This window comes from Odocoileus virginianus, chromosome 22, assembly GCF_023699985.2.
Source record: "Odocoileus virginianus isolate 20LAN1187 ecotype Illinois chromosome 22, Ovbor_1.2, whole genome shotgun sequence".
NCBI classification, from domain to species: domain Eukaryota; kingdom Metazoa; phylum Chordata; class Mammalia; order Artiodactyla; family Cervidae; genus Odocoileus; species Odocoileus virginianus.
Genome location: NC_069695.1, coordinates 20,717,982 through 20,937,894, shown reverse-complemented (window position 1 = coordinate 20,937,894; position 219,913 = coordinate 20,717,982). Strand labels below are relative to the sequence as shown.

General features: G+C 41.4%; 4 protein-coding genes, 1 non-coding gene and 1 pseudogene across 8 annotated transcripts; 2 read left to right on the top strand and 4 right to left on the bottom strand.

Moving 5' to 3' along the window:
- Positions 1-26,826: 26,826 nt before the first annotated feature.
- Positions 26,827-28,122, bottom strand: LOC110147055 (single-stranded DNA-binding protein, mitochondrial pseudogene; annotated as a pseudogene).
- An 11,369-nt stretch (positions 28,123-39,491) lies between these two features.
- MYOM1 (myomesin 1) lies at positions 39,492-157,329 on the bottom strand. 2 transcript variants are annotated; one of them, XM_070452703.1, is made up of 38 exons: positions 157,248-157,329; positions 152,140-152,464; positions 136,607-136,744; positions 133,222-133,453; positions 132,265-132,422; positions 123,408-123,500; positions 120,816-120,904; positions 120,639-120,701; positions 118,568-118,732; positions 116,460-116,621; positions 107,874-108,015; positions 104,687-104,886; positions 102,807-102,863; positions 100,606-100,730; positions 95,914-96,097; positions 95,057-95,231; positions 91,548-91,669; positions 89,953-90,240; positions 87,496-87,692; positions 86,658-86,784; positions 82,857-83,041; positions 79,082-79,196; positions 66,905-67,061; positions 64,646-64,752; positions 64,479-64,523; positions 57,108-57,244; positions 56,480-56,624; positions 55,679-55,738; positions 55,294-55,361; positions 53,589-53,702; positions 52,829-52,916; positions 51,747-51,785; positions 51,348-51,453; positions 46,836-46,999; positions 44,906-44,942; positions 44,653-44,675; positions 43,091-43,146; positions 39,492-40,301 (listed from the first exon to the last, which is right to left on the bottom strand). In XM_070452703.1, the coding sequence occupies exons 2-38, from the start codon at positions 152,436-152,438 to the stop codon at positions 40,008-40,010; spliced, it is 4,956 nt and encodes a 1,651-aa protein (XP_070308804.1). In that variant the 5' UTR covers positions 152,439-152,464; positions 157,248-157,329; the 3' UTR covers positions 39,492-40,007. The 2 variants fall into 2 exon arrangements, with proteins under 2 accessions (XP_070308804.1, XP_020763974.2); XM_020908315.2 differs by lacking the exons at positions 89,953-90,240; positions 157,248-157,329 and adding an exon at positions 156,403-156,713.
- Positions 157,330-168,859: 11,530 nt separating this feature from the next.
- On the bottom strand, positions 168,860-168,966 carry LOC139030479 (U6 spliceosomal RNA). Its single transcript, XR_011482844.1, has one exon. It is a non-coding gene; the product is annotated as a U6 spliceosomal RNA (small nuclear RNA).
- Positions 168,967-169,080: 114 nt separating this feature from the next.
- On the bottom strand, positions 169,081-188,555 carry LOC139030416 (uncharacterized). The gene is made up of 5 exons (XM_070453025.1): positions 188,409-188,555; positions 185,778-186,360; positions 176,876-183,952; positions 174,944-175,016; positions 169,081-174,862 (listed from the first exon to the last, which is right to left on the bottom strand). Exons 1-3 carry the CDS (start codon positions 188,553-188,555, stop codon positions 183,882-183,884), a joined length of 801 nt encoding a protein of 266 aa, XP_070309126.1. The 3' UTR covers positions 169,081-174,862; positions 174,944-175,016; positions 176,876-183,881.
- On the top strand, positions 185,970-198,658 carry MYL12B (myosin light chain 12B). 2 transcript variants are annotated; one of them, XM_020888585.2, is made up of 4 exons: positions 185,970-186,052; positions 191,359-191,557; positions 192,048-192,209; positions 194,895-198,658. In XM_020888585.2, exons 2-4 carry the CDS (start codon positions 191,374-191,376, stop codon positions 195,065-195,067), a joined length of 519 nt encoding a protein of 172 aa, XP_020744244.1. In that variant the 5' UTR covers positions 185,970-186,052; positions 191,359-191,373; the 3' UTR covers positions 195,068-198,658. The 2 variants fall into 2 exon arrangements, with proteins under 2 accessions (XP_020744244.1, XP_020744242.1); XM_020888583.2 differs by lacking the exon at positions 185,970-186,052 and adding an exon at positions 190,496-190,602.
- Positions 198,659-200,491: 1,833 nt separating this feature from the next.
- On the top strand, positions 200,492-217,387 carry LOC139030377 (myosin regulatory light chain 12B). Of its 2 annotated transcripts, XM_070452702.1 has the most exons (5): positions 206,655-206,743; positions 207,423-207,563; positions 210,681-210,876; positions 215,921-216,082; positions 216,960-217,387. In XM_070452702.1, the coding sequence occupies exons 3-5, from the start codon at positions 210,696-210,698 to the stop codon at positions 217,130-217,132; spliced, it is 516 nt and encodes a 171-aa protein (XP_070308803.1). In that variant the 5' UTR covers positions 206,655-206,743; positions 207,423-207,563; positions 210,681-210,695; the 3' UTR covers positions 217,133-217,387. The 2 variants fall into 2 exon arrangements, with proteins under 2 accessions (XP_070308802.1, XP_070308803.1); XM_070452701.1 differs by lacking the exons at positions 206,655-206,743; positions 207,423-207,563 and adding an exon at positions 200,492-200,601.
- The last annotated feature ends 2,526 nt before the right edge of the window (positions 217,388-219,913 follow it).

Below are 219,913 nucleotides of genomic sequence, written 5' to 3'. Positions count from 1 at the left end.
ATAAAAATTTTCAAAGACAAAGGCTGGACTTTTCCTTCTGTATTTCAGAGTATTTTACTCTGCTCTGGAGAAATGAAATTAAATCGAGAAAAATGGTTGGACCCTCACTTTCTATGTTAATAGAATGGGAACAGGAATGCCTTTCTCCTGGGGTTGTCTTGAGAATCACACACCATTACACTTAAAGCAGGCCTTCCTGGTGGCTCAGTAGTAAAGAACCCGCCTGCCAACGCAGGAGAGGCAGCTTTGATTCCCGACTTGGGAAGGTCTCCTGGAGAAGGAAATGGCAACCCACAAAAGTATTTTTTTCCTGGGAAATCCCATGACCTAGAGGTGCCTGGCAGGCTACAGTCCATGAGGTCCCAAAGAGTCAGGACTTGGCAACTGAGCATAGAGGCACATAGTAAAGTGCCTAATTGAGCTTAGTGTGGGGCCTGGAGTATTCTGTTACTTGTTTTCTTTTCTCCCCTGCCCTTGCCCCCTTAGATTTTTCCTGTTTCTTTGAGGCCATTCTCACTGCCTTGGGAAAGAGCTTGGGAAGAAACTTCTGTCAGGCCTCCTTCCTTCCTTTCATCATTCAGGAAGCCCTACACATCCTCCCTCCCTCCAAACTACCTGAAATTGGATCCCTTATCTGAATGACAGGTTCACACCTTTAGCATTTCCTCATTCTCTGATATTTACCTACATTACGCCACTACCTAAGCAAAACAGAGACTCATGAAATATCTGTTGTGTGATATGCCTTCACTTCCTGCCCATGACTTCTCTGGTGGCTCAGCTGGTGAAGAATCTGCCCACAATGCAGGAGATCCGGGTTCAGGAAGATCTCTTGGAGAAGGGAATGGAAACCCACTCCAGTATTCTTGCCTGAAGAATTCCATGGAGCCTAGTGAGCTACAGTCCACGGGATCACAAAGACTCGGACACGATTGAGTTACTAACACTTACTTTCCTGCCCCTAACATCTAAAAAGAGTGCTGGGAGCCTCCATTCCCTCCAGTCCACTGGAATGCAGGAGGCAAGAAGCACTTCCTTCAAGTGTTCTAGCCCCACTCCCTCCCACTCTGTGGGAGGAGCCTCACCCGCCAGGTGTCCCCTGCCCCAACTCTGGACCACCCCTCCGTGTGAGTGGGCTCAGGGAGCTGGAAGCAGTGGGGTGGGGGAAAAGAAGGAGCAGGAGCCGGCTTTATTGCCCCCCAGGCCATCAACTTATCTCCCAGCTTGGCTCCCCAGCCAAGCTGGAAAGAAGAGACTCTGCCTTTTCATCTCTTCACAGCCTTGCTCTCGCTTCTCCTCCACCCAGATGCTACTCATGCCGGAGTTACCAACAAACACTTGGTTGCCAAATTCTGTGCACCCTTTCAGACCCTTCCTCACAGCCTCGAGAGTAAGATACTACTGAGCACGATTTCCTCCTGGAAACTCCCGCATCCTCGCTCTAGCCAGAATCCCGAGGGTCCCATGCCTGTGTTCAGAGGGTTTAGACAGCTCCACCAGCCTGGCCCACCGTGATGTCAAATGCAGTTCCATTGCGTTTGCTTCTTCAAACCTGCTCCTCCTGAATCTCCTATCATGGCTAGATGCACCATTATCCACGCAGTCATCCTTGCCAGAAACCTAGGAGGAGGTCTGTGTCCTTCCTCTCCCCTCCATGTCCACCATGTCTTATCATTTCTACTCTCCAAATCTCTCTGCGGAGTGACTGTGTTGACGGCCTTCAGTCACCTCCCCAGCTACACAACAGGAGGCCTCACCTGCTAGCCATCAGGCCCTCTCCCACAGCATCCCTGAGGATTCCCCTGGGCGACATATTCCAGCTGGTCTCCCTGCCCTCTGTTCTTCAACTTCTAAGTACCCTTCACCCTGAATCACAGATGAGACCCGGGCACCAGTTATTGGCAGTCCACTGCCTAGAGGAAGAAGCCCAGGTTCTCCTGCACAGCATCCAGGGCGCTCTTCTTTCCTGCTCCTTCTAGCTGGTATGCTTTAGCCATCCCTTCTGCAGCACGCTAGCTTTTAAAACATGAACGTTCATTTTTCTCCATGCACTGCCCCCTTTCTCCCCTCTCCCACCATGAGAATGCACCCAGACATGCTGCTGGTCTCAAGGAAGTTCTGGAAAGCAGAAGTTGCCTGCAGACCTTGCCTTCCTGTCCCTGATTTCCACAATCTAAACTCATTGAGGAAGCAATCTAAGTCAGGAGCGAGAGGGCCGGTGAGAAGGGGGTCTTGTTGAGGGATTCTGGAAGAGGGAAAGATGGTCCTTAGGATGAAGATCCAGTCTCCACAGCCCGGAGTTGGAAGGCCGGGGGTCCTATGCCCTTCCTCTGGCAGCTCCCGGGGGAGGGGATTAAGTCACAGAGAAATAATCTTGTTGTTCCCAGTTTATGCATCTCTTCTATGAGAACACAGACTAGTTAGCATTTTCTGAGCCATCACTGCTCAGCTTTCTAGTAATTCTATCTACAAACCTTTGAGGCAGCTGCTATTGTTAATGCCAATTTATTAAAGAAGGAACGGAAGGCAAAGAGAGGCTCGGGTCCCACAGCTAGTAAGCTGAGACCTCGACCTTCATCCCCAGGCCTGCTTAACTCCCCAACCATAGTTTTAATCACCTTCCCACCTTCCCAACTTCTGTCCGATGCCTCTACTGTCCTATCCCAGTGTGCATCCTTTTTCTTGTGTCACTAGTCCACCTTGCACAGATCAAAACTACAGCACTTATTCCACACACAGTAGGTGTTCAACAAATATTTGATGAAAAATAAAAGAGGATTTCCATTTCTAATTATATGCTTGGCTGACTAACTCTTCCACTGAAAACAACAATAACAAAATTACTGGGTAAAATATTAAAAGATATATTCTAGAAGGGATCCAAAAACTGGCAAGAAGTTAAGAAACAGTCCTAGGAGAGAGTATAAAGGCCAGAACTCAGAGAGGTAAGCAGAGGCCAAAAGTCAGCTTTTGCCTGGAAGGTATTTATTTGCTGAATTGAATGAATCTGATATTGGTTTTTGCAGTTTTGGGAGTCTTGGGGGCAGAAGTAAAACCAGAGGGTCTGCTTTAAGTGGAGAATTTAATGGGAGACCTAGTAAAGGTGGGATCCCAAGTGCAAAATCATAGAATAAGGAAAAAAAATAGTTTTGAACCCATCCAGAAACCTCACTAAAATTGGCCATAGATTGAGCCATAAAGTCTCAACAAATCTTGAAAATTTCCTATCGTACAGAGCATATTCTCTGACTACAATGCAATTAAGTCAAGAATCAGTTAAAAAAAAAAAAAACTAGAAAAATTTAAAATCCATTTGATTGGGCCAAAGAACAAATCCATATGAAAATGTAAATGTTTAAATACTGTGTAACAAATATTTGATACTGCATGTGAAAACTTGAGAAAGCTAAACAAGTAGTTAAAGTGAAATTTATAGACCTAAAAGTTTATAGTAGAAAATAGCTTTAAATGTAAAGAGCAAAAAAGTTAGAAAAGGGACACAAAATACAGTTCAATAGAAGAGTAGAAAGGAAGATAAAATAAGAAAATAATAAAGCTGAAAACATACAATAGAAAGGACCAGGTAAGCTAAACACCGGATTTGTGAGAGACTAACACATTTTACGGGCTTCCCCGGTGGCTCAGTGGCAAAGAATCTGACTGCCAAGCAGGTGAAGTGGGTTTGATCCCTGGGTTTTGGAGGAGGAAGTGGCAACCCACTCCAGTATTCTTGCCTGGAGAATTCCATGGACAGAGAAGCCTGGCGGGCTACAGTCTACAGGGTCTCAGAATCAGACACGACTTAGCAACTAAACCAGCACAGAGCACACTTTACAAACCTCTGGTTAAAACCGACTGAGGGGAAAAGACAAGGTGCCAACAATGTGAGGAATAAACTATTTTCCCATATAGTTTATAATCACACATGACACAGAAATTGAGGACAAATTTGTGAACATTTCTATGCCAATTAATTTGAAAACTTAGATGAAGTGGGAAAAATCCAAGAATTATGTTAATAAAACTGAAATGGAAAACCAGAAGGGTCTCATAACCATTCAAGTACTTGAATCTGTTGTTAAGTATTTTCTTCAAAGAAAAACCCAGGCTGAAACAGTTTTACCAGTGACTTCTACTGAACATTCAAGGAATAAATAATTTCAGCCTCTTACAAGCTATTCTAGAGTACGGAAAAAGAGGGATTATTTTTCAAATCATTTTATGAGGCTGGCATAACGTTATACCAAAATCTGATGAAGAGAAACAAAATTTCAGGTCAATCTCATGCATAAATATAGACAGAAGAGTCACAGGCAAAATTTCAGCAATTTGAATCCAGCAAGACAATAATTATAACCAAATCGGTGTACCCAAGAATACAAGGTTAATTTCAAATTAGAATAATCAATTAGTGTCACTTACCACATTAAAACATTAAAGGAGAAAAATCATACAATGATCTCAGTGGATGCAGACAAATTCTTTGATAGAATTTAATATCCAGGACTTCCCTGGCTGTCAGTGGTTAACATACTCCATGCTTCCACTTCAGGGGGCACAGGTTTGATCCCTGGTCAAGGAACTAAGACCCCACATGTCTCTTGGTGTGGCCAAATTAAATACATAAATAAATAAGAAAAGTTGAAAGCTTCAATACCCATTCAGATGAAATTCTTTGAAAACTAGGAATATTTTCCTTGATAAAAGGCATTTACAAAAACCTACAGCAGACATTATAGGTAACTATTCCCTTTAAAATAGGCAACATGATAAGTGTGTTGCCATCTCCAGTTCTATTCAGTATTGTACTTAAGGTCCTAAATAGTGGAGTAGGAAAGAAAAAGAAAATAAATATTAGGTTGGGAAGGAAGAAATCACGACATAATAGTATATATAGAAAATTCAAAAGAATGAGAGTTTGGTGATGCTTCTGAATACAAAAGTCAACATACAAAGACCATTAGCATCTGTATATACAGTCAATAAACAAAAATGAAAATTTTTGAAAGATGTCATACAATGTTTGCTTATTTACCTTAGACTCCTTAAGTTTTCATATTTCTATACTACTAACCATTCTTTATCAAAATCAGCACTAAAGTATAGTCTGTTTCTTCAGGCCTTTAATTCCTTACCAAGGCTCCTGGATCTAGTAAAACTTGTACTAAGTAAATTTGCACGCTTTTCTTCTGTGAGTCTGTCTTTGTCAGTTTAATTTTCAGACCCAGCCAGGAACCCTAGAGGGTCAAGGAGGACATTTCTATTCCCTACAGTATTAATAAATAAGATACTTAGGAATGAATCTAACAAAGTATGTGCAAGACTTCTACAAAGAGAATTACAAAATTTCATTGAAAGGCTATGAAGAAGATATATATTCTTGGAGAGAAAAGACCCAATCTCATAAAAATATTAATTCTTCACAAATTGATCTATAGCTTCAATGCATTTCAGTTTGAAATTACAACAGAAATCTCTTCTTCAAGAGGCCCTTAAAGAACACAGGACTTCCTTGGTGGTCCAGTGGTGAAGAATCTGTCTGCCAATGCAGGGGACATGGGTTTGATCCCTGGTCTGGAAAGATCCCACACGCCATGAGGCAATGAAACCAGTTCACCACAATTACTGAACCTGTGCTCTAGAGCCCAAGATCCCCAGTTACTGAGCCAATGCACCCAAGAGCCCACGCTCTGCAGCAAGAAGCCCCCACAACGAGAAGCTGGTGCATTGCAATTAGAAAAACCTGGGTGCAGCAAGGAAGACCCAGTACAGCCAAAAATAGAGCTCCCACAAATCAATTAAACAGCAGCAGCAACACAGAGGGAGGAATTACCCATCTATATACCAAACCTATACTAATCAGTAAGGGTGGTATAGGTTCAGGGAGAGACAAACAGACCAATCAAACAAAAAGGAGAGCTCAGAAACACCCCCTGGCATACACAAACATGCAGTATATGATAGAGATGGTAGTTCAAATCACTGGGGGAAAGATAAACTTTTCAGTAAATGATGAGGAGGCAGTTGATTATCCATATAAGCAAAAAGTAAATTAGAACCCCACTCTACACCACATCACCGAATCAGCTTTAGCTGGATTAAACACCTATATAAGAAAAGCAAAATTGCATTAACGTCATCCTTTCAAGTATACGCTTTTTCACATTTTACCATTTCTGAAATTGTGGTTTTTCTTACAATCAGTGGCAAATTAGATTCAATGATATATGATATGAAAAATTTATAAGACAATATAGGAGAATATGTTAACAAATTTTGGGTGAGGAAGTATTTCTTAAATAAGAGTTCACGACACGCATAATCAACCAAATATTCAAATCCAAAAGATACAGAGAATTGACATAAATCAATAAGTAAAAATCTAGCAATCAATAGAAAAATAAGCAAAAGAAATGAAGGGGAATTTCACAGAAGAACAAATGTAAATGGTTCATAACCAGGGAAACGTAAATCAAAACTATGAGACAGCACCACACACTCATCAAAGCAGCTAACATTTAGAAAGTTGTTTAATGCCAACTGTTGATGCAGAGTGACCAGCCAGAACTCAGATACTGCAGGTTGGATTCAAATGTATAACAACTTTAGAAAAACAAGGTGATATTACCCAGACAATTGAATGTGCACTTACAAAGGCTCAGTAATTCCAGTGTAGCCCTGTATCCTCGAAAAACCCTTGCACAAGTGGGCTCAAAAACACATTCTGGAATCAACAGCAGCATTGCTCACAACTGCGAACAGGGAGAAACTATTCAAATGTCCACCAGAAGTGGATTGGATTGTTAAATTGTGGTATAATCATACAGTAAAATACTATAGGAGTACAACATGGATGAATCTCAAACATACAATGTTGAGGACCTCCCTGATGGTGCAGTGGTTAAGAACCTGCCTGCCAATGCAGGGGACACGGGTTCGATCCCTGGGCCACAGGAAGATTCTAAGCCTGTGCCCCACAGCTACTGAAGTCTGCATGCCCTAGAGCCAGTGCTCCACAACCAGAGACCACGAGAAGCCCTCACATGGCAACTAGAGAGCAGCCCTCACTTGCTGCAACTAGAGAAATCCCTCTTGCAGCAATGAAGATCCAGTGCAATCAAAGATAAATCAATAATTTTTAAAAGATAGCTCTTAAGGAAAATAAAATGTTGAGCAAAGAAGCAACAAAAGATTAAAGTATGGGGACTTCCCTGGTGGTCTAGCGGCTAGGACCTTGCTTCCAGTGCATGGGGCCCGTCCAATCCCTGGTCAGGGAACTAGATCCCACATGCTGCAACTAAGACCTGTCACAGACAAATAGATAAATAACTTTAAGAGTGATTCTATTTACTCCATTTCATAAACTGGCAACTCTAGATAGTATATTTTTTAAGGAAAAAGTTACAGAGGAAAACAGTGAAGTGAGTAGTAGAAGTATCAGGATAAACTTAACTTTGATAGAAGAGACAGGTGCAGATAGAGAGAGGAATTTGGGTCGGGTGTTGTGCTATTTCCTGGCTTGGGTGGTTGGGTCCTTAGGTGTTTTTATGTATCTTTTTTTCTCAATAAAAAATTTTTAATGAAGGACAAATGAAAATGAATAGACGAATACATCTCTATTTTTTTCAACATTATTATTTGCCTACTAGCTTTGTTAAGTTTACCTTCAGCACTTGTAAGACAATCAGTATGTCTTACCACTTTCCTAAGAAGCTGCAAGGCACAGTTTCTTTTTGACAGCATGTCACAGACTATTTCCCAATAAATCCTTGTAGATGATGAGGAAGAAAAGTTATGTAAATAGGCCAGAAGTGCAAAGGAAGCATGAAAGAAGTTCTAAGAAATCACTCAAATAACCTTAATCTCCAAATCATTCCACTGAGTTTGTTTGCATTCTTTTCGTCAGCAGTTATAGTTCTCAGTCCTGAGAGCAAAGCCATCTAAAGATGGACTTTCATATTTTCACTGGCTATGTGCTGCCAGGGTCATAAAACCAGGGACTTAGGAGCCTGTGTGTCCCAACTGCTGTGAGAGCGGAAATCCCCTTGTGTAAGTGGTCCTGTCTCTGCTTGGATCCATCCAGTGGGGGGCAGGTATCCATGTTGGGGGCACTCAGTCCCCGACTAGGCAGTCAGATCTGTTGTCCTCCTGGGTAGGCAGATCTATCTACGGGAGCCCTTCCTGAGGTCACCCAGTGTCATCTAGGAGAGGGAAGTGTGTTAGTCATCTAGTCATGTCTGACTCTTTGTGGCCCAATGCACTATAACCCTCCAGGCTCGTCCGTCAATGGGATCTCCCAGGCAAGAATACTGGAGTGGGTTGCCATTTCCTTCTCCAGGACTCCCCCAGATCATTCTCTCTTTGGAGTGCCTGCCACCTTCCACAACTGGGCAGTCTAGAGATGTGTCCCGTAGATTCTGTGTGAGAAGGATTTGATTCTCAGCACCTTGAGATTTTTCTGCTTCCTTGTAGAACTAAGCTTTCATCAGCACGCATTTTACATTATAACGGTACTGCAATATTAACAATAACACTATCCAACTGAAAGTCTTAATACTTAAAAAAAGTCTTATCTACTTAAAAAATAATTACAATGTATAGTGGAACTATATGTAACTTTGTTCTGTATTTTCAAGTCTCCTGTAACTGCTATCATACTTTCATAATTTAAAAATGAAAAAAAAAAAGCTGCTATAGACCTAACATTGAAGAAAGAACATGGCAGTGAGCCAGTAAAACTTTATTAACTAAAACAAACAGAAAAAACAGTAACACTAAATTTAGAAGCTGTGGGGTTGGGGAGATTTTAACTCTCTTAGGAAGGACTCTGCCCCAAACCTGCTGGAAAACCACATCAATTCACAGAGACACCTCACAGCAAAGACTCTGGGACCGGTCTGGAAAACTTTCCATCTGTGAACATTAACTTACTTGCATTTCCAGATTGCTTGTTTCAGCAGCTACTGTCTTTTTTTTTCTCTCCCCAGAATAGCCACTAATTTGAATAGAATGTTTGGACAACCTCAAACTGTTCTTAGAAAATATGTTTGCAGAAGATGTCTGCTGTCCTTGAACTTGTCCAAAAGACTTGGGACTCTGTCCTCTGTTCCTCCGCGGTCTGGGGTCTTTGTTCTTCCTGACAACTCCTATTGCATCCACTCCTTACCTTCTTTCTTCCTCCCCATTTTCTCCTTCATGAAAGCTCTTCTAACTACACTAATTTTTTTCTTCATCTTTCCTTCATATTGCTCTAAATGGCTTGCTAACATTAGACAAATGTCTTCCAATGTTAGGAAAATCAGGGGAAGGCATGTAGCTTTGGAGACTGTTTTCTTGTTAGAGCTTGAGTTTTAGCATTCTCACCAGGAGCAGCTTTTATCATTAAGTAATAAACCCCAGAATATATGAAATAAATGCTCAGCACGTTTAGAGTGCTGTGTCCTTGTTAATTAGCTAACCGACACAGCCTTCCCTGCAGTCTGTGAGTTACTAGGTGCCCTCCACAGACTTGTATGAGGACTGAAACTACTTTTGAACTCGGGGATGGCCTGGTTATTGGTGGAGAGGAGAGCAGTGCGTGTCTCCAAGGATACAGAAGGAAAGACAAGGTGCAGGCGGCATGGACTGCAAACTTGCGAATGTTTCATTGTTGGAAGTCTGCTCTTCCCAAATTGCCCTTGACCTCAGTCAACACAGCCCACCAGCCCCACTCCACCCTCCCCTCGTAGACACAACACGCACTGCTGGGACTTTCTGTTTTATCCGGAAGGGAAAAGATAAAGGAAAGGTACGAACAGGGGAGTGGCAAGGAGGAAAATGATAAGAAAGAAACTCAGACCTCTGCACACAATCAGACACTAGTTTAATAATTGCCTGTCCCTAGAACAGAACAGGGCTCCCCTGGTGGCTCAGTGATAAAGAATCTGCCTGCCAATACAGGAGACCTAAGTTTGATCCCTGAGTCAGAAAGATCCCCTGGAGAAGGAAATGCAACTCACTCCAGTATTCTTTCTGGGGAAAGCCCATAGACAGAGGAGCCTGGCAGGCTACAGTCCACGGGGTGGCAAAGAGTTGGACACGACTTGGTGGCTAAACAAGGACAGAAGCAGGAGCACTTTGGGGGTGGGGTGGCCATGGAGAGAATCTTCCCAGAGCTGGATGTCATCACCACCAAAGTAACCACCTTCTAGGTTTCACAGCTGCTCAGACTTTCTGGGATTTTCTTATGATCCTGTGCCAGAAACCACAGCCCTGTGTGTCTACAGTGTGGATACCAGCGCAACCTGGGATGGGACGGGAGGGTGAGGGATGGGATGGGGGGGTGGGGGGTGGGATGGGGGGATGGGATGGGGTGGGGGGGACTTTGAAAGAATCCTGTATGATACTAGAGGAAATTCAAACTGGGAACGTGGAATTTACAATGGAAACCAGACACATAATCTGTCTTCCTGTTCTCAGATTTGAGTCTAAATTTAGATCACATGTGGAAGAGCAGGACCAGGCCTGGAAAGCTTTTCCTGCCAGGCTCACATCCCTTCACCTCTTCTATTTTAGCCTCAGACAGGCAGTTTTGCATTGTTTCGGTTTTGGAGATAGAAGGGCTATGGAAAGCCAGCTTCCTTGGCCTTAGAGAGTTTTATCAACTCAACTCTGAGACGTGCTCCTCGAAACCTCCTATTAATGTTTGCTGAAACGTTTTCCATATCTCTGTTAGATTAGTGAGACCCGAACGATGTTTATTTGGGTGTAACCAACTTGGCTGTTGGGAGCCAACTGTTCCCCAGTGTAATAGTTTCAGTTTAAACTAAAGGAAATCAACCCTGAATATTCATTGTTGCTGAAGCGCCAATCCTTGTGGCCACCTGATGCGAAGAGCCGACTCATTGCAGAAGACCCAGATGCTGGGAAAGATTGAAGGCAGGAGGAGACGGGGGTGACAGAGGATGAGATGGTTGCAGGGTATCACCAACTCAATGGGTATGAGTTTGAGCAAACTCCGTGCAATAGTGAAGGACAGGAAAGCCAGGTGTGCTGTAGTCCATGAGGTTGTAAAGAGTTAGGACGTGGCTGAGCGACTGAACAGCAAGGTTTCAGTAGGTTTCAAGGTTCTAGGCCTTTGAATGCAGGGTGAGTTTTAAGAGAAACCTCAGCAACCTGGAGCGATTCACAGCAGATCTTTGCCTCACCCTCAAGATCTTTCCTCCGCTAGACCAGTGACGACTGAAGGGGTGGTTTTAGGGACACACACCGCTCCCTCTCGTCTCCCCCACTCCCTTCATCCATCGTCTGGTCCATCTGTTAACTAGACCCACCCCCATCCTCCCACTTAACATCCCCCCAACTTTGTTCAAGTTGTTCTGGAATGTTCTCCTGATCCTTCAGTTCTTTCCCTCCAGGTTCTGTGCTACCCAGGAGTCTTCTCTCATCTTATCAGTTGGATATAATTTTCCCTTTCATTTTATTGAGAGACAAAGCAGTGTATTGGTATTTCACATAAGGTCCTGCATTGTGATTATTTGTAAGAAGTCCAGTCTCTCTGGACCGTCTGATAGTTGACTGCCTAACTCATAGCTAGTTTGTTATAATTGCTTCAATAACACCCAACAGTGTGTCTCACTCATTGTAGAAACTTTAACATTTGATGTACAAATGATAAATGTGGCCTCATGTGTGCATGCTCAGTCGTGTCCAGCTCTTTGCGACCCCGTGGACCATAGCCCGCCAGGCTCCCCTGTCCATGGGTTTTTCAGGCAAGAATACTGGAGTGGGTAGCCATTCCCTTCCCCAGGGATCTTCCTGATCCAGGGATTGAACCCTCATCTGCACGGCAAGCAGATTCTTTCCTGCTGAGCCACCAGGGAAGCCTGAATGTGGCCTCGAATAAGAGCAAAGTTGGATCTGTTCAGCGGTGGGTCATGAGATACAACTGATGGCCCAGGGGAGACAGCAAGTGGTTTCCTGGCCCTGTCCCCAGCTAGAACACACAGCTCACCATGCTTGCCTCCACCAATCTCCAACTTTGTTCCTCTCACTGCCAGCCAAGTTCATCTCCTCATCACCGCTGGAAAATGTCAAGCTCATTTCTGGGTCTGAAGCTTTTGACATTCTTCCTACCTGAAATGCCCTGCTTCATTGCTTCTAACTCTGTAAGTCTTGCTCTCCTTCCCAGACTCAGTTTAAAGTCCTCCAACTCCAGCATTGTGCTTTTTCATGAATAAATCCAATCTCTTTCTGGATCATTTTTGAGAGTTGACTGCCTGATCCATGGCTAGCTTGTTGTTACTGCTTCAATAATACCTAACAGTGTGTTTAACTCCTTGTAGAAAGAAGCTTAATATTTGATACACAAAGCTAATGAAGCGTTCCTCCCCCAGCTTAGCCCTTGGTAGTGTAAGCAGATAGGACAAGGGTCCCCAGAGGAAAAGCACCAGATGTACTTTTGACATAAGAAGAACCATTTTAGGCCTAAGCCACTTTGTGGCCATAGTGCTTGCCCTTGAATAGGTCTCAGTAATGATGATCAAGGGAACAAAAAAACAGAGACGTTACAAGGCAAGAGAAGTAACGATTGCAGATAACAAATGGTCAAAAAGACTCAATTCTGTTTCAATGGTAAAGATCTGACAGAAGCACTTTGTGAACAGTTTTGCAGAATTTAGATGCCCTTCAAGGGTTCAAGCCACCAGATCAACTGGAACTCAGAGGATGGTGACATTAACCTTTTATGACCCTTGTGATTTCAATCAACTAAAGCTTGTACTCTGTCAACTTTTGCCCCAAATCCATTATGAATTCTCCTCTGCTCAAGCCCCTTTATGAATATGATATACTCTTAGAACTTCCCCAGTTGTGATGTTTGGGGAGGCACTGCTTTGGTGAGGTCCCTGTGTCCTCCTCACTTGCTGAAAGTAGTAATTCCTTCCTTCTCCCGCTTGTTGGCTCAGTTGTGACTTTTGGCTCAACACCAAGAGGCAAAGCCAGTTTTCCAATAACACTAGCAGCGTGCTCTGAAGGAAGGGCAACCGATGAAAACTCCCCAGCCCTGGATTCTCGTTTCTGCTCAGCTACCAGCTGGGCGATTTGCTTCATCCTTCTTGACCGCTTACTCATCATCTATAAAGTGACTACTCTGATGACGCAGTCTCTGAAGCCCTTTTGGGTCAATACATTGTATGATACTAATCATTCCAGCCTTGAAACTTCTAGCACCTACACTGTTGCTACCATTGAACTGCAGTAACCTGCATTATTAGTTATCTTCTTATATTGATGTCTGGTTCATCCACCTCATCTGCAACTTCTGCAAGAACCAAAAATATGTCCTTTAATTATTTGCAGCCCTGTCACTTGGATAGAAGTTCTGGTAATAAATATTTTTTTGGTAATAATGACAACAACAGATCGTTACTAATGTCTGTACCCTTTTTCCTGATGCTGCCTTGAGGATGCTGCTGTTCTTACAGCTGGAATCCACATTGGGTCACCGTTTACACCAGTAACTAGATTGGGGTCCTTAAGAGCATCATTGGGGCTTCCCAGGTGACTCAGAGGTAAAGAGTCTGTCTGCTAATGCAGGAGCCACAGGTTTGATGCTGGGTCAGGAAGATTCCCCTAGAGGAGGGTATGACAACCCACTCCAGTATTCTTGCCTGGAAAATCCCATGGACAGAAGAGTCTGGAGGGCTACCGTCCATGGGGTCACAAACAACTGGCACAACAGCTCAATGAGCAGCTCTCCTAGCCCTGGACCTTGTACCTTAATACTTCTTGTTCTATGTGAAAAAGGCCCACACCTCTACCTATTTTAGCGTTGTCTTTGAGGTTGTCTATTACTTGCAGCTGATCACATTGCTGATGTAAAAATTCACCGGTTTCTTATTAAGGGTAAATAAGATAATGTAAAGCTCTTAGAATCTTTCTTAGTAAGCCCTCAACAGATGGATGCTATTATTACTATTTTAAAAGTATGCCTCCATTGCGTCCTCCTTTCCCCCAGCCCGCACCCTATGACAGTGGAGGTTCATAATGGAAGAAATAGAGGGGGAGCTAAGATGTCGGAGGAATAGGACGGGTAGACCACTTTCTCCCCCACAAATTCATCGAAAGAACATTTGAACGCTGAGCAAACTCCACAAAACAACTTCTAAATGCTGGCAGAGGACATCAGGCACCCAGAGAGAGAGAGGGAAAATTAACCTGCGAAAAGCCCTAACCTAAGACACTGCCAGCCCGTTCACAGAACATAATAGAAGAAATACATTTTTTAAATTAACCTATGAAGTTTTTTCCTTTCTTTTTTTTTGGCTGTACTGCTCAGCTTGTGGAATCTTAGTTCCCTCACTGAGGGATTGAATCCGCATCCACAGCAGTGAAAGTGCAGAGTTCCAACAACTGAACCGTCAGGGAATTCCCAACCTATGAATTTCTGAATATATACTACACTTTCAGTCTGCTCAGGCTGTCATAACAAACTACCAGAACCTGGGCCACTTATAAACAGAAATTGATTTCTCACGGTTCTGGACGTTCCAGAAGTCCGAGATCAGGATGCTGGCCTCACCATGGACCCTCCGGTGGTTACAGACGCAGACTTCTAGTAGCTTCACCTGATGGAAAGAGCAAACCTAGGTCTCCTTTATAAGAGCGCTGACTCCATTACGAGGGCTCCACCCTCATGACCTAATCACCTCCTAGAGGCCCCACCTCCTACAACCACCGCCTGGGAAGGGAGGGCTTTAAGACATGACTTTTCGGGGAACACAAACATTCAGTCCACACAACTACCTTACTTCAAAGATACCGTCATAAGCGCCTGAACTGAGACAGTGCTCAGTATTCATAATTCAATAAACAAAATTCTAAAAGTTCAATCCATTTTTAGTTCTAGACTAAATTCTATGCTGATAAAATAGGATAGAATACAGGCTTATTGCTCAGATATCAGAAGGATGCTTTGTTTTATAAAAAAGATTCAAGAGAGATTTTAAAAAGAATTAGCTTCACTTAAGAAAAATTCCTTTTGTGTTCAAATTCTCAGGAGCAGGGCAACAATATTACATGAAGTGAAGTATTTCTGTATCTCTCCCACACATGCAGATTTTAATTTGCAAAGTTTGCTAGAGACTTTGATGTCTTCTAGATTTAGTACACTTCTAATTAAATGTTTTCCTGTCTCATTTCATTGGGAAAGGCTATTAAATCACTGGGCAGATCAATAAACAGCAGTGATATTTCTTTTAAACTTAGCATCATAAATCATCTTGACTTTAGAGAGCCACACATGGGGATGGAGGGAATTTGGTCTGTTTGTATTTAGTGGCTATGATTTATTCTTTGCAAAAATCTCAGAGGTTGATGAAAGAGGGAAAGCATAATAAAGCAGAGAAGTGTCTGTCTATGGATGTGTGTGTTCTGATTGTGGTGTTTGTATGCAGATGTGTGTTAAAAGATAAAGTTGAGTACTCAACCTTGGATCACATATTTTAGGAGAGCTGGATTGAAACATTTGGAGAGAACAGAAAGAGTAGTCACTGGAGTCCTGGGAAATTTTAATCCACCTTTCTCAAGGGAATAAGCAATGCATCTACTTAAGAAAAAAAAAGAAGGTTTAATTTATAGAAGCCCCTTCAAGGAGAATAAAGACTATGGAATAATAAAGTAGGAAGTATACAATGTTGTTAAAGCTTTAAATAGTGGTAAGTATTAAAGCAATTTCCAATTAAATAAAAGGGAAGATTGAAAAAGATTTCCTAAATGCTCAGAAACTGAAATTTGGACACATGATAGAAAATTTATTTTACATTCATAATTGTATGAAGAATAAGGTTTGTAATAATCTATAGGGATAGAAATTTCTAAGAGTTCAACTAAACCATTCTAAAAACACTATATGGGATAAATATTCATAAATTAAAGTTTTTTTTTCTTTTTTGGGTTAAAGATATTTTTATCATTTAGTATACAATAGAACTATAATTCTATATAGATATACCCAGTTAATTTTCATGCATTGATTAATCCTTCCATCACTCTGGTTGGACCAGTGGGTAATTTGCATTTCCTATTCACTGATGCAGAAACTAGAAACTAACTGGGCAGGTTGTGTGACTTGCCCAAGGATAGTCGGTTAATCTCAGTGGAGCTAGCTGGAAATGGCATAAGCCCCTGATTCACCGTGCAGCCTTTCAGGGCTGTGAAACTGTTCTTCCTGTTTACGTTTTCAGTTTAACCAACACACATCGTACACCTGGAAAGGTTCTGAACATGGCACAAGGCAGAGAGAAACAGGCACGTCCTTTTTCTGGCTGTCCCCACAAAGAATCAGACATCAAGGTCTCCCCTGAACCTAAGTAAGGGGTTTGTGACAAACACTTATGGAAGAGCCAAAACTCTAAGCAGAACTTATGAAGTGGAGACAAACAGGCTGCTTGTTAAAAATTGCAGTTTATTAGAAGTCAGTGCTAAATATATGATAGTTCTAGCTACTGACTAAGCCAAATAGAGTTTCTTTCTCAACCACATTGTTTAGCATTTCATGTTTCGAATTTGCGCAAGTGACTTGCAAAAGAAATTGTTTTTTAAAAAACACACTCATAAAGAGCATTTGTATATATTAAATCACAGTTTTAATTAAATGATTTCTTCTAAGTATTCAAATGGGCATAACCTCTAATTTCTGTGTCTTCTCTGTGTAAGGCTGTAGTTTATTGGATAATAGATTTAATAATAGTGAATCTTAATAAGTGCTTTATATGTGTATTAACTCCACCCTCACAACAACTCTTAGGGGTAGGCATTATCATTACCTCTGCATTACAGATGAAAAACTGATACTCCAAATATTAAGCAAATGGATTTGGGTCACATACGTAGCAGGTGGAAATTGGCCCCAGGATGGCAGGTTCCCAAGCCTACAATGTCAGCAGCTACAATAGATAAGTCCAATGAGCACAGATAAGAAATGGACCATCATAAGGTCAATATATATTATAGTATCTCAAAAAGTTGTTTTTCCATTACATTGTTTTCTGCCCTGATCCACTAAAATGTTATAAAGCAGAAAACAATGTCAGCTCAGTCATTAGGAATCCAGAATAGAAAACTTTTAATATCTGTGTGAATCATTGTAAATGGAAGAAATCATGAAAAAGGTTCACACATGAGAATCTTTTTAAACCTTCTTAAGGCAAAAGAGTCAATAGAGTGTTAGTCACTCAGTTGTTTTTGACTCTTTGTGACTCCATGGACTGTAGCCCACCAGGCTACTCTGTCCATGGAATTCTCCAGGTAAGAATACTGGAGTGGGTTGCCATTCCCTTCTCTGGGGAATCTTCCTGACTGAGGGATTGAACCTAGATCTCCTGCATTGCAGGCAGATTCTTTACCATTTAAGTCACTAGGGAAGCCCAAAGTGAAAGAGGGGCATTGCTAATGTCTTCCATCTTTCAGCCATAAAGATTATTTTTAATTTTTATTTTATTTTTTAGTCTACATTGTTATGCTCGGGCTTTCTCTCATTGCAGTGATCAGGGGCTCTTCTCTAGTTGCAGTGTGTGGGCTTCTCATTAAAATGGCTTCTTTCATTGCATTGGGCCTCAGTAATTGTGACTAGCTGGCCCAGTTGCACTGTGGCATGTGGAATCTCTCCGAACCAGAGGTGGAACCCATTGACAGGTAGATTCTTAATCACTGGACCACCAGGAAAATCCCCATAATTTTTAACTTCTCAGGAGACAATAGTCTTGTCTGTTTTTTCTTTTTAAGATTTTTTTTTAATGTGGGCCATTTTAAAAGTTTTAATTTAATCTGTTACAGTATTGTTTCTGCTATATTTTATTTTATTTTTTTGGCAGCAAGGCATATGGGGTCTTAGCTCCCTGACCAGGGATCAAACCCATACTCCCTGCATTGGAAGGCAAAGTCTTAACCACTTGACTGCCAGGGAAATCCCAGTCTGTCTGTTTTTAATGTCTCAAAATACTATAAAGAAAGAAACTGGCATCACAAAAATGAAAGAACCCATCAAGTCTGAATTTCAAATAAGACAAATAAGCATAGGGCTTTTCAAAGGTAAACATTAACTAGACTGGGCATCTCCCCATTGTGTTATGTAAATCAGAACAGAGAGTCTGGTCAAGTCCAATTATGCTCATCACACCACAGAGCAACCATTCGGAAGCATTTTGCTTTAGTTCCTTCTTGCTCCTAATTGTGCCTGACATTGTTTGTCCGAGGCTTCCTTCCACGTTGTGTCTGTCTGCACATTTCCATGGCGCTTCCTTTTGTTACCTGTCCTCTCAGATCTCTTTCTCACTCTTCATCTTGTGCCAAGTTTCCCTGCAGACCTTTGCCACTTAGTTCTTGCTTCACTGAATTTCAGTCACTCAGGTTGTGCACTGATTTTGTTTTTGATTTTTCCTGGAGGTTCTAGTCTGAGTCACAGGGAAAGATTTCCTTCTTGACAGCTGGTGAATCGAGATGATCTGAATGTCTGATTATTTGGGTGGGATCCTCACCACCCTTTACCAGCAATCAGCTGGCTCTTCTGGGAAGTGTGGGATTCTGGGAGACCCTGCTCCCCTAAAGCATGTCCCTAGTGGGGACCTCAGATTTAGCACCGGGGCCCTCTGTTAAAAAAAAAAAAAAGTGTGTTTTTCACACACATCAGCAGAAGAATGGATAAAGAAGATGTGCTTCATATATACAATGGAATGTCACTCGGCCATAAAAAGTAATGAAACTATGCCATTTGCAGAGACATGGATGGATTTAGAGACTATCATACAGGATGAAGAGAAAAACAGATATTGCATATCAATGCATATATGTGGAATCTATAAAAGTGGTACAGATGAACCTACTTACAAAGCAGAAATAGAGACCCAGACGTAGAGAACAAACACATGGACACCAAGGGTGGAAAGGAGAAGTGGGATGAATTGGGAGATTGAGACTGACATATTCACACCGCTGTGTATAAAATAAGTAACTAATGAGAACCTAATGTATAGCACAGGGAAGTTTCCTCCATGCTCTGTGGTGACCTAAATGGAAAGGAAATCTTAAAAAGTGGGGATGTATGTATACATATAGCAGATTCACTTTGCTGTTAGCAGAAACTAAAACAACTTCGTAAAACAACTATACTCTAATGAAATTTAATGAAAAAGTTAAGTGTGTTTTTCAAAAGGAATTAGAGTTTTCTACTAGGAGTCCCATTGTTCTGCTTGGAGAACAGGGAGGCAATGGAGTTCAGGACCGGAATGTCCAGACAGGGGCTGGTTCTTGGGATGGGAGGCCTTAAGGGAAAACAAGCCTGCCCAGGGGCCAGGGGCAGGCAGCTGGTGAGGGGGCTGTGCTCGGAATTCACAAGAGCATGGTGTCAAAGAAGAGTAAGGTGATCCTCTTGTTTGATCAACTCATCCTGGCTAAGTGATGAGTGACTTGGTACTAGAAGCTGTTACCATCAGAGAAATGGATCACAAGGTTCTCCCCGACACCTGCCTCCCCATCACAACCCAGGAAAACAGACTAAAACTCCCTTTGCAGAAAGTTTTCTTGTTTCAAGTGAATGGAGAAATATGCGAGGCATCCCATTGCTTTAATTATTCCAATACCCAGAGTGAAAAATATGATCCTATGTATTTATTTGCTCAAAATGTAACTCCAGTTGTCACAACAAATTAAAATGAGGAAGGAAGGGGGACTTACAAGCATACTCTATAGACAGCTGCCATCTGTCTCCACGAAACCACAAAAACCTCCTCAAGAAGCAGACTCGCGCCCTGATACTTATCTTCTGCTTCCTCCCCTCCTACTGACCCTCTGTTCTTTCTGAGGCAAAGCTTCCACTCCATCTCTAGGGATAGTGCTGGAGAAATAGGGCTAGGCTTTCTGGGAAGATTTGGGCAGCTGAGTTTTCCCAAGGGAGCCAAAGAGAGGAAATCCAAGGGGTTCAGGGCAGCTGACATTTCCACCCATCAACCCACTCAAGGATGTTGTTCTCCTAATACTCGAAAGCAAGTCACAGATTCATCTAACAGAGATGGGCCCCTGAACTTTGGAAGACCAGTACCTCTGTGCAGCCAGGGAGAGAAAGAACATGGGCAGGGTGTTGAGAGACCTGGGGTCCCCACTTCCCGGCCATACTTGTCACATGACCTTGAGCGAAGCCCTTCACCTCCCTGTGTCTTAGTTGACTTATCTGTGAAATGGGGATGATAGCCTGACCCTGAACCACCCCATGGACTGACATCACTTCTCCTACACCCTAACTAGGAGGTACTTATAAACATGTTTCATGCAGAAAGAAAATAGTGTCAGTGAAAGGTTTAGGCACTTGGGCAACCTATGTGAGGAAATTTTACAAAAATGGATTCCTGATTCCATATCCCTCAGATAATTTCCATTCTACAGAGAGCAGAGGTCATTCCTGCTTTTATAATATGTTCTTATCTGTCCTTTAGAAAGCTGCTCTTGGGGGAAAACAAGGCAGTAAGTAATGAAGGAACCTGGGAAGGCAAGCCCATCAAGACTTACCTGCTAGCTACCAGTGCTTTCCTGGGCAGTATCTAAATGAACCAACTCATGAAGTCTCCATGCAGGGAGACACTGTGATGCCCTGATCCCCACGTCCCAGGGTCTGAGATGGTGGATCACCTGGTCAGAAAGTGGTGGGTTGAACCCCAACTTCTAGCTTTGAGTGATGCTGCCGCTGCATCTGCTCACCCACCTGCTACCCTACAACAAGAGACAAGAGAGTCACCAGAGGAGCCAGACCTGTGTGCACACACAAAGGACTTATTTTTGTGACACACGGCCTTTTATCAGTCAAACTTTCAGCACCAAAGACCTTCTGATTGTATGTGCTCGTGTGCAAGCTCAGTCACTCAGTTGTGTCCGACTGTTTGTGACCCCACGGACTAGCCCACCAGACTCCTCTGAAATGACATTTCCCAGGCAAGAATACTGGAGTAGGGTTGCCATGCCCTCCTCCAGGGGATCTTCCCGTCCCAGGGATCAAACTTGCATCTCCTGCATTGGCAGGCAGGTTCTTTACCACTGAGCCACCTTCTGAATGCCTGTAGTAAAACTCATCTGAATAGATTCAGTTTCAAGATGTGATGAGGCCCGGCCTACACTGCAGGAGTTAATAAGCTAAGGTGGAACCTGATGTATGAAAACCCCTAGGTCACCTTCTGTTCCAGTCAGGGGTGATGGGTTGGGATTTTCGGTCCAGTCTGATGACTGCCTCTATAAAGTATGTTTTGTGCTGACTTTCCTCTATTGTAACAGCAGGGATTCCTGCTTAGAAAAGGCAGGAAGTTGTGACACTGTTCTTCAGAGATAAAGATTTACTGAGAGGTTTTGAAATATCTATATAATGTAGTAGGGTTTCTGTTCTGGCTTCCCTGGCCTGGCTGGCCCAGGGCTGGTAGCTTCACCCAGACTGTCTCCTGCTCTAAACTACCTCCTGAAAGAAACTCCATTGTGAGAAAGTAGACCACAGAATCCAGAATAATAGATTTAAAAGGTGAAGGGGATTACCCACAGGTCTGGCTTAGTTTCTGCTGGCTAAGATGCGTGAGCCTTGAGGATGGGGACGCCCAGACTTGGTTTAAACAGAGAGAAGTGTTTACTCGAGACCTATCTGAGCAGAGACCAAATCCTGGTGGAAGGCAGCCAAGATCTAGAAAGGCAATCTGAGCATCAGGAAGGGATCCAGAGAGGGCACAGGCTCCATCGCAAGCAGGGAGGGTGGAAATGCCAGGGCGGGCTGAGGTTAGTAACAAGTGATCTTGGTGGGAACGGAGGGGCATGGTGCTTATTTCAAGGCTGGGTGAGGGTGGAAGGGATGGAGGCTAAAGCGGCCGTGCTGAGCTGCTCGGGCCACCCTAAAATGAGCAAGAGGATCCCATGATGTGGCCACAGGAGGGACGGTGTCAGGAAGCAGAGCAGCAATTTCTATATTCAGCAGCCCTCACGTTCCCAATGGATACACAACAACAGCAATGTACCCATTGTGGAGGTTGGTCTGCATTCAGTTTTGTAAACATCCATCAGATGTCTCCTCTGTGCAAGACAGCACTGGGTGCAAAGAGGAGAGCTAACTAATAAATTCACAAAAGGAGAGACAGAAGGGCCGACAACACCGAGGGGGAAATAAACCAAGAGGAAGTCTGTGTAGGAAGTGCTCTCTCTTTTCTGAATCTGTTACTGACTGATAATCATAATAAAGTATCAAGACATGCCTATTGCCTTATACTCCATTCATTCATTATAATGAAATTTATAAAGAAAATTCATTTAGAACTCCTTTGGGCCTGGCGTTGGGAGATGCCATGAGGCAGCAGAGGCAGTTTCTGCCCTCAAGGAACTTGCCAGCCCGCTGGGCTCCACTGTTTTGGTTTTTGGTTTTTTTTTTTGGCTGCCAGGCATATGGGATCTTAGTTCCCGGACCAATTTTAACCACTGGACAGCCAGGGAAGTCCTGGGCCCACAGACTTTGTAGTCAGCTCAGCTCCGATCACACTCCACCCTCGGAGCCCTCAGTTTCCACTCTGGGGTATAAGTGGTTCTTCTACTTCAGCACACCCAAAAATCAAATGCTGTATTTCTTCCCAAAGTCCAGGTCATCTGTCTTGCATGTCTCAGATCAATACCCCACCCTCTTTGCCCATGTCACTCAATTACCCTCCGATTCTCATCTTAGGGAGCGTCCTCACTTCTGGGCCCTCTTCCCCACTCCTTCTCTACTCCTGTGGTTCTGGATCTGAAGGCGCGAGGTGTCAGGGCAAGCACAGTGGCCCAGGAGGCTGGCAGACCTGGCAACAGAGCCCAGATCATCACCCCTAATATAACGTGTGGCACAGTGAGACTTAAAAGATGCTCATTCTCTTCTCTTTACTCGGGCTGTTTTGAAATTCACTTCTACTTACAAACTGTTTTGCTATTTTTTTCTCCTTGCAGTCCATCCCTCATACTAGCACTGATTATCTTCCGAAAACTCTGTTTAATACTGTGTCGTTTTCCTGGGTGAGCGCTTCTGGTTTCCCTATTGCCTGCGTCACGTTCCTATCCAGTGGCACAATGGTCCAGGCCTTCTGTAATTGCACCTGTTTATTTCTGTTAGACTGTGAGTGTCTCAGCAGGACAGTAAACAACCGCAGGACTGAGACGGAACCTTCTATCCAAATTTCTCCGGTGACTGGAACATGGTTAAGTATTATTCCCTGTTATATCTGCTGAATAGCTCACAGTTCACAGATATGCTAAATACATGTTTGGTGTTGAGACTGATAATGAGTGGCTTTAGTTTTGAAATATCAGTACCTTTGGGTACTTTCTTCCTGTGTCAGAATCTGAAAAGAAAAAAACATCTTGCCCTCTGTAACTCCCCCTGCCCAGTGCTGGGCATTGGCAGGTTGGCTGCTCAGGGCCCTTGGCTGAGAGCTGCTCCCTAAACACTTATGGAGAGAGGAGAGGATGAGGTATCCCTGCCTGACTTGGAAAAGATCATCTTTCCCGTAGGGTTTGCATTTTAATAGGAAGTCCCTTGATATTGGAATAAAGGCTCTCTAATTGCATAATTTTAGACAAGGGGATACCTTCTGGGTAAGGTGAGGACAACAAGCCTTTCTTAATTCTGGAATCTCATTCCGTAGATTGTTAACTATTCTGCGAGGCTGGGGGAAAATGGTCTCTGAAATCCTGAATTCAAGCATTCCATTCTCTGAATGAGGTTGTCCTCTGGCCTGTTTACTAAAAATACTTCAATTCCAAATGTTTCTATCACATTGGGACCAGTAGTCCAGTGACCACCATTTTCCAAATGCTCTTCTCATCTTCTTGCCCAGGCTTGGGGTCCGTGGTCCAACTCGAATCACTTCCTGCGGACACCCTCCCCTCCGTCTCCATTCTCTCTCCACTGACTCACTGGGAAAAGCTGCTCCATTATAATGAGGCTTGTGCAACTGAACACTGCGGAAGTTGCACAACTGTGCTGACAAGTGTCTCCTTGAATATGTGACCCACATTTCAAGTGGGCCCTTGACACCTTCTGGAAACCCTAACACGTTTTCGGTTGAGATATTTATATCCTACCGTTTTCTCTCTTCAGTCACAAATCCAATCGTTGGTCTTCCTCCTGCATCTTCACTTTCAACGGATGATTTAGTTTCACAGTTCACAAAGAAGATGGAAACAATTAGATGGAAACTTCCTCAACACTTCACCATTAACTACCTACCTCCGTGCTCAGTTTCTGCCTTCCGTCCTATTAAGGTCTAGGGTTTGGGTCCCTCTCCAAGCAGAGCCCCACCCCCGCCTGTGCAGATGTTATTCTGTCTTATCTACTTGTGGGCTCCAGCCTGCACCATCACTTCCTCCCTCCCTCCTCAACCAGCCTCATCAGCATCTTTCGATTGCTGATCTATCACTCTAGACAACTCACCCTTTAATCCATGTCCCCTGCAGCTACCATCTCATTTGTTCACTCCTCACACAGAACAATTACTTGACATAATTATCAGTACTCCCTGTTTCCACTTTCTCACTTTGTTTCTCTCTCTAATTGACTCCAAGGCTTCTGTTGCTAAAGCTAAGCTCATGGCAACTTTCTGCATATCTGATACAGATGATCACTCTTTCCTTTTGCCTCTCTGAGGCTCCCTGGTCCCGCTCCTACCTCCCAAGTCACTCTTTCCTGGTTACCTTTGCTGGCTCCTCCTCCTCTCCTGGAACTTAAATGTGAGTGTGTACCAGGACTCTCTCTTCCTCTCTTCCTTCTTTGCATAGATGGTTCTCTCTTGGAAGCCCACGGCTGTTGGTAGCACCTATAGTCCAACGACTAAACATATCCTTCCCTCCTATGACCTCTCTCCAGAACCACAGACTTTGCCTGACTTCTTACCTGCAATATCAATCTGTGATTCGGTTGCTAAGTTGTCTCCAACTCTTTGCAACCCCATGGACTGCAGCAGGCCAGGCTTCCCTGACCTTTGCTCTCTCCCGGAGTTTGCTCAAATTCATGAGGGTCTAATAAGTATCTCAAAATTAACATGTCCCCTATGGGATTCTTGGTTTCCCTGTTTTCCCCATTTTTTCCTATTTCAAGAAGTTATACCACCACCCTTCCAGTGCACAGGCAACAGTCTTGACCTTATCCTTGATTTTTCTGTTTCCTTCATTCACATCCATTGTATCAACAAAACTTTGTGCTTGAATTACGTCTCAGATCTGCCTGCCCCTCTCCATCTCTGCTGCTAACTCTAGTCATCAATTCTCTCTTGAGTTGGTGGGAAAACAATTTAACTCCTTTCTCTTCTTTCATTGTTTGTCCTTCCTCAATCCATTTCCCACTAAGCACCCACAGTGATCAATTCTTAAAAAATTTATTAGCTCTGTTTTTGCTTCAAATCTTCCAGTGGGTTCACATTGGGTTTAGAATAAAGCCCAGTCTCCTTATCCCACTCTATACGGCTCCTTGTGATCTGATCCCTGCTTCCCTTGCTGACCTTATACCGCCCTTCTCCTCAATTACTATGTTCTAGGCACACTGACCTACTTCCTGTTATTCACACATGGTAAGTGCCAACCTACCCCAGGGCTTTTGGGCTTGCTGAACTCTGCATGGATCATGTTAACTCAACCGGTTCAAACCCATTATTCATTGTCCTGTTGTATGTCTTCATGGCTCACTATTTTTTTTCTTTTCTTTCTTTCATAATTCTTAACTCTAAAATTTCTAACAAAGTATCTTACTCTTAGTAGATAATCAATAACATTTTTTTGAATAAACAGAAGTGATGCTGCTCAGTGAAACTTGTTCAATGATTGATTCATGCTTTAATTACCTTTGATAAAGACTATGCTTGGGCATCTATCAAAAAACTGATAGGATTAAAATTAAATGTGAATTGAATTGCAAATAATATACTAAAATTAATTCAGAGTCAATCCTTTCAAATGCTATTTTTGAGAGCCTCTGAGACTGTAATAAAATGTTAATAGAACGGTCTTCCTCTCAATCTATCCACCTCCCACTGCTGACAGGTGGAGCTCTGATTCCCCCGCCAAAGCAGGGTCCTCTTTGCCTGCTGGAATGAAAATTTGTGAAGAGCAGACACGAAATGAGGCACAGACTGGCCACTTACCTGTTCTCTCCCCTACTGCAGTTTTCTCAACAGCCTGGGATCATTCATGGATGCAGCCCTAATATTTTGCTTTTGTCTTTGATATTCTGCATTTTATTCTGAGGGTTCTACATGTGGATTTATTTTTTACTTGTGTTGCTCATGATACAGGGACCTTCATTACATATCTTTAGTTATGGAAAATACTTTGATCCTTTTTTTCAACAATGATATTTTCTGTTCTTTTTACTCTCTTGTCTGGAACTCCAGTTTGACTTATTTGGTATTTCTCATTTAAAGTCTCTGGGTCTCTTTAATGATTTTCATGGTTTTCTTTAGTCATGGATATCTCTAGTCTGAATTATGAAGTATTCCTTCCAATCTATTTTCCACTTCATTAATTCTCTTTTTAGGCAACTGATTAAAGGCTTTTTAAAAAAAATTCCAATTAGTAATTATCATATGTATGTGCATCTGTGTTGCTCAATCATGTTCAACTCTTTGAGACCCCATGGACTGTAGCCCACCAGGCTCTTCTGTCCATGGAATTCCTCAGGCAAGAATACTGGAATGGGTTGCTATTCTCTTCTTCAGGGGATCTTCCCGATGCAGGGGTTGAACCCAGGTCTCCCATACTGTGAGCAGATGCTTGACCATCTGAGCCCCTAGAGAATCCCAAATACCATGCACAGGATTTCTTTTTTTTTTTATAATGAAGAGTATTTTAATTCTTGTCCTTAGGAACTATAAACACTAGCATGATTTGGAAATGAGACTGTACCAAACACCGGCCAGAGAAGAATCGTCCAGTCTACGGCTTCTCTTTTATCTGGTCACTCAGAAATATAATATTATCAGCTATAATTGCTGTTGCTTGTCGTCTCACATTATTTTTATCCGTATATTCACCATAGTCTACTTTCCCTTCCACAAAAATTCGAGACCCCTTTTTCACATACTGATACGCGACATCTCTGAGGCCCGGTCGGAACACTGAAATTCTATGCCATGTTGTCTTTTTGACTGACATCACCCATTTGGTAGGTTTCATTTTCCCCTGATCGCCACATCTCATTTGTTGCTAGGGAAAATATTGTGACTGGGTTTTTTCCTTCTACCTGTCTCATGACAGGGTCCTGACCTGCTCGACCAAGCAACTGCACGCGATTCAGAGACCTTTCGAGAACCAAACTGCTAGCTACTTCAGACTCACGTCTTACAAACTGACCAAGCACCTGTACTACAGGTCTTCGAAACATGGCTTCTACTCTCTGTTCTTCCAATCTAATCTTTAGTCTTTTCCGCTGAAATGTCCGAGGGCCCTTGCTCAAAGCGGACGCTCCCAAGCAACAACGTAAAGAGCCTGGGAGGTGCGATGAAAGCAGAGTCCTCCGCGCGAAAAGAGGAGGTCTACAGCCAACAAAGCAACTCCCCCCGGGCCGAGAACAGCCGCACGCACACCTAACGCAAGACTCTGGCCTTCCGCCCTTTCTATGCGTAGCATTTCTATATATCCTTTACCAAATTCATTTGTTCTTTTTTTTCTATCATATCCTGTTCCTGCTTTATAGATTGTATTAATATTTCTTCCTTTACCTCTTTCAGCGTTTCAAACATAATTATTTTAAAGATTCTTTCACAGTTTTCTATTGCCTCTAGTTCTTAGATGTAAATTACCTCTTTTGTGATTCTTCCCTGGGGTCATTTATTTCCTGAGTGGTTTGTAATTTTCACCCATGAGCTCCTCTGTGGTGGATATTGTTTTTGGTTTTTAAAATTATTTACTTATTTGGCTGCGCAGTGTCTTAGCTGCAGCACACAGGGTTTTTGATCTTCGTTCTGGCATTCAGGACATTTTTTAGTTTGTGGTAGGCAGGATCTTTAGCTGTGGCATGCGCAGTCTAGCTTCCTGACCAGGGATCAAGCCCGGTCCCCTGCATTGGGAGTGTGATCTTAGTGACTGGACCACAGAGGAAGTCACGCGGTGGGTATTGTTTCCTACCGGAGCCCACCTTCCTCGGGTTTTGTGGACAAATTACAGAGAGAACAGGTCAGTCTCCTGTGGCTTCTCCAGACTGGTTGCCCAGTTGGAGTGTTCTAGTCTCTGTTTCGCAGTTGGGATGACTAGTTGGCCTTATACAGGGAGTCCTTACAAAGGTTAGTGGCTTCATCTTTTGATATGTGTGAACATCATGTGTTTGATCTATGAACATCTGATGCACAAACATCAAAACCCTGCCTCCCAACTCTGAAAGCGTGTGTCAAGTCCCAGTCCCCCCTTTTCCTTTCAGTTTCACTCCTGCACACTACTCTGGCTTGGAGTTTTCTGTTCATTTCCAGCCCCTAAATTTTTTTTCATTCAACAGATATTTATCAAGTGTGCCAAGCAACCATTCTAAATCCTAGAGAATCAGAAACGAAGAGCATAAAGTCTCTGTCTTCAAGGATTATACATTCCAGAGATTGCTCTGTCTCCTTCCATGCTTTAAATGTACTGAACATATTTCTGTTACATTTTCTTCAGCATTTCTGTGTATCTGGAGTGTGTGTGTCTGGAGGGTGGTCTGTCTGGGGGGTGGTATGAGGGAGGCTGTCTTCCTGCAGCAGGTCAACCTACTGGAATGCCAAGGTACCACCCTCGCCCACCTGTGCCCCAGCATTGTTGAGGGAAAGGCTTCTGGCATACCTTGAAGACAGAGAAAATATCTACATCCACGTTTAACCTGAGAGGTAGCTGAATGTAGTTAACAATTAAAAACACAGATTTTGAAGCCTAAATGCCTACACTCAAACCCAGCTCAATCACTTACTAGTTATGTGGCCTTGGGCAAAAATTCTGGTACTTCAGTTTGCTCATCTGGAGAAGTCCAATAATAGGATTTTCTTTACATGTTTATTGCTGTGGTTCAGTTGCTCAGGTGTGTCCGACTCTTTGTGACCCCATGGACTGCAGCATGCTAGGCTTCCCTGTCCTTCACTTTCTCCCGGAGTTTGCTCACACTCATGTCCATTGAGTTGATGATGCCATCTAACCATGTCATCCTCTGTCCCTCTCTTCTGCCTTCAATCTTTCCCAGCATCAGAGTCTTTTCCAAGGAGTCGGCTCTTCGCATCAGGTGGCCAAATTATTGGAGCTTCAGCTTCACCATCAGTCCTTCCAATGAATATTAGGGTTGCATTCCTTTAGGACTGGCTGATTTGATCTCTTACTGTCCAAGGGACTCTGAAGATCTTCACTGTGGAATGCGGAATCTTAACTTGCAGCATGTGGGTTCTAGTTCCCTGACCAGGGATAAAACTGAGACCTCTTACACTGGGAGTCTTAGCCACTGGACCACCAGGGAAGGCCCCTTCATGTGTCTTTAGATGGTCTTCCCTCTGTACCTGTCTGTGTCCTAGTCTCTTCTTGAAAGAACACCGTTGGATGAAGAATTACCCTAATGACCTCACTTTAACTTAATTGCCTCTTTAAGGGCCCTCTCTCCAAATGCACTTAACATTCTGAGGTCCTGGGGCTTCAGACTTCAACAAATAAATGTTAGGGGATACAAGTTAGCCTGTAAGAAGGGCAGGATGAATTCTGCTGGATACCTTCTTTCTTTGGGATCGTGTATTCCAGCTCACTTCTGTGCAGTCTTTTCTGGGTCTGGAATAACGTCACTGTGCTGAGTGAGTTCTAATCAGCCTCAAAATGGCTCAAACCCACCCACTTATCAAAACTCAGACGAGACGCTTCTACTTCTACAGTCTTTTCTGATTGCTGGCTCTCACCATCTCCCTTATGCTCACCTCACTCTTCAGCAAGCATTGTATCACTCCTGGGAACGTGGATAATACCAGAGGGTAATGTGTGCTTTCCTCATGGACTTGGGGCTTGTATGGTGGCTCTTCACATTCCCAACATCGCATCAGTCAGAAGTGAGCTCCCTGAGGGTGAATCTCCACCTGGTTCAGCTTTGTATCCTCATAGCCATTGCGCAATGAATACTTGTTGAAGGAATAGATGAATAATAACAATAACAGCCAGACTGACTTCTGTTTCACACATGAAGTCAAGTATTGAGAAGTTCTCCCCAAACCTCTAGTCAATAGTCGACTCATCTTAAGACCTTACCTGCCTAGGAGAACTTTCGCCACCTATTCAAGGTGAGCATTTCGAAAGCCTGCATGGAAAAGGCATTAAATTCATGTGTACCTTTGTACAGCCTGAGGGTACCTTTTGTAAGAGAGAAGATCAAGCTGTTGTGATGTGGAATTCTCAAGGGCTCATCAAGTGTCCCACAGCAGAAGTGAATTGGATTTTTTTTTTTTTTTTTTTGGCAGTGACTTGCCTAATTTGCGCATAAAATACTTTAAAGTCCGGAGATGTAAACACTTTCTTTTTTTTTTTCCATTTCATTTTAAAAGGAGTTTCCAGAGTTTAACTTGTGTTTTGAATGATGTCTTTGTAACAAACTTCCTGTGTTGACAAGGAATGCATTGCATTTCCGTAGCTGTGACTGCCATAGAAATGGGGGCAGTTCTAAATGTCTTACTATTTTAAGGTCTTTATGCAATTTTCTGACAGTTCAAGTCTCCTAATTTTTATCCTGGTTATAACTTGATGATGTTTAAGTATAATACAATAAAAATATACAACTCTATCTCTAAATAATATATAATATACAAATAATACAATAATATACCACTATATCACTATAGTATTACTGCTGTAATAAGCATTTCAGGCTTCCCAGGTGGCTCAGTGGTAAAGAATCCACCTGCCAAGGCAGGAGATGCAAGAGACTTGGGTTCGATCCCTGGGTCGGGAAGATTCCCCAGAGAAGGAAATGGCAGTTCACTCCAGTATTCTTGCCTGGGAAATCCTATGGACAGAGGAGCCTGGGGGGCTACAGTCCATGAGATCACAAAGAGTCAGACAATTCTTGTTGAGCAACTCTTGACTGAGCTACTGACCACGCAATAAGCATTTCAAATAATGTGTTCATTTTTTTTTAAAACTTCTCCTAATGTCTTGTTTTATTTTGTTTTAAATTATCTGTCAACAGAGCACTGAACACTTATTTTAGCCTTTTGGTGATAAACTTTTCCCTTTTGGGGGGGTTTGTCTTAGAGTGGCTCTGCCTCTCGGCTCTGCTGGTGATCAGTCGGCTCCCACTTCATAAACGTTGTTCAAATGTCATTGACTCAGAATCTAGCAGAACTGGGGACATCCAAGTGTCTCTATTTTATAAGATAGAGTGACTTTAGCATGAGGCTATCTTAAAGTACAAATAAAAATTTTCTATTACTCAAATTAAGTGGTTTATCATATTTTTACTTACAGCTTTTATCTTTCTTTGGTGCCTCATACTTTAAGGCAATGACGTCCTTTAATACAGCATTAGGAGAGCACAGCAATTTTTGGGGAAATGTTAACAACCATAATGCAGCCTAGATATGAAAAAAAAAGTAATGTTAAAAGCCTGAGGAGATGTAAAATTAAGAAAAAGCCCAGTGAAAAATGTTTACACAAAACAGTCCAATTCTTTATAGATATGAAGCTATGCATAGAAACTAGCAAGAATTCCCTTCCTTCTGCCCTTTCTCCTCTCCCCTCCCTGCCACCCACACACCCACACAGCTCCCATCTCGCTTCAACCTTCATCCACTGAGACGAAAAGAAAACAGTTCTTACTCACCCCTCCACACCCCCATTCCCGCCCCCCCACCCCCATCCCGCCTCCTGGGATGTTCAATTCCATGACTTCCGGGAGTGCCCATGCAGAAGTCAAAGCTGCCTGTGATTTTCCATTTACACTGACATGGATCTGGCAAGAAGGCAGGGGTTTCAGAGTTTGAGAGTCAGCCTGGCCTGTTGGGTAGCAGGACCTGACCCAGACCCCTGCTAAGTCGATACATGTCTGATGAATGAATGAGCAGAAAAGGTGATGTCTTGCATTTTCATTACTATAAGAAGGTAATTGCCTTCTCTTCCAGTTTTGAGACAAAATTTTTTTTTTTAACTCATTTTCATCATTCTTTATCTTTACGCCTGCATGGCTGAAACTTCCTGCTGAGACTGCCCCAGCAATGAGTTGACCTGTCCTTCCTCCGCATAGTTTTCTGATCAATGAAATTTAAAAAAAGTCTTGGCAGTGTGGTTCCTGGTTTAGGGTGTGTGACAAAAGGCATTTTTCATTTGATGTTCCGGGGAATGGAGACTGCACAGGGGCCTATGCTGACAGCAGCCTGAGAGCAGGGTGGGGTCCTGAGGTCTGGCTGCAGCGGGGGATGGAGAGGAGGGGAGGGGAGCTGTTGGTGTACACGCTGCAGCTGGACTGGAGGCCTGCTTGGAGACGCTTCTGTGGGCAGCTCCTGGGCAGTTGGCTTTGGACAACTGAGATCAACCAGGGAGCCATTAGAATAGAATTTACAGCAAATTCTCATTGACTATCAGTTTTCCATAGGGTAAAACCAGGGCTCTGTAACAACCTAGAGGGGTGGGAAGGGGAAGGAGGGAGGCTTAAGAGGGAGTGGACATATGTGTACCTATGGCTGATCCGTGTTGGTGTATGGCAGAAACCAACCCAATATTGTAAAGCAATTATCCTTCCATTAAAGATAAATAAATTGAAGAAGAAGAAAAAAAACATAGAATCTATGTAAGAAAACATGGGGGCAACAAATTAAAAGAAAAAAAAAAAAACACTGGGGTTCTGGCCTGGGACTCCTGGTCTCTGAAAGGAAGCTCTTTCCTCTGACCTGTCCCCGTGACTTGGTCTCAGTGGGGCCACCTCCTCACCCAGCTCAGAACCAGGTCCAGGCAGGCAGGGTAGGTGGCTTCCCTGTGGTATCATGGGCACCAGTGACCCTATTTAAGGCTGAAGTTTTGATCATATAGGTTATGCCCTCTGTTCTTTTTAAAATAGGTTAGGAGAGGGAAGGGGAAACCATGGGAACTTGAGACCAGGGGAGGGGGAAGTTACCTTCATGATTTATTCAAAGCTGGGTGTATTTTGTTGCCAAAGAGGGTTTTGTTTTTTTTTCCCCAAGTTGGTCCGGTGTTACTAAACCTTAAGTGCTCTAGTGAACTGTGGAGGAGAAGCCCAGAACCTCTGTACTGAGGTTGCTTAGCTCTGTAGGATGAAAAGCTTAAACCAAGAGGGCCCACCATACCAAAATGAGCCAGAGAATGAAGGCAGTACAGAGGAACGTGAAGACAAATGATGGAGAGACTTGAGTTCTCATGACAATGTTTGTGTCCTTGGATCCAACCATGCCTGAAGTTAGAATATCCCCTGGACCTTTCAGTTACGTGAACCAATAAACTTCTCTGCTTAAGTTAAAACAAAACCAAAACCAAAGTGTTTTAAAGGCAAGTTGGTTGCGTGTTGCTCTCTGCCTTTCCCAGAATGAAGAAATGGGCCCTTAAATGGGATAGCCGGTGTGTGGACTGTCTCTGGGCACCCCCAGCATGTATGTGATCTTTGTGATGAGTACTGTGTTATTATCCTTACTCGACACTAGACTACAACAAAATATGTAAAGAAATAATGTGAAAAAGTCACTTAAATCTTAATAACTATGAGTTAGGTCATTTTGGAAACTTTCATGTAAGTTTTTTGAGATTTTAATATACATATAAAAAAATTAAAAAAATATACATACAAATCAGTTGATACTTCAGAAGCATATTAAATCACCTAAGACTTTCCTTACATAATTTCATCTCAAAAGCCCTCAGCCAGAAGCCAAAAGGCAAACATTTGAAGACATGATGTAACAGTCATTGTGTATCAAGCATGTAATCTTCCATAAATCTGTGGATTTTATCTAAACGTCTTACAGTAGGTAATAGAGCAGGGCCACAGAGTAAAATATAATAAACAATTTGAGATGGTGCCAGTGGTACTATTAATCCATAAATCTTTTCTTTTCACTCCATAGAAGTAATGAGAACATACAGTTTGAGCTAATAACAACGCAATGTTAATTTGTAACGGAAATGCTACATAGTACCTGGAAGTGTTCCCCTAATGCCAAAACAGTAAAGAAAATTTCTGATTCTATGCTTGAGAGAACTGGAGTTTAATTCTTCTACTGTAAAAGATTTGCTTTCCTAACGTAGATTTATTGATGCACCACAAATATGGGAAAGCTTTTGTTTTTTAACATACAGTACAAGAATTCAGTGTTCCCAGTACTTTAATTCCCACTTTCTCTTCTATGGGTTGTAAGAATTCAACCCAATTGTTTAAACACCATCCTCTATTGTTTTCGGGTCATCCTTCTCATACTACTTCCTCCTCTTGTAGTCAAGTCTTTCTGCAGCTGATATTTTTTAAAAGCAATACTTTCTTACCCCACCTGAGCTTTCAGTAAACTCACAGTTTTGCCATAATGCAACCCCCTTTCTCCCCACCCCCCAAACACATCACTCCTTCCGTCTTTGGGCTATGCCCCTTACCAGGTGCTCAAGGCTGAAGGTAGGAAGGTGTGTCCTCCTGAGCAATTTCACCCACGCTCTGCCCATTTACCTCCAAAAAGTCTTTCTGGGAAGTGTATCCTTGTCGGCCACTGCTCTCACACAGACCCTACAAGAACCTCCTGAGTGGTCCAGCCCTGGGTAGGGTTGGACTTTCTGTGACTAGATGGATGAAGGGATGGCACGTTATCCTGGTGGGCCTGCACCTGTCCACAGGCACAGCCTCTGCTGGGATTGACGCTGAAGCCTGGCAACCCTAGGGATGCCCAGGTCAGCAGGGAGGGAGCACATGTGCTGGGTACCAGGCCAGGTGTGTTAGGAGCAAGAAGAAATTAAAAATGAGGAGAATATACTTCATATTTGCCCACTTCTGCTACCTTTCATTCTTTGTTGTTCTAAATTTCCATCTGATGCCATTTGCCTTCTGACTGAAGAACTTCCTTGAACATTTCTTGTAGTGCAAATCTCCTGCCAGTGGGTATCTCAGCTTTAGTTTCGAGGATAAAGTCTTTATTTTGCCTTAAGTTTTGAATTATATTTTCAGTAGGTAGAGAAGACTAGGTTGAGAGTTTTTGCTTTTCACGTGGCACATTTAAGGTCTTGCTCCACGGTCCTTTGGCTTCTATGGCTTCTCATGAGAAGTCTCGTGTTGTTCTCACTTTTGTTCCTCTTATGTAATTTGTCTTTTTCCCTCTGGCTGCTTGTAAGATTTTTCTCTTTACCAATGTTTTTCAGAAAATTCATTATGATATGCCTTGGTATTCTTCCATGTCTCTATTTGATGTATTCAATCTTTCCTCTAACTTCTTGAAAATACAGTTATAACAGATGTTTTAAGGTCCATGTCTGCTAATTCTATCATCTCTGTCATTTCTGGCTTTGTTTTTATTAATGTACTTTTCCTTTTTTCCCTCGTGTATCATGTTATTAGATTGTAGACATCTGCTAACTTAGATTAATGATCATAAACTATAGCAATGCCATTTCAAGTTACATGCTTATAAGTTACCAACAAGTAACATGGAACAACAGACTGCTTCCAAATAGAGAAAGGAGTAGTCAAGGCTGTATATTGTCACCCTGCTTATTTAACTTATATGCAGAGTACATCATGAGAAACGCTGGGCTGGAGGAAGCACAAGCTGGAATCAAGATTGCTGGGATAAATTATCAATAACCTCAGATATGCAGATGACACCACCCTTATGGCAGAAAGTGAAGAGGAACTAAAAAGCCTTTTTTAAGAAAGGTAAAAGTGAAAGAGGAGAGTGAAAAAGTTGGCTTAAATTCAACATTCAGAAAACTAAGATCATGGCATCCAGTCCCATCACTTCATGGGAAATAGATGGGGAGACAGTGGAAACAGTGTCAGACTTAATTTTGGGGGGCTCCAAAATCACTGCAGATGGTGATTGCAGCCATGAAATTAAAAGACACTTACTCCCTGGAAGGAAATTTATGACCAACCTAGATAGCATATTAAAAAGCAGAGACATTACTTTGCCAACAAAGGTCCATCTAGTCAAGACTATGGTTTTTCCAGTGGTCATGTATGGATGTGAGAGTTGGACTGTGAAGAAAGCTGAGCGCCAAAGAATTGATGCTTTTGAACTGTGGTGTTGGAGAAGACTCTTGAGAGTCTCTTGGACTACAAGGAGATCCAACCAGTCCATCCTAAAGGAGTTCAGTCCTGGGTGTTCATTGGAAGGACTGATGCTGAACCTGAAACTCCAATACTTTGGCCACCTAATGCGAAGAGTTGACTCATTGGAAAAGACCCTGATGCTGGGAGGGATTGGGAGCAAGAGGAGAGGGAATGACAGAAGATGAGATGACTGGATGGCATCACTGACTCGATGGACAGGAGTTTGGGTAGACTCTGGGAGTTGGTGATGGACAGGGAGGGCTGGTCTGCTGTGATTCATGGGGTTACAAAGAGTCAGACATGACTGAGCAACTAAACTGAACATATATACACATAGCTCATCATATTTCAAAAGCTACTTAAACAGCTTTCATTAAAATTATGATTACATTTGCTGTTGGGATTATATTGTGCTTAGAAAGGACTAAAAATTATTCTGAATTTTCATTATCTGATCAAATAGTATTAACTAAATAATGAATTATTCTTGATACTCCCATGATACTTGTGTATAAAGTATTTTCCCAGTTTTACTGAGATATAATGGACATATTAGTTTTAGGTATACAACATGATTTGACATATGTATATATTGTAAAATGATTACCATAATAAGTTCAGTTAACCTCTATCACCTCACACAGTTACAAATTTCTTTTCTTATGATGAAGTCTTTTACCACCTACTCTCTTCGGAACTTGTAAGCAAGCAACATGGTATTAACTACAAGTTTCCCCAGTGGCTGAGTGGTAAAGAAGCACCTGCCTAGCAGGAGATGAGGGTTTGATCCCTGGGTCAGGAAGGAAATGGCAACCCACTCCAGTATTCTTGCCTGGAAAATCCCATGGGCAGAGGAGCCCAGCAGGCCACAGTCCATTGGGTCGCAGAGTTGGACACTGCTTAGTGTCTAAACAACAATTATTAACGACAGTCACCATATTGTACCTTACGTCTCCAGGACTTATGTATCTTTGATGTACTTTCCTCTTGGCTGTTAGTCATATTTTCTTGCTTCTTTGCACACTTGTTCACTTTGATTGGATTCCAGCTGTTACTGTTATAAATCTCACACTGTTGGTAATACATTCAGTTACAGTGTGTTGCACTTTGTCCTGACATACCATTAGGTCACCATAGACATTTGATCCTCTTGAGGCTTACTTTCAAGCTCTGTTAGAGTGGGTCTAGGGCAGCTTTCAGTTTAAAGTTAATTTAGCCCCACTAAGGTGAGAAGGGCTTCTCCGGTGGCACAGCAGTAAAGAATCTACCTGCCAAGGCAGGAGACACAGGTTTAATCCCTGGGTCAGGAAGATCCCCTGGAGGAGGAAATGGCAACCCACTCCAGTATTGTTGTCTGGGAAATCCCATGGATAGAGGAGCCTGGTGGGCTACAGTCTATCGTGTTGCAAACAGTCGGTGACGACTTAAGAGACTGAGCGTGCACACACACACACACACACACACACACAGTAGGGTGAGAAACTTCTGAGGCCTCTATCCAATGCCCCATGTATTATAAAGTCTTTCCCTTCTGGCTGGTGGGAAGGAGAACTTTTCGCAGTCTGCATGGGCTCCCAGGACTGCTGGCCCCCCCACCTCCTGAGCTCTCCCCAGAACCCTCAGAGCAGCTCTCAGTCAGATGCCCATCTGCTGCAGTCCATGCTCCTCTCTGTTAGACTCTTCCTCCAGTGCCCCTTCCCATGAATCCCAGCCACCTTGGCCTCCCTGAACTTCAGTCTCCATCTCCTCAACTCAGCGAGTCTGACGTTCTCTTTGGGTCCCCCTGGCTGGACTGCAGCCTGAACACCATCTGCTCTCCACACAACAAGCTGGAACCCTCACCTGTCTCTCATTACTGTTTTCCTTTCTCTGGGGCATCACACCCCTGCAAGTCTGTTAGCCAACGCCCCAGTTGTTCTGTCCCGCATATATTGTCAGGTTTTCTAGTGGTTTACGGTGGGAGAATGATTTCCATGACAGCAATCCTTTGTGGGCAGACACAGAAGTTCCTTATAGTGTCATTTACATTTGCCTCTCTGGGGCCCAGACATTGGCCATTTTTATGGGAACTCTTGGCTAGGGTTCCTACACCATGTGGTGTTGCTGTAAATCTGGACCCCACGAGCATGCAGGGCTGGCTTCAGGAACCCATTAACTTTGTTTTTCTCCCCAAAACTACTGCCAGGCAGATGGTAAGTTTCAGTAGAGCTTCTTCTCCATGTCAGTTGGTGATATTTTTTACTGTTCCTATTTATTTGTTTTTTTACTATCCCTGTTTTTTTTACCAAACTACCTTTTGTGCATCCCAGAGCTGTGATGAGGTCTTGGTGTCCAACTCCCCACGGCAAACAATCCAAGTTCACGCCTTCTGTTCTGGCGTAGGTGTTAGAACTTCAGTCCGAGGCCCTCGGGGCTACATCCAGGTAAAATTAGAATTTTTGCATTATGAAGTCCGTTCATATTTGATTTTTATGTACTGGTAATGTTTCTGATTCTTTATCTTAGTAACAACTTATCTTATGATTCTAACTAAACTGTTTAATTGATTTTGATTTTCTGTTCAAGTCTTACTAAGTTTATGTACAATTTGAGAACATATGAGAGAAATCAACATTTTCTTATTTATATGCTTAGTTTAATGGGTCATTTAAGTTCTTAGAAAGTTTTTGTTGGTTAAGTCAGACAATAGTGTTACTTAAAATAAAAAGCAAATATATTAATTAGAATCCGGCGGCAACGCAGGAGACACAGGTTCAATCCCTAGGTTGGGAAGATCCCTGGAGGAGGAAATGGCAACACTCTAGTATTTTTTCCTGGGAAATCCCATGAGCAGATGAGCCTGGTGGGCTATGGTCCATGGGCTCACAAAGAGCTGGACATGACTGAGCAACTGAACACACACACAATTTAACAAGTTAAAGGGAACTTATGTTATTAAAACACTCTTAAAATTAATATTTCAGTGGCTAATATTTTAAATTAGAAAAACAAGGTTTTAAAGTCAAACTTCAAGGGTTTAAGGCCTAGATTTTTAAATCTATTACTTCAATATGTTGAATACTAACTTCCTAAGGCTAAACTTTGAATAGTCTCTTCTATGGATACTCTAGATACCAATAGCTCACTGTTTTAGCCAAAGGAATTTAAATCAGAAGACATGTTACAAGAAGCAGCAAGAAAGGTGCAGTGGAGACCACCCAGCTAGGCAGCCAAAATGGTGAAACAAGAGAAGCACTGATGGGGAAGAGAGGGGTGTGAACTGTTTATTAGAACCGAGAGGTTCCAGATCACCAGCCGCCCACAAACGCACACCGCTACCGTCACAACACATGACATGGACTGGCCGGCCTAACAGCTGGTCTCATCTGGACGAGATGCTGACACATCACTGAGAACAGGGAGAGCAGACTGCTCAAAGGCCAGCCAGGTCCACACGGCTCCACAGCACTTCCTCTGACCATCGGGCTACGTCCCTCTGACTTTACTCTGGTCTCTGCCTTAAAACCGTTTCCTAACATTTATGCTACCAATGTTATTTTCTTAATACAATGTGGATAAAGAAAAATGAGTAAAATGTCACTATTTGATGCTTTCTTACATGAACAAAGATTTGACAATCCCCGCCACCATCCCCCAAAGCCAGCACAAAAAGAGAGAATTGGAGGCTTCCTGGTGCTCAGCTCAAACCACCTGCACACACGCGACTCGAGGCAGCTGGGCGTGGCTCTCCCCTCCTCGGCCCCTCGGCCCCCGCGCCCTCTGGTCACTTGGCCTTCCTGTTGCCCTTCTGGGGCTCCTCGGCCACGCTCCTGGCTTCCTCCTCTGGGATGAACACGCTGACAGTGAAGTCGCTGATCTCCGAGCCATACTTGTTCTTCACGACCAGCCCGTACTTGCCCGAGTCGGACGTCCTGACCCCGTTGATGGTGAAGTAGGCCGTCTTGCCAGCCTCGAACTTCAGGTTGCAGTGCTCATCCGAGGCCAGGAACTTCTCGTTCTTCAGCCAGGAGACCTCCGGAGGCGGGTCGCCCCACACAATGCACGTGAGGTTAAGCGCCTGCAAAACAGGTGTTAGGAGAGGGGAGATGTATCAGCTGTAACATCCACCTTGAGGCATCCTTCTGGGGGGTCGGCCTGCCCAGATGGAGGACAAGTCTAAATTTGCCGGGCTGGGCTGTGTGCACCTGTACAAGTTACATTTCAAAATCACACTTGAGGCGGTTTCTCTGGGGCCTTGGTTTTCTGGCTTTGGAAACACTTATGATCAAAGCTCCAAGAAGGCATTTGCTTCCAGTTCCCATAAACACACCGAGGTCTTGTGGTCTAAGGTGGCATTTTGGACCCTGTCTCAGTAGAGACATCTCCTCATTGTCATCATCTCTACCTGCTCGCTTTTGCGTTTCGTTTGTGTCACCGAGCCCCGCAGCAGAAGCCCCACAGCTGCTTCAAAAATGTGACTCATTCTCACGTCCCGTCTTCCTCACTTTCTCTCTCCCCCCACCCACTCAAGCTGCTGCAGTTGCAAAGGTGCGCTGCCAAGATGCATTCCTCTTTCCTAATATTTTATTATATTACCATCTGTGCTGAAAACCTCTTACTGTAAAAGATCAATGTTTAGATCTATCAAATAATAGATTTCCTTTACTGAATTTTCCCCAGTAGTAACATTTGACAAAACTACAGCATAAAAGCACAACCAGGAGACTGATGCTGATATAATAGATTTCCCCTGTTTTCTTGTGCTTTTGTGTCTTTAGATCTATTTGGTTCTATCACTTGTCCACGTTTGTGTATCCACCACATCAGTCAGGATATAGAACATTTCCATTCCCACCATGATCCTTCCTGTGGTCCATTTATAACCACACGCACCTCCCCACTTCCAAGCTGGTTCCTAACTCCTGGCAACCACTAACCTATATCCATTTATCGATTATTATAACTTCCAAAGCATTATATAAATAGCATCATACAGGAGGTAACATTTCCAGAGTACCTTTTCCACTGAGCGTAATTCCTTGCAGATTAATCCAAGTTATTGCAGGTGTTAACAGCTTGTCCCTTTGGCTCAGAAGGGTGCCATGGTGTGCATATACCTGCAAGGGTCACTTGAGCTGTTTCCAGTTTGGGGCTATTATGAATAAAGCTGCTATGAACATTTGTGTGCATGTTTTTATGTGAGCATACGTTTTAATCTCTCTAAGATAAATATCCAGGAGTACAATTGCTGGATGGTATGGTAAATGTATATTTCATTACTTGAAGAGATTGCCAAACTGCTTTCCTGAGTAGCTGTATAATTTTGATCTATATTTCCAACAGCCATGTAGGAGTGATTCAGCCTCTCTGCAGCTTCACCAGCATTTGTTGTTGTCACTTTTATATTTTAGTAATTCTGATAGGTGTGTCATATTTCACTGTGGTTTTAATTTATATTTCCCTGATGACCAAAGATGATGAATTTACTTTACATTTTAAGTTCCAGTCTTTTTTAGAATTTTCCATCCTGAAGGAATTAATTTTTTTAATTAATTTATTATTTTACTGAAGGATAATTGCTTTACAGAATTTTGCTGTTTTCTATCAAACCTCAACATGAATCAGCCATAGGTATATGTAATTTTTAAAATTAATTTATTTTGGCTGCACTGGGTCTTTGCTGCTGAGAGTGGGCTTTCTCTGGTTGCTGCAAGCAGGGGCTACTCTCTACCTGTGGTGCATGGGCTTCTCATTGTTGTGGCTTCTCCTGTGGCAGAGCATGGGCTCTAGAGTGTGCAGGTTTCAGTAGTTGTGGTGCATGGATTTAGCTGCCCTGAAGCATGTCGAGTCTTCCTGGACCAGAGATTGAACCTGTGTCCCCTATAAGGCAGGTGGATTCTTAACCACTGGACCACTAGGGAAGTCCTAAATTCCATTCTTGTATTTTTTTCTTACTGAAGTCCAGAAGTTATAAGAAAAAGAGTAGGGCTCACCATATACATGGAAAAGAATATCCTTCTATCTGGAAGGGCCTTTTATGATCCCTTGTTGCCTCTTCCATAAGCATATCATTTAGAATTGGGTAGATAGCAAGAAATTTCTTTCCATGATTACTTAGCACTTCTTATTGAATTATTCTGCAAACACATTTCAGGAAGAAAAATATGAGTCAAACTATTGCCATTAAGAGAAACTATTGCCATTGGAGAAGGGAACATTGACCCACTCCAGCATTCTCTCCTGGAGAATCCCATGGACAGAGGAGCCTGGCAGGCTACAGTCCATGGGGTTGCAAAGAGTCAGACATAACCGAGTGATTAACACTTCCACTTTTCTCAGGGATGAAGAAAGTAAGTCCAGGTTACACATGACATTCACTGCTCTTCAGAGAGATTATTATGGAGCAAACAAATATCGGTTTAAAACCAAATGGAAATAAATCAGTTTTCCGCTATGATGGATCCTATAGAGATTCACGGAGCAGTACATTTCCCTTCAAAGATGAGGAATCCCATAGGTCACCCATTTTCCACTAGCATTAGAGGTCGCTTCTTTCGTCAATTATGTTTGTCGTATAGTTATGATTGAACATTTCGCTTCTCCTGATTTTAAAGAGACCTCACTTCTGGAAAGAGACTAAGAGGTCTACACATGCCCACATTAAACAAATGTACATCCTGATGCTTGGCCTACGAAACATCTTCCGATGAGTGGAAAACTGACTACACTTTGAACCTTGTATGTGACTATACTAAAGTCAGGCATGAGCAGCCATGGCATATGAGGAAGATGGTGGGAACCAAGTGTGGGGCACTGGAACCCCCTTCCAGTGTGGAAGAAGTGGGGACAGGAGTGCTCCAAACTTACCTTGCCCTCTTGGATGGTGACCACATCGGGGAGGCCACCCACCACCCGGGCGCGATCTGTAAGCACAGGCATTTCTGGTTAATCACTGAAACCACAAGCAGCAGCCATCACATGCACACACAGAACCACCCAGCAGAACTCATCGTCCTATTTAGTTTCTCTGTCCTTATAGTCATTGTATACCTGCTTTCACTATGCAAAATAAGAAAAGGATCCTGCAATTTCTGAACATTCATCTCCCTCACACACAGGTGCCTCTATCTGGACCTGAGATCACGTCATGATCCGCTCTGTGAGCCTGGTGACTGTTCTCAGCCTGGCCCTCTTGCAGCTCAGCGAGCTTGGCCAGAGGAGGCAGGGCAGAGCATGGCCTCTTCCATGGGCTCCCCTCTGACTCAAAAAGGCTGCATAAGTGGAGGCTGTGTGCCGGGAGATCTAGAGGCTGGAGAAGACATGGGCTTTCCTTGGGGCCTTCCCTACAGAGCATCCCCTTCTCGTTTCCGGGGAGTTCTTCAGATGTTCTGCAGGGCCCCTTTCTATGACTGAGGGGGTAGGAGGGGTGCTGAAATCCAGGGCTGACATCCCCACCCTCACCCCAAGCTTTGTGCTACAGGTGTGACAGCCTTGGTCCCAGGGAAGGACGCCTTTCTGTCATTCATTCAGCACTAGTGCAGTGGCACCACCCTCTCCTTTTCAGTCTGCTTTAGTGAATGAGTGACTCCACATCCTTATTTCTATTATATATTCCATTCTCCACTAAGTCAGGCTAAAGCTTTGAATGAGTGTTGACTGCCTTCTGCTGCTGACTTTGCACTTAATACCACCTGTGGGCCTGACCCACTGCCTGGCCCCTGTGCCTCTTACTGGATAGTGCTAGGTGAGTCATGTCACACGTGGACCTCAGTCTCCTCATTGGGGGTGGGGGGCTTGCATTAAACCTGTGGATATGAAGCTTGTCTACTCTGCTGCCTGGTGTCCACGGGATTCATCCTGACTTCACTGAAGATAGCTTGGCCCTCACCTATGTTATCAGGTCCACGTGGAAGATTTTGTTTGAATTAAGTGTTCTGTGCAATCATTTAAGAACAGGAATCTAGACAGGCTTTCAGGTCTCTTCCAGCTCTAAGATACTGTGGTCCAGAGACCTCAGGAAGGAGCTCATGGAGCAGAGGGAGGGTCAGGCTTCTCGTCCACAGCAGAGTTCAAGAGAGGTGAGAGACGGAAGCGATGACCAACCTGTGGTGTGATTTGCAGCCCAGAGATTTTTCATGTTGAGGCTGGGAGCCATCCTTACAGGAGATTTTTATAATAGATTTTTTCAGGTTTAGGCTGGGAGCCATTCTTACAGTATAACCTGAGACCTTTTCCAGACTGTCTTACTCAAGAGACTAAAGGACAACACAGGCAGAACACCTAAGGTTTTAAATATATACAGAGAAATGAAAAAAAAGGAAAAAGAAAAAAAAAAATGCTTTCACTCTCCTCCATCTGCAGTAATAATAGAAAAATAAAAGTTGTATTTTGAAGCCACACTAGGAATAAACTCGAAGGGGTTTACTTACTCTTCTCGGCGATGGCAGCTTGTCTGTGGTTGAGAGAAACGAACAAACATGCAAACAAAGAAGGGTTTTGTTTTAGTGTTACTGCCAAGTAGCCAACCCCGGTTGCATTTCTGTTTCTGCTGCTCAGCAAAGTGGCAGGAAGCGCTGCTCCGCCTGCATTTGCCCCAGTACAGGACCCTCTGCCCAGCTGATGCAGACAGGGAGGAGCGCAAGGATGCCCATGGGGGCATCGCTGGGAAAGGGGGGGACTTACTTCAATCTCTGGAATTCCGCAAAGGCCTCATCGTACGCTTGAAGAGAAAAAAGGAGAAGTTAGAATTTTCTCACCCAGAACTGGCCACACACAGGGGCCTATGAGAGCTTACAACATGAGCACAGTGTAATCAGTCCAGACCTGACGTGGTGGGCTTTGAAGGAGGCTGCACCCGAGCAGTCCCTATGACTCAAAGGCTTAACAAGAGAAGCAAATACTTTCTAGACAGAAAGCATGAAATAGTGGATTTTAGAAGATTTCAATTCAGTGAGAAGACTTCAACCCTCCGAACAGAAAAGCAAAGATCCGCTCAGCCAAAGACGGAATGGGATGAACCTCTGCTCGATGTTGTGTGGCAGCCTGGCTGGGTGGGAGGGGGCTTGGGGGGGAATGGATACATGCATCTGTATGCCTGAGTCCCTTCGCTCTCACCTGAAACTATCACAACATTGTTCATTGATCGGCTCTGTGCTAGTCACTCAGTTGTGTCCAGCTCCTTGTGACCCGTGGACTATAGCCCACCAGCCTCCTCTGTTCACGGAATTCTCCAGGCAGGAATACTGGAGTGGGTTGCCATTCCCTTCTCCTAGGGATCTTCCTGACCCAGGGATTGAAGCTGGGTCTCCGGCATTGCAGGCAAATTCTTTACCATCTGAGCCACCAGGGAAAGCCCCCAATACAAAATTAAAAGTTCCTTTTTTTTTTTCTTAAAGATGGAATGGGAAGAAAGATCTGTTTCAAATATGGATTGGTTTTCCGTTAAAAATCCTGAGCAACAGAAAAGCTTTCCTCTCATTAAATTATTCTGCACGTCACAGACAGTTAAACACCCTGTTCTGTGGTCCAGCCCATCCGTTTGCGGTAAATCACAGCGTGTGCCAGTGCTAGCCTGAAGCACTCTTTCTATGCTATGCAGGAGACGAAATAAAAGACACAGAGACAAAGAAATGAGAGTTCTAAAATAATTTTTTTTCTGAGCCTACAGAGTAAGGCACTTTGAAGATGTCAGGTGAAAATATAGCTTCATTTTTTAATCTCTCTCACCTGGTCTTTAAGCTCCCCTATGGTCTGGGAATCGTAACATTTTACGTCTAGAAAATGTGTACGTAAAACCGGTCTGCCCCCTTTTATAGATGGGAAAAATCAGCACAAAGCCAGGCTTACAGGCTCTGGAGGTGGACAGCTGGGCTAAACAGGTTACTTAGGGCTGCTCTTCTTGTTCACATCACACCAGAAGAAGACAGCAAGGCTGAGCTAGTGTGTTTCCTGCAGGGGATCATTCTGGTCAAACAACCTAAGGCCTCTTGTTTGAGGGGGATTTGAGAGTTGGGTAGTTAAACGAGCTTCAGTGGGCAGAGAATAAAAGCAAATTTAAATAAGTTTTGAGTGGGATGAACTGCGAGAGTAGCATTGACATACATATACTACCTAGTGTAAAATAGCTAGTGGGAACCTGCTATAAAGTACAGGGAGCCTCCAACCTTTTTTAAAAAGCCCACATCTTCCACAGCTGATGCTTTTGAATTGTGATGCTGGAGAAGACTCTTGAGAGACACTTGGACAGCAAGGAGATCAAACCAGTCAATCTTAAAGGAAAGCAACCCTGAATATTCACTGGAAGTACTGACGCTGAAGCTGAAGCTCCAATGCTTTGGCTACTTGATGCAAAGAGCTGACTCATTGGAAAAGACGCTGATGCTGGGAAAGATTGAGGGCAGTAGGAGGAGGAGAAGACAGAGAATGACATGATTGGATGGCATCACCGACTCAATGGACATGAGTTTGAGCAGACTCTGGGAGGTGGTGAAGGACAGGGAAGCCAGGCAGACTGCAGTCCATGGGGTTGCAAAGAGTTGGACATGACTTAGCAACTGAACAACAGCAACGGCAATCTCCACTGTGGGTTCTAACCTGCAGAGCATCCATTTACCTTGTCCAGAAAGGTCCACCATCTTCTGGTGTCCGGTTTTACCATCAAAGAGCTCCATCACGTACTTGCCCTTGTCGTTGGGGGTGGGCTCGTTGATTTGCAGCCAAATCTGTTCCCCGGTGACCCCACTCTTAACTCTGTCTGAGTACTTAATAGGAGTACCACTGTTTTGATCAAAAGAAAACCTTGTTATTGGTGACTTTCATCCAGAGCTTACCTTTACTTTGTCTTGTATTGAAGGTCTTATCATCAAGTTTTACAGGCTTTCAAAATAACATAAGATCCTCACATGCTCTTCTGCTTCAGAGAAATTATGGGCCCTGAATCACAGAACAAGGTTTCCAAGGCCTGGGGTGGTGGGGGTCTGGCCATCTGCACATTGACCTCCCAGTAGTGGTCTGGGACTCAGATTGCAGCACCAGTACTTCTCAGGGGTATTAATTATCTTTGTTTCTGCTTGGGTTTATTTGTAGGACTAAGGGACTCTTTAAACAGAAAAGACCAAACTCCACATATTATTACTACACGTCTCACGCAGATGGTCTATGGCTATAAATGGGGTTTTTACAGACTAGTTAAAAACAGATCTAAGGAGGTTCATCTGTGGCTGATATCTATTGACACACGTGGTTACAAAGCTATTTAAGACAAATGTAAATATGTGCTCAGTAGTCAGGCCAAGAATAAATGAGAAGCAGAGTTGCTGTCAAAATGAATGAGGCACCTACTCTGACCCTGGATGTGTGTCTCCCCCTATTCTGTAGCTGGTCATATGCAGACAGACCCGCACATCATCTTCTTTACAAGACAATAAAAGCAAATAGAGCCCTCGGATCTGACAGTCTAGAAACCCTATTGTTAAAGATGAAATAAGAGAAGAAAGGCGAAAGCAGTGTACTCTCAGGGGCCTCCCTGGTGCCTCAGACGGTAAAGAATAGCCTGCAATGCAAGAGATCCAGGTTCAATCCCTGAGTCAGGAAGATCCCCTGGGGAAGGGAGTGGCAGCCCATTCCAGTATTCTTGCCTACAGAATTCCATGGACAGAGGAGCCTGATGGGCTACAGTCCTTGGAATTGTAGAGTCGGACACAACTGAGCAATTAACACACACACACAATGTACTCTCAGTGATGTTAAACTCTATGAAAAGTTCATAAACATGTGAGGAAATAGAAAAAAATAAGTAGTAGCCGTAGATCTTCCTGACCCAGGGATCGAACCTGGATCTCCCTCCTGCATTGCAGGCAGATTCTTTACATCTGAGCCACAGGGGAAGACCAAGGAAAAATAAGGTAGTATACAAAACTACTTTTTACAGCAACAGTTATGCATGGAGAAAAGACTGGAAGTTTCCTCAAAATGTACATACTGTGGCTAGGAAAACCATGGGTGGTATCATTTTATAAACTCTTTCTAATTTTAGTATGATAGTAAATATATTTTCTAAAACAAACATATATTATGTTTGGGGTTGTAATAAATAAAATGAACTTTAAAAAATAAAAAACCAAAAATCTCCACCAGAAATTTCAGATTTCAAATAAATATTCATCATTTTTCTTATATATCACATTCTTTAAAAGACATTAAAATTAAAATGCCATAAAACATAGGGTAAAGGAACCCATCTGTACCCATAGACTTTAGCCTGAGCAATATATATGTATATGTCCTAGAGAGTTAGAAAGGCAGACAGTTCTCTGCTTTGCTGTGGTAAGTCTTGAGTTCTTTAATCTCTGGCTAACATGCATAATGGGCTTCCCCAAGGCACAATAATAAAGAATCCGCCTGTCAATGCAGGAGATGCAAGAGATATGGGCTTGATCCCTGGGTCTGTAAGATCCCCTGGAGAACAGAATGGCAACTGGCTCCAGTATTCTTGCCTGGAAAGTTCCATGGACAGAGGAACCTGGTGGAATACAGTCCACAGGATCGCATAATAGTACCTTACATTTGTAAAGCACGTCCCGGTTTTCAAAGTGTGATTAATTCTCTTATTGCGTCCATCAGTGTTGTGAGTTAGAACAGACATTACTGCTCCTATTTTATAGGAGGGAAACCTGAGTTTCAGAAAACTAGATGACTTGCCTAAGATCCAAGGGAAGAGAAGAGCAAAGTCAAGATCCAAACCCATTTTAAGGTTTTTTTGCATCACACTGCATGCTTACATAAACACAGGGAGAACAATCAGTCCTTGGTTCCTGAACCTTTTACAGTCACATGTCTGTGTGCACACAAAACACTCATGTAGCTGACATACCAAACAATGGATGAAGCTTATGCCTTACTAGTCTGACAGTAGTTTCCCTTAAAACCCCATGTTCTAATTTTGGGGAACATGTAATTCTATTAGAGATGATGTAAAGCCTTTTGATTGATGATTCAATTAATCTATCTTCTCTTATTCTTCAGACGAATATATTAGAATGCCCTAGGTGTCACAGAGGAATTTCCTAGAATTTGATCTATTTTACCTTATAATCACTTTCCTAAAATGTATTCTGTAAGAAATAGAACAAAGGAATGAAACTCCAGGCATTCAAAGTGGAATTTCACTTGTTTTCATTTTTTAAAAAGAATTCAGGAAATCAATAGTAATAACAGTAAACCTAACAAAATGCTGTTCTACGTAACAGTGAAGTCATGTTCAAGAAAACATAAATGAATGCTTCATGGGACCCGGTTCTGGTGAAATGTTCCATCTAAACCTTTAATGAAACTTGAATCCAGAGTAGTGCCGTGATGGAGGAGCTCTGGGGCCAGTCTCCCTGGGTTCAGCCCTTCACCTATCACAGAGTTGATGACCTCAGGCCAGTCACTTCCCAGAACCTAAGCTTCCTAGTCACTAAAGTGAGAAGTACCCATCTCACAGAGTTTGAATATTAAATGATTTCGTACCTCTAAAGGACTTGGAGCAGTGCCCAGCATACTATAAATGTCCACTGAGAAATGGACTATTCTTGCCAAATTAGTAAACAAGGAAGTCACGCCATGAGTGATCACAACCCTTCAAATATGAATTTCTGAGCCAGGAGGGCACCCAGGAAGGAGAACAATAACTGGGATCAATACCATGAGGCTGCAACCACTCCCTACAGGTAAGCACTGAGGGACTCAGGATGTGAAAAATGCAAGATACTGCCCCCAGATAGCTGAGATACATATGAAAGGAATGATTTCAGTGAGCCCAGACTCTTGCATCTTCCCATATTGAGAAAAGCGCTAAATTCCTTAACTTGAGATATCTGGTTTTCTTAAATTTACAAAAACACTTTTGATGTTCAGACTACTTTCCCTTTGTTGCAGACATCTATGAACCTGACTCCTCCCCTCGCCTCTTCAGAACAGTTCTCTCAGGGCTACTTGAGAAGCTGCCTCCCGGGCTTAAGTCCTAAAAATCTGCACCAAAGAAAATATAACTCTCAACTTGTAGGTTGTGACTATTTTTTAAGTCAACGTCACTGAAGGGAAGATATAAGTAAACACTGTTGTTTTACTCCTCCCAGGGACCCACAGTGACCTTCCGCTAGGTGGGGCGCACAAGGTCTTTGGGAATGAGTGTCCACTGCACCCCAAGAGTGGATGAAGGTGGGTGTGCCTCACTGGTTTCTGTGGCAGCCTGCTGGCCTCTCTCAGCTCAGGAAATTTCAGTGAAGTGCAGAGTGGTGTAATGGTGTAAATGGGAGGCCTGGTTTAACTAAGAAACCTACTTCAGGCTTTGGAATCCCCAAGGAGAACTTGAATGAAATCCCTCCAAATTGTACAAAGGAAGCCTGGGATTAGAATGGATCTTCAGGCTCAATCTAGTTCAAATACACATTCCCAAAGTCATCGTGAGATCTCCAAAGCCTTCTGAGGAAACACGATAATGCCCCACTATGCCAACTGCTACAATGACAATGATGATAAAATTGGGCACCGCTTTGGATCAGGCTTCTGGGGTCAATGAGCTTTAAGTCACGCAACAGGAAGTTTGGTGCAGGCTGCTGCAGTTTTGTCCAGAGCACAGCATGGGTTAGGTGTGTTTGGAAAGACCAGATAAGAATCTGGCAAAGCGTGATTGTGTGGAGGTGAAGGTAATGTTATAGAGGCGTATACAAATTGTGATTTGAGAAGGGGGTGACAGAGGATGAGATGGTTGGATGGCATCACCGACTCAATTACCTGCCTGAGTTTGAACAAACTCTGGGAGATAGTGGAAGACAGAGGAACCTGGCGTGCTGCACTCCACGGGGTTGCAAAGAGTCAGACACAACTGAGCGACTGAACAACAACAGGTCATGGAGACAGATTTCCAAGCCATGACTGGCCTCACCACATCCATGCTAAGGGACGATGCTAACCTCACACTGAAGGGATGGCCTGGATGTTTCTGTCCTACACTTCTCAACATCAGACCTGAGAAGTAAGAAGACTCCTTACCTGAGTGCAACAGAGGGCTGTTGTTTTCCCTAGTCCTTCCTCCAAGTGGAGTAAGGACTTCCACACAGCACTTGGGTTTTTATTCACTTACTTGTGGGACCAGTTAACTTTCAGATCATCCACGTAGTAAGTAACAAAAGAGTATATCCGGATGCCCTCAGCTGTGCTCTGGATCTTCAGATCTGTCGCAGACAAAGCTGCAAGAAGAAAACACGTATTTCACACACCTGTAAGCCCATTCCAGGCTTCCCAGGTGGCTTAGTGGTAAAGAATTCTCCTGCCAATACAGGAGACACAGGTTCGATCCCTGGGTCAGGGAGATCCCCTGGAGAAGGAAATGGCAACCCACTCCAGTATTCTTGCCTGGAGAAGTCCATGGACGGAGGAGCCTGAGGTGCTACAGTCCATGGGGTCACAAAGAATCAGACACAACTGAACAAAACCAAGCCCACCCCAGAGAATAAGGAAGTATTGCCTTGTGAGAACTTACCTATTGTTTTACATACTTCAGTCATTAGTTCTTTAAAGGCTGTGGAAAGAGATTCATAAAGTTTTAGCATAAAAATGCTCAATGTCAAGTTCAATCTCACACAATTAGTCACATACACTTTCAAAAGCATCCTGTCACAAGATGGACTTATTGACCAATTGGTAATACATGCTCTTTGGTCAAAGAACTCAATTGTTATCAAGTTTTAAAAGATCTCTGCTCCGATTTTGATGTTTTTATTCCCTCAAATTCTTTGTAAACTGTCACCATGTTTACATTCTAGAGAAAGAGCCACAGTGAGATTTCCAGGAATGTTTTTTGCCTTAGAATTCCCTTCTCCCTAAGTACCAGGAAGGCTTCGTTTACATTAGAGGAAGTTTTCTTATCTGTGGCATCTACTCACGGTGAATTAACCATCTAAATTCCCTGATATTTCTCAGACTAATTAATGCTTATTGCCAATAAACAAAAAGCACATTTAGTCCTGCCTCCACCAAGAGTAGGAAGGTAAAATTGAAGTCAGACTTCTGCTGTTCGTCAGCAATGTTGTTAAAGATCTTGCTCGGGAACAAAATTGGAAATGTGGGCATCCCATGTAGGTTTTCTTTATCATGATATAATTGTCATTAGAGGTCTTGGGAAAATGGAAATTGTTTTCTTGCTCTGCTACTAACTGAGAGGCTTTGCGTTTATATGTATAACCTTTCTTGCCACCTTTTAAATAGTGGACTATTTTGAGACACGCTATTCATGGTAGTATTTGATCCTGGAACATTCTTCATAGATTTGAAACAAAAATGATGAAATATTTGAAACAGACATATTTGAAACAGATATTGAAAACAGACCTCTGGTGGATTGTTGACTATACATTCTCTGAGGATCAAAACTACATTTCTGACTTTCAAGGAAGACTAAAAGTGAAGTTTTTGTTTTTTAATAAAATTTGCTCTGTTGTAATGGCAATAAAAACAAAACCTATGGACAAAAGATGAGCATGGCTTGAATCACCCAGTTCAGTCTCACTTAGAATTCTGGTCATTTGTGTATGGAACACACAGAATGGACCCCGGTGGACTGACCTTCATCCAGAAGCTTCAATCTGCTCTTATCTTTTCCTCTGTCATCTTTCAGGACAACTTCATAAATCCCAGCATCTTTCTTGGAAAACTAAGGGAAGAAGAGATACACCACACTGCAGCTTATTGTAGCCTCAGGATATGGCATTTGCATTTTTCAGGACCCATGATTTATAGAACTGCCATCGAAACACATTGAACAAGCATCCAGCCGTGTGAGCAATGACCAGTTTGCAGAGGGACTATCCATCAAAACCGGGCTAGCCAGCAGCCCGGAGTTTTCACCCTCTAAGGTGACAATTGACTTGAGGCTTAAAGTCCTCGTCCTTTGCTCTGCCTTCATTTTAAAAACTAATGAGCACATGTATTTGAAAGGTAGCTTCTTTTAGACACAAAGTAGATAAAAATCTGTACTGAAATAAATACTATGTCTGATTGTCTCTCTATCTTTAGGGAACCAGTTGAGGCTGAAGAGCAAACAAAGAACAGACCACTTAACTGCCCTGTCACTCACCCATCTATGAGAAAAACTAGCTCAGAGAGGCAAGAGTTGCGGCGTCCTGCCAACACTGTTTGGATGTCTGACAAACCCTCACTTATCACAAAGTGAGAGGAACTTTGTGTCTTTACCGCTTACTTTTTGGGTGACGTCAGGGTAAGGATCCAGGCCGGGGGCAAAGGAACACATAATCTAGCCTCTGTATTTTGGAAGAACGTGGGGTACAGAAGTAATATGCTGCATTTTATATTTATAGTCACCTACCTCTGTTATAAGGAGGGTACATATGCCGTCCTTAAAGTCATGCTTTTCATCCACTGAAATCTCCCTGTCATCTTTGTACCATATAATACTAGTCTCTTTCTTAATATTCGCCACCTAGGAGAAAAATAGTAGTTATGCTTCTCAAGATAAAGGAATGCTATTCTTATGAAAGTAAATAATTCTTAATGTAGCATTGGATATAAGAAAAAGTAGAAATTTCAAGAGAAATCAACTGATGAGAGTTGTTTTAACTGTCAGAGTTTAGAATAAAATGGATACAAAAGAATAAACCTAAATCAATAGTATCTTTATTTCCAGCAGGAAAAAAAAATAGACTTTAAAATCATCTCATGGACAAGAAAGCATAGAAACATACAAACTAACATACAGACTTAAGTAAAATATAAAAATTTGAAATCCAAAGGAAGACAAATCCCATTAGATTAAAATAATAGTCTGTGTCACAAAAACAAATGACTTTATCAAAGTATCAGAATGTGGAAGCCCCAATCTATAGCTAACTACTTTTGTAAGATAAATGAACCTTTGCAAATAAATGCGAAGGGGAAATATGGTTAGGAAATCTTTTAAATTAGATATTTTCCAATTTTACTGAGATATAATTCATATAATATGGAATACGTCTAGTGTATACAACATAATGATTTGATAGATGTATTTTTGCAAAATGATTACTGCAGTAAGTTTAGTTAGCATCCATCAAGTATGGCTTAATAAATTAGTCACTTAGCAATTTTTAGGAAATTCATTTAAATCCTTTATCCATACATCATTTCACAAATTTCAGATGGGCTAAACGACTTCATCTGCTTAAAGGGATCTTAAGCTTTATCTATAATGTTAGAACCTTTTATGACGGAGAGTAGATTCATGTATATCTTGTATAATTAAGATTGTATGGGAAAAAAAAGATTGTATGAAAAGGTAAAGACCTCATACAAATCAAGAAAACAATTTCAGGGACTTTCCTGGTGGTCCAATGATTAAGAACCTGTGTTCCAATACAGGGGATGCAGGTTTGATCCCTGGTTCGGGAACGTGCTGCAAAGTGTGGGGCAGCAGGTGTTGGGGGAGGGTTAGTGAGGGATGAGCAGGCAGTGCACAAGGCTTTTTGGGGGCAGTGAAAATACTCCGTATGATACACTAATGATGGATACAGGTTTTTATACATTTGTGCACACTCACAGAGTGAACCAGAGTGTAAACTATGGACTTTGGGTGATGATGTGTCCATGTGGGTCCATCAGTTGTAACACTTGTACCATTTTGGTGAGCATGTTGATAATGAAGAAGGCTATGCACATACAGGGACAGGGGTAAGTGGGAAATCTGTATACCTTTCCCCTCAATTGTGCCCTGAACCTAAAACTGCTTTTTTTCTTTAAAAAAAAAGTCTTAATAAAAAAAAGTCTTTTTATTAACTAGGGCATGTGTGATGAATTAAAACAATCATCTTGACTTTCCATATTTTTATATTATTTTATTTTAAATATTTCTTACCAACCAACGATTACAGTAACATTCAACAGTAAGGGCATGTCACTTATCATTTTGGTGCAAATGATAAGAGATAAGATGAGATAAGAATGGAGGAGATAAGAAATTGATTTTCCTTTTCTTCTCACATTCTATTTTATCTTTATTTTCTTTGTACCAAATTATTAAAAATTTATCTACTTCTTACCTTGCATTTTAATAGTACATTACATTCACCAGTCACTTCCCAGCTCAAATACTCAGCGAAATGTGGACCTATAAAATTTTAATGACATCAGTAAGCAGCAGTTAATCATGAATGCAAAAATCCAAACTCATTCTTAAATTCTAAGTTGATTTATGTTTAAAGTGAAATTTTTGAAATTAAAAATTTAGTTTTAAAATATTTTAAAATGTGTAATAAAATGTGTAAATTTTAATCATTTGTAATGATAAATATTTTCAATTATTTTTATTTATCAGGGCATTATTAACAAAGCAATAATATTCATTTTAGTTTGTTATGGAAATAACCTTAGAATATTTTGTTCAAGAAATTGAAGCTTTTCTCTTTATTCACTGCCTACTTTTACCTTGTTTCCTGATCCATTCTTGACGCTGGAATTCAGCTTCTTTCTGGAGCTTTTTATAAACTGAAAATCGAAAAACAAATATGAAATAGAGTTGGGCAGTATAAATGTACATGCCAGTCACTGTGCTAAGTTATTTACTTTCATTATTATAACACTCACATCAGCCCACCCTATTTGTTTTCATTATTCATAGATGAAGAAAAAGGCTTAGGAAGGCTAAGAAACTTGTTCAAGGTCATGAAGTCAGGAAACAGTGAAATAGCTTTGTCTATTGCAAATGTAGAGACCTGGCCAGCGTTTCCATTGCTTTATTAAATACTACATTTTAAATCTTGGTGATTTCCACACTGGCTAATAAGAGCTGCCATACAACCGAGTTGTAATGGATGATTAACTGATTTGACATGCTCTGCTCATGCATATTTTTCTTCTTCATTTAAGTAATTAAAAGCAGGTACACATTACAAGAGAGTTTCATAGTTTCTGAGACATAATGCAGTCTGGGTTGTATTGTAGTACCCTTCACTGGAGAATTTTAGCAATAACTACTTGCTTATATATGAGATAATTTAAGTGCAGTCTTGCCTGTGGGCCAGTGATAACTTTGGTGTCCTTTTAAATGAACTTTCTTCTAGGAAATAAAGTACTATGGGAAGTATTAGCTGTAAATTGCACTTCGAACACTGGAATCCAATCAAGAAATAATTCCTGCTTCTCCCGCATGACTACTTTCCTGTGGTGGGGTATTTACATTGAAGGAAGTAGCAAAGGTTCTCAGATAATATTTCATAGAACTCTCACCATCTCCAATGAGAACAAGGGTAGAATGGCCAGTTGCTCTTCCATCTTGAACCTGGAAGGTGTATGTGCCTTCATCCTCATCCTGTAGTTTTTCCATAAACATTTCAATTATACCAGTGTTTCGGTCAATATGCATCTTATATTTCTTCAGTGTGAAAAGGAAAAGAGGGGAAATATGTGAGATGGGATGATAATAAGCCATGTAAAATAAACACTCAAACTCCAAATTATCATAATCTAATAAAATTCCTTGTTAACACTTTTTTAATGAGCAAAGTTTCAAAAAAACTGTATCCAGAAAAATAAAAATATGTGGAATCGGTGACCTTGACCAGAATTGATTATTAAAAGTCTGACATTTACTTTTTTAAATACTAAAGTTTCATTACCCCAAATCACAAAATGTTATCAAAAAGTTGTTTTTAGATTCCCATTTTACTTGGGTAAGTAATATGATATAATCAATCTATATTTCCTTTCACATTTCCCACTTGTGAAATGATTTAAACCCCCCACCCCACGTTCAGTGGTTTTTATTACAACTTATCTGCATTCTAATAGGGCTTTCCCAGCCCTATTAGACATCTTATAACAATATGTTTAAAAATCTAAAAAGTATAAAACCCACCGGCCCTTCAAAAATCTCCTTGTCATTAAATATGTAGTTGACTTTGGCATTGGCAGACAGCTTTTCAGCCTGCATCCAGAACCGGACCTGGCCTTTCTCCAAAATTTCCACTGCCAATTCTGATTTAACTGGGACCGCTGTGAAAAATAAAATAAGAGTAGTAATTATATTGATGACCAATTATATTGTATAGATTTTTTCAACAAGTGGAAAACAATAGAAGTAGTGGCATACCACCTTGTTCTTGTGAAGCGGAGGTAGTGAGAGCACTGTAGGAAAACTTGCTATGAAGGGACAGTAGAACTGGGTTCTCATCCTGACTATCATAGATGTTGTAACTAAAAATGAGGGAGATGACCTTACCTCCCAGGGTCATTCAGCTAACCTTTGTGAATTTCTACGGTTAGCTTTCATTACAATTCAGTTCAATTCAGTTCAGTTGCTCAGTCGGGTCCAACTCTTTGCAACCCCATGGACTGCAGCACACCAGGCCTCCCTGTCCATCACCAACTCCCAGAGTTTACTCAAACTCTTGTCTATTGAGTCGGTGATGCCATCCAACCATCTCATCCTCTGTTGTCCCCTTCTCCTCCTGCCTTCAATCTTTCTCAGAATCAGGGTCTTTTCCAATGAGTCAATTCTTCACATGAGGTGGCCAAAGTATTGAAGTTTCAGCTTCAGCATCAGTCCTTCCAATGAACATTCAGGACTGATTTCCTTTAGGATTGAGTGGTTTGATCCCCTTGCTGTCCAAGGGACTCTCAAGAGTCTTCTCCAACACCACAGTTCAAAGGCATCAATTCTTTGGCACTCAGCTTTCTTTATAGTCCAACTCACACATCCATACATGACTACTGGTAAAACCATAGCTTTGACTAGACAGATCTTTGTTGGCAAAGTAATATCTCTGCTTTTTAATATGCTTTCTAGGTTGGCCATAACTTTTCTTTCAAGGAGCAACTGTCTTTTAATTTCATGGCTGTAGTCACCATCTGCAGTGATTTTGGAGACCCAGAAAAAAAAGTCTGTCACTCTTTCCACTGTTTCCCCATCTATTTGCCATGAAGTGATGGGACCAGATGCCATGATCTTAGTTTTCTGAATGTTGAGTTTTAAGCCAATTTTTTCATTCTCCTCTTTCACTTTCATCAAGAGGCTCTTTAGTTCTTCTTTGATTTCTGCCATAAGGGTGGTGTCATCTGCATATCTGAGGTTATTGATATTTCTCCCACAATCTTGATTCCAGCTTGTGCTTCATCCAGCCCAGCGTTTCTCATGATATCCTCTGCATATAAGTTAAATAAGCAGGATGATCATATACAGCCTTGACGTACTCCTTTCCTGATTTGGAACCATTCTGTTGTTCCATGTCCAGTTCTAATTGTTGCTTCCTGACCTGCATACAGATTTCTCAAGAGGCAGGTCAGGTGGTCTGGTATTCCCATCTCTTTCAGAATTTTCCCTAGTTTGTTGTGATTCTCACAGTCAAAGGCTTTGGCATAGTCAATAAAGCAGAAATAGATATTTTTCTGGAACTCTCTTGCTTTTTCGATGATCCAACGGATGTTGGCAATTTGATCTCTGGTTCCTCTGCCTTTTCTAAATCCAGCTTGAACATCTAGAAGTTCACAGTTCATGTATTGCTGAAGCCTGGCTTGGAGAATTTTAAGCATTACTTTACTAGTGTGTGAAATGAATGCAATTGTGTGGTAGTTTGAGCATTCTTTGGCATTGCCTTTCTTTGGGATTGGAATGAAAACTGAACTCTTCCAGTCCTGTGGCCACTGCTGAGTTTTCCAAATGTGCTGACATATTGAGTGCAGTACTTTCACAGCATCATCTTTTAGGAAATAGCTCAACTGGAATTCCATCACCTCCACTAATAGTGATGCTTCCTAAGACCCACTTGACTTTGCATTCCAGGATGTCTGGCTTTAGGTGAATGATCATACCATTGTGATTATCTGGTATGGTGAGGATTATTTAGGGATAATAACAGTGTGATGAAGAGTCCAGAGCTGTTCCCTGTAGGGCAAGATCAGCTGCTAATGAATTGTGATGGGAGATAGTTCATTTCCCATCTCTGGGCCTCACCTGACTCCTCTGTAAATGGATGGAATTGAACCAAATGTCCTCATTGGCCAAGATATTTTCCTGCTACAACATGCAATGATTTAATTACAGTTTATAATTATAATTATATATACTTTCCTCAAAATATTTGGAAAAGAGTTAAATTTTATTTTTTCAACAAAGTAACTCAATTTGGAGGTTCTTTAAGCTGTTTGAGAAATGAATCTTAAGAATTTATTTTGCTGCATATGTAAGATGAACTAGCTTATCATTTAAAGTCTATCCATCCCAGTGGTATACCAGTTCATTTAAGTTCTTAGATTAAGCAAAATTTTTCAGATGCAAATAAGCAAGTCACGATCAAGAAGCTATATTAAAATACAGTATACTTTACTTCACATAGAAAGTAAGGAACTATAAAATAGTTTATTTCACATAGAAAGTAAAGAACTATAAAATATTTCTGATTTACACCTGTATATCTTAAGCCATTTGAACATGACTGAAATTTTTAAAAAGTTGGCTGACATCTCCCAAAATCAGCTTCTGAATTTCCTGTAACTTGAAAATGTTCTCTACAAAGACTTCTCCAGCCAAAAGATCTACATCAGAGGTGATTCCTGGACATGCTTTGTGGAAAAGGATGGTTGTTTCTCAAAGTTTTGTAGTCCTTCACTTTTATTAGGGAAAACCATCCTTTGCTTTCTCTCAACTATTCTTAAACATATCTCAAAATTTAAAGATACATTTAAAATCTTAAACGTATCTTAAAACTTCAGCATATGCTACATTTTAAATTATAACTAATTATAAGTTTGGTATAAACTTGTACCAGATGTACATTAATATTTCTTTATATTTATAGCAAAAGTATCCTTTTCTTTTTCTATTTTATGTTTTAGTTGATTAACAATGCTGTGATAATTTCAGGTGTATGGTAAAGTGATTCAGTTATACATATATATGAATCTATTCTTTTTCAAATACTTTTCTCATTTAGGTTGCTACATAACATTGAGAAGAGTTCCCTGTGCTATACAGCAGGACCTGTTGGTTATTCATTTTAAATATAGCAGTGTGTAAACATCAATCCCAAGTTAACTATCCCTCCACCCTTTCCCCCAACCATGTTTGTTCTCTAAGTCTGTGAGTCTGTTTCTATTTTGTAAACAGGCTTATTTCATCATTTCTCTAAAACTACCCTTTTTAAGTTTCAAGGATGCCTTTCCTTTGCACTATTCCATATTCATGTGAACATCAGTTATAGAGTCATTCTGTGCAGAGCTGAAAGGAGGCTCAGACATCATCTACTGTGGGTTTCCCCTGTGGCCAGAGATGGGCTCTGATGTCACACCTCGATTGAGCACAGTCACCTGCTCCTGAAACCCTGTGGTCTTCACTTGCTGACATGGATATTACCTGCCTCAGAGGTCACCAAGAGTGACTATGGTACCAGAATGCAGTGAGCCACTGTAAATAACCACTGGTGCTCAAGAAAGGCGACTTCTCTTTATTCCCTGATTTTACTGATGACAAAACCCAGGAAATGGCAGAGCTGAAATCAGGGTCATTCCCTCTACTTAGTGATCTCTCGGTCCCGGCCATCCACTCTGAAGAACACTGGTGGTTTTCCAGTAAGAACAGATCAAGAACAGACCCCAGGGTGGTGAGAGCAGGGGCTAAGCCTTCTCCCTACAGGATGCTCCTGCTTGCTACAAGTAAGTCTCGAGGGGAGTAGAGAGGAGAGTTTCTTCCAGAGAAGTGTGATCTCATTCCAGGGAATCTCATACACAGGTGATGCAGTTATGAAGAAGCCCAGTGCGTAGGGGTCGCTGGCAGGGACACACTCTCCCGGAAGCCTCCAGAGCCCTTAATGCTCACTGCCCTGAGTAATACGGACATCATCTGGGGAGCACAGGCTGCCAAGGTTCACCAGGCAGGTGCACACACAGAAACAGTCCGTGTCCTGGTTAGTGTCAGACCACCCAGGTTTCTTCACCCCGGGTACCTGCTGTGTCCTTTTGGTCTAGTTACTTAACCTCTCTGAGCCTCACTTTCTTCATCTCTAAAATTAGATCACCACAGTACTTACTGACCCTTTTAAGGTCACTGGGGAGTTTAAATAACACATTCCATTTACGCACCCTATAAACAGCATATAATAGGTACTCTATAAGGGTGGCTATTTATATTTTGGTGACTCTTCCTCCAGTTGTTTAAACAATACCCTATAACCACCAATTATAAAATATATTTTCACCTAAGAGGACATACCAAATAGATATAATTTGTGTATATGTGTTTGTGCATATCTACACCCAAGGAGTATATGTATAAATGTGCATATACAAGCGGGACAATAACCAGTGCCTACAAATAAAAAATATATTATGTGGAATGTTTTTGTTTTTTTACATGAAAGTGGATTTATTTAGAAAGACACACATTCCACAGATAGAATGCAGTTCATCTCAAAAGGCAAGAGGCCTGCAGGACATTGCAGATACTGAAATATATCTTCCCTCCCCCACATACCATGAATATATATATGTGTATAGTTTTGATATATATATATATATATATATATATATATACATACAGAGATACATATTCAATAAACTGGGTTTCTACACTGCAATTTAGTATCACAACTGGCAAGACAGGCTAGGTTGTTCTCTATTTTTAGCTTTATATATATATTTTTTTCCTTCTGCTCAGCCCTAAATTTCCTTAGGCTCTTTTCTCTGGCAGTTAATGTGCTCCAGCAAAATATCTGTTATTTGTAGGCTTAAAGCTTATGTTTAGTGGTTTTCAAAATATTTTTGAAAACAGCTTAAAATAGGAGAATTTACTGTGCCCTGGAATAAAGGAACACCACACTCTTTATTACACTCTGTAAGGAATGAGACCATTTAAGACCTTACAGAATCTCAAGAAGATTACTTAATTATGCATCAACATATACTAGAAGTGCCTATAAATTGAGAAATTGGATAAGCTGCTTTGACCCTGTCATCAGATCTCTGAAGACATTCACGTAGTGACCTGCCTGATCCAACAGCAATGAAAGGAACTGAAGCTATGATATTTAAACGCCGTTTCAAGGGGCTCACAGAAGCTCCCTCTGGTTGGGAGAGTTATGCTTTCATATCAGAGTTTTTAATGCATCCTTGAGTTTTCTCTGAGCTGACCCAAAACACCACACTTGATCTCTAATAGAAGGGTCCCTGAGTTTGCTGTTCCCCTCTCTCCTACAGCCAGCAACCAGTGTTGACATTCATGCAGAATAAAATATCTCAGCATAAATGACAGGGACAGCAGGCAGTTACTACCTGCAAGGCCATATGATCACTGGACTGTGGGGAGTCTGGGCACCTCCAGTTCTATGGTAACACCCTAACTTCTCTCCTCTCCATCCTTTAAGCTAAATGTAAACATCGTTAGGAGCAGCTGTTGCCTAGACACTTGGTCAATGTTTACTGTCTGACTAACTAGATTAGTGGGTGCTGCTCTTTCTGTTCTGCATGATAGACAGTGGGAGCGTTCACAGGCTCCGGCTGTGCTGGGCACCGTGACGCTGTCTCTTCCATTCCCCCGCATCACAGCGCAGGGAACAGAAAGGGAGGACATCTGTATGGTCGGCAGACAACCCTTCTGCAAGTGGGTTTGTCTAGATCACTGCTCTTTTTCAATAAGTATTTATATTTTCCCTGCAGAGTTCAAGGATCGATGGCCTGTTGACTGGCTCTCACAGCGCCTCTATACGATGGGGGCTGTTGATTATAACAGCCATTCCTGGAAAAGAAACTAAGACCTTGGGGGAGTGGGGTGAGTTGTTCAGGTTCACAGAGCACAGAACAAAGAGAGCCCAGGCCAACCTCTGCTCTTACAATTTAAAAAGAAATAGCTTTTAAGACACTATTCACGGGATTACTTTTCCAGTTTCATGGTGAATAAGCTTACAGAAGAGAAGTGGCCCTCCCCTGGAATTCAGAAAGCCTGCATCCAGCACCCACACCCCACAGGCGTCCCACTGCGCTCTGCTGAATAAAGCTGGTTTTGCGAACGTTCCAGCTGAGGCCAGTAGTCAGCAGCACCCAGCCGCACCACGAAGCACGACATGGACTCTTTTGGAATGTGAAGAGGTCAGGCAACTGGTTTTAGAGCTTTGTGTTTTAATCACAGCTCTGCTGAGAGTCTCAGGAAAGCTGGAGGCCCTCTCCCTAGAAATATGCATAAATACAACAAAGTTTTGCCTACAGTTTGGGGTCAGGGTATGGTTTCCTGGGTTCCTGAAACTCTTGTATTAGTGAAGAAGTTATATCTTAGGGATTAAGGATGGAAAACAAAATTTCTGAATTAAAAGAACGAGTGATGCTATCACTCTGTTTTTTCAGAGTGTAACTTTTCGGATGCTTCACTACTTTGGCCAGTGGATACCAATGTTAACAGACCCAATCAGGTCAGTGGAACTTTCCAAGTATCGTTTCAGACTTCTTTCTCTTCTCTTAGGTGTCAACTGTGGAAATTAATCTTTTATGTAGAGGGTGCTTCATTGAAGGGTTTGATGATAGTTCAGAGAGATTCTTACTCTGATCAAGGCATCTTTACCTTATTTTCCAGGAATTTAAAGTGTAAGGTACTGTCTTTGTTGTTGTTGTTTAGTCGCTAAGTCATGTCCGACTCTCTTGCAACACCATGGACTATAGCCCACCAGGCTCCTCTGTCCAAAGGATTTCCCAGGCAAGAATACTGGAGGGGGTTGCTATTTCCTTCTCCCGGGGATCTTTGCAACCCAGGGATCATACCTAGGTCTCCTGCATTGGCAGGCGGGTTCTTTATTACTGAGCCAGCAGGGACACCCCATAGGGTACTGTCTTCAGATTGTCTTTATTTAGAGGTATGGTCCTTCTATTAAAAGCTAACATTAAATTGCTTAGAAAGAGCTGTTTGCCTAAAAGATATACAAATTACTGTGTCTAGAAGATATATATATATGTGTGTGTATACATATATAATATTCCAAAATATGTAGCAAAAGATGAAGAATGTAACTACTCAGCTGTTACACCTACGTAACCTGACGGTGCTCTATGTAGCAGAGCATGGGATGTCTCCTGTCACTGTTCTTTGTATTTCTGGAGAACAAAGGGAAAACTAAAAGCAGCCCCTTTGGAAAGCACATCTGCAGCTACCAATGTATGTTCCATTATACGTTCTCAAGAGCGTCCTCTCTTGATCCTGTCAGAATTGTCTAGTGCCATGGCTGAACTCTGTGAGTGTATTGCGGACACTTACTTGGGAACTTGTGTTCTTGGCTGAGAGCAAGCAAACGTTTCAATTCTGTAGGGAGAAAATGAGAACAATTACAGCTTGAACTGCTAAAACAGAAGTCACTTAATCCTGGAGAACCAGTGAGAAGTCAAAGCAGGAGTCAACCCATGGATGAACTGATTTTGACCTACCTTCCTCATCTATCAAGTAGCTCGATGCTATTCCATCAGTGTCTGTGACATCGCAGGAGTAAATGCCCAAGTCTTCCGTCCCGAGGTCTTTGAAGGTCATTTTCGTCCTTCAGAACAGAATGTTTTATAAGAAGTGAGGTTGTGTAGGGCCTGGGGGCTGTGCCCTGTCTCCAGCCATCTACACATGTTGCTCCCATCACATGGAGCATGTGTTCCATCTGCCTTGCTGACCTAACACTCACCCACTCTTGCTGCTTCTGGGAAGGCTTTCCTTACCTCCTCCCATGGGGTGATGGTGATGGGATGAGGAGATGGTACCGATCTCCCATCCCCAAGCTACAATGCATATCAATGCATATCCCAAGTAAAGAGATTTTCAGCTGGTCAACCCTCACTGGGAAGCCTGAAAATCCTTTTCTTCACAGGGCAGAACCACCCAATGCCCCTGTTATGTCACTCCTTGCACTTCCCATTTTGGAGGTTATTACATGACATCGGTATTGCCTACTTCATTGACTACATGCCTCCACTTTGTGTCTTTAGGGACGAGATCTGTTTTGTTCACTGTTGTGACTTCCAGCATCCATACCTTATCTGGCACATACTATGTGCTTAATAAATACTTGTGGAATGAATGTATGGGTCAATGGTCTAGTTCACTTTGTTTTCTAACTTTTGTGAGTCACATAGCTAATCAGTGTCTAAGGTCATCCAAACATTTATATATTTGTCAAGTTAGTCAAGGAAGAAATAGTTACAGTTTGATTGTCTTTCCTTTGACCAAAATTATGTTTTACTTCAAGGATCTTACAGCACAGTGACAGCAGAATGTCTTTTAATTATATAGAGTATTTCCTTGCTGTTCTCTCCAACAAAATTACTACTTCTTCCTTTTAGTTTGGGATATATTGGATTTTTTTGTAATAGAAATAATACTTAGAAATATTGTGCTTTACCAAATGTAATCTAATCTGGTTGGCACTATAAAGATACAAAGCTTGATAAGTAAGATGAAATTTAAAAACTCAGAATCTTGAGGTTGAAGGAAGTAGCATATCATAAAATTAATCCCCTTCACTGTCTTCTGTTTTACAGAGAAGGAAACTGGAGGTCCATGAAATTAAAACCTGCCCCAGGTCACAAGCGGCTCCTGGTAAAGCTGTGACTTGAGATCACCTCTCCCATGCTTCTCTCTCCTATAGAGTTTGTTCCAGAGAAGTACTGTGTCTCTCACAAGTGGTGGTGAAAAACCAGAACAGATTATACCTAATCCATTTAATTTACCAGAACTTGAATCAGCAAGTTCTTCCTTACCCATCTCCCCATAAGGATCCTCACCATTACTTTAAGATTTCAAAATCTCATAGAATAATGAGAATCATCTTTCAAGTTCACTTTAATGTCAATCAAAGCTTTTCTTGCACCATAAATGATGCCAACTAAAACTTGTTGCTTGCCATCTGCCTCTACAAGGATGAAGCCACTGGCCACTGCAGTTGCTGACCTTCAACACACCCCAAAAGGAGTTCAGGGCAGAGATCAAGAATGAGGCACTCTGTGCTCTGGGAAAAACTGGCAGAATAGGACTTCAGATAGTAGGGTGTTTTTCAGAAGATTCTCTGAGCTCAACCTCTTACCAAGTGAAAGAAAGGATTGAGATGGTTTTATGGCATCACTGACTCTATGAACACCAGTTTGGGCAAACTCTGAGAGATACTGGATAACAGACATCCTGGTGTGCTGCAGTTCGTGGTGTCGCAAAGAGTCAGACATGACTTAGTGACTGAACAACAATTTCTTGCACCTTCTCATATCTAGAGAAGCACTAAAGTCATTAACATCTGCTGCTCATGACTAGCAGCAAGCTTCTGCCAAAACATGTGTTTGACTTCTCACTTCCCCCTTCACCAAAATCACACCTATTCTGACCTCTCCACCTACTTTGTTGGAGCAGTTACTCGGAGCTATCTGAAAGGCTGTCCTGTGGGCTATAGTCCTCATTTTTGCCCTAAATAAAATGTCTTCTCACCTTTTTTTCAGTCAACAATAAGATAACATATGAGAAAGCATTTTCAGTGGAATAATGTGAAAAGACTTTATAAGGATTGTTATTTTTTAAGGTTTATACTGGTTATCACTTTTTACACTACCAGATAAAAATATGTGTGACTTCATTCTCTTAATTGAAATGGAAAACAGCTTGCTTCACGCTCCTTTCATGAAAAGGAAACCCATAGTTACGATTGAGACGGTACATACTTGTTGCCTTTGCTTTCAACCTCTAATCTCGGAGAGTCCTCCGTGGGCACATAATCTTTGGACCAGGTGAACTCAGAACTTGGAGCCATCTGATCACATTCAAAGTTCAAGGAAATGATTCCATTGTCATCCACACTTACAACAACTTCTTTGGTTCCTAGAAGATGAAAAACAAGGTGCTGATATTTCCTGGTAGAAGTTAATCAAATAAGAATTCCTCACCTTGAGATCCTCTACTTTAGCCTTAAAGCAGGGCCTTGAGTCTGTGCAAGTGAAAAGTCCCAACTGGTCACTGTGACTGACAATCCTGCTACAATTCAATTTTGTGTTGCAACACAGAATTAAATCAATGTACCATGTTTCTTAGGTGGTGTTAACACTATGGACAGTACTGTTTGGTCAGAGCTGAACAAAAACTGGTTGATATGACCAGTGAAACAGTTAGGGGAGTGTGTTGACCATAATAAGAGGGGCAAGGCAGCCCTGGGAAATGCCTAATGCATGACTTTTGCTTCAATAATACCCATATCTAACTAATCATCAAGAAAGGATAGATAAGAGATAAAGAAACCAAAGGGAAACTGAAGGGGAAAAGGTAGAAATAAGGAGAATTGCCTATATTCACATGTTGAAAGTTTGTAAGTCATTTAAGAATGAAAAAAAAAAATCCATGAAAACAAGTTCTGCTGATTAGATAACCATAAATTAATCTAAAGATGCTATTCTAGGTTAGAACAATAGATACCTAGAAATGATTGTTATTGAACAATATAGAAATTTAAATGGAAATGACTTTCAAGAAATTCAGATGTTTCAAGACTAGTTTTTGGATTTTAAAATAAAACAAGTTAATATTTTGAGTTCTTTTATTTCTGAGGGTTATAATAAATTACATCTGCATGCAATATGGCAATTCCGGGACTTCTTGGGTGGTCCAGTGGTTTTAAGAATCCACCTTCCAATGTGGGGGATAGAGGTTCGACACCCGGTCAAAGAACTAAGATACCACAAGTTGTGAGGCAACTAAGCCTGTGTACCACAACTAGAGAAAGCCTGAGCACACCAAAAAAAAGAGTCTCTGGGCAACAACGAAGGCCCAGTGCGGCCAATATGTATATGTATATGTGTAGCGATTCAAAGAGCTTGTATAACATGTAAAACTTTCATATCTATGCCTAACTCCAATTTGAAAGATAAAATGCTCTTCCTAAATTGCCACTCATTCTACTACCAGTCTAAACTTGGTTTGTTTCCATACATTAAGAAAAATATTTTATATTTAATATCAGAAAGGTACAGCTTTAATTTTTGAAAAGCACAAAAAAAGACTTCCAATAAATACTTTCCAAATGATGAAAAGTTTTCTCTTCTCTATTGCATTGTTCAGTAAAACTTGTCAGGAGAAAAACAATTCCAAAACCCCTTCCACATTAAGGGCAAAACCAGTGCCCAAAGAGTGACTGGTGACATGAAGGTGTTGGTTCCTAAGCCTGGCAGTTAATTTAAATTGTGTCCATATTGATAGCAGTGTGTGCTTCAATTACAAGCCTCCAAAAAGTGACTTAAAACATGGAAAGTTTATGGAGAAGGAAATGGCAACCCACTCCAGTATTCTTGCCTGGAAAAGTCCATGGACAGAGGAGCCTGGCAGGCTGCAGTCCATGGGGTTACATGACTGAGCATGTGTGCACGAGGGTGGAGGGAGATGGGTTGGTAGCAATAAACTGGTAGAACTAAAAAAAAAAAAAAACCATGGAAAGTTTAGAGATGACTAATTCTAGGAGATTTTTAAAAATTACTTTTTAAAAAACCAAGGGTTATTTTCACATTTAGCTACATAGATAAACAGAAATAAGGATCAGTTAAAGATGTGATTGCTCCTTAAGTGAAATGTCCCACATATATTAATTTTAAGGACTGTGTCTACTCCATTGGAAGTCGCAGACCATGTTTTATTTCTATTCCTGGTAACACAGGACCAATTCTTACAATTCATTGTTGCATAACAAGTAATGAAAAAGTGCTCTTATCAAAACTTAAGAAAGGACTAACACCTAAGAGTTCTGAGGTTTAAATAATATAGTACACAGTTAGCATGACTGAATCACAGAGAATGTAAATGGAAAATTTTCTGAATATCTGTATTGTTTTAAAGAGAAAAGGAGACGTAACAGAGGCTGATTGGACCTTTCTTGTGATTTACATGATATCTATTTTGGAGACATGACAGATTATTCATATTAATCATTCATTGTTTTACTTGTAATCTCTTTTAAAAGGAAGTGAATCATCCATATACCTGCTGTGTATTATGTTGGAGATATGACTTAAGTTTACAGCAGAAAAAAGATATTGCTTAGGTTAAGAATCTTGATTTTTTATTAAAGAGAAAGATGTGACTTTTCGGCAAAGCAGTCATAAAACAGAAGGAATATGAACAATATAATTAGTTTGACTTTCCCCTCAAGTCCATGGATAACCTTTGCACTATAACTCTTGACTCAATCCAGAATTTTACCCAGGACTAAGAAGTAATGCAGACAAGCTTCTCAGAGCCAGTGCTACTGTGACAAAGTCCATGCACTGGCTTTCCTGGATACTCGCTGGAGAATTCCACAGACCATCACTTGGAACCTGTACTTCGCTTGAGATGATTCTAAGCCTAGCTGGTTGGTTTCTCTCAATAGATTAAATCCAAATAAGAGAAGGAAGTAAAAAACTACCATCAGCAGGAAAACAACAGCAGGAGAGGAAGCAGAAAACTAAAAAGCTGGCACAAAGACATCACTTAGTAGAAGGACAAACAGCTCCTCACCCTGTAAGACATACCTGTATTGTAACACTGGGCAATAAATAAGGTTGATCCTTGTGGCTCCAAGTTACACAGAAAAAGGTAAATAAGTATATTGTATCCAAGAAGTATATGAAACGTATGTATTGAAATGTGTCATCTACTTTATGAGAATTTTAAACTAAGAGTCTTAATACAAAATTTTACATAGTTGATGGTCTAGCAATAAATTCTTAGGTAAATGAAACAACTGGCTATTTAAAACAATACTTTTTTCAAAAAAATAATTAAAAATAAAACAATACTTTTTTCAGATTTCTGAATGGCCAGATTTGGTCCCAAATCCATGCAACGTGAAGAATAGAAAAACTCTCTTAGTTGCTATCTTAATTACCTCAGTTATTGAGTATAGAGATGTCTCATTGAACTATTCTTGAAAATTAATTTTTGTAAAGTACTTGGACATCTTTTGTGACAATATGAGATAAAACAAAGATGTTATTTTTTAAGTCCCAAGCAGTATGTGTGTTTCCACTTACGAGTTTTATATCATTATGTTGTAGTTGGGTTTTAATGAGAGAAATTTAGTAATTTATGCTTTTAGAAAACAATGTGGTTTTTTTTCAAGTCTTAGACCAAAATTTATGATTTGAAATTAAGTAATTGCCTGGAGGTGCAAAGTAAAAAGTAGGGATTAGATGTAATGTTGATGAGTATCTAAGAGAGTTTTGCTCATTTGTGAAGCTTTTCTTGATTAATTGTATCAAACCAGGACATGGTAGGGACTTCCTAGTTGTCCAGTAGATAAGAATCTGCCTTGCAATGCAGGGAATGAGGGTTTGATCTCTGCTCGGGGAACTAAGATCATTAGGTGCAGGGCAACTAAGTCTGTGTACTGCAACTACTGAGTCTGAATACCACAACTAGAGGATCTGCACCACAGCAAAGATCTCCTGAGCCACAGCTAAGACTCGACATGGCCAAAAAACCAGGACATGGCAGACAGTATCTGTAGGGGGTAAAAGAGAGGCATGAACATTTCCTCACTTTATGTTCACATAACTATGGCTATAATGGGGGCTATTGGTTGATTTATTAAAATAAAGGGGGGAAAAAAATCTCTTCCATACTTCTCTTTTAAAAATCAAACGCTCATTAAGATGAGTGGTTAATTTTCACATTTCAAAAAGTTGAGCAGGGTTAAATGCTACAAGGGCAGGGGTTTTGTCTTCCATATTTCCTGTACATCTTTACATGTGCCAGGGGCTGGACTCTTAAGGGATTTAAAAGAGAAATGTCAGTTTAGAATTGCAGTGTTTATTTTATTGGAACTAGTCTTAGTAAAGCTTAAGCATAACACCAATATTTTGATAAACAGACAAGATGAAATAAAAATGAAATAAATAAAATAATAAAAATTAAATAAAAACACCAACAAAGAAAATATTCTAGTCATAGTGGTTTTCTTACTTATGCTTAGAATTCAAAGCTTGATCTCCTCCCTGACAAAGAATGATGCTGTCAACTGGCTGAAAGTATTGTTCTGAATGCGATCAAAATTTTGAAAAGTCAGATTAACTGAAAATAATCCAAGTACTAGTTATCTAGGCATATTTCTTTGCCCCACAACAATTCTCAATAGAAAATGTTTAACTGAAATAACTTACAAAGAAAGAACACAGTTTCAACAGTATCACTGTGTAAATATAAAACAACTTTATCTTAAAATGATTAAAGCAACAAATTATAGCTCTTTCCCTATTTGTCACATGAATTACAATGCTAATGCTCTCATACTGTTTCAATATAGCTTTTCAAATTCAAAGGCTTCTTTTACTGTTCAGCTTTAATTAATTTGTTAACATAGTTCTTTGAATAAAAGTGTTTTTAAATACTAACTTAGTAGACCAAGTGTTTTACAATAATACCTATAATGGAAAATGAAAGTGAAGTTGGCATTTGGAAAAAAAATGTCCTCTTCCTGCATTCTGGGTTTAAAAAAAGAGAAAAATAAAAGGATTTTGGAAAAGAAAGAAATTACTTGTGACAACAAAGAATAAAGGTGAAGAGTTTAAAACAAAAAGACATCCCTTGGAAAATTTAAAAGAAGACAAAACAAAAATGAGCTCAGAGTTTCTTGTATCTGAACAGGCAAGACATATCAGATTGTAGATTTTCTTTGTGTGGTAAAGAAACTAATCTGGAAAGACCATTTTTTCCAACACATTAAAATCTTTGAGGAATTGACAGTGAAAGTGAAGTGACTCAGTCATGTCCAACTCTTTGCGACCCCATGGACTGTAGCCTACCAGGCTCTGCCGTCCATGGGATTTTCCAGGCAAGAGTACTGGAGTGGGTTGTCATTTCCTTCTCCAGAGGATCTTCCTGACCCAGGGATCAAATCCAGGTATCCCAAATTAACAGCAGCTTTCTTTAAATGTAGGGATCCTGGATACATCCTGGACAAAAAATTCTAATGAGATTTTACAAAAGATACATGATATTGAAATGGATGATTCTTTCTACAAATACTCTAGGAAAACCAAGAGCAGTGTAATGACAGTGTTTCTGAGTGTTTCCCAGATGGTCCACAACTACACCTAAGGAGGTGAATCTGGCTCAGTGTTGGAATGAAGGAGATTCAGGTACAACATCCTCAAATTTTCTTTTTTGAATGTCCCACAGCCTGAGTTTTTGCAAGCCCTGAGCTGCTGTCAATCCATGGTTGAACTCATACATGACTGAAGGGCCACATTCACTAAAGTTGACTAAAACATGATCAAAATGGTCCTGATATTTAACGGGCAGGCAGCAAGTTAGATGTTCTGCTGTCAAAGTAAAGGAATTTCTATGGATATTCTCATCTGAATGAAAGGCCATCTCACTTGCCCACAGAGCTGAGCCAGAAAGCTGGACCAGAATTTGTCAGAACTTAGATTTTTCTCAAAAACAACCTTCAAATCTACTAAAGAACATGAAGAATTCAGTTAAGACCAGAGAAGATTTGGCTTTAGAAAATGAAAGAGACAATTCTGGTCTGAAAAGGATTTAAGAACAGTTGTCTCTAGTCAGCTGCCCCAACCCTAAACACATTCTTAACATGGACACAAGCGGATACTGGATTGCATGGGATGGCATTTTATTTTTTGGCTGCACCTTGCCATATGCAGAACTTCCCTGATCAGGGATCAAGCCCTAGCTCCATGCAGTAGATGTGCAGATTCTTAACCACGGGACCAGAGAAGTCACTGGAGTGGCATTTTAATGGTTGCTCCAGGCTTGCCACTTCCCCAGAAAGTGAACAGGTTAAGGGCGGTCCAGGGCTGAAATGAACTTTTTGGAAATGAACTCCATCCCACTTTTCTCTCCTCTCCAAATAGTAATTAAAAAAAAAAAGATAAAATTTAAAAGTGGGAATTCATCTTCCTGAACATTTCATAATCTTATATGAGAATTTTCTCATGTAATTTAGTCTTTTACATCTGCATTATGGGTCACTTTTATAAGCTTTTATTCTTTGTCCTTCTCCCTTGGTGTGCATGAGTGCGTGTGTGTGTGTGTGTGCCTCTGTGTGTGCATGGGTGGTGTTTAAAAAACTGGAGAGTGGGACAGAACGGAAGCATTAAAAGTGAACAAATTCAATCAGCTGCATGTATTAATAATACTGAGCTCTCCTATGTGAAAGACAGGACCGCTCGATGACCCACCACCTTAGTGCCACATTAGAGCCTCCACTGAGCCTCTCCTAGCTCACTCTTCATAACTGGACATTCATTATGAGAAACTAGGGTTAGGTTTACAAGCTGTGGCTACAAAACAGAGACACGCTCATTTGCCAAAGCATGGTTGCATTTTTTTCATCTATACACCAAGTACTAGGCTCTCGAAATACACAGAGAAAACACAGTTCCTATTTTGAAGGCGCCCACAGCCTAATGCTTATAAGTCTATTTAACTTGTATGCAGAGTACATCATGAGAAACGCTGGGCTGGATGAAGCACAAGCTGGAATCAAGATTGCTGGGAGAAATATCAATCACCTCGGATACACAGATGACACCGCCCTTATGGCAGAAAGCAAAGAAGAACTAAAGAGCCTCTTGATGAAAGTGAAATAGGAGAGGGAAAAAGCTGGCTTAAAACTCAATATTCAAAAAATGAAGATCATGGCATCCAGTCCCATCACTTCATGGCAAATAGATGGGGAAACAATGGAAACAATGACAGACTTTATTTTGGGGGGGCTCCAAAATCACTGCAGATGGGGACTGCAGACATGAAATTAAAAGACACTTGCTCCTTGGAAGAAAGGCTATGACCAACCTAGACAGCATATTAAAAAGCAGGGATAACTGTCGAAGATGTTTTTCTACTCTATTTTTCAGTTTTATTAAAAAAAAAAAGAGAGAGAGAGAACCAAAAAAATAAATAAATAAATAAATAGCAGGGATATTACTTTGCCAACAAAGGTCCATCCAGTCAAAGCTATGGTTTCTCTAGTAGTCATGTATGGATGTGAGAGTTGGACTATAAAGAAAGCTGAGTGCTGAAGAATTGATGCTTTTGAACTGTGGTGTTGGAGAAGACTCTTGAGAGTTCCTTGGACAGCAAGGAGATTCAACCAGTCCATCTTAAGGTAAATTAGTCCTGAATGTTCATTGAAAGGACTGATGCTAATGCTCGAATACTTTGGCCACCTGATGCGAAGAACTGACTCATTGGAAAAGATCCTGATGCTGGGAAAGATTGAGGAGGCAGGAGGAGAAGGGGATGACAAAGGAAGAGATGGTAGGATGGCATCACTGACTCGATGGACATGAGTTTGAGCAAGCTCTGGGAGTTGGTGATGGACAGGGAAGCCTGGCATGCTGCAGTCCATGGGTTCGCAAAGACTGAGTGACAGTCTGGACACGACTGAGTGACTGAACTGAACTGAACAGTCTAATGCACAATTCACAAGCCTGGTTTCATACTTGAATTACCCAAGGAGCTAAACAAGCAAACAAAAACAAGCCTATGCCCAGGCTCAGTCCTGCAGACTCTGATTTAACTGGTCTGGACAATAGTCTAAAATAGAGTCAGTATTTTCAAAAAGTTCCTGACCTGATTCTAATGAAATGTACTGTTAAGGTTGAAAATTACCTTCGTAATGGATAAAAGAGGACAGTGAGCAAATATAAGTGAAGATCTCTAAATTAGCCAGTTGAGCTAATCTTGAATAGTCAGCCTGACTTCCTGCTTTAGAATCTTCAGAACTCCACCTCAAGGCCACTGAGCATCCTCAGCCCTACCAGGTTCTATGAGCAGTCAATTTTCAGAAACTGGGATTGGTCAGTAGGTTGTCAACCCAAACCCTGCTCATTATTCCTTTTGGAGCTCCAGTCTTCTAGCCTGCCTTGCTCCTGGTGAGAAGTCCTGACTTCCAGTAAATCAGTTCCTGCTGGGGACTCTGCCTGTCTCTGGGTTCTCCTGCCTCTCACCTCAGTTCCCCTGCCTGCTGCAAGATTTCTGATAAGAACACAGGCAGCCAGTTCCACCCTCCGGATCACCTGCCACACCTTGGCAGTTCTCTTTCTTGTCTTCCTTCTGATCTAGCTCATCTTGCCTCCACCTGCAGCCCAGATCTGACACAATCCACACAGACACTGTTTGAAAACAGATCAAATATCAAGACTAGTAGTGTGTTGTATGTACCAACAAATCTACTCTAAATATTTTCCAGCTCATTCTTCATACAGGCTTGTTCAGCTACCAGACTTCTTGGGGAAGCACGGCACATTTTTGATCCTTGTTACCAGCATGACCAGACTGTGTTGTAGTGGCTGAGTTACATCTGCTGGCATTTTCGTCAACTTCAAAAGGAGACCAGTGGCCCTACCAACCCCAGTGGATTAGGTTAACTTTTACCTGGAATTCAAATTACACTCGAGGTATCTTGTCAGATGCATTTGAGGTTTGCTGTTACATGATAAGCTTTATTTTCTGTCTGAAATATTAATAATGTGTTCCAAAAAGAGTTGTTTTTCTGAAATAGCAATCCAAGTCTCACATTCCAAACCCTGAAACTGATAACCGATCCTCAACCCCCATCCCGGGACCCAAATATTTTAGCATAAAATAAATACCTGGTTAAAAGTAAAATTTGGCATTTAATAAAGTTAGTAAATGCAGACAACCATAGGCTACATAATAGTTTTTTTTGGTCAATCTTGTGTGTTCCTATTTATTCGGGGTTTTGTTGGAGTATAATTGCTTTACAATGTTATGTTAGTGGGAAGCTACTATATAGCACAGGGAGCTCTCGGTGCTCTGTGATAACCTAAATGGGTGGGATGGGGTGGGATGGGAGGGAGGTCCAAGATCAAGGGGATACATATATATGTATACCTGTAGCTGACTTACTTCTCTGTATAGCAGAAACTAACACATCACTGTAAAGCAATTATACTTTAATAAAAAATGCATTTAAGTTTCTACGGGGATTTATGAAACCTTAGCACCTTGTCTGTAGCCTGTTTAACTATAGGCAATATTTTGTGACCCTCTGTCCAGGCTTCCATCATGCTGTGCTATACACTGATTTTCCCTAGATTGCAAGCTCAGTAGGCAGTGACATCATTTTATTCTACTCACGTGGTGCCCACACAGCACTGGCATGAAGCAGGTGTGCAGGAGGCACATGAATGCGCCTGAACATTCATGCAGGAATGAATGCGCCTGCTGCCTGTGGAACAAGAACCAGTGTCTCCGGGGTTTGGGCTCCTTCATGGCGATGCTTCAGGCTTCCCTGGTGGCTCAGTTGCTAAAGAACCTGCCTGCAACGCAGGAGACCCAGGTTCGATCCCTGGGTTGGGAAGATCCCCTGGAGAAGGAAATGGCAATCCACTCCAGTATTCTTGCTTGGGAAATCCAATGGACAGAGCAGCCTGGTAGGCTACGGTCCATGGGGTTGCAAGAGTCGGACACAACTTAGCAACTAAACCACCACCGTGGCAATGCTTCGGGTCAGCATCTTGACTTGGTATGTCCCAGGAATCTTTCCTAGGTTGGAGCCAGTGGTTCCTGAGCAGGTTAATCTGATGCTGTTTAGTCTGCAGCTGTTGTTTGTAATTATATTCTGGGAATGAAACGGCCACAAATCGACTTTGGGGGCCTTATTCTGCACCAGTGAAACAACACTCTCCCCTAGGACCCCACCAGCAGACCCCTTTTTGAAGGTAAACTTTCCATCATGGTGGCTTTGCTAATGTCCTGCCTGGCCATCTGCCATCCCAAGGGTTATTGATGATAAAACAAGAAATCAATTTAAACTTCTTCAGTCAATTCACTGCTTAACAGGTGCTTTTAACTCATCAATGACTAGATTAAGAGTTTATTTGTATAGTAATCTAAATGTTCTTACATGAGTAGCCTCACAGTTGGGCCCTTTGGCACGTCCACTCAGCACCTTATATTTCTACACAGTTGGTACCTGCAAGGTGTGATTTCTATAGAGATCTGTGTCCTCATGTCTTTGTGTGTTACCTTTTATCTGGCACATGCATACCCAGCATTTTTCTGCTTTCTCATGACATTTTGCAAAGAGCACTTATATGAAGTATGGCACTCTCTCCTGACACACCTACTATACTTTGGTACAAGAAGGTCACTCCTGTCGCACCCAGCTCTAGAGGGTAGTTACAAGAGTAGCTGAAAGTAGTTTGTGAAGTAATAGGTTGAGAGGGGCAGGTACTTTCTCAAAGGGTGCATTTGATATTCTCTTTAAGCATCATGAAGTGAGAGCAGAATTTTCTATATCTACATTCTTTTCTTATCATAAAAACAAATATCACATTATATATCTGCTCTTTATTTCAATCTAGAAATAGGGAAGAGTTGAAGTGAGGGTGCTTGACTAGAATGAATATAAACTTAAAATAGGTGGTTAGTACTTTTTTAATCCTCTCTCATTTCTACTGCTTTCTTTCATGCAACTTTAATGAACTGACATATATAACTTTGAAAAGTGATAGAGACTAAAAGACAAAATAAGTATTATATAATGATCTGGAGCTATTTGCCCAGTGAACACTGTAAACTTTGTTCTCGTAACAAAGGGAAAGACTGTCTTTCCTAGTCCAGTCATGGCATCTGGAAACTGGGCCATGAGGGCTGCCTCAGCTCTATAGATCATTCAGTCAGGACTGCTGTTAGCTTAACCCAGGGGTCAGCAAACTATGACTCGTGGGCTATATCTGGACCATTGCCTCTTTCTGTATGGCCTGAAAGCTAAAAATGGTTTTTACATTTTTAAATAGCTTTTAAAAATCCAAAGAAAATTAATAGTTCAAGATGTGAAAATTAGTTACAATTCAAATTTCATAATGCATATAATTTATCATATTATATAATGCATCTATCATGCACAATAAAGTTTTACTGATACACAGCCACACTCACTCATTTATGTATTGTGTACGGCTACTTTTGTGCCACAGCAGAGTTGAGGATAATGACAGGCACCATATAACCATAGAGTTGAAAATATTTACTATCTGGACCTTCGCAGAGAAAATCTGCTGATTCCTAGTTTAACTTAGTAGCTACAATGATATAAACCCTACTTTTGTTTAAGGATCATGTTTGCTCTCTGAGCTGTTCCAGCTTCTAATGTGGTAGAAAAATATTCTTGTGGGAGTTAATGGCCACTGTATAACAGAAATAATGTCCCAGGAATGTATACTTTAAACAGTTGGTCCAGGAAGCATAATTTGATCAAGAATTTCCATGTTTTTAAGTACAAACCAAAGTAGCCCTAAAAGTGAAGTGAAAGTGTTAGCCGCTCAGTCATGTCCAACTCTTTGCGACCCCATGGACTGTAGCCCGCCAGGGTTCTCTGCCCATGGAATTCTCTAGGCAAGAATACCGGAGCAGGTAAGCCATTCCCTTCTCCAGGGAATCTTCCAGACCCAGGGATCGAACCTGAGTCTCCCACATTGCAACCATTTCAAACCTGGCTCACCCCTGCCCTGAGGTCCTGTGATGGGGTAAATGACTGTCACATCTGACAGTCATACTTAGGCTTCCCTTGTGGCTCAGCTGGTAAAGAATCCGCTGCAATGTGGGAGACCTGGGTTCGATCCCTGGGTTGGGAATACCCCCTGAAGAAGGAAAAGGCTACCTACTCCAGTATTCTGGCATAGAGAATTCCATGAACTGTATAGTCCATGGGGTCGCAGAGTCGGACACGACTGAGTGACTTTCACTTTTCACTGTCATACTTATCAGTCATTTGGATAGTGTACAGTGATGATTTTGAAAATGAGGAAAGACACAGAAGTAAGATTGAATGTTACTTTGGTATCTTACACAGATGAGTAAACTTTAACAAAAAAGTAAAAGCCCACCTGGGCGGGTTTCGGCCACAACAGGCCCAGCAAGCTCAGACGGCTTCCCGACACCCGCCTGGTTTATGGCTCGAACTCGGAACACGTAGCTCTCACCCTCTTTGAGGCCTTGCACCTGGAAGAAGCAGGTATAGAGGTGACGGTTACTCTGTGTCATTTGAACAGAAGTGCTCTTCCCCTGTCGAGGTGATTCAATTATACAGCACAAAATTTGGGTTCTAAACGTCATCCTGTCAGAGACTAAGTGTGCTAAGACTTTCTTCTTTCCCAACCATGTGTAATTAGACATTTCCAAGATCCCTTGAAACTCAGAGATGTTCTCTCTTTTTTAGATAATTTAACAGCCACGAGCATCAGAAATAGGAGATTGATACCCGTATGTTTTATAGGCGTTAACCACCTTATTCTTTGGTCAAATGACAAAGTGCTCACAAGAGCATATGGGCTGCCCTCTTTTCCTGGTCCTTTTGGAATATTCCAGAGTAATTTCAGATAGAAGTTCTGGCAGGAGAGGAGAATTACAAGCATGGATCTTAGATCATGCATCGCTTTCCATTTGTTTAAAAGCATGTTAAAGCATTAGAACAAAAACAAATAGAAACTGTCCTTGTAAATTTAATATAGCTATTTCTCACTAAATAGACAAGCAACTAACATGGCTGCAAATTTCGGTAATTTGTGAATAGTCAAATGTATTCAAATTTCAGGTCCTCACATTGTCATGCATCAAGAAGATGTTTGCTGAGGACCTACATTATAAGTGTACCACTGAGCTAGAGTTACAAGAGCGTGAGGAAAGTAAAAAAGAATATTTATAATATGCCTTTATATGACAGTCCCACTTCATAAATTTTTGTGACTCTCTTTGGGTTCAGCATAGTCTCATAAAGAAAGAAACAGTATAAGTATTATCAACATTCTACAATAATTATCTTTTTTAAAACATTTGACTTTTAAAACCTATATTGTACTTTAAGAAGGAATTTATTATACACAGAGGACACAGTTTTTCCCATAGTCTTGTGATGGAGATTAACATCCAAAATGGGATTTAAATCACACAAAGCTAGAACATATTTACTCAGCCAAGCAAAGTGTTTGTGACCATGGATTTAGATGAGCTATGTATTAAATTGTTGGGTTTTTAATCTAATGATTTAATTGTGCTGTGTTTATGATAACACTATGCTACAGTTATGATAACAGAATGTTACTGTTACGATAGCTTTTACTGGAGCTAATGGATTTTTAAAATGATTTTAATCTGTAAATGAACATGAATTTAGGCACACGCTAAATGCATAGAGTTTGATGTATTTAAAGTCCATGTTTAGAGATAATGTCAGGCAACTGTGGATCTACAAAAAGGAACAGAAACACTTCCTTGTTGTGATAAAAATAGACCAAGTTGCCAGGTGCCTGTCACATCTGCACCTGCCACTCAGGTAATCTGTGACCGTGAGTTAGATTTCTGCAACACAGCACAGGAAGGAGATCCACACATCCCGTGTCCAGTCGCTGGGGTGGCAGGCACACCCCTGTACCCTTCCATGACTGCAGGGCAATGACCACTAGGCTTAAAGCACCGGAGATATGCCACATGTGCACACATCACATCTATTTCCCCTTTCTTAGGTTTGTTTTCCTCCTTAAAATTTCTGGAAGAACTGCATTCCCTTGCATTCTTCATCCTTGTCCCCTACCCCTTCCAATTATTCACTCCCTTCTCACCACACTGTCTCAGCAGATTGTAATTACCAATAAAAAAGGAAGTGTGAGCTCAGCTGGTTAATTTTTTGATGTAAAGCAACACACCTTTAACTCCATCTAGGAACCCCCAGACACTCATGCACACATGAACAGGGGTGCTTCTGGCAGAAAACAGCTAGCCCACTAAGTTCTGTGCAATGGTGCTAAAATCTCCTGTTCCTGGAGTTATTAACATATCTCCTTTCTTCATCTAAACTTGATAAAGTTTTTTAATGTGTACATTTTTTTCTCCATTTCAGTCTTGAAACTTTTCCAGATATGAACCACCTGAAAGAGGGACTCCACATCACCACAGGTAGGGAGATTATGGGAACCTCAACTTTTTTTTCCTTATGTCTTTACTGTTTGAATTTATCATCATTAACATCTATCCACTCTATAACCAGAAAAGTCAATACTCTTTTTTTCACTTTAAAAATTGTGGCCAAATTCTAAGGTCATTTCCTTACAGAGAGTTCATCTTCTGTTTTGGGAGGGGCACTCAACCTCAATCTCCTTCTTCCCCCTAAATTTGCCTTTCTTCTGTTTCTTGTCTTTTTTTTTTTTTTTAATGAGTGACATTAACCATTCTTTGATCTGCTTAAACTCTCTTATTTCTTCCTCCTGTCCATTTTTTTCTAGGCTCCGGGCCCCTTTGGCTCCTGTATGTGGGACTGTTGGGACCCCTGTGCTATGGCTGATGGGGGATCTGGAGGTCACGGGAGCTGTACGCACACACCACCACCATCTAGGATGTGTCCAACCTCTGTTTTACACTGACTTTTGGGTGTGTTTGCATCCAGAGGCCTCCTGGTTCTCTGGACAGATAAACCGCATCCTAGCTCCAGAACTTCCTTGACCTTTTCTCTGCCCCAGGAAATGTGACCTTCCTTATCTCCTCACGGTTTTGTAAGGGGCTGGCGAGTTTACTGCATGTGCTAAGCTGAGTTAATGGCATGTTGGGTGTAACAGTTTAAGAGTCACCTCTCCTGGAGAATATATCTATGTTTTTATGGGGACTAAAAATGTCTTAACCCCCAGGGCACTCTCTGACAGATGGTGTTGCCTCTAGTGGCAGGTTGACAAGAGAAGTCTCTTAAAGTAGGTATACTCTGAGAAACCCCCAAGGCCTTCCCTCTGGGCAAGGGCCTATTCCGCCAGCAGATAAGGCTGCACATTGAATGCCTGGGCAGCACTCTGTCTGACTGTGATCAAACAGTCACACTCCATTCTGAGTAACGGGAATCGGAGTCACACTCCCTACAGTTTCCGAGGCTCTGCTCTGGACTTGGGGTGTCCATATGCCATGACTGACAATAGGGGAAAACATGCTTTTGAAGTTTCCATTTAGTCCTAGTGAGAGGGTCAGTGGCTATAGCAGAACCATCTCTGGTAGATGGGAGTTAGAAACTGGTTTGGTTAGAACACCCTAGAGGAAACTGGAAGGCAGTGACATGGATAAGGGTGAGGTCAAGGTCAAGAGTTGAGTCATTCTTCTGGTCCCTAAGAGCTCACGTGAGCACAGGTGAGAGAGGGCAGGTGAGGTGAGGCCATGCATGACTCAAGGGATCGGAGTTCAAGGCTCACAGGTGTGAACTCTATGCAAATAACACCCTCAAATCAAAAACACCCTCAAAAATATGTCAGGTAGGAATGAGAACGTCAGGATAGTAAGTAATAACATCTTAAGACTGGAAGTAGTGAAGATATGAGGTGGGTAAGTGGAGGTGAAGAGGAAAACAAGAGAGAGGAGAGGTAATTTCTAAAGCCAGGCAAAGAGATTTGGGTCAAATTATAACCAAATTGGTTTAAGCATCAGAAACTTCCCCAAACCCCACCCACCGCCAAATGGAAGCCTACCAGGAGCCCAACACATGACACCAACCAACACTGAGATGCTCTGCTTTATCTCATTGACTTTAAAATTACCCTGTTAGAAGAACCCTTTTTCTTTAAAAAAAAAAAAAAAAGAAGAAGAAAGAGAGAGAGAGGGGGAAACTTTCTCAAACTGTGAGCATCCTCTGACCTTCAGGTATGTGTGTTTCAGAGCCGCCTCATTGAGTCCTCGCCACCGGTCCTCTCTGGCACTGGCCTCCTTTATGTCCACAAAGTAGCCAGTGACTGGAGTCCGTCCTGAGTGGATGGGAGGCTTCCACTGCAGAACCAGGGAGGTTTTCCTGACTTCACTGTACTTGAGACTGTGCGGTGGTCCTGAAGAGCGAAAGACAGAGAGACCCATGTGTAAAAATCATAATGGAGATAAGAAAACTCCATTGTGTGTAAACCTAGAGTCATATTCACAGTCTTAAACTGAAACTTATACTGGTCTTCTTCTCTTGTAAAATCTACTATTCCCATGGAAACAGGCATTTTGTAGTCATTTCATACCAACTATATCAGCCTATTAAGACCCTTTACGGGCAGCAAGTGGTTAAGGCCAGTTCGAGGTGCCCTCCAGCGGCCGGATGAAGCGTTGCCCTCAGGCTGTCCTCAGGCCTGTGTTCCTCACCTTTTACCAGGACAGTTTAATTTGGTTGCAGATTCAGTTTCTGATTATTTTTGGCTGACAATCTGAAAATGTCCCCCAATCTCAATTATGATGAAGCAAACAACTCTATTTGATGGCTTGTGAATACAGAAAAAGAAGTATATGGGACATGCCTCGTGGTCCAGTGGTTAAGAATCAACCTGCTAATGCAGGAGACACAGGTTTGATTCCTGGTCCCGGAAGATCCCACGTGCCTCAGGACAGCTAAGCCTGTGTACCACAACTACTGGGTCTGTGCTCTAAAGCCTGGGAGCCGCAACTGCTGAAGCCTGCATGCCCTAGAGCCTGTACTCCACAAGAGAAGCCACCACAATGAGAAGCCCACACACCACACCTAGAGACAGCCCTTACACACAGCAATGAAGACCCAAAGTGAAAGTGAAGTCGCTCAGTTATGTCCGACTCTTTGCTACCCCATGGACTGTAGCCTACGGGCTCCTCCGTCCATGGGATTTACCAGGCAAGAGTAAAGGAGTGGGTTGTCATTTCCTTCTCCAGAAGATCTTCCCTACCCAGGGATTGAACACGGGTCTCCCGCATTGTAGGCAGATGCTTTACCATCTGAGCCCAACACAGCCAAAAATAATAAATAAATACAGTTTTTTCAAAAAGAAAAACAAATTTATTGCAAAATAGCTCCTCACCGGAAGGATACCCATAAAGCATATATTTCGTATGGGGTAAAAACAAACTACACTTGTGGTTGCAAAGAACTTTCACCAAAACAAATACATTCAATTCCATGGGCCCTGAATCTGTGCTAAACCTTACCAGGCACTTAACACTCTTTTATCTCATCCCTTCCTAAGACAACTAACAGAAAGCTCAGGGAAGCCAAGGAACTTGATCAACCTGTTCTGGAAGGAAACCAAACATTCCCTGTGTGTGTTCTTTGCACTCTTGGGAGACTCCCAGCTACTCAGTGATTACCTGCATGACAATCTTTGCATGACTATCAGCTGCTATGCAGGTGATACAGTTATTTGTTTTCCTTTTTTTTTTTTTAAATAACAAGTGATTTCTAACCAACCAATCCAAATCACCTGAACTGACTCGTGGTGGCCTGAGAGCCAACGACAAGTGCGAACTCCATCGTGTTATGCCTTGGGGTTTTGCTATGGATCGCTCAATGTTGGCTGGGCCCTTGACCTCGGCTTAACAGTCACAATGAGTCATCATCTCCTGATGATGCCTGGTGTGGAAATAGGTTTAAACAATAACACTAGTACCTTACCCTGGCATGGCATGTTCTGTTATGCAGATAGCTTCCATGACCGTTGTCCTCTGTCATCCTCAGGAGCCAGGGAGCCATCCTAACAGTAGCCCAAGCCCTGTTTTCCAGGCGAGGACCACCCCACTGCTGCTTCCTAACCCCCAAGTCTAAGAATGAGCAGACCTAGCTTCCAAACCTAACTGCCACTTAGTGCCTTTGTGACCCCCTGATTATCATTTAACCTGAGTCTGTTTCTTCATCTGTAAAACAAAGGGATGACAAAACGTCCTAAATGCTCTCATCTGTCATCAGGCTTTCCTGATTCATGATTTGCCCAACACTTCTCAGTAAGTCAAGGGTGGATCTGGGAATAGACAGGTCTTGGGGATGGAGAACTGCCCCATTCATTTCTCCTCTGATTTGGGAGCACTCACCCTGCAACTTCTTTTGCTAACTACATCGCTTTCTATCAGATCATTTTCCATAGGCTTGCTCAGAATTTGTTGGTCTCTAGTCACTCACATTTTAATTTTATTCGGGAATTGCAAGAATTTAAAAACAGACCCACTTTTGTGTAGGAGGCAGAAAGAACTTAACAAATAGCACCAGCTTCAAGAAAGTGCTAGGAAAGGCAGTGTGTTTACCCCTTGGATTTACTGAACCTGAGTGAACACTTGAACTTCTCTTGAGTTTCTTTTGTAATCCTTGTACTCACACGCGATCGAGATGTGATGCATATGGATACTGGCTAAGCTAAGGCAAAAATACAGTTCTCCAAGGGTGCTAAGGTCTCACCAGAGGAAGACGGTGGCCCTGGGACCAGACTGGGTCCATTCAGTGTGCCCAGGGTGGCCTGGGGTTCCAATGTGGTAGATGTTGGTGTCACAGCAGGTATTAAACAAGCTGAATATCAAACCCAAGTGGGAGAGCTTAGTCATTCTGTGGCACTAAAGTATTTGGGTCTTTAAAGTTAGTGACATTGGAAGCAGAATAAAACCATCCACCAAATACATTAATGTTGCTAGTCTGACGCTGGGCTTCACTGGTGGCCCAGTCAGTAAAGAATCCGCCTGCAATGCGGGAGATCTGGTTTGGATCCCTGGGCTGGGAAGATTCCCCTGGAGGAAAGCATGGCAACCCACTCCAGTATTCTTGCCTGGAGAACCCCCATGGACAGAGGATCCTGATGGGCTGCAGTCCATGGGGTTGCAAAGAGTCAGGCATGACTAAGAGACTAAGCACAGTCTGACTCTTAATGACTTGGCAAATTAGTTAGTATTCAGTCTTTAGATTTGTTCACTGTTGTAACTGTGTAAGAGTTAAAGGCATAGGTGAATGTTTCTTGCTTCTCCCTATTTTTTTCAGCCAACCACCCTCTATGACAATCTCCGAAGTAGAGTATTTCCAGTTCGGTTCTAGGATCTTTGTTGTGATGCAGAGATGGGGAAAAGTTGACATAGAGAGACAGGGCTGGGGAGGTAAGTAAAAGATTTAAGAGGATCAGGGCAGGACTTAAGTCCTAGGCAGGTACATGGGGTGCCCTGTGTGTATAGTGAAGAGCTGGGATCCAGGGAGGAGGAGACAACAGGAAGGAGGCCATGGAGTGCTGGGTCTGGGGAAGGGGGTCGGGGGAGATTGATAAATGAGAGGCTCCAGAGCATTAAGAGAATGTGCGACAACTCAGGAGTGCAGGAAGACGCTTTAGAGAAATTTAGCTGGGATGTGTGAATTGAATGTCTTTCAATGCTCTTTAAGAAGCACAAGCAAAGATGGGTATTTCTGTTTAATAATCAAGTAGCATTCAACCCAGGTGCTCTGTCCATCTTACTCCATACAGAGGCTGAGCTATGGGGACTCCAGGATTTATCTGGGATATAAGAAATTTATACTCAGTTTTATATTGGTTCCTATTAATAGATTTGTAAAAATATTTTATGTAAACATGAGGGGCTGAGAGAATTTGTCTCCCTTAGAAGCTATGTAGCACTTAAATTTAGTTCCAGGTTGTAGGATCCATTGGAAGAAGCTCTGTGCCTCAGTGCTGAGACACAGTCTCCCCGAGTTACCTGGAACGGCAATGGTCCATTCTTCACACTTGAAGCTGGCGCTTATTGCTGAGGGTGCTCCCAACCCGGCAATGTTCATGGCCGCCACTTGGAACTGATACACCATGTTCTCCTTCAGGTTGCTAATCTGCAACATGGACAGCATCACAGAGTGAAGGTTTCAGGTTTGTTTCAACATTGCATTTATTTAGAGTATGTGTTGGACATACTCTAGGATGATCCCCAGTGAGTCACACCCTTCTTGTAATCTCCTCTTGAATGTAGGTGAAACCTGAGACTTGCTTCTGGGCAACAGAACAGGGCAGAGTATTGGAATAGTGCTGTGATTGTGTTGCATCAAATGGCAAAGGAGGAGATACATTTCATATGTGATTAAGATTACTAATCAGTTGGTTTTGAGTTAATCCAAAGGGAGATAGATTATCCTGACTGTGATACTGCAATTTATAATAAGAAATACATGTTTTGTCTTTTTTCTCCATTCCTGGTACAGAGCCCCTAAAACTCTTGGGATTTCCCAAGTGATGAGAGTGACAAACATCTTTTACTGTGTTAACGAGGTGACTTTCAGAAAGCATCTAAAGATGGGGCCTGACTGCCAGGGCAACTAATCATGTGCTTAGAGGGCGGGAACTTTCAGCCTCATCCCAGACCTCAGGACCTCTGGAGAGGGAAGATGGTCTGGAGATTAAGTTCAGACACCAGTGGCCAATGATTTAATCAATTTAGTCTATGTAGTGAAGCCTCCATAAAACCTGCGTCTCTTGTATGTATCCTGCACTGGCAGTTCTTTACCACTAGTACCACTTGGGAAGCCCACAGAAGGCCACACACTTACCTTATATGCCTCATCACTGACGGCTTTGATGTTGGCTTCTCTCCATCTTCCTGGTACCCCGTCGATTACTTCACGATAGTTCACATAATAGCCCGTAATTTCAGCCCCTCCAGTCTTATCTGGCTGCTTCCATCCAAGAACCATTGAATCACGAAAACTTTCGAGACAGGTGATGTCACAGGGTGGAGATGGTGGTGCTGTTGTAACATGAAGAGCTTGTGAGTGGACAGAACTGCTTCTGTGATTCTACGTCCATCAAACTGTTTCATTGATGCCATGCGGGAGGGCACTAGGTCTTGAGTGTAAAACTAAAAGGTAATACCAGTAAGCAACTTGGTGTCCATTTGATGTTCAAGGAAGAAAACTGACATACAGTAAAAACTGCACCACAGCTATTATTCCAAAGATAAAAAGAGCCTGCCCCTCTTCATTCCCAAGAAGAAAGAAGCTTTGAATATTAACAGCAAAATGTTAGTGTTTCTAACAAAATCCTGAAAAAACTAACAATATTCTGAAGAATGATTCATTCCCCATGTGCAGAAATATTTCCCCAAAATATTTTTGTTTTTTTTTTAAATAATACTTTACATATTTGTATTGCTTAGTTTTCATCTTGCTTTATGTATCTCAACTCCAAATTTTAGGACAGAGGTACATACGATCTCTTCATTCCTAAAACAATAGCATTAAAGTGTAAGATATTTTAGTTTTTTTATGCGGCTTTGTTTTTATTTGCTCCCTGAGAAAAATGGCATACGTATATCAATTTCTGCCTTAATTCACTTATTAAGAATTTCCATATATTTCCAAACAGCTAGCATTTCACCACTCAGATACATACACCCATATGAGACCTTACAACTATATAAGTTCTGTCTATACACAGGAAGAATCACATTCAGGAGCTCAGCTAAATGCAGCATTAATTTTTTTTCTTAAACCAGGAACATTCTTCCATGTGATTCTTCTCTTAGTATAACACCTTTTACTCCATTATTTTAAACTTGATACTGGATTATTATTCATATGGCATGAAATACTACATAGCTGTCACTATGTTTATTAGCGCTTAGTCAGGAAAATATTTGGATACTACTTTAAAAGTTTCCCTTTATTTATGTGGCTTTGCTGATCAAACTTTCTCTCAACTATTGAAAATACTGTTTTTCTGATTAAAAAAAGAGAGGGTGGTTGGTGAAAAGAAATCCACTCAATATGCAGTAACATTAGAAAGAATTTTCTGAATATTTATGTGGGTTACCAGAGATAGGAACCATCTCATTCTTATTCAAAAAGATTCTCAGAACAATAAAGATTAAAAAAAAAAAAACACATTTTTCCTCTCTTCCTCCCATCACCAACCTCCTGCATTCTTTACCTTTAAAAACTCTTTCTCTCTCTCTGTCTCAGAGCAGTGTTGAATATGAATTCTCAAATGAGTTCACCCCATCTCATTTTGAGTTAAAGGGGTAAATAAAGGTGTCAAAAAAGCAGAGGTTACAGAAGTTAGAGGTGAGGTAGGTATAGGGGATGGGTGAGAGGCATCTTACAATTTGTCAGTATGTACTTATTAACTATTTTTTATTCAATAAGAGAAACATTGTCTCCTAGAATATACAAACCACAAGCACCAAATATCCTGATAAAAAGTCTGATTACTTGGGGAGGGAGGTGGGAGGGGTGCTCAGGATGGGGAACACATGTAAGTCCATGGCTGATTCATGTCAATGTATGGCAAAAACCACTACAATATTGTAAAGTAATTAGCCTCCGACTAATAAAAACAAATGAAAAAAAAATCTGATTACTGTAATTAGTCTTTCTATTTTAATTCTGGTTAGATAATTAGCCTTACTGATAAATAGTCTTAGTTCTGGGAATGTGAATAATACATAATTGAATATAGCAATATGTAATTATAACATCATGTTAAACTTTTCATGACAACTCAAAGACATATTGTTACTTATGTTTATTTGGATTAAATGTGAAGGTAATTTGAAAACCTAAGGATAAATAATAGAAGTTAATAACTATGACCCTAATAAAATGTCAGTTCTTTGTGAAATATTTTTCCTATCCATTTACCAAAACGATATTTTGAAGGACCTCTTACAGCTACAATTATCGAATTCTCCCTGCTCTCATCTCTAACTCTCAGCAAAATGAGGCCAAAGGTGTGTCTGTTTGACAAGTTAGAAGGGACTCAATAACCAAATTACTTTAAATATTTCTATTGTCATTAAGCACAATGAATTATGTGTCAAAGCCAAGTTCAGAGAAAACTACTTCTATGACTCATTAAACAAAGGTATTACAAATGGGTAACTGAAAACACATAAAATTAAGAATGAACACTGATGAAAGTGAACACAGATGGAAGAAGGTGATATGGACAATGAGCCGTGAGGACACTGATGTGAACAGATGAGACGCTCTTACTGTTTCAGCGCTCACCTAGGTCCTTCTTCTTTCTCAGAGGCTCAGACTTACTTTTCCCCTCAAGGGCCGCTTTCTTTGATGGCAGGGAAAGCACTTCCTGAACTGTTTCACTTATTTTACTCACTTCTGTTTGGCCCAGGTTGTGAGCGCTACTGGGTAGTGAAGGTTTGTTAAGTTTGCTACCAAGCAAAGCATCTTTCTTAAAGGTTGGCTGGGAGGTGTCATGCATGCCTCCCCTGGAGTCTGTTAGTCCACCAGGTGTCTCATTCATCTCAGGCCACACAGCTGGAGACACTCCGCCCCCTATAATTGCCAGATAACAACAGAAACACTTTGAGCCAGGAGGCAGTACACATCGCTCTTAGAACAAAAGAGAAAAACATTAGCACCTCACACAGAACAAAAACAATCTTGGTTTAACGGAAATCACCTGAATTTGCAAGAAATATGAAAAGCGAACATTTCACATAACTAACACCAAGGAAACATTTCAACTTCTCTATATTTGGGAAAAAGAAGAAATGAGAACAAAAAACCAGAGACAGAACAAGAACCATTTGGATTTGCAGGACCCAAGTAAATATAAGAACAAGCACTTCTCAGACATTTCTTGAGAAATATAAGTTCCATTATTCAACAGAATGGGGGGTGAGGGGAGTGCACAAGAGACAACAAAGATCTTGATTATGTAACAATTAGAGTTATGTACCTTATTGATATAGTAATGGTCTGTATCTCCCAATCTCAAAGAAACATGTTCACTATGTCCTTATAATACGAACATATTATAAGGAATGTTAAAAAGTAATACAGGGGAATTCCCTGGAGATCCAGTGGTTAAGACTGTGCTTCCACTGCAGGGGGCACTGGTTCCAACCCTGGTTGGGGAACTAAGATCCCACATGCCTTGTGACAAAAGAAAAAAGTAATACAAGATGCTAACTGAAGACAATTGGTATTAAACAATCTTTCTCTTTACATATGTGCTACTATATCACAGATTTCATTTTTATTGTTTGAACTACCTGGGTCCCTTCCCCACCTTAAGATTGGGAGGCACATCATTATACATACATATAATTACTTTATTACTGGTTTTATTCTGTTGGTTACTTTGCCAGCAGAGATGAAACATATGATTAAGCAACCACGCATGTCTTGCACGAATTTTAGCAGAGTTTATAGAAGGCAGGTTAATGTGCTGTTACTGAAAACAAGCCAGGCTCTGCTGCAGAGGGAATGGCTTTTAGGTATGAGATGATCTGGTTATGGGTGATACACCACCTCATGGCATTGGATGGCCCTCTATATTCCCAGGATGAGCACCACGTTAAAATGGAGTTTCACACAATGGGAATATCTGAGGAAACTTGGGCTGATGAAGATGGAAAGGCTACAGAAGCACAGAATCTGGATAAGTGATGGAGATCTGTAAAAGAACAGCTGTGGAAGGTTAGAGGTCACCTGGAATCAGAGACAATGACCATCTGAGGATGGGATCGTTGAGCCGTATTAGAAACTTGACATAGTCTCTGGAGAGGATGGTATCTTTCATTGTAACTTAGAAAAATTCATTTCCCCCCATGTAAAGCTGTGCACGAAGAACTTACCAATAGCAGCTTTTACTTCGATTGCTTCTGAATCCTGTGAATATTCACTAAGTCCAGCTGCGTTAACTGCTCTGACCCGGAAAATATAACTCTGACCGGTCTTCAATCCGTGACAAGTAAATCTGAAAGGGAAGAAAATTTTTAAAAAGTTTCCCAGGAGGAAAATTAGGGAAGATGATTGTTATCTTAACAGAATGATCTGGCTTTATGAAAACCATTCTTTTTTTAAAAGGAAGAAAAGGATGTAGAGAGATCCAGATAACATACGTATATTAAACAAGAAGGCATCTCAGGCAATTTCCTAAATTCACTCTGTTAAACAATGAGGAGTCCTGGTTTTCCTCTGAATAAACACCCTACTTTTTTTGAACCTGTGTGTACTTATCAGTAAAATGGAAAAATAATGCCTACATAATAACTCTTGTGTGAAGATTGACCATAAATTATATATAGTACAGGGGGAGGAATAAATTAGGAATTTGGGATTAATAGGCACACTACTATATATAAAATAGATCAATATCGTGGTCCTACTGAATAGTAAAAGTAACTATATTGAATGTCCTGTAATAACCTATAATGGAAAAGAATTTGAAAAGAATATCTATATCTATATATAAACTGAATGACTTTGCTATATACATGAAATATTATAAATCAACTATACTTCAATAAAAAATTAAAAATTAATTTTAAAACGTATAATAGTACCCATTACAGGCCCTGGATATAAGAGGCACTGACTAAATAATAGGTGGTATTAATAACATTATTAATGATTATTTCAGGGTTATATTTATAGCTCTAAAGCATTGGCTGCCTACTCGCTGCCTCCCTGCATGCCATGAAAGGTAAAATTACTTGAAAAATTACACTAGGATCTGAAAATTAGGTGAAAAATTGACTCCAGAATTGTCATGTACATTTTAAGGATTCAGTAATGAGGTGTGAATCCATGGGCAGTTTCACACATAAAACAACCTCACTTTTTTAATAGTTATCAGGGCTATAACAAAACCCTGTTTCATGAATCACAGTAACATTCTAATCCATCCTGAAGGACGGTAAGTAGAAGAAGTTGCGGCCTGCTGGTGACTCTGCCACTCTCAGCAAGTTGAAATATTTAATACAGGCAGCCATAGTGTAAGCCGGCTCAGTTCAGTAGACATTCACTTCAGTGTCGCAGACACCGAGCTTCAGTGTCTGCACTTCAGTGTCGCAGACACCGAGCTTCAGTGTCTGCACTTCAGTGTCGCTGAACAGTCCCTGGAAAATGCAGGAAACTCAGAGTAAACGCGAAGTGCACAAACAGGTTAAATTAATCTCTTGCAAAACATACTGCCTTTTCCCATTAACTGGTTTGTCTTCATTCTCTCATGTTCTGCAAAGGAATGACTCCATCTGTGGGGGTTCTTGGAATAGAAGTGGCCACCCCAGAAGCTGCCTAACAGACCTGCTTGACAATGGGGTGGGGGGATTCTCCCCTGAGATTGATCCTAAAGTAAAGGAGACTCGGAATTTGGGTGTAGGCCAGAATTCGTCATCAGTTTACAAAGCTGGTTGGCAAAATGTTCAAAAGCAAGAATAAAAAAAATAAATAACCTTCCTTACATTAGAACTAGATACAAGATCACTAAGTATTCTGAATGTCTTTATTTTGGTCTGTGTCTATCTCCTCAGCATTGGATTTACCATACTGATGTTCAAAATTCATACAATACCAATACTTTTTTCTCCTCATTTAAAATGCAGGCATAATTTACGACACTGGACAGCTACATGAACAAAAATCAAACTGGACTATTTTCTCACATCATACACAAAAATAATCTCAAAATGGATTAGACTTAAATGCAAGACCTGAAACCATGAAAGTCCTAGAAGAGAGCATAGGCCATATACCTTTTGACCTTGGTCTTACAAAGTTTTTTTGGATCTGTCTCCTCAGGGAAGGAAAGCAAAAGGAAAAGTAAACAAACGGGACTACAGCAAATGAGAAAGTTTTTGCACAGCAAAGGAAACTATCAACAAAACGAAAAGGCGACTTACTGAATGGAAGGAGATATGAGCAAATGACACATCTGATAAGGGGTTAATATCCAAAATATACAAAGAACTCATAAAACTTAATATCAAACCCTCCCCAAACAACCCAATTTAAAAATGGGCAGAGAATCTGAATAGACATTTTCCCAAAGAAGACATACAGATGGTCAATAGGCACATGAAAAGATGCTCAACATCAGTAACCATAAGGGAAATGCAAATCAAAACCAGAATGAGCTATCACCTCACACTTGTCAGGATGAATATTCTCAAAAAGACAAGAAACAAAAAGTCTTGGCAAGGATGTGGAGGAGAAGGAATGCTCATTGTTGGTGGGATGTAAATTGGCATGTGGAAAAGAGTATAGAGGTTCCTCAAAATATTAAAAACAGAACTATCATATAATCTAGCAGTTCCACTTCTGGGTATTTTTCTGAAGAAAACAGAAACACTAATTTGAAAAGATACATGTTGTCCCTATGTTCACTGCAGCATTATTGACAGTAACCAAGATATAAAAGCAACCTAAGTTTCCACTGATAATGAATAGATAAAGAACATGTGGCATACACATACAATGGAATATTACTCAACCATAAAAAGGAATGGAGGCTTGTCATTTACAACACTGATGAACCTAAAGGGTATTAGGCTAAGTGAAATAAGTCAAATAGAGAAAGACAAATACTGTATGACTTCATTTCACTTCTATGTAGAATCTAAAAAACAAAACAAATAAACAAACAGAACAAAACAGAAACAGACTCTTAGATACAGAGAACAAATAGGTGGTTGCCAGAGGCGAATAGGGTTGGAGGTTGATGAAATAGGCGAAGAGGGTTAAGAGGTACAAACTTCCAGTTAAAAAATGAGTCATGGGAATGATATGTATAGCCTAGGGAATATAGTCAATAATACTGTAATAGCTTTGCAATGATGGCAGTGGGTGCTTAGACTTATTGTGGAGATCATTTGGTAATGTATAGAAATACTGAATCACTAAGTTGTGCACCTGGAACTAACATAGTGTTGTAGATTACTTGTACTTGAATTTTAAAAGATAATAAAATAAAACAAAATGTCTGGATAATTTATATTCACTAGGGTCTATTAGATCCTTGGAATCTAGTATCACAGCAGATATTAAAAGTGAACAGAAGGTTTCAAAGGACATACAGTATAAAGTGAAAGAATCAGAAAAGAGCTATGAAATGACCTCTTATCATAGCCACCATTGTGGGTTTCTAAGTGTTCAATGTCACTAAGTAATCCTTTTTTCAAATGTATGGCCATAGACACATTCAATTTTGAATTCATTTGGATACTCAGAGCATAATGTTTTCAATAATCTCCCTGCGTTGGATGTTTGTGCTGCTGTCGGGCCCATGGCTGCATTCCTTCTCTGCAGCCCCTGTGACTCCAGTGTCAGAACCCCAGCCCACCTCCCGACATAGTGCGGTTACCTTGTGCCCTTCACAGGGTTGTTGTTGCAAGGCTCCCACTTGCCAGAGCCAACAATGCTTGACTCTATGTAGTACCCGACCAGCTCTTTAGCATCTTTGGGTTCCTCCCACGTAACAACCACTGATGTGTCTGTGTTTCTGCTTGGGATGATGTTGCTCGGAGGCTTGGGGATGTCTGAGAAAAGAAGAAAATGATGGTCAAGTTCAAGGTGGTTTTAAAACTTCATTCTTATCACACATGCAGAAACATGAACATGCATATATAAATATTATACTAGTAACCACGTCAAACACACAGTTCTTTATATTTGTTAGAGCAGAAAATGTTTTAAATATTCTAGTTTGGGAGCATAGTGAGAAACTAAACATCCATGGACATATCAATCCCCTCCAGGAAAAAAGTACACTAGCAATACTGTTGAAACTCCTGGAGAAAGTACTTTCATAATCATTCATAAAGTTTTTTTTTTGGGGGGGGGAGGGGTGCTTCTCTGGTAGCTCAGGTGGTAAAGAATCTGCCTCAGTGCAGGAGACCTGGGTTCGATCCCTCGGTCAGGAAGATCCCTGGAGAAGAAAATGGCAACCCACTCCAATATTCTTGCCTGGAGAATTCCATGGACAGAGGAGGTCCACGGGGTCACAAAGAGTCGGACATGACTGAGCAACTAATACACACACATGAAGTTCTTTTTAACATATCAGTCAAGCAGTCATCAGTTAAATTTATAATATGAAAAACCCTGTCACCATTTTTACTTTTGAATATATATGTATTTCAGTATGATTCTTGCCTTTAAATTTTCTCTCGAATTGAAGTTAAATAAGTTTACAGCAGCTCAAGCGAACTCTACACTTACCAAGCTTGTCGCCAACCACGGTCACTTCCGTTGCCTCTGACGGCTCACCAACTCCTGCCGAATTCGAACAGCGGACTCGGAAACGGTAGGATTTCCCCTCAGCCAAGTCGAAGAGAGCAAAGCGGGGAGATTTCACAGGGAGCTCTGTGTTCACCCGCTGCCAGTTTTCTGTTCCCGCTTCACACTGCAGCCAGAACAGTGAGATCATTGAAAGCACAGAAAGAATAAACTGAAGAACTCTAAGCCAGGCACCTTGAAGTTCATTTATCTGCCAACAAACTACTACCTGTTATGCAAGTTGGTCTGGAATAGAGATTTGGAGGAAGTGGGGGATGAAACATTTCAAGTCCATAGGATTACCTCAATCAAATACAGCTGTATTGTTGGACAAATATGATGCCTTGATATTTCACTTCCTTTCTTAACTAAATAAGGCCGTTGGTCTACTTACAAAAGTCCTTTATTTAGATGATAGTTTGGAGTCAGATGGGGTGTTCCACTCAGTCAGTGGTAAAGAATCTGCCTGCCAATGCAGTAGATGGGGTTTGATCCCTGGGTTGGGAAGATGCCCTTGAAATAGGAAATGGCAACCCACTCCAGTATTGTTGCTGGAAAATTCCATGGACAGAGGAGCCTGGCGGGCTACAGTCCACAGAGTCGCAAAGAGTCAGACACAATTGAGCACAGCAGGACACACAAATTGTGGTTGGATGCTTTTTTAGGGTATGTAATTAAGTTTAATATGGTATGTTAGATACTTACATTTCCATTATATTGTTATGACCTGAGTTATTTTAATTGTGTGTTACTTAATGACTCATAACAACATGCAGGTCTGTGCTCACATATCACCTTCTTGATCATCACCACCCCATCACTGACCTGCAAAGGTTATTTGCTCCTTCCCCATCTCTCTCTATCCTTTACTTCCTCTGCCTTATTTTTCACTAAGAAACTTATCAACACTTGAAATTATACTATTTATTTGTCGTCTCCATTGTTGGAATGTAAATGCCAACGAAATGAGTTCAGGAAGATATCTTGTTCACTGCTATACCCCAGAGCCTGGAACTATCATCTGGCACATAGTAGATAATCAATGATTTTTTTTTTCTGAATGAATTAATTTTTCTGAAATCTGAATGTATGAAGTTAGTGAAAGATAAAGAAAATTTTTTTTCTTTTTTTGAATGTGGACAAAGCAGAAGTGACTTCGCTACAGAACGTCTGAATGGTTTCAAGAGATTGTTCCAGAAATCTAAACCTATAATAGACTGACCAGCTGTCAAGGATGATAACTTTAGGGGACAATAAGTTTTTTAGTACATCACTCAGCATAACCATCATTTACTTGAAATGAGAGGCAATATGGTATGATGAAAAGGACCCAGAGGCATTGATCCAGGTCCTTGCTTTGGTAACAGTGAGCTATGTGGTACTGGGAAAGTTACATGAGTGTCAATGTCTGTAAAACAGGCAAATTTGATGAGGCGAACATTGACATCCCTTGCAGTGCCTTTTATGATAATGTGTCTGTTGTATGTGGGAGGGCAGAGAGAATAAATTCCCCTTTAAGTCACTCGGCTACCCACTGAGGAATATAATCCTCCCAGACTTATTGTTTAGTTTATTACTTTGATTCATTTTTAGCATATATTATGTGATTATCAAAGTTTGTTTTAAGATTTTTTTTTTTATGTGGACCATTTTTAAAGCCTTTATTGAATTTGTTACAACACTGCTTCTGTTTTATGTTTTGGTTTTCTGGCTGCGAGGCATGTGAGATCTTAGTGCCCCAACCAGGGATCGAACCCATACACCCTACCCTGGGAGGTGAAATCTCAACCACTGGACCACCAGGGAAGTCCCTATTATCCAAGCTTTTGAGAGAAAACTTAGGCGTGGGAAGGTTGAAAAGCAGCAGTGTATAAAAGGTGGATATATGGACCTGAGCCAGACTGCTTAGGTTCAAATTCTAGCTCTGTCTCTTACTAGTTGTGTGATCGGGGTAAATTGTATATCCCACCTAGGCCTGTTTCCTCATCTACAAAGCAGATGTAATAAAAATAAAAGTACTTCCTTCGGCGGGTTCCTGTAAGAATGCAGTGAGTTAACATATGCAGAGCTTAAAACAACGCCTGCATGCGTGTGCTCAGTCGCTCAGTCGTGTCCGCCTCTCTGTGACCCCAGGGACTGTAGCCCACCAGGGCTCCCCTGTCCATGGCATTTCCCAGGCAAGAATACCAGAGTGGGTTGCTATTTCCTCCTCCAGGGGATCTTCCCGACCCAAGGATTGAACCAGTCCCCTGAGTCTCCTGCAGTGGCAGGCATATTCTTTTACCACTGAGTCATTTGAAAAACAGTGCTTGGTCCTTGGTAAATGTCAGTTGTTTTCACTCCTTTGGTAGAAACAGAGCTACCCAGTCATACAATTCTTGTCTCTGACTTGACCAGACTTCTGATGGGGGAAATGAGAGAAAGCACTAAAAACGTAAGACTGAGGAAATAAGTCTGAGGAAAAATTTGGGGGCTGGAAAGAACACAGTAGTATGGAGGGGCTGAGAGCAATGAAACTTGATTTATCTAATCCCCCTCAACATTAACCATTTCAGGGCTCGCAGACATAGCATAACTGCTTGTAAGCCTGTCACCATGACAGGCAAGTTCATGCTTGACGTGCGTGCAAATCTCAGGTAAAAAGTTCCTTGAAGAGGAGCAAGCACGGGGATAACCAGAGAGGCAGCAGTGCTGCAGGCTTGACATCCTGAGGATGGAAACTCGTCATGGGAAGAGAGCATGGAACATTTCTCTTGTGAAAAGTCAACAGGACAGAAGTGATCCATCAGAAATAATCTGAGGACTTCCCTGGTGGTCCTTATTCTTGCCTGAAAAATCCCATGAACAGAGGAGCCCAGTGGGCTACAGTCAAAAGGGTCACAAAGGGTCAGACACAACGGAGAGACTAAGCACGGGTGGTCCGGCAGTTAAAAATCCACCTGCCAATGCAGGAGACACGCGTGGATCACTGGTCCCGGAAGACCCCACATGCCACGCGGCAACTAAGCTGGTGGCCACAACTCCTGAAGCCTGTGTGCCCTGGAGTCCATGCTCCACAACAAGAGAAGCCACTGCAATGAGAAGCCCATACACAACTACAGAGTAGCCCCTGCTCTCTGCAACTAGCAAAAGCCTGGGCCCAGCAAAAAAGACCCAAATAAATAAGTATTTTTTTAAAAAATGAGAATTTGAGACTCGGCTCTGGACCATAGTCCGGCATTCATTTGGATGGTTTTTCTGTAAACGTGCCCCAGGTCTCTGCAGGTGTGCTGCCCCTCTGGCACAGCCTGGACCTTGAATGTTGGCAGGGCCTGTGCAGACCTTTTTATCCATGCTGCACTCATAAATGTCCCTTCTGGCCCACTGGTGGAAGAACACTCAAATTTTTAATCAGATTCATGTATTTAGGTCTGGAGAAGCTACAGACTTTCATGGAGAAATTTGAGTTTATGTGACCAGAGAAGATGCTCAACAGAAGCCAAAGTTGACTCATCTCAGAGAAAGGCCCTAGTAATAGGCTGTTACTGTGTCATTATTATAAGAAAGATGGTAATTACTGCCACAGAGCTTATTCAGAACTATCTTTGTGTGGAGCCTTTCAAAACAATTCACTGGAGGAGTGTGTATTAAATACACCAGAAAGTGAATGTTTATCACTCTTGTCCTCTATTAAAAGAGAGAGAGAAAAAAAAGTTTTTTAATCAAGAATGATACTCAAGTTATATTTCATTTTAGGCTAATGTCTAGAAAATGTAAAAATTGACAAAACATAAAATTTAAGCATTATTTTGGTAAAATCAGACTTTCTTTGAAGATGTCCATATTTGCGAGTTGAAGAAATTACCCACTTATTTTTATTCACCTCTAGGGATAGGAAGGAAGTGAGGCATGCTCCCCAAAGCCATGAGCCAAATGTCCTCATGAATAAAAGTTATTAATAAAGGGAAACCACAGACCCTGTGTTTTTGGCTCCAATATAATTTTCTCAAGAGCTGCTGGTTAGAAATAATTAAAGGGACAGAAAGATAGTTGAATATAGATTTTATGTTGTTACCTAACTTGCAGGTATTTGCCTCTACCTATAGTCTTTTGATGGACTTTCCCGTAGCTCAGTGGTAAAAAGACTCTGCCTGCTAATGCAGCATATGTGAGTTCGATTCCTGGGTCAAGAAGATCCCCTGGAGAAGAAAATGGCAACCCACTCCAATATTTTTGCCTGAGAAATCTCATGGACAGAGGAGTCTGGCAGGCTATATATAATCCATGGGGTCTAAAAGAGTCGGACATGAGTGAGCAACTAAACCACAACAGCAGAGCAAGGGCGATGGAAAAAGCGGTGAGAAAGCCCTGCAACAGTGTTGCAGAGGCTATATACAGTTCCAGGAATGCTTCTCTTCTTAGAGAAGCTAAGAGTTGGGGTCTGTGGACCTCTTAGGAGTCCATGGGTGACCCTCATGGATCCATAAACCCCCTGAACTTTCAGGCAAAATTCTGGGAAACACATTTTTTTGTGGAAACAGGTAACAGTTTATAAGAGTTTTAAAAGTTCAGGACACAACAGAAACTTAATCTTTACTTCTTTAAAGAAATACTGAAGACGTGCCAGAGGTAACGATGCTGCTCCTAGAGTCTCACCTTTTCTACAAAGTACAGGATGCCTTCATGGCCACGCTGGCGGGGGGGCTTCCAGCTCAGCACCACATAGCTCTGCGTGGCCTCAATGACACAGAGGTCAGTGGGGGGCCCGGGAACAACACCCTCTGAAAAACAACAGGGGAGCATGAGGGACACGCACTCAGGAAAACGGAACTGCACTGTAAGACATGCTGCATGTGAAGTAGTGTAATATTACCTGAAAGTAGGGTGTGATCAGATGTGTATTATACTAAAAAATTCCAAGATATTATTAAATCAAAATAAATAATTATAGCTAATAAGATAATATAGATAAAATGAAATAAAAATATTCAAATCCAAAAGAAAAGAGAAAAAGAGGATAAAGGAATGGATAGAAAACAAATAGCAAGATGTTAGATTTAAATCCAATCATCAATAATCACAATGATATGTAAATTGTTCAAATATCCCAATCAAAAGTGAACATTACTAGTTTACATTAAAGAACCAGACCCAATGATATGATGCCTACAAGAAATGTGATTTAAATACAAAGACACAAAGGAAAAGGACAGAAATCATACATCATGCTAACACTAATCAAAAGAAAGCTGGAATGGTCATGTTCATATCAGACAAAGCAGATTTCCAAGCAAAAATGCATTACCATGGATAAAAGGAGTCATTTTCTGATAATAAAGTCATAAGTCAGTGCATAAGAGGATATAATAATAAAACTGTTTATGCACCTAATAGCAGAGTCTCAAAATACATGAAACAAAACCTGATAAAACTATAAGAAGTATATAAATCCATCATTTAGTTGGAAAAGACTCAATAGAAATCACAGCAGATTTTTTTTAATAGAAATTGATAGTCTAATTTTAAATTCTACATGGAAATGCAAAGACTTAGAATAGTCAAAACAACTTTGGGAAAAAAATGATTAGAGGTCTTATACTACCTCTATTTCAAAACTATGAAGCTAAAACAAAAGAAATAAAAACAAGAAGCTTATAAAAGCTATAGTGTTCAAGACAGTGTGGTACTGGTATAAAGAAAATAAAATTAACAGATGAAGATTCAGAAATAGATTCACAAATATGCAATCAGTTGACTTGGACAATAGTGCCAAGGTAATTCAATGAGAAAAGGATAATCTTTTCAACAGATATTGCTGAAATAATTGGATCACCATATGCAAAATAATAATAACTCCTAATCCACACAATATAGAAAAAATTAATTTGAAATGTATCATAAATTAAAATATAATAGCATAAGAGCTGATGCTGTGACATTTCTAGAAAAAAAAGAAAGAATATCTGAGTGAAATTGGATTTGGCAAAGATGTCAAATAGGATGCAAAAATGGCAAATTCACACATGAAGAGATGTTCAACATTACTTGGGAAGTGCAAATTAAGACCACTACGCACCTACTATGAAATACCACTATGGTATAAAACACCACTATACACTGACTAGAATGGTTATAATTAAGAAGACTGACCATACCAAGTATGGGACAGTGAGGAGCAGCTGGAACTCTCAACTACTGCTGATGGGAATGTAAAAGGTGCAATCATTTTGGGAAAGACTTGGCAATTTCTTTAAAAATTAAACAGGCATTTATCAGATGACCTGTGCATTCAGACTCTAGGCATTTATCCAAGAGAAATGAAAGTGTATATCCACAAAAACACTTAACAGAGAGATTCATAGAGGCTTTCAAGTGTGAAGGTACAAATAAATAGGAATGAACTGATACATGTGTCAACATGGATAAATCTCAAAATAATTATGCTGAATGAAGGCAATCAGACAAAAATGAGTAGGATTCCATTTATGGAAAATTGTGAACAACACAAACAACAGTGATAGGAAGCAGATCAGTGAGCCTAGAGATGAGGAAGAGGCATGAGGAGATTTAAGGGGTTGTAGATATGTTCATTATTTTGATTACAGTGGTAGTTTCACAGGAATTAATTTATCACATTGTACATTTTACAGACATGCAGTTTAGTTCATGTCATTATACCTTAATAAATCTTTAAAAAAAAAAGTGATTGTCTAACAATATAAGTTAGCTCATGATCTCCAAATATTTCAGTATGTTCTTTCCAAAACATCTTAAATAATATACACGATACCCTCCACAATAGCTAAACCGCATAGCAGAACATTGGCAATACTATCAGCGGAAAATGTAGCCTTTACCTGTTGGTTCTTCCTCAGTGACAATGATCTGTCCAGTCCAGGGTGCTGAGGGGCGGCCTAACAGAGATAAGTGTAAAATATCAGAAACATTCACAAACACAGTTCAACTGCACTGAGAAACTGATAAACGGTCCAGATTCGTCACAAATGGGTTTGTTACTAGCTTACTTATGTACCTTCCTAATGAGTCTTACCAAGTGTGGGCACAGTATTTGGGGGAAGGGGGCACAGCCCCAGTCATCAAACAACTCACAATCTGCAAAAGCCCAGAACTTGCCAGGACGGAGTCCATGTTTCTGGAACTACTCACACAAGCAAGGGGAACAGCCTGTGTCCAAATACTCTTCAACATGTATCTCCTGAACCACATGGGTTCTCTCACCCTTCTAAAGAGATAGCATATATCTGGGAGAAACCTCTCTAGAATAATGCAAGCCTGGCTGTTTTGTATCTGTCATAATGAAGATGAAAGTGATGGCAGCATTGTTGATCATGCAGTGAAGCTCAACCAAAAGGATATCTTTCCATTACTTTTAAAACTGTTGCTTACAAAGGGAAGCATTTTCAATCCCAAGTAAAGAAAATGAGTGACTCAGGCAGTATAGAGTGACAGAGGAAATTCATTTCTGTGATTGCAGAAAGGCATCAGAGAGAATGGTTCAACTCTTGCTTTAAAAGAGGTACTTTCCACCAGAGTGTGTACAAAAACAGGAAGGTGAAATGCAAGATAACTTATTTTCAATTCTGGCAAATCTTATTTTCATTGAAATTTATAAAGGAGGAGTAAATGAAAATATGAGATGGAATTAAGAAAGATGGAGGGAAGCTGGATGAAAAGTGAAAAGTGAAAAAGCAAGTGAAAAGTGACTGGAGAGCAACTGAGGAGCCTGATCAGAGAAAGTCTCCGGAGAGAAGGTGGCATTATTTTACTAAATTTTTTATGATGGCACTGCATGTACTTAAGGTCAAGAAAAGCTATAAATGTGGTAAATGGCACAGACCAGTAGTCCTCAACTAGGGTGATTTTGTGCCCCCAGGGACATTTGGTAACATCTGAAGATAATTTTGATTGTCACGATGGGGGTGAGGTGGTGAGGGTGCAGATTTTACAGGCATCTAGTGAGTAGAGGCCAACGATGCTGCTAAACATCTCACAATGCACAGAACAGCCCCCACAACAAAGAGCTACCTGGCCTAAAATGTTAGTAGAGCCAAGGTTGAGAAATCTGGCATAGACTGAAGTATGAACATCCAAAAATTCTTCACTGTCATTTTTAGGTCCCTATTGTTAAGGATGCTATATTGGTTCCCATGAAACAAAAGCAGATCATAATTTACATACCACTATTTTAAATTAACATCAAGACTTGGAGGCTAACTATATGAAAAGATTATTTTTGACTGCCTAATATGGAAACTCAAGTACAGATCAGATATAATGTTGTAAATGTGATTTTCCTTTGATATCAAAAGCTCACAGTGTTGAGATATTAATGCTCTAAGGGATAAATTCAAGTTTAAGAAAATTACCTTAAAATTTTAAGAAACTAAACCAGAAAGAAAAGTGTATTTGAAGTGTTCTAATAAAATGAATTAAATGCTCTTCAGGCTTCTGGTTTTCATATTTTCATTTCAAACACAATGCCTGGAACTCAGCTAAATAAGGCAAAGATTCTAAATAAAATAAACCCCTTAGTGAATAGATAAATTAAAAAACAGAAAAAGGTTTTGTTTTTGTTTTCTTCCCCCTAGCATTTTTCTGATCAGTAAAGGATTTCTTATTCTCTTCTCCCTCTGGTGGACAGGGGAAGAATAACCTTGCAATGGGATCTACTGCAATCATTTTTAAAAGGTCATTCTGAAAAATGAGAAACACTTACTCTTCAGTCTAGCTTTCTCAGCTGGATCCAGAGCTGCCACGGGCTCGGAGACTCGAGAGGGCAGGCCTATCCCAACTTTGTTCACAGCTCGAACTCGGAATATGTAAGAACGGCCTTCGATCAACCCAGTGACTGGGAAACGAGCAAATTTCACAGGAATGTCATTGCACTGCGTCCAGGTGTCTGTGCCCACCTCACATCTAAGGGAGAGAGAGAGTGACAGACAGGAATATGAGAGGAAGGATGGCTAAGTGGATGGCTTCAGGGCTGCAAACCCACCCCAGTGCTTCAGGGCTTCTCTCTGTAAAACATCCAGCTGGAGCAGACTGCAGCAGATACATAACTGCAGGCACTCAGCTCCACTCAATTGCAATGGATCTACTCTAACAGTTAGGAAAGAAACCTCAGAGCTTTCCTGAAGACATGTACATCCTTCCACCTCACTAAAAGCAGGCAGCTGAGGGGTCTCCTGTGCTAAGCAGAGGAGCTTTTGGGGGGAAAAAAAGAAGCAGGCAGGTATGCACAGTTTTTACAAAGCAGAAGGGGGAGGACCCCCAAAACATCTTCCCAGATAATGTCTTCAGTTCTACCACTAGTGACTTCTTTCTTTATCGTTCCTAGGCAATTTCTGTTAAAATGGAACTATGGTTGAGAAAGTTAACACCTTACAAGACATCTCGCTGTACTATAGTCTGGAAAGAGCTCACCAGTGGTCACTACACATGGTGTGGGTGGAACAGCGAGATGGGCACTGTATTTTTTTTCTTAGCAGATGAGACTGATGAGATGCAGGGAAATCTTTGGGCCTGGCAAGGGAAGGGTAAGTCCCTGGAACTTCTGATTTCTTATTGGGTGCCTTTACAGCAGCCGATGCCTGGAGAGAGAGGGGTAGAGAGCCGATGCCCAGGAGAAAAAGATGACAGTCCATATCATGCTTTCGGCCTGATCAATAGAGTCTGAGGGACCCCATGTGTGACCTTAGAATGCAGCAGTAAGTAACTCACTATTTTTTATGAGCAGAGCACTGCACTTTGAGCTTTTATCACTTCCCCAACTCGGCTCTCTGTCCAAAGGGTATAATTTCCCAAAGGGTTCTCATGGAGGAGGTGGATGCCAATGGCAGTGCAAAGGCAGTTGGAGTTGGGGGGGTGGTGTTATTTTCACTTCTTTACCATCACTCTTCCATTATTTGAGATAAATGGACATTTTCTTTGATCTTACATGAAATGGTATCAAATAAGGCTTCAGTCTATGCCTTCCACTCCCTCCTCCTGAATTTTCCTTTGTAGGAATTCTGGAGTGGCTGTGAACTGGCCAGGGGAGAGAGCTAGAAGGCTAGGACAAGCAGCAGGCCTCCCCTGCCTCCAGGAATTCTGCCAGGAAACTCCATCTTCCCCTGAGCAGATACTGTCTCGGTGACCAGTGGTCCTGGAACTCGCTTCCAAACTCTCACATGAGCAGAAAGGAAGGTGGGGAGCAGCTGCTCTGGAGATCTCCACAGCAAGAACACAAACTTAGCATTTCGTCACTAGGACACAGCCATGGTTCAGCTACTTGCTTCCTATCTGTAATAACGGCACCTGCCTCTCAAAGAGCGGCTATGGGTTAATGGGACATGCACGTGAAGTGTTTAGAAGAGTGCCATGCACACAGCAAATGCTTAATAAATATTCACTGCATTATGGTTATTTTCATTATGACTAAAGCAAGAAGAAAACAAGATGTACTGATTGTCCCTGGTCTTTCAATGATCAAAGTCTGAAAATTCTTTGTAAATCTACCAAAGACAATAATGCAGAAACTGTAAGGATGAAAAAGAACCTACCTAAAATTTCACAAGTCATCATTACTCAATGATGAAATAATGTGGAAGCATCTAGTATAGGTTAAATAGTGTATAGCTTTTTATAAACATTTCTCTGGTTGGTTCTGAGCCCAGTAGGCATATACTCACTTATTTCTGTAAATATTAAGTTTAATCCAGCTTGGCACAAACCTGTTATAGTGGCACGGATTATCTGTCCCTAGTGGTTTTCACAGTCACTCTTTATTACTCAAAAATGGAAGAGAATTAGAGCAACTATTTGAAAAGAAACTAAATCAGACAATCATGGTTTTAGGTCAATAATCTAAATTTGTTGTCTACATTGGCCAAGCTCACTGGTTAACTCATGTGTGGTGGTTTAGTCGCTAACTCATGTCCAACTCTTTGTGACCCCATGGACTGTAGCCTGCCAGGATCCTCTGTCTATGGGATTCTCCAGGCAAGAATACTAGAGTGGGGTGCCATTTCCTTCTCCAAATTCATGTGTAAGGCCCATTTACTGTAAATACAGAGCCTCTAAATTTTGGAGAATGTAAATAGCAACAATTTGTAGATAAATCATAGTTTAGTACTATTGATATTTATTTCTCTGTCAAGCTTGATTTTTGTGATGTAAATGAAATTTTGTTAGTGTTCCTAGAGTATTATTATTTAATATTCTTAAATTACTGACATATTAGGGACATGGACATTATGCGTGTTGAACACCAGCTATTTCATTTCTGAAGTGGCCTCTATCAAGTGTACAGATTCATAATATTCTTGCCAAATTAGTGACTTGGGCTGGTAGCAGAATTGAAGAATCATCTTGGAAATTGAGGTAAGCAGGTAGTTAAGTATATATTCATACCAATCTGTTTGTAGACAGAGACAGAGAGAAAAAGAGGGAGACGAGACGGTAAAGAAAACACTTCACCAAGAAACGGCGGGAGAGGGTTGTGCAGGTTGTGCGGTGGTAAAGAATCCGCCTGCCATTGCAGGGGACACGGGCTCGATCCCTGATCTGGGAGGGTTCCACACGCTACAGAGCAAATAAGCCCGTGCCCCACAGCTATTAAGCCTGTGCTCTAGAGCCCGGGAACTGGAACCACTGCAGCCTGCATGCCCTAGAGCCTATGCTCCACAAGAGAAGCCACAGCAATGAGGAGCCTACGCACCTCAACTAGAGAGTAGCCCCTGCTTGCCACAACTAGAGAAAAGCCCACAGAGCAATGAAGACCTGGCGCAATCAAAAAATAAATAAATAAAATAAAAACTAAAATCAGCATATAAAAAAAAAAAAGAGCAAAAGAAATGGTGGGAAAAACCAAGCAGGCATCTCTATAGTCAATCACTCTAACTGAAGTCATACTAGGTACTAACTTATCAATAAAATATCCCAGAATCGGACTCCCTCCATCCACAGCCGGCTGCTTCCAGGTGATGATGATGTAATCCTTGTTGGCATCCAAGCACACCACGTCCAGGGGAGAAGCGGGGGCTCCTTCAATCTCTGCATCAGCATCTGGGGGGATACAGAAGGACCCGTGAACCCTCTCAGATCCATTCTGTCAGCCCCCAAAGCCAAGGTCATAGTGCAGACCTTTCTTACCACATCGCTGCAGTCACTACACTGTTGGCCAAGTAGTTTATTATTGTTGTCATTGTTCAGTTGCTAAGTTCTGTCCAAATCTTTTGCGACCCCACACCCCACAGACCACCAGGATTTTCGGTCCATGGGATTCCCCAGGCAAGAATACTGGAGTAGGTTGCCATTTCCTCCTTCCTGACCCAGGGATGGAACCCATGTCTCCTGCTTCGCAGGCAGATTCTCTACTACTGAGCCACCAGGGAACTCCATTCGGCCCCAGTAGAGCAATCATCAATTTTTTAATTTGCTTACCAAAATAACAATGTGTGCTTTTCACCATCAGTGCAAGGAACATTATGTCAGAAAGGGCTCTGAAAAGGACCCATGACCTTGGCCTCATGGCCCTTGCCTGCCCAAAATATTCTAAAAGAAAATAACTATGGAGACATCAGAGACTGCTCTCAAAAAAGTCTAATGTAAATTATGCCAGGATGTCTGTTCTTAAGATAATTATTGTGCAGCGTTACTCAGAAACTATAAATGGCTCCAAGGGGGAGCAAACGGCCCCTTCTGTCACGTTCTGGATCCAGAAGAGAAGAACCAAGATGTTTTGCCCATCCCTATGCTGGGACTACCATTTTGGAAGAGAAACAAAAACATTCATTTTAATTAAATGTTTGTTCCCAAACTGAAGATACTTGCGAAAGGAACTCTGATGCAATACCGACATCTGAGCTTAGTTTATCTGAGTTTAGCAAAAGTCCAGGACTATATAAGAAACAGTTCAGTGACTGCCCATGAAACAGAATCTGCTGACTGTGGGTCCCCTCAGCAGTGTGTGTACAGATAAATTAGTGACTTGGGGGTGTTTTTAGGTGGAAAGGAAGGGGAATGAAAATAACCATTTAATAGCCTTTTAAGTGAGAAGGATTAAGATAAGAGGCAGAATCCCTGGGGGAGGAGATCCACAGTTGGGAATTCCTACTGACATCCGGTCAGCACTTTAATAGCTGGAATTAGTAGGAGAGGAGGCTGAGACTTGCAGGAGCCACTCACCCAGGGAAAGCACTCTTGTTGACCAAATAAGAAACACTTTCTTTTCCAATGAGCTACACTTATGTAACTCTTCTAAGTCACTGAAATATTTGCTAAGAAGGCTGAGATGTTTGTTTGTATGCTTCTGAATGGAATAGGTATGTGTTATCTGTGAAGGGCTCAAATCATTTTGGTTTTGAACAATGTTTCTTGCTTCATGAACTTGTGTGAACTCATGAACCTGCAGGGTAATATGTCCTGTGTAAGTGCTATAGGAGAATCTAACTAAATCATCGTGCCCGAAACACAGTGCAGAATCCCTGCATGCCACACGACGGCAAATGGGCATTTGGGGAGCACAGGGGAGAAATGTCTTTCCTTCCAGGCTTTCAGAGCACTGGATGGAGGGGAGAAGGTCAGCTGATGGTAAAGGTGGAGCTGAGCTGTGTGCATGCTCAGTCACTTAGTCATGTCTGACTCTTTGCGACCTCATGGACTGTATGGAGCCCTCCAGGTTCATGGCATTTTTCAGACAAGAATACTGGAGTGGGTTGTCATATCCTCCTCCAAGGTATCTTCCTGACCCAGGGATTGAAACTGCGTCTCTTGAGTCTCCTGACCTTGGCAGGTGGATTCTTTACCACTAAGCCACCTGGGAAGTCCTGGAGTAGAACTAGCAGGAGGTAGAAATGCTGACCTTAACAGGCCTAAGATTTGCTCAGCTGCAATGAAGGCAGCTGGCAACCTCTAGGCATGCCTTTTTTTTTTTTAAAGCAAAAGGCCCATAGTGTAACAACTGGTAAACTTGGTGCTGATAGGTAAATTCATCGTGTGAAACAGAGCCTGGTAGACAGTAAGCATTTAGGGAGCCATTTCTCAGCATTTCTATAAAATTGCTTGGAATATGCCATTTGTTGTGTGGACTTGAAAATCTTTCAAACATGTATTCTGCATAGCAGCTGCTGGAAGTCAGATCTGAAACTGTGTTATGTAGCTTCACACTTGTGCTCTCGCCTTTGTCAGCTGCTGCAGGGCGCCTGGCCCACGGCACCCATCTGGTCAACGTCAATTCTCTTCTTAGCCTCTGCCCTTCCTTCTCCCAGTGCTCCAAATAGTCAAACTTTTTGTAGCTTTGATTGATTAGACCAAAGATTAGCCTGTTCCTTTTTTATATTTTGATCTCTCACACAGGCTATTTAATAACTTTTTTCAAAATCTAAGTAATTCTGTTGTTTATCTTTATTATAAAAATAGTGCATGCTTATAAAATATATGATAATAAAAATACATGTTAAAATCCCTCTTAATTCCATAACTCAGAGATTACTACTATTAATACATTGGCCTAAACTTTTCTGGATTTTTTTCTATATTTATAAACTCAAAAGTGCTTGTTTTTTATAATCTAAATCAACTATATTTCAATTTTTTTAAGTGATTGTCTTTTAAATAAAAGTGGGATTGGACCATATAGTTTCATGTAAACTGTTTTTTAAAATATATTTTCATATTAATTAGCATAAATATACATCATTAAAGGCTTCCCAGGTGGCACTAGTGGTAAAGAACTCATCTGCCAATGCAGGAGACATAAGAACCATGGGTTCGATCCCTGAGTTGGAAAGATCCCCTGGAGAAGGGTATGGCAACCCACTCCAGTATTCTCTCCTGGAGAATCCCATGAATAAAAGAGCCTAGAGGGCTGCAGTCCATAGGGCTGCAAAGGGTCAGACATGACTGAAGTGACTTAGCACGCACACACACACCATTAGCTTTCATTGTTGTACAGTATTTCCATTGCTTTTGTGGACTATTTATTGTACATTATTTTCAACTCCAATTGGTGGATACCTAGATTCCTTCCAGACTTTCCCCAAACAAACATTCCTTTCTCAGTTTTGTCCACTAAAATTCTTAGAACTAGAATTGTTGAAAGTGCACACTGTTGATATATAGTAACAAAACACCCTGAGAAAAGATGAACCAATTTACACTCACCAACAACATGTAGGAGTGTTCATCCATCCATTCCTTCATCCTAATGGATTCTAAAAACCTTGTAAATCTTTTGAATGTGATAGATCAATTTTATTGCTTTGATTATAGCAAAAACTTTTTCATCCATTTATTTGTCAATTGTAATTCTTTACATTTATATACCATCCTTCATCACTTTATCATCTTTCTCTGCTCCCCCCACCATGTATATGTGGAGGGGTGGGGAGAATATATAAAAGTCTAGAAGAATATGTATTAAAATGATAATTTTGGATATCTCTGGATGGTAGACTTATGATGGCTTTTCTTTTGTCCTTTTTTGCTTATTTACATTATCTATTTTTTCAGAAAGAACATATAGTATCTATGTAATAAAACCCTGGCCAAAAGTGTACATCTCTGGAATGTGTTTCTGCTGACATATGGTGCTTTCTGCACTGATCATTCTGGTTCAGAAGCTATTTCCTAAGCAACAAAATACCAGAGCTCTAAAAAAAAATACATGGAAATGGCTTCATGTAGCTCAAAGTTTAAAAAAAAACAAAAACGTAAAATGTCGCTTAAAATACTCTGGCAGTTTCTCAAAAAATCAAACACAAATTTAACATACGACCCAGCAATTCCAGTGGTAGCTATCTAACCAAGAGAAATGAAAGCCCAGGTCAATGGCTATGAATAGAAATCTTCACAACGGCATTATTCAGAGTAGTCAGAGAGCAGAAACAATCCAATTGTCTATCAGCTGGTGAATAGACACACAAAATGAAGCATGTCTAGTCAGCAATAAAAAGAAGTAAACTGCCATCATAAAGAACCTCAAAACATATGCTCAATGAAAAAAAAGACAAAAGTGAAAGATCACATATTCAGAAATGTTTAGAAAAGAAAGTCTATAGTGACAGGGAGTAGATTAGTGGCTGCTTGGGGGCTAGACTGGGAATGAGAGTGGGGAAGGGACACAAGAAATACCTCTGGTGGGGCGGGGTGTGATGGGAATGTTCTAAAGCTGGATTGTAGATGGGGGGCTGGTGGTGCACAGCTCTATAAATATTCCAAAAAGCACTGTCCACTTAGCATGGTTGACTCTTATGGTGTGTAATTACATCTCAACAAAGATTTTTTTAAATGAATCCAAAATATAGCACTTAAAATACTTACAAGGGAAATGGTCTTCTAAAAGTTGAATTCACAATTTGATTTCTGAGACTTGTCTTTGCAATTTCCTCTTTCCATGAATCTTCTCAATTCTCTCAACATCTGATACATTTTAGAATCTTCCCTTATTTTGTGGAATGAAGACCAGCTTAATGATAAACTTCAATCCTTCCACCTGTCCATGGTTAGTAATGTGAAATTTGGTCTCAACCTGCAAAGGACCATGACCCTGTCATGGCCACTGAGAAATGTTGTTGAGGAGACCCTGGACTGTGTCTGAGCTCCCAGGAAAAGAGCACAGAGGGAATCCTCAAGGCATAACTCAGTGCTTTCTGAGTCACCAGAGAAGACTCTAATTCAGGTAAGACACTTGAGAGCAGAGGCAAAGACTCTGTTTGCTTATTCAGTTCTCATCTGGCCAGGACTATCAAGGTGGTTAAATAAATATACTTGCAGATAACTTCCAATGTGTCCATTTTCACTGCAATTGACCCAGAGGGCTACCCCCTTCTTGCCCTTGCAAGATCTGATTTTTTCCTAAAATGTCCGATTTTCAGTTGGTAGAGATATTCATGTATCTTTATCAGTTGCTGATCTGAGGCAGAATCCAATGATCATTCATTACTGCTCAGTACTGCTGTGGTGTAGACTGCTGACCGTCCCTAGTGTCCAGTCCTCCTGTTGCCTTTTAGTACCGGAACCCTTGAGCTTCCACGGGTAACATGCTGTCCAGCTAGAACTTCATCACCCTAGCTCCCCAACACACATGGAGGTGTGTTCACCAAGAAGAAGTGCTGTGTGCGTCTCTGCATCTCCCCTCCCGCAGGCTGGCCTGGGAGCACAGGGCCAGCCGAGCAGCAACATAGATGGGACCCGGGACTCTGAATGAGTGCTTTGAGCAGGACCATCTGGACCACTCTTCTACACTGATGGACACAGGACAGAAATAAACTTTTTGTTTTTAAGTTCCGTTTCAGCAGCTTAGCCTATTCCCTAGCTAAAATCCTGGGTTAGCCACCAGAAGACCTGCATCTTAGTACCACTTCTGTTTCTAAACAACTGCGAGGTTTCTGCATGCATGCTAAGTTGCTTCAGTCGTGTCTGACTCTTTGCAACCCCATGGACTGTAGCCCACCAGGCTCCTCTGTCCATGGGATTCTCCAGGCAAGAGTACTGGAGTGGGTTGCCATTCCCTTCTTCAGGGGATCTTCCTGACCCAGGGATCGAATCTGCGTCTTTTACTTCGCCTGCATTGGCAGGCAGGTTCTTTACCATTAGTGCCACTTGGGAAGCCCGTGAGCCTTTTGGGAAATCAGTTTACTTTACTGAGCTTTAGTTTCTGCATCTTAAAACTAAGCGGAATCCTAACATTTTGTGAACCTTAGACTCCTTTGGAAACTGGCCACAGGACTGGAAAACGTCATCTCACTCACTAGCAAAGTAATGCTCAAAATTCTCCAAGCCAGTCTTCAACAATACATGAACTGTGAACTTCCAGATGTTCAATCTGGACTTAGAAAAGGCAGAGGAGCCAGAGATCAAATTGCCAGTATCCGCTGGATCATCGAAAAAGCAAGAGAGTTCCACAAAAACATCTATTTCTGCTTTACTGATTATGCCAAAGCCTTTGACTGTGTGGATCACAATAAACTGTGGAAAATTCTGAAAGAGATGGGAATACTGGACCACCTGACCTGCCTCTTGAGAAACCTGTATGCAGGTCAGGAAGCAACAGTTAGAACTGGACATGGAACAACAGACTGGTTCCAAATAGGAAAAGGAGTACGTCAAGGCTGTATATTGTCACCCTGCTTATTTAACTTATATGCAGAGTACATCATGAGAAATGCTGGGCTGGATGAAGCACAAGGTGGAACCAAGATTGCTGGGAGAAATGTCAATAACCTCAGATATGCAGATGACACCACCCTTATGGCAGAAAGTGAAGAAGAACTAAAGAGCCTCTTGATGAAAGTGAAAGAGAAGAGTGTAATAGGTGGCTTAAAGCTCAACATTCAGAAAACAAAGATCATGGCATCCAGTCCCATAACTTCATGGCAAATAGATGGAGAAACAGTGGAAACTGGCAGAATTTATTTTCTTGGGCTCCAAAATCACTGCAGATAGTGACTGCAGCCATGAAATTAAAAGACACTTACTCCTTGGAAGAAAAGTTATGACCAACCTAGACAGCATATTAAAAAGCAGAGACATTACTTTGCCAACAAAGGTCTATCCAGTCAAAGCCATGGTTTTTCTAATAGTCATGTATGGATGTGAGGGTTGGACTATAAAGAAAGCTGAGTGCTGAAGAATTGACGCTTTTGAACTGTGGTGTTGGAGAAGACTCTCGAGAGTCCCTTGGACTGCAAGGAGATCCAACCAGTCCATCCTAAAGGAAATCAGTCCTGAATGTTTATTGGAAGGACTGATGTTGAAGCTGAAACTCTGATACTTTGGCCACCTGATGTGAAGAGCTGACTCACTGGAAAAGACCCTGATGCTGGGAAAAATTGAAGGTGAGAGGAGAAGGGGACGACAGAGAATGAGATGGTTGGATGGCATCACCGACTCAATGGACATGAGTTTGAGTAAACTCCGGGAGTTGGTGATGGATAGGGAGGCCTGGGGTGCTGCAGTCCATGGGGTTGCAAAGAATCAGACATGACTGAGCGACTAAACTGAACTGAGACTCCTTTGGAAAACTGGTAAAGAAAGAATAAAGATCCCTTCCTCAGAATAATGCTTTTAAATGATAAAATTAATACATGAGCTTATCAAAAAAACCAGTTATACTGAAGTACAGTTTTAATCACAGACCCCTCTGGAGTCTGTGGATCCCAGTTAAGGACACCTGGATGGCCTCTAAAGTCCCACCGTGATCAAAATGCCTAGATGTTCATGATTTCATTTAGTGTAAAATGGAATTTATTTTTTATCCATTTAGATAAAAAATTAGCAATTTTGTTGCTACAAATCAATATAAACCATATTGTTTATATATTTATTCTCTGTGAATTGTGATGCTTTCAAAACAAACCTTTCTGGTTGGGGAGAGATCACACATCTTTTGGGGCTAGCCAACTCTAACTTGTCCAGAGCTGACCTCCTTCAACCAGCCATGTACCCCAGGAGGAAATATTCCTCTTACTTAACCATCTCAGCACCAGGCACCAGACAACTAGGCACAACCCCTATAGCTTAGGGGCCACTGAAACTGCTCACACTAGCCGATCCTGAATTGTGTATCCCATCCCGCCTTGCCTTTTCCACAGGAAATCCAGTAAAGACTGTGGTCCGAGCTCTCCCCTCTGACCCTCCTGCCTCCTGACAAAGCAGCGTGGCTGCCTCCCCACGTGGCCTGGTGTGGTTCTCCGGGACCTGTGAGTGTGATATACTCTATTTTCCTGAGCCCCTCCTCTGTCTACTCATGTGACTATCAATCAAGTCACAGAAAAGAACACAGAGCACTTGAGGCCAGGACATGTGCATGGTCTTCAAAGTGCTCTCAGATCTCATGCATCGAGAACATTTCCACTTGTACATACCCTACCCATTCAAGACACCACTGAGAAAAGAAAGACTCCTAAAATCAACAATTATAGCTTATCTTCGAGATTCAGTGGTAGCATCTTGCTTCCTAGTTCATAAAACTACGAGAAGGCCTGGAATGAAATAACAAATTTGCTCTCCAAAACAGATTAAGAGTGAATCCCCATTGCTATTTTATTGTTCCTTCTTTAAACCGAGATGACTCTTCGTTCACACCATTAGGACGCAGCCTCTCAAACCTCTACAGAGGACTGAGCTGGTGGCTCATTGAAGAAGAGGAAAGTACTGACACTAGTGACGGCAGCACAGTCTGGAAACTGGTCACCTTCAGGTTGGTGCTTTTAGGGTTAACCTTTTCACATCCATTCTAATTTTACTAGATGCTAACATCCCTGTGCTACATCATCTGGGAGAATTTTTAAATTTTTTTGGCCATACCATGTGGCTTGCAGGATCATAGCTCTCAGATCAAGGACTGAACCTTGGCACCCCAGCAGTGGAAGCACTGAGTCCTGAACACTGGACCCTGGGAAGTCCCAGGAGGAATTTTCATCGTTACCCAAAATATGTTTGGATAGATTGATACGGACTCAGTGTTTTAAACATTCTCAGATGCTCTGCTTTCTGCCAGGTCTTACCTCGAACAAAGACGTAAGCACTGTACTGTTCATAATAGTCTCCCATTCGAGCACGAACTGTGTAGAGACCTTCGTCTTCCTTGTTGAGATGAGAAAATGTTAGTGTTGCCCGATCTCCACTCCAATGTGTTTGCACCCATTTTGATGGAGAAACAGGTGCCCCTGGGTGGAAAAATATAAACAAATTTGCTGACTTCTTTCTCCATTACTATCTTCTTCCTCCCTCCCCCCAACTCACTCCTCTCTCCATCTCTCTCTCTCTTTATTCCTCTTCTTCTATATTGAAAGCTATCTGACTATTAGAGGAAGTCTGTAAGACTTTGAGTCATTGTGCCATATTTATATGGGTTAAAATGCTAGACCAGAAATGAGGGAACCACAGCCAGATATATCATCTGCAAGGCCCAGTGCAAAATGAAATTGCAAGGCTCCTGGCTCAAAAAGCAGAAGAAAAAAATACAGTTAAGGTACTAAAATATAAAACTTTTTCCTATAAAAATAGTTTATTATTTATAAAACATAATAGGATAATACAAATTGCAAAAAACTAATTATTTTCATGCCATAATTCTTACATGCAAACTATACTTTATTTTGTGATATGTTGATCGATAATAAGAATTTTTTACTTATTTTTTTGCAACCTCAGTTATTAGGCGATCTAATTCATACTTTTACCAACTTAATTTTAAATTAATAAAATTGAAAGTAACATCATTCAGTCTTTGCAAATGCAAAGTCACAAATAAGTTTTGATTCCTTTCATTTTGAGAAAGATCTTTCCACTGATGCAACTATTAATGCTGCTGCTAAGAGTGCTATAGAGTTATAGTATTATACAGTTTTATACTATATATAATTATAAAGTTATGGTTATAAAATTAACAGTAGGTTAATCCTCTGATAAGTTATTTTAAAATATAAATTTTTGTACTCTAGAGCTGACAATTCTTGAGGAACAATTTTTCCTAAAAAGATTTGACTCCTTATACAAATAGTTTCATGTAAATCTAAATTCAATTTTAAATGTATATTTAAATAATTGCATTTTAATGCTTTCTCTTACATGTCCTGTAACTTGTGATCATACAGAAAAAGAAAATGGCTTCATGATTTGTATATAATTTAAATGTCTATTTATACATTTTTCTCACTGTAACTTCGATTATGAGAAAAATTACTCTAAAAATATCTTTCTTGTTAATAACTGCTTCATCCAAAGTTTTGTATGGAAATAGTGCTCATTTTCACTGAATGTGGCAATCTTTAAATTTAATTTTTATTTCCAAGCCCGTGAATATTTGCTTTGCAATGTTGTGGCAGTTTTCATAAACAGAGAGTCCAAACTCAGAAGAATTCTAACTGCCTTATGTGCCTTACTGCAATGTCTATATACATGCTTTTATTTTGTAATGTTTTATAGACAAAGGTGTGATTGTTGGCAGTTCCTGTCACGGTGCTCAGGCCAGGAAGTTCATGTTTGTGCAGGTCTCACAAAGACGGGTCCTGGAGATGGACAGGGGATCTGGGCTCCCACTGGGGGCTCCCAGGCGCATCTGGTGGGGCCTCTCCTCTCCTCCAGGGCCACATCCAGCAGCACTGCTGCCGCCACCACTGCAGCTACTACTGGCTTCACTCCGGACGCAGGTCCTGGTCCTAGTCATCACTTCATGATGGCCCAGCCTGCCCGGTGCCCACACGGACACTGAGGTTTAGGCCAGCTGCATGGTGAGCATGCTGACTACCACCCACAGTGCCTGGGAACCAATAGGACTTCACTGGATTTCACTTTATCTTACCAAATAAAATTAACTTACAAAATGAACATATATCCAACTTACAAAATGAAAATACATTTTTTGTAATCCTTTCCCTGTAGTACACGGTGATAAGAAATTATGTTATAAATATGTTATAAAAGCTCTGCTACTCTAAAATACGTATAAAAACTTTTGTAACACCTGGTAGGTTATGCCCTCTACTATCCAGTTTCTGCCAGTTCTGGTAAACAGAACTGCAATCTATAGACATTCATGCTTTGGGACCAAGTCCGGTCTGCGACCTTCTGCGAATATGAACCTCAGTGAGAATTCATCATCAAGGCTTACCATTTCGGTACCACTGGATCTCTGGCTGGAAATGTTTAATTTCAGGGGTGATAACTACACGGCAGCCCAGACTCATTGTCTCGCCTTCTCTCCCAAAAGACACTTCAAACTTGTCATCAAAGTGGATATCAAACCTAGACGCATAACCGTAAGGGGTCACGGCAACTGGGCACAACAGAAACAAACATCAGTAATTTATTTTTTCTCATCAAAGAGACATAAGCATTTTAATGAGCACAGGCCAAAAGCAATCACAACAAACCTATCAAATGATTTGTAAATCATAGTTTCAAATTTTCCAGCTATTATTGTATCTCAATATAAATGAAATGACAAGAGAAGGACTTGATTTGGGATGTGTTCCTCCTCACTCCCACCCAGCACTCCATCTCATGCATGGGATTGATACCAATGATTGCAACTAGGAATATTAAAATTAGGAGCCATTCCATGAAGTATAGCTGACTTCCCTGGTGGCTGAGATGGTAAAGCGTCTGCTTACAATGTGGGAGACCCAGGTTCAACCCCTGGGTCAGGAAGATCTTCTGGAGAAGGAAATGGCAATCCACTCCAGTACACTTGCCTGGAAAATCCCATGGATGGAGGAGCCTGGTAGGCTACAGTCCATGGGGTTGCAAAGAGTCAGACATGACTGAGCAACTTAACTATATATACCATGAATTATGGAGAGACATCAATCCGATCAGTTAGGTGAAAAACTGACCCATGAGTAAGTATTTCCATAACCATTTTCAAAATGACCACTTATTTTTTAATGTTTGGAAAATAAGAATTTGGGGCTTGACTACCATTTCCAGTCTGAACAGAGTTATCATCTAATTACTGAAGAACCATAAGGGTTTTACTTTTATTGCTTCCCATGAAAAGAAGTTCTGATGCAGATGACATGATCGAAGTTCACAAATTTATAAATTACTATGGATCAGAATACTAATAATTTGTTATTAAACCACACTTAGACCTCATTTTACATTGCATTTTGTAAATCAGTGTATATATTTATTCATTCATCATCAAATACTACTCTGTATCAGGTGCTGGGGGCCAAAGATAAAAAGTCCAGCCTAGCCTTCAAGTGGCTCATGGGTCAGTGGGAGCAAACAGTTAACAATTAGTGTCCAGTGAGTAGATATCCTTACAGAGGTGTCATAGCCTCACCCGGACACATAACCTAAGTAGATGGGGGCTGAGGAAAAGTGGGGGGCCGACAGAGACTTTTTAAGGAGATGATGCTACACTGGATATATAAGGATGAGTAAGACTGCCCTGATACAGTCCAGACTCTATGTATGTGTATGTGTGGTTAAATCACACTGCAGGTTTGTGTAATGATTTTTCTCAGCTTAAGGAAAGGAAGACTTACTATTTTTAGCCCATCACATCCAGGCTTTTATAAAACCAGAATAAAGCAATTATAAGCAGAAGGAGAATACAGTAGCCAAAGAATCCAAAAAAATAAAACTAACTATAGGTAGTCGTACATGTGCTAAATCACTTCAGTCGTGTCCGACTCTTTGCGACCCTGTGGACTATAGCCTGCCAGCCTTCTCTGTCCATGGGATTCTCTGGGCACAAATACTGGAGTGGGTTGCCATACCCTCCTCCAGGGGATCTTCCCCACCCAGGGATTGAACCCACGTCTCTTATGTCTCATGCACTGACAGGCAGGTTCTTTACCACTAGTGCCACTTGGGAAACCCATTACATACATACTAGCACATATTATAATATAGACTGTGCATTTATTTTGGGCTTCCCAGGTGGCGCTAGTGATAAAGAATCCATCTGCCAGTACAGGAGACACAAGAGACATGAGTTCCATCCCCGGGTCGGGAAGATCCCCTGGAGGAAGGCATGGCAACCCACTCCAGTATTCTTGCCCAGAGAATCCCATGGACAGAGGAGCCTGGCAGGCTACAGTCCATAGGGTCACAAAGAGTCGGACAGAACTGAAATGACTTAGTATACCTGCATTTATTTCAGTGTTATGGAATAGCTTATTATACAGTATTGTACAGAGATGACACAGCAAAAATATTTTCAGACTTACAGCTGAGGGGCAAGGTGGAAGCCCCCGAATGGAAGCGAGTGTCATCAAACTCTCCCTTGTATCCTAGAAAAGAAAGCAGCAATTCTTGACAACTGCTTCTTGACCTGTTTATATGTTAACAGTGAGAATAAATTTTTTAAAAGTACACTGTGAATGAAACAAGTCCAGCAAACCTACTCTTTACCACAACCGAAGCATATGCTGAAAGTTCTCCTTTGGCATTCATCGCCGAGGCCCGGTACTGAGCCGTGTCTTCAAAATCACACCTGAAAGAATGGATGGGATGAGTGCCCGGCCCAGTGACACTCCTGGTACAGTTGTCCCTCAGTATCTGCAGGGGACTGGTTCCAGGACCCCCATGGTTAACAAAATCCAAGAAGGCTAAAGTCCCTTAAGTCAGTGGTCCCCAATTTTTTTGGCACCAGGGACCAGTTTCATGGAAGACAATTTTTCCAGGGGTGGGGCACCGGCAGAGGCAGGGGGCTATTGGTTCAGGCAGCAATGGAAGCAATGGGGAGCGGCAAATGAAGCTTAGTTCACTTGTCCACCGCTCACCTCCTGCTGTGCCACCCGGATCCTAACAACCATGGAACAGGACAGGTATTGGTCCTCAGCTGGGGGATTGGGGCCCCTGTTTTAAGTGAAATGGAGTAGTATGCTGAGGCCTCGGTACCCATGGGTTCTGTCTCTACAGATAAGGCAGGGCCGATGTAACTCTTGACTGTTTTGTCAAGGATCTCTTTGCTAACACAACACACAGCACGTCATCAGTTAACACACCACTCTTTGGGACTCTTGACAAAGCTACACTTTCTGATCAAGCTCCCTGTGGGATTTTACATAGGGCAATAGATCTACCTACCAAGAGCTATAGTCCACTGTGACCCTAGCTTGAGTTAATTTAAAATGTCCAAAAATAAAAGTCAACAATGTGTTGAGTATATAGAGCATGAACAGTGTGATGAAAAGTTGGTTTAAAGTTGTATCTGTTAAAAAGACAATTATTAACGTATGATCATGAAAATGTACAGAAAATGTCTGGTCATGTACCTTTGTAGCAGGTAAGACCCGGAGGGGCCTCCCTCAGGATGGGTTTCAGTCTGGCTGTTATAGTGTGACAGAGAGACAAAGAAACAGCCTCCCCTTATAGATGCCCAAACAGATTCAGGTTTGTCTAATGTGTGGTTCTGTGTTTCAGCCTCAAAGTACAAACAAATTCTCTACTCCTCAGTTCTACTAATGTTCAGGCCCACAACACAATACAAGAAGTTCGGAAGTTCCTCTAAGTTATGATGCAGACATAGGGATGTCTTGGGAGACCTGGGTTCGATCCCTGGGTTGGGAAGATCCCCTGGGGAAGGGAACAGCTACCCACTCCAGTGTTCTGGCCTGGAGAGTTCCATGGACAGAGAGGCCTGAAGGGCTATAGTCCATGGGGTCGCAAGGAGTTGACTCAACTGAGCGACTTTCACTTTCACTTTAGAGAGAGAAGGCTCTCATGCAGAGATGAACAGGCTAAGATTTCAAAGCAAGCTGTTTCATCATTGCCAGGGTTCGTGTTCTTCACTGTTCTTTAGTTTCATTGGTGAAATTTTAATTCTTGTTGAGATTTTATAGACATAAATAGAATCCCAGGTGGGTCAATATGGTTGCTTATTTAATTTATAAAGCAACCACACAGCTCCCTGCCAACTTGTTTGAATCACCATCTGACAGAAAGGATGGGTCTTTAGGAAGGGGTCCCTGCTTGGCAGATCATCCCAGGGTCCTAGGGTTCTGCTTGAAGCTGAGTATGACCTGTGTCAACCTCTCTGATCTGAGAAAGCTATATATCCCCTGAGATTAAAATGACTTAAATTCTACTTTGACTTCGCAGCACATCATGGTTTTATTTGAACTGGAAATGCTGGGAGCTTGTGTAACTTCTTCATCCACATTAGTAGGCTTGGATTTCAAAACCATGTTAGGAGACATGATACCCCTTTGAAGACCCAGAATCTTTGATGTGGATTATGATTTAAAATCTTTGCTGTTGATCTGGTTTAAAAAACCTCCCAGTGTCAGGCCCTGCATCCATCTACAGGTTGGCAGAATGGGTACATAGTTTCCACACAGTTACCCGTGAGCTGAAGGAAAAAACAATTTCTCTAGGTCCAGCTTAACTTTCAGTGTCACCCACCTCAAACTTCATTGGCCTATATTGATTAAAGGCAGATGTGTATAATGCTGGTGCATATTTGGGACTCTGAGAAGACTGCTGAATATAAATGCCTATTTTGTAACTTATTTTGCTTGCTAATACCTGAGAAAACCTCCCAAGTACATAAAAGGATTGTTGTTTAGTTGCTCAGTCATGTCTGATTCTTTGCGACCGCAGAGACTGTAGCCTGTCAGGCTCTTCTGTCTATGGGATTTTCTCAGCAAGAATACTGGAGAGGATTGCCATTTCCTCCCAACGTAGGGATCGTACTTGAGTCATCTGCATTGGTAGGCGGATTCTTTAACACTGAGCCCCTGGGAAACCCATACAAAAGGTTAAATAGATACAAATGCATTTTTCCTCATCATCTTTGACTAAATTCAAAAGATCACTTTGGGCAGTAACATGGGCTTGGTAAGAATGTCATGATTATCACTGATAGGCGTGCACCAAGAGAAGCAATACTTGGGACTGTCCCCCATCCTGATACCACCGTGTAGGGAGGAAGAGGGGAGAACCCCCCACCAAGTAATTGTCGGGCAACATACATAGCCCGTGATGTTTCTTACCCGATTATCTCCAGAGTGTGCATTCCATATCGGCTTTCGATGATATACTTTTCAGGATGTGCCTGGACATTTATTGGCACCTGGTTTTTATACCTATGAGACAATGGAAATGAGGTGAAGTAAGTTGAGGTGTAAATAGCTTCATGATTAACACGCACACAATTGTTCTTCTTGAAGAAACATCTGTAGACATAGCACAGAGGTCAGTAGCAATGTCTGCTCAATAAATGCAAATAAAATTCATTACAAGTATCATAAACTTTCTTGATGAATGTGCTTCCCTCCTCTATTGAAAAATTACAACAATATTGTAAAGTAATTAGCCTCCAACTAATAAAAATAAATGAAAAAAAAATTACATTCAAGAAGTTGGCCATTCACAACCATGTGTTTGAATCTTGCATACATAATTTTGAGTGGAAAGAGCCAGATACAAAAGAGTATAATGATTGTTTTTTACGCAAAGTACAAAACAAGAAAAGATCAATTAATGCTGCTAGAAGTCAGGGCAAGGGGCAAGGATGAAGGCAGTCCCTTGGGTGCTGATAATGTTTGGTTTCCTGATTTTGGTGCTTGTTACCTGGGTATAGGTGGTCTACAAAAATTAATCAAAGTTCTACTTTTATATGCCATACCACACTATTTTGTGTACATATTATACCCCAATAGATGATCTTAAAAATGAAAAGAAAGAAGACCATTGTTGACACAACAGAGAGGAAGGCTTTGAGTGGGTTTTTTGTTGGCTGTCTGTGTAGGATGAAAGCAAAACATCTTTCCCACTGACATTCCTGCACGTTATTCAAAACCTTGTCATTGCATTGAAAGCTCATTATATTTGTTTTATTTTGTCATGAGCAAGCATAGCTCTCAGCTTGGAAGAACTTAGAATATCGGTCATGAAAGAAAACTAATGATAAATAGAAGCTGAAAGAGTCCCTTTTTCTGACTGCCGATCCCTGATGAAGCCTCTCAGTCTTGAGAGGCAGGGGCTCCCTGGAGGGGCCCCTCCTGAGACACTGGCCCCTGAGTCTGCACCAAGATTCATCACCACGTCCTCATGTTCTCATGTGTGCTCAGTCGTTCAGTTGTGTCCAGCTCTTTGCAACCCCATTGACTATAGCCAGCCAGGTTCCCCTGTCCATGGGATTCTCCAGGCAAGAATACTGGAGTGGGTTGCCATTTCCTACTCCAGGGGAGCTTCCCCACCCAGGGATCAGACTCACGTTTCCTGCAGCTCCTGCAATGGCAGGAGGGGTCTTTACTATCTGAGCCACCAGGGAAGCCTCATGTCCTCAGTAGCCAGTAGCTATGGTGCTGGACCTAGCTTTTATGCTTAAGCCATTTTCTGCCCAAAAGGGAAGCTAAATTTCATTTGTTTCCTTTTCAGACATTCCACTTCATGTGCATAGTTATCACAAATAATGCGAGTAATCATAATAGAAACAGAGTATTTACTGAGAGTCGGGAAAGGCTCTAAGTACTTTACGTCTAGATTAGTAAATTCAATCCTCACAACAACCACATAAGGTTGCACTACTTTTTAAAGAATATAAATATATTTTCATTTGGCTGTGCTGGCTCTTAGTTGCAGCATACAGTATCTTTAGCTATGGCACATGAGGTCTAGGTCTAGCTCCCCAACCAGGGATTGAACCTGGGCCCCGTGCATTGGGAGCTCAGAGTCCCAGCCATTGGACCACCAGGGAATTCCCAGTGCTACTACTTTTAACATCATTCTCCAGATGAAGAAACCCCGGGCACAGAATGGTTAAGTAGCCTGCCCCAGCTTTAACAGCTAAAACAGCAGAGCTGGGATCTGAACCCAGGCGATCTGGCTCCTGACAACATGGGATGCTTCCATTTTCCAACTGTTCTCTATTTCTTGTTACTGTTTAGTCGCTAAGTCATGTCCAACTTTTTGCCACCACAGGAACTGTAGCCCATCAGGTTCCTCTGTCCGTGGGATTTTCCAGATAAGAATACTGGAGTGTGTTGCCATTAAATTCTCCAGGGGATCGTCCTGACCCAGGGATCAAACTCATGTCTCCTGCTTAGCAGGTGGATTCTTTACCACTGAGCCAACAGGGAAGCCCAATTCTCTATTTAGCTGCATTTTATTTCTTCAGATTTTTGGACATGGTTATAAGCAGATTTGGGAGCAAGGGAAGTTACAGAAAGGGAAAGAGAAAGGAAGTAATCCTCAGCCAGTCCTTTCCTCTCCCCAGCTTGTGTACACACACACATAAACACACATACACACTCACACTCATGCCCTATGTCCCTAAAATGCACCCTTCTCTACACTTTAGAAAATACACCATTCTCCATGTAGCAAAATTCCAACTCATCCTTCAAGGCTCTGATCAAATACCACTTATTCAATAATCTCCTCCCTGAAATTCCACACAACATCATTCCCACCTCTTCGCATCAGTGTTACTTGGTTCAAATGGGAAGGTATAACATTAATCAAATTATGGTTGGGTAAGTGTCACTTCTGCTAAACAGTGAGTGCCTTGAAGATGGGGATTCTGTCAGAGCCGTACTGATTTCTATTCCCACTCTCAAGGAAGCAGCCATCCCAGGAAAATATTAGGCAGTGTTGTATTAAATTGGACTGAACAGAGTCATTGGGTAACATCATAAATTCAATTGTGCTTCTTGAATTTTGGTGAAGGAGCAGAGTTCTGACAAATCCATCTTTCATGATATGGATAATTTAAAATCAGTGCAGATGAAGAAGGTATGCTGAGGCTGTTTGTGTCTTGGTTTCCTTGGATGTGAAATGGGAGGCTGGACTGGCTTAGGAATCGCAGCTGTGTAGCAGGTGTAGGGGCACGGCCTTCCGCCCCACCCTTGGAATCATTCTTAGCTGTTTCTGACAGTCCAGAAACGGCCTCAACAGCTGTCCCCCCACAGGGCTCCAGGCGGACAGGCCTGTTTGATCAGAGATGGGCTGTAAAAAGCAATCTGCTGGCTGCTCTTAATTTGGAACATTCCTAGTTTGGATGAATGACAGGGTCGATCACATTAATCATGAGCATGTTCTCCTGACTGAATCGGTTTCGGTCATTTCACACCTGACTCAGAAGCTTCTTTTTGCTCAGTTTACTTTGTGCTGGGGTATTTTCAGTATTTCTTCCCAACATAAGAAGATATAAAAGACACCAAATGTGTGTGACCAGTGCTACTTAACCAAACAACTGAGTGACGCTTGATTTGGCTTCTGACCAAAAATGATGTTCATGTTTCCATAAAGTTTGAATTAAAATAGCATTTGCAGCTCTTAGGCTTGCTTCACCTTCCTTGTCCTTCGGTCCAGCAGTCCCAACCTTTTCAGCACCTGGGACCAGTTTCATGGAAGGAAATTTTTCCACAGACCAGGGGACGGGGGATGGTTTCAGGATGATTCAAGCACATTACATTTATTGTGCACTTTATTTCTATTATTTTTACATCAGCACCACCTCAGATCGTCAGGCACTAGATCCCAGAGTCTGGGGACCGCTACTCCAGTCCTGTGTGACTTAGTAGCTCAATGCCTTTCCCCCAGTTTTCTAACGTGACCACTTGAAATAGATTTCTCTCTCTCTCTCTCTCTCTCTCTCTCTCACACACACACACACACACACATTTTCTCTCCACTGGGACTCTATATGTCAGTGTAAGAAGCACCTGTTTTAAAGCAGCAGACAAGGATTAAATGAGGAAGCTATTCAAATCTGTTCTCCAAGGAATTCTCCTTGCGAGACACTCGGGTTCAGAACCACTTGTGATTGACTGTCTTCAGTATCAAATCAGAGCAGAAAAGGAGAATTTGAGGCCTGCTCTGTGTACACTTCACAGCTTGTTATTTCTGGAAAGTGAAATTCCAAACTGGCCACTCATCAGCTAATTTTAGAGAGTAATCTACACCCTGGGACTATTTATCAGGTTTCTGAAATTCTTGTGAGTATTTATATGTACACCCTTTTCCTCATCATTTTCATGTAAAGTTGTATGAACGACTAGTTAATGAACTTCTGTTACACATTATTTCTAGACTAATACTCTTCATTTATGTACGTAAAATACACACTTATTTTCCCCAAACAAATGTCTGTCTGGATACTAGGCTGAATTTGATAACAAGGGATTACAGTGAAAGCTCTTTGGCAGTGTAAAGTGTGGTCAAACAAAAGGACTTCACTCTAATTTATCTTTGTCAGCAAATAATGCTGCCAAAATTATCTCTGTCATGTTGAATCCCCTTCCCCCAAAAGTGTGGTTAGAATGCAACACTATTGTTTTGAACAAACAGCCAATACTCACTTTAAAAACCAATTAGCTGAGAGCTAACTCTTCTTTAGCATAGAATTTGGATGTAAATAAGAAAAATCTAAAATAAAATCCCAAATCCTTATACTTCAAAAGTAATTATAAAGAATTTTTAATATTTTAAATGCAGGTTGTTTTCCTACAATAATATGTCAGTAATTGCTAAATTTAAATACACTGTGAATAACTCTAATCTTGTAAAAAATTCAATGCATTAATTCTACCATGGAATTTAAGAATTCTCACAATTTGCAAAAATAAAATAAGACTTTTCCAAATCTCCAGACTCTTCCTAAAATACATTTCTCATACTATCTTATCCCTAGGTTTTGAACTATGATCATGTTCACTGACAAGTTTAAGTGTCTATTTATCTTCACACTATCCCTGAAGTGGCAATGACTTCAGGGATAATGCAAAGAATTTCAAATATGTATTTTAAGTGTCTTGCATGAGGATCTAACCCAGGTGCTAAGTTGCTCCAGTTCGACTCTTTGCAACCCCATGGACTGTAGCCCAGGATCCACATATAAATCTGAAAACAAGGACACTGAGTGTGTGAACACATGAGTTTTACGTGATAATAACAACATATTGTTCCAGGAGTTGGTGTGAGCCTCCCTGCAGATTATATAATCCCAATTTCCACTGACAAAAATCAATATAGACTTTGGGCTCAAAATACAATTAAATCTGGCTCTCTAAAAAAAGAGGGGGTACAACTAATCTAATTCTCTTTCTTTTAAAGAGAACTTTTCTCCCCTATTTCATATAGCTTCTTACAATCTGACCAGGCAATGTGAGCATATGATCCAAGAATCAGAAAATATAGGGATGCCCAGGGAACATTCTCTTTTCTCACACCTATCTGCCTTCTGCCCAGCTCCTCCCCACAGCTAACTGGTCTCCTTAGGTTCTTATATGTCCTTCCAGCTTCTTTATGCAGGCAATAAAGATACAAACATAAACGCTTTTCCTCCCCCCTTTACAACAATATACTGCCTATTAAACAAGTTATTATATAAATATAACCTATTAAATTAAACAACTGGTTTTTCACCACATATATATTTCTCCTTCTCTGTTGGCTAGCCCCCCTCCTGGATGGCCAGCTTCACTCCTGTGTCTTCTGAAACTAACTTTCCTCCTGAACCCGAGGCCCACAGGCTTCCTTCTGCTCTGAAGGTGAACTGGAATAGGGCAGTGCTGCTCAGCATCTCTGCACCTGGCCGTGATGAGTGATGGTGATGAGTGATGGGCCCGCCTGTCAGTAAGCGCTCTCCAGGTACCCTCTAGACTCCATCCAGATTTAGTCAGTATGCCAGGGGCTGGCTGAAGAGCAGCTGCAGCATGCTGATATCGTTTGTTCAACCTCAGGGACTTCCATGGCCTGAGGGTGCCAGTGGAAACCTGGAACTGAATGTTCCTTGGAAAGGAGTCTTAGGGAGTCAGACCCTGTGCACATATGACTTTGAAAGATGTGGCTTAGGACCTAAGTGGAGACAGCACAACTGCCCGCAGCATTGGAAACTTGTTTCTGTACTTGACCTTGTTCTATTCACGAAGGTCATTCTCAATGGTTTTTCTCATCCTTGTACTCAGAGTCAGGCCCAGGAGGCTGCAGCTCGGTACAAAAGAGATATCAAGGCCAGCAAATAAATTACCAACATTTTGGTTCTCGCTTGAGTTGTGGGTTCCCTGCTCGTTGAGGGGGAGGATGCTCACTGAAGATTGTGTAATCTGGACCAGCACCTTGCAAAGTAAATTAGAGCTTCATTGAATGATTATTTTTTAAAAAGCAGCACACCCAGGAAGGTATTAATATATTAATCCCACATGAAATTTACTCCCAGAAGTGGATTTACCTTGAAACTAGTAAAGCTGAAGTTGCAGGGTCTCTCATCATCACAGGTCCCCATAAGGCTCTGTGCTTAATGCATGTGACTAACTTTATAATCTTTTTTTTACAAAGGATGCTCTTCAAATTGTATATCCCTCCTGCCCCACAAAACCTTAATCTGACCTTGGCTATTGCCAGAACCAGTTCTTAGCTAAGAACTAGCTATCTGATAGCTGATTGTCCAAATTTCAGCTTTATCTAGGGGCAAACCTTGCACGCTAAAGGAAGGTAAACTATTTTCTCAGTGGTCCACTGGTTCTTTTGTTTTCATATTTACTTCCCACTTGACTTGCAAGGCAACAGGGCTTTGTGTGAAGTGCTCTGATTCGTCCCTCCTGGAAGAGTTTCTGAACAGAATGGATTTGTGTTCTCCAAGCACCAAAGCAGGCGCAGGAACTAGAGAAGACGTCCCAGTCAACGAATAGCCTTCCAGTCCTTCCTGAGACAAATCTTGTCTCTGTGCCTTTGTTTTTTATTAAAATGAGCCCTGATGCCATAAAATTCACATGTTAAGGAAATAAATATTTCAAAGCTTAAACATGAAAGATTTGAGGGGTCAATCATACTCCCAGTGAGGATAACTAAAAACTGACAGTATTTCTATTTTTAAATTTGACTGGAATTTTCAGAGTTGCCAAGTTTAGTCATCTCATATTTTTTCAGTGGAGTTTATGTCCTTTTGTTTGTTTTTAAATCACTCCTTTTTCAGCCCAAGAACACCATGTGAGGAGTTTAACCTCCAATGGAATTTGAGCTCTGACTTTGTGGAACCTCATGACTCTGGCTTTAGTGACACCATCAGTGGTACATGGCATGTTTGTATTCTAGTTACTGTGTATTTCACAGAATAAGTACATGCTTAAGAAATTAATATTTATCTCCTAGAGATCACTGTGTATTCTTTTGAAAATCATCTTTAACTCTGATGTTTAAAAATCAGGAAAGCAGAGATAGGACACTGTGTAATAAATATATCTACTTAAAGACTCCAATTATTCATTTACCGGTAGTATATTTTAATTCATGAAACATGAGGAATTTTTTACTCATCAAGTAATATTTCTCAGAGCTAAAAATTTGTTATTCTTTATGTATTCTCTTTTTTTTTTTTTTTTTTTGGCACACCACACAACTTCTGGGATCTTAGCTCCTCAACCAGGGATCGAACCCACATTCCCTGTATTGGAAGGCAGAGTCTTAATCACTGGACTGCTGGGGAAGTCCCTCTTTATGAATTTCTACAGGGAAGTTTGAATTTTTTCTGAGGTAGAAAGTAATCAGTTTTTAAGAGGAAATGTCCCTTTTATACGCCAATCTACACAACCCAATAGGCAGAGAAAAAGGCAGGGGGTAAAGATGAATGGATTCCTAGCTTACTATGTTTGTCAGTCGTGTCCAGCTCTTTCTAACCTCATGGACTTAGTCCAGGATACTGGAGTGGGTTGCCATTTCCTTCTCCAAGCGATCTTCCCAACACAGGGATCGAACCCAGGTCTCCCGCATTGCAGGTGGATTCTTTACCAACTGAGCCACCAGGGAAGCCCAGCTTACTATAGTATACTCATACTTCTAAAGCTTGGAAATTGATTTTTTTTTTAACTTCATTTTCATTTAAATATGTTCTCACACTTCTCATCTTTGTTTACTATAAAATATTGTCTTGGTAATACAGAACTGGCTTTGTTTTTCATTCTCTCACTTTCAAACTCAAGAACCCTGGGAAAAGTTTGTAAAAGTTTATGTACAAGAAAAACTGTATGTAAATCCAATTTGATCACAGGCAGGTTGATATTATAGGTGAATTAAAAAAAACCAAAACTCACCACTTGCTCCTTAAGAACAACCTTAGGTAAGGGTTTATCTTGTCAGTCTCCATTATGTAAGCCAGGTGTCCAAACAACATCAGAAATGACAGAAAAGGGAGAAGGAGCTGGTGCCCTGTGGGCAACAGTACCATTCTCTGCAGTGTTTATACTGGGACACAGGGCATTTACCACACTCCCAAGGGTAAGAAAGCAGCATGCAAAATACCCACATTGTAGAATAAGGCAGAAAACACCTTTTAAAACTGGTTTACAATCCTCTTCAGATTCCCACTCTCCATGGCAGACATTCATGCCACATGAGTTCTGATTTTAGGGGTTACCAAGTCACTGACAATTGCAATAGGATATATAATGGACGGGAAGAAGGGGAGCTTCTTCTTTATGGAATGAAAGTTTCTTCAGACCTCATATTAGAAACAGCTCCCCGTCCTTGTTTGGCTTTAGAAACTAGGACCTCAGCTCACATGAAGACTAGAGATGAAGCCCTCTGGGCTTTATTTCTCTAAAAGGTGGCATTGTTTTCATCACAAAATGTTACCAAATAAATATGCTGACTAAATTTTAACACTTTATGTAAGATAAAGACCCATTTGTATAAGAATATTATAAAGTATCATAATAAATTATAATGGATGCAAAATCATTCTTCCTTCCATGCATGTATTCTTTCTTCACTATTTAAAAAAAGTTACTCGAACTTACAGATGCTTTCACTGACTCTTGCATGTTCATAAATCCACATGTGTTCACAGGATTTAAAATTAACTTTGGGTAATCAATTCTATGAGAAGCTTTCAAAAAGGTAGCGTACCATGTGACACGAGGTTCTGGCCAGCCAGCTATAGAGCAGTGTAATTTTACATTTTCTTTCTCCCAAACAGTATGAGAACGAGGTTTAATGACAAATTCAGGAGCATGGAGAAGATTATCTTCATTCAACTTTTTATGAAATGCCTCGGTTTCTTCTAACTGAAAAAAATTATCAAGACATGAAATCAAAGTAACGTGCTACAAAAATGAAATGTAGAAATCAAAATGATCATTTTTTCATTTGGAGTCTTACTCTGGTATTTGGAGCAAACGAATTCCCCTCATCCCTTTAAAAAAATAGACATATCACTTAATTTTTAACATTCTAAGCCTGAGCAACAACATATTGTACTTTCCAAAGGTGGATTTCTTAAGGTTCTCAAGAACTTTAATTTCTGTAGAACCTAAAATTTCACAGAATTTAAAACTATAAAGTCTGTCTTTCTTTGAACTGCACATTTTGATGTCTTTTCCCCTTTTTTCTTAGTTGTTTCTCCACAAGACCACACATTTCTTCATTTGAAACTAATTAGTCTATATTACACACATGCACATGCTGCATGCATTTCTACTTTGTTAAGATGGATTTTTTCGGCAGTAGAGTTGATTTACAATGCTGTATTAGTTGCTGTGCACAGCAAAGTGAATCAGTTATACAGATACATGTAAACACTCTTAGATTCTCTTCCCACGTAGATCATTACAGAGTATTACGTAGGGTTCCCTGTGCTCTAGAGTAGGTCCTTATTAGCTTCTCTGTCCACAGGATTCTCCAGGCAAGAATACTGGAGTGGGTTGCCATGCCCTCCTCCAGGGGATCTTCCCAACCCAGGGATTGAACCCAGGTCTCCTGCATTGCAGGCAGATTCTTTACCATTTGATCCACCAGGGAAACCCATTTTATATGTCGTGGTGGCACTTACACTTTTCCAAGTTACGTTAAATTGTCTTTTCTTACCGTTTTTTTCAGTGACAGATGTTCTGCCTTTTCTCGAATGGCAACTTTCCTTGACTTCTTCTCAAAGGCCTCTTCTTGGTGAAGCGTGGACATGGACTGCTTAGATACTGAGGACTGCTTGCTGGCTGTTATGCCTTCCTCACTAGCAAGGAGATTCCTCTGGGCTATGTAAGCAGCAGCTTCTTTAATTCTTTGCTCTTCCGTATCTGTAATTCCACTGACATGCACTTGGCTAAAATAAAATAACAACAAAATATGGCTATTGTGGATGTTAGTGATAAGATGGCCCAATTTTGCCAAGTTCAAAGCACCAGACCTCAGATGTACACTGTGCCCAAGTAGAACCTGACATACAACACACTGGCCCATAGGAGCTAACTCTTCACACATGGATGTGATCGTCACCTTAACAAATGATAATGACAATAGTAATACCTATTATGGCCAGGGTGCTCTGCCAAGTGCTTTTTGCATAAATTATCTCATTTTCCCCCACAACAACCCTTTGAAGTAAACTGTATCCTTTCTACTTTAGACATATGGTAACAAGGCCCAGAGAAGTAAGCTAACTTGAGCAACATCATTTCTTTGGTTTCCTTAGTGTGTTTAAACACAGTTTAGTCTGTAATAAAATATTAATTTATAACTTCCATCTAGAAAAGACAGCATTGTAAAATGACAGACAGTTGTGTGACTGGGTTTCTGATTTATGACTAATGCGCTTGATCTGGATTCTGTAACTCAGATGATGGAATGCATTGCCCAGAGCTGCTGCACACATAAATAAGCTATAAATGTATGTGTGATCCTTATGCCTAGCGGGTTTCCTTTCCAAAATAATAAAGGTTATGAGGGACTTCCCTGGTGGTACAGTGGATAAGAATCAGCCTGCCAATGCAGGGGACATGGGTTTGACCCCTGGTCTGGGAAGATCCCATATGCCACAGGACACAGGTGTTGGGGATGGGGGGGTGGGTGGCAACTGCAATTAGGAAAACTCACTAATTTAAGTACACTTAAAACATATTTTTGACCCAGAACAGCAGGGCCATTTGCCTTTAAGTAAGTGCATATGTGTATGTCAGTGATAACCCTGCTATAATCTGGGTATAAGAGCAAGAATATGATGCTAACATCAAAAACACACTCCTGAAAGTTTCAAATAAATTTAAAACCTTTCCAATCCTCTGTCTCAATTTAAAACGTGTTGCTGACATAAAGTTAGCTCTACTTAGACTGTGCATGTGTGCTAAGTCGCTTCAGTCGTCTTTGACTCTCTGCGACCCTATGGGCTATAGCCAACCAGGCTCCTCTGTCCAGGCAAGAATATTGGAGTGGGTTGCTGTGCCCTCCTTCAGGGGATCTTCCTAACCAGGGATCAAACCCATGTCTTTTATGTCTCCTGCATTGATAGCTGGGATCTTTACCACTAGGGTCACCTGGGAAGCCCTACCTAGACTGTAAGAAGTGGAATTTTCAAGTGCCGTCCAGAAGAAATCGTATTCTCCAAAAATGTACTATATTTGCATTTGCCAGCCCTAGTGGGACTCTTAGCTCAACCATTACAAGTGTCTTGATTTCCTTGTGCAAAAAATTGACACACCAATACCTCTCCAGGGCTGAATGGAGGACTTAGAAGGATGGTTCATATATAATGCACTTACAGTGATTTCCAGCAAACAACAGGTACTCAACAAATGTTCATTACTTTCCTGTCCTCTTAGATGTTAATACTGTGAACATCATTAAGAAGTGTTATCTTCATAGTAATAGGATATAGGAGATGGCTCCATATAAAAAATGAAGAAAAACTGGAAATAAAACCTAGAATATAAATTTTTTATTAAAAATTTCATTTATCATGGCTTATTCTGTAAATAAATTTTTGAGACTGGTCTGGAGGGGACAAAATGGTTTAGTGGGAAAAGCGCAGGAAGAAGCTGGAGAGAGTGAGAAATTTCATTTTGTGCCCACACAGGTGGAGAGTCGTGCCATATAGGTTAATGCTAAGCTGACATGACTTTTAAATGATTTTTTTTTTAAAGCACAAAATTAAATATTTTTCTCCTCCAACCTAATCATCTCCTGAAAGGAATATGAGTGCTATTAAACCAACTGTGAAGAAGCTGAGTCTAGACAAGCATACTTCACAATATAAGCCTGTTTGTCTGTAAAGTTCAGTTTAAAAAATCAGATATAAAAAATCAAAGATATAAAATAAAAAGCTAAAAATAGAATATTGTTTATCCCTTTCCTAAGTAGGTTTGCAGCAATTATGACATCAGCCTCTGAAGCAATTGGGAAAGGAACCATCAAAAAGCAATGGGAAGAGAAAATGCAGGGAAACAGAAGTAGGTCACCAAAAATCACAGCCAAGTTATTTCCTACTGATTTTCCAGATAGCTTTTGCCCGGAGAGGGCGACCTCGTTTTGAACATCACATTAGCTTTGTGAATAATCTCCATTCAAAGGAAAAAAAACAGGGAAGGCTCAGAAAGTTTCTGTTAAACTTTAATTTGGTGTCTTAGACAAGTCTCCTTTCAAGATTTCTTTGTATATATTATCATTCAAAAATGTTTATATTATAAACAGAAATTTGGCATTACACAGACTTGAGATTTAGTGATTACTTTGTTTGAATTTTATCTCAAAATAAATAGTAATCTATTTTATATTTAACAAATATAAGCCAGGCATTCAAGCTATGGTGCAATGCTTTTAGTTAGTCTACATTTCTAAGGATTTTTTTCTTCCTAATGAATAATAATTAAAACCACACTGGCAACCAATCTACCTAAATATATCATTTGATTTTTTTCTTTTAGTTTACCCAATACTTTATAGTTTTAACCTTTCTTTGTGCCCTAACTATAGCACCTGTATATAGTGTCCAATCACTAGCATCCAATACTTTGCTTCTAGTTTCAACTAGTTACATAATTAGAAATAAGTCTCTAATCAATCTTTGTGGTCATATAGCCATCCTATGTGATGGCAAACATTTTTACAATGATCTCATCTCCCACTGTGTACAGTTCCAAGGTTCCTCAGACCTTTCTCAACCAGTACAAAGTAAATGCTCAATAAATCATAGCTGATATTACTATTACTACCTGAAAACATTTATTCCCCACTTCTTTTTTAAAATAATTAATTAATTCATTAACTTGTCTGCACTGGGTCTTAGTTGCAGTATGCAGGATCCCCGATCTTCACTGTGGCATGCAAACTCGTAGTTGTGGCATGTGAGATTTAGTCCCTTGACCAGGGATCAAACCCCTGCCCTCTGCATTGGGAGTGTGAAGTCTTAATTTTAAATAGTTCCACCAGGGAAGTCCCTCTCCACTTTCTAAAAATCAGATCCAGGGAGAGAATCCATACATACCGTCCTGAGAAAATAGGCACCATGTAGTCACTTGGCAGATTTTCTTTCTCCTCTCCAGAGAGAAGGCTCTTCTTGGCTCTCTTTGTTTGGGGGCTCAACTTGGATGAATAACCTAACATCAGACTGGAATCTGTAAGTCTGACAAAAAAACACACTAATGTTAGTCAATAATTTAAAAAATTTTTTAAAGTTTTAAATTTAGGAGTGTTGCATAGACTCCTAGATGGCTAATGTCATAATTATCTTCTATCTTTAGAACTAAAATAGAGTGAAAATGACCTCACATAATGCAGTCTATCCAGACATAAGAAAAATAGGTCTGTAGTAATTTCATGGCTTTTTCTCATTAAAGTTTCAGGGGGAAGCAGCTGTGCTTTGGTAATATTTCCGAATACCCTTTGCTGTTAAATTTATGTTGGAAATGTAGGCAGCCTACATGAATGGTTTGGATACATTGTGCATGCAAATGCTTTCAGAGGATTGATAAACAAAAATAAAGCAAGTTTTCTGTATGGAGAGCCCAGGCAATTCAGGGCCTTGAGGTTGAACTTGAGGTTTTTGTATAAGGTAGTAGACTCCATTTGAAAGAACACTGAGCTCATTAAACAACAGAATTAATATATTTTAGATGAACACACAGCATCAAGTGACTCGGAAAATTACAGATTTGATAAAGAACCTTTTGATAATGCTGTAGTACACACAAAAATCCACCCATGCATACTGGTGCACGTGTTGCTTGGAGGCAGCTATTGTTCTAATAAAGCAAAAAATGTGTTAGAGTGGAAAACAAGACAGCTGAGATTGCACCTAGAGAAAAGGATTGATGACATTAAAAGTATAATCTTTATATAGTTCTCGGATGAAATGAAATGCATTTTAATTCAAATGCAGAATTCGGCATAAATTTCAGGAGTTCATGAAATCTCTGAAGTCGATCCATGGACTCAGCTTAAAAGTCTCCATTGTAATGATAGAAAGTCACAATAAGAAATCGTACAGAAACTCTGTATGACCCTTGCAATTTTTATATAGACTTGAATTGATTCTGAAACTGAAAATTAATATTAAAAAGATCTCTAGTACATGGAATCTAGAAAGATGGTAGGAATGACCCTATGTGCAGGATAGCAAAGGACACACAGACATAATGGACAGAATTTTGGACAGTGGGGAAAGGAGAAGGTGGGATGATTTGAGAGAATAGCATTGAAATATATTTGCTACTATATGTAAAGTAGATAGCCAGGGGAGTTTGCTGTATGATGCAAGGAACCCAAGGCTAGTGCTCTGTGACAACCTAGAGGGTTGGGGTGGGGAAGGAGGCAGGAGGGAGGTTCAAGAGAGAGGGGATATATACCGATGGCCGACTCATGTTGATGCATGGCAGAAACCATCACAATATTGTAAAGCAATTACCCTCCAATTAAAAATAAAATAAATGTATATTTTTTAAAAGGTCCCTACTGTCAAGAAAATTTGAAAAGAAAATGAAGCATGTGAATGGTGTGGCATGGAAAAACCAAGCTGCCTGGTTAAAACAGAAAAAAACCTTCCAAAGAGTCCAAACCTTGATTGTTTCTCAATCTTTAAAAAACATTACGAAAAGCAGGGATTACTTAGATCAAAAGAAGGCAGTGCATAGACATAGTACTAAATGGATACACAATAATGCAAATAAACTTATCCTCTGCTAAGCAAGCAACACAGAACTCTTGGGCTTCTGGGAAGCCCTGGGAGTACAGTGGTTCTGGGCCTGGGAGTATAGGGTGGGCTACAGACTTTAATTCCTGGAGTGGAGGGATAGCATGGAAATAACAAACCTCTCCCTCCCCCACTAACTGCCCCTCCCCCAGGGTGAATATGTAGCTCTTATTCTATGATCAGCATTAATACTAAAGGTTAGAACCTTGAATTCAAGCTTGTGGATTGGTTACCAGTTGGAAGGCTCAGTGAAATTTGTTCCTAGGTGGCTGTTCCAAGCAACAGCAAAATGATTGCATTCTAAACCCTTAGTGAGTTACAAAGTACAGGCTGTGCTAATACAGGTCTAAGTTTAAAATGGTATTTTCCATCACTCCTTTAATTCCATTACTGTACAAAATGAAATTAATTATGGAGTTTGAGCTTTTTTTCTATTTATAGAACATTTGCATTTTCTAATTTTTCTCATTTCTCTGTTTTTGCTCTTTTTACTATTTATTTTCATTCTACTGTCTACATTCATATCCTCATGAGCATATTTTCAATGTTTGCTTATATTAAAAGGGGACATATATATAACTACAGTTGATTCATGCTGTTTGACAGAAACAACAAAATTCTGTAAATCAATTATCCTTCAATTAAAAAATAAAAGTCATGATTTGTCATTCTTTTTGTTGTATTGTTGTTCCTTTTTTTTCAGTCATTTTTTTCCTTTAAGATAAATCTTTCAACGAAGCATTTGTTGCATACAATATGCCAGAATGTGATTATTCTATTCTCACAGGTAAATCACAGCAGACAATTTTTAATAGTTGAACTTTATAGTAAAGATTTATGGGACTATCATTAGTTTTTATGTCATATTTCATTTGGAACAAAAGACTTCATAAAAGTACTGTGATTTTATATATTACATAGTATTATTTAGAAAATCCAAAGTACTTAGAAGATATCAAACATTTGCTATGCTCTCTAAAGTTTCTTCAAGCTAACAAAAAGAGTGTATTTAGGATTAAAAGTCAAAATACTGTGCTAACAGACTATTTGGAAATGTTAAGTCATTTATCAAAATTAACAAACAAAACTCAATCAGATGAAATTTTAAGAAACTGACTATGCAATAATTGTGTAACTAATTATGTGAAGAAAAGCCATCAATTGTTTCTTTTGTTATGACCCAAGAACATGGAAACCTAACATCTTACTCTATCAAATTTTAAAGTCAAATAATGTTTTTAAAGGAGTTCAATAGAAAATGTAAAATTTAAATTTCTTTTTTAAATTTGAATTTCTTTGAAGTTACATCAAAGAGCTAAATAAAGGCTTGCTAACCTCTTGGGCTTTTAGTTGCATCTAAATTTTGAATATAATTCTGTCTCAAAAGCCAGTTTCTGAGTAGACACTTTTTAAGTTTGATATGTATGGATCAATGTGGTCTTTTAACTATTAAAACTATATTTAATGTTCTTTACGTCTTAAATCTTGATTCTTTCTGAATTTCAAATTACGAAGGCAGTGAAAATAAGCTACTGTGTTTAGTTGCTGAGTCGTGTCTGACTCTGCGAGTCTATGAACTGTAGCCCTCCAGGCACCTCTGTCCACGGGACTTCCCAGGCAAGAATACTGGAGTAGGTTGTCATTTCCGTATGCAGGGGATCTTCATGACCCAGAGATCAAACCCGTGTCTCCTGTATTGGCAGGTGCATTCTCTACCACTGAGCCACCTGGGAAGTCCCTGAAACTAAGGTAAGCTTTGAAACTATAGGTAAGGATTGATTTGTGTGTGCACATGTACCCACGCATCTGTAACTGTGTCTAGGTACATCTACCTGTACTCCACTACTAATTGTGGTATGTCCTCTGTTAATATGCCTAAAGTTAGTAGAATTTAAGGATATGTCACGGTTTGTTTGACATCATCACATCTATGACCAGCAGCACCCCAGAGAAGGGATATAGCCCAGGAGAAAGCTCTCTCTAGAAATGTTCCAGGGACTCAGAAATAAACTTGCACTGATAGTTCAAATACTGAACAACAACATAACCTTCTACTTGTACAACTTCACAATTATTCTCGACAGGAAAAACAAGAACAAAACTACTATAGAATCACTGAACTGGAAGAGATCTCAGGGACCTTTACACCACCCTCCTTGCTTTATAGATGAAGACCTAGAGTGTCTTTGTAACTTGCCCAAGTTTACCTGGCAAGTTGGTAGGTGAACTAGGACCAGCACCCACATAGGTTAGTGCTCTTTCCTCTATACCAGTGGCCTTCAACTTTGTGTCTGAGTCTTCTCGATCCAAACATATTTGATCATGTCACCTATATATGTCTGTCTATTTATAAATTTTATACATATACTGCTGAATAAATATTCTCACTTTGTGAAATTTCAACCAATAAAAAAATGTTCAGGGCCAAATTTAATTTTTTTAACTACAGAAGCGCTAATATATCTTCCTACATTTCCTTGGCTTGCCTTCATGGACTCCCCACTTCGGAAACCACAACAACATGTCACACTGCCCATAATGACTCTGATGTTGATTAACTATTCCTAAATTTATTCACATCTCACAAAAAGTCAAATGCAACTGAGTAAGCACAGCACAGAACATAGAGGTTATGAAATCATCACAGTCCAATTAGAAATAAAGCATTAATAAGCTCATTAAACTTTACATGAAGTCAAAAGCTAGTTCTTCAAAGTCATGTTTATAATCATCACATAATTGTGAAAAATTGTCCTAGTTCCTCAGGATGAGTAACTATGCCTGCTTATATTTAAGTATGGATCTACTTAATGGCTATATTACTTTCTGGAAAAATTATGACAATTTATCAGCATGTTCTAGAAAAAAATGATGGGCTGTAGGCTTTATCTTTTGCTGACACTGCTCCCAAACCCAGCACTACCCACCCACATATGCTCATGATTATATTACATTACTGATTTTCTTCTCTATCTGTCCCACTCCTGTGACTATTCAAGGAGAGGGATGGCCTAAAAGTTACATTTATATCTTCAGCACTGTGTCCAGTGCCTGATAGTGTTCAATAAGGGTTTATTGAATGAGGTGAAATCAAGATTCAACCTCCGGTAACCATACCCTATCTCTGTGATTCTCAACCCTGACTTCACATCAGAATCAGCTGAGGAGCTAGTAAGAAAGACCAATGCAGAGGTCGGACTTCCAGTATGGTGGAGTGAGTAGTTCAGCAGGTCCTCTCTCTAAAAAAACCGTGATAAAACTGGATACAATTGTCAAAACCAACCCATTCAGGCCTCTGAAAATCAAGCACAGGCACACACTACACCGACAGGTGGCTGGCTCTTGATGGAAAGATACTGAGCTTCAAGTCTGAATAGTAGGAGTCTGTGTGACATGCTTACCTAGTTCTTTCCCATCCCCACCCCCAGCTCAATCTATAAAGTACCTCTACTAAGGTGGGAAAAGGTGAGAAATTTTTAATATTCACTGTCAGAGGGGCTGATTTGGAGCAGAGCATGATAAACCTCCACAACCAGCAACACTGTAAGTAACACTAGCCACCTAAGTTGCAAACAAACAAGGGAAGTACAGCTGCTCAGTCAGTCTTCAGATACAGTCATGGCTGGAACAAGCAGCAGATGGGCACATCAGTCAGCGATATAACAGGAAGATTTGAAAAATAAGACCACCAAGGGGGCCTTCATAAGCTCTCTCCATGTGCTTGAATGGAAAAAACTGGAAAGGACTCAGGTCATCCACATATGATTGGCTGACTGTGTGTGAGCCTGTGTGTGCAGAGAAGAGACAAGGGAGTCTAGAGACAAACAAATCCAGGGCATACACATTTCAAACTGACCTGGACTTCAAATATGCTCCCCAACACACACACCCAGACACACAGAGCTATTGCCAGAGGATGGAAGCTTTACTGTCTTGAGATGTTTGAGCACAGACGTCTGACCATTCATTGATTGGTCATTAATCTATGCAAATACCAAGTGATCCCTATGAATTCAGGCTTAAAAATAAGAACAATAATTTTTTAAAACACTAAACAAAGACATCAGCAGTAACAGTGTTAGGTAAACAGAGTCTATAAACGTGTTTAGGCAAGTAATTAAAACACAGCAGCAACACATTTGGGGAAAATTCAGAATCCAGAATTATTACAATATGTTATCTATTATGCCCCATTTTCAACAACAAAAAAATTATGAGACGTGACAAGAAATAGGAAAGTGTGAAGCACGCTAGAAGAAAAAAAGCAGTAAATAAAAATTGTCTCCAAGTGCACCCTGATATTGGATTTAGCAGACAAAGACTTCAAAACAGTAATTAGAAATATATTCAAAATAAAGAAACTATATTCAAAGGCTAATTAAGGAAACCATGTTTAAATAATTAAAAGAAAGTATTATAATAATGACTCAAAAAGAAAGAATGTCAACAAAAAGATAGGAATTGTAAAATAAGGTCAAATGGATATTCTGGAGTTTAAAAGTACAATAACTTAAATGAAAAAGTTATTAAAGGGACCCAAAAGATTTTATATAAAAGAATAAAATAATCAGGTAAGCTGAAGATAGAAACTAATCTAAAAAAACAGAAAAAGGATGAAGAAAAAATATGTTGTCAGACAACATCAAATATACCACTATATGAGTAATGGTAGTATCAGAAAGAGGAGAAAGAGAGAAAGGGCAGGAAAAGATATTTGAAGAAATAATGGCTTAAAATTCCCCAAATTTGTGTAAAAATAGTACTCTGTGAATCCAAGATGCTCAACAAACCCAAGTATGATATTCCCAAAGAGATACACATGTAGACATATCATAGTCAAACTGTTGAAAGCCAAAGCCAGAGAGAAAACTGGAAAGTAGCAAGAGTAAAATGATTCATCACATATAAGGGAACAAGGTATTAATGACTGATTTCACATCAGAAACTATACATCCCAGAAGACATTCCTATGACATATTTAAGTGCTGTGGGGAAAACTAAATCAAGAATTTTATATCCAGCAAAACCACTACTCAAAACTGAAAACAAAGTAAAGACATTGACAAAGATAGAGAATTCATTGCTAGCAGATCTGCCTTACAAGAAATGCTAAAGCAAATCTCTCATATATCATAAGGAAACATGATAAATGCATTTATGCCAAAAAATTAGATGACTTAAATGAAATGGAAAAAATCCCATAAAGATTTAAATGACCAAAACTAACTCAAGAAGAATTAAAAATCATAGCAGCTTAATAACAAATAAGGAAATTGAATTAGTAATTTATCTATGCACAAGGACTTTGCTGCTGGTCCAGGGGTTAAGAATCCTCCTTGCAATGCAGGGGGCCCAGATTCCATCCCTGGTCAGGGAACTAAGATCCCACATGCTGTGGAGCAACTAATCCCACATACTAGAGACCCCATGTGCCACAACTAAGACCCAATGCAGCCAAATAAATATATATATATATATTTTAAATCCATGCACAATGGATAGCCCAGGCCTAAATGGTTTCATTGACAAATTACATGAACTATTTAAGGAAGAAACAAACCAATAATTTCCATGTTTTTTAAAAAACATAAGAGAAGGAAACACTCCCATCTTTTTCTATAAGGCCAGTACTACCTGATATCAAAGCCAAAGACATTATATTTTTTAAAAAACCTACAAACCAATATCCCTCACACACATAGGCACAAAAATCCTTCACAAAATATCAGTAAACTGAATCCAGCAACATATAAAACCAAGCAGAATTTAGCCCAGGGATGCAAGGTTGATTTAATATCTTAAAATCAACTAGTGTAATACACCATATTAATAGAATAAAGAACAAAAACCACATTATCATCTCAATAGGTACAAAAAAATTTTGACAAAATTCAGCTTTCTTGCATGTTAAAAACTCTCAACTAAATAGGAATAGAAGGGAACTTCCTCAATCTGATAAAGGCCATTTATGAAAAATCTATAACTAGTATCATATCTAATAGTAAAAATCTAAATCCTTTCTTTTTAAGATGGGGAACAAGGCTATGATGCTTGCTGTTGCCACTTCTACTCAATATTGTACTGAAGTTTACAGCACAGCGAAGAATAGTCGAGGCAATTAGTTAAACTGAAAAATTGGAAAGCAAGTCTAACTTTAGTTACAGATGATATAATCGTGTATATAGAAAATGCTAAGAAATATACATACACACAAATGCTAATGCTAATAAATGAGTTCAGCAAGGTCACAGGATATAGAATCAAAGCACAAAAATCAATTACACTTCTGTTTATTAGCAGTGAACAATGAAAAAATAAAATTAAGACAACTCCACTCACAATTCTATCAAAAAGAATAAAATATTTAATAGGAACAATTTTAACATAAAAGTACAAGACTTTACACTGCAGATTACAAAACATTATATGATAAGTGAAACAAAAATCTAAATAAATAAATATCCATGTTCATGGATTGAAAGAGTCCACACTGTTAAAATGGCATATTTTCCAAAACTGATTTATGTTTTCAACATAATTTTTATCAAATTACCAGAAGACTTTTCTCTTTGTAGAAACTGACAAGGTGATCTTAAAATTTATATGGGAATATGAAGGAACCACATAGGCAAAAATTTTTTTTTAAAAGAGGAACTCAGTTTGAGAACTTAATCCACCAATTTCAAAACTTTTTATAAAGCAACAATAGTTAGGAAAGTGTGGTACTGGCCTAAGGACAGGCATATGGATCAATGCAACAGAATTGAGAATCTGTAAATAAACCTTTTTATTTACAGTCAATTGATATTTTTCTTTTCAAATCTCTTTTTCTTTTTTTTCAAAGCTCTTTTTCTTTATTATTATTTTAAAACTTTTTATTTTTATTGGGATATAGTCAATTAACAATGTGATAGTTTCAGGTGAACAGTGAGGGGACTCAGCCATACATGGTCAAGTTATTTTTGATAAAGAAGCTAAATGATTTAAGGGGGAAAGGATAGTCTTTTCAACAAATGGTGACAACAGTCTATCTATATATGAAGGGATGAATTTAGAACTTAACATCACATACCAAAAAAAAAAAAATTCAAAATGGATATTTCTAAATGTAAAGCTAAAATTATAAAACTCTTAGAAAAAAAAGAAACTCTATGAAGCTCCGATACTCTGGCTACCTGATGCGAAGAGCTGACTGATTGGAAAAGACCTTGATGCTGGGAAAGATTGAGGGCAGGAGGTGAAAGGGGTGACAGAGGATGAGACGGTTGGATGGCATCATCAACTCAAAGTACATGAGTTTGAGCAAACTCCAGGAGATTGTAAAGGACAGGGAAGCCTGGTGTGCTGTAATCCAGGGGTCATGAAGAGTCAGATATGACTTGGTGACTTAACAACAACAACGATAATGATGTTGAATAAGCCAAATTATGCTTAGACATAACACCAATAGCATGACAAAAAGGAAAAAAATGACAAATCGAACTTCATCAAAATGTAAATGTTCTGGTATCTGAAGGACACCGTTAAAAGAATGAAAAGGCAAGGCACAGAAGTGAGAGGAAGTATTTCCGAACATATATCTAAGAAAGGAATTATATACAAAATATTTAAATAACTCTGACAACTCAATAATAAGCAGAAAAAAAAATCCAATTTAAAAATGGGCAAAAGATTTGAACAAGCATTTCACCAATGAAGTACACAAATGGCTACCAAACACATTAAAAAGATGGTCAACATCATTAGCTATTAAGTAAGTGCAAGCTAGAACCACAGTGAGACTCCACCACATACCTAAAAGACAGGCTGTAAAAAATGATAGAAAATAACTAAGGTGGATAAGCTGGAATCCTTGTACCTTGGTATGGGAATGTAAAATGATATAATTGCTTTGGAAAAGAGTTAAGTTGTTTTTTGTAATGTTAAACATAAACTTACTACACAGACAAGCTGATATTTTAAAAAGTGCAAGAGAAAGTAGATTTCAAACAGAAAGCCTTAACTTTCCATAATAATTTCATTTATTCAACAGAAAACTTATTTTTTATCCTCTGTGTGCACAATTCTATGCTTGATACTGGTGTGGGAGGGGGATATGAAGATTACATATTAAAGACTTGCTTTCTGAGACCTTTACTGTCCAGTAGGGTTGCAAATGCTATCAGCCTGATGCGTTGTATTATGTCAATCAAAGGAGAAAGGATGGAAAGACAGAAGGCAGGCAGGCAGATAAGCAGAAAGAGCAGAGCAAACAAAAGTTGAATTTACAGGCTTGGAGACAATTTCTATCTGCCACTATCAGGGAAGCCTTTGTGGAAGAGCTGGACATTGAAAGATGGGTAGGTCATCCCAGCATGACACAGAGGTGTTTGCAAAAGCTTGAAAACAGAAGCTCCATTTTCAATGCTGACTTATCTATACGTTGCCATTAGACTTTACTGAGTGGCCACAATAGAGCTGAACTCATTTTTATTATTCTACCATTTTTTCCTGTAAAACTGCCTCTCTATATACATTTACAACTTGGCACTGCTGTATATGGGCTTCCCTGGTGGCTCAGACGGTAAAGAACTCACATGCAATGAGGGAGATCTGGGTTAGATCCTTGGGTTGGGAAGATCCCCTGGAGGAGGGCAAGGCAACCCACTCCAGTATTCTTGCCTGGAAAATCCCATGGACAGAGGAGGCTAGTGGATGGGGTCGTAAAGACTTGGACATGACTGAGGGACTGAGCACTGAGCACTTATCAACTATTAGATGGATCCTCATTTGAGGTGCTCCTGCTTTCTCCTGTTTCACCCAGAAAGGCTGGTTTGGAAAAGGTCAAGTCTGCAGCACTGGTTCCCTTGGGCTCTCAGAGCTTGGGGATCTCCGCAGGGAGGCTCCATTACACTCACTGCTTGGCCAGCAGTGAACGGAGCTACCGTTTCACCTCTGGGCACCGGGAGGTGACTGCGTGGCCCTTCCTCCGCCTTTGGCCACTCACTCTATTCCTACTCCTTAAGGGGACATGTCTTCCTTCTCACAGCCTGATTCACCTACCTAAATAAGATTAATGCCATTTTGGGGCGTCTTATATCCTCTAAACTTGCATTTAGCCTGCAAAAGAGACTGATGGATAGTATTCTCAATGTAGAACATAACAAAGGAAGCAGAGAGTTGAAGCCTGTCTTTCTGGGCCTCATTATCTGCGGAAGGAAGGACTTGAATTAGATGAGCTTTTAGTCTCTTCCTTCTTTAGCATTCCACAGTTCTATGGAGCTATGACAAACTGCCAATTGTATGAAAAACTGGTATTACCAGGGGTGCTACTTCTAGTTCTCTCTTCGCAAACAAGCCACAGATTTATGGCAGTGAGTCGAAAATTGATGCACAGTGAATGTTACCCTCTTTGGACTCAGGGTTTGTTTGGGGGATTCAGAACACAGACCAGTTGCCTTTTAAAGAACTAAAACTGACAACAAACTGGCCCATTTCTAGGGGGATAAAATAGTAACTGGCTTTCTGTTGTCCTTGGATTTTCCCCAGACTTTCTCCTACCATATAGGAAGTAATATGGCTCATCATTTTCTTGGTACTTAAGTTCTGGAAGACAAATCCCAGAATGCTACATTTTCTATCCATGAACTATGGTGCCTTTTCCTTATGTATGATAGTTAAATCTTTCTTTAGAGAAGAGGCTATATCTTGATTTAGTTGCTCTTGATTTAGTCCCTCTTGATTAATTCCTCTTGATTTAGTTGCTAAGTTGTATTGGACTCTTTGCGATTCCCCTTAACTGTAGCCTACCAGGTTTCTCTGTTCATGAAATTTCCCAGGCAAGAATACTGAAGTGGGTTACGATTTCCTTCTTCAGGGGAGCTTCCCAACCCAGGGATTGAACTCTGGTCTCCTGCATTCCTGGCAGATTCTTTTCTGCCACCAGGGAAGCACTGTAAGGGGTGGAGTTTAATCTGCTTAGAATCAGACAATCACGTGTCTACCATAACCTCAGAGGGTTGAGAGACCCATCATCCAAGAAATATGCTGTGTTGTCCTCCGGAGGTTATTCATTCCTACTTATCAAGCATAACAAAATAGTTCTTTCTTCTTCCCATATTATTCAATAGAGAGGATTTTGAAAACACTGGTTTCCATATACCACAGTCCCTGTAAACACCTGCCTTATTTCATCCTAATTCCCTGTAATATTGGCCCTAGGAAGGAATCATCAGCTCACACACTGGGCTGTCTGATATTTTTATGTAGATTTTCTAGTGCACTGGTGGTGACCTTTGTTGAGTCACAGAGTTCTCTGACAACATGATGAAAGCTAGGGTCTCTCTCAGCAAAAAAAAAAAAAAAAAAAAAAATCTCATCTTACATATAATTTCAAATCAAACAAAACTCTGTTGAAACCTATTCACAGACAGAGGCTAAGAACCCTTGCATAATGGTTGCAAAGTGGTCATGAGTACCATTTCTCCTTTAATCTCTAATAGTATTTGTGAATTATTAACATAAAACAGTAGTCGTATATCATTTTTGTTTTCCTGAATCACTTTCTTTAATTTAGTTTTTTCCTCACTGTGACTAAGAACAAAGGCATTTAGAATAAGCCTTCCAGAATTTAATTTACAACTCTTGGCTCAGAATGCAGTTGGTAACCGATCTGAGCTAAAACCACAGTGACACTGAACAAGCCATTGTTCTTAAGATTTAACTGAGGTCAGCCAAGCTGTGGGCACATATAAATCTCCATAGTTTCCACTTTACTACCAGGACATCTAACTACAAAGCAGAGGCTAAAAATGGATCAGGCCCAGTGTTCACATACATTCCACAGAGCTGCATTTCCAACTCCACACCAGTTTTAATTAACAACACTCTTCACAACCCCAAGAGAAAGATTTCATTTAGCAGGGAAAAGTTGCTCCATTTTGAAAAATCAAAAATACAACCTGAAAGAATTATAAAGATTTTGAAATGTTCAAAGAATATTATCTGCACCTGTTAGCTCTAGGTCTAAAAAGAGAAAAACTAAAATACCCCCAAGATTAGGTTAGCTTTCTTTTCTTTTACATTGCAATATCCAAAGGAAAAAATATTGGCATCTTCCCTTTCTTCTTTTTAGGTCCACATTTCTACTAAGAAGTGGAGTTGTTCAAACATACTAAGCCATTAATAAATACCTATCTACCTACATAAACACTTAAATAGCAAGAAGGAACAAGATGTGAGGCTGACCATAGAAATAATTACAGTTCTACTTCCTACAGAAAGTTTATTATCTGAGGTTGTTTATAACTAATATGGCTAAGTCTGCCAAAGACAAAATAGAGCAAATGTTTTCTGGATAAAATACAAAGATGCTCAAAGGTTCAATTACTAATGTTTGATATGATTTATCAGACTGCAAATAAATATGAATGGTGTATATATGGTTAAAAGAAGAATTTAGGAATAGAATTTAAGAAAAAAACTCTCTTTAAATAACAAATTCATAAAACTCTATAGACTCTACAGCATTGGGGGAATGAAATAAGTATACATGAGTTAGCTTAAAAATTGTACAGTAATGAAAACACCCATTTTCTACATTTTCTGTAGATTCAGCACAGATGGACTAGGAAAATGGATATTTAAAACATAATCGTCTCTATTACAAGACAGCTGCTTTCCTAAGTGAGATTCTTAAACATATGTAACATTCTTCAGGAGAACATGTGGTACTATCACATAGCACGGTGCCCATTCCTGTTTTGTTTGGAAAGCAGGTCACTTGAAACAAGGGCCAAAAGAAATGAATTCACCTCCTCCCTGACAATATTTCCATATCTGCAGCCAATTCGAGGTCCTTATGAATATCCCATGGCACACATAACCCGTGAAAGTGGGATTGGAAAACGATCCTATTCCATTTTAAGTGGAATTTCAGAATGTTGCCATCATACACTGCAGGTAATTCCAGAGACTTTGGTATTGGATGTGCAGAAGCTCCCAGGAGGTCGGCACCGCACCCCCAAAAGCACAGCTGTTCATCAGGTGCTGTTTAACCCACAGGGATACAGGAGTTTCTGCCTTCAGAACCAGTCCTTACTTCTGTTCATACAAACCACTGTATTACATCCTCAATCACTTTTCTAATTCCTAGAAGTAAACACCTCTCCAAGCTACCCTGACAGATATTTTGTGGACTTAAATTGTATAAGACTTAAAATAATATCTGTTTATAGCAAATAATGCAATATACGCCAGACAGAGGAGATCTGAGGCAGCAGCTGGTAACTGACCACACAGCCCAGGAATTCTTACGTTTGGAAGTTCAACAATTCTTTCTGTGGACTATAGATAGACATTTAATAAAATCACATGAATCTTGCAAGTGTTTTTTAATCCCCACGACACATTTCGCTCGGGATACTGAGAAAATAAAAACTGGCTTGGACTGAGAAAGTACGGATCCAGCCAGCATTCATCAGGCTGGAACAAGACGCAGAGAAGCCAACCTCAGGGTTCATAGGAAACACTTCTCCCAGTGACACTGCTGCAGTAGAGGGCTCTGACAGCCTCTTCTGCGTGACCAAAGACTCGCCGAGCAACTTCCTTCTCCAATATCAAAGATTATAAGCAGGCTTATTGTTTGAAATTTTATTAGGAAGAATGAGATATTGCCTCTTTGTGTGGAGGACCTCAGAAGCAGGTTCAGTTCTCAGCCCATGTGCTGGGCTCCATCTAAGAGATTTCTCGATACAACAGTCCTCATTTATCTCAACTTGACTGTTTCCAAAGCAACAGGACACTGATTCACTTTTTTTTTTTTTTATTCACTTTTTAGACCAGACCTGCATCTAAATCCCACTCTTCCTAGAATCCTGCTGAAACCCTCTTTTTCTTTACTTTTTTTCAACTTTTAAATCTGTTTTGGGGTATAGCCGATTAACACTGTTGTGATAGTTTTGTGTGAACAGCAAAGGGACTCAGCCATACATATACACGTATCCATTCCCCACCTAATCTCCCTCCCACCCAGGCTTCCACATAACATTGAGTAGAGTTCCATGTGCTATATAGCAGGACCTTGTTGGCTATCTGTTTTAATGCTTTAAACATAGCAATGTGTACACGTCCATCCCAAACTCCTTATCCTCCCCTTATCCTTCCCCGTATCCTCCTCTTGGGCAACCATAAGCTTATTCTCGAAGCCTGTGAGTCTGTGAAAGTCTCTCTTTTCCTCTGGTGTGGGGTCTCCCTCATGGCAATGGGTTGATAAATCTAATTCTCTCAGAATATAGGTTTGTTCCTGGTATTGTTAGGCTGACTGAGATAGGGCCATGTTTTTATAAAATGCTCTGGCTAAAGAAAATATTTGCTGCTTGAATAACAGTTTGGAACTTCGATGCCGGCTTTCAGATACAGAAAGAATAGAACACATCTCTGCTGCAGTTTGGGTTCCTGTGGTCTGTAAATTTTAAATCCTATTCTCATCTAAGTTGAAAGTTGTGAGTGTCGGATATGAGATCTCCCAACTCTTCTGCTGCTGAATGTTGAACACAACCTGTGGCAAAACTTCTGTGCTTCTAGCAATATCACAGTTGGCAATTCAACCAAGACACCCCAGGGTGACTGCGAAGCTCTTTGTGAAACTCAAGCAAGCAAGGGAAAGGGGAATCCAAGACATAAGTCCCAGGCCTCCCAAACACATGTTTTGGCCTTGCTCCACACCTGGTTTAAAGGTAGGGCTGCCAGACTCAAGAAGAAAGGAAAAAGTAACCTGGGGCGTAAGGCGGGGGTGGGGCATTCAGAGAGCCGCGGCTTTGCCCAAAGTTTTAAGGCTGCTTGGTACCTACCCGCGGGAGTAGCCATAGTCGTAGGCCGACACCGCCTTGTGACCAGCTGCAGAGGAGAGGGCAAACTCGGAGGCCCGGGAGGCCTGATGCTGGTAGGATGCGGCGGACGCCTGGCTGAAGGCCGCTGACTCCTGGCGGTGGGCAGCGGAGGAGCGGCTGCTGTAGGCGGTGGAGCCGTGGGTGTAGATGGCCGAGCTTTTCTTCTCCTGCTGGTACTGGCTCATGGTGCTGCTGAGGTCCTTGCTGCGGTAGCTGCGGTCATAGTGCTGGTGAAGCTTCTGATAAAACGGCAGAGACATCGTGTGCCCCCAGGGATCCAGGCAAGCTGTGAGAAAGCAACAGGTTTGGGGTGAACTCTTAAGGAACTAACTCTCCAGAACAAGTCATCTAAATCAGTAGGTGAAAATCACTACTCTTTTATTTCTTCCAAAGAGTAAGTGGAAAATGATGTGAAGGTTAGTTTAGCTGTTTACTCAGTTAACTCCCTGCTTCAGAGCCCTAATGTACCCCCTTCTATCATTGTGCTGCCTTCTCCTTCTTTTTAAATACATAGGAGATCTTTACAAACTTTCTCTGCTGTGCTATTTCAGTGGATATATGTAAATGTTCTGTCGTGTCTGACTCTCTGCGACCCCTTGAACTGTAGCCCACCAGGCTCCTCTGTCCATAGGATTTCCCAGGCAAGAATACTGGAGTGAGTTGTCATTTTCTTCTCCAGAGGATCTTCCTGACCCAGGGATCGAACCTGAGTCTCCTGTTTCTTCTGCACTGGCAGGCAGATTCTTTATCACTGTACCATCTGGAAGCCCGCTTTCATAATATATATTTCTAATTTTCTGGCATTTCCTTCTGATGGGGACTTTACCTGAGAGATTGGGTAATAGTGGAGAGCCTGTGTCCAGCCAATGTGGTTTTTTATTCAGCAAATAATTACTGATCACCTACACTGAGCCAAGTACTATTCCAGCCCAGGAGATAGATGAACAAAACAACAAAATTCCTGCTCTGATAACCCTATATAGAACCTTATATTCTGCTGCAAGTGATAGACAAATAGAGAAAATAAAGTGTAGAGTAGATTAGAACCTGCTTAATGCTACAGAGAAAAATAAAACAGGAACATGGAATGGGATACCATTTAAGCAGCATCATCAGGGATAATGGTGATGACTGAGGATGAAGGTAACACCTGAGCATGAGAATACCTGGAATGGGAGAAGCATTCTGAATGGAAGGCGACTGCACAGGCCCAGGGGGTGTGAGCCTGCCTGTTGTGTTGTACTTCAGGACAGGCAAGTAGGCCAGTGAGGCTGCGAGGAGTTAAAGGGTGCAAGGAGAGGTACAGAAGATGATGTCAGGGACGGGGGAGGGAGGAGGGTAGTGTCGGACAGGTAGTGTAAGGACTTATGACTTTTTTTCTGAAAGGAGTAAGGAATCACTGGAAGGTTCTGAGCTGAGAAACACTCTTGCTGAGCCGGAGAATAGATTGTTGAGGGACAAGAGTGAAAGTCAGGAGGCCAATGAGAAGGCTGCCATGGACTGAGTTGTATCTCCCCAAACCCGTATTTGAAGTCCTAACCTCGTGACTGGATTTGGAGATAGGATCTTTACAGAAGAAATGAATTTAAATTGAGGTGATTAGGATAGGTTCTAACCCAATAGGACATGATTGCCATTGCTATAAGAAGAGGAAATCAGGACACAGATATGTACATATGCAGGGGGAAGACACAGGACGGACTATCTACAAACCAGGGAGAGAGGCCTCAGAAAAGACCAACCCAGCTGATTCTTTGATGTCAGATTTCTAACCTCTGGAATTGTGAGAAGATAAGTTTCTGTTGTTTAAACCACCTGGTCTCTGGTGCTTTGTTACGGCAGCCCTAGCAAATTTATATAAAGGTCACTGCGATAGTCCAAGCTAAAGATTATAGTGGTAGCCGTGAAGTGTGAGAAGGGATCCAACTCTGCATGTTTTGTAGGTAGAATCAATAGCATTTGCTGAAAGTTCTGGAATAGGGTATGAAAGAAAGAGAGAGGTGAGTGACAGCTCCAAGGACTTTGCCTGAGTAACTGGAAGAGTAAAGCTGCTATGAACTGAGATGAGCAGGATTGTAAGAAAACAGCAGTTCGGGATGGAAGAAGAGGAACCTGGTTTGAGACATTCTACATTTGAGATACCTGCTAGACACCCAAGTGGAGAGATAAGGTGGGATGTTAGACATGTGACTCAGGAATACAGGGTAAAAGTCCAGGATGGAAACCTACATTTGGGACTCACCAGCAGACAGATGGTATACAATGCCAAAAGAGAAAAAAAGAGAGAATGAAAGTCCTATGCTCATATTGCCATGTAACAAGCCCTCTCAAATCTCACAAATGCTTCAAAAAGTATGGTGTCAAGCCAGAAAAATTCCATTAAGAATATAAAGCCTCCTAGTCTTCCTATATTAAAGAAGCAAGAAAGTCAGTCAGCAGTGTAGCAGTTTGCATTGTGAATTTGAGCTAACAGTTCTTTTGAAAATCAAAGATAGGTTTGCTTAGCATAGAGAGGGGAGACTTCAGATTGCATTATCTTTCTTTAGAAACCTGTCCACTGACAGGAGCCTATCAGTCATACTGATAACCCTGGATGAAGTCATAGTTTTATGAAAGCCACTCCCTTTTATCTTTAATGCTTCTGTGCATATCCTAAACTTTTTACATGTAAAATTAGTTGTAATCAATTTTTCAAATCTTTAAAAAAATTCTAAATGAGGACTGAATCCTTCTAAACTTGCTACATTTTTTTTTTGTCAAGCTTAAAATCTTTTTATTTGAAGTGAAAAGTAGGCATGTATTCCCTAAAGAAGAAAATCCAGCAAACTTCACTCCAGAAATATTTATGTTAAGGCTCATGGAAGATATCAGTCTACATGGCATTTCCCAGGAGGAAAAAAATAGCTACTAGCAAACAACTTTTGCTTCAACCCTTAAATAGACTGCTATCTTCTATTTTAAAATATATGAATAATGATCAGGTATAATGAATAATTATTAGACAAATTTTTATAGGAAAAAGTGTAGACTATATTAATATAGAAGTATATAACATTAGGCATTTATAAAGATATTTGGTAAATTTGTGTAATGATACATAGTATACTGCAACACAGCAAATGTTATTTGAATGATGTCCAAATAAACAATGAATGACCTTCTTGTGTATTATGTTATAAGCTAAATTCAGAACCCAAATAATTTGAAATGCTGCTAATTTTCACAAAATAAAATCTTTAAATGTCATGCCTCAATTCTATTTTCCATTCTCTTTATTTCTATTTTCCCCCCAATATATTTACTTTTAAAAGTACTGAATATTCCAAGCACACAGATGATACATTGCAAGTAAACAGGCTTTGACATTATGTCAGTGGAGCTGGTTGTCACAGCTCTGACCTCTGGAACGAAGGTACAACTACCTTCTCTTCATTAAGTAAGTGAGGATTATCCCCCAACACATGATAGCTAGAGTGCGTTGGGAGGGAAGATGGTTTGGTTGTCTTCCATTCCTTTAAAACCTGTGGGGTTTTTTTTCCCTGAAAATAATTTGGGAATTTAGGAAGAAACAGTTAACTCCGTAGTTGTAATTGTGACACAATACTTTTGGACAGGTGTTAGAAGCTGAAAGCTATAAAAATTCTTCACAGAAAGTGTGAACTTCAGAGTCATGATGCAGGGATCTGCGTTGCCTCTGAAATACTGCTTAGCCATTTCCCAATTAGAAATCCTCCCAGTGCACCCTTACATGTATACACATGGCATTGTCAGGGTAAAAATCACTGAATTAGAAACTTGAGACTTCAGAGTTAACCTACTCCTTTTGATCAAATTTGTAATCAGGCAGTACTGTAGGCTTATGGAGGATGGAAAACATGATTTCCTGTTTCCTCACCCATTCCAGATTTCAACCAAACCACTGAACTGTAACTTGGAAAGAGTACTTGACTCACGCTTACAGTTCTATCTCAGACAGCTACTGTCTTTTTATAGCTCCAGGAACAGTAGCTTAATTTTAAAAGAATCTACTGATCTGAGAGAAGAGCTGTGCCAGCACCCTGCTGCTCACATTCCTTCCCTGGAGCTCCACTTTCCTATTTCTCTGCTATTCTGACATCTCTTGGAGAAAACTGCTGAGCTCAGAAGACAGAAACCACACACACCGCAGCGCTGTTGAGCACGTAAAATATCAAGTGCATTCTTCTGCCTCAGGGTCACACTTACCAGTTTGCAAAGGATTGATGGTGGTGGAAATGTTCCGATGTGACTGTGGGGGCTGGATGAGACAGTGAAAAACCCACGTAGGTCGAATCCAAGAAAAAGTTAAGAGTCAGGGCTAAAAAGACAGGACCCTGGGGGCCAGTTCAAAAATAATGCATGTGGTCAGGCAGTAGAATGTCAGAGCCACACAGCCAGCCTTTTATGGCTAAGAGAGTAGATAAATATAGCAGCAAATGGGGAGTGCAGTCCTGAACGGAAAGGAAGAGGAAGGCCCTGGCAGGTAGCAGCCACAGTAATATAATGATGTTCTTGCTAGTCAGTGGGTCTGGTCTGATTAAGCTGAATGTAGGGCTTTTATTTGGCTGTACGAGCTATTTTCAACATCATTTTACCACACCATATTTAAAAGTGTAATGGAAAGAGTGGTTTGTGTTGAGAGCTAAAAATAGGTGTAGTAATTTGATTCCCAAAATGAACTTCATGGAATTTTAATACCAAGATATGGTTCTGAATGTGCTGTTCATAATCCATGAGCAATACATTTAGGAGACACAATGTGAAAAAAGAACAGGGGGCTGACTAGAGGCAAGCAGGGAAGACATGTGTTACATGTGATGGAAACTCTGCCTTGATGATACCCAGTCACCGTTTCTCTCACTTCAAGAAAATTTACCAAGTAGGTCATATTATAGCTTCAAGTTTGAATCTTTGATTCCCTATTCATTAACTGACCCTTTAAGAAGCAGCATGTTTTATCTCACCTAAAGTCAGAGTATGGTCACTCTATCTAACGAGAGATTCTCTTTCTTTGATTTTAGACCATTTCACAAATTCAGAGGTGATGTTACCTGGTGTCGAGAACCTGCACTTCAGACTCAGACCAGATCTTGGTTCTAGGCCGTCAATGGCACTCAATAGCCATGTAACTTTAAGCAGTTTATTTCTCCTTAAGCTTCATTTTCTTTCTCTATAAAATGGGAATAATAGCATCTAAATTATGGGACTGCTGTGGAGATCAATAATGCAGAGAAAACGCTTAACCTAGTTTTTGTGTCAAATGAAGACTTAGTAAATGTCAACTACTGTTACTGGTAGTAATAATTTGAAAGCTCATTGTTCAGAATATATGTACTGAGCATATATTCTGTGTGATATTACATGTGATTTATGTGATATTACATCAACTTAACACAGCTTGTATCTATCAAAATATTGAACAGACCCACTATTGTAGCCTGCTTTATAATTCCTTTCTTGATGATAACTACAATTAACACTGTTGAGAGCCTATAAGTGCCAGACACTCTGATAGGCACTTTACATACATGATCTCATTTAATTCTCATATTATCCTGGGAGATGGGTACCACATCTTCCATAGCTAAGGAAACTGAGGCTTCGAGAGGTAAAGTCATTTACCAATGAGCACACAGTTAGTAAATGACATAAATGCCCTTCATTAAAAATAAATAAATAAATAAATGTCCTTCATTCAGAGATATTTGGATTCCAAAGGCCATGCACATTTTGTCATGGATTGTCTTAGCCTCTTTCCAACGACATTTTGTCTGTGAGAAACTAGGTATTTTCAAATGGTTTTTCAAGTGCAAAATAGGTCTCCACTCATAACTGAGGGTCAACTTGTGAGCTACCCAATCAATGTATATAAAAGAATATATTTCACTTAGTCCTGATCAAATTCAACCCAGCATTTGTTTAACTAAATACACCTTTAACTATTATGCATAAGAACATTTTTGCTGTCTGGAATCCATAGGAGAATTTTCCAAGCTTTATATTCTCCAAGTATCCATTTGTTCTCTAAACATCCAATACACAATCACACTGATTCTTCCAAGTTTTATCCACCAGCCATTGTAATGGTTCCCAGCAAGTCATTTCTCTAGGGAACATAGTAAGTTTCTTCAAATCTCCTTGAAATAGAAAGAGAAAAAGTAAGCAAAAATAAGAGATAAATATCCATAACACCAGCTAATATTTATTTAATAAGCATTTGCTATATGCCAAGTATTAACTGCTTTATAATATTTCATTTAATCATAACACAAAAACACTTCATGGATTATGATTTAGAGATATTAATATTCTTGAAGTAACACAACTAGAATGTGACAGAAATTCAAACCCAGGTCTGCTCTACATAGAGTCCAGCCTCCTATATATATCATACCATACTGCCTTACAACCATTTAACTCTGTGTGTGTGTGTGTGTGTGTGTGTGTGTGTGTGTGTGTGTAGATACATCTTAGATAGAGTATGCCAATAATGTCCATTAGAAGTAAGAACTTTTACCAAACAGTCTTAGTTATAGTTCCCATATGACACACAACTATTAGGTCAAGATTTGCTGGCTACATATATCAACACATTAAAATATTTACTGAACTTTAATCCCTGTTAAGAAGGCAAAATGACAGAAGTCCACAGACGCTTGTGGAAAAACTAAAGTATCATTTATTCATTGACACTAAGAATCCCAGTGAAAATCAAATAGTCAGTTTTAAACAAATGTACAACAAGATTTGGCAAAAGAAGTATAAGCTAGAGCCAAGCAAGCCTCTGGAGTAGCGGAGTTTCTGCTGCAGCACCATATGGATTCAGCCTTTTCTAACAATACAGTTTGGGTTTCCCTGGTGTCTCAGACAGTAAAGAATCTGCCTGCCATGCAGGAGACCTGGGTTCAATCCCTGGGTTGGGAAGATCCCCTGGAGAAGGGAATGCCAACCTACTCTAGTATTTTTGCCTGGAGAATTCCAGAGGAGGCTGGCAGACTAAACAGTCCTTGGAGTTGCAGAGTCAGACATGACTGAACATGCACGCATGCATATGCATATGCATTGGAAGCATAACAACAGATTTATCCAAAATATAAATATCCAGATAATAAAATACCTACTGTGGTGTACTGCATAATAAAACTAAAGACAAAAAATTAGTGGTGCTTTGACAAATCAATAATTGTGATTTAATCAAATTCCCTTTAAGATGGTAGTGGTGGTTTAGTTGGTAAGTTGTGTCTGACTCTTGTGACCCCATGGCTTGTAGACCACCAGGCTCCTCTGACACAGAACTTTTCCAGGCAAGAATACTGGAGTGGGTTGCCATTTCCTTTTACAGGGGATCTTCCCAACTCAGGGATAGAACCAGAGTCTCCTGCACTGCAGGTGGTATCCTGCATTGCAGGCACACTCTTTACCGACTAAGCCACCAGGGAAGCCCTGTTTCCCTTTTAGGTGAATAGTCAATTAATCTGACTTAATCATGATGCCCTTTCAGATGTGTGAATATTTTGAAAACTTAATGGAATGTTAATCTATTGTTAATTTCAAATTTCCCAGAAAAACATCTAATGCAAAAGACTTTTTTAAGAGTGTATAACTATACAGGCCTGAAAATTTTAAAAATATTTGCTTCCAGAATTACAATTAGTTTTTAAGAAAGCAGTTTTAAAGTAGATACATCCTCTCTTCAAACTAACTGTAAGGGTTGTTTTGTGGTTTAGTCGCTCAGTCGTGTCCAACTCTTTTGCAGCTCTATGGACTGTAGCCCACCAGGCTTCTCTATCTATGGGACTTTCCAGGCAAGAATACTGGAGTGGGTTGCCATTTCCTCCTACAGGGGATCTTCCCAACTCACAGATTAAGCCTACATCTCCTGCACTGGTAGGCAGATTCTTTACCATTGAGCCACCAGGGTATTAATATTTTTATGTGTGAAGCAATGAGTTTAACCAACTGCAGTGTACCCTGAAAGCCAAAATAAATGTACAAATTATATTTAGGCACCTAGAAATTTTGTTTTATAGTAGAAGAGGAAATAGCAGCAAATTATTATTCCATACATGAGGGAATAAGAAAAATATTCTTTAGAAATAATGTAAACCAAAACACAAAAACTAAATTCCAGTTGAAATCAAGAAAGTTTATTTAAGTTGCTGGGGGTCTTAGTTAACAAATAAAACCCACGTATCAATAGAATGGAAAAAGAAAGACCTATATTTATTCAGTTCGATTCATAAAGCATTTATTGAAAACCCAACAATGTATCATGCACTGTGCTATGGTTCAGAGGTGACTAACTCACATTCCCAAAGTAGCCACTGTGTAGTTGGGTAGATAAAGATTACTTACAAATAACTATAGTACCGTGTGATAGATGAAATGATGAACACAGCATATAAGGAAAATGTGAATGGTCGTTATATCTGTACAAAACAAAACCAAAAGAATTCTTCTCCTTTATAAGATAGGAATCCTTTAAAAGGTAGTCCCATGGCTAAGACTCCATGCTGCCAATGCAGGGGGCCCAGGTTTGATCCCTGGTCAGGAAACTATTAGTAGATCCACCGTGCCTCAACTAAAGATACCTCATGCTGCAACTAAAACCTGGCACAGCCAAATAAATAAATATCTTTTAAAAAATAAAAGATAGGAAGTAAAGGAGAAAATCTAACATATCACTCATTGCTCACCTATTATGCAAAGCACATGCTAGGTACAGGGAAGCAAAATGACTGACACGGGCCCTGTGGTCAAGAATTTCTAAATACTAAGCAATTTCTCCAATACAAATGCTTTTAACAGAAGGCAAAGCTTAGATTATTCAGTGAGCTCTTTTAAGCTCTAAACTAATTGTATCCTTCCTCAGAGTTGCCTAATTAAAAATTATATATATATATATATACATGTATTGACATTTGGCATCTAGTCCTTTGTTCACTGAGTGACTTTGAAAAGACATTTCCCCTCTCTGAAGCTCTATTTTCTTGCCTATAAAATAAAGAGTTGAACCAGAATATCTCTAAGGTGTTTTCTAGACCAAACCAGATAAACTCTAAGGTGTTTTCTATCCATCCAAAAGGCAGTTGTTCTTTTTTTTGCCCACTTTGTAAGCTGACTAGTAACATCTTATGTGAAGCAGTTTTGAAGGGAATAAAAATAAACCCTCCTGCCTCCAAGAATTCTGCTTCTACCTGTTCGTTCACGTCTGAAATGGTCTCTCCTGAGAGTGTCATATGAATTTAAATCCAAATTATATTGAAAATGACCCAGAAAGACATTTCAGCACATAATCAGTTAAGTCTGTGTGTGACAGGACAGAGTCTCAGTTTTCTTGTGAATAGAGTGGTGAGAAGAGAGGGGAGAGGAGATGGTTAAAAAGGACTAGAGGAGGGGACTGATGGTTTTTATCAGAAGCTAGATGTCATCTAGTTATGAAATGAGCTCGATCTAAAGTAGATGAACTAGATCTAGATCTAAAATTAGATCTAATTTTGCCTGTATCTGGGCAATAGCCAAATTAAGCCAATGCTGTCAACATGTTATCTCAGGACCCACCGACTGGGAGGGGCCCATGTGAGCTCCCATCCAGGCTAGGGATGGGGAAGAATTGCTGGGCTGACAGCTGATCCTGAACAGGATCAGTCCTGTGATGTGAAGCACTGGCAGAGGGGCTGCTGGGATAAATCCCCACCTCCTGCTCAGACCCCTCTCCACTGTCCTGTCCCCCAGGCTAAACTCCAGGCCACCAGGACGCAAACACATAACTCCACAGTGGTCTCGGTTTTCTGTGGAATGCTGTACTTGTGGCTGTAGAAATGAAATTAATTTTTATTCTTTACCAGTTGCCCTAGTTCCCTTCTCCTTAATTTCCTCCCCCATCACAAGAACCTTCATCTTGCTTATCCAAACCCTCTTCCTCTGTATTTTTTAAATAATTAGTGTCAAGAATTGTGAAGACATACAATAAATATTATTCAGCCTAAAAAGGAATGAGATCCTGATTCAAGCTCACAATATGGAGGAACCTTGAAGACATCATGCTAAGTGAAATAAGTCAGACACTAAAGGACAAATATTGTATGACTCCACTTATATGAGGTTCACTGGGTAGTTAAATAGAGACAGAAAGTAGAATAGTGGTTACCACTGGCTTGGGGGAAGGGGAATGAGGAGTTAATGTTTAATGGGCAGTTTCAATATGGGATGATGAAAAAGTTGTGAAGATGAATGGTGCTGATGGTTGCACAACAATGTAAATGTGCTTAATGTCACCAAACTGCACACTTAAAAATGGTTAAAATGGTAAACTTTATGCTATGTATATTTTCCCATACACACACAAAAACCAGAAAGGTCAGCAATTTTACCCTGCTTATAAGCTAACAAACTAACCTGCTACATTTTCATTGATGCAACAAGACAGGGGGCTCCTGGTCAGAGTTAGAGAACTTTATTAGAATTGATGCTTTTGAACTGTGGTGTTGGAGAAGACTCTCTCTTGAGAGTCTCTTGGACTGCAAGGAGATCCAACCAGTTCATCCTAAAGGAAATCAGTCCTGAATATTCACTGGAAGGACTGATGTTGAAGCTGAAGCTCCAATACTTTGGCCACCTGATGTGACGAACTGACTCATTGAAAAAGACCCTGATGCTGGGAAAGACTGAGGGCAGGAGAAGGGGACGACAAAGGGGGAGATGGTTGGATGGCATCATCGACTCAATGGACATGAGTCTGAGTGAACTCCAGGAGTTGGTGATGGACAGGGAAGCCTGGCGTGCTACAGTCCATGGCGTTGCAAAGAGTTGGACACAACAGAGCGACTGAACTGATTACTCACAGAAATTAAAAGCCAGAGTCAGCACATTCTTTACTGGTTTGACCACCCACCCTGTTCTCACAGGGCAACATGAATCAAGGGCCAGGTAACACCTGCACGCACATTGGGTTGCATCGGGAGAGTGGAACTTTGAGCTTAGGGAACCCAAGTATGTTATAAGCAGTAAGTATGCCTGTTCTTTGCTCCAGAGGCAGACATTTTCTTTACTGTACATGGAGAGGGGCCATGCCTGCCTTTGCCACAGAGGAAGACACTTTCTCCACCTTCAAACATCCCTGAAAAGACAGTTTGGAACCAAGGGAAGCCAGAGGCTTGCTTGCAAAACGTGCTGAAACATGACTGATGCATGAAAATCATCTCCTAGCAATCAACATATGTTATTCTTACCAAAAAAAAGATTTTTTTAAAAGTGAGAAACAGACTAGAGAGCAACAGATATGAATCTCTGGTTTCAACTTATCTTGAATTTCTCTGTAACATTTTTATGGAAGTGTAATTTGCATACCATAAAATTTATTGATTTTAACAGTAAAATTCAATAAGTTTTAGTAAACTTATATAGTTGCACAACCATTACCAAAATTCGGTTTTAAAATACTTCATCAGAAAAGTTCCTTCATGTCAGTTTGCAGTCAGCCTGTGGTCCCTTCCACAACCCAGGTAACCAGTGACCTTTCTGTCCTTACAGTTTAGCCTTTTCCAGAATTTCTTACAAATGGAATTATATAATATGTAGTCTTTTGGGTGGAGAAGGCAATGGCAACCCACTCCAGTACTCTTGCCTGGAAAATCCCATGGGCAGAGGAGCCTGGTGGGCTGCAGTCCATGGGGTCGAGAAGAGGCTGCAGTCCATGGGGTCGTGAAGAGTCGGACACAACTGAGTGACTTCACTTTCACTTTTCACTTTCATGCATTGAAGGAAATGGCACCCACTCCAGTACTCCTGCCTGGAGAATCTTAGGGATGGCGGAGCCTGGTGGGCTGCCGTCTAAGGGGTCGCACAGAGTCGGACTGAAGCGACTTGACAGCAGCAGCAGCAGTAGCAGTCTTTTGGGTCTGTTTTTTTATAAAACTAGCCAGATGTTTTTGAGATTCAGCTATGTTGTGGCATGATTTGGCAGCTTACTATTTTTTATGCTGAGAAGTACTGTGTTAAAAGATACACCACACTGGGCTTCCCTGGTGGTCCAATGGTTAAGAATCCACCTGCCAATGCAGGAGACACATGTTTGATGAGTGGTCTGGGGAGATTCCACATACCATGGAGCAACTAAGCCCATGCACCACAGCCCCTGAGCCTGTGCTCTATAGCCTAAGCCACACTACCAAGCCTGCACGCTGCAACTGAAGCCTGTGCATTCTAGAGCCCGTGCTAAGCAACAAGAGAAACCACCACAGTGAAAGCCTGAGCACCACAACTAAAGAGTAGCCCCTGCTTGCTACTAGAAAAAGCCTGCAACCAGCAAAGATGACCCAGACCACCTGAAAAAAAAATTTTTTTTAATAAAATAAATAAATTTTTTAAAAGATACACCATATTTTGCTTATCTGCTCATTAACAAATCAAATTTGCATTGTGTCCAGTTTGGAGCTAGTATGAATAATGTTATCTTGAATTTTAAAATCTATTTTCCTTATATCAGTTCTGTTCAGTTCAGCCGCTCAGTCGTATCCGACTCTTTGCGACCCCATGAACCGCAGCATGCCAGGCCTCCCTGTCCATCACCAACTCATTTTGGTGATAGATAATAGAGCATCAAAACACTGGCCAAGAAGTATTGTTCTCTAACACTTACTGCTTCTTTGCCAGGTGGTGCTAAAAATTGCTTTTTACGTATTAACTTTTTTCCTGACAACAGTCTACAAGGTAGGTACTATTATTATAATACCTTTTTACTGATAAGGAAAAACTAGGTACAGAGAAGTTCAGTAAGTTCTCTGGGCACACAACTGAAATATGTTAAAGCTAGGGTTCAAATTCAGATAATCCAGATCCAGAGTTCATATGTCAAGCAGCACACAATAGTCTCTTATGATCAAAACAAACCAATTTTGACAAATTCTATAACTTCCTCAAATTTTTAATACACCAGGTACCACTTTTATATTTGAGGCAGGCATATGTCTCCAAGTGTTAACTATGTTCTATGTTTCCTTATTTTCTTTCATACCCTAAGAGACCCCTTGCCTTCCCAAGTCTACACTGAAGCTGAAACAAAGATACAAAAACAAAGCAGTGCTTCAGACTTAGTTTCAAATACAAGCTTACAGAGCTAGCTTTTCCTGTCTTGCTCACTAGGTAAGAATGAACCTAGGAAAAAGAAGAGGGGAAAGACAGGGTAGCCATTAGAACAGGAAAGCAAGGACCAACAGAAGGGATGGGGTGATCCTCAACCTGGAATGAAATGGACCTTTGCTGGAAAGAGCAAGGAAGTGGACATAAAGATGGAATATTTTTCCTTAAAAATGAATTCTTAACTTTGGAGACATTAAGTGAAGGAGTGAGTGAAAGTGAAAGTCGCTCAATCGTGTCTTGACTGTTTGTGACCCCATGGACTATACAGTCCATGAAATTCTCCAGGCTAGGATACTGGAGTGGGTAGCCTTTCCCTTCTCCAAAGGATCTTCCCAACCCAGGGATTAAACCCAGGTCTCCCACATTGCAGAAGGATTCTTTACCAGCTGAGCCACAAAGGAAGCCCAAGAACGCTGGAGTGGGTAGCCTATCCATCCTTCAGTGGATCTTCTGGACCCAGGAATTGATCTAGGGTCTCCTGCACTGCAGGCGGATTCTTTACCAACTGAGCTATCAGGGAAGCCCTTAAGTGAGGGAAGCCAGTCACAATAGACACATGTATGATCCCATCTATATGTGTTGCGGAGGTAAAATTCAATAGTAGTTGACAGACTTGGGCGATGGAGTGGGGGAAATGGGGAGTTATTATTTAAAGGGTAGAAAGTTTCAGTTGAACACGATGAAAAAGTTCTGGAGTTGGATAGCGGTGAAGGCTGCACAACAATGTGAATGTACTTAATGCCATTGAACTGTTCACCTGAAAACGGTTAAGGTGGTAAGTTTTATGCTAGGTGTATTTCACTACAAGGTTTAAAAATGGATTCTTCTGATTTGTTACTGTTCAGTATGGACAGCCCACCTTCAGCAGTCCTAAATATTGATAACCCCTCTCCCCTCAAGAGAGATGGGAGACTTGACCACCTGGTCGGGGGAGAACATGAAGGAAGACCTGTGACTCTCCAAAGAGGGAAATCAGCAGTCCTGGTTGGGACTCTCTCAATGAGGCAGCAACGGATACACCACTATCACACCTATTTCTCATCAACTATAAACACTACATTCTACTTTGTCTACAGATGTCTACAAATTCACTCGCAATGCAGAGACACAGGAGATTCGGGTTCAATCCTTGGGCCAGGAAGATCCCCTAGAAGAGGGCAAGGCAACCCCCTCCAGTATTCTTGCCTGGAGAATCCCATGGACAGAAAAGCCAGATGGGCTACAGTCCATAGGGTAGTTTAGTCCATCAAATATAAACACTACATTCAATTTTGTCTATAGGGGCTTCCCTGGTGGTTCAGATGGTAAGGAATTCACCTGCAATGCAGGAGGCCCACATCTGATCCCTAGTTCAGGAAGATACCCTGGAGATGGGAATGGCTACCCACTCCAGTATTCTTGCCTGGAGAATTCCAAGGACAGAGGAGCCTGGCGGGCTACAGTCCATGGGGTCACAAAGAGTCGGACGTGACTGAGTGACTAAACAACCTTTCTATAACAATTAGTGAATGCCTTGTACTATTCCACCATAACTTGTTACCAAGTCTCTAGGTGTTGGCCACATGGCTATTTCCAGTTATTCACTAAGAATAGAAGTTAGAAACTAAGAATTAAGAGCATCTCCATTTTCAACTCAGGTCTTCTACCACATCTATATATGTGTTCCCTTCAGAGATGGACTTTTAACCAACCCCTGGCTCTGTTCTGTCATAGTTCCCCTAATGGAGTTGACTGGAAGAGTGGTTCTCCACCCTTGCTACACATTAGAACCACCTGAGGACCTTTTAAGCCACACTCAGGCTCAACCCATATTCCAGGACAATTAACTCTTCATCTCTGGGCATGGGAAAATGAGTATTTTTAAAAGCTCCTAAATGATTCTAATATGCAGCCCTAGAGGAAAAATAATCTCCTAGGTCTCTTTCAGTTCTAAAATAATGAAAGCCTCTGAATTAAAAAGAGAGCTACAAACATTTTGCACAAAGCTTTCCTTTCAATGATTTCTTTGGGAAGTATTGATATTTCCCCAAAAAGGGACTATAAATTGAAGGGTATGTTTTGTGAGAGTGCTACTTGGAATAATGAGGCTAATCTATATAATGCCACCCAGGCTTCCCTGGTGGCTTAGCGGTAAAAAATATTCACTCACAATGCAGGAGACACAGGAAATTCGCGTTCGATCCCTGAGTCAGGTAGATCCCCTAGAAGAGGGCATGGCAACCCACTCCAATATTCTTGCCTGCAGAATCCCATGGACAGAAAAGCCTGGTGGGCTACAGTCTAGGGTAGCAAAGAGTCAAACACTGAATGAGCATGCATGTACATATCAAATACGACTACCTACCAAAAACGAATGTACTCTTTCTTCATTGCTCCAACAATATTGGAATATATAATTTTATTTTAGCAAGTTTAACAGATGTTAAATATATCTCATAGCTATTTTTTATATTTATTATTTGGTTGTGCCAGGTCTTAGTTGCGACATGAAGGCTCTGAGTTGTGGCATGTGGGATCTAGTTCACTGACCAGGGATCAAACTCAGGCCCTCTGCATTGGGAGCTTGGAGTTTTAAGTACTGGACCACCAAGGAAGTCCCTCTTATAGCTATTTTTAAAAGCATTTTTAAAATTCATGGTGAGCAGAGCATTTCCTTCAATTTTAGCTAACTATTTGGTTTTCCCCTTGTGTAAGCTCTCTTTTGATATTTGCCATATCAAAGAGATATGTTATTTTTCTTGAGGTAATTATTAATCTGTTAAATAACAGTAAAATAAATGATAATTTTAAATAAGATAAAATAGCTACCATTAACAAAAAGATCTACAGTGTGTTAGATACTATGTTGTGCTTTACACATATTCTTTCTTACAAAAATCCTACAAAGCAGTATCATCCCCAAGTTATAAATGAGAAAACTAAGGTCCAGAAGATAACATTACAAAAGCTACCCGAGGTCACATAGATAGCAAATAGCAGAACAGGGATTTGAACACAGCTCCATCTGGCTTTAATGCTCCATCCTATTTTTTTTTTTTTGCATTTATTTTTATTAGTTGGAGGCTAATTACTTTACAATATTGTAGTGGTTTTTGTCATACATTGACATGAATCAGCCATGGATTTACATGTATTCCCCATCCCGGTCCCCCCTCTCACCTCCCTCTCCACCCGATCCCTCTGGGTCTTCCCAGTGCACCAGGCCCGAGCACTTGTCTCATGCATCCAACCTGGGCTGGTGATCTGTTTCACCCTAGATAATATACATGTTTCGATGCTGTTCTCTCGAAATATCCCACCTTCGCCTTCTCCCACAGAGTCCAAAAGTCTGTTCTGTACATCTGTGTCTCTTTTTCTGTTTTGCATATAGGGTTATTGTTACCATCTTTCTAAATTCCATATATATGTGCTAGTATACTGTATTGGTCTTTATCTTTCTGGCTTACTTCACTCTGTATAATGGGCTCCAGTTTCATCCATCTCATTAGAACTGATTCAAATGAATTCTTTTTAATGGCTGAGTAAAAATATGGAACGCTTCACGAATTTGCGTGTCATCCTTGCACAGGGGCCATGCTAATCTTCTCTGTATCGTTCCAATTTTAGTATATGTGCTGCCGAAGCGAGCACTCCATTCTCTTTATTGAACAAAAAGTCAAAGTATTAGTCACTCATTCATATCTGATTCTTTGTGACCCCATGGACTGTAACCCATCAGGCTCTTCTGTCCATGGGATTTCCCAGAAAAGAATACTGGAGAGGGTTGCCATGCTCTTCTCCAAGGGATCTTCCTGACCCAGGGATCAAACCCAGGTCTCCCGAATTGCAGGTAGATTCTTTACCATTTGAGCCACCAGGGAAGCCCTCTTCATTGGACAGGAAACCACCTAATGCCTGCCCTGCTCTCTACACCTGTTGACATTTTGCACCATGTGATTCCTGCTGTATGACAAGTGATGGGTCAGTTCAGACCCAAAGGTAATTGATGTATATCCTGGCCAGCAACTTACTACACTACATGATCTGGGCCCAAAGGTGAGTCAGGCCAATCACATTCCTAGCTTGCAAATTTGACTTTGGAAATACTGAGTATCAACACACTTACTAGAAGGAGAAAAAGTCAAAAATGGCTGAACCAAAAGATGCCATGGGTATACCTGAAGTCAGAGAAGCCATGACAAGCTTAAATTATGAGGGAACAGAAACTAAAATTAGCAGAGAAAGGCAATTGGTAAAGAAAAAACACAGGAGATGCTCTTAAAGCAACAGGTCACTCAGAGAACAATCATTTGGCCCATGAGAGAAAAACAAGAGTCAATCCTTCAGGTTACCTGTTTTCACTAACTGTCCAGCTTAGATCCAGTTCATTATATCCCTTTTTTGGGGTATAAATGTACCTTTTTTCTAAAGCTAACTGGAACATATCTCTGTTCCTTATTATCATATAAGCCAAAATAAAATCCTTTTTATTAATCTTAAAAATATTCTGGATAGTAAGTTTTTCTCATATTTGTCACAGAATGCTTCCATTTCAATTCTTTCTTTGCTTTACTTCATTATTTTTTGACTTTCATAAAAGTAGAATCACCAATCTTCCAATCAGTAACACTTTCACCAGTCAAAAGCTTATATTTGTGCAAACTAAAGTCACAGAAAGCAGATTTGTGGTTGTCTGATTGTGGGGGAAGGGAGAAGTGGGAGGGGTTATGAAGGATGGGCCTGTGGAAACCTTGGGGGTGATGGATCTGCTCAGACTGGAAGTAAGGAGACCAGTTAAAAGTCTATTGCAGAATTCCAGGCTTGAGAGAGGTTGAGTGAAAGTCACTCAGTCATGTCTGACTCTTTGAGACCCCATTGACTATAGAGTCCATGGAATTCTCCAGGCCAGAATACTGGAGTGGACAGCCTTTCCCTTCTCCAGGGGATCTTTCCAACCCAGGGTTGAACCCAGGTCTCCTGCATTGCAGGTGGATTCTTTACCAGCTGAGCCACAAGAGAAGCCCTTGTGAGAGAGGTTACCTTGCACCAAAATGCTCCTTGGAGCAAGGAATGTGCTTGTATGCTCAGAAACTCAGTGGTATCCAACTCTTTACCACCCCACGGACTGTAACCCTCCAGGCTCTTCTGTTGATGCGATTTTCCAGGCAAGAATACCAAAGTGGACTACAGTTTCCTACTCCAGAGGATCTTCCTGACCCAAGGATTAAACCCTCATCTCCTGTGGTTCCTGCATTGGCAGGCAGATTCTTTACCACTGAGCCACCTGGAAAGCCCTAGGAGCAATGAGGGTATCTCTCCATGTAATAGAAGAGGAGGGAGAAGATAACATATAAGGACAGATGCTGGCTGGTGGGCAAATGTGGTTGCTGTGGGAGCCTGTAATAGTCATTTTTTTTTTCTCAGTGACTCAGAAGTAATGTCGTTGACTGAGAGCAAGGATGCTGGGTGGGGGCGGAGGGAAAGGTGTGAGAAGACAGAAGTTATAAAACTGACATTGAAGCGATTAAGAGTATAAAAGAAATAGACAAATGTTAGACAAATGTCATTTGTTCCTAGATAGCATCAGGGGCCCACTTGAGGTCTGTGGTCATTAGTTAAAGTATAGCAATTCAGCTTGTTTGCTCCAGCCAGGTAAACAAAACATTGGTACATTAGTCAAGTTAGGTTAACTGCTGGACAAACTCCAAATTTCAGTGCCCTAACCAACCACAGTTTACTTCTCACTAAAAAATTTACATGGATTATTTTACCTAATCCATACAATGGTTGAATAAAATGGATACCATTACTATGCTCTTTTCCAGTCATAGAAACTAAAGAATTAATTCAACTAAGTCTAAACAATAAGTTTTGCCTTAGGTATTAGTTTTATTTGGGGGTATTTTTTTAAATTTGCCTCATAATATTAATTAAGAAAATGTAATCTGGTCATTATGTTCATTTACAAACTATCATTAGAATTAACTTCGTTAGGCTATATATTTCAAAATAGTTTACGGTATGAGGAATCTTTAACAGTTGGAGCAACATTTCTTCAATTAATTGCCAGAGCCAGGTAGCTTATTTTTTAGGTAATCCTTATTTTTTTACTTTGGTTTGGCTTATTCATATCCTTTTACATTTTGTTCAGTATTTTTTCTAACCGTTTATCTTATTTTTTCATATTTAGTAGTATGGAAGTCATACCTTTCCTCAAATATTCTTAGTTCAACTCTACGTTATTTCTTTTATGTTATTCCTGAATTTAGAAATAATTGTGATTTCCTTTAAAAAATAAAAAGCAATTATCTATGTAGAATTTTCTATGATCTTTTAATATACTACTTATAGTTTTGGTGCTTTAAGGTTATTAACTTTAAAGTTAATACAGATTAAACACCTTTACTTCATTTAAAAGAAAGGAGCTCCTCCTACTGTTTTCCTAAATTAATGCCGATTGTTACATTCTATTTCATGGATAAAGAATCTGAATTTCACTTAAGTAGGTGAAACCAGAACATAAGCCATGCCTCTTAACATTCAAATGTTTCTTATATGCAACATAAATTGCAAGTGATCATTAGGAAATTGATTTAGGTTGTAAACACCATGGGTCAATTCAGCTATGCTTCTAGGTTGCTTGGGTATGGAGTTTCCCTCCTTGAACCAAAGAAGAGAGAACAGTATCGTAAAATAAAATGTGGGCTTTGGGTCAGGATACTTACTAGTGGTGGTTTTTTAGTCACTAAATTGTGTCTGACTCTTGTGACCCCATGGACTGTAGCCTGTCAGGCTCCTCTGTCCATGGGATTTCCAAGGCAAGACTACTGGAGCGGCTTGTCATTTCCTTCTGCAGGGACACTTACTAGCTATGTGCAATTGAACAAGTAATCAGTTAACAAATATTTATTGGCACCCATGGATAATTTGAGCTTCCCTTGTGGCTCAGGTGGTAAAGAATCTGCCTGCAATGTGGGAGACCCAGGTTTGACCCCTGGATTGAGAAGATCCCCTGGAGAAGGAAATGGCAACCCACTCCAGTATTCTTGCCTGGAGAATCCCATGGACAGAGGAGTCTGGCGGGCTACAGTTTGTGAGGTCGCAAAGAGTCAGACACAACTGAATGACTAATACAGGACATGATGTGATGGATAATAAGGCACTTTATTACGAGTTAGGGATTCATGAATAAGAAATACTGGCCTCCTGTCCTTCCTTCTATCATACCCCTGGTAGAGACATGAGTTATAATCTGGGTTATTTTATTGCCTTTTGATAACATGTAAAAATCACTTAAGTATTTAAGCCTTGGTTTCCTAATATGTGAAATGGAGGTGATAATACTTACTTCACAGGGCTTCTCTGTGATGGTAAAGAATCTGCCTGCAATGCAGGAGACCAGGGTTCAATGCCTGGGTCAGGAAGATCCCCTGAAGAAGGGCATGGCAACCCACTCCAATATTTTTGCCTGGATAATTTCATGGCAAGTATGAGGGGCCATAGTCCATGGGGTCCTGAATAGTCAGACACAACTGAGCAACTTTCTTATTTTGCCACACAGGGTTGTTGTTAAGAATGAAATGATAAAAATGCTTATGTAGAATTCCTAATATATAGTAGGTATATAGTAACTGCGTGTTCCAGTTCTTTCTCCCTTTGGATCTTATCTTGGGGTGGAAATGGAGCCTTATCTTCAAGCAGGAGCAGTAGTGTCCTTTTGGTGTAATTACAGTATCCCCAAATAACTGCATACCATGTACTCTGAGTTCCTGAAATATTAGTACATGGGTTTCCTCAGCCTTGGCACTACTGACATTTTTGGCAGAATGTTTTCTTGTGGGGCTGTCCTGTGCATTGTGGGGTGTTTAGCAGCATCCCTGGCCTCTCCCCACTAGATGCCAGTTACAGCTTCCTGGCTATGAAATGTCTCCATACCTTGCCAAGTGTTCTCTTGGGGTACAGTCACCCCTGGTTGAGAACCTTCACATTAGCAGATGGTAAATTTACATGTACTGGGTCTTAAGGGACATTTAAAACAGTTAAATGGCATAAAATTGAAAAGAATAGAAATCTTAGAAAATATCACAGATAGTCAAGCAGTATTGCTTAATAATTCAAATTTCTTACTGCAAGCTGTGGTCAAAAATTTGAAAGCCACCGTTGTATACTTAATAAAAACTTTCATATAAACTAACTCATTTAATCAGAAAACTCTACAAAATAAGCAGGACAGATGTTAACCTGTTTTACTAATCAGAACACTGAAACTCAAATCAGCTGAATGACTTGCTCTTGGGGTCACTCAGCTCAGTTTAGTTCAGTTATTCTGTTGTGTCCGACTCTTTGTGAACCCATGAACCGCAGAATTCCAGGGCTCCCTGTCCATCAATAACTCCTGGAGTTTACTCAAACTCATGTCCACTGAGTCAGTGATGCCATCCAACCATCTCATCCTCTGTCGTCCCCTTCTCTTCCTGCCCTCAATCTTTCCCAGCATCAGGGTCTTTTCAAATGAGTCAGCTCTTTGCATCACGTGGTCAAAGTATTGGAGTTGCAGCTTCAACATCAGTCCTTCCAATGAACACCCAGGACTGATCTCATTTAGGATGGACTGGTTGGATCTCCTTGTAGTCCAAGGGACTCTCAAGAGTCTTCTCCAACACCATAGTTCAAAAGCATCAATTCTTCAGTGCTCAGCTTTCTTTATAGTCCAACTCTCACATCCATACATGACTACTGGAAAAACCATAGCCTTGACTAGATGGACCTTTGTTGACAAAGTAATGTATCTGCTTTTTAATATGCTGTCTAGGTTGGTCATAACTTTCCTTCCAAGGAGTAAGCATCTTTTAATTTCATGGCTGCAATCACCATCTGCAGTGATTTTGGAGACCCAGAAAATAGTCGGCCACTGTTTCCATTGCTTCCCCATCTATTTGCCACAAAGTGATGGGACCGGATGCCATGATCTTAGTTTTCTCGATGTTGAGCTTTAAGCCAACTTTTTCACTCTCTTCTTTCACTTTCATCAAGAGGCTTTTTAGTTCTTCCTCACTTTCTGCCATAAGGGTGGTGTCATCTGCCTATCTGGTTACTGATTATGGTTATTATGAGGTTATTGATATTTCTCCAGGCAATCTTGATTACAGCTTGTGCTTCTTCCAGCCCAGCGTTTCTCATGATGTACTGCAAGTTAAATAAGCATGGTGACAATATACAGCCTTGATGTGCTCCTTTTCATATTTGGAACCAGTCTGTTGTTACATGTCCAGTTCTAACTGTTGCTTCCTGACCTGCATACAGGTTTCTCAAGAGGCAGGTCAGGTGGTCTGGCATTCCTATCTCTTTCAGAATTTTCCGCAGTTTATTGTGATCCACACAGTCGAAGGCTTTGGCGTAGGCAGTAAAGCAGAAATAGATGTTTTTGTGGAACCCTCTTGCTTTTTCGATGATCCAGCGGATACTGGCAATTTGATCTCTCGTTCTTCTGCCTTTTCTAAAACCAGCTTGAACATCTGTAAGTTCTCAGTTCACATATTGATGAAGCCTGGCTTGGGAGAATTTTGAGCATTACTTTACTAGCATGTGAGATGTTTGTTTCAAAAACCACATAAACCACAGCACTGACCTCGGTGCTTGGCAGTGCAGTTGTTCTTTAATACCTGTTGGATTTTCCCCAGTACTGAAGGAGTCTTTTGGGCCTAGAAAAGAGAACAACAGTCTCAAAGGCCCCTCGCTGAATCATCTAACTTCAGAGAAAACAAAGTATAACTTTAGTTCCACCCTGATGCTTCAGGCCGTTTGCATCTATCTGGGACTTATCACCCCCTGTCCGGAAACCTACATACCCCCTACACCCACCCAGAAGACTTATCACCCCCTGCCCAACTACAAATATCATCTCAACAAAAGAATACTCAAAATATCCCGCCTGATTGATGTTTCCCTTATTGCTTCCACAAACCTCCCTCTAAGTATGAAGCCTCCCTGATCCCTCTCGGCTGTTCAGCCTGGTCATTAGGCCAACTGTTGCCCCTCCTTGCCTGAATAAAGGTAACCTACTTCGGCTGAGGTCCTCTTTCCTTTTCTGCCTCTCCGGAACTATGCCTTACATTCTTGGTGCCATACCGGGAGGGGGCGAGGCACTCGTCTCATTCTCTCTCACTCTCCCTCACTCTCCCTCCCTCTCATTGTTTTCCCCTTCTCCCCTGAGTCTGGGAGCAAGAACATCCTCCAAGCTCACTTCTCTGTCAGGGCTCCTAAGTTCCCCTCGGGGACAATTAGTGCCTTCGTGAGCAGTGCGAGCCTTGTGCTAAGGCTTTATTGATGCTTTGCGTACCCCCACGCCTCGGCTTTACCCTCTTTCCTCTCTCTCTCTGACAACCTCCAGAATAGGGACCTCTTGCCATTCGACCGCTCTACATGTAACACTCCACTCAAGCTGGCCCCTAGATTAAGGTAAGATCTGATCTGGACGGAGTTCTAGAGGCGCCCTAGAACTCAGTCCTCTCCAGGTCCCAGGGACCTCTGGCCCAGGGCCACTCTGAAGGCGACAGTGGGGTACGTTCCACCTCGACACAGAGCTCTCTTCTCATAACTCCTTTTGCGACTATGGGTGACAACTCGAGTTCCCAATAGGAGCCTCTGCTTGCCTTTCAATTATGGGGTCTGGCCAATCTGTCCCAAAAGATTCCCCTCTGGCCTGTGTTCTCAAAAATCTCAAACCACTCTCACTCACTGAACTCAAAGCTAACCACTTAAAACAACTCTGTACACAGATTTGGCCTCAATATCAATTAGACAATCAAGACCGCTGGCCTGAAGTTGGCACATTTGACTTTAACATTCTCCAAAATCTGACTGACTTCCTTAAACGGAATGGCAAGTGGTCAGAGATCCCCTATGCCCAAGCCTTTTGGGCCCTTCGGAGAAGGCCCTCCCTAGCCAGGCCTGCTCCACCCACGAGGTCCTTCTATGCACTTTGCCTCCCAAGCAAAAGGGCTCTTCTTCCTCAACTAACCGCAGACCGAAACCTTTCACACCCCCGGAGTTCGACCCAGCAGATGAGCCCCCTCCCTACTCGCCACCCCGCCAACCCTCTCCTTCCCCTTCATCCAACTCACCAACTGGCCCCGAAACCTCTCCTGACTCCCCCTTGCCCTGCTACCCCATCTCCCCGACTTCCCCTCCCCACTACCCCCCCCCACACACACACACACAGTCAGGTACCCAACATTTGTTTCCCCTGAGAGAGGTAGCAGGACCAGAGGGCCCCACTGGAGTCCATGTGCCATTTTCATTGTCAGATATGAGCCAGACAGAAGAAAAGTTGGGATCATTTTCTGAAAATCCTACCAGATACAGAAAAGAATTCCTAAAACTCTCCCAGGCCTATAACCTCACATGCAGTGACATATACTATATTCTAAATGCCACTCTCACTCCAGATGAAAAAGACCGTATCTGGCAAGCGGCAAAAGCCCATGATTTACATAACTAAGACCGGGACAGCCCAGCTGCTGATGAGGCAGTGCCTCAGTTAGATCCCCACTGGACTTACCAGCCCGGTGACCCAGGTATCAGGAGACTCAATCATATGATCACCTTTATTCTGGAAGGAATGCAGAAAAATACTCATATCCATGTCAATTATGATAAAGTCAGAGAAATTACCCAAGGGGCAGACAAAAATCCAGCCTTATTCTTGACACGCCTCACAGAGGCAGTCCAGAGGTATACCAACCTAGATGTCACTACCCCTACTGGGTTACTCTACTTTCACGTTCAATTCATCAGCCAATCTGGCCCTGACATCAGACGCAAGCTTCGACAACTAGAAAAGGGCCCTGAGACCCCCCAAAGAGACCTTCAAGAAGTAGCCTTTAAGGTGTTCAATAATAGGAGGAGGCTAAGAGACAAAAAGAATGTGAGAGAAAAGCTAAATATGCCTTTTTGGCAGCAGCAATTAAGGAAAGAGATCAGCCTGGCCCAAGTCATCCCAGAATGGGGCTTAAGACTCCCCCCGGACCCTGCTTCTGATGCAACCAGTCAGGACTCTGGGCAAAGGCATGTCCAAACCCGCAGCCCCCCACAAAAGCATGTCCAACCTGTGGCCAATGGGGACACTGGAAGATGGACTGTCCCCAGGGGAGGTCCCCACCGTCCAGACCTGGAGAGTGGAATGTCCACAGGGACGCCCTGGCGCATCTGAGGAGATCCCCACTTCTCCTCAAAATCCCAGCCCAACTCTACGAGAGTTGTTCCAATGATGGGGCCTGGGTTCCAGCCCCCCGGCCCGTGTCCTAAACATGAGGTCGGAACTTAGGGTATACGGGGTAGTGGCCAGAAAAAAGATCTCTTCTATAGTAGACACTGGAGCCACTTTCTCTCTCTTAACTTCCTACTCTGGCCCAACTCAAGACTCAGAATTCACAATCAAGGGGGTCTCTGGAGTTCCCCTAAGGCCAAAAATCAGTCCTCCATTACTCTGTCAATTTGGAAAAGTGACCCTTATACACTCATTCCTCATAATGCCTCAGTGCCCGATGGCACTCCTAGGGAGAAATTTGTTATCCAAATTGGGGGTCTTTATTACCATACCCCACCTCGATACAGTCTCTATATTCTGCATGCAGATGGCACCTAGACAGTCCCTATCCCTCTCTCCTGACCTTCCCTTGGATCTACCCACCTTAAACCCCCAAGTCTGGGACACTGATCACCCATCCATTGCCAAACATCATCCCCCAGTCCACATTATCCTAAAAGACCCCTCGACTATAATCACCCAGCAACAGTACTCTCTCACCCCAGAGGCCCACAAGGGACTTAAGCCTATCATACACCATCTTCTTCAAGCCTCTATCCTAGTTCCTACCTATTCACCACACAACACCCCTATTCTGGCAGTAAAAAAGGGACCAAATTCTTGGAGAATGGTCCAGGACCTGAGAAAAATCAATGAGGCCATTATGCCGACATTCCCAGTAGTCCCTAACCCTTACACCCTTCTGTCTACCATACCCCTGACTGCAACCCACTTCACAGTATTAGATCTCAAAGACGCTTTTTTCACCATCCCCCTCCACCCCCTCTCCCAACCCCTTTTCTCCTTCACCTGGCAAGACCCCAAGACTCATGTGTCCCAACAGCTAACATGGACAGTTCTCCCCCAGGGGTTCAGAGACAGTCCCCACTTTTTTGGACAGGCTTTACAAAGGGACCTACAGACACTCGACCTAGTCCTGAGTCATCTCCTCCAATACGTAGATGACCTCCTCCTTTGTAGCCCAACTGGAAAACTCTGCCTCCAACATACTGCCAAACTCCTTGGGGCCCTGGGATCCTGGGGTTATCAGGTATCCCAATCTAAGGCCCAAATAATCCAGACAAAAGTCACCTACTTGGGGCTTTCCATATCCCATCAACAAAGAACTATTCCCCCAGACAGAATCCAGGCCTTAATTAACCATCCACTTCTAAAAACAAAAAGGGAACTCCTGTCTAGCCTCAGCCTCCTAAATTTTTTCCGTATCTGGATTCCCAACTTCTCCCTCATTGCAAAGCTGCACTATGAAGCAACTAAAGGATGTCTGGATGAGCCCCTCTTTAATCCTTCCTCGCTGGCCAATCCTCTTAGCCAGCTCACCCAGAGCCTCCTCCGAGTGCCAACTCTCCACCTGCAAGATCACACCAGACCATTCTTTCTCTTTGTACATTCCAACCAAGGACAGGCCCTGGGGCTTCTATGTCAGCAGGCTGGAGACACCTGGGCTCCCATAGCCTATCTATCAAAACAGTTAGACATGGTGACCAAGGGGTGGCCTCCCTGCATACAGGCCATGGCTGCTATCGCAGCCCTCATACCCGAAGCAAATAAACTCTCCAGACATGCCCCTTTAACAGTCTGTTCTCCACACACCTTCCGAGACTTGCTATCACATCAGCCTTTCCTCTCCCTTCCCCCTTCCAGGGTACAGGTCCTACATGCCTTTCTTCTCAACCCTCAGCTCTCATTCTCCCCCTGCTATCCCTTTAACCCCGCCAGCTTATTACCCATGTCCTCTACAACAGACTCCCTCTTACACAGCTGCAGCCTAACAGTAGATCTTACCCAAAACCCCTTCCAACATGTAACAGATCAGCCCATCCTAGACCCAGACACCCCACACTGGTTCATTGATGGCAGCTCTCAAAAATCCCCACCCTCTGCAGCAGGATATGCCATCATCCAGGGACACCTTTGTCACAATCACGGAACCCAGACAATTGAAGCTTCATCGCTGCCACCTCACACCACCTCTCAACAGGCAGGTGAGAACTGATAGCTCTCACCAGAGCTTTAACTCTAGCTAAAAATCTAAGGGTCAACATCCACACAGACTCCAAATATGCCTATAACATACTTCACTCAAACGTCCTAATATGGAGAGAAAGAGGTTTCCTAACCCAAAACAGATCCCCCATTATTAATTCAGACCTGATCCGCAAATTTCTAGAGGCAGTACTCTTACCAAACAAAGCCGCCATCCTTCACTGTAGGGGACATCAAAAGGGAAGTCTCATATCAGCCTACAACAATGCTGCAGACCAGAAGGCAAAGGAGATAGCCCTGTCCCAACCTTCCCTCCAGTCCCCTGTCATCTTATCTTTGACTCCACCCGACCCTCCCACCACCAGAGAAATCCTCTCTTATCTACACTCACTTTTTCATCCCTCATCCAAGACACTCCAACAGTTCCTCTGTAACCATGTCCCCATATCCAATCCTGACCAACAATATTTAGATAACCTTACCCACTCCTGTCAAACATGTCAACGTACTAACCCCAATTCCAACCTTAAACCGACATCCTTTCCAACCCATCAAATGCGAGGCAGCCTCCCAGCACAGCATTGGCAGAGAGACTTTACTCATATGCCCCGGGTTCGGAGAGTCAGATATCTTCTAGTCCTTGTGGACACCTTTTCGGGATGGGTAGAAGCATTTCCCACTACAAACAAAAGAGCCCACACAGTGGCCCAAATCCTCCTCACAGAAATTATCCCCAGGTTTGGCCTGCCTTCATCTCTACAGTCTGATGGCCTGGAATTTACATCCAAGGTCACCCAACAACTTGTCCAATTCTTAAAGATACCCTGGAAATTTCACATTCCATACTGTCCCCAGTCCTCAGGAAAGGTAGAAAGGATGAATAGAATAATCAAAGAAACCCTTACCAAACTAACCCTCGAGGCACATCTGGACTGGACTAAACGTTTGCCAATTGTTCTCCTCAGAATACGGGCTTTGCCCAGAAAGCCCCTGGGGCTGAGTCCTTTTGAAATGATGTTTGGAAGGCCCATGCTCCCTCCTGGACTCCCCGCTGAACCTCCTCCCGTATCAAGCTTCCTACACTCCCCTCTGCTGGCGCAACTCCACAATGCCCTCTGGAAATACGTCAACCACAATTTGCCTGCCCCTGACCCCCAAGCCTCCCTGCCCCCTTTACAAATTGGGGACATGGTCTACCTGTCTGATAGTCCCCAGAGTGACCTAAGCCCAAAGTGGCAGGGACCACTCAAAGTCATCCTCCTTACCCCAACTGCAGCTAAACTCGAGAAAGTCACTTCCTGGGTACACCTCTCTCGTCTAAAACGGGTCACCTCCAATCCTGCGCTGCCCTCCTTAAATGACACCTATCAGGTCTCCCTCACAGGACCCACCTCTTTAAAATTCACCCGGCGACAACCCCTGTCAACCATCGGAGAGGACACTGAATGACCTGGACTCTCTTCAACCTACAACTGTTCCTGATGCAACTACTCCAAGACCTCTGGACCAGTGCCCCAACAGGAACCTTCTTCACAGACCTGACTACACTGGTGTCTCAACTGTGGCTCCAGGGAACCTTCTACAACCTGACTCCAGACTAAATCGATTTCTTTACTCTCATTCTCTACATCATTCTACATCCTAATGAGCACTGTTCCTCCTCAGATTCAAACCACCACCAACTTGAGGCCTTCTGCCCCTCGCCCTGACTGGCCTCTCCCTGTCTTTCTAACTATAACTGCACTCTTAATCTTAATCTTTGCAATAGGCCTAGTAACTGTCTCCCCTCAAGCTGGCCACCTATCCTTCGTCTTTCCGTGGGCATCGCCTACGTTGCTAGCTGTGTTCTACTCCTAGGGCGCTATTTCCTCTGCACTGCCTAACAGTCCCATGACTCCCCTGCTCCTTATCCTTGCTGCACTCCCCAGCCTTCTGGCTACTCCCTGCCCCTGCTCAGACATTTATTCCTACGTACATTCCTCATGTTATAATACAGCTCCAAAACCATGCACCATGAACCTCGGGGGCGGGAAGTCCAAATCCCTACTCGCTGTCAAAGTACGAAAGAGGGAGTTTTGTGAGTACCTGCCATAAGCCAAATGGAAAAAAACGTATGTTTCTATCCGATTACCCACTGGGGGTACTCAGACAGGGGCAGGGTACTAGATCAAAATCAGGAAAAGAAACAAGAACAAGTCATAAAGAACATAATTTCCTGGTTACAGGTGACCCCTGGGCCTTACAAACACCTAGACTTCCTTTCCCAATTACGGCCTCTCCTAAAACCTCCCTCTGGCAACCGACACCTTACCCTCCTTCTCAACTCTTCCTTCCAATTCTTCCAACACACACAACACACATCCCAGTGTTGGATAGGCATGTCACTGTCTCCCTCACCACACAGAGCCAGTTCTTGGCCCTCAACCTGGCTGTCACAGGGCAACTGTGCTTCCCATTCCCAACAGAAAACCACACAACTCATTGGGCCAGTCTCTGACAATGTCCTACTCTCAGCCTCTTCAAACCTAACCTGTATTGACTACTCTAGTCCCAACTACACTGGTCTTACAAACTCCACTCCCTCCTTCTGTTCCACTTGGGTTCTCTGGAACAGCACAAATAATTGCACCAATCCGGGAATCTTCATTCTCTGTGGGACCTAGGCATATTCATGCCTCCACTTAGACCCCCCGCTGGACCCTGCATCTTGGTCTTCCTGACCCCGGGCCTAACATTCCTCAAAGATGAAGCGGTAGAAGGAATAGTCTACCCCCAAGGGGAACTTTCCCACAGGAAAAGACAAGCTGTCATAGCCCCACTCCTGATTGGGACTAGCATAGCAGCAGCCCTAGGAACCAGGATTGGAGTCATCTCGACCTCTGCCCATTTCTACTACAAGTTGTCCCAAGAACTTAATAAGGACATGGAGCAGGTAACGGAGTCCTTCGTTTCAATCCCAAACCAAATTAACTCATTAGCTTCTGTGGCTCTACAAAATAGGTGAGCCCTGGACCGTCTCACCGCGGAAAAGGGAGGGACCTGCCTTTTCCTAGGAGAGGACTGCTGCTATTTTGTTAATGAAACGGGCATAGTCCAGGGCAGAGTCAAAGAACTCAGAGACAGAACTGACCGCCGCAGAAAAGAGTTACAAAACCTTTACACTCCCCAAAACCTGTTCCAACAGATCCTCCCTTGGTTGCTCCCTTTCCTGGGACCATTGATACTTATCCTTCTATTCCTCTTATTTGGACCCTGTCTCTTCAATCTCTTTCAAAGGTTTCTCCAAGAACGGATTCGGGCCATCTCTCAAGATCAGGTCAAGACCATTCTTCTTCTCGAGAGCCTCACCTCAAGCTCAGAAAAAAAGAGACCATGGGCCCTAGGGCGATCTTCCATTCCAGAGCCAAAACCATCGCCCCTATCCAGCAGGAAGTAGCCAGAGAGATACAGCGCCCTTTACCCCATTTTTTATGATTTTTTTATGATTTCAGGGTCTGGAATGAAGGAGTCTTTTGGGCCTAGAAAAGAGAACAACAGTCTCAAAGGGCCCTTACTGAATCATCTAACTTCAGAGAAAACAAAGTAGCCAGAGAGATACGGCGCCCTTTACCCAATTTTTTTATGATTTCAGGGTCTGGAATGAAGGAGTCTTTTGGGCCTAGAAAAGAGAACAACAGTCTCAAAGGCCCCTCGCTGAATCATCTAACTTCAGAGAAAACAAAGTATAACTTTAGTTCCACCCTGATGCTCCAGGCCGTTTGCATCTATCTGGGACTTATCACCCCCTGTCCGGAAACCTACATACCCCCTACACCCACCCAGAAGACTTATCAACCCCTGCCCAACTACAAATGTCATCTCAACAAAAGAATACTCAAAATATCCCGCCTGATTGACGTTTCCCTTATTGCTTCCACAAACCTCCCTATAAGTATGAAGCCTCCCTGATCCCTCTTGGCTGCTCAGCCTGGTCATTAGGCCAACTGTCGCCCCTCCTTACCTGAATAAAGGTAACCTATTTCTGTTGAGGTCCTCTTTCCTTTTCTGCCTCGCCCGAACTATGCCTTACAAGTACAGGAAAGCAGACAGGCAAAGCAATTTTCTGATACTATAAAAGCAAAGAAAAGGGGGGAGGGGGGTGTGCAGAGGATGAGATGGTTAAAGAGCATCACTAATTCAGTGGACAGGAATTTGAGCAAACTCCTGAAGATAGTGGAGGACAGAGGAACCTGGCTGCCTACAGTCTACAGGGTCAGATATGACAGCGACTCAGTAACAACGCAGAAGCAGAAGACCGTTGCTCCGGGTAAACCAAATTGGATCCTGGATCAGAAAAAAAAAAAAAAAAAGCCGTTAATGGGAAAAGTGGTGAAACCTGACTAAACTGTGTCCTTTAAGCAATAGTATGCTACCATTGTCAATTTCTTAGTTTTGGCAAAGGTGCCATCGTTATTTAACATTAGTGGAAGATGGGCACAGGGTATATGAGAACTCTGTACTATCTTTGCAACTTTTCTGAAAATCTAAGATTATTTCAAAATTAAAAGTCCGTGAAAAAAAAAAAAAAAAAGACTGTTGCTGCTCCCTGTCGCTCTGAGCGTGAAAACTCAACAGCCTGTGTCATCTTTTGGGATGTTTCCTCCCTTAAGGACAGCAGTGGAAACTCCAGCGCCCCCTAGTGACAGATGTAGGTGTGTGCACAGCAGTCGGCTCGCCCCGCGGGCAGCCAGGCCCCACGAACCCTCTGCATCTCCCTGCCCCCGCGCCCCCCACCCCGGTTCAACCATCTGAAGTTTGTGCCGTCACTCTCTCATCTTAGAACCTAACCTGTTCTCGCTCTGCGTCCCCACCTTTGGGCTGAGAGTCACTTAGGACCCTCTTAAATTGATGGCTTCCCAGGACCTGACCTAGAAGGCTGATTCAGCGGGTTGGAGATGAGACCCCCAATACTGAGTATTTTTCCCTCGTACCCCGAGTGATTCTCACTATTGGAAGCTGTTTGGTAAACGAACCATCTTCGTTTCAGTCCTGCTGTAGGATTAGGACAGTAAAGTATCTCTCAGTGACTTTACCTCTAAGTGAACTTGGGAACAGACTACTGGTTAACAAATGGAATGTTCCTGAGGTTCCCGACGGTGCAGCTGATTCCTACTGCGAGTACATTATCCGGCAACTTTACCTTCCTCATCAGCAGGATGACTGGAGTGAGCGCAGCTCCAAACCCCAGAAACGTTCCGGCCACGGGAGCCAGACGAGGCACGTAACTCGGAGCCTGGACGACCCCGGAAGGGCGTCGGCCCAGCCCAGCCCTCCCCTGCGGGGACCACCCTCCTCAGCGGAGACTGGCAGCACAGTCTCCCTCAGGGTAGGGAGGATTTTCTCGGGGTAGGGAGGATTTTCCTTCTACGAGATGCCCCGGCCAGGCGGCCCTGAGGCCAGAGAGCTGATCTAACAGGCCCGACTTCCTGTCCTCTTCTCGGGGCGCACGTCGGCACCAGTGAGAGTAGGGGGCTAGGTTGGGGACCCCGTCGCTGTGGGTTGCGGGCTGCCTTCCGAGCTGGACACGGCCAGGCTCTCCTTGTTCTGGGGCCTGAGGGACTCCCCGGGGAAACATAACCGCGAACGTTTCTGAAGAGGGAGAATGTCTTCGGCCGCCCCCCGCCTGAAGAACTCCTTCTGGGTCGAAAATAGGCTGAGGGCCCTCGGGAATAAACACTGTTTGTTTCCGTAGGGAGGGGAGTGACTCGTCATAACACAACACCGGGCCAAGAGATCAAGTCTCTTGCCGAGAGTCATCCTCTCGGGGTACACACACAGCGTGGCGACCTTCAGGCGAAGACCCCAGCCTCCTCAATCAAGCTGACGAGAAACCCATGCGCATGCGCAGAACCGCTCGGCGGCTCGGGCGGGGCTCTCGGGGTGGGGCGAAGGTCAGTCACGTGGGCCTCGAAGCCCTCTCCGCGATTTCCCTATAAGGACTTGGGTCGCCGAGCCCCGCCCCCGGCCGGGCCCTGGAATGCGCGGAGGGGCAGACCCACAAGATAGACTCAACCATTTGCAAACAGGAAGGGGGGGTGAAACAGTTTACACTGTAAGACGAGGTGTAAAAAAGATGGAAACTCAGTAATCAGACCTAGAGAATCATTACCCTTTCTACTGTGTTCTAAGCTGCCCGCTCGACACGTCCTTCCCTTGCACTCGGTCAAAACTGCGCCCTCTGAGCACATCGGCAACTCCCCTGTCCCATCGCCCTGCCAGGCTCGCACTGTTAGCCGAGAATGGTGACTCCCTTCCTTCCGGTCCTCTAAGCGAAGGCCGGAAGTGCCGGTTTGTACCGTCTCTGGGAGTGGAAGGGAGTTGGTAGCGGCAGCTGAGGCAGCGAGGAGGTTCCAGAAGCTCTCGGATTCTCGCGGCAGAGTTAGGGTGAGTGGTGCTCGCGGTCGGCCGCGGGAGGCCCGTCCCGAGATGCATTCCCGCGGGGCGGCTGGGGTTGGCGGAGTGGTTAGCAGCGCTGCCGGGGGCGCACCTGGGCAGGTGTGCGTGCGGGTTCCTGGGTTTCGAGCCCACGGGCCGCTCCCGCGTCCAATGCCGCGGCCGGAACTGGCCCGGACGCCAGCTTCGCTCCTCTGCCCAAACTTGGAGCTAGGGAAGTGTGGTTTAGCCTGCTGGCGCCGCGAGCTTGGGCGGCAGCCGGCCTGCGAAACCCGAGCCCCGCGGAGCTGACGCTGGGACTAAGTTTAGTTTCTAACGTAAACTTGCCCAATTCCAGAGAGTTTGCGCAAAAACTGTAGCCTGGTGCGGTCCCCGGACGCCCGCCCGCTGCAGCTGTTATTGCAACTGTATGCCTACGTTTAGTGGGAATAACCACCTCAAATTCACAACTTCAACTGAGTATCCACTTTTGTAACTGGAGTGTTCTGATTTTTTTTTTTAAGTGATAGTTGGACAAACAGGAGTTTGGGGTTTAGTTTGAGGCTTCAGGAAAACTCCCAAAAAACTCCTTGTTATTCTGGGGTGGAGCCTCCGAGTTAAGTCCGTTTTAAGTGTTTACTTTCAAAGTAGCTGAATTGGTTTATCAAAGAGTGTATCATTTCTTTACAGAACTTTGAAACAAATAAGCGTTGAGATTTTAACTGAAGTGCAGAAAGTTGTACATCTAAAGGTGGAGAAAATGAGTGATTCTTAAAATTACTACTTTTTGTTTCATTGTTCTGGAAGGCTTTTGATGAAAACCCAGCAAGAAAAACTTTAAAATGTGAGGCTTTACAGGCTAGTGAACCTCGACAACGAATTGCCTTTGTCAAGTGCTGAGAACTTTTTGGGTGTGGCAGTCTTAGAGGACTAATCCTACCTTCCACCGGAAGTTTGCTTAGGAATTGAAAACTTGGTTAAGTTGGAACGGAAACACCAGCCTGAAAATATACTTTTCAAAAACTGTGGTTAGCACCAAAAAAGTATATAAACTTAGCTTGTAAAAAAAAAATACATTTATTAAATGAGACAGTAGATTTGGTCTGGACTGGAAAGTAGATGTTATGTGCCATCACATTAGGAAGTGTTTCCTAAGATGGGAGTTTTTCATTAAAGAACGTATATTTCCAGAATACTATCAATTTTGAGTGTTCTGTAGAAAGTCTTCAGATTAGTTTACATTTATTACCACTATAAATGCTGGACTCTAGAATTCTAACTAGAGTATTCTGGGCTTCCCAGGTGGCGCTAGTGGTAAAGAACCCAGCCCCTGATGCAGGAAACGTAATAGACGAGAGTTCGATCCCTGGGTCGGGAAGATCCCCAGGAGGAGGGCGGGGCAACCCACTCCAGTATTCTTGGCTAGGGAATCCCATGGACAGAAGAGCCTGGCAGGCTACAGTCCATAGGGTCGCAAAGAGTGGGATGCGACTTAGCAACCTCAAAGTATTATTTGTGTGCGTGTGTGTGCACTCCTCAGGATGGAATTCTCCAGGCAAGAATACTGGAGTGATTTGCCGTTTCCTCCTCCAGGGGATCTTCCCCACCCAGGGACTGATCCCACATCTCCCCTGTCTCCTGCATTGCAGGCAGATTCTTTACCGCTGAACCACTGGGGAAGCCAATATTGGTATGGGTTAATCCCATTTTATAAATGAAACCAGAGTATCTACAAATTCTGAAAAGTCTTTTTGTTGCCCTTGGTGTGTGGGGAAAGCCTCTTTGAGGATCTTTATTTTCCATTTCTCCCATCACTTAATCTAGCCTAACTTTTTCCTGACATAGTTTGTATCTGTCCTTTTGTCATAACCCTGAATGATTCTCTTCCTATTTGATCCAGCTAGAAGGATAAATCCAGAAATTCATTACCACCAGCACTCCCCTTCCCTGATTAAGACACGGTTATACTCCTTCAGTTCTGTAAACTGATTTTCCTTAACAGCTCTTGAATTGTTTTCATTCACTTTTTCTCATGCATCTGAAATCTTTGTGAGTTTCATAGAGGTTGACTCCAAGTCTCAGGGTTTTCAAGTTCCATACAACACAGAGCCTTTCACACCGAAGATCTTTCATTAAATGCCTCAAAAGTCTAGACTGAGCTTATGATGAGTGAAAACATAACTTGGAAACCATGGGTGCCTGCATAGCAATCTTCTCAATGTACATAAATAATCCTTAGGTTGATGTATAAAATATTTTCAGTTTTATTTTTCCCTAGCCTATAAGAGTTGTGCATTTGCTGAAGGCTTGTTATATGAAGAGAGTTACAGGCTGGCTTGTTTGGGGAAAGTAAAAGTGGACAGCATACCTGAATCATAGCAAGGAGGACGGTGACAGTATCTAAAGTGATTGGCTCCTTGAGATCATAGCACTGTTTCTCATTTGGCTCCCTCTCCACCCGAGTTGGGTGGCTCAGGTGATAATCTGCCAGCAATACTGGAGATCCAAATTCCATCCCTGGGTTGGGATTCCCTGGAGAAGGGAATGGCTACCCACTCCAGTATTCTTGCCTGGAGAATTCCATGGACAGAGGAGCCTGGAGGGTTACAGTCCATGGGGTCGCAAAGAGTAGGACGACTGAGCGACTAACACACTACCGCCAGAGTTAATTCTACCCGTACTCTCAGTTTGGTAAGGGAAAAAAAAAACAGCTTTTCCTTGTTTTGAAATAACTTGACAGCAAAGCTGAACTCCCTATCACTGAAAGGATCCAGATTTCTGGTGGGAGATAAACTCACAGATCAGAATCCAACCTCTTTGAAAAAGTAAAGGTCCATGTAGTAACTTGCCCAGTGTTATACTACCAAATTTTGATAGCATTAACTACCCTAATTTGTTAGGATTAAGACTAACATTTCAATTTCTTAATTCTAAGGATGTCTTGTAGCTTTTAGGGTTTTTCAAGTTCTTTCCCCCACCCTTCCCCCCACCCACCCAGAAAAAACTTAGAAACAAAGAACTTTTCTGAATTCATAGTATTTGATAATCATGTACCACCTTTGAGTTATTTTTCAGTTTTGTTACACATTGTTTTAACTTGAGAGTCATACTTTTGGAATGAAAACTATGTAACTCATTTCATAAGTTGAACCAATCATCTCATTTCTTCACAGTTGCCTCCCCAACTATATTTAAGTTCCTCAAAGAGAGCACACCTACCTTAACATTTCTTAATTCTTAAATGATAATCAGCATTCATGATGTATGATGCACATAAATGTAATTCTGCTGATCATGTTAATGGTTAATAATTAAGGATCAGATGAGCTAAAGAAAAACTGAGGGCATTGTCAGTGCTGACCCCCAAAATACCTTTATAACTTCAAAATATCTTGTAATGTATTTACTTATTTAAAGAATGCATGATTAAAATGATTGATTTTAATTAAAGGTGTGATTAAAAGAAAGACTAAATAGGAAATGTATCAAAATTCTAGAATGAAAGTGTGTGTGTTACTTTATAATCTAACGGAAGTATTTTTAAAAAGGTACCTAGAGAAAGGATACTAAATTCAGAATTATGAGGTCTTGTGGGGTTAAGAAATCAGTTCTTATCAACCACTTGACCTGTCTTTTTCATCTGTTTCTTTGTTCTTAAAACAACTGATATTTGTGCATAGTTAGGGTAATACAATGTTGTCAAACAAAACAGACTATTTTTAAACACATGCTTTGTTTTGCAAAGACAGGGGCATACCTAAAATACTAAAGAGATGTGAACTGGTAAATGTGTGCCACTCATTGCATCTTAACCACTAACTCAAGTCCTAGAGTCCATTGAGGAGAGGAAGAAATAATATATGCTGTGATTACTTGTTTTAAAACTACATTTAAAATTACATACAGCTCTCTGTAGTTTAGATAATAAAGGGATTTGCTGCGTCCAGAGATGTTATAAAATGAAAATATCACGAAAGAGTAATTAAAGGAAACTTGGAAACCAGGGAGGAGCATACATCCTAACTTCTACATCAAGTAGGGTATGGCTTACCAGCAGCACATTCCAGTGCATGGCAGGAGTGCTATATTTGATGAATTGGAATTTGTGACTCTCCTTTCTGGAATTTCCTTCTAAAAATCTGAGAACAGAGTAAGCTTTTAAAAAAAAAAAAAAATTCAGGCATAGTCAGAGCTTTTCTAATTATTTCCATAATTGAATGTAGTTTGGCTGGTGTGGTGTAATCAAGGAAAGAATGTAAGAAATAAGTTTTAAAACTCATATGAAGCATTGTGTCCTAAGTTCACTTGGCAGTCCTGACATCTAGGTAGTTCATTCTTTGCAATCCACACACTTATTTTTAGAGCAAGGGCATAGTGTTTTGCTACATCATAGCTAAATGTTGTTTTCAGAACTAAGCTTTAAAACTGTTGTCCTGGTCAGAGTGTGAAATCACTAGTGCCTATTTTAGACCTGCTTGAGAGAATATAACTGATTACAGTGTCTTAGTCTTGTGGGTTAGAGGTTTTGCTGACTGCCCTCGCCACCTCGGTTCTGAAGAATGGTATGGTAAAATTTTATTGTCTGATGACTGTGGGATTTTTTAACTTCAAACAAATTGTTTATAGTCTCAAAGATTTAGTGTTGAACGGGAATTATTAGACGTTATTTTTATTTTCAACTTAAAAGCTTTATGGGGAGAAATTTAGGTTATTAGAGAGCAAAGGTAGTTTCCATATCTCTTAAAATGCTTTCCAAAGCTTCTTAAAAACTAAATTGCTTTAAAAATTTTGTATTGTGCTCTGATTTTTGTTTAGAGGACTTAATCACTTCAGATGATTTGGCTTAGAAGATGAGTAAATGTTCGTCAGTACTGCATAGCACTGAGATATAGAACTAACACTTTTCCTCCAGCGTCCTGACGTCGTTTGTTTCTTGTTTTCTATGTTGTTATTAAGCTGATGGATTGAGTTATTATCAGTCCTTAATCAGCTGTCCAGTAGTACTGGGGACAGGAAATCTTGTTGATAATGCTTTGAGCTTTGAATTAATGTTGGTGGTAATTTGGAACTTGAAATTAGTAACAGACTGTTTACTAAACGTCACAGCTACTAAGGATGAGTGAATTCAAAAGACAAGTCTGGTTTTTTTCTTTGTAGATTGATCCTCTGAGCAATGGTATCAATTAGTTGACAGATTTTTGCCAAGTGACACTGTCCCGTGAAATAGTTTTTAAACCCATCTCTCGGTGGTGCAAATATCTGTGGAAGGTTGGTTCAATTTAGTTTTTGCTATTTCTTGTATTTCCCCTCTTTGTTAGGATTTAACTGCCACCATGTCGAGCAAAAGAGCAAAGACCAAGACCACCAAGAAGCGCCCCCAGCGCGCGACCTCCAACGTGTTCGCCATGTTTGACCAGTCCCAGATTCAGGAGTTTAAGGAGGCCTTCAACATGATCGACCAGAACAGGGACGGGTTCATCGACAAGGAAGACTTGCACGACATGCTTGCTTCCCTGGGTAATGATCAGTTTTAATATTAATAAATCAAACAATTTCTAGAACAACCTTTTCTATTTATTTCTGAAGTCTTAAAAGTTTTGTGAAGCCAATCTAGTGATGTTACAGTTCACTGAGATTCAAAATCTGGAGCATTGTTTCCCAAAGTAAGGTCCTTGGACCACCTGCAGATTTGTAGCCAAGTCTCAGAATCAGGCTGGAGACCAGCTGTGTGTGTGTGTGTGTGTGTGTGTGTGTGTGTGTGTGTGCTGCAAACTCTGATAGTGATTATGAAAGCAGTGTTATTCCTCCTGACATCCCAGCAAAATAGCACAGTCTCCAGACTCTTAATTACAGACCCTTTTCCTCGAGAAGACTTTTTTCCAAATAGTTTTACTATCTTGAACACAAATAGCAAACTGTATAAATGATCATCTGTCATGTCAAAATGTTTACCATGATGCATTTTGTGATGTGATTAAAATTATGACCCTCTGTTTTTTTTTTTTAGGAAAAAATCCCACTGATGAGTATCTGGATGCCATGATGAATGAGGCTCCAGGTCCCATAAATTTTACCATGTTTCTCACGATGTTTGGTGAAAAGTTAAATGGCACAGATCCAGAAGATGTCATCAGAAATGCTTTTGCTTGCTTTGATGAAGAAGCAACTGGTAAGTCTGAGGTAGCCTTTAATTGCCAACTGATATTGTGTGGTTATAGCAGCTAAAATATATAACTTGAAACATGACGACATGTAACACCCTCAGGTTTATACCAGACCTGTTTTGGGGGACAGGTTTCACCTCTGGCATGTTAGGTACTCACTTCACTGCCTCTGCCCTTCAATATTTAATTCACAATTTAATAGGTGAATTTGGAACTTCTTTAGGAAACTCCCATTACTCCTTTACTGGAATAATCCCACAGGGGTTAGGCAGTGTGTGTCAAATGCGTCTTTTACAGGAGCGATCTTGGGAAAAAGTGTAGATTGTTGTAGGTGGTGGTGTCGGTATGGTCCTATTTGGTTTATCAGGTACCTCTCTGCTCTGAGATTGTTTAGATTTGGTATCTGGAATCAGTTGCCCTGGTTTCATAATCCTCTTCTGCATAATAGCTGTCTGATTTCAGGCAACTTCTCTAAGGCTCTTATCAGTAAGATGGTCCGTAATATTTCCTACCTTGTGTGGTTGTTGTGAAGATTAAATGAGGGAATGAAATAGTAGCTTACTGCCTGCATAAAGTGGACTCTCAAACCCAAAGGCTAGCTACATGAATGCCTGCTCCTTTGGCAGAAGTGTATATAAGAGAAAAAAAACAAGGGGGTAACTCACATGGCAAGATTTTTAAGAAAGAAGGCACACCCTTTGGTTACACAGTATTTGGAGTAGTTTAAACAGTCTCAAGTATTAATGTGGGGATGGAAGCACAGCCTCTCCACTCTGGCTTTGAAGGCATCCCACAATAGGGCCTCATCTGGCCTATTTAAATAGACTACCCTCTTGACTTTTGCATCATCTTCCCAACCTTGTTCCAGTCTCCATGCATTGTTGTCTTGACATATCTCTGCCATTTCTGCCTCTGCCTTCCTTCTCACATCACCTCCTTCCCCTTGAAATCAAAAATTCTGAACAGTTATTTCTGGAACCAGTAAGGGAAGGGCAGGCAGAAGAGACCTTTTTTCTTGCCAAAAACTTGTATGTTAATTTTTTTTTTTTTTAACAGTGAACATGTGTTTTTTTAGTGGAAGGGAATAAAACCATTAAAGTGTCTTATCTGTTCTTCAGAGTCATCTCAGTGGTCACATTCTTACTAGAGCCTTAGCTGTGTTTTCGTCCTGTTTTCTCCCGGCCTCTGGGAAAACTTCAAAAGCTCTCGCTTCTCTCCACCCCCACAGTGGTTTGCTGTGTCTCTGCCCGCGCGTGTTCTGCCTGCGCTCAGGCTTGGCTTGTGCGCGTGTTTCCAGTCCTCGGTCTCCCGCTCTCTGCAGCAGCAGCGTGTTCCCTCTTCGTAACCCCTCCCGGCTCCTGTCACAGTCCCTGCACGTAGTTGATTCGTTTACATGGTGGTTGAATGACTTGGCTAAAGAGGAGGAGTTATTTCTAAAATCTAAAAGTCTAAGATTTAGAGAAATTTTTTTTTTTAATCTAGGGTTGAGTTAGCAAAAGAACCCATAAATTTAGAGTTTCTTTTGTGAACTGACCTTACATTTTAAACTTACTTTATAGGAAATATATCAGTGTTTTAGCTTAATTTCACTCACACAAAGAAGTTGCCGTAAAGTAGAAACTTGATGAATTTCAAAAATCTCTGTGCTTGAATTGTCATTTAATACCTTTGGATTACTGCAGGAGTGGGTCTCGATCATGATTGCTCATGGAAATTACTCTTTAAACCAGTCCAGTGGAAATTACTTAGGGAGCCTTTTTAAATATCAGTGTCAGGGTGGCTTCTGGGGCTGTATTGAGCTCCCTGGATGATTCTGATGTGCAGTCAGGTTTCATGAGACCCCTGCTTGCACAGGTCCAAAGTAGAGAACGTTCCTCTCTGTTCACTGTTAGGCTCCATGCCTGTCCCAGCGTCTGTGACATAGTTAATGCTCAACTGTCTACTCGGTGGTTCTGCACTGGGCCTAACCATATTTGTTACTGAATCTAAAAGTAGACTTGTTCATTAAAATTTTTTAAATCTCATTTTGCGTGTTTTAAAAAGGTAAAGTGAAGTGCCTGAAGTAACATACCTTGTTAAAACCGGACCTCACAACTTCAGTATTCTTTCCACTGAAGCATTTTACCAATGTTTATGATGATTTTAGGGCTTCCCAGGTGGTAAAGAATGCACCTGCCAAGCAGGAGTCGTGGGTTTGATCTCTCGGTCTGGAAGATTCCCTGGAGAAGGAAATGGCAATCCACTCCAGTATTCCTGCCTGGGAAATCCCATGGACAGAGGGAGGGCTGCAGTCCATGGGGTTGCAAAAGGGTTGGACACGACTTAATGCCTAAATAAGAACAATGATAATTTTAGTGTATTTGCTTGTAGAACTGATCATACATGGTATGTTGAGGAAGCATCATACTTCATGGCTTCTGGTTAGGCATAGGATTAGCTGTTGTTACCAAGAGATTGGGACGTTGTTGTCGGGTGAGGTCAGTAGAGCAGAGAAGGTTAATATCACTAAGCAACGGAGCATTTTCTAGGCAGCTGTGCTGAGGCTGGCTTAGTCATGTCAAAACTGTATTTCATACATTTGCATGCTTATAGTCCTTAACGTAAACCCTGTGCTTAGTCAAGTGTAGATGCTCCTTGTAATTATTCCTCAGGGGAGTGTCTCTTCTGATGTCCATTTCTTTATTCTTCAGGCACCATTCAGGAGGATTACCTGAGAGAACTGCTGACCACAATGGGAGACCGGTTTACAGATGAGGAAGTGGACGAGCTGTACAGAGAAGCACCTATTGACAAAAAGGGGAATTTCAATTACATTGAGTTCACGCGCATCCTTAAGCATGGAGCGAAAGACAAAGACGACTAAAAAGAACTTCAGATTCCAGCCAAACGTTCCTTGTTGCCACTCTGGGTATTTCTGAGACTTTCTCTTAGAGCCTATTGCATGCCCTTAGCTTTACAGCTTCTGCCTTTCTTGTTGTATTTATTCTCAGCCATTTGGGGCACATGCATCTCTATAATCAGACTGGATGTGGGACTTCTTGTCATTTTAAGAATAGAAAATAGGGTAATTTAACTTACCAGCTGCCTTCTACCCTCCCCGCCCCCAGTAACTGCAGTCTACAGAGTCAATATATTTTTTCAGAGAAGGTTATTCACTCAATTTTTTCTGAATCATAATTAAACTTTATGATAAAAACTTATTTGTTTAAAACTTTTTTATTTACCAAAATTGACTTTTATTGGTCTTGGTGCATTATCTAAAGAAGGGTAGTAAGGCAAATCCTAGAAAATTATATATATGGTGGTTATACTTACCCCTTACTCCTTCCAGGTTTCCTAACAGTTCTATTTACTTTATTCAGTCTTCCCCCCCTTTTAAAAAATAATCCAGTTTTTATGGAGTTTCTGCACTTTGCATTTTAAAATAATTTCCTGTAGAATTTGCATAGATAAACATATATGATAGCTTTGGTAGCTTTAAATCCTAAAATTCAATATTGAACCTGCCAGCATCCCTCCAAATCTCTTCTAAGCTTTTTGTACATTCCTTCATGTCGTTTAAAACTAGACCAGGCCACTGAGTGCAATTTTACTTTGTCCTAATTTTTAAAACTGTTTTAGCCCCCAAAGGTTCTATGGAATGCTTTTATCAAAAAGGTAGATTTTTCTGTATTATATTTCAAAGTGTTGAAAATAGACTTTTTTTTTCTGTATGTAGTTTCTTTTTAACACACGGTCCCTATTGAAACACCATGTTTGTTTATGCAGAGATTCACATGAGTTCATGGACAAATCTTTGACATTCCTGACCTGCCCACAGTCAGAACAGCTGAAGCTACATGCCTGGGAAAGTGAGATCATTATTTCAATCCTAAAAATAACTTCTGCTATTTGCAGGAATGCAGGACTGTTTTCAGAGTTAATCAGGAAATGGTAGACAGTTTCATTTACTTTGGGCTTCAAAAATATGACTCTTGAAGATTCGTGAGTTTAAGAAAGATCTTGAAACACTGGGGGAAAGTTAGGTGGGAAGAGTGGATGGATAATTAGGCTATGAAGATGAATAATGGACTGTTACTCATAATTTTATACTACTAATAACAAGACTATCCTTGGACAAAACTATTACCTCAGTGAACGTGCAATTACTGAATGCCTTTAGGGCATAAGACCTTCACACTCAACAGAATAGGTGAGCTGGATTCTTTTACCTCATGAGGCCAGCTTTATAAGAACAGGGGTGGAAGGACCAGTGATGAGACTGCTCCTTGCACCTTTTAAGATTAGGCTCTTAGTACCTGCCTTAACTTGTCTTTAGAGTGTTCCTGAATTTCATCAATGGTTTAAGTAAGCAAAGTACTTTTTTCAGGCTATAGCCATGATGCTGAAATTTTGTTTGTTGGACTGAATTTACATTTCATCTGGAAAAAAAAAATCACTTCTGCTTTGTTAACAAATTTCCAGTGAAGAACAAATAACATTGTTCCCATACTGGGAGGGAAAAAAGTGGCCTCATCTACTGAAATGATCTCTTGCAGTGTCTCCATTTCAAATAACTGTTCAAAGAACCAGCCACCATTAGAAACAGTGGATGGTCTCCCCTGAATGAAATGTCTCATTTAGTAACAGCATTCTCTATGTGGAAAGTAGGCTTTGCATAGTTAAGATGATTGCCAGTAAAATGCTAAAGCGTGTACTCCAACAGGGAGTGCGTTTGTTAGAAAAACCAGCCTCCCTGATGAAAAGCCATACTTAAAGCAAACCACTGCAAAACTTCTGATGAAACCAGCCTAATGGGGGCAGCCTCCTTACCCAGTTGCTTATGATGACAGTGTCATTCCGACTCCAGGGCCCTGACTACATGATTAAAGAGCCTCTATGCCTGGTTGAGAGCAGCAGTTTATGAGTGCTGCTGGAAGAAACAGGAACAGGCCTGTCTTTACGAGACAAGTGAAAGCAAATTATGAAAAGGAAAGGCAACCATTTTTTACAAGGAATGAGGAGAGAAAGAGCCACAAGAGTTATAACTAGACTATAGGGTGTGCTGGCAAGTTGTAAGGAGGATCAGATAGATGTTGAAAGAGGCTTGGACAGTAGATAAAGCCACAAACACAGTGTGATGGAAACCACGTGAATAATTGGAAGAGTGAGAAGGTTAGTCAATAGTGTTAAGCCACAGAAAAATCGAATATGGCAGAGTTTAAAGGAGGCCACTAGATTTGGAAAGTCAGTCACTTCTGCTAGAGCTGTTAGAGTTTTGAGTGCAGAATTCAATGTAGCAGGAGACAGGGACAGTGTCTAGGTTTTGGGTTCAGTCCAGCTGCATTTTAACATTGTTCGTGCTCCATCATGGCTTTATAACCTTAAGAAAGTTATCTGACCCCCTCAACCTCTGTTCATTTGTAAAATGGAAGTAATGCTCTTGGTTCATAATAGGAACATAATCTATGAATATATAAAGCAGCAGTTTTGTGATTAGGAGCAGTATGGGCTTTAGAGTCAGACTTGGCTGAGTCAATTCTGCCAGTAACAATTCTGCCAGTCTGTTATTTGATGAGCTTTGTGTCCTTGGGCAGGTCACCATAAGTGTCAGTTTCCTCACCTGTTTAACAGGAACAGTACCCTCTATGTTTGTAGTAAAAGTAGAAACAGTAAAGCTAAATGGTCTGCCATCCAGTAGTTATTCAGATTGTGGTTATTCTGTTTACCAGCAGGAGCTGTTTGGCAGTGGGAGAGGCTTATAGGGAAGGCAGGACCACAGGGCATTTCTTTAGCGAAAAAGTGAATGAAACCAAAGGAGTGATGTCTAACAGAAAGAGAACCTAGATCACATGTTGTAGGATTATTCTTAGAAAAATAAAAATGGATAGTGCTCCCTCTGAAAACAGCAAAGGGTAGGTAACAGGAGTTCATCGTATTTGGAGATTAAAAGGCTGAGGTTAGTAGTCTACAGTGGTTTGATAGTAAATTATCTCAAACTAGAATTTTATTGAAGAGTTGTTATTAGTATTTAATGAGAATATACATAAAAATGTGCTGTATAGAATATGTCCTTAAACAGTTTACTTTAGATTTCCAAGTAGGTCCAGTTTGTCAGAATTGTTTGTTTCTTTCTAGGTCCTCTTTTAAGTGTACAAGTTCTTGATTTCCCTGCAACCCTGGTTTTTATCTTTGCTGTCCTGAAAAGTATTGCTGGAGCTCATCTTTCAACAGCCAGTTTTCCCAAGTCCCTATATCTTTTTATCCTAGGTTTCTGTGTGACTGCTCAAATAACAGGCATCGTAACTTCTGTATTAATCTACACACATTTTATAGCTGTCGTAAATATACAACTTGTTTTTTAGTTTAATGTATCTTAAATGGTCATATTTTGGCATACCCACCATTTTTAAGTGTACTACCTATTTTTAAACCATTGTTTTTAATGATCACAATAAACAATTATTTTTGATAAGGGTATGCCATAATTAACCGTTTCCCAAGCACTGGATACTTATTCAACTTTTCATTATTTTATATATATATATATATATATATATATATATATAATTTCTGTGATGATGGAAATGCTCTGTGCTGTCCAGTAAGGATACTAGGTCACATGTGACTATTGGGCAGTTAAAATGTGTCTCAAGTAACTGAATTTTTAAATTTACATTTAAATAGCCACACGTGGTTAGTGACCATTGTGTTGGAAAGCACAGTTCTAGAAACAGATATGGAGATCAAAGACAGTAGTCAGGGTATCTCAGCTATGATCTTAATTAAGGTGGCCAGGGTGAGGATTTATGGGATGGTTAATAGCCCACACTAGAAGAGCTCTATGACAAAGACCTCAGAAGCCAAAATATTATGATGAATGGGGAAAAATTTAATTATTGGACCAAAGGGGAGACTGCAGCTGAGCGAAATTTTAGAACCAGATGTGACCTCTCAGCAATTGGTTTCAGACTCTAGAGAAAATGCATTCAATTAAGGACCTGGGGTCAGTGCTACTCCAGGGAGGATGCTGGGTGATTACTAGGAATGCAGATTCTTGCCCTACCCTTGACCTGAATCTGCGCCGGGGGCGGGGTGGGGGGGTGTTGGGCTTTTTTAGGAAGCCCACAGGTTTTTCTTACTGGTGCTACTGTTTTAAGAACAACTGGTATGGAGTGCTGAACACAAGGTTCCTACGACCTAGGAATTTCTAATCAAAGATTCCTCGATTTCTTAATCAGTTTCCTAGAATATAAAAAACTCGATTGTTCTCCCTAGCATCCAGCACACGTTGAGGCACCAGTGCTCCACAAAGGGTTGCCCTCTATCTCCCTTTATCCAGAAATAGTTTTATCCGTCTATGATATTTCAAGAGCTTCCCTGGTAGTTCAACTGTAAAGAATCGGCCTGTAATGCAGAAGATTCCGGTTCGATCCCTGGGTCAGGAAGATCCCCTAGAGAAGGGAACGGCTACCCACTCCAGTATTCTTGCTTGAGAAATCCCATGGACAGAGGAGCCTGGCGGGCTACAGTCCATGGAGTCACAAAGAGTCGGATATGACTGAGTGACTTTAATAATATGCCAAGGTTGAGGGAATATGAAGGCTAGGACAAAACTGGAGTAATGCATTTTGGTGGTGTCCTTTGTTTTGACCAAGAGCATGGTATGATAACGTGTGCGCTTGTATGTGTTGTACGTAAGTTTGTACTATAGTGAATCAAAGGAAAGCAAATAACATGAATAAAGCTTTCCCGTGGTTGAAAGGAGAAACTGTCCTGGTCAGGGCGTACACCTGATAGATAACGTGCGGATTAAGACAGGAGCGGTGATGATAGAACTCGGTCTGGGCGTGCAGTTTGTAAAGAAAGGGCTTTCCTGCAGGCGGACACCGCCGGCCGCCGCCCTCTTAACCTTCCCCAGTGTGACGTGGGACGGAACCTGAAAAACTGCTCGTTTTATCTGAAACTCAAGTGTAACCAGGCGAGGTGTACTTTTATCTGCCAAGTGACAACCCTGGGTGGGCGGCGCCCTGCGACCCCCAAACCTAGGGCTCGCGCCGGCCCGGGAATACGGAAGGGCCGCGGAACCCGCTGCCTACGGCGGGGGAGGAGGGCGGGCCGCGGGGCCCCGGCCGCGCCATGCCCGCTCCGGACCTCACGGCCCGCGAGGCACAGCGAAAACCCAGGCTGCGGTGGTCGGCTCCAGCCCCGCGCCGGGGCTGACAAGGCGAAGTCGGCCGCGACGGGAGCGAGAACCGCGGCGCACCCCCGCTCCCGGAGTTGGGTCCGCCGCGCCTTCCGGTGCGACTTCCGGTCCGCCTCCTGAGGCAGGAAGTGCTGGCGCCGCAGCTGTCGCGCCCGTCCCCTCGCTGGTCCTGCGCAGGCAGCCCGGCTTCTTGGTGCTGGTGTCCGGCTGCGGTGAGTGACGCTCGCCCCCGCGCGCGACACTCCTGGGGCCGCGCCGGTGCCCTGCGCCTCCGGCCGCCCGACCCCAGCCCCCGCCCCCGCCCCCGGTGCCGGCGGGCGGGCTGGTCGGGGGCTGTGGGACCTGTCGGTGGGGTGGGGAGGGTCAGGGAGGAGGCCTCGGCCGCGGCCGGCCTGAGCCTGGACGTCGAGGGGTCGGGAGGCTCAGGCGTTCTGAAACAGGCTGGGGAGCCGCCCTTCTGGCGGAGGCGGCCGGTCCCCGGCGCTGCGTCACCCGACGGCTTCACACACCTGGTGCCTCGGCGCCCCCCAGTTCCCCGCGGCCCAGTCGGTGGGTGAGGGGGGGGTCTGTGCCACAGACAGGGCTGGGTGCTTTGGGGACACAAGGGGCCAGCTAGTATCTGGTTCTTGCCGGGAGTGCCGGCTTGGCACCGGCTGAATGGAACGATTTCCGCAGGAGTTTTGGCTCTTTCGCAGCATCTCTCATCTTACAAAGATTTACTCCATTCCTACCAATGAAGAAGAGGACAAACAGCAAAAATCAGGAAAAGTTTCCTGAAAAAAAGAATCGTGACCTCATTGAAGACCTTGGACTTAGACCTGGGAGGGAGAACTTACTATTTATGGCTGGATCTGTGGTAGGCGGTAACAAGACCAAAAGCTCAAAAGGTGGAAATTGTGTCGTGTGAAAAGGAGACGATGGGGAGACCAGCCTGAACGGAACATAACTGTGATGGATAATAGCTCGGAATGGGTAGATCCCTGGGAATCTTTTCACAGATGTCTTGCAAACTTGACGAGAAATAAAAGATTATGTAAGAGGCTTTAGGGAGTCATTTTGGATTCTTCACTAAGGGAGAGAGATGAAAAAAAGAGTGTTTAGAGGATTAGTTTGGCAACCTTGGTTAAAGATGGGTTTGTAACTTCCTTCAGTGAGAAAAGAATCATAGCACTTTAGAATTCAAAAGAACCTTATAGGTTATCTTTAGTCTTATAATGGAGAAGAGTGAAATCCAGCGAAGTGAGATAATTTGCCCAAGGTCACTTGAGGGGTTCACCTGGACCACCCATTTTCTCTTGAGCATTAGATGGACTGACTCTTGGAGCTTATGGTTAAGTACACAGCTTCTTGTTTGTCCAGGCTCTGTTGAATGATACAGCTTCTGTGATGATTGACTTGGTTTATGGTTTAATGAGACTGAGTTTGGGCAAGATGAACTGCAGATTCTGAAGGACAGGTCCCCAGGTGAGGGCTGCTGGGCTTAGGAGAGAGAAAAGGACTGGGAGCCCCTAAGAAAGCCGGTTGTCGGTCTCCCAAGGTTCAAAGACAATGTATATCTTGGGATGATTTTGGCATCTTCCTTTGTTCTGCACCTGAGCTGTGGTGCTTGTTACCTCCAGCCAGCTCTCCCTGTTTTCTTGGTAGAGAATTTCAGCTGCAGGGCATGTTAAGTGCTAGTGGTGTAAGTGCTGGAGGTAGACTTCCTGAGCATGATTTTGCATCTAAGTTCTACTTTTTTCTACCTATGGCTCCAGACAAATAATGTATTCTTTTTGCCCTAATTTTCTCATCTGAGAAATGGGGAAAATAACAGCACCTTTGTCAAAGTGGTTCTGAGGATTACATAAGTTAATTCACATGAAATGCTTAGACCAGTGCATAGCACATATTTAGCACCCATTGCTTTTGTTTGTTCCAGGTATGGAACAAGGAGTGATGGTACATTTTGTTAAGGATCTCTTGCCCAGAGTCCAGTGGAGTTTATGGGTAGACCTTGGAGAAAACCATAACTGGGGAGTCAGACCTAGGACCTACCTTACAGAGGATGTATGTGTATGTAATTCTGTCTGTGATTTTGAGGAGGCATATGTGTTTGTCCACTTGACTAGTGTTTACTGAGCACCAGCAATGTGTAAGACACTCTACTTAACCCGGCAGTCCTTGGTAGATAGGCTAAATGCCATAAAAATGGACATGTAAATGATACGGCAATGGAATATGACTGGGCAGTAAGAGTAAAGAAAAGAACCACTGATAAATGCAGCGAGATATGTAACAAAAACATTGAGTGAAAGAAATTGGACACATAAAGTATGTACTGTATAATTCCATCTATAAGAAGTTCAAAGACAGAACTATTTGTGGTGATAGAAATCTGAGCAATGGTAGACTAAGGAGAGAGTGATTGATTTGGAGAGAACTTTCTGGAGTCATGTTTGTTACTTGATGGTTGGTTACTTGGGGTGGTGGTTACAAGGTGTACATCATTTTTAAGATCTGTACGTTTCACCATATGTAAATTTGACTTTATTGTTTCATAATAAAAAAATGATAGGGGAGTAGAGACGATAGAAAGTTTACTCTCAGTTGGGATGATCATAAAACCCATAATAAAGCAATGACAGCATTATAATGTATGTGATAAATGTTGAAACGCGTATAGCATGGGGAAACTTCACCGCTGCTAAGAGAAAAACTGTAAAATTGAGTTTGGCTCTAAAATAACAGATATAATAATTTATGGAACTGATTATATATCTGCCTACATAGGCAGCATAAAAACAATAATATGTTGTTGAGTATGTCAGGTTAATTCTGTGGAGTATTTTAATTTGATTATATACTCAATTCTCTTGATTGTTGCTGTTCACACTTGCTCACATATCCAGTCATTTGATCTTCCCAGTTAGCACGAGCACTAGGCTTGACTACAGTAATGGCCGTGGGAATTCACAAGATGTTTCTGCAGATGCTGATAGACCTTGGCGAAGATGAGAATTGAATCAGAAATGACCTTAGGTTTTAACCCAAGAACCACTCTACTTTTTTTGCTTTCATCTACTCAGACCTCACTCTGTTTGTGCCTCTGCTCACAAATCAGCCTTGAGAGGAAACCTTCTAAACATCCTGTCCCCAGGCATCTCTGCTGTAGCATGGCTAAAACTTGAACTCTCTGTCATCCCTTTGCTCGTGAAACCAGCTCCTCCTTCCTCCCCCAGTTATCTCATTTTTGAGTGGTACCATTATGCTATCAATTTTTCAACCAGTACTTGAGAAAATCAGTCATTCAAGACAAACTGAAGAAAACTCCAATTAGAAAGCAAGAACTAGGGAATCAGCATAGCAATCAGCCTGAAGAAAAGGATAGAGGTTGGTGATGGGAATGTTGAGGAAGGAGTGACTCTGTTGTACTTAAGAGAAGAACCCTCTGAACTTGAGAGAAATCGAATAGAAGGAATTAAAGTTTGCTAACCAGGAATAGAAAATTCCCTATCCAGTGCAAACGTGGCTGTGGCCCCTTCATGGTTTTAAAAATTCTTTGGCTATAGTTCTGAAATAAAGGCATTGCCCTATTAAATATTGTAGATGCCAAGGAAACACAATGGCTTGATTAGTTTTCTATGGGTATATAAGATTACGCCCAAATTTAGCACCTTAAGAAAACAATACAGAGCTTCTGAGGGTCAGGAATTCCAGGGCAGCTTAGCAGGGTGATTCTGGCTGTCTTGAACTTGGGAGTCCAGCTGTCAGCTGGGTTTGCAGTGGTTTGAAGGAGGATCCACCTCCAAGATGGTGGACTCACCTGGCTGGCAGATTGATGCTGGCAGTTGGCAGGCGGCCCCAGTTCCCTGCCACATGGACCTCTCCGTGGGGTCGTGTAGTGCCCTCATGACCTGGTGCTGGCTTCCCCCACATAGAGCTGTCTGAGCGAGAGCATGGCAGAACCCACAACATCTGTTATGACAAGGTCACACGCCTTCATTTTCACAATGTTCCATTGTGTATGAAGGGTGGCAGAATATGCCACCACAAAATATGACACTTTGGCCTAAAAATTATTTGGAGCTGAAGGCAACTGAAAAGAGGCAGACACAAGAAAATCTCTTTGCCCTCCCTCAATTTGCCTGAAGGGCTTCCCAGTTGGCTCAGCGGTAAAGAATCCACCTGCCAGTGCAAGAGATTCAAAAGGTCTGGAAGATCCCCTGGAGAAAAAAATGGCAGCCCACTCCAGTATTCTTGCCTGGAGAATCCCTGGTGTGCTACAGTTCTTGGGGTTGCAAAGGACCTGACCGAAGGACTAAGCATTGGCTTCAGGAAGTTTGCCTAAAGCAGGACACAAATTTACAAAGGTCTTCTTTCGCTCTCTACCAGGAAGGGCAAAGAAAGAGACAACTTTAGACTCTTAGAGGGGAAGGCTGGGACTGAAATCTGCAAGGGAAAACTTGCCCTTGTTTACACTGTGCTTTTCACCTTCATCCCTAGCCTCTCCCCTTCACGCACACCTTTCTTCTGACTTTAGCAAAGATGATATTGAAGCCAGAGTTCTAAGCTACCTCTGAGAGTTGCATTTTCCCTGGGTATCTCCCAGGTAAATATGAGATATGCACCTTAATAAACTTATTTGTTTTTCTGTTGTTAGTCTGTTATTACAGAGCGTCAGGCAGAAACTCAGAACCACAGTCGGTGCCTTCTAAGTGGCTAACTCAGTGATTCTCAGCCTTCACTCTACATTGGAATCACCTGGTGCATTTTTAAAATGCCAGTTTATAGGCCTCACCTGCAGACATTCAGTTTCAGTTGTACCAGACCAGAACCTAGACATCACTTTTTAAAACTTTACGAGGTGATTCTGATGTGCAGCCAAGGTTGAAACCAGAGGCTAACTGCTGTGAGAGCTGTGTCTACCTGCCATATGGTAGCATCACGTTGCTGCCTGAGATGCTTCTTAGGAAGCTGACAGAATGCGCCATGAGCACCTCTCCCAGGCTCCCAGTAAAGCCACAGAGGCTGGATGAAGTTCACAAGCAGTTGCTGCCTGTTAATGATCACAGTGCTCATGTCTTGATTTGCACATCAGTATTGCAGGTGATTTTACAGATATTTAGACTATGATCTAAATAGACACCATAACCACCTGTACCACCAGTATTCCTATATCCCTTCCCTTCTTTAACCTCTGAATACTACGTATAACCTTTAGTTCACTCTACCAGAAATTTACAAAAATAATACAATAAAAATTTTGAAGAGGAAGTGAGACTTCTTTTATTGCTGTTAAGGCTTATTCACTACCTTATATGCTATGTTCTAAATGGATATTTTTTGTAACTAAGGGTTGAGTTTGGTGGGTTTTATTCATTTGATATTTATAGGTCAAGTAGTAATTTGACAACTGCAGGTAAAGATGTCAAGCCTTTACCTGTCATGTCAAACCAGGACAGGTACTGGTAGGAAATACTGCCATTTGATGAACCCAAACCAGGGCTGCAACACTGCACAACTGCAGGGGGTGCCATTCGTATTTTATTCCCTTCCCATTCAGCTGTGTACTTCTAATCTGTGCAAATAAATTCCCCAGAAGAGTTGGAATTTGAAAACTCAGTTTCACTGGGAATTACGTTTAGAGGAAAGTAGCTGTTCAGAAATGTTGGATTATATTGGTGAGTATTGAAAGTTTAAGAAATATTTTGTGGTTAAAAATAATAATTAGAGGGACTTCCCTGGCAGTCCAGTGGTTATGGCTCCCTGCAGTGGAAGTACAGGTTCAGTCCCTGGTAGGGCAGCTAAGATCCCACAGCCTGTGCTCTGTGGCCAAAAATAAAAACCAGAAGAATTGCATGAAGAATATACAGGTAAAATCACCTTGAACAAATGGCATTGAATTCTGGGTCTGCCACCAGGTGACTGTGGGCAAGTTGTTTGACATCTTTGCTATTCAGTTCCTTCATGTGTAAAGCGGGCATGTGAAATTTAATCCACCCGTGTGCCTAGCACGTTGGTCACTCAGCAAATGGGCATAGCCATAAGTTGAGGAGACTCTCATTCTCTCTGGTGCTAAGGCGTTTGGGGCTAGAAAAATAACAAAAACAAATACATGCGTGGGGAAACTGCATGGTGCTTGGGCACATTCTAGACATTTGGTGTTGCTGAGGGAAAAGTAGAAAGCCGAGTGGCTAGAGAAAGGTCATTCTAGAGCAGGGGAAGGTGTGTGCGCTTAAGAATTTGTACTTTGTCCTGTAGGCCCAGGTGGCAGGCCGAAGAGTTCTCAGAAGGGAATGATGTGGTCATTTCATGTCTTACACACCTCTGGCTGGAAGATGAAGAGCAGTTGACAGGCTACCAAGAGGCAAGGAGGTTGGTGTGTTGGCCACAGACATATTCTACACAGGGGTGATGAAGGCCCAGAGTAGGGTGGTGGCAAGAGGAAGATGAGCAAATCTGATATATATTTAAGAGGCTGGGCCTGGTTTCTCGGGGAGACGACAAGTCAGGGATGACTCATGGTTGTCTGGCTTGGCGAGGGAGTAAGCGATAGTGCCATCAACTAGCAGGAAACAAAGTTGAGAAAGGTTAGGAGGGGAAGATAATTCAGTTTCTAACATGTTGATTCCGAGGGTCTGTGGGACATCAAATGAGTGCCTCACACCAGCACAAATGGCTGTTTGAGTCCACAGCCCAAGGGAAGGGTCCGCCCTGGGAATGCAGACGTGGGAGTCACAGGTGTTGTCAGAACAGAGCCGATGAGATCATCCAGGGAACGCAGAGTTAATGAGCTGTGGACCGTGAGAATGCTGGGGAACATGAATATTTAAGTGAATGGAGGAGAGAGGAGGCTAACAAGAAATTGGAGGAAGACCAGGCATAGAAATAGAACTGAGAGGAGGCCTGAGACACCAAGTCAGACCAGCATCTTACTTCAACCAGGCACCCCAAGCTGATGTTCAGGATTCTCCCACCTAAGAGTGTGAGGTCTTCAAGGATGGGAACCTGGGGCTCCTGTTCCTTTTGGAACAGTTCATTTCTGCTATTACAGTTCACCAACGCCAAGAGTTGCTGACGCCTGAAGAAAAGAAGGATAAAATGGTGTCAAATACAGCAGAAGGGTCCAAGAAGACTTAGACGGGATTTGCCAAATGGAAAGTGCTTACAGTAGAGAAGAGAGAGCCAGATTGTGGTGAGTGGGAAGTGAGAAAGTGGAGAAAGCTAAGATGTTTATCTCAGTAGTTGAGGAGAAAGAGGAGGGAAGTTTCTTTGGAGGCCAGAGTTCGTTTCAGATAGATTGTTTTGCTACAACTTTGCTTGCTTTTCAGCTGATGTTTTATTATCAGTTGATATTTTATTGTGTACTTTTATGGGTACCATATACAAATATAAATGTACACTAGTTTTAAATGAAGTGAAAGTTGCTCGGTCATGTCCGACTCTTTGCAACCCCATGGACTGTACAGCCCATGGAATTCTCCAGGCCAGAATACTGGAGTGAGTAGCCTTTCCCTTCTCCAGGGGATCTTCCCAACCCAGGGATCGAATCCAGGTCTCCTGCATTGCTGGAAAATTCTTTACCTCCTGAACCACACGGGAAGCCTAAGAGTACTAGAGTGGGCAGCCAATCCCTTCTCCAGCAGATCCTCCCAACCCAGGAATCAAACCGAGGTCTCCTGCATTGCAGGTGGATTCTTTACCAGCTGAGCTATTAGGGAAGCCCAGTTTTAAAAGAAGTACAGAGAAAAAAATCAACTTTTTTCTTTTTAAAGTAATCATGGTATTACTACATTGAGCTATATCTGCTCTGTAACGGGTTTTGACTGGGGGCTCAGACTTGCTCACTGTATCATGGCTTATCTAGCCTTACTGGGTTACCTCTGCCTTCTCAGCATCAGCTTCTTGTACAATTCCAACTAAGCTTCAAAGATGTTTAAATATATTTTTGGGTTAGCTGTAGGGTTAGTATGAAATAATTGTCTGATCTTTTTTTTTTTTTCATAAAGATTTTTCTCTGGGAGATTTTTCTAAATGACTATTACAAACACAATTTGTTGATACTGAGGGAGAGCACTAGTTCTTGCCTTCAGATCTACTGTCTTTTACATCTTTTGAATCTTGAAGAAATAGAATCAGAATTTTTAGCATGAGAAAGAATTTTAATCCCACAGTTTTGGAATGTGAGGAAGAATTAAAGCAGAGTCAAGTGCCTTGCTAGTGGATCACATTCTGTGTCCAACTTGACCTTCAATATAACTGAGGTCACATACAAGCCAAATTACAGGAAGGGGAAGAAATTAACATTTTTTCAGGCCAAGTGTGCGGGGAGGGGAAGGAGTTGGAATGTCAAGAGTAAGGACTCTAAGCCTGATGTGCTTCAAAACTGCAAATGGACTAAAACAATATGGATTTAAAGTCCAAGTCTGGAAGGCCTAGAGACCCAGGTCCAGAGTTCCTCTGCTCAGCCACTGCCCCCACCAGTCATCTGCCTTTGCACTCTGCGGCTTCAGAGTTAGAGAACAATCCCCAAGGCCCCCATCATTTCTGACACCAAATTGCAGTTTTGGTTCCCCGAGACGACCACCGCTCAGATTCAGTAATCCGCTAGGACTCACTGAGAACTGTGACACCTGTAGTTCTGGTTTATTACAGCAACAGGAATCAGACTAAAATCAATCAAGGGAAGAGACGTGCAGAGCATAGGAGAATTCCAAATGCTCAGCTCCCAGGGGTCTCCACAGGCAGTATTGATTCCTGGTAAGATGGGACAGTGTGCACGGACTATTGCCTGCCAGGGTATTGTCTACCCTTGCTTGCTAGCTGTAGCTTTTGCTGGGAACCTGTCCCCTAGATACTGTCCACTGCTCCTAGGCCGATTTCAGTTTCAGAAGTTTGTCTAGAGGCCAGACTGATAACACCTGACCCCAAGACTCCAGATAAACCTGGCAGGACATCCTAAGGACTTAGAGATTACCTCCCAGGAGCTGAGGACCAAGGCCAGACAGCCTTTGGGGCAAAATTAAAATCTTTACTATACAAGGGCCATTAATTTTTTTTTTTTAACCTAATGAGGGAGTACCTCTCTCTTAGGGCCATTGTGAACACTGAATAAAACATTGGATCAAAAAATTTTTTCTGTGGCCTTCCCTGGTGGTCCAGTGGCTAAGACTCTATGCAAACAAATATTTAAAAAACAATTTTTTTTTTTTCCTGGTGTCCATGGTAGCTAGTAATGGTAAAGCTGAGATTCAAACTCAGCACTTTTCTAATTCCAAAGCCAATAGTCTATTTGTGTTGTGTTTATTTACATCAATTGAAACTGCAAATAAAAATGGAATAAGAAAATTCCCTGGCAGTCCAGTGGTTAGGACTCTGCACTCTCACTGCCAGGGGCCCAAGTTTGATCCCTGTTTGGGGAACTAAGATCCCACAAACTACATGATGTGGCCAAAAAAAAAAAAGGGAATGAGAAGTGTATTCTATTTGACATGTAAATTATTAGTGGTAGAGTATTAGAGGCTACCACTAAAACTATATTACAAAGAATTGAGGAGTGTTTGGGAAGATGAGAAAATGGAGAGATTTGAGAATTAGACTACTATTCTAAAAGTTTTGTCTGGGGAAATGGGAAATGAAGATGTAGCTAGAAGGGATACAAGATTAAAGATATGTTTTGATCTTTTTTTTTCAATGAGAGCCTTTTGAACATGTACTTATAGTGACTGTACTAGTCTTTTTGCATATATCTCATTTAATTCTCACTTCTGTTAGAGTAGTTATTGTGTTTTGCTCTAAAACAGAATTTAGTGAGCTTCTCTAAATTTTCAAACCATATTTTGAAACAAACCAAGGCTCAGAGAGGTTATGTAATGTTGGTAGTAAAATGGAGTTAAAAGGTATACCTGCTGCATAGGATTGTTGTGAGGGTTAAATGGGACGGTCCTTGTGAACTGAGATGTCCACTTTGGAGTCTTCAGGGGAGCCCCCTGTCTTCACAGCAGTGTTCGGCACACAGTAGCACTGGGTAAGTGTGAGCTATTGCTGCATGCTTCAAATCTCTTCGTGTTTAATAAAAATGAGTTTCATGAAACTTGGGGGAAAGCTGCATCAGTACTTCCCTATTTCTTCAAAACTTCCTTTTTTGTAGATGTTTTTTGTGACATTGGAAATAAAGTTTATAACATAACCCAAATAATCATTCTACACTGAGATATTTTTACTCACTAACTTTAGGTGTCATGAGTCCTTTCCTTTACTTTGTGCTTTATGCCTTCGGTTTTGCTTTATGTTCTTTTCTTTTTAATTCTAGAGTTAAGCCGCCACCATGTCGAGCAAAAAGGCAAAGACCAAGACCAAGAAGCGCCCCCAGCGCGCGACCTCCAACGTGTTCGCCATGTTTGACCAGTCCCAGATTCAGGAGTTCAAGGAGGCCTTCAACATGATCGACCAGAACAGGGACGGGTTCATCGACAAGGAAGACTTGCATGACATGCTTGCTTCTCTAGGTAGACTTTCATGTTCTTAATATGCCTGCCTCCTCCAACATAAACATAAACCAGCGTTTTATGAATTAATTTTTGTGTGATATGCAATTATTCATCTCAGAGGCCTGTTGAGAGATGTTGAGTGGGAGATTCCCTCCTGAGGCGGGGCCAGTCACAAGAGGATATGCCAGCAGGGGTGCGGGCCTGGCAGCCTCTGGCTGAGCAGGTTCCGTTCCTGTAGCTAAATATGATAAGTCCACTAGGTGAAAAACCGGGGAGTTGCTCGGTGGCAAAATACCAGAATCTTAAACAAAAGTGGCTAATAATACAGTGTACTAAGTAGTAAGCGGAGAAAGCAATGGCACCCCACTCCAGTGCTCTTGCCTGGAAAATCCCATGGACGGAGGAACCTGGTAGGCTGCAGTCCATGGGGTTGCTAGGAGTCGGACGCGACTGAGCGACTTCACTTTCACTTTTCACTTTCATACACTGGAGAAGGAAATGGCAACCCACTCCAGTGTTCTTGCCTGGAGAATCCCAGGGATAGGGGAGCCTGGTGGGCTGCCGTCTATGGGGTCACATAGACTCGGACATGACTGAAGCGACTTGGCAGCAACAGCAAGTGGTAGAGGTTGAGAACAGGTTATAAGAACAGAGATGACAGTAAGAAATGATCATGATCATCTCAGGGAGGAAGGCCAGGTCTTGTAAAAAAAGGGGGGTGGGGAACACAAGGAAGGGGACTGTCACACTTTATAACTTTTTTATAATTACAGAAATGAAAATGTAAAGGTAGGTGATTTATGGATTTTTATACATTATTTGGGCTTTCCCAGTGGCCCAATCCACTTGCCAATGCAGGAGACTCTCAAGAGACACGTGCTCAGTCCCTGGGTTGGGAAGATCCCCTAGAGTAGGAAATGGTAACCCACTCCAATATTCTTGCCTGGAAAATTCCATGGGCAGAGAAGCCTGTCAGGCTACAGTCCATGGGATCACAGAGAGTTGGACACAACTGAGCATACATACACACACACACACACACACATTATTTAACTATAGTTGATTTATAATATTGTGTTAGTTTCAGGAATACAGCTTCAGATTCTTTTCCATCATAGATTATTATAAGATGCTGAATAACATTCCCATGCTGAACAGTAAATCTTGTTGCTTATCTATTTTATATATAGTGATGTGTATCTATTAATCCCAAATCCCTGATTTATCCCTTCCCCCACTTCCCATTTGGTTACCATAAGTTGTTTCCTATGTTTGTGAGTCTGTTTCTGTTTTGTTGAAGTTCACTTGTATAATTATTTTTTTTAAGATTTCATATATAAGTGATTTTTTATATTTGTCTTTCTCTGCACCTTACTTACTTCCCTTAGTATGATAATCTCTAGGTCCATCCATGGTGCTGCAAATGGCAATATTTCTTTTAAAGAGACAAGATTTAAAGCAAACAGAAACTAACCTCTCATTCTGGTTACGTGGGTGTGAGTTTATTTTTCTTTATGTGATTTTGTTGTTTTGGTCTTAAGAAAGGACGGGAACATCCTCCTCGTCGTGCCTGAGTTGGCACTGATTTCCTGGTTGGTAGAAAGGAGTGTCAAGCCTGGGGCAGGGGACACGAGTCGAGCATGGCCCGCAGTTAGGGTCTCTACACCAGCGTTTCTGTGTTGGGCTGAGAGCCAGAAACGGCTGTTCCAGGGCCACGGACAATGGGAGGAAAGGGGTTACTTTTTTTCCTTTTAGTAACCACATGATCTCATTCCCCTATTTTACTTTTACTTTTATTCTCCTAACATTGTTTTGAAAATATTTTAAAATTTGTTTTTAATTGGAATATAATTGCTTACGGTGTTGTGTTGGTTTCTGCCTTACAATGTGAATCAGCCATAAGTATACAAATGGCCCTTCCCTTGAAAATTTTTAAGCTAATATAAAGTTGAAGGAACAGTATAATGAACACACTTCCATCCTTTACCCAGATTCAGTGGTTGTTAACATTTTGCAACATTCCTCTTAGAATGAGAGTGTTACTGAAAGGGGTATGTGTGGGGTCCGGCTTCTATGCCCAGAAGCCAACAGAAGCCAATGAACAGTCCAGGTTGGTGGGAAGGAAAGTTTGCTTTATTTCAGATGCCGGCAGCTGAGAAGGGAGGGCAAACATCTGTCCAAAGGCGGACTCCCCACCCCTCCACTGGCCATCAGTGGGGCAAGAGCTTTTATAGACAGAAGGAGAGGGCTACATGTAGAAACAGCACAGTCAGCCCTGACAGTCATCTTCAGATTGGTCATTGATGGTCTGACCAGAGTCATCTTGGCTGTTTTAAGTACAGTTACTCTTTAGTTCTGGGATTCGTTTGATCCTATTTCTTTGAGGCCAGTTCTCAGAATTGTGGCAACTTAAGTTGTGGGTGGTGTCTGGTCATAGTGTGGTTAACTTCTTCACCCTGGTGTTTTAGTATCTATAAGACGGCTCCCACAATGTGACTCAGAATATTAGCTATAGCCCCTGAGAAAGAACTAAAGGTTCTTGATTGTGCTTGATGACTACATTGTTATTATTTGGTCTCCTTTGACTGTTTCCCTTTGCTTCTGAATTTCTCATTTCTCTGATTAAATATATTCTCTGACTAAATTTATTCCACTGACAAAAGGCAGGCAGAGGACATGGTGGAGGGCAAGTTCTGTTTCAGGAGTAAAGATAGGATCTGACTTGTTGACTTGCAGGTGGGGTGGATCCCAGTGTTTTCCACACTCTGAATCATTAAGTGTATTTCAGGTCACTATCGAAGAAGCCCACCAAGGAAAATTATGGGTCTTAGTTGTATTACAGAGGTTGAACACTCAGCCTGTTGCCTCCTAGTAGAGGTTCAGTTAGCTTTTGTTGGGTGAAAGGGTTGTGGTACAATAAGAGGCTAACTTTGAGGACTTCCATTTGGGGAACCCCATACCTTTTAAATCAAATTATATTAGACTCCTTGAATGGGTCCATAGGTGCCTAGCCTAAGCCAGTTCATTTTAAATCCTGGTGTCTTCTTTGTACCCATGTACTCTTCACACCTTTGGGTTACACTTTTTATCCCCCAAAAATTGCTGCAAGAGAATTGGGTTAGGCCTGAAGGTAGAAAAGTAATGGGTTTTTTTTTAAAACCACTTTCACTTATTTAAAGAATTTTGAGATTAATTTTGGGCTGATTTTGTATTGGTATGTTGAATAGGTGTACTGAATGAAGACTGCAATGCAATAAGATGGATGTCAACCTGGCACTTAAATTCCACTCAGATTCCCAGGAGTAAAACTTACATCTGAACCTTGATTCTAGCATGGATAGCATTAGAGCTTAGTTGGGTGTAATAGAGACTTACTGATGTATATGTTCTTTTCATGGAGAATCGTACAAACTTAATGCTGGAAGGGAAACCTTCTGGAGTTTAACTAATCAAGTTGTTTTACAGATAGAAAGTAAATCCTGGACAGGTGCCACCTTCTTCCTGGGCACGCAGCCAGGGGCAGAACTGGGGTTCAAACCCACTGCTCCAGACACTTCCTTCAGGGCTGCTTTTCCCACACCATGTGGACCTCACAAGCACTGGGACTGGGGAAGCTCTTTGTTACTCCCACCAAATGAGGCCGTTCCAGGCGAATTTCTTCCGACTTCCAGCGGAAGGTCAGGGGTGTTCCCTCCCACTGTACCGGAACAGGACGACATGTTCATGGTTGGAACTGAGGTTAAGATTTCCCATCATAAACAATGCTAAACAAGACTGCATTTCAACACCAGTAATGGCATCTGGGGATGTGTCTGTCAACCAAAAAGAATGTAATGTAACAGTGTTTAAAATGAGCTCCCAGTTCTAAACCAATCTAATGGTTTTAGCTTAAATGACTAACTTATAAATAAATTGTCTGAAGCATACCAATTATGGCTACGTGTACCACAGTTAGAAATGTGAATAGATTTTTTTAAATAACCAATATTGAAATGTCCTGATGGGTCTTTAATGTTATCAACATTCAGAATGTGCTAATGTGGCATTGCCTGTTTCATAGTTCATGTGTTTGTTTTGTTTCATTTTGAATGAAAAATAGTGAAGGAGAAGGAAATGGCAACCCACTCCAGCATTCTTGCCTGGAGAATCCCATGAACAGAGGAGCCTGGTGGGCTACAGTCCATGGGGTCACAAGAGTCGGACATGACTTAGCAACTAAACCACAGTGAAGGAAAAGTTGCAGAATGGACAGTCTAAGCCCAGAATGCATTTTTAAAATGGTGTATCTAAGATTTTTTATGTTATGGGCTACTCTGGTGGCTCAGTGATAAGAATTACCCTGCCAGTGCAGGAGATGCAGGTTTGATCTCTGGGTTGGGAAGATCCCCTAGAGAAGGAAATGGCAATCCACTCCAGTATTCTTGCCTGGAGAATCCCACAGACAGAGGAACCTGGCAAGCTGCAGTCCACAGGGTCGAAAAAGAGTTGGACACGACTTAGTGACTAAACAACAAACAGCAACAGCAATGAAATATGAAAAATTAACTGAAACACTAGTTTTATGTAATGGTGGTGTAACTTTAAAAAAAATATGAAAGATGGTAACGATAACCCTATATGCAAAACAGAAAAAGAGACACAAATGTATAGAACAGACTTTTGGACTCTGTGGGAGAAGGCGAGGGTGGGATGTTTCAAGAGAACAGCATTGAAACATGTATATTATCTAGGGTGTAACAGATCACCAGCCCAGGTTGGATGCATGAGACAAGTGCTCGGACCTGGTGCACTGGAAAGACCCAGAGGGATCGGGCGGAGAGGGAGGTGGGAGGGGGGATCGGGATGGGGAATACATGTAAAACCTTGGCTGATTCTTGTCAATGTATGACAAAAACCACTACAATATTGTGAAGTAATTAGCCTCCAACTAGTAAAAAAAAAAAATAAAGTACTTATGAACAAACCAAAAAAAAAATACATTGTGGAACATAACAATAACAGAATCGTTATTTATTGAAATGAGTTCTTTGTCCTTAAATGGGAAAAATGTCAAATTTTACAGGGAAGAACCCAACTGACGCGTACCTGGAAGCCATGATGAACGAGGCTCCAGGGCCCATCAACTTCACCATGTTCCTCACCATGTTTGGGGAGAAGCTGAATGGCACAGACCCAGAAGATGTCATCAGAAATGCTTTTGCTTGCTTTGATGAAGAAGCAACTGGTGAGCACTCTTTGTTATGCCCGGCCTCATTCCAGACTGTGTAAAATGGTTTTTAGAAAATGAGAAAGATTAGTAAAATAAAATTTTTTTAAATGAATAAAGGGAACCATCATTTACAATAGGACAGCTGACTGAGAAGGGCCAAAACACAGGTATGTAAGTCATACAGCTACACAGTGTGTGGTGTTAACCTTTGAATTTGGTTCTGAGCATCCATGAAAGCCAGAAGAATTGGCTGTTAAATAGTATTTCTTAGACACTGAAAACTACATCTTCAGGAGACTTTAAATCTCACCAAAATATGTGGTTCACTAACTTGAACGATTAAAACCTTAGGTTTTCTTCCCCTTATTATTTAAAACTGAAAGAAGCCTGATCGTTCCATTTTCTTACTCCTTTAATTGTCCCCTTTGCTTCTGCATTAGTCCTCTGCTCAGCCACTCACATCTCCTCAGATACACCTTGCATCCTCCTTCCTGCCTCCCCGTCTCAACCTTTTAAAACTGCACCATCCTTCATTTGGTCTTAGAAACATATTGCCCTTCTATCCTATATCTGTCATATATATGTGTGTGTATGTGTGTGTGTGTGTATATATATATATATATACAAGGGTGTTTTCCCTCCTCTGGAAAACACTTGCTTCAAATTAATTTTGTAAGCATATGATCTACTAACTGAGCTTTTAAAGTGATTTAATATTAATAAAGAACTCTAAAGGCAATAGGAAAACATAATGATATGGTTACATGTTGCTTTATTTTTGTTCGTGTCAATGTGCATGTTATGAAACACCTTGTAAGACTGACCAGTTTGAGAACCAGATCGTTAGAATGCTGGGCAGTGTTCACAGCTCCCTTTTCTCTGCTGCCTCCAGGCACCATTCAGGAGGATTACCTGAGAGAACTGCTGACCACCATGGGAGACCGGTTTACAGATGAGGAAGTGGACGAGCTGTACAGAGAAGCACCTATTGACAAAAAGGGGAATTTCAATTACATTGAGTTCACGCGAATCCTTAAGCATGGAGCTAAAGACAAAGATGACTGAAAGAACTTGAGCTAAAACTTTCCAATTACTTTGTCTTACTCTATATTGTTTCCTAGACATTACCCCCCGCCCACCATAGACCTGTTGCATGCAACTTTGATTCACAGCTTTGCCTCTTTTTTTTGGGTGTATTTATTCTAGACCTTCCTGCCACTTAGCACTTGTATAATCAGACTACAAATGGGGATGAAGTTGTAAATTGTATTGAAAAAGAGATTGCAAATAAAAATCAACAAATGTGAAAGCCCAGGAAAATATATCCGGTATTTCTGATTTTGCTGGATTTTTACATTTTTATATAATAAAAATGCTATTTTGAAATAAAGATCATGCCGACTCAAATGGAATATAATGGAAAGTTAAATACCTAGTAGTTGGGGGTAGTCCTTTTTTTATATTTTCAACTTCATATAATTCAGATTTCACAGGAAACCTGATTTTTCACATACATTGGACAGTATTTTTAATATAAATTAACATCACTATACAGTAAAAACTAGTTATACCTTAGTTTCTTTCATGCTTCTGGTCAAATGTTTAAATTATTGAATGATAAGTACAGAATGGAACCAAGAATGCATTGACCATTTTATTGATCCAGGTCTAGGAATAGGAGGTAAAATCTGATGAATGGTTACATTGTGTAAAGCATTGTATGTAGGGAATTTTCATTGAATCCTCCCAGCAACCTTGTGGGATAGATTTCTGTTATTTCAAGAGGAAAAAATGAGCTCTGGGGAATCGAGTGATTGATCTGAGTCTCTACCAAACCTGGGATTCCAGGCCAGGGTGCCCCCTCCAGAGTGTAGATGAAGAGACCACCTTGCTATCTCTGAGAAGCCTCTAATGCCTAAAAGGTCATGACATTTTCATTACATTCTAACATAATTTTATAGTCATTATTGAGATTTAAAATAACTTGAGGGACATTGTGGGAACAGAATTCAGAAAATTATATGCCAGGTAAAAAAATAGAAGACCAAAGACTATATGCCGACAAAGGTCTGTCTAGTCAAAGCTTTTTTTGACAAGATGGTTTTTCTAGTAATCATGTATGGATGTGAGAGTTAGACCATAAAGAAGGCTGAGTGCTGAAGAATTGATGCTTTCAAACTGTGATGCTATACACACCGAGGAAACCAGATCTGAAAGAGACACGTGCACTCTGATGTTCATCGCAGCACTGTTTATAATAGCCAGGACATGGAAGCAACCTAGATAGATGCCCATCAGCAGACAAATGGATGAGGAAGCTGTGGTACATACACACCATGGAATATTACTCAGCCATTAAAAAGAATTCATTTGAATCAGTTCTAATGAGATGGATGAAACTGGAGCCCATTATACAGAGCGAAGTAAGCCAGAAAGATAAAGACCATTACAGTACACTAACACATATATATGGAATTTAGAAAGATGGTAACGATAACCCTATATGCAAAACAGAAAAAGAGACTCAGATGTGTAGAACAGACTTGTGGACTCTGGGAGAAGGCTAGGGTGGGAATGTTTCAAGAGAACAGCATCAAAACGTGTATATTATCTAGGGTGAAACAGATCACCAGCCCAGGTTGGATGCATGAGACAAGTGCTCGGGCCTGGTGCACTGGGAAGACCCAGAGGGATCGGGCGGAGAGGGAGGTGGGAGTGGGGACCGGGATGGGGAATACATGTAAATCCATGGCTAATTCATGTCAATGTATGACAAAAACCACTGCAATGTTGTAAAGTAATTAGCCTCCAACTAATAAAAATAAATGGAAGAAAAAAAAAAACTGTGATGCTAGAGAAGACTCTAGCGAGTCCCTTGGACAGCAAGAAGATCAAATCAGTCAACCCTAAAGGAAATCAACCCTGAATATTCACTGGAAGGACTGAAGCTGAAGCTGAAGCTCTAATACTTTGGCCACCTGATGCAAAGAACTGACTCACTTGAAAAGACCCTGATGCTGGGAAAGATTGAAGGCAGGAGAAGGGGATGACAGTGGATGAGATTGTTGGATGGCATCATCAGCTGAATGGACATGAGTTTGAGCAAACTCTGGGAGATGGTGAGGGACAGGGAAGCCTGGTATGCTGCAGTCCATGGGGTCACAAAGAGTCGGACATGACTTAGCGACTGAACAACAACAAAAGATTATAAGCAATATAACTGAAGGAGGTTCACATAGTGTAGAGTGTAAATTGCATGAAAGGTCTGAAAACCAGACAGGGCTGCTGTGAGCTCATTTAACATCTTCAAGCAATTTGAGAAATAGAGAAAAATCTTAAAAAAAGGAACAGCAATCCATTAAAAAGTTTCCCAATGTTGTTCAACACTTACCTGCTCTTAACACGTGTTGTATTGGTATTTTATCTGCTTAAAATCGATGTGTTTACATGCTGTTCAACATTTGTGCTTTCTAGCTTGGTGTGGCAGGCAGATCTGGTCACTTGCCATCACTTAATTTTTCTAGACTTTTCACCATCTTTAAAAAGAGCAGTTGTACTCTCAAGGTCTAGTTCACACGAAGTGCTTTGTGGTTCATATTATCTAGTGCTCACTGCCCATGGGGCTTCCCAGGTGGCTCAGTGGTAAAGAATCCGCCTGCTACTCAGGTGACGCAGGAGACATGGATTGGATTGCTGGGTCAGGAAGATCCCCCTGAAGGAGGACATGGAAACCTGCTCCAGTATTCTTGCCTGGAAAAATTCCATGGACAGAGGAGCCTGGCAGGCTACACTCCACGGAGTCACAAAGAGTTGGACACAAGAGACTGAGCACTCAGGCACTGCCCA

Excerpts from the sequence above, each read along its gene's own strand:
- LOC139030377 (XM_070452701.1), top strand. The coding sequence starts at position 210,696 with ATGTCGAGCAAAAAGGCAAAGACCAAGACCAAGAAGCGCCCCCAGCGC. Across the intron at positions 210,877-215,920 it reads TGACATGCTTGCTTCTCTAG|GGAAGAACCCAACTGACGCG; the intron begins GTAGACTTTCAT and ends CAAATTTTACAG. Across the intron at positions 216,083-216,959 it reads CTTTGATGAAGAAGCAACTG|GCACCATTCAGGAGGATTAC; the intron begins GTGAGCACTCTT and ends TGCTGCCTCCAG.
- MYL12B (XM_020888583.2), top strand. Across the intron at positions 191,558-192,047 it reads CGACATGCTTGCTTCCCTGG|GAAAAAATCCCACTGATGAG; the intron begins GTAATGATCAGT and ends TTTTTTTTTTAG. Across the intron at positions 192,210-194,894 it reads CTTTGATGAAGAAGCAACTG|GCACCATTCAGGAGGATTAC; the intron begins GTAAGTCTGAGG and ends TTTATTCTTCAG.
- LOC139030416 (XM_070453025.1), bottom strand. The coding sequence starts at position 188,555 with ATGGAATTTGGATCTCCAGTATTGCTGGCAGATTATCACCTGAGCCAC. Across the intron at positions 186,361-188,408 it reads TCCTCCTTGCTATGATTCAG|TCCCAGCGTCAGCTCCGCGG; the intron begins GTATGCTGTCCA and ends AACTAAACTTAG. Across the intron at positions 183,953-185,777 it reads CTTAGAACACAGTAGAAAGG|GATCCAATTTGGTTTACCCG; the intron begins GTAATGATTCTC and ends TTTCTGATCCAG.
- MYOM1 (XM_070452703.1), bottom strand. The coding sequence starts at position 152,438 with ATGTCTCTGCCGTTTTATCAGAAGCTTCACCAGCACTATGACCGCAGC. Across the intron at positions 86,785-87,495 it reads TCAGTGATGAGGCATATAAG|ATTAGCAACCTGAAGGAGAA; the intron begins GTAAGTGTGTGG and ends TCCATGTTGCAG. Across the intron at positions 67,062-79,081 it reads TGTGGCCGAAACCCGCCCAG|GAACCAAAGAAGTTGTTGTA; the intron begins GTGGGCTTTTAC and ends TTCATCTTCTAG.